This window comes from Struthio camelus, chromosome 3 (assembly GCF_040807025.1).
Source record: "Struthio camelus isolate bStrCam1 chromosome 3, bStrCam1.hap1, whole genome shotgun sequence".
Lineage (NCBI taxonomy): Eukaryota > Metazoa > Chordata > Aves > Struthioniformes > Struthionidae > Struthio > Struthio camelus.
In genome coordinates this window covers 61,410,208-61,698,565 of record NC_090944.1, presented here as the reverse complement: position 1 = coordinate 61,698,565, position 288,358 = coordinate 61,410,208, and the positions used below count along the sequence as shown (strand labels likewise).

At 40.5% G+C, this 288,358-nt stretch overlaps 3 protein-coding genes across 6 annotated transcripts; 2 read left to right on the top strand and 1 right to left on the bottom strand.

The window, feature by feature from the left end:
• Nucleotides 1-132,640: 132,640 nt before the first annotated feature.
• LAMA4 (laminin subunit alpha 4) lies at nucleotides 132,641-241,675 on the top strand. Of its 2 annotated transcripts, none has more exons than XM_009682494.2 (38): nucleotides 132,641-133,287; nucleotides 156,891-156,992; nucleotides 170,864-170,988; nucleotides 175,255-175,335; nucleotides 180,624-180,838; nucleotides 185,803-185,898; nucleotides 187,607-187,758; nucleotides 187,954-188,064; nucleotides 191,461-191,572; nucleotides 195,201-195,368; nucleotides 196,588-196,781; nucleotides 198,639-198,755; nucleotides 200,784-200,932; nucleotides 202,988-203,129; nucleotides 204,449-204,545; nucleotides 205,346-205,462; nucleotides 206,525-206,710; nucleotides 210,071-210,210; nucleotides 211,421-211,594; nucleotides 212,568-212,710; nucleotides 213,044-213,206; nucleotides 215,370-215,503; nucleotides 216,670-216,841; nucleotides 219,030-219,161; nucleotides 220,251-220,393; nucleotides 223,861-223,996; nucleotides 225,088-225,225; nucleotides 226,784-226,917; nucleotides 228,081-228,245; nucleotides 228,965-229,118; nucleotides 229,784-229,977; nucleotides 231,574-231,763; nucleotides 232,631-232,786; nucleotides 233,590-233,749; nucleotides 234,790-234,920; nucleotides 237,276-237,369; nucleotides 238,333-238,452; nucleotides 240,244-241,675. In XM_009682494.2, exons 1-38 carry the CDS (start codon nucleotides 133,087-133,089, stop codon nucleotides 240,387-240,389), a joined length of 5,484 nt encoding a protein of 1,827 aa, XP_009680789.2. In that variant the 5' UTR covers nucleotides 132,641-133,086; the 3' UTR covers nucleotides 240,390-241,675. The 2 variants fall into 2 exon arrangements, with proteins under 2 accessions (XP_009680789.2, XP_009680788.2); XM_009682493.2 differs by having other exon boundaries at nucleotides 205,346-205,465.
• A 5,353-nt stretch (nucleotides 241,676-247,028) lies between these two features.
• On the top strand, nucleotides 247,029-262,340 carry TUBE1 (tubulin epsilon 1). 2 transcript variants are annotated; one of them, XM_068938082.1, is made up of 12 exons: nucleotides 247,029-247,169; nucleotides 247,244-247,317; nucleotides 248,469-248,521; nucleotides 252,300-252,357; nucleotides 252,953-253,068; nucleotides 254,108-254,229; nucleotides 255,504-255,691; nucleotides 256,580-256,755; nucleotides 257,497-257,637; nucleotides 259,421-259,561; nucleotides 260,433-260,607; nucleotides 261,118-262,340. In XM_068938082.1, the coding sequence occupies exons 1-12, from the start codon at nucleotides 247,145-247,147 to the stop codon at nucleotides 261,274-261,276; spliced, it is 1,428 nt and encodes a 475-aa protein (XP_068794183.1). In that variant the 5' UTR covers nucleotides 247,029-247,144; the 3' UTR covers nucleotides 261,277-262,340. The 2 variants fall into 2 exon arrangements, with proteins under 2 accessions (XP_068794183.1, XP_068794186.1); XM_068938085.1 differs by lacking the exon at nucleotides 252,300-252,357 and having other exon boundaries at nucleotides 247,039-247,169.
• A 139-nt stretch (nucleotides 262,341-262,479) lies between these two features.
• Nucleotides 262,480-270,902, bottom strand: CCN6 (cellular communication network factor 6). Of its 2 annotated transcripts, XM_068938087.1 has the most exons (6): nucleotides 270,477-270,902; nucleotides 270,239-270,293; nucleotides 266,645-266,939; nucleotides 265,998-266,240; nucleotides 263,676-263,869; nucleotides 262,480-263,255 (listed from the first exon to the last, which is right to left on the bottom strand). In XM_068938087.1, coding segments are annotated over exons 1-6 (1,071 nt in total). In that variant the 5' UTR covers nucleotides 270,479-270,902; the 3' UTR covers nucleotides 262,480-262,973. The 2 variants fall into 2 exon arrangements, with proteins under 2 accessions (XP_068794188.1, XP_068794187.1); XM_068938086.1 differs by having other exon boundaries at nucleotides 270,239-270,902.
• Nucleotides 270,903-288,358: the final 17,456 nt, after the last annotated feature.

The following is a 288,358-nucleotide window of genomic DNA, read 5'->3' as shown; positions in this document are numbered from 1 at the left end:
TTTAGACACCTGTGAGACGCACTTGGGAATTTTAACACAGCCTAGCTGCATAGGTCATTTGGAGAACTATGCCACCAGCCACACTGCCCTTTTGAAACTTATATGCACCATCACTATCAATTTCAGTGTGAAAACACATTTTAAGGAAGGTATTTTTAATTTCCTGTGTATGAGAACCGCACTGTTCATATTCAAGTAAAAGGGAAAGTTAATCATATGATGACCATACTTCACCTACTTTCTTAAACTCCTCCTGCAAGCCAACAGCACCTTGTTACTCATTAATTTTCCTTAACTAGATCTCAGGTAGGCATTTTCCTGAAAGGAACAATGGTTCTCTGCACCTCTCACAGCTAACAGTTCTATCAGTTCTTGAAAAATCCCTTAGTTCACAGCACTCTGGATCCTAATTAGGAAATACCCTTACTTTTGCCGGAGCATCATAAAAAAAAATCAAAGTGTGACCCTGCCAAAACAGACAGAGCCTCCCAGTGTAGTTAGAGAGTACCTTATTGCCAGGCTCTCCAAGCAGTGATGTGTTAAGCTTTGAAAATATTAAACTATAGTAATTCTATGAATAATCCAGAAATGTCACAAAGTCAGCAGCACCAAAAGGTTATACTTGAGATTCTCTATGTACTTTTTTTTTCCTGCTCTCGGTTTGTAGTAGCCCTATCTTGAGAATTGACAGGGTTGTAACATGCCCTGAATTTTAACAATGACCCTGTCTGAGTTTGCAGCGAGTCTCCAGCTCCTTCCAGAAGCCCCAGCATGCCTGACTTCATTTTGTGTGTGCTCCAAGATGTGGGTATCCTGTTACCTCAATATATGTTTCCCATACCATCTGTGATTAAAAAATCACTAACCCAACATTTTTTTTGGAGTCTGCAATGGCTTAAACCCTCGCTGCTCAATTTTAACCCACATACTTGAATGCATATCCTGTTCCCCCCTACCTTTGCTGTCCAGCAAACCTGGTCTTTTGACTTCTATCACGAGTGCTTTCATTTGCAGTCCACGAACCTCTATAGGAAAAATCCTATCTTCATTCTGCACATTAGCTTGCCATCTTCCTTGAATTGTCTATGGAATAACTGTGCTTTCCTACTCAGCTAGCTATGGGAGCAGAAAAAAGGCCCCAGCTGGTTGTAAGTGTTTAATGGTGCATTATTTGCACCAGTTTATTCCACCCATGGTGTATCCTTGCCAACAGCAGCATTTGCTGGTATTTTTGAAACTCTTCATGACAGCCTTGGCTAATAATACCTTGCTTAGAAGCTAGCTCTCATTAGCACTGCGGCCACACTAAAGCCTTTTGTACTGATGGACCAGCATAGAACAATTTTAGTATTAATGATGGCCAAGCTATTAAGGCAGCAGCTATGCAGTAACTATAGAAGTGACTGCTGCTCTTTGAAGCACAGAAGTACCAGGTATTTTTAAACCAGCTTCTTGTCTAAGCTCCATATCATGGAGGTCAACTGATTTTATCCCTAGCCCACCTCGCTTAAAGCTAGTTCAGAAATCACTGCACTGCACTGTAATGGATTGTATGACCATAGATTAAACACACCTCAAATTAGTCCTGAGTAAAGCATTTTGAACAGAACATATCTTTCAACATGCACATAAAATTATAATGGGGTAATGGCTGCCTGGAGTATTTTTATTATTTTTTTTATTTGTTTTTATTAGTCTTATGAACTACTACTCTAAACTTTACTCCACAGTGCACAAACCTTCATCAGACAAGTTGTCTTATCAGCATCAATGAGCAAGCATTAGTCTTTGTTGGGCGCAGCTGTTAAATGAGGCTATAGAAAGACATAAATACACAAAAAAAGGTGATAGCGCTAGTTATGTCATGCTTTTCATACATGTATTGATGAATTTGCTCTTGCTGTTGCTTGCTTTATTCCTAAAGAGTGGTCAGTAGAATTTTTAACAAATTCAAGATCTGCAGCACTCCAGTCCTTCGTGCAGCTTCAGTAGCTGCAATTTGCTGGACGCAATTTGCTCTTCTTTTATACTCTTAAGCACTAATCCCAGCCCTTCATAAAATCCAGAACATAACTGATATGTGCTCATACACGTCCCTCTAACTGTTCTCCGTGCATCTAGCAAACCTGGCTGCCCATATTCTATCCCTGGTGAAGAACCTCTTCCACTGTACAGAAAGACTGCAACTGTGGGATAAGTCCAAAGTCAGTCATGTAGGATAGCACTTCCTATCTGACTTTAAGATGCACTGAAGTACTTGCATGTAACAGGTGTGGTATATTAAAAAGAATTTCTTCTCAGGCTAGTGAGACCATCTGAAAACTCACACTTAACCACTGAATAATCCTGCTTACAGGTATGTGGGATCCCAGGAAGCAAATATACTGGCCAGTTTGATTTTATAGAGTCCACAGCAAGAGTCTGGAGTTATGACAGATGGTCAGCAGAATTACTTAGTACATTTGTCTGAAAAGGACCCGTAGTACAGTCAAGATCAAATAATCTATTAAATCTGCATCTAAAAAAATGTTCCATGGAGTCTTCATTACAACATTAAAGAGAGTGGTTTCAAATTTTCATTAATACAGAATGAAATTTAGTTAAGAATTTATATTCAAGGAAGGAAGATAGATAATGATTTGCACTATTTTGGGTATCAAAGTAAGTGACCTTTTTCTAAACAAAACCATAGGTAAGCACAGGAGTCTTCCCTAAAGTTCATATTGCCAGGTGTAGATCTGAATATATAAGTTGTAGATCTGAGTGTAAAATCTGGTATAGTTCAAAGAGAGAATGAATTGGCTGTTGGAAAACATTGGAATATATTTTTGTGTTTCCTTATTAAGCCTTCTGTGACAGTATTTTAAGCCAGAATGCAATATTTGAAGAAGATCCAGAAGAAGAAAATTATTTTCTTCAACCAACAAGAACATAAAATCACAAGTTCTCTAGATACACTTAGGTCAATTGGTAATCTTAATGATACCAAAGCCTACAAGATCTAAATCTTGGAACAAAAGCACTGAAGTCTCTTTTGGTACAGCACATTTTGGTTGTCGGTCACTGCAGTGTTGATATTGCCAACACTGAGTCATTATCTTGGATGTTAATTTACTTCAGCACTGTCAATCTGCTATTACAAGAATTTTATCTCAGACGGATTTAGTCATCCTTGCCTACTGAATGGGCTGCGTGAATGGACATGTAAAAAATCTCTGTTAATGGTGATAATATTTTGGATTGCTGATCATTGGGCACTAGGTCTCACACTTGAGCAACATCGAAGTGGCAAGCTCTTTCAGCAGAGCACCAACAGCTAAAATGACTCGTTAATATCTACACAGCTTCCAAACCAACACAGACTCCTCCAGTCTTTCAGTTCCCAGGGAATATCCATAAAGAACAAATACCAGAACCCAGAAAAGCATGAGTTACTGTACAGCTGAGATCACAGAGAAAAACTGAAGAGTGTGGAATACACATGAGCACAATCTGTTAATAAAAAATCTATTTAGTTTCAGCCTGAGCAGTTTACTGAATACTTATCCATTCACTCATACCAAACCTGTCCAAAATGCTAATATAACAAGCACCACATCTAAAGTAAATGTGACCTGAAATTACTGCATAAAGTTCGAAGCAGTAAACCACAGCCTTCTAACAGACAGATAAAAGTGAAAAGGGAGTGAATTCACAGAATTATCATCAGAAAACAGCATTAAATTTTTCTTTGAATACTCACTGACTTCAGAGCTACTGTAAATTGTTCAAATTTGGGCATCCTTTGCCATAAAAAATGTTTATTTATAATGAGCCGGATTCTGATAGCTTTACTTTGAATAGTGATTCTTTGAGTAGAATGAACTGAGTTCAACAGACCTGAATACAATAGACCACTTTTCTCCTTGGCACTAAAAATGATGTTCATTCCACTCTTTTACCAGTTTTCAGGCTTCTTCAGTCTCAGCAAAGTGTTAGAAAATTATTCATGTAATTGAAAATCTGCCCCATGGGATTGTTCACAAAGATCCTGCTCAGCACAAGCAAAGATGTCAGGATTTGATTCTTTGAGTAAGTCTAAAAACCACATTGGCTATAAAACAACTACATTTCTGTAGCAGGCATTACATGCCGATTTTGTTACATGCAGTTTTCCACGGTGATTAAGTAAATAAAAGGTTTACTTTGCATGTGATCATTAAAAACTGTAAATCTTAGATCATAAAAACACCCCCTAACAAACATAGTTTTGCACTAGCCAAGGAGTGTAGAAAATAGCATCTCATTAGCCATAAATCTTGGCAGAAAGGGGAAAGAGAACCCAGGAGCCCTAACAACAGCTTCTGTGCACCAGCCATTAGATCATCCTGAAAAGCACAATGGGTCTAAAATTTAGCTGTATGAAAGCTCATATAAATATTTTATTATTATATGATCATTTAAGTACCCCAAAATCTATGGTTAGGGCTCATGCCAGCTTTTAAAATAGCAAAGGTTACATATTAAAATAATGAATTCCACTTATTTTTATTTTTGAAAGCACTCTTATTGTGTTTTATAAGGCAATATTGTCCTACTGAGAGTTTGACTGCTTGCATGTTTGGTACGTTTTTTGTATGATATGTGCTAAGCAGACACAGAATGCGTTTTGATAGGTCACTGAAAATAAGGTCCAGGCTGCTCTATGAAATTCCCTGCATACCTCAGCTTAGACACCTGCAGGTACATTAGAGCAGCCTTGTCTGAGTCACTGGGTATCTCACTCCTGCCAAAGCTCTCTCAGGATTGAGTGATATGGCATGGAGGGACTTTGTGCTTTTCCCATAGCCACTTAAAAGAAACATAAGCCCAGCAGGGAAATGCTCCCTTCCAAGAAACTCATCATCGTACATTCCCCATGACAGGAACCCCCTAACGCACAGCCCTGATTCAATCTCATAAGCTCCAGAAAGCAGGTGACCTTGTGCCAAGAGTCCCCCCATGGCTATCTATAGGCAGCTCCTCACATATATTTTGGAGCTATCCTTGTGAATCTACTTTGCCGACCCCCTTGGTGAGCGCAGGCAGCTAACGTGGAATATCCTGAACCATCAGTCAAGGCTACATGACTCCGTCTTAGGCGTTATAACACTCGAACTGAGCACCTAAAATAAGCTGTCTGAACCTGGTCCTAACCAAGGCTGACACTGTAATGAAAAACCTCAGGTTTTCCGTCCTGCCTTTGTAGTTCCTCAAACTTTCTTGTGACGCATGCCAATTCTGTAACAATTCCTCCTCATTCCCGATGAGAAAATTAAAAACAGACAAGCCAAAAGAACAGGAATTTATTTTATTTTAGTAATATGGAGAAAGCTGAAACTAGCAAGCATTAAACCATGAGGTAGCAACCATTTGTTTTGCTTAAAAATATTCTGGCATTTAAAGTGCCAGAAGCCTCTCACCGTGAATTTGTCCGCTTTTTGCTCGCCTGGTGCTGAGACCTCCTTCAGCTCCTGAAGATGTGCTAAATACCAGTCAAGGGGAGGGTCTGGATCGTCTTTCTGAACTGGTCTGGGCAGGAAAAGAAGCATTTGTTTCCTATATAATGAAAAAGGCAGAGAAATAAGGCTTAGAGAAAACCACCAGAAAACATGTTAACACTTCTCCAGTCCTTGTGTTAGTGGTCTGCATTTGCCATATGCCTTAGTCTTAGCATGTGGAATAACTTCAAGTACTGGCAGCTGGGCTGTTAATGTATTGCACTTTACCCCGCCTGGTTTCTACAAGGTCTGCCTGCTTGGAAAGGCCCATCAGGAGAATTAGTTGGGAAATGAGCAGGCAAATAAGAGAGAACAACATGAGGAAACAATACCATATGGGTCATATTTCCCAAAGTGAATCTTAGTAAATTCTGACTAAGTCTATCGCACCACACAAATTCGCATCAGAATGGGCGCTAGCCCAAGATTTTAAACCTTTTTACAGACTCTTCCATATGTATCTTCCTGCACAACCATTCAGAATAATCTGTTACTTCCATGTTACTGTTACCCTATCTCCAAATTTCCCTTCTAAAGTAATTAAAGGTCTTCGCTATCTAAGGGATACCAAAGCAGGGTCATGAACCTTAGCAGGCATTCACCAAACTCACACACACATACACGGGATGATGCTCAAGACAGTTGTTAATTATTTCTTTCTGCCAAAACTGAAAATACTCAAGTGCATTCGCTATAGAGGAAAATACAATCTACCCTATAATTAGCTCTTAAATAGCTTCTTTCAATAAACATGCCCTCAGCAAGATACTTTGCCATCAACATAAAACAATTCAAAACACTGGGGAAAAAAAAGCATATTGAAGAAGAGAATGCAAGAAAGATCATTAAAACCAATCAGGAATGTGGTGGATATGATTCTGAAGCAGCAATAACCTAAAGACAGAAACAGATTCAATCTAACTAGGGAAATCGAACATATCAAGTGTCTTTGTAACAAATGGTAGATAACAACAATAGCCAAGTTTTGAACTGGGTAATATATTTTAATAAAAACTCGCATGACATGATGATCCACTATGAAAAATATGTATAGTAGTGGTTTACGGATGTGGTTTTTATAGTGACTAACAAGATTTTCATCTACTTGAATATCTTGCATCATGTCCAAGACAAGAAAATGTTTCTAACAATCTCCTATTAGTCATTGTTTTGGCATTATGATATTTGATTTAAAAAGCAGCTCAGCACAGATTAAGCAATGTAATTTAATAAGATGTGCTGCTCGTTGTTTGCTTTAGAATGGGTGATTCTGACTGCCTGTTAGACATCAGCATACCTCACGCTGGACGTTTGGGAAATTTGACTGACTGGCTAAAGTCGAGTCCAACTCAAAGTAGTGTCAGACATGCTACTGTTTTGGGCCAATGTGGCAGCAAATGTGCTGATTAAGTTGTAACAATGTAATTTTCTTCTACTTTCATGGATGCCAGCGGGAACTAATTAAAAGCATTTGACAAGGGAATCCGTATTCCTACGTGGTGTGATGAGGAAGGTGCATGCTATATGGGTATTTGTATTCATATACATGTACATCCTTCATTCAGAAAGTTCATGGTGTTCTGGGGTGAAACCAAGCAAAGTTTACAGATCAGCAACTTGTCAGCCCCAACCTCCAGCTGAAATTAAATGCAGATAAAACAAATAGAATGTTTTAAGGAAATGGAAATACCAAGTGCTGGAATTTCCTGGCTGTATGCAGCTGGACTTAATTCAAGCTTTGTGGACATGGAAAAAAATATGAGCTCATACTCCCCATATGAGAAATGTGATGATGGTAAGGGAGGAAAACAGAGTTATAGTCCCTCTTCTATGGCAATTGCATGATTACCCAGGCCAACATGAGAAAATAATCCCATCAAGAACAGCTGCTCAGGCACAGCTTGGAGGATAGCACAGATAAAGGTATGTACACAAGAAGCAATATGGATGAGGCTATTTGGGGATGGTGGAGGAGGGAGAACATTTAGCCATGTGGATGCAAGCTGTACTGTGACCCTTGCCCTGGCACTGTATAGTTTTCTAATATAGAAATAGATTATGTGACTTACCGATTCGAGTATGCAGTGAGGGGTCAGCTTGAATTACAACTGGGCTGAAATGCTAAAACAGTAGAATATCAGGTCCACAGGCACTATGACTGCAGCAAAGAGCTGGTAGAGGTAGGGTTAGAGCAGGGACTCTTCAAACTGGTAAGTGAGAAGGTATTAGATCTCTGGTATCTTACATTCAACATCCAAAATTAGGAGATGCTTTTCACTTTAACCTCTGTCCTTCTGCAAAACAGATTGTCTTCGCACAGGATGTGCCTACCATAGCCTTATCGGTCAAATCTGGAATGTGTTTTTGAAGTGAATCTCCCAGTCATCCCCAGTTACCATACTTCAGTTTGCATTCCTGAGTGGTTCTAGGACAGGCAGGCTGGATTTCTTTTGGTGAAAATAAACTGGATGTTGTTCTTCTGGAGCTCATCTAATGTACTCACACTGCTCATGGACACTCATAGTCCACTGTCAATGTGCGGCAAAGCCCCTGTAATGTGAAAATCGGGCCCTCAGTACCCTTTCACTCAACTGATCCATCCCTACGGGGCTGCACCACTTGCTAACGCAGCCACAGACTCGTGTAGAAATAATGCCCCAAAGTTCTCAATTGCAACAGTCATGAGCAGGAGACAACTGCCCAGGAGGAAAGAAACAATATTCTCTTCAGGGCAAAGTTTGTACAGTGTAGAGTAAAAACACCACATGCCAGACATCAGAAGGCGAATAAGCATGGCATAGCCACTCCTTAAATGGGCAACCCATACTTTCTGAGCACCAGGGTGAGGTGGGTGTCTTGGAGAGAAATTATATACATTCATGAAACTAAAGCATGTCTTGAAGCACGCGTTCACCAGGTCAAATTAAAGTTGCACAGACCACCTTAATTCTGGCAATTCCTAAGTCTCAAGTGTTTGACTTTACAACCTTAATAATGTTCTTTTAACATAGTTTTTGTATGTGTAATAAATTATATGCCCTTCTCGTTTTCAGTGCTCTTCTCACCAGTAATGCTGTTGGACTTCGGTCCTTCGTTATGAAAACAAATATTGGAAATTATTGCTGTTGTTATTGAAACCAGATGTACTGCTCTCTGGCATTTATTTGTACAGTGTCAAAGTCTGGCACTTTCAATTTCAGGGTAGTTATTGAATAAAAATGAGTAATAGAATTGATAGTGAAATGTAAGTGCTGGCAAGGCCTTAGAAGTTGTCTCTTTTCAGGAAAGTTTATAATTTTGGTTTCACGTACACACATTCACACAAATGACCACAAGCAAAAAGTGACAAAATCACTTATTGCCATAGTATAGAAAAATGGAAAGTAAGAGAGGGCCAGGATGAAAGAATCTGGCCTTGAATGTGTGAGGCACTATGTCTTTCCTGAAGTAGGAGGTCTCTCATACCCAATGGAAAAAAGAAGGATGACCTTGGTAAACACAAAACGACAATTGTGAAGCACAGACCTCACATTGGTTCATCGTATCTAGGTCTCAGACAAAATGCTCCTTGAAGGACAGCATTTTCCCCCATCTACTTCCAAGAATGTTTAAGGTAATGGTTCAGATTTAGATGACAAACTTGTGGACATCTAACATTAGGTGAGAAATTTCATGTCTCTTCTGTGCACTCACTGCTCATCCTGACCTCATCCCAGAGGAATAATCTGCCTGACTGCAGTAGAAAGCATTGGGTGCAGAAAAATTGCAGGTAGCAAGCCCAGCACAGGTCTAGCAGGATCTAGGATCACCTTGAGACAGAAGACTACCCCAGTTTTTTTTAGGAGGATACCAAAAAACATAAAAGGGTGTGGATATCTGCAGGAAGTACAAAATATAAAAATTGAATTACAACTATTTAAATGAGAAAGGTCAGTAATGCTGGGTAGGACAGATTAAATATAGGACTTGAAAAAAAATGGAGATAACCATTTTAAAAACCTTAAAGGAATAATACAGTTCTGTATTTAATCACCCATAAATTAGGAAATTGCAGAATTAAACAGCACCACTGATACCAATTCGGTCCTCACATAATTGTATTTTAGTATGAATTTTACTTGCATGATTATCTTACAGTTTTCATACAGGATTCCCACCTCAGTTAATACGCACAGTGGGTCACATTCTGAGAGTGAATCAGGGCTGTGCTGCTAGTTAGGCTTCATGAAAGGGTAAAATCTGGGGAATCATGGAGCACTCACAGCTGTAACTGCAGTCAAGGCATGTCTGTGTCTTGGATGTAGAAACCATCATAAAAAGCTAAAGACTTCAAAATTAGTTCATGGGCTTCTCAGACTGGATGACTAGTCTTACACAGTTTGGGCTTTAAATTTTATGTGACTTAGGTCTCTTCTCACAAGCCCAGATACCAGTCTGCTTTCATCTTGCTTTCATCTCAAAGAGGTGTCAAGAAGATTAATTTATTAGTATTTGTATCTCCCTTATGTACTATGGTAAGAACTGTGCAATAAAACCAATAGGAAGGTTAAACACACTTGGAAGGCATGTTGTAAGGTATATGCAGAGTCATATAACTCCTTGCTTTATGTGAAGAGCAAAAAATATATATTGAATTGCTCCTGTTTATTGAGAGTTTTTGCAACTTTAATACTTCTCTTATATGGGCTCTTTGCAACGTAACTATCTGAACAGTTCACTGGCCAGGTTTGTGCAAAGCACTCTCAGGCATTAAAAAGCCTTCAGTACAAATGAACAATAGATATAGGAACGGTTGAAGAGAACATTATAGATTTATCATACCCATAGACTCATACAGACAAGAAAGTTTTACATTACAAAATTACACATTACAAAATCATATATACTCAATTTTCAGAATATATAAAAAATAAAAACATATTAAAAGCTTAATATAGCTTATATATATTTATAGTATATATAATATATATATATACACTTTGTTTTTGTTTTTCCTTTCTTTCATAAGAACACAGGAAATATTTTATTACCTAGACCAAAGTGCCATCTAATGCTTCTCAAATTAAAGAACAGCTTTAAGACAGTTGCAATTTTTAGGCTAGGCAATAACTGCTAAATATCCCCTTTACCAATCTTTAATTCCTGGCAGCAGCTCAGTTCCTCTAGGGGAGGATATTTATGCTTGCACCTGCCACATGTACGCGCATGGGTGGGCTTAATTAAACAGAAAATCTCCTTCCCACTGAAATGGAATGAAACTAGCAGTTTCATATTTTTTCAAATTATTTATAATTTGGATGAGAATAACATCCATATTTTAAGAACAAATCATGCATACTGATACGTATGGATAAGCATCCTTTTTGTTAATATATGTTAACCATTTCTCCAAATAAATTACTCCCAACTTCATTATTCCTGAATATCTACTGCTCATTTTTAAAGACCTTGCTGTTTCTGGCCAGGTCACCGCCAACCAGTCTGTCCAGAAAGCTCTCATCTGCTTGCTGCTCTTCTGCTGACCAACCTCCCACACAGTATCAAGTTAGTACTTATTCAATGATCGCCTCATAGTACTTGTGTCTGAGTGAGACCAAGCCTCATTTTGTTGGATTTTCTTCTCTTTCCAGAAAGCAAGGGCAACATATTGATTGACCACTTCCATTTCCATCCTTCTGACATCCCTCGGATTTCTTGAAGCAGAGATCAGACATCCCACTCAGAAACAAATCTGGAATTGTAACAAGACTTCAGAGAGATACTAGCTCAAAATGGCATGCACTTTTATCAGCAAGATAATCCCTGAATATTTCTGACAGCAGTAAGTGTAGGGAACTTTTAAAATAGAGAAGAATGACCATTTTTTAATTGAAGAAAATGCAATCTACATAGCCCTTTCAAAAACATGTTACAGAATCTGAAAATGTCCAACCGTGGGAAGGTTTGAAGAAAGAAAAAAAAAAATCCTTTTTATGTACAGCTAGAAGTAAAATATGCCCTGTTAGTTTATAAAGCTTTTGACTGTATTGTGATTAATCATATTTATGCTGCGTATATAATGTTTAGCCTAAGGCCACGGTGTTGGGAGGGAACCCTTGTAATAAAACACAGTGATTACTTTTTTTAATATTACAAAAGGATACTATTTTTACTGCCATATGCATCTGTGCCAATGGAAAATAGTGGGAAGAAAAAATATATATATTGTCTGGCACTGGTTGCCATAGCAGCAAGCTGAAGTTCAAGGAGAAGTGGAGAATCTGAATTCTGTGGCAAGGTAATGAATTTAGCATCTACAGGAACAGAAATGGATTTTCTGTCACAGCCTGTAAATCAACCACAGGAAACTAACACAGTGAAGATATTTTGGAATGCTTTAAATCTGCTTCTGATGCATGAAAAGTGTATCAAAATTATCTCTCTGGGCTTTGTCTTTCAGGGCATTTCCTCTCTTTCTGCTCAGACCAGTGCACTTAAAAACATACCCGATGAAGCTGACATTTTTTGCTGAGACAAAGGAAAAAGCTTTGAAGTTCACTCAGCAACCCTTTGAACCCTCAGCAGGCACCACCCTCATCTGAGAAAGCAGCTCTAACACACTGACTTTTTGCAATGCACCAAAGTTTCAAAGGTCAGCAGTGAGTCTGCATGAATCCAAGCGGGCTTTCAGGTACTTTGCTTCCTTATGCAAATACATGATGTGGGTAAGTAAAGGGAGTAGATGTGAAAATTTTGGTCACTGAGGTATCCACCTCAACAACAGGAACAAGCAAAACATATACACGTGCACTTGTAATTGGTTAGCCTTGAAAATCTGGGCTAATAAAGCCTGGTTAGTGTGAAAGGCTGGTTTGTGGGACTGGTCATAGTGATTACATGCAGAGAAGGGACTTCTGAAAGTGAATTCACGTTTCATCATCACTGCCTCTAGAAAGGGTTCACTTGGGTCCAGATCCTCTAGGACAAGTCAGTCGTCTCAAAAGGGATTTGGGGGAATGATGTCCAGAAATTCTATGGAAAAATTACTTCAGTAAAATCTCTAGACAGTTCTCATGCTTGAAGCCTCTTTCTAACGGCTTGTTGATGTCCAGAGTAACTTCATCCTCGGCTGCAATAATTACGCCCCAGCATCCCAGACTGTATCAGTGGGAAATGTATAGCAAGAAACGTCTCACAGTAACAGGAGCCAGCTAACATTCTTCATGCTCTACATGCCATTAAAAACATGAAAAATAAATAACTTTCTTTTCTACCTCTGTTCCGGGAGCAGATGGAACACACTCTAGGGAAAGGGAGAGGAAAAAAATCTCTTAAATAAAAAAAGAATTATAACAACACACTACAGTTAATTATCTATAATGGGCTTCATTCCCCAGTAAATCACACCCAAGTAGCTCATATATAATTCTTCCAAAGTCAGTGAAGATAAAGCAGTGTAAAACCACAGAGAGCAAACAATGCAGCTCATAATGCACCAAAAGAGAGAATAAAGTAAGAGAAGAAAATATTACACAAAAAAGTTACTTAACAATAGTGATTTCTTACAGAGACGTCTTCTACCAAAAAATATAGGATTGTACCCTGTCCCTCTTACTTCAGAGGGTATGCATGGAAGATTGATCATTATTATATATGTTCTTTGCCTGCCACTCATGCAACTGAATGCTAACTAAACATGAAATAACAGTTCATGAGATCTTAAAACATTTCAGAGAAGTTTGTGTAATTTTCTGATTTTGCTATTTCATATTCAAATTCTTTTGTACTTCTAGAGTTACCCCAGGCAGCATAAATTTCCCTGCATGTACTTCAGTAACTTTCACTGAATCAAGTGCTTTGAAATCTATGATTTAAAACACCTAATACCACAGCTATATTTTAAGATTGTTACTTTTTTGTCATTTAACTGGCAAATCCAAAAGATAAAACCATCTTAGATTATCTGAAAGAAAACAATATATAGGGCCAAATTTTCCATTCTAGCCACTACACATTCTATACTATTTCTCCACTTTCTTTTTCCATCACAATCATGATAGTGCTGGGCATCAGTTGGATGAAGAGTGCCTCTCAATTCAAGCCAAATCAACCAGTGAAATTCTTAAGCTTATGCCTAACTACTGGGAGTTGTGTGATTAAACCGAAGTGTGTTTAACATTTTGGTGATTTCATGGCCGTTTGGAAAAGAAGAAGAGAGGGAAGGCAAAGAGATCCGAATTTCAAAACTACTTCAGTTCTGGTTTTGACAGCTATGGAATGAAAGGTGTATTAAATCTTGCAGATATAGACGTTATTGTTTCTTACTCCTCTAATGGAAATCTCTCAAATAAGAATTTGAATTCCTTGTGCTAATACAAATAAAAGAACAGTTGGTAGCCTAAGTTTCAGCTCTGTTAACTTTCATTTAAAAGAAAAGTCCCTTTAGGCTACAGAATGGGACAGCATTGCTCAGCATGGATTTTGGTATAGCAAATAGGTTTCCCCTCAGCAGTTCTCAGAGAAAAAGCCACTCCAATATTGAGATGTACTGTGCCAATAACAGCCTGATGTTTATGGGACGCCCCTTACAACGATCAGGCATCTGTTTGCCTTTAAAGAAGAATCTCCTGATTTAAGAGACTGCCTTTATGCAATAATGGCCTACCATACTTCTGCTGATTTTGTCTGAAACTGTAAGTAAATATGAAGATAGTAGAAAATCATTATTTCAATTACTACTCCTGCCGTGAATATCAGGCTCTCTCTGGCTGACAGATAGTGCATGATTTTCATTTACATAAGCTCCTCTTGGAGTAGAAAACAACAAATCAAAATCTTTTTTTTTTCCCCACTCTTGTCCGCACACAGTACTTAAGTTGCTGGAAGAAATAAAGCTGTGTACAATGGTTGTGTTTAATACGATGAATAGTGTTCCGAACAGTCCCCTTTCTATACTTTCCAGGAAAAAAGAGTTTTTAAGCATTTTGTATTATAAATCCATTTTCAGATATGTGAACTCCTCCATGAAAACTTGCTATGTGCTTAATCTTGGAGATCCAGCACAGAACTCACCAAGCTGCCCCCTAAGTGGAGCAAACAGAACTTGGCTTCCCCTGTGTTCACATTATCTGCCCTTAAAGGCATCTGTTTTGAACTCCACAATACTGTTTGCTCCTTCCCCACTTGCTGAGACTGGCAGAATAATCAGACAGTGCAATCACATATATCTCATTTCCCTCAGAAAGGAAGGAATTAATACTTCGGAAGAAAGGAACCCATCTTAGACACTGGGCAAGGCAAGCACTCTCTGCTCTGTTAAAGTGGAGGCAAGCATGCTCACTTTGTAAAATGTCCAGTTGCAATATTAGAAGGCAATTTCACTTCTCCCTTTCTTCCAGTCGTCAAAGATGGGGCCCTATACACTTCATTCCTGCAATTCTATCCATGTTATGTGATCTGACCAGGATATGAGTCAAATATGTACTCTCAGTAACCTGCTCCTGCAAGGATCTGCTGTTAATGACTAGGGAACGATAACCTGAAATATTTCTCCAGGCTGATAGATATGTCAAGTGGGTTGTGGGTACACTTAGGTTTCAATTGATCCCTTCTCAATAGGTACTTAACTGTTAACATAAAGTGAGCAATAGCCAGCAGGTGCCTTCCATCCAGAATACCCTAATACCCAATGGTTTTGTTACATCTTTTGAAGTTATAGATTCAGTTGCTTTTGATTGGGGTTGATGTTGTGATGTATTCATTACCAATAAAAGTTGTTGTTCAGTCATTCTTGCCTCCTTTTCACCCAGATGTATTGCGAACAACGGAGAGAAACTAATCCATCAGAAGAAAAAAAAACCGCCAATCTGTTACGTTTTTTTGCCAAGTTATTTTCTGCAAGATCAGTCCTTAATTCAGATCACAGTGTGACTGCACAAACTGGCACGGATCAACTGCTGGAGCAATCGGATAGGTGGCAACATGTGCAGTATTGTTTCCAAGCATACTGTCATGTCAAACCATAGCCTCAGGCCAAAGACTGGAAAATCTGATTGTAACCTAGATTCCTCGCATCATGACTGAGTTTTCCAAGAAATGTGGACAAGGCTACGTACCTTCCTCCAGCAGCTTTAGGAATCAAGCACATTATATTCTTGTCACATCTGTAACAAAAAAAAAAGAAAGAACAGATTTTTTTTCTGAAATAATTCCTGATCAGTCTTAACCAAAGACTTTTGCACTTTTTTTTCACTTCAGTTGCCAAAGAAAAAGCCTTGCTCGTTGTACTAAGAAGATATGTGACCCCTCCTCTGAAATACCTGTCTTTCACTAGATCTGTGACAATCTCCACAGCTCATTAATTCATCTGTGCAAATTTATTTATGAGCAATTAACTATTCCCCCTCCCTCTTAGTTCTCTCCAGAAAGTAGAGGAGGAGAGCACTGGCACTGGAACGAGTCGTTGCTTGAATGATTGGACTCTATTTAAGGTTTGCAAAAATATAACTTGCATGTTTGTGCTGTCCTCATTCACCTGAGAAATCTTCATCTGTGCTAGTAATTCTATTGAAGTAATTACTGTTTGAGGATCCAGTGCAAGTTAGCAAGCCAAGTCCCCTCACAAGCCATAATGCACAGCTGCAAAGCTCCAGGAGAGCACTGAAAGGCGTCCTGAAACTTCAGGGTAGTGATAGGAAAGTAAGCAAGGACACCTGGCCCTTCTGGCATTCACCTAGCATTGACCTGTTATGTGCGTGAGTGGGGAAGGGGGAGGAGAGACAAGGTTGCAGGGAGTTTGTTTATGCTTCCATTTGATCTTTAATCACCTCAAAGGTATTTCTGTGATCTGTTGATTTTTGAGCTGTTGGAGATGGCAGGGAATCCAGGACTGATTAGTTCTCTGGGTTCCTGCTAGATTTTGGATGATGAAGCAAAAGTCTACTTCCCTTCCATCTATTCCTTACTCCTTCCCTGGGCTAATTCCTATCCTCTTCTCTCTGAAAGAAGCCTTTCCAGCAAGATTTTTTCTGGTACCCAGGCTTGCTCAGGAAGAAGTAATTAATCTGCATAGTACACAACACTGGTGTGCTGCATGAGTCAGTATCGAAGGTCTCTAAGCTACGAATATATTTCCTTTTCGTTCCTAGAAGAGCAGGTGCAGACTAGAAAAGCTCAGTGGAATTTTATCCAAGAAATCCCTTTTCAAGAGTTTGTCCATGCTGAGCACGCTCTGCTCTTATGCAGAGCTGTACTAGCCCAACATAGCAAGCGACATCCCTGCAGAGCTCATTATCAGCACTCTCCAGCTTGAGACTAGGTAGGACTATTTTATAATTGCTGTCTTAGACGTCAAGGATTATCTAGGAACAAGGCACCGGAGCAGGGGATATGGACCCTGTTGCTACTCCTATGGACTCTGCTCTTCTCAGAGCAGCTGAAGAAGAAGACTCAAGAAACATGATTCAGGTTGTAGAAGAACAGTGATCACAAAGGGCACATACAGATCCGGAAACTGGAGAATAAGGGAAAGGGAATTTCTCCAGAGACACAAAGCTGAATAAGCAGCCTCAGCTCTGGCATTTCTTGACATGCTAGCTATTGGCTTTGAAGCTTCGCTCTTCCTTTTATTTAATCCACGTATACACAGAAGACAGCTGCAAGCAACAACTGTCATTATTTTACTATTTTCTGTCACGATTTTAAAAAGTCATCTTTATGAAGGGAAATTTACTTGCGTCTCGCAGTGGGCCTCAACTTCCCAACTTCCTAACTCTTGGCAATCATATGTAATTCAATGAGAAAGCAAATCCCTGACGTAGTTCCCTCTGCAGCAGTTACATTATGGAGCAACCACATGGAGGAAGGCAGTTTGACACACTGTAGGCAAAAGCATCAATAAACATCAGTCCAGAGACCTCTGCTCAGAAAGCAGCATTGACAGTCTTTCATAAAAAACCCAAAGCAAGTCAAGTAGTAAGCAGATTGTTTGCATCAAATGATTAAACCACTGCATTAGGTGAGAAACAAGGCAAGATCCTGGATGTCTCAATCTCTATTTGACATGAAAGGCAAGATCTAACGGTTTAAATTCACTGACGCACTGCAGGACATCTGCCTGCCTACTGCTTTATAGACTAATGGACTACAGCTGTTACCATACTCTAGCAGCACCCTGGGAAGAGATCAGAGAATATGTGCAGTCCTAAGAGTACAGATGTTTTCTACAGTCGGTGGAAATTCAGTCAAATACATTGTAATCACTAAAGTAATTAAAACTGTTACTGAAAGTAAACACACCCACCAAAGTTAGTGCTGCTGAAGAAGTAAGTGACATTTCTCATTTATTCACTTTGGAACCAAGAGAGATCATTAGGGCGCAGAGAAACTCTGGGCTGATGGGGGCTGAACGTTTTAAGTTAGTTACAAGGGTTTTTTAACAAGGTTTATATATGTATATTGAGAAAACAAAGAAAAGAATGCATTATTGATAACAGGAGAAAAGAGCAGAGCAGAGCAAAGCAGACATGTAAATGGACCAGGCAGTCTGTCCCTGTGTAAACTCATTACTGTTATTCCCTTCCTTCATTTTGGACTTTCTGAATCTATTTTCTTGGTAAGGGGAAGCACTGAAGTTGCTACCTGTCATTCACTCTGGAGAAGACATGACAGCCCATTCCCACCTATGGTCAGTACAACTTCATTTCTCACAAAAAGGAAAAGGGGAAGATTTAGATACTCTTGAAAAACTCTTCAACGACCCAGGACAGTGTAATTGTTCCACATATACAACCCCACTGAAAGCAATAGCAGGCCTCACAGAAGTTTTTGGTTCAAAATGTCTCTGGGAGTATCCCGCTTTCTTTCATGGTAACAGAAATGATATGATATTGCAATGTCATATTTACAGTTCCATTCGGCGGCTGCCCACTCTCACTGCACACCTAAAATATTAACGTTAAAAGCAAGGAAGGAACTCTAATGGATCCACATGGCACTGAGCAGCAGGGAGCTAGGCTGCTGGTTTTGAAAACCTAAATTGATACAAGCTGATCTTATAGCTCCAGTAGTGGCCTCAAAGTAGTTTTGCTCAAAGTCTTTTTATTCTTAGGCCACAACTTCTCTGGGCTGTAATTGTGGTCCCACTGCTACCTGTTGGGGAAAAGGGGGTACTAAGACAGATTTTCGCAATGTACCACGTGAAAAAGTTTCATCTGAGAACTCATGCTTTCGTGAAAACAAAGGAAAAACCATTTAGAGTCAGATTCTGCTCCAGATCAAGATACACACGATTAATACCTACATATAGAGGTATTTTGGTATATGTATAGCTATATGTGTACAAATATGTATTCATATACAAATATGTTATATATCTATAATATATAAACACACACAAAAAACCTATGCATAAATATACACCTCCACCTTTACTTACACCTACACTTATACCTATATATACCTATATATACTTACACTTATATACCCCTACATATACCTATTTATACATCTATATTTTATGTAATATATATATGCACATACGTATCACTGTAGATGTGTAAGTATGTATATAGCGTGAGGTATGCATCTGTGTTCCTATTACAGTCTGTGGAGTTAGTTTAGCTGCCTCAGTGCAAACATCTGCTGTGACTGGAGATGTTGGTACCCACGACAGACACATGGGTCTGGCAGACGTGACACGGGGTCTCTGGGAGATTCATGCCCTCATGGACTGATCCTGCTGGAGGTCGTGCAGGATTATTTTGGGGGATCTCAAGCTGTATTAAATGCACGTGTTTAGACAACTAAATCCAGCTCCTAGTCAATGGATTCTCGAAAGCTGCTCAGCTGACCTCAAAGTGAGCACCATTTGTTCACCTGAACAGCTCTAGAAACTCCTTTGACTGCAACTACTAAACTGCTATTGATTATCAAGGAAACTTAGGCAGCTAGCATGCACATTGACACCTATTTGAAGACACCTACATTTAGCAGTCTTAATCTGGAGCAGAATCCCAGTCTTTATCATGAAAGTGTCATCTTTCTCATGAGTCTACTGTGGAAAAAGTTATAACACTCTGTCACACCAGTGACACAAAATGCATATAATGGAAGTGGAGATTCCTTTAGCTCTGCAAAAGCTATGTTTGTAACAGCTGTAAGTGGTAAAACAATTTCAGTTCTTTCAACAGTATGTTTTTCAGCGATCGACCAGTCGCATACCTTAACTGATTTATGTTTACTTATTATAACATGCAAGCAAAAGGCAATCATCTTGTCATACCCGAATTTATCCCAGTATCGCCTTATCCTGGATTGCTACTTCTGTCACGTTTGAGCACTGTTACTGTGCCTCAGAGAAAAGAACCATTTTCATTTTGACAGAAAATGAAGTACGTTCTGAAAACTTTGTTTATAATATTCTATAAAGTTGTTGATGTTTTTATATTGAATCTATTCTTGTACTCAAATTCCTTCTCATTCCCAGAAAGCCTTCTGCAAAAACCAAGAAAATACAGCTGAAATTAGTCCATTCAAATCATTTATCAAATGCGCCTTTTAGCACTTAGTGCAGGTAATGCACTAACAGAGGTCAGAGACACACTATCTATACACCACGTGGAAATGAAGGCCCGACTTTTGCAGATTTTACTCATGGAAGTAATCCCCAATGCACTAGAGGCCAGAGACACCTTAAAGGTTACGTAGCACATTTCTGTAAGGATGCATGCGCTCATATTACTGTAATCTCACTATTGCTTCTCTAGAATATATTATACTCTGATGTCTGGATTCAGGATATGGGACATTTGGTTTCTACATATACTAACAGTGTCTAAAAAAGGGCCTATCCGTGCAGGCAGTTCTTCATTCAAAAAGCAAACTTCAAGAGTCGCATTCTCTCCATGCAATTAAGCTGAATCTGATTTCATGATTCAGCAAAGTGTGATTCGGACTTGTTAGTTCATTTGCAAGGCTGAGTATGAACGTTGCCACGGGCCCATACTTGCTTACCAAATATATTTCCTTTTGTTTCACCCCGAGAGTTAAGTGGTTGGTTGGTTCTGTTGTCGATACTGTCCGATTCGCATCTGCTGATGTTCTCAAATTATACTTTTAAGGACATAGATACAGTTAAGTTAATATAATTTTTGCAAGGGAAAAAAAAAGAGCAATAACATGATATATTCTATAAGAAAACATGCTGAGGAGAAACGTTGTGTGCCTATTGAAAACCTAGAAATGTTAATATCAGCAGTGGAGTCACAGCTGGAATCCTGCCCTGTTTTGCCACAGGAAAAACTCAAGAGTTAAGTGGCACTTGTGGATCTGCAACAGGTACATTCCTACATGAATCATTAATATAGCAAAGGAGGATGTTTTCATTTACTGTGTTTGTCAGCTCTGTATTTTGGTATCTTAGAGACAAGAACTAGGGATGAGATAATCTGTTCGTAGAGAATATCTACCCAAGCCAGCCCCTAAACATGCCTGCTGTAAGACGGGGGAGATCTCTTTCAGAGTAAAAGGGAAGATAATAGATTAATAGCTTTTGTTTCCCAGCCACTCTCTCTTCTCCACAGGCAGAAGTCCTTTATTTTCTAGTAACTACATACTCAAGGAATTTTTCTCCTGTAAAAGCAGAGACTGTCCTTGATACAGATAGTTTGATTGAATCACTGGATTACCTCAGTGACTGAGCAACAAAGAGAAGATTAAATAAATGCACGAATAATGCATTATCCCCTTCTTTGGCTGGTATTTAAGCTTTTTTATTATTGTCACATAAATTAAAACCCCCCAAAACAGCAGTCTTTATACCTCATCCTTGCTTAGGTGAGAGAAGGGGTCACCAGAGCACAAGGGAAAAGCCATTGCAAGCCATTTTATCAGTCCCGTCAGCAATTTTTCTAAGTTGATAGCTCCTCAGCAAAATACAGTTTTGGAAGTGAATCCCACTGAATTGAGATATTCCCCAAGCAGAATGGCAGATGTGAGAGAGGGTGACATAATCTTGTTTTCACCACACAGTCAGGGCCTTGCTTGCTTGGCCCTGAGGCCCTCATCTGCTGCTGAGTGGCTGCAAGGACTGTTTGCATCCCAGGTTAGTGAAGGGTTTGGGAGTGTAAAGTATAACTGAAAAATACACAGCAGTCGCAGATTATGTAAAAATACACAATGTATGAAAGCACTGTCTGCTCCTTGCCCGTAGTCAAGCTATTTAATCACTTTTCTTTTCCTTTTTAATTAAAGTATGGCCTTATGATCAAGTGTATTCAGGTCATAATTCAGAGGAAAGATTTCAAACCAATTACTTGTTTTACTTGAGAAAAGGGTTGGGTTTTAGAAGAAAAGGGGCATGAGAGGGGCTCCTTGTTTTTTTGGTGCTTGTCTCATATACTGATAGGGCTGGTATGAACCTCTCTTGTGAAGGTGGTGACTCTTGAGGTGAAAGCACTGATATCTGCACTCAGAGAGCCCTGTACTGTACCTCTCCTGCCGGCAAATTGCAGATCCTTGACTGTCTGCTCTTACACCAGTTCCTCTGTTTTTCCGCCTACCCACTGAGAAAACTTAAAATCTGAAGATTATCTTTAATTATTTTTAAGTGATTGTTTTCTCTCCATCTTTCAAAACAGTTATAAAAGCATTATGTTTTATTTTGAGTTCCACTTCAATTCATATACTAATCCATCAGCACGAAAATCCTTATGCCCAAACCCTCAAAAGCATATAAGTGCTTAAATCTCACTGACTTCAATGAGAGTTCAGAGACTAAGTAGTTGCAAGGGTTCGCGGCTTTCTCTGTGTGCCCTCTTCTACATGTCTCTTTCCAAAAGCTATTCTCAAGATAGCAGAAGCAGCACAAAACCTTGGACCATGTTCAGGAGGACAGGAGCATAGGCATCCCAAAGAGTGTACCATATCTTCAAATCACAGAACCACAGGCTGTTGCTGGCCCATCAGCACATCCCTCCTTACTGTCTTTTTCCCAAGCATCTCCTCTGGGAATCATACTCCTACTGGCTGACTCTGTTTGCAGCTGCAGCCCTGAGAAGGGGATTTTGGAGCATTACTGGCTGCTGGGCTTTTCTTTTGTTAATTCCCAAGATAGCCAAGAAGCTGCCCACAATGGCAGGAGTTGAATAGTCCATGAGAGCATTTGTTCTCCATATCAGTGGCTTTTTTCAACCTGAAAGGCAGTTAACATAGATGTACACTTAGGATGGAAGTGGTACAGGGAGGGAAATCAAATGCAGCTGAGCAGATCCTTCTTGGCCTGGAAAACTCATGCAGCTGGGACCTGTCTTCCATGCCCCATAGATAGACCTGTACCTCATATAGTTACAGCGCAGTGACACAGCTTCTGTCCGCAACAACGCGGTGGATCTGAGACCCACCGACCCACTGCACGCTACAGCTGAGGAGGTCACCGATTTTCACTGCTTGAGGGACTGCCACCTTGCATATCTCCCCAGGGGCCACCCTCCCACCAGGTGGCTGCATTTCCCTTCCCTTCTCTTCCCTTCCCTTCTCCTCTCATGTGCCCAGGTCTATTCTGTGTCTACTGATTACATCCTGCCAGGGCCATCGCAGGCATCGGGAAAGAACAACCTTGAGAGATGTGCGTGGGAATGCTGATTTCTAATTTTTCAGAGAATAGAGAGTAAAATAATGATGATAAGTGCAGGGGACTTCTTATAGTTGATTGCAACACACTTAAGATATTTCTAGGTTAAACATTAGCCTCAATCTGAATATAAGCAACTTCATGAATTGGTTCATTTGTTTGTTTAAAGAGCGGTAATAATGAAATCTCAGCTCAGAAAAGGATTTTGGTATCAAAGTGTTAGAAGATAGGAAGACACAGAAGAAAATTAACACGAGCACTTGTTTTATTTTTCTCCATTGACTTTACTGATTGTAATAGCAATATCTATCTTTGATGTAGAGCTTTTTATCCACACAGCTAAAGCACTTTATGAAAATAGGGCCATAGAGAAGATGAAATAACTTTTCCATCTGGTGCTGGATGGCTTAACACCCAGTTAATTCCCATTCTAAGGCCCTATTCTTTGGGACTAGGCTTAACAGGAACATGTCTTGCCTGCATCTTGATGCAGCTGAAAAGGGCTTCGAAAAATCCACCCACCAGATTACACAGAAAATACATGCTCAGTTTTGTACAAGACCTGATTCCATCCACCACAAGTCTCAGGGCACTAGAGTTGCATATCATTGTCTGGCCAGGCAGGATGTGTTCAAAATGCTTTGGAGCATTTTACAGATCTGAATTTTTCTGCACTGAAAACAGACTTTCTCATGATCTGAGGGGCGGAGTGACCCTGGAAAAGTTGGATGATCTTCTTTATTTATATAGAAATATAGTAAGCTGCTTACCAGATGGACTTGTTTGCAAGCTTGCCCACTTCTGACATCAATCAATTAATTTACAATAAGGTTTTCTGGAAGCCAGTGAGTCCAAAAAAAAAAAAAAAAAAGAGAACCAATGTGATATCAGTACTGCCACCTCGTGTAGGCTCTGACCATTGCAGGTGTTTCCTACAGAAGCTACTCACTCTAATAACACTAATAAGTACCATGGAAGTTATTAAAAGAGTAAACACTTCAAATGGTCACATGCTAACACAGTACAAAGGAAGCTATTATCCTCTTACTCTTTCAGAGTCCACCATAGAAACAGAAATACCCTTGCATTTGATTTATAAGTGGACTTTTATATCATTGAAGCAGTAAGTCATAATCCCCCCATAGGAAGACAGGGATGAAAGGAAACCTTGCAAGAAAATGGAGAAGACAAGGAGGTTTAGGGATGATTCCACTGGAGGAGAACAGCCAAGACATAAAGCTAAGAGCAGAAAACTAAAGGAGTAGGCAAGATGACTAGGTTCATGTGCAAGGAAGGCCAGCAAGTCCAACCAAATAAAACGTAGTATAAAATGGAAATGGGAGGAGCTTTAAAATTTCTTCATGACTTATTTTTTTCACCTTGGGATCCGCTTAGGCATGATTTTCTGTGCTAAATTGTTGTGAGGAAATCCTATTAAAAGTAGAGATGACGATCAACAAACTGCTGATCTTCCAAATATAAGTCTGAAGAATTGTTTGCGGGAATGAGCATGGCTGAGGGAGGCAAGAGGACTGCATCATTACGTGACTGAGGACACATGCTCCACCTCAGTCAGAAGGTCCACAATCTCCTCACCCTCTCCTTGCTCCATTACTTCACCCCAGGTGCACACAGGCATGGTCTCCCCGAAGCGAGGCTCACTGCTGATGCAGGGCTCTCTAGAGTCCTGCTAGAAGAATGCAACACTCCATATCAGACATAGCAAATAAAAATCCAAGCAGACATAGCCAGTTCAAGAACTAGGGAGCATCCAGGCTAGCAAGATCACTGAAAACAGGAATAGAAACCAAGGGATAGGAGAGCAACGATTCTCTCTGTCAGAGGATTCTAAAAGATTACAGGAGTCCATGGGCAGATGGGACAAGTCCATGGAAGGGAAATCCCCAGGAGACAACCAGATATACAGGAACCACTCCGAACACATAGGTTACACACTGAGGCTTTTCCTGTTGTTTCCTTTTTCCACAATGGGATCTTTTTTGTGTTTTACTGGACCACTGAATTAACTGTTAATAGGCTACAGTCCAGCCCACAGATGCAAATTACCCCATATTCTGCATGCCATCCAGCCCAACATCTGGACTCCAGCAATGTTTAAGTACCTTAAAAAGACTTTCCAGAGATCCTAGCAGAAACCAGTAAGCAGAGTGGAGCTAGTCATTCCCTCCACTCCCCAAATTAAGATAAATATAAATGTATTTGACTTAACAGAGACACATTTTGGTCACAGGTTAATCTTGCCCATAAAATTCATGAAACCTGGTTTGGATGAGGTTTCATATGGGCTGGGCCTGGAACCATCACACACACTCACACTCTATCTCCAGGGAAAATTACACATAGGTAGCTGCACTTCTTCTCCTTTGCATCCACCAGTCAAACTGGAGTGACAGAGTCTGGGCAGAAATTCCCTTTACTGTAGCTATAAATGGAGTGCAATGCTCCTGCTGCCTATGAGAAAGATTATATAGAGGGAAAGAGTGAGAACTGTGACGCCTGCACAACACTTAGATGCCGAACCATCACTATTCTGTACTTTCTTGGATAGCAGCAAAAAAGCTAGGGAAAGCTCTCTGTTATCACAGGCTTAGCTTTCAACCCTTCTTTGCATTCTGTCATTGTGGAACAAATTCTTTTCTCTTTCTCATTGGGTCTTTTATTTTATTCTTACAACTTTCAGCATAATAATAATCCCTGTTACTTCATTTTGATTGATTCATGTTTTTATATCTCAGTGCATAGTTTAATTGAAGTAAAGGTGTCACTTTAGGTTTGTCAGTATAATACATGGGGGCAAGGCTAACCTCCTGGCAAACCTTAAAGCAGGTGCTTCGAATATACATATATATATATACCTTTATCATATCTGGTTTAAGAGTAAAAGAAAAAACTCTCCTAGAAATATATGCAAAATCATGCTTCAAGTGTAAGCACCGTACTTGATAGAACATGAACATTAAGTGTCCAGGGATATACGTTGGAATGACTCTTTAAAATTACATAATTATGGAAATTAACACATTTATTGCAAATGCTTATTTGCTAAGTGCCATTAAACATGTAGAGTTGTAGTTCACATCACTTTGTTCAGTATCATTAAGGTATCGTATGCATACATTGCCTGCAGAGCTGCTAGATCCATATAATGTGGTTGCATCAGTGGGCAGCGGATTAAGGAAACGAGATTAGCTTGATGTCAGTTCCCAGTGCCTATGTAAATGACTTCATCTTCAAGACATCAGATGAGATAACACCCCAGCCAAATTACATCACACTACAGTATCTGGAAGGCATTTTTATTGTTGGATATAAAAGAAAGCAGATGAATACAGTAATGTAATCTAAAAAAATCTCTGCACATCTCCTACTCTTTAAAAATTGAATTAGTATCTCTTTTTCCATTAATTGGCATGCCACATTTCTTTCTGATCCTATAAATCAGGTGTTTGGTGAGAAACATTTCCAGATGCCTCTAAACCAAACACTTTAGTCTCTTGGAAATGCAGAAGTGTTTTTCTCTCCATCACAGTTTCATTTTAGAAATAACCTTGCACCATCTGAAATTACTTTTGCTTAAACTACACATGCCAGTGTAAAGAAATACGAATGCTACACATAACCACTGTGTAGCAGATAAACCTGATAGAACCATCATGTCACGAAGAGAAAGGGATCCGTGACATAAATCAACATCTTTGGGGGTATACCTTAAAGTGAGTGCTTCACATAGCCACTGCAGACAGAAGCATGCTACAAAGGCCAGATCCCATTCCCTGTTATTCCATCCAAGGAACTAAGATTGCTGCAAAAAGAAGAGAACAAACACTAAATTTTAGAGTACCGTATTTGCATTATTCTTTCACCTCTATATCTCCACTTCTCAGGCACCTTTTGTGCCTCCTCACACAATTTAAAACCCCATTAATACAACCAATTGCTCTGGCTTTGTCCTAAGAGGATGGCATGTGGCTGTGAACCTTCTGCTGCACCTGCATTATAATTAGCAGTCTTGGGCTGTGACATAAGCCTGTCCTCTGAGAAAAGGATTTCAGCATGGTTCCTAGCCCAGTATTTCCAGCAGGGATAACTGGAGTTCTGTTCCTGTGCAGGCGGGGGCAGCCAGGGCTGGCAAATGCGCTAGGTAGTCTTCCTCTAGCCTAAATTAGATTGCCTAAAAGGGACACAGTTAGTCTTACGTTACGTGACTAGGCTTCTTCTATAACCACTGGAGAAAGACGGGCATCCTCAGAGGGTGACTCACACAATCACAGAATGGCTAAGGTTGGAAGGGACACATTTCATCCTAAAGTAGAGGCGTGCTGTAGGTGGCATTAACCACTCTTTGGAGATTGCTAATCTGCTAATGAGGGAAGCAGAAGGCTACGATGCCTTAGTTCAAACCTCTAGCTCTTACAGTAAGGTGAGGTTCACCTTCTTCTGCCTGCTCTGCTGCCCTTCCAGCATGAAACACGCTCCTGCTGCTGGGCAGAAAAAGATATTATTTATAACACAGTGAGCTAGAAGTAATAATAATCCTCCTAGAATTGCAGAGCCTCGTGGTCTCTATTAGTAACATTATGCTGGTTTGCTCTAGTTGAGGTTTGGCTACATATGTCTGACCGAGAAATGGCATTGCATCACATGACTGTTTAAAAATTATTGCATAAGCGATATCTATCTATCAACCAATCCTATTGTTCCCTTTTGAATTGCTTATGTATATTTATCAGTGTCAAACCCGGCATAATGATGGAAGTACAGACTCCCAAGTTAACAGAGATGTCACCAGTTCCTGGTGACACTTCAATGCAGTTCTACCCTTGAACGAATTTTCTCCACTGAAAAGCAGGGCTTCTTAGCTGAGGCGTAGTAGTAGGCTGAAACAGCTATTTTATATTTTGGACTGGGATAAGAGTTCTCTATATTGCACCATAGGGTGGTAGACATGTCTCACGCTGTCTCTAGTTTGAGTACATTGTGCTTTACTGCGACACATAGACCTGTCCTTTGAAAGGCAGGGTTTCCTCAGAAAAAACAGACCAAGACTTGACTGCAAGCATTGCCATATTTAAAGTCCTTCACCTCTATATATACATTCTTCACTAGAAATATAGATATTAGAAAAGGAGAAAGTAATTGCATGGAGTTCATCTCTTTCCTTATCATGAAATTGCTAAGATCTAAATTGAGAATAAAAGAATTTTTTAGGTCATAGGAAACACTTTCTGGGTTCAGTCATCTCACTGTGCTTAAATTGTGCTTTAATTTTTAAAAAGTTATGCAAAACTAAACACAGATTCATGGCAAGGAAACTAGATTAATGTTGCTACAAGAGGGCAGTGAGGTGAAGGAGAAGCAATGTGTGATGAAAGCTAAAGTGGCAGTCCAAGGCTGTATGAAGGCACTACTGTGTTAGCTAGCTGACAAACTTCACAGTGGAAAAACAAAAGGGAAAAGCTGCTTCTAATACAACAAGTCGTACAAGAAGAGCATGTCTGGGTAGCACAGGTGCAAAAAAAGCTGCTGCTATAGGCAAGTTGTCAAAGGGTTATTAACTATTATGGCAACTGTTGGATCCACATGGTCTGAAATGGAGTATGAGAGCTCTGATGCATCTCCTGTGAAGATACAGGCTAATTAGTGACAACTACGTAATTTGTTGCTTTGCTTTTTCAATCCCATGCCAGGCAGCACAGGGATACAGTGCTATAAGTGAGTAGATGCAGGACCAGCAAAGAAGAAATACAGTAAATTGGTGAAGTCCCTGAATAATCACTTCTTCTGGATCTGACATTTGGAGCTGGAGTTCGTGCTTATATATGACAGTCTGTGACAGTAATGCCTATGCTTTTACCCAAAGGACTGAGCCTGGATCTTCCAGGGTATTCAAGCATCTAAATCCTCCTGTCATTCAAAATCTTAGACTTTGGTCCTCTACCCATCTGCTGTAACAAACCCACCAACCTGGTCCTGTAAGGAGCTTATTACAGGAGAGCAAAGACTAACTCTTTGTATAACATATATGGAGCAGTTTCTGAGTGTACAGGATTTGAAAAATATCAGAGAAAGGCTTCAAGTGGTCATTTCTTATAGAAAAAATCTGTCTAGCTTCTGGACACCATGTTTTGCAAACTTCCCACTGTTCGCTGCATTTTAAAACACACCCGCTGCACATCGCTCCTGATACATGTGTAGTGGTCAGCCCAGAAGGCTATTGTACAAGGAGTTAGGGATCCACACAAAGGCTGATCTCAGTGTCTGCCTGTTGTGAACACCGTATGCTTGAGTAGATGAGCATATGGTGAGATGTACTGTTCTGTCCATCTGACTTATAGTATATCTTTGTCTATCCACTGTATGTACTATCCCAAGAACTGTAGCTTAGTTTGTGATAAGAATGCTGTAGTATATTGTCCCAGAGGCTTTCCAAAGCTCAGTCTGTATTTCACTAATTAACATTAGTGAATGTACTGTGAGCCAGGTTCTATAAAACCCCAGGAGAACAAGGAGCTGATAAACCTCGCCACAGATGGGAAATCCACTTGGCATGCCGTGGCCGTACGAGAGACGCCTGTCCCATGCCTTGTCAGGCCCAGCATCAGAAGGGACGTAAGATTGCTATTACCTTTTCCATAACTATGTTAATAAATAGTTATCTGTCTTAACAGGATCTGTGCCTTTCTTACTTGAATTCCAATAAAACTGACACCTACTGGTGCAAAACAACCTGTACAAACACTGGAGCAGCTTTTCAAAATGTTAAGCATCATGTAGTCAAAAGATCAGTTTCTAAAAGATCTCATCTACTCTCACCAAACCTCCTGCTTCAGTGAGGTAAACACGGTTACTCCATGGATGGTACCTGCACAGTGACCTACTGAAGTAGGTTTTGCTATTTGAGACTAAAGTAGAAGATAGCACACCTGCACATGTCACATTTCCATCAACCGAAATGGAAACCACCATGGAAACGATAGCATAAAAATGTGTATAACCTGTTAACACTATTAATTAATGTAGAGATAAGATAATAGCAAGTCCAGGTATTGGGACAGATTCAAAACTTACGGAAATACCTGAGCCTTTGGCACAGGCATTTTAAATCCATAATTACATTGCACTGAAAATCCTACTGTGTTGGTGTTGGTGTTGGTGCTTGAAGACCTAATAGATGTAAAGCCAATCTATTCAGCAGTGGATGTGGTTAGTTACATGGCACAAAACTCATAAGGATTGTTTGCTCTGCCAGAACTCAGTACGAGGGAGAGAAAGCGACAAGTTTAAATTAAAAAATCAGCAGGCCTGCGCATTATGCATATCTGGAAAGGAGATAGAGTGACTTCCCTTTCAGACAGCACTAATACAGTTCGAGATCTGTTAGATCAGATTATCAGATGTCAGATTATGTTGTCTCTTAGTGTTGGCAGCGCAATCCTTCTGGGTCAGATTACAATATTTCTAACTTCTTTTGACTCTTCACTCTTCTCTTCACTTTCTTTTCCATCTGGTGTTGAACAAGCATTTCTGAGTTAGAATTATCCCTGAGATGGCAGGGGGAGAAACATAGAAGACATGAAAGATGCTTCCCTAGTAAGCGCAGAGCTCTGCTAGCCCTAAGAGTGCCAAGGACAGCTCTGGCACAGCTCTGACTGACAGGCATTATAGAGCTAGAATCATTTTAAACAATAGTCTCGGTATTCATGGGCTAAAATAAAAAATATGTGGTCGCCAATACTCAGAAGGCAAAGACGACTTTCTCTTCTGTATTTCTTCTCAGCGTCTGCTTGTGTTTCTAGTGGATTTTAGCTACAGAGACAAACCGCAGTGCTTGGGAAACAGAGCTATTTGAGTGGGGGAGTTAATGTGTAAATTTTAAACTTCCTTCTTCTGCAGACTTTCAAACTTGGACTAAGTCCTAGATGAGTGAACTCAGAACAAGGTCTGTTGTTAGGAACCCCCTTCAGATGACCAAAATAAACAAAACCGTTTTGATACCTTTATTCTTTTTTGTGAAAATGGATCATATTTTAAGAAATGTTGAGAGAATTAAAACTCTAGTAGATAGGTTAGAATCGTAACAGTGATGAAGTCATTCATCATATCAAGAATACATGTGAAACTGTTGCCTTATATTACCTCATAGAGTGAAAGGGGAAGAAAAAGACTGTTTCTGACTAAATACTTTTCCATTTTTTTATACATTTCTATTTTACAGTAGTAAAAGGTTCAAGCAGTCCTGCGTTAAGCTAAGTTCAAACTTACTCTTGTCAGTCTGCCATGGACTACTTCACCGGCATGCAAGAGCTTTGATTTTCTGGTTGTTTCAAAACCCTACAGGTGAGCGAAAAGTCAAATCATAGCAAAATGGCAAAGGTTTGGCTACCACCTGGCAAATAAGGTGGCTAATGCTGTTGCCCTGAAGCCAGTCCAAGGGAAAAATAAAATTTCACAGTCTGTGCCAGCTGGATAAACAAGCGGGAAGAGGAAGCAGGAATATTTCCCTTAAATTGCAATATTGACCTTTCAGTGACCATAAAATCCAAATTCAGATCCAACAGGTGTTTGACTACCTAAAGCCTACCAAAACTGATGGGTAAATGACTTTGCAGATTTGGGTTCTGATCTTGATCTCCAACTTGTATTGTCCTTTTTTCGTTTTCATTTAGGGATGACACATATTTATTTACTACCGTTCTTTCTACAGAACTCTTCAAAATGTGAAAGGTTACGTATCCAGATTTCTAGAAAATGTCACATTAATGCTCCCTGTGACTGTTTTCTTGGTAGTTAGCTTAGCTGTGGATTCTTAACTGTTTCCAAGTTTGCTCAGTCATTAATTTATAATGCTTTCAAAAACATAAAAGGTGGATTCTCACTCACAACTGCAGCAATCTTGTGCCTTCTAGAAGGTCAAAGATAATTTTAAACAGTAAATTTACAGCTACATTGCTTCCTTTCCAAATTCATGCCTATGTTCTTCATGCTATTTTGACCATCCTTTAAATATGATAAATATATATCTCCCTTTTTTCTCAGCATATGATCAGACTGAAAAAAATTGCCTTTGTAAGAGGTATAATTCCACAGGCATTTAGACTGCATTCCTAAGGAGCCAGAAATGCGTATACAGACATCCTATAATCACAAACTAGAAATGATACATGAGTTATTTATTATCAAAAATGCAACCCAAGTTCACAAACAAGTGCATTATCTCAATGTCTTAACAACACAATGTATACATCCATAACATACAGCAAAACGTCTACTCCTTGTCTCGATATCAGTACTGGAGAAGTAATGAAGGGTTCCACAGCATGCTGAGTCTGAGTAAATTTTCCTTTTTTCCTGTGAGGAATATATCTCCACTTGGCTGTGAACAGGTATCTTTCCCTCGTGCTCTGAAACAAAGCCTACAAATGGCAAAATTTAAAAAGCACCTCTCAGCTAGAATTACACTGACATTTTTTGAAACTTACAGAAAGTAAGCACATGCTTTTTTCTCAAGTTTGAGAGGTCCTAGGTTGTCAAACACAAAATCCTTTTTACCCCATCTTCTTTGGAGCTTTGGCTTTTAGCTCCTAAACAATTTTAGCTTGCGGTCCAAACTTCCCTGTGACAGCACCAATTACTACACAGTCTGGGGTACATTTTTTCCATTGTTTGCATTGTGAAATATAGACATACTTGTTATCACTTCCTCTTTTTGCCTGACGCCAGAATGTGTTTTCAAATGTACCTTCATTCTGTTCTTAGCTGCCTTAAGGTGGATAACAGGTGGAACTAGGTGTTTCTAGAGGGCATCTGTTTAGCCTTTTTAGGGTAAGCAGTAGGGTGAGGGAAAGGAGTTGCTAGGGATTTCTGTGGGCTCTAGCAATATGCAGGCAAACATGACCACACTGGCATGATGTGAGAGCAGCAGCTCTTCCCCACGTTGCGATGAGCCGCAGGCTGGAAGACTGTGCAGAAGTGGCTTGCACAAGAGAAGTGGGGATCGAAGAGTACCTTGGCTGACACAGACTCTCTTTAAACTGCCCTAGACCTGCACAACTGTGAGCTGTATGGCAGTGTTTACGCATATTTACCTCGTCTGGCATCATGCTGTTAATTACAGGATGCTGACAGGCAGCTCAGTCCAGAAGGAATGAAACACGGTCAAAGAAGGACTAGAACATTACAAGTAACGAGCATAGACTTTTCCAAGTCTGGTTGTTAATGGCATTTCTCAAGTTAATGGCATTTCAATATTACGTTTGGAATATATTCTCCAAACCTACCTAAATTACTTTTTTACAGGGGGAATGGGACAAAGATTGAATTAGTTTTGCATTAATGTCTCTGTGTATTAATTACCAAATGTGTCAGGTTTCTAGTTGTTCCTAGCTATAAAATGTTTTATGGTTGAAAAAGTACAGACTGATTACTTTTCTTTTTGTTGTTTAGCTGACTGAAATGGAGCAGGAGCACAGCGCTTTTTTACTCTTTTATTTTTATAATGTTAAAAGGAAACACTGATGTCTCTTTTGGCAGGTTTGTTTCTTTTTCTATTTTAAATTCTATTCAGAGATATTCAAATTCTGTGACTTCATATTGTGTTTGAAGTACCTTCCCACTGCTGGTTAATAAAGCTCATGATGAAAAGAAAAGCTCAGTATTCGTCATACCTATTGTTACCAAGAAACAAGAGGGGGAATAATGATAAGTGAAAAAACAAATATTAGCAAGCAGAGACTTTATTTTCGATGCATGCGGCTAAGCAGGTTGGTCCACATGATCTTCTTGTCTCAGGATGATTCTACCTCCATAATCTCTTTAAGGCTGCTGCAAGAACATAGGGAATCAAAACCAGAATCACAAATCCTGACTCAGTAAGGCAAATAAAAACGCATTATAAAATTAAAGTCTTTCTTAAAGATGGTCTTTTCCTGAAAACCACGGGCTTAAGGCATATTGTAAGCAACAGGACTACATGCTGAAAATCAGGCATTTGCTGCAAAGTGAAATCGAACTGATAAATTAGTGCTAGAGATCAGAGACCTCCTTACACTTTCCTGTCCATGGTGTCCACGTTCCTGGGTGTCCAAGACACAAGGAATTCAATGTTCTGAATGACAGGGAAGGAGTGAGGGTTACCTAACAACTGAACGGGGGCCCTGTTGCTCCAGATCATTTACAAAAAATACATAAATGCTGGCTACACTTTCCAAATGCAACTCGTATTCATGTTCTCAGAAGAATGTAAGTCGAAAGAATCTAGCAGTGTGCTAAGGTGCTAATCTAACACATTTCAATTTCCTCCGCAAAACATTTGCTATAAAGAAAACAGCAGAGAAAGTGAAAGATTCCTTCCTCTAAAACCATTCAATCCAACCAATTCTTGCAGCTGCAGGTACTGGTAGTGTAGTCCAAGAGCTTGTTGTCTCTCTTCTTTTTGATTCCTCTCAAATCCTGTTCCTGAGCCTGCTTTCCAAACTTAAAGATATCACACATTTCTCATAAAATGAAAGGGTGGTAGAAAGTCAGTTTACTGAACAGAATGAGTTTTATAAAGATTGAAGTAAGTTTTTATTTTAAAAGTGTTCTAATATGTTTTTATACCTGCTAGATGAATCATTCAAAGTTGTAGATGTGATAAATATTGTTGATATACTAGAAGAGTGTGTGTGTGTGTTTTATTTTAGGAAACAGAGCACATATGTTAGGCTAAAATTGCTAAGCTTGAAAATATTCATAAAAAAAGTGTGATACCAGCACTGGGGGAACTGAAAGTCAATGAACTGAGATTCTTCCCAGCTCATGAATCATACATAGATTATTTCTAATTGCAGCACATGGAGTCGTACACAGGAAAGATATTTCTTCACCAAGTGTTTTGGATGGATAATTGTCACTCAACAGTCTAGCACTGGCCATGATGCATGTTTGGTCATGGGACGTGCTCTCTGCTCCTCAGCAGGAAAGCTGAAACTGTGCTGGGACTGAGGAACGGCGAAGAACAGAAACAATCATAAATGTTGCCACTAAACATCAGTGGATCAAATGGGGACCCCTTATAGGGTTCAGTGCTGTTGGGCCCACTTCATTTGCGACCTTTCCAGTCTCACCTCCCTCAAGCATCTATCATCCAGCCCACTCTGATCTCATCATATTATCTGAGGTAGGAAAACTAGTACAGGGAGGAAAATAATTCTTCATGCTGGATTCCACAAGACTTAACATACTACAGACTAGAGATGAAAAATAGGTATTTCTCACTCACATCCAAGAAAATTTCTTTGTCAGTAAAGTTGCTGGAACATTTTGACTAACGAGGCAGTTATGGCACAATCACTCAGTAGTTTCAAGGAAAGGTCATATATACATAATGAACCGAGTATCACAGAGTCCTCCCCTCCTCAATGCAAGAGGCTGGATCCAAGCACTGCCTTGATCCTTTCAGTCCTGTTGTCTGTGATTTATCATCAAAAAGACTTCCCCTCAGAGCACAGATAGAACAGAAGTCCAGTTTTGTATGCAGGGGGAGCTGCAGGGAGTGAGCTGTTATCGTTCTATTATTGTCTGAGAAGCCTCTGTGTGCCCATAGATATTTATAATCTGGCATGTTTTAGAATAAATGCACTATCTCCCAGAGAACAGCATGTTTGATATAATTCTAGTGAGATATATGAAACACAAGTTTGATGTGAATGGCAGGAATGCCAGGGGAGGTGTGTGACAAGCCGCATTTGCTATGCTCAGTCTGCTCAGCAATACACTAGAGAAAATAAACAAACTGCCATCTTGATTGGATATCTCCCTGCTTAAATTAAACAAATAAAAATGAGAACATTAAATAAAGCTTGCTGGTTGCCATGAGCTGTGCGATCACTAGTGTGTGGGTACACGCACATGAGTGTTTGCATTAGCAAAATCGAGGGATTATAGCCAGGGCAGTGCCCATTGCTCTATATAAAATTTGGTTAGGATCACATCACACACTGAGCTTTCAAGAGGGCATAAAGAGATCTCTTTGAAGTCTTTTTCCTACAACATGAGATTTGCTTAGGCTTTGCACATCCAATACCACAATCTCACTAAGTGTAAAATGTCACATAATGCACAGGAGAAAATTACCTGATTGTTTACAACAAAATACAAAGAACTGTAACACTTATAAAAGGAGACTCTTTCTCTTTTTCTTCCTTGTAAAAGGGGAATCTTTCTCTTTTATTTTGTCACGCCCCTCCCTTATCCTTTCCTTTTTCATACCATAAAAAAATACAGAAAAGTTTCTTGTTTTGAAAGCTGTATTTATATTTCCTCTGCATAAACAAATGTGAGCTCATGCTGTGCTGCTGGAAACATGATAATTAGCTTTGCTGCAATACGAGAGCCTGAGGTGATGCAGTGATAGATTAGGGCACACAACATATCCTTGAGCATTTTTCAGCAATCAGATGAGGAAATTATGAGATTTAGAATTGGATCAGCTATAGAAATAAAATAGCTCTTCATAGCTCTCTCACGGCAACTGAATGATGCTCTATGTATTTTACAGTACCGCGATGCTATATTTTCTTGTTCCCACTGCTGACATGAGCAGCTCACTGGTGCTGCAATTGGAGATTCCTCTTGAATTGTTTCTGTTTCAGTTAAAGCACATAAGCACTTTCAGATAAAGAAAGACAGCCACAGCAGTGAGCAACAGCCAAATGTTCCATGGATATTTGAGCTGAACATCAAAGCAACAGACGTAAATCAGTATCACTTTTCTTGCTGGTCAATAGAAAGAAACAAAGACAAAGATGACACAGAATTGAATGTTATGGTTCAGACCACCTGGAAGCTAAAAAACATAAAATACAGAAGTCAGCAGGATGAGACATTTAAAGGAATTTCTCCATCTAACTTTGCAGTGAAAGGAAGCATCTTCTCCACCATAGTTTGTTGCACTTGCAGTTAGTTTATCAAAATACACACTAATGTAGAGGTATGGGTTAGTATTTTCTTTTATTTTAAGGTTTTCTTAGAGCCCTAATCAGATAAATTTAACATGATATCCATCAGGAATCCACAAAGGCCTTTTCATCAACTTTTGGCTAACAAAACCAGTGGGATCATATTGGACTGCAGAGATCAGGGCAGTGAATTGCATAGGTCCAAGACCATAATCTTATTATAAAATACCAATATTTTCTAGCAAGCCTAGAAGAATGTGCACAAAATTACCTTCAGCGAACACTGAGCTTTCCGATACCTTCTCATTCTGCACCCAGGTAACAGCAATCATAACACTCAGTGTGCAGCTTAGGAGGAGATACACAGACTGCTGGCTAATACAGGAGAGTTAAAAATTTCAGAGTGCTTTCGCAGGATAAATTATTCAGCTTCTAAGGACAAATCTTGACCCTTCACTGAAGCAAACAGGTTTTGCTCAGCAAAATATAAACCAATTGAGATAAAAACAGAGCTATAGTCACCATTATCCACTGGCTTCTTAAAATGAAACATTGCACCAGACTGCCCTTATACCTTCTGTGAAAATGTTTTCTCATTCAAGGATGATTAACTGTGTTTTCTTTTGCTTCTTGCAGCTTTCACCAATTGAGTCTATGTGATTTTTAAAACAAACATAGTTTTGGCATTTTATTGGCTATAGAGCAGACTTGATTTGACATGAGCAGTGATTTTCAAAGTGCTGTCCTCAGGCCCTTCAAAATGCTTAGTTTACTCTAAGAATCCATGAAAAGTAATAAATTAAAAAAATAAGCCTGCTTTGAATAGAATCTATTTAGTCAGCATCTCCAATGAAAATAATATAAAAGATTCATAAATCAAAAAAGAAAGTCATAAGCCTTCAATAAAGTATCTTTTGGAAGTATGCACTGAAAAGCCTGTTGCAAGAAACTATTTCTTCTCATCAGACTCCAGATATCTCTGATCATGTCTGGCCAGTGAATGCTTTCTAGCACATACATCTTCTCAGGAATGTATTCACTGTAATCTCAGGATACTTTTTGATCCCAGTGAACAAAGATCTATGATTCAGCTGCCTTTCTGCATCATTTATTCTCTTACACGTTCATCTCCTTTCAATGTTTCCAGGATTTTTGAGAGTTAGGATGAGGGTAAAGAGAAAAATGTGGAAGGGTGTCCGCTGGTTTCAAACTATCTTGTGAAACCTTTTTTTGTTTGAAATTTTCTGTTCTTTCTCATTTTTTCAAGTCCAACATGGCAGAGCCAAAGGAAAGCAGATCTATCTATCTCACAGTGACATTCATGTGGTATCAAGAACAGCCACTACTACATTTCTCGCTCATCAAGTTGGCCTCTCTCTCTGTGTCACTCCATCCAGGAACTGAGCAACCTTTGCAGCAAGTTTTGAAGTTCCTATGCTGCTGCAGACATTTCACTTCCTACAAAACAGTGTACCCCAGCAGGGAAAAAAACACTCCAAACCATTCTGAGCACCTCATGTTCTTTTCCACTGACAATATAGCACCAAGCCATTCCAGATGAGAAGATAGATCCTTTCCTGGAGAAAGCTGCAGTGATGCGCTTTCTTCTGTACATGTAGAAAGTGGAGTGGGAGTGGTATTCACAGCATTGTTAATGCATGACATGGCTGGTGCACACTAAGGCAACCCTGGCCTTAACCCTACACCTTTGTCCATATAGGCTGAAGGGTTTTTCCCACAACAAAAGGTCTTGAATTTTTTTTTTGATCAGTTTACAAAACTAAATAGTTTCTGAAATGATTCAGGATCTTCAGGAGTGGGCTCTGCTACGTTTTCTGGATCAAGTGACAGCCCTGTGGAGGCCTATAAATATTTCTTGGATAGTCCTTTATCACTTTATTTCCTCTTGCTTCTATTCAATCCCTATTTACTTCATTAAGCATTTCAAGCTGGACAGGGAAGGATACAGTTGCGGTCGGCCTTTCAAGCCATCTACAGGTCCTTACAATGGAAGTCATTCATTCTGATGCAGTCCTTTGCAAACCTTAGTGCTTCTTTCTGGTACTGTTAATACTGCTCTGCCACTGGCTTGATCCCCAACAGTTTGTTCAGTTATCTCTGCTGCACATCACATATGTGGTCAGATAATAGTTTCCTTTGTGCACTAGCCAAACCCCACGTTCAGCATAAGATACTACTTTCGCCAAGTCAAGCAATTACAAGCACTGGACAAAGAGCTTTCTTCAGCGCTTTACTTAAATTGTTTGGAGCCGTGCAAATGAATAGTTGCTTTCTCATGTTTCTCCTACTGCGCTCACAGATCTTTTTCTGCATTGTATTGCATTGTATTGGTGTCTTCTCCTTTGTTGTTGTGCGCTTGCTTTTGCACAACTTTGATCATACTGACATTAGGGTGTCTGTACTTTCACTCTTAATAGTGGATTATCTCTGAAACTGTTCTCCTTCCACTCTGCATTTAGAGAGAAACTTTCAATTTGCTGTATCTGCCGACAACTTTTGACAGAGATAGCGTGGGATCTCTAAGTATTTTTCATGCAAACACCTGCATTTTGCATTCCATTTACTAACCTATCATGAATCACTTTCAAAATGTGTTAACTGCATGAGTCAGGCAATTTGTGCGGGTCACCAAAACACTGATCCATTGTTTCTCCAATTCTTGATTAGACTCATTAAGTAGACACACATCTGACTGCTTGTTGAAAGTACTTTTGAAACACTTCTAGCACATTATACACATCCCCCTAGCCTGCTGTTCACTAAGCCAAACACTCTTGAAACAGGGGACATACTGAACTGGTAAGAATCTATCCATTTTTCTTTTCCTTTTTTTTTTCATTTTACTAACCCCGCTAGAATATCATCACTTCTCCAGAGTAATCCCGAGCAGGGCCAACCCAGAGGCAGCCTCTGCCCTGCCTCCCTACCTTCCCGCAGGAAGACATGCACATCAGGAGCTGTCTAAACAGCCGCGCAGCCGAAGCCTCCCTCTCCCGGCACAGCTGCTCCAACAGGCGCTGTGGCCTGGGGAGGAGAGGGGTGCCTGTGGCCGGCCGGCACAGCTGTCGCCTCTGGGACTTCAGTCACAGAGGAGGGTGGAAGGGCAAGGATAGCGCCGAAGCAACCTGTTGCCTCTCCCACATCTGCACAGACACATGGCGATGGAGAGTGGCAAGAAATACCTCTAATATAATACCCCCAGCACAGCTGAGCTGCTACAGTCACCACCACAAGCAGCGACGGGGAAACTGGGGTCTAGCTCCCTTTGCTGCTGACTTCTCCCCACCTAGAGCATATCCAGTTGCTGAACCATCACCGCATGTGGTCAGGAACAGGAAGGCAACATGTTGTTCAAACAATCTGCTTTGATGAGATAATTTTTGTTTTCTCGCTTTTTTTTTTTTAAACTTAAACTTTTTGGTGGGGAGGGTTAGAGGACACTGGAAATACTCATAGTTTCTAATTTCACAAACCTGCAGGAGCCAACTCATTCCTAATAACATAGTTGATGTTTGAGAGAGAAAGTGAGAAGGTGCCAAGACATTACAATATCCCAGCTTCCTAGTCCTTGCACAATATTCTTTCCCACCAAACCCTGCCCGTTGCTTTCCGAGTAGAAGGCCCTCCATGGAAAGATTTCTGTTCCAGTTACCTGGAAGGTGAGTTTGAAACCCTTTTCCTTGCCTGCAGAGAAAGCACACTGGGATACTGCTGGAGAGGGGAAGTGGAGCTGTCAAACAAGGCAAAAATAGCTTAGCTGTTCTTCCACGGCCTGCAAAGAAATCCTTCCCCTTGTCCTGCCCCTTGCCCCTGTCTGGGCACAGTGTGGACTCCTGGAGGAAGGACAGCCAGGCCCCCCAGGAGTGCATGGAGGGGAAAGGCTGGGCACTGTATCTCACTGCTTTATATAGACAACAGTAAACATTACTGGCGCAGCTGCTGCTCAGCTACCAAACTCTGCAAACTCTTTAGGCAAACAGCCTAAAGAACGGCCAATGCAGACAATATAGATGAAAAGTATTTCCCAGCCTCAAGTGGTAAAAGTTAAAAGGTATATACATGCAGTATTTGTCTGTATTTGTAAAATGCAACATGAAGAAAGCTGCTAAAAGCCTGCGAACCTCAGGCACAGAGAGTCTGCAGGAAGGAAGCAGCTAAAGCACCAGAATAGGAAATGGGTGACTGAGGCTTGGATCCAAGCTTAGTCACAGATACCTTTCTTGGCTTGCAACTTCAGCTGAACTGTGTTTGGCCCTGGGCTCCTGAAGAGCAGAGGAATTTAAGGGCAAAGGTTATCCAGTTTCTAAACATGAAAAAGAAAAGATGGCTAGAGCATGTATTTTGAATTTTGTGAAACCATTGGAAATCTGCCTTTCCCCTCCCTTCACCATCAGTTAAAATATATTCCTACTTCCTATTAAATATGGAATGTATTCCATATTTAAAATAAACCGTGCAAACTTGGACAGAAGCAGTTCTGCTACAGAAACTAAGCATAACCTATAAGAATGCTTGTGTTCTCCATTTCATTTTCAGATTTCAGGCAAAACAATTCCATTGTATTCCTTTTCTTGTATTCCTAAAAGGCAAGCAGGGCAGAAATACCAGGTGCTAGAGCCTGAAGATGCGAGGACAACAGTGGGTCGGAAAATAGGCTCAGTCCATTTCAGAGCGGTCTCCCCAGCTGGCGGCTCCTTGCTTCAGTTCAGTCTTGGCTGCACGAGGTATCTAAAACAGCAGTTCTGCCTCCATGGGGCACACATATTCAAGGCTCTCCTGCTGAGGAACAGGTCCCCTACGCTTGCTTGAACTGAAAGGAAACACCTTCTCTTTCATTTCTTCCCCCTTTCAAATCTACTCCAGGAGGGGACAGGTATCTGTCTTCACTTCTTGTTCACTGAGGAGACCAGCTACCAGGAGGATGACTGAAGATTGTAGTTTTCCTTCTCCATCAGGCAGCCCATCTCCTGGCCCACCTCTCCCCCACTCCATAATGTGCAGCTCCTCCCTTCCTGTTGGCATGTGCTCCCATTTCCGATTCCGCTCACAACTGGAAAAGTACTGAGCACTTTTGTTTCCAAAGGTGATCACATAACAACCCTCTGGCAGCGGCACCAATTAAGTGTGAAGGAAAGTAATATTAGGAAAATATTAACGGAGTTAAACTTCTTTAATATAATTTAGCAGCTGGAAATAATGAAGCGAAAGATGCACACTGCCAGCTCACCATGAACCAACAGGCAGTGATCTCAGGAGCCCCGTTCAGGAACCTGTGTCCCAAGGAAGGGATGAAGGAGGATGGAGACAGGGAGGGTTTTGGAAAGATTACAGCATGCACAGGAACCACTCTCTGACTTTCCAGACTGAGAGCACCGTTAATTGATGCCAAAGGAAGAAGAAATGTAAGGGATTTGTATAGAAACAAATAGGAAGGAGCTGACAAAATGACATTTGGAGTCTAACTGAGGAAACCATTTACTCAAAAGAATATGTGCTGAGAGGCCAAAAGACCAGGAAGCCAAACTGGGAATGCTGAATGGGTCTATCGTGTCCAAATCCTCAGTACTGCCAGAGGCTTTGGTTATGCTGCTTACAGAACAGGAAACATTACTAACTCACATAAGATCTCCACGAACATAAATGAAGCATGTTTGGCTCTCTACATTGACAAGCATACAGCTGGAATTCAAATTGGTAAAAAATGTCAGATCAGAATGTGCTGATTCAGAGGAAAAAATATTTCAGTAAAGCATTTTTTTAAGTTTCTGTGCTATCTAGAAATCATCAGAAGTCATGGGCACGTGTTTTCTTGGGTCTTTCTTGGGTCTTTAATGGCAGTGTATGCCTTCAGTCGGTAACTAAAGGTACTTGTAAAGCAAGTAATTTCCCCTTACAAGATTTTAATATCAGCCACCTACCAAAAGGTCATAAGTATAAAAGCAGCATCACTCATAATTGCTGTAGCCCTGACAAAAGTGATGGATGGTACATATCAGGCAATTCTTTCCTGTTGCAAGTTGTTGTGAGAGTAAAGGAGAAAGTGATTTCTCACCAATCACTGCTTTCAGTGACAGATTGTCTACATTTCTTAGCTAGGGCTTGTGCTTCTAAAATTGAGTCGAAACATAAGAAGTAATATTCTGAAAAAAACAGTTGAAATATAGTCTTTGCTTTGACTAGTTTTGCTTTGTTTTTGCTGTGAAGGAGTTCAGTTTATACCTCTAAACATGTAACCTAGATACATTGCAAGGCTAACCCCTGAATTCTTGCTAAGATAAATGAAGTCAGATTTCCTGTAGCATATTTTGAATGGGAGGAGTTAAGTCAAGTCCATAAGTTCATCAGTAATTCTGTTTTCCTCTTTTCATGTTGGACAGAAAGAAGAGTTTGCCCGCTATGCAGACTTCTTCATGATATCTTTAAGGACAATATAAATCAATTAATCATCTCCAATGTAGGCATCTACACAACCAGCTCTCACAATGCCAAAAGCTGTGAGTCACCCAGTTAGGTCTCTCCAGTTTCCTCCCCTCAGCCCCACTTTGAAAAGTGCACTTTAACACCAGGTCTTTATTAGAGCCCATGTTGACATAGGAGACATGACACGCAGTGCAAAGCAAGTCAGCATTAAAGGGCCTTCCTGGCTGTAAAAAATGGTTTCCTTTTCCTCCCTTTCCACTGCCCAGAGTTTGCCGCATCGAAGCCTGCTTCGGACAACCAAGAGACCATTTAAGGAATATTCTGTGTGCTCTGAAAAGAGCAGGGGAAAGTTATAGGAGGAATCTATGCTGTTGTGTCACCCAGCCAGCCACGTTTGTTCTGCATTTATCCTGATTTCTACAGGATTCTGGCCGTCAGCTCACAATATTCTGGAAAGGCACCGATAACCGATCTTAACTCTTACAGCCTTTCGGGGCAGATAATTCAGTGACAGATAAACGCTGTGCAAAAACAGTAAGGAACTTTGCAAATATGTAAGTTTAAAAGATTCACTTTTTACTTGGATTATAGCATTTTTGAAAAAGTATACAGCTCAGGAACCCTCCCAAACGACTAAAGATTTTTTTCCTTTTTAAATATCTTTTCAAATTCAATTAAAACCTCTTTAAACCTTTTTGTCATGATTTCAGGCCTGATGCTACTCAGTTCCATAAATTCCTTGCAGTAAGAACAACACTTTTTTGACATTCACAAAAATCAGCACAAACGTACACCGAATATTCATTTATCACATTGAAGTAGAACAAATGTATGATTAAAAGCAGAATGAGCTGTAATAACTTCTGCGTAAGTTCCATATTTTTACATGCTGCATAGCCCATATTTTCAATTTACATTTGCTATGCTGGAACTGGAATTTATTAAGGTAAATCAGGAGCAAAATGGGGATTCATATTTCAGATTTTTGTGCCATTCTCCCATGTGAAAGCAGAAAATAAGTGTCTCATTGATGCTGGTTATTCCCACCACTGCTTTCTGCAGTTTCACTGATTTTCCCATCCAGCTGAGAAAATATTTTGCTGTGAAACATCTGGTTAAGGAATGCTGGGAGCCCTGAAATGGCTGGTGCATCCTCTGAAGTAGACTGCTTTGAAGCAAAGTAACCTAGTTTTAAACAATTCCAATAGACCGAAAAATATTTAACAAAGCTCACCAGAGACTGTCCCAGATCCTGGAGTTGTTGTCATCAGCTTCTTTCAGTGTGTTGCCCTGGCACATGCAGGAGTAACTGAGACTGTGAAGGTATTATAGGCATAAAAGTACAACCCCAGCAGAAAAGCTGAGAGAGGATGCACATCAGAGCAAAGAAGGAGCTGGAAAAATAGAAAGTAGTGGAAAATGTCAAAAGAAAAGAAAATCTGTTTTGTCTAGCCTGCAGTTTTTCTCCTGTGAATTTTTTTCACAGAAGGTAAGAGTCTACCCAACCCTCTGCAGTTACTCCAAAAAGAATAGAAAATTGTCAGAGAAGCAGAAAAATATTGTGATCTCTCTTACCACCTTTGCACTCAAGTGAAAAATAAATAACCGAAAAGAGAGAATAAATAACTGAAGATAAGAATAAATACAGTATTTATTTCATTCATGATAGTCTAGGCCCAAAGGTTGGGGCAGAATCCAGTCCAGCAATTGCCCACGCATACAATTACAGCATCATCAGCCAGACACATTATCACGTGCCGAACTTGAGGTGTGCTGAGCAGGCCAACTGAACCCTGTGCATACGACTGAAGTTAGGACTATGGTAAGGCCTGGCTGAATGAGAGCATTCATCCTTTCTGGAACTCAAGACTGTCATTCACGTGACTGAAGTTTTTCTGCTTTGTTCAAACACAGTTCCCAGCAATAGGAAGGACTGATCATTGCAGCAACTGATCATTTAGAAGCACTTGTGGCTCAGAGGAATGGTCACAAGTAAACTCCAAAGTCAATCGAGAAGATCGTAGAATTGCAAGTGAGATCTCATGAGAGACTGATGAAGAAGAAAAGGAGTTAAAAAGTTATGTCACTGTGGAAGAAAGAAACGAAGCATAGCAAGGAATTAACTTGGCTAAATCATGAGTCCTTCACATATCTCACAAACAACAAAGTATGCAAGCAGTGAAAAGGGGGTCAGATTACTATGGACAAGTACAACACACTGAGACAAGAATAACAAGCAGGGACATGGAAAATGTTCTAGTAATGTAAATGCTCTATAAATATGTTTACAGATAAGAAAAAAGAAAAGAAAGGATTGGTCCACTATGCAGTTGAGAACTCATTGATACATTACCTTAAGAAGGTATGAAAGTCAGCTGCTATCAGATCAGGATAATTGGTTCTAGTGATAAATTAGCAAAACATCTGCCTCTGGTAGGGAAAGAATAGGTTAAAAAATATTTAGATAAGTCACATGTTTTCAAATTGACCAGTCTTGTCACAATGTAATCATAGGGAATTTTAAAGAGCTAGTTGATTAACTCTTCAAGTCATTAGCAGTTATCTTTGAGAAGTCATGGAAAAAGGGAGATGTCAGAATACACGCAGAGGGGAGACATGGCATCTACTTTTAAGAAAAAAAGAAGGAGGCATCAAGGAACTACAGACATATCCACTTAGTTTCATTTTCCAGAAAAATACTGGAAAAGCTAAATGAATAAATTTATGATTACAAGCATGTGAATGGAAACAAAGTGATGAATAATAATCTATATGGATTTGTCAAGAGCAGCATCTGTCAAACCAATTTCATTTCCTTCTCTGACAGGGCAACAGATCTAGCGAAGAGAGGAGAAACAATAATATCACGATGGAGCAAGGAAAGATTCTGTGGTCCATCCCTGTGGCAGCAGGCTTGAACAGCAAGGAGGAGTCCAGGAAGACTCTAGGAAAAGTTTGCAGGTGGTGAGGAGAGCGAAACACTGCACGAGAGTGCCTGAAGAGGCTGTAGGACTCCATGAATAAAGATCATACCAAACAGGTTAGGCAGATTTCTACCAGGAATAACATAAGTATATCTGATCCTGTCCTGGGGCAAGGGCACGGATAAGACAATCTCCCCAAATTTGTCCCATCTTTGGAGCTTTGTGAAGCCCTGCAAAGTGAGGAGTTAAGAAATGACTAAGTCTTGAAAGTCCTTTTCTTTAAATCATTGCTAAGTTACCTTACGCAAAATTTGTCTGCCTCATTTAATACATTCCTTGAGGGTTTGTTTATCTCAGCAAAGATCACTGAATAACTCACTGACCTAATTGGATACCTCCAGCATACCTCCACACAGCAAAGTCAACTAAGATAAGCAGAATTGCTTCACTTACCTTTTTCTCTCTTGAGAGTCAGTAATCCAGATTAGATAGATTATATACATTATTAGACAATATTTATGGCTTTTTGAATGACTTGTAGCTTCTCTATATAACAATCTGGAATGATCCCACTCCAGTATCATGGATACCAAGGCCATCAGGCTTTGGGGAGAAGGCTTAAAAGCTCATTCTCAGGATTTTGCCTCATGTCCATCTCTATTATAACCAATTTTTATTTGTACGCATGAAACATGCAAAATTGTTTTTATTGTTTAGTTACCGAAAAGACAAAGCATTTTAGGGATGTTTAGTATGTCTTTCATTTTTTTATTTCTAACTTCCTCTCCTGAAGCTATTTTTCCCTGAGGAAGTCTGGTGCACAGGATATGCGTGCACATTTTTTTCACTTTTCAGACTGCCCAGCAAATGAATGGTTTCTCTGGTCCAGAGGATTTCCAACCCAAGGCATAACTCATTAATGAAATTTTGCAAGAAACAGGAAAAAAATCAACAATTTACCTCCCTTAATTCCACCAGTTCCTACAGAGAAAGAGTTAATACAGTCTAGCTTAATATTTACAAGTCCTTGATAGCAGAAGATCATTACTTCATCCAGCTAGTAAACACCCTTAGTGTTTATTTAATATTTTAAACATTCCAGTGTGAAGTGCTATTAAAAAGAAAGACTGGATGAGGGCAAGAAGGGGTTAATGGCCTTTCTCAAGGAAGGGACTGCTTTGGCCTTTTCCCACAGCACTTGCCAAGAGTGACAAATCTGGAGGAAGGGGCCTTCCGCTGCAGACCCTTGGGGCAAAGAGAATAAAGATCAGGAGGGAAGAAAAGTGTCAGAAAGGATTCAGAGATTTCTCTGGTTTAAACGGTTACACGAAAAGCGATGGGCGTGTAAGCAAACCTGCTCTGTTACCTAATATGCCTATACAGCCTTATCTCTGATGTACAATAACAATAACCCTGATATGTGACTGTGCTATCAAAGCTACCAGTTTAACTGGCACATAGGAAATCTCTGTTTTTAACTCCTCTTTATCTGATTCAACGTTTACTTCTAAAAATTTGTAGAACTATTTAGTCACAGCCCCTCTGGGCATGTTTTCTCTTCTGACAAATCACTAGTAGAGGAGACATTTAACCTCCTCCTCGAGTTTATCATACTGCCAGGCATGCGTCAAAAAGGCGTTTGGCTCTGCACCAGCTCAAGTGGTTTCAGTTGCTGCCACTGATCTGGGCAAGAACCTCAATATGGTTAGCTAGGCTTTCTTCCTCAGGGCTCTACACAGTAGTGAACTTAAGGTTAGTGCAGATAAACAGGGCTACTCAGTTTTTTATTTGGCAAGGAAGGCATCTACCCTTTTCTCAACAATTGATTTTCCCCTGCTGATACTTTCGCCTACACACACCGCTGACTGCAGAAAATTTGTGCAAGTGATTTGCAGTAAATGAGGGGACATCTGAATTTGCTCTCTGCCCTGAAGTGCCATTTCGTCTGGTAAGAAAAATGTGTACTGCACAATATGCGGCTAAGGTACTATTAAGGGTCGCTTCTATCCCACATCTCAGCCAAATTTGCGCAGACAAGTTTAAGCCTAAGTGTAGAGCCAAACTTTAATGCCTGTGCAGATAGATCTTTAAAGAGATTTTTCCAGAGTGCCTTTTCATGGCACTCTCTTTGTGCTTTGCAAGACAGGCAAGTGAGTAAGTTAAAGGAGGAATTATTTGCCTATTCAATTATACTGCATTATGATTTATACTGTGAAACTGATACATGACACAGGATCGATCCTGAGCACCTTTGGAACATGCTTCATTTTCATCAGATATTCACTGATCATCAGAAAAGTTTGAGCAATCAACCATTCTTTAAAGGGGGAAAAAAACCCTATAAAACTAATACCCAGACTTCAAAAAGCTTGCCACAAAGTGCTGCTGCAAATACTAGGAAATGAAAAAGGGCCTGTCTAAACCATGAGATTATATTTCTGCTTTTCATGGTTAAATCTGAAATGACTGGCTCTAAGTAAACATCTGAACTTCATCTGAGTTTGTAATGAAAAAAATGAGATGTGGATTCATTTAGGCAATAAAGAACGAGTAAACTGTGCTCTTGGTAAAGGTTGCAGGTTTGGATTAATGTCTGAATTTGAAACTACCAGTTTCCATACTGCAAATAATCTCTTCTGGTAAATTAGGGGCATTTTTGTATTTATTCTTTCAAGTCAGTTTAGTTCTGGTGAAAGCTGCTACACTGACAGCCCTGGAAATCAACATTCTGTATTTATAAGCAGTCTGGGCAGAGGGACGAAATGTGTAGCAGCAATACAAATTTTCACTGACTTGCTTATACATCTCAAAATAGACTATAAGTGCCTGGCTCCATGGGACACAGCCAAACTGTCCGGGCAGACATTAGTTTTTCAGGCCTGAAAGCATTGATGCCAGTCAAAGAACTCCAATTTTGAAGGATTTCTGTGAGAAGTCATACTGAGATGCTCTCGCATTGACAAATTTGTCCTTCCAGGCATCAGAGAAGGAAAAGAAGCAAAAACTGCTCTGCACAATTTTTCACAAGGTCCACTTTGTGGAAACTACTGACAACTCTCAACTCTGTCCACCCGTCAGTGACTCCTATTTTATAGAACAGCGGAGGGAAGGGTAAGAGAGGGAGCGTTCATTTCCTGTTTGCATCACTAGTGAAAAAATATTCCTGCAGCTTTTATTATCATCTGTTGCCTTTAAAGTGCCTGGGGTACAGCTCAACGGCAGATTCATCTCTTCCTATTAAATGTAATTTTTAAAGCTACACTATGTCAATGCACAAATAGGAGAAGTAAGACTAGGCGGTCATCCGCTCCCACTCTAAGGCATTACGTGCAGTTGCCAAAACTTTCTGAAGGAATTACCCTGGGACAATGTTGCAGAACAGTGCTGTACTGAGCAAAGCAATGCAGAAAACAGATTTTTTCCATATCAAAATTTCTATCACTGTCCCAGAGGGGGAGTAATCTATACCAGTGCCATTGCTAGTGTAGGGTGCAGCAATGAGAACAATGAACTGGACCTTATGACTATGAGGAGCCTTGAAAGTGACAGTAGACAGACAAGTATTGTAGGAAAGTTTATGTGAAGGAAGTAGATGATCTGTAAGGGCCCCTCTCTTTCTCCGATTCTGAGAGCAGTTGTAACATACTCATCCTACTAAAGATCTGCTGGACTTAATCAGAATAGGTTGTTATGGTGCAGTCCAAACACTTTAAATGCTACATACCTAAAACGTTGCTCAGACCTGTCCTAGTCAACACAGTTTGTAAGGCAGGAGAAAATGTTAGGCTAGAGTCATGCTCTGTATTCTCACTCATGTGCTCTAAACATCCACGTCTCCTCTCTCCAGAAATGATGTTATGATGTGAGCAACTCTTGCAACATCCTATGCCCCAAGGCAGATATTCACAGTTTAAGCCAGGGTTCATATTTCACCCTAAAATGTCTGAGTGCCTTGAGCCTATGTGCATATGATTACAATAATAATAAAAATTAATATATACCTTCAAAATGTTGGATGTATATATGCTACACATGCTAGAAGGGATGAAGAAGGATCTGGGGAAATATAGCCTGATTAGTCTCACATTGATCCCTGGGAAGGTGATGGAGCAAATACTCCTCGAAACCATTTCCAAATATAAAAAAGAGAAATCACTTCTCACCAGCAATCACATCTTTGATAGCTTTCTAAAGTGAGACGACTGTCTTGGTGGATGTGGGGAGAGCAGTGGATACTCTTTACCTTGACTGTAAGTATGGCTTTTGACACTGTTTCCCCTAACATCTTCATAGACAAACTGATGAAGTACCAATTAGATAACTGGTCGGTGAGGTGGATTGAAAATTGGCTGAACTGCCAGGCCCAGAAGGTTGTTATCAACAGTATGAAGTTCAGCTGGAGACCAGTCAACAGTGGTGTCCTTCAAGGGTCATTACTGGGGCCAATACTGTTTAGCATCTTCATTAAGGACCTGGCTGACTGGATAGATGCACTCTCAGCAAGTTTACTGATGACAGAAAACTGGGAGGAGTGGTTGACACACCAGAAGACTGTGCTGCCATTCAGAGGGACCTTGACAGACTGGAGAGATGGATCAGAGAAGAACCTCATGAAGTTCAACAAGGGGAAGTGCAGGGTCCTGCACCTGGGGAGGAATAATGCCATGCACCAGCACAGGTTGGGGGCTGACCTGCTGGAAAGCAGCTCTGCCGAGAAGGACCTGGGAGTCCTGGTGAATGACAGATCGCACATGAGCCAGCAATGTGCCCTAGCAGCACAGAAGGCCAGTGGTATCCTGGGCTGCGTTAGGAAGAGTGTTGCCAGCAGGTCAAGGGAGGTGATCCTTCACCTCTACTCAGCCCTGGTGAGGCCTCACCTGGAGTGCTGGGTCCAGTGCTGCGCTTCCCAGTATAAGAGAAACATGGACCTGCTGGAGCGGGTCCAGTGAAGGGTCACAAAGATGATTAAGGGACTGCAGGAGCATCTGTCACACGAGGAGAGGCTGAGAGAGCTGGGACTATTCAGCCTGGGGAAGAGACGGCTCGGGGCTGGGGGAATTTATCAATGTGTATAAATAGCTGCTGGGAAGCAGTAAGGAAGATGGAGCCAGACTCTTCTCAGTGGTATCCAGTGAACAGACAAGAGGAAATAAGTACAAACTGAAACACAATAAATTTAATTTAAGCAATAGAAAAAACTTTTTTACTGTGAGGGTGGTCAAGCACTGGAACCCGTTGCCTAGAGAAGTGCCTGGAGATATTCAAAACCCTAGAGGACATGGTCCTGGGCAACCTGATCTTGCTGACTCTGCTTGAGCAGGGGGGTTGAACTGGACAATCTCCAGAAATGCCCATTAACCTCAGCTATTCTGTGACTCTCAAGTTCTGTTGCGTTGCATCTGAATTCTCTGCATTTCTCAGTTACTCTTGCTACACTTTTGATGAAGCTATCAGATCTCTGCATTTTGAATCAGGCTGTTGTCACTAGGTTTCAAAATTAGAACAATATCTCCCTCTCTTCAGCTTTTTACACCTGTTCATATGCTTCTGTATACCAAAATACTCTACCCTGCCTCCTCTCCCCCAATCCATCAGTGATGTACAGAGGTCTATGAACAATGAATTTCTTTCAGTGCAGTGCATCAGCTAACATAATGGGAAGAAGTCTTTCAAAGGCAAATGAGATGCTCACTAGAGCACACATGGAGCAAAAGTACTCCATTTTGTTTTCATATTACTTCACATTTTAAAACAAGAAATGGGAGAAAAATTTTGAAATAGGATTATTGTTTCAAAGGGGAAATGTTTTCTCTGAAAATTTCAAAATCAATCTTTTAAAGTATTTTTTTCTTCCAGATTAATCACCAAATTCCAGCCAAATGAATATACATATTGAGAAATCTTCCAAGTTCTATCACCCCTTTGTCCATTCATCGAACAGTTATCTTACATTTATTCCATTTTTCCCTTGATAGATGAAGCACATACTTCAAAGAGATCTATACTCAGGCCCCATCAATATCTACTTTTATACTGATGCTTTTAAGAAACTGCCAGTCAGGAAAAACAAGACTCTCTGATAAGCAAAGTGGAGACTGATGAAATTCTGTCCTAATTAAGTCAGTGCCAATGCTTTCATTAGCTTCAACACACTTAGAATTTCACCCATGACATTTCTCTTATTTCTCATGTATTAATATATGCTTTTATCATTGGCTCCCTTTTCATCTGTTTTATATTTTAATCATTCATTACATTTATTTTTATGCTTCTTGGCTTAAAGATGTATTGTGCCAGCAGTGTCATTAAAGTCCAGTTGGAACCCCGAGGACACTGGGACAGATGCATTTGCAGGATGCAATCCTTAGCTTGAAAGCAATTCAGAATGGGAAACCCTTTTAGTCTGTCCTTGTACAGTAACCAGCGTTAAGGGTGACAGCTGTGATCAGGACTTCGTTACCATGCAAGAAATCACTTATAATAATTACTCTGAACAGAATAATGTAATAAAGCAGAAGACAGTACCTTTCATTTCATCCAAATGCCCTGCAAATGAGACTGCTTGCAGTTTTAAGTAACAGAAAAGTATCAGACATCTTACAATGAATGACTTGGATGTTTCTCACAGATGTGTCAGCTGCAGCTACCATTTTTCTCTGTTAAAACTGTTCTGTGAAAAAATTAACCATTTGAATGGTCAAATCCAAAAATCAAAAGCAAAAAACAATTCTAGATGAACTAGTGCCTTTACACGTTGCTATCGCTTTACTTGCTTTTCATTGCAATACTTGTAACTGTTAGCCTTCATTTTTCACTAGAAGCCTAGTTAACAGATTTTTCTCCTCTGCAGTATTGAACTTGGATGTAAAATAGCTTCAAATTCACTTGCAATCTCCATCTGACACGTCAGCTCAGGCAGCTACCAAGGCTCAGATGCTATGCTGTGCACTGTATTCTTGTGGGGGGCAGATGAGAGAAAAAGGGATCATCAGGTCTGATTTCAGAAATTATCCTCTATTCCTTTTAAAGAAAAATAAATCAATAAGTTCAGCCGTCATTTCAGGCTTCCCCATCTGAGTTTTAAGTGGCTCTCCAGTGAGTGGTGTGTATTTACCACTCAGTATGAAGACTGATATTCATGTCTGGTGAACTTTGCTGTAGTTCAGTAGTGAGAAGCTTAATTAGTAGCGGTAGCAGGTTACTTTACTTTGATCAAGAGCAAATCTTACAGAAATACTTCACTGGTTTCAGTGGGATGACTTGTTCCAGTGAGGTGAAAAGGATTTGGCCCTGGAATTGTAAAACAGACTGAGATTGACAGCCACTTCCGTATTTGCTTTCTGCTTTAATGAAAGCTACATGATACTTTAATGAGATCACAACAGGGCAAGTCCAGGTGGACTGGCACGTAGACAGTCAGCACAGTTTATCTATAAGGTTACTTGCCTTCAGACTTCTAAGTATCCACTCTGCCTTATGCAAGCAGCAACAAATAGTGGCTCCACATGCATTTCTGTAAGAGATGCTCTTAATTTTAAAAATCCAGGAGGGAAAACACACATTTTCCATCACTAGGTGTCCATCCTAATGCCTACCTTGTTGTACCAGGAAGAGTGAAATAACCTGACCTGAGATGCTTATTTTCCAGGGCCAAGCATAATGGGTCAAGACGTAAGCTATAACATGGGAAGGTTGAAGCACTTTCAGCGAAACATTAAGCCAGCAGAGGCCTGCCTCAGGGCAAGGAAGGCTGTGAAAACTGAGTGGCACACAAAAACAAAAATGCAGCTGGATTCTGCATTTATCACACAGTGATACAGGGTAATTTGCTGACAATCTCTTTTGGAACATCTCCTAGCAGATATAATATCTGAAGACCACACAGTATTAGAGACAAGGCATTTGGAGCCATCTGTCTCTGTGTAGTGATGATCCAGTGTAAAAACCTGTGCACGTAACAAATTAACTGTTTTTTACTGACCTTGGCATTGCTATGTTGTTTAGGTCCTGCCATGGATAAGCTAATTTTCTATCTCAGCTTCACATCTTCTGAAAGAAGATCATACCACCTTCAAATGTGTCAGCAAAGCAAACCCCATCTATACACCCCTTCTGCCTAGCGGTGTACTTCCAGTGTTCACTTTCACACTTGTACAAATGAGTTGACGAAACAGGGCCTGTCACTCAGCAGCAAAAAAGGTCTAAAAGATCAAATAACTAATTAGATTTGAAGCCAGGAGTTGGCATAGCATGCGGAATTTGAGGTTACCCATGTCCTCGTCCTCTCTATCTGAAACAGTAAACGTTATATGGACAGAGTCACTCACCTTTGCCATATGGAAACTTCTTCAGTTCTGTTTGACGCCCACCCCTGAGCTGTAATTTCCTCTGCCTTTTTGCTTGGATATTTTCTTTAGATCGTCCAATCCATACCAAGGACAATGCTCACATCCTCCTGAAAAAGCCTTCTTTCTTTCCAGCTCCTTAATAATATCAAGTTCACCACAACTGGTTATTTTCAACACCTTGCAAGGGAAGCTCTTTCTCTGCCTACTCATTTTTCTATCAGCTACCTCTTCCTTTCAGTGTGCTACTAGCTTCAAACCTCTAATTTGTCTCCAGGCATTTCTTATTGGCGAGTGCTTTCTTACCACTGCTGTGTGTGGAATACTCTTCTTGTAGCTACAATAATACTTTTTTTCCCCCTACCGAATCTTTTTCAGCCATTCCAGTTAAAACAGAAATTGATTTCTCATTTTAGTAAATTTTTCCATTAGTCAAAGAGAAATTTTGAATTGAAAAATGCCTATTAAGAACTGTTTCGGATCAGTAGAAAAATATTTCTGATTTTTTCTATGTAAAAATACAAAAAATAGAAGGGGAAAGGGTGAAAAAAAAGAGAGATAAAGTGAAGGAAAAACATTCATCTGCTTTTTGTCCCCACTTTTTTTTGTAGTGGAAGAAGATTTTCAAAATGAGCGTATCCTTACCAAAATGAAGCAAATGAAACTACCCTGGATGTTACAAGAAACCAGCCCTTTCATTGTGTGTACTCTCTGACTTGGTGATAGTCATATCTTTTTAATAAAAGAAAAACATATGAGATTGTCAAGACACAACCATCCCCGCTTCTCTCTTTCTGAGTTTTAGGTTTAGTGTGGCAGGTAACGGGGCGAGAGTTCCCATACTCGTACCTCCAAGTGCAGTTCACGTCCTCTCAGCCAAAAGTGGGAGATGTCACATGACTGCATAGACCTTTCCTGTTCACTTGTACACTTTGCTTTTCTGTCCTGAAGTATTTCAAGTTCTTTATAGCAGAGGCTGTGCTTTTTCCATGTGTTTGTGCAATATTTCACACCACTAATAAAACATGCAGTTTGCTACATTTTCTTGCACTGTGAATTTCATTCTCGAGACCTCAGCAAATATTTCTGTCTTTCCAAAGGTTGCTTTCATCTAAATTCCATACCATTTGAGGCAAGCACTGACAAACAGTGAACCTTGCCTCACATGTCACTCCACCTCCAGTTCTTACCACATTGAAATAATAATGCAATTTTCCTTACTGGGTAGCCTTTCAAATGTCTACCATTCTTACAAATACAACGTAGAAGTTACAGAACAACCCTCTTAAGCTTTGCACAGACCAGAAATTATATTGGTGGGACTCAGAAAACACTGCACTCTTTGGTAATGAGTAGAGTTGTCAGTGGACCACTGTACATGCCACCTTAGGGCTTGAGTTCACATCCCTACAGTCCTTGCCAACTACGCTGATCAAACTGAGACTGGCTGAGAAGATGGTTTTAGGAAGTTTGGTTGCAGTATGTTTGCCTTGCTTTGCCCCACTTCCCAAAAACTCAGAGCTGCACTTCCTCATCTTCTGTGGGGAAAATAACACTGAATAAATAAAATGATTAACGACCAATTCAGAAAACCTGAATCTAGCCTGAGCTAACATGACTTACGGGTGGTTCTGTCTCAGCGCCATGCTGTGTATCAGCCAACACTCAAGTAAACATATGGAGCTACAATACTGTTAGTCAATTATTTAATGTAGAGCTGCTTTCTAAACTTCTAAACTGCTTCATTTTCTGATACTTTTTAGTCGAGTATGAACTCCGCTTCTTTCAGATCTGGGGCCAGCTTTGAGGAAAAAGAGGAAAGCGGTAAGTGAGGAGCCACCAGATATACACTGGCCAACATAAAATGCAAGCAGAGTGGCGCCTCTCTGAGCAGCTACTGCAGTACTTGCACTGATCACACCTATCTGTCCATAATTGGATTATAAACACTATTCTCATGAGTTTTAAGCATGCAACTTGAACTCTTTGTCATCTCTCTCACCTTAGATTTGCTGCCTCACACACTTCTGCACAGTTGGTATTTTGTCTTGGATTGAAATTGTCACTGTCAGCTCTACTGAACCATGTATAAGACTGAACCATGGACCAAATCCATGCATTTTTGGATCCTAGAACTGGCGCTTTGGTAAACCCCAGCCCAACACAGAGACACAGGGATGTTTTCTGGATTTTTTTCTCTTTCATTATAATGCACAGAGAAAATCACCTGTCAAGTCTCATGCTGATGCCAACAGACCAGCCTCTTTGTAGTGTGAGGCATTTTCCTTCTTGTGGCCGCGAATAAGACAGCATGCTTTCTTTTCTCTCTCCCTTCCAAAGCCCTGGAAGTCCACTCTATCCATTGAGACGATGGCACATGGTCCAGGGTGGGGTGTCCCACCAAGGGTCACTTATTCCAGCCCTTGCATATCGGAGGTCTGTAACCAGATGGCCCGGTGGGATACAGGTGACTTGAATGCATTCAACTCCCTGAATTAGCAGAATTCACATTAATCTATCAGCGTTGTTTGCACCTAAATCTGTCCACAGATCTACAAAGCTGTATCTTGTATAATGTCTGTTTTCACCTGCTCTGCAGTATTAAAAGGCTAAAGCTCCAGGTTTGTGGTACAACTGCAGTGTCCATCCACATACGTTTCAGTAAATGTCTGGATTTTGCCTCTACAGCCCAGCAAACCTGCTAAACGGAACAGGGCTTCCTTCCATTCCTTTTAGATGAGACTCAGAGGAAATGGCTGTGAGTGAAGACTCCAAGCTTTTAAAATAGCTCAAAAAGAAGCTCTTCTCAAGGCCATTGCCACCATGTGCTGCTTGTCACTCTCAGGTCAGAAAAGGAGGCCTAGGTCTCCTCCCACTAAGTGGCAGAAACTAGCTCTCGAGAAGTAAGAGAAGGCCTCTGTATCATCTTTAGCTCTCGTTTGCTTCATATCTTCCAGCACTGTTTTCTGGCGCTTTGTCGTTCCTTTCAGTACATCCCATATTTCCCGCCAGGGCAGAAGTATATGGTCCTATACATATGCATGTGGCACTCCCAGCCTCCTCTGAACAGAACATACACATTCACTCTTCTCCATATGTCGCCTCCTGATATTTGTTTTCGTTGTGAAAGCAAATAATAACGAACTGTAAACTAAAGTGTCGACCAAAACACAGAGATTCCTACCATTTCCTCTAAAAAGACCATATTGTTCCAACTCTATTTTCAGCCTTAAAGAGACACTCCAGTCTATACCATACCCTAGAGCCAGTAGGACACAGACATTGATACTGAGTAAGAAAAACTAATGGGATTTCCATGGAGGATTCTGGCATATTTTCCCTAAAATAGAAGAATAATCCAATTTCAACGAGTTATCTATTACTAGATGAGGCCAGAACTAGACAATGTAACTCTAATTAACTTCAGCTCTCTGCTTAAAAACTCTCATCCCAGAGAAACTGTATCCTTCCAAGTCTAAAATACTATTTTCAGTTAAGCAAGTTTTTTAATAAGCTGAGTTTTGCACTTGAGATTTACGCATGCCAAGTAGGAGGAATTTTTTTTTTATGGTCACAGCTGGATATAGCTGCAATGTGGTCAGGGATGGACAGGGGTTAGTCATCTTGTACCCACTGACTATCGCCTTATTCAAAATGAAAACATTTGGGTTTTCCTCATGCGTTCACTGTTAGCAAAGTCTGCAAACAAAACCCAGCACACTTATGCTTAAAGTATTCTGTTATTATCAGTATTAATAAAATGAACAACCACACACTTTTTATCATCCACAACTGAAGAAAATATTGATGTTCAGATAAAAAAGTGTAAGTCTGGATAAAAAAATACTAAGCCATTTTGCAGCCTTCTTTCTGTCTGTGTATTTTACTTTGATTGTATTTCCTCTGACATATTTCAGTTATTCTTTGTGCCTGTACCTGCATCAAATATATAGTTATAAATATCATTAGAGGACTTCTACAGGTATCACATGACAAATACTATATATTTATCTTTAGCAACAATTTCAGAGAACTCTGCTTCTACCTTATTCATTAGCAGTGTTATCACTGCAAAATCAATCTAAACCAGAAAAGAAAGCCCTCTAAAATTGCACACGAATTGCCGCTGCAATTGACAAAGCATATATTTTATGAATAAACCATATCTCTAGTCAAAATATATCCATAGCTATTTTTGCATGCTAGTAAATTAATGACACAAATGTGTATGCTAAAATTTGACATGCTTCCATGAATAAATCTATGTAGTCTGTCTCCACAAACTAGATGCTTTAAAAAAAAAAATTTTTTTTTCTAATACAACTTGATGATTGTCTCTTCTTAAGATCAATTTTTTAAGGGGATAAAGTCATTGGCTGCTGTCTTGCAGACAACAAAACAAGCCAGTATATCCTACACGTTCAGGAGCGGTGAATGACTGCAGCTATCTACTTACTGAAAATGGACCTAGGAAGTTTGCTTTAGACATAACATCATTGTGCCTCAGTCCAGTCCGGACAGAACTTTTCTGAGATTTACTGAATTCGCATTAATAAGTTACAGGTCTGAATGCCTTGAAAATCACATACAGTGGATGCTTGCTGGCATGTTGAAAAGGACTGATGATTAGTGGGTTATCATCGCAATTTGATCAAAGTGTAGATTTCCCAATAAAGGTGAGATTCTGCTAAAATTGAAGGGGCCAGGTCTGGTCATCGTTGCTCATTTTCACCAGGGCCAGAGCCAAGCCGGCCAGGTCTATCCCTGCAGCGCAGCGCTCAGCAAGAGATACAGCAGTGTGGCACAAGTGGGACGAGAAACCTGCACAGCCTGAGGGGTGGCAGTCCCTCTGCCTCACCCCGCTGCCTCGCAACCACAGGAGGAAGATCTTGCCCCCCTCCAGCCTCTCATCCCAGCCCCTGCCCCAGCAGCCTCTGGAGAAACCTGGAACCAGGTCTGAGTCAAGTGGTGCCAGGGCTCATCAGCCGTGACAACGGCTGGTTTTGCGGATCCATTTAGGCAGGGCTGAGGTAGCCCTAACGCACCAAATGACATAGGCCTTGTAGTTACTCCTCATGACATCCATGGCAAGTCAGCTCCGCTTTCCCCTTGGAATAATCTGTAACAGCTCTCACCGGCAGGCAGCCAGCCTCTGTTTCGAGAAAAGTCAGACGTCTCAGAAGCTTTCATATCCCATCAGGCACTAAGGTTTGAAATACTTATTAGCAGCAGGGTGACAACAATCAGAGCAGCTCAGTTAATTGAAGAGATTTGGAGAAAGACTGTTCAGCAGCTCACTGTAACAGAGCTGGGATGTTTCTTTAGGAGAGAAAGTGGTTATTTGGAGAACAGTTCCATAAATACCAAGAGTAACCACCTTGTCTGTGGTTAAACAGACTGAGGGTACTCTTAGCAGTGGCATAAGATTTACGAATTTTGTTTTTGTGATGTCTCTTGGAAGTGAGAGCTGCCCTCAGATACACGGAGGGCTAGATGTAGTTCTGGCTGCCACTGCTGTTGTTTCTGGGACCTACACTGAATATGCTGAACCTTCTCAGGAGTCTCTGCTTTGAGCTCCATTCCTCATTTTGTACCTGTTCAATGTAGCCTTAAATGCAAAGCTTGGTAACATCAATTTGAAAACACATGAGAGGTCTCTGAACTATCTGAAAGGTCTCTCCATTTGTAGCATCTCAAACCAAGGTACCCAAACTCTTAGTTATTTGGTGGAACGGCATCAACTGGCACTTCTAACCATTCTTTATCAAATGCCTGAGGAGTAAGAATACATATAAACAGTTGGCTTAAATAAGCATTAAGGAAAAATCTCTTAATGAGGCATTGCTAAGTTTAAATTCTATTATAACAAAGAATCTAAAATCTCAGCACCACAGCTCAGTGAGGGTCACAGTGAGCCATGTCTCATTTTCTATTTCTCTTTTGATGTAGCTTCTCCATGCAGATCTCCGTTTTCTCTAGTGTATTCATTATGTCAGTTTATCTTGTGCCTTGTACCTGATCCTATAGAGCAGAAACACCTGCCTCACTGTCTTGTTATAATTGGCTATGTTCTATGAGAAACATATTTACTCCTAAGCTTGGGGAAAGACGGCCTTTAAAAAGTAAACTTAAAATTCATTTTCCCTAAGTCATATAAGTCAAATCTTCCCAAAGATTACAGGAGCATAAAACTGGCTTTCCATGAGCATTTGTGCTAATAAAATGCAGTCACAAAATGCTTGAAAGAAGCAAATACTAGAAATATTTGCTTCTCATTTATTTTCAGATAAATATTGATAGAAAGGCTTTGAGCTACAAATGCCATTCTACTTGTGAACATAATTACTAAAACTGAACACTTTTTAATTGAATTTACTCTTGACCATGGCTGTGCCTTGTTTATTTTGCTTTTATGAGACCGTAAAATAAGAATACGAGCATGTATCAACAGGCCTTGCAAGCACAAAATTCTACTGCACGTGTTGCAAAAGCTGGAAGAAAACAGCAACAGGTGTGGCAACTGACATAAATAAAAATTTTCAGGTCTTATTCTCACTGTCATTTTTGACTGCTGAATCTTCACACAGATACCATACTCTCCAAAACATCACACTGTGTATCAAACTGTCACTCATTAGCATGTAAATCTTTTGTGCTTCAGAACCTTCATTTTGGGCTGAAACAACACCATATTTGATTGTAAGAAAGACTGTTAATTCTTTCCTACGCCTGTCTCATGCTGCTGTTCCGCATTTGCTGTTAATTCATATCTTACTAGGAAAGCAAGAAATCTGGCTCTCTAGCAAAGCACTGCAAGGAAAAAATCAAACACTTGGCTTATAAAACAATGTCACTTATTGATTCTTTTCTGACTTGGCTTGATGTTATTTATTGTGCTGTGCTCAGACCTAACCACCTACATACATTAAATATACTTATAAGAAAGGAAGGCTATAGGTTTGCCTTGTCATTTGATTGCATTAACTGCACATTAAGTGATGAATAACAATTCTCCCCCATCCTGCACGCATGTGAGGCGAAACAAACTGTGAGCTGCCTCTGGGCTCAATGACCTAGAAACCAGGGATAAGGCTCATAAAAGTCAGATGCTGAAGAAAAGCATCATGGACAGCTTCAGAAAGGGGATAATAAATCATTTGACAAGGCCATAAGATTTAAGTACTTCTGAAACAAAAAAGGTAACTATTTAAAAATACTCTTCAGATCTAGTTTTTTCTGTCATTTTTGGCTCTTTGAACATTTTTAGAGACTCTATCCTGTGCATAACAACACACTGAATGACTGAATGTCCCATTTTCATGGCAGGATAAAGTATTGTACCTTTCTTCTCTTTCCTCTTCTTTCATTCACACTACCAGAACTGGTTATTGTTAACGCCTAAAATCCATGGGAAAATCAAGATCATGGAAGTACACAGAAGAAAGAGATGTAGCTGTTTTGATTCAAGATACCATAAATAGATAACAAGGCAGTTTTCAATGAGTAATAGTTTCAACTATGGAAACAGGTATATCCCTATCAAAGTCAGACCCTGGGAGAAAGTGATTTGGATATGAACAACTAGATTGGAGCACTAACATGAAATCCTGCTCTTCTTAACCAGTTTCAGTCTCTTAGATGGGCCAACTGTAGGCAAGGTATATGTACCTGGTGATCTCCAGCAATGAAACAGTCATGAGTCTTCTTCCTAAAGCAGTCAAATGACATCACTTTGGATTATAATTCAGAAAGAGGGATTTCTACAAATGCTCACGAAATCTGAGGAAGTTGATTTGGAGTTATGGGATGGTTAAAATTCTGAAAAGGTGAAGGTGGGAGGTGTTTCTGATTCCAAAATTTTACATAACTTTAGATGACTCATCAAGAAAGTATGGGGTAAAGACATTAAGTCAATATATTGTGTGGGTACTTAGTGCAAATAGACTATCTTTTTCCTGCAAATTGCTTAGACCTATTAATGATGTGGATCATCATTAGTACTGTTGAAATCTAAAAATTAGTAACTAACTGTCAGTTACACAGAACTGACGTGTTAATGACAGTAGGATTACTTTCCAAAGAGCAAAGCTAACTAGACACACGTCGTAAGGTTTTGGACGGCTCATACACACTCGTGGTTATGATACCTGTTACAAAGAGCCTCAAGCACAACTCTAGATCCCATTGTACTGAGTGCTGCACAAACAGAACAAAAAGAAAGAAGGTCATTCTCACACAAGAGGTGAAACCCGGCAACGTAAGTTTTATATCGGCTCTTAACCGTTCACATGTATCTTTCCACACTGACAAGTGCAAAAAAATAAAAGCCATATCCAAGGATTCCATGATTTAATTTTAACAGCTTAACATGCCAATTAGGTAGGAGCAAACCTCAGGTGTCTAGCACTTTCTCAGTGTGATTCTCATTTCTCTCCAGTGTATGCTGCCCTTACCCTGAAAGAATTGAGTACTTCAGGCCATGTTATAAGCGCCTTCTTTCATGTCTTTTTCTTGTGTGCTTTGTTTCTGTCCTATACAGAGCAACCTTCACACCACAGGAGGTAAGTAGATAAAGGCTACAGCAAGGTACTGGATAAAGGCTCCAGCTGTCCCAGGAGATTTGTTTTCCTCCTCTCACACCACCTTCATCTGGAAAGGTCTCAACAACAGAAACATGACTAGTGCTTGCCACCATCCCCTGCCATCTTTGTGATTCACACTTTCATCTGCTTGATAGTTAAATTTCCATTTCCTGGAACTTTTTAATGCAGTCACCATTGTCTGTGAGTAAGATCTGGGGTGGGGAGGCGCACCACCAAGTGAACTTATGCCACCTTGCCTTGGCCACCTCAAATTTAAAATACATAAATATGAACAAGAGAAAACAGGTGACAGATGCGTAACTACCTTCTCTTGTTTGCAATAGTCGTTTTAATTGTAACTGCCCTGTTACATGCTTTGTGGCATAGCTATCTGTCATCCATTCCATATAGATGGCTGAAAAGCCTAGCGCAAAATATCAGATTGGCATTTCCCATGCAGTGCAGGCAAGAATGAACAGGGAACCAGGATTCTGGAAAAAAACACAAACTGTCTCAGCTGATGTACGGACATTGTAACCAGTAACGGTGCAATACGAAAGGGGGGGAAAGCAGGAGGCAGAACTGGAAGAAGGGTCTCTTATTTTTCACTCTCTTCTGCGTTTCCTGACTTCTGCAACACCACGTACATGACTGTTCACACTTCATGGGAGAATTTGCCAAGTGTTATTTCTATTTCAACCAAAAAAGCAACTGTTAAAAGTCTTCAGAAGCAGGTTGTTGCAGATTTTTCAGCTTGTTTTGCAGACATAAGAATCAAAACCATTTGAAAAGAGGTCAATAGGAGTTAAGTATATAATCCGTTTAGGATTTAGTAAATCCTACCAGGACTTTTTGCATTTCTAGGCATCTAAGTACCTTTGTAAACTGGCCCTTGTACAAATTTTTGAACTGTAGATGCTGAAGAGAATCGAACCACTGAATCATCCAGGTTTGTCCGACTGAAGCTGCAAAGAAATGTCTTACAAGTTTGGGGTGTCTGATGGGTTGTTGTGAGGAAGAGCCAGAGAGGGAGAAAGGATACAGAAATTAGGCTGTTTGTAATGAAGCAGCTGAAGCGCCTACTCAGTTCTACCCATGTAGAATAGTACTGGCTACAGAAGAGTATCATTGATGTAAAAGAAAGAAGAATTTTATGGTAGATGCTTGAGAATTAGGATGTTGTAATCATTTTACTTGTCTGAAAATGTCTGACAATGTCCTCAAATCTTTTTATAAGTAAGATACCGAAGTTGATCAATGTTTTGAAGAAATAAACATCTGGTCAAAATAATAGTAGGCTGCTCCATAAGAATTACCAAGGCACATGGCTGACAGCTTTTAAATACAGATGGCACTATCGTAATAGCTATGACAGCATGACAGTAAGTTGTGACAGTAGCTTAGCAGTTATGACAGCACAGATAGGCAAGCATTAAAGCACATTAAAGAAAATACAGGATGAAAAAAGTAGCGATGCTAAGCCAAAATGAAAACATTTCCATGTGTTTTGCAAAAATTAAAGGAATTTGGACCAAAAAGTTGGTTAGTTTAGAGAGATTATTCTCATCCCAAAATTGTGGCGCTCCAAAAGAACGCTGAGGAAATAACACTTGTTGAACCCAAGTGTAGGTTGCTACATAGGACAGTTAGGATCTGATCTTTAAGCCCTCAATATCTCTCTCATTTAGGTCAAAAAAATAGCACCAAGCAGCTATTTCTGGGCACCATAGTCTGACTTTCAAACGTGAAGAGGAACTCTGTGTGCAATCGTTACTTCAGAACACAGGTGAATATATGGGAGCAAAACAAGCGCTTCCTTTTCTGCTAGGGGCATATCCGTGCATACACCGAACGGCCCCACGCTGCTCCAAAAGAAGAGGTGGGGCCCTCCCAGCAAGAGGAGGCACAGCAGAGATGGAAAAGAGCTGTGGTTACTCTCATTCTGCCACTCAAGGTACAGGGAGGGTGCTCCCTATCTCAGAGCACTATCTTTCCGCTCGCCAGGAAGGCTGGCGTATTATCAGAGGGTAGCAATCAGAACCCCCATACAGGCTTTTTATGGATGAGCCGAGCAGAACATGTGCAAAGCTTGGGTTGGCAAGACACAGCACCCTGGCAAAGACCCACCGTGGCAAGTTAGCGATCCAAGGGATCCCGCCCTGACCACAGTCCTCGTCTCTGAGAAGCCATTCGTTCTCTGTAACTTGCAAGAAAAATTTTGATTCTTTCTCACACCTGTGAGCTTGTGACCCTTAGGCACGATTATCTAGAAAAAACTCAGTCACTCAGTTGCAGATTACAAAATGATAGCACGTAATTTTTTTCTTCGATGAGATTAAAAATGTATAAATTCTTCTGGTCCTCCAACATTCACACAGTAGAATGCCAACTGGAAAAAGAAAATATTGATGAAATAGGTATTTTCACTGTGTGCTGAAATTACTCTGAACAGTGATTTATGTTTTATTTCAGTCCAAAAAAAGATCAAGCTTGTGCTATTTACAACTGATTTCAACGTACACATGAAAAGTTCACTCTGTTGTTTGGACACAGATAAAGCCATATAACTCAACATACTCTTGACATCTTTGAATAATGAAAGACAACCCAGTCAGCTGAAACAGGTCATAGAGGAACCACAATTATTTTGAACGATGCCTTTGTGGCTTCTGACCAAATGAGCACAGCTACCTCTAACAATATATCTCTCTTTGCAGTATTCTACCCAGAGAAACAATCCTAGCTTTTAGCTGGTCCCATAATACTCTATAACTGACCTGAGCCGTGCTTGGGTCAAAGAGGAAAAATTAGGGCAAATGCAATATGAACAAAAGCCTGTCATTTTTTGGTTCATTTTTTCTTTTTGCACGCTAACATTGAACGAAACTTTGTAGCCTGTTAGACCTTACTTGTTTTCCAGATATTTATTGTCATGTCTCCTCAATTATCGCTATCGAATGAAAACAGGAGCCACAGTGGGAGCATGTATAAATGAACAATGCGTGCCTGGGAGTATCTCCTATTTCATGGCAATGCTGCTGGCTGTAGGCTTTGCTATGGAAGTAGGACTTTCAGGATTTGCCACTTAAAAGAATGGGAATTTCTCACTGATAACAAACTGCTCCTAATTTGGCTCATGCTTTTTCTATTGCTATCCCCTTCTCGGGACTTTGTGCTGGCCTGCTAGTAACCAGAGTCCAGTGGCTCAGAGGTCCCAAATGTCTACGGTGTCAGCATATCAGTTTGATTTCAGGCTGCATTTAGTTGTATTTTGATTGAGTAGCAGCAAAACAGTTATCCACTTCTCCAGCTACTTATCCTTTGGAACTGGCATCCCTTGAAAAAACACTTTAAAAATAGATACAAGAATTATGCACCCCAAAGCCGGTGACATTTAATTTTTTCCACGTACATTTTATTTACAGCCTAGTCAAAACAGACTTCTCTCAAGCCCTGCTTTGTCAACACCCGTTCCCTCAGAATCAAGTTCACCAAAATAACAACGAAAAAGAATTTCAGTGCACATGCAATAGAGCGGTCCTAGTAGAGTGAAAGAGTTTTACCTTCAGCAAAAGAAACAGAGACGTAAACTGTTCTTTTGCCACCAGCAGCTGATCAGATCATCTTTCTAGTGAAAAACTTTTTGCGGAAAAAAACAAAAATACTGCTTTAAAAACTTGCCAGAAAGCAAGGGCAAGCAGTGCAGCTAAATTAAGTGTCCTCCTGAGTCTTTGCACAAAATTTCTACCAAATTTGAACCTTATTTGTCATTCATGCCATTGTTAAATTTTTCCGGGTAATATGCTTGCTTTTTCCTAGTATATCAATATAGACACAAATCTGTCTAGTCAATGCCCATAGAAATGTTAATATGGGTAAAGAGACACTATTTTTATTGTATTTCTAATTCAGCTAAACTAAATTTCAGACATCTTTCAAGCAGGAAAAAATCATTCAATTTTTTTAGTCTCCAAAATTTTAGAAATGCTTTGGGTAAAAACATTCTGTGAACATGACCATTATATTCACAAGGCTTCCTAAAAACTTTCTGAAATTTTCGCCAAAAAAAATTCCGCCGTGGAAAAATCAACAAAAAATTTTTGCTAACATTATAAACACTTGCAAACATTTAAGGAATTCTTGTAAGACTACAATAGTATGAACAGGAGAGAACCTCTCCTCGTGCGCAAAGACTTCTGTACATACAGCTTCTTTAAAAATAAAAAATTAGAAGATGTTCTGCTTTCCTAGATCTGTAATACTGAAAAACATTATTTTTTATATGATATGATATTAAAATTTTAAAGTCTTTAAATGTCATAGAAACCCATGGCTAGATTTCAGAAGTGCCATGAGGCATTTGTTTCTTTTTATAGTTTCTCATTCAAGACCCTAATTTATAGGGAAGCTGTTTCGACTTGAGGCTATACACAGATATTACTGCTTACTAACTAGTAGTTGTTTTCTTTCTGCATTCTGCCAACAGAGATTGCACTTTCTACAAGTGGCCTATGTGCCTCACACCGCAACGTGACCTCAAACAGCAGAGCATTGCGCTGATGTCTATAATGGAAAAATTATTAAAGTTTCCATAAAAGTTAAAAGTAATGTTTCATTAAGTCTCATGAGAAACATTTGTATCACATCTGAAAGAAATAATTGCTCTACCAGTTTAACAGAAAAGAAAATATCTCATTTTAATTTATTCACTAAGAAGATATTCTACAAGCTTAAAATATAAAATTGTTAATTTTAAACTAAATTTAAGTTACAGTCCCCAGCATCTGGAGCACATTTGAAGGCCACAATGAGGCTAACCAAGTGAACAATCTAATTTCTCCTGATACATTCAATTTGATTACGGATTTAAGAGGCAATAAATATATAACTCACATCCACCTCCATAAAACTGTACTCTTCAATTAGAAAGAACGTAATAAAGTTCAGAGCTACTCACTTTAACACTGCTGAGTGAAAATTTGTGCCCAAATAAGAGGATAGAGGATGAAAAAGAAATAGGAAGTATTCCTAATATCATTCCTTGAAATAGACATGATGATCACTTTAAAACATTTCTGTTTTTACCTGAGATGCCTCCATTGCCTGAGAAAAAACATACATTAAATGCAAGTACCATTGTTTCTATGCACTGTTTTCATAGAACCTACTAGCATTAAGTAATTTTAGGGTTCCTCTGGTGTTATCATTAAAAACAAAATACTTGCTTATTTTTTTTCCAAGTATTTGTACAGGAGCCATGTTGAAACAAAGTCTGTTAAGGCAACAGTATAGAGTACTATGCATTAACACTCAGCATGAGACATTTCTAGGGAGCATTTGGAGCTGTCTAAATAGACAGTTTAGGAAAAGCTTTAAACGTGCCCTTGTGCCTTACTGTACTTTCTCATCCAGTGGCAAATGCTGCCGGAATAACTCCAAGCCAGAAAACACTCCAGGGGAAACGGCACAGAGCTGGCCGTGGCTGTTTCTCAGCCTGCGCCCCGGCTGCGGCTGAGCACGCAGTCCCTTCCTGCATGGAGTTGGAGTCACCCTCTCTGCCCTGAGACCACCATGACAGTTGGCTAAAGTGTTACGGTGAGCTTGATTTCTTCTCCGTAACTTTGGCGCTCCAGACGTAGGGATCCAGCCCAAACTCAAGCAACAGTAAGAGATACAGACAACAAGAGGGGGAAATCAGAGCTATAGTAATCTTAAGCAGCTGCTTTAGGCTAGATGAGCAACTCTCAAGGTCCCCATAAAACATCCATCCAACTAACTTAGGGTGGAGAGCTGCGTTTTCAGGCTGCTGGAGCTGTGAGTAGCATTTGATAAAGCTGCTCTTTGCTCACTTTCTGCAGCTTGTATTTGCCTAGTGGGGCCAACGTGGTAGCCAGGTCATGTGCAGGTAAATGCATTAACCTAATTCTAAATAAAATAGCATAGCGTTTATCTGCTTCTCATACTTGCCAGCTGGTGACTTTATTTGCTGCTCTCCAAATGAGTGTGATTAAGAAGAGATAAAGCAATGTCCTGGTATTTTATTGTTTTGAAATGGAACACTACACCACTGGCAAAAATAATAATGTTCTGTCACTTCTAGTCACGTCAGTGCTGTTAGATCACCATGTGTGGCCACTCTGCTGTTCTCTGATTTAGTCAAAGCTTCCCGCTCTGCCAAAAGCAGGCTGCTGGAGCAGAGAATCCTCTGTGGAGCCCTTCTTATCCTAACAACATCTCAGGAGTTTTTAACCAGCTTCCCTCCTGCCTGCAGGCTTAAAAGAGAAAGACATTCAAAATATAGACCAACAAAATGGGTTCTACAAGCAAATTAGGTGTTATCCAGTACGTATCTAAAACACAAGAAATAAAGGAAGCTGGCTGCAGTCTCACCAGTGATCTAGAAAGACGTCTTCTCTGATACTGTATCAAAACCTGTAGACTGGTGAGTGAATTCAGGTTAAAGTGCACATGTTGGCCACAGGCTGTTCACATGTCAGGGAATGACCCAGGTAGTCCTCTTAGTCATTAGTCCTCTTCCCTCTTACGATGTTCTTAATAAATTGCTTCCATAAGCAGGAAGTCTGGACACCTGGGTCACACGTGAGCTATGGCATGTCCCAACCTTCCCCCTCCCAATCCAGAGGACCAGGACAGCAGGGTAAGCTGAAGCATGCTTTTGCAACGAGATCATGATGTAATCTCCTAGGCTATTTCTAGAGCACCAAAAGAGGAGTTTTAATCACTCAAATATACTGGGTAAAAGGAGAACTGCCATTCCTGTCCTCAAAGTGAAAGTCAACAAAGCAGTAGCTTGCGCTCTGTGAACACTAAGGGTAAAGCCAAACAACTGTTTTAACAACCTTCACAAGAAGGTGATACGATAAAGTTTCCAGTACTTCAAAATCCTTAACTCAGAAGCAAGTGTCTTGTCGAAGGGGAAGCTCTTGTTGCCCAGCCTATTCCTCAGAAATATTCTGAGCATAAAACTATGATCTGCGTGCTGCAACAAGTCAGGTCCTCTCTGGTCCCACATGTATAAAAAAAAAGTATTCAGTTCCCATGGCTAGTGTTTATCCTGAAGAGAAAGAGGTTTTAGATTTTTAAGGTTATAATATCATTTTAAAGATTTTGATTTTTTAACCACTGTTTCCTTTCCTCTCCACATCCTTTCCTCCTCCACATCCAGAGCTATCCCAGAGAGCTACATACAGTTCAAGCAGATGATACATTTCACCAGGAGAGGTGACAGAAATGAAAAATGCACCTAGAGACTTCAGAGCTGCAGAAAAAAAGAAATGAAGTTCATTCCATAAATTTCCCTCCTAGAAGACACCTCTATTAAAATGTAGAAGTGAAGCTGTGAAATATTGAGGAAAAGGCAATGAAATGTGCAAGCTATCATAAATCAAGGAACATAAAAATCTTGGAAATACATAGTAAGAATAAAGTTCAAATCCTAACAGTATTTCTATTATGGTTTACTCTACATTATAAATTCTGATTTGCAAATGTACAACTTTGAACTTATTTCTATGTGGTGGACAAGCTTTTTGAAACCTTCCTGGTAAATAAGATTCTCTGAGATTGTGCACAATGGTTTGCACAGAAACAAGGAAAATATTACAAGTATTTAGCCAGAATGTAGTATAGACGTAAATATAGTGAAAGTCATACGATCATTTCCTTTGGCTAGATACATGGAAATAAATAAATATTTGAAAGTAACTAATATTGTTTTGAGTAATGCAGAATAGTTCTTCCTTTTTAATATTTCAATGAATGAATAAATATATAATAGATGAGAGACTTCAATGCTTCAGAAAACACAGGTATGACAGACACACTTCCTATTTTATTTAAATCCTAGGACACTACTACAGAGGGCAAAAACAAAGAGATGATGCTTGTATTGCTGGTTATATTTTTTTTTTTTTCAGGTAATCCTCATTCTCTCATCACAATTAGCTCTGTCCACTAAGCCACTAAGGCTGGTTAGGAGGAAACAGCCCATGGGAAGCCTATTCCATGAATCATTAGCTTTTGGTTGCTTGCATATTCTTTTGCATCGTGTAAGGGTAAGGCGGGGGCAACGCCTGGACTCCCAGCAGGGACAGACACACAAACACAAGGCACACTAGGGTGTGCCTTGTGCTTGCCACACTAGAGCATTTATTACCTCTGCATCTGAGCGGGGGTTCCCCAGTGATTTCCCTATCGAGGCAATAACGGAGCAGGAGAGTCCCTGGCACCATTGAGCACCGATCCATGGTGAGGAACACTGCAGGGCGGGGGGCACTATACAAGGTTTTTATGGACTACACATATGTGCGGTAAGCATATTGAGCTCATCGCTAATCTCGATTCAAAGCCCAGGTGTAGCACCATGCTGGTATGCGCTCAGCCAGGTGACTATGGGTCAACATGCCCTGTTGATGCTCCTTTTCCTGTGGAACGGGGTCTGGCTAGCTTCCATTACTTACCTCGTCGACATTCTTCCACATTTTCCCATATACATTACAATCTTCAACCACTGTTCGTAACAGTTTAACAGCTTCAGGTTTAACTATGAGATCCACTCATTCATCTTCTGTGTGAATTTTCAGGGGACAAAATTGAGAAAAATGTATTAAATAAAGAGAATAATTCTCAGATAGGCTTGGTATCAGTCCTATGTTAGCATGTTCATAGCTGAGGAATCTCACTCATAACATCTTCATATTAAGTAGATTTACCTTCTAGTTTCTGAAACTGATTTTAATTGATAAGAAGGCAATGTGCCCCTCAAGGAGCATTCACCCACATACTGGAGGCAATATATTTCTGCCTGCTTGGGTCAATGGTATCTTTGCCCGAGAAGAGCAAGGACCTGAAAATGATAGAAGAGTACCAAAGACCAGAAGAAGGAAAAGAACTTGTGTTATTTTCTCTATCAGTTGCAGACTTGAGGGAAAATAACCTTGCTTTAAAAAAAAAAAAAATCAATCTTCCAATAAAAGTCCACATTTTGTTCATTTTGATTGTGATCTCATCTTAAGGCTAGATCATAAGAGGGTCCTGTTTAATTTTCCTCTGGGTTGTGTACCAAGAGCAAGTATTGGAGTCAACTTTGGTTATGCAAAGGTTTTATTTTCTTACTTGTTTTGAAGGAATAATTAACATAAGAAAACTATCTTTTTTTTTTTCCTTTAGCACACTCACCGACTGAGATACGGCATGAGGAAAAAGAGTCTCAAATCTAAATGAAAGAGACCTCAGAGAAAACTGTGGAACAAATCCTGTGCCTCATAGCTCCGCTGGTCTGTTACAGCTGTTGCCCCAGAGACTCACAGGCCTATTGAGGAAACGCGAGTATATAAACACATGTTGTGAAGTGACAGCAAAACCATTACCTCAGCTTCACGCTTCTGGCAGCACTTAACAGCTATGTCCCTCCCATCACCACATCATCCAGCGGACCCACAGAGTTACTTCAAGGTAACTGATTTCGCTGTTAAATTCCCTTTGCCCCAAAGCTATTTCTGTTATTGTCATGCCAAATTTCTTTTGGCTCGAAGTTAGGGAGAAGTGCTTGCTCCTTAAGCTCCAAGCATACTGTTTTCCAACATGCTTGTTTTTTCAGGATGTTAACGTAGGATAAAAGTGCAGCTTTACCCCCCCTAAGTTGATGATGTGGTCATGGGACAGCAGACCAAACTGAATCTGTGAACCATGTATTGGGCAGCTTTATGCTCAGGGATCACTCTGTGAGGACACGGGAGGCATTTCTGCCCCACCACTGACGCTCGCTTCCTACTAACCTAGCTGTAGCCTACTATGGTTCCTGCAATGACGGAGGAGCATTGCTGTTGATTTGCCTCTTTTCATCACACTGGCTGCATCCAGCCCTGCTAGTTCCCCTTCTGCTCCTGGGGACTCCATAAGGCAGAAGCCCTGCAAGGCCATATTGAAGCCCAGGGAAACTCCATGGCCTGAAATTGCTAGGTGGGGCTCACGACACTTTTGCTGTCAGCTCTACATGCTGCTCCCATGACAGTCTCACACAGCAATTACACGGATTGATGCCAACCACCACTAGTACCAGTATGACAATTAACCTTTCCTTTTACAATTATCTTTCATTTTCTTTTTGCATTACTTTTCCCTTACACGATCTTACATGATTTCTCTGATAAAAACATGACAAGTCATTGTTCTGAATTAGCCAATGTACTGTAAATTGCAGATGTTATCATTTATGGTATTTTGACTGCCTGAGCCCTCCCTAAAAACATTTAACAATTCACATCTTCTGGTGACACATGCTTATGAACTATCAGTGTTTCCAGCATTTGATCACGTTTTGAGAGGAGTTGTCTTGGCAAGCACAGGAACTCATCAGTCGCTCAAGGTGTCAGCTAACTTCCCTCACCATCATTATTTCTATTCCATCTGAAATTCCATGGTAACAAGTCTTTAAACACTGGCAGTGGGCAGGTAGAATAACACACCTTGTCATTTAAAAATTCCATAAAATGGGGCAGGTTGTAGAATATTTGAGGGGATATTCTCATCTCAACAAACTGGGCTAAAACAGCTTTTTCGTTAGCATGTAGCAACGCAGAACACACAATGCTGAAAATGCAACATTTGCAGAACACAGTCACCTTCAACTGAAAGCCAGGGGACACGAGAAAGACCTGAAAACAAAAGATACAGAGAATAGCCTTGCCTTTGCCACTACTCAGTGTGCTGGTGGTGCCACTCTGTGCTGCCAGCAGGGTAAAGTCACAAATCTACGGAGATCACAAAAAGCAAGTAGTTGTGGCTGGTGGGCTGGGCTCTGCCCGGTTCCTGGCCTCCAGGCTCATCCCACTGTGCTCCAGCTCTGGTCCTTGCCTACTAAATATGTCAGGTGTAGATGGACTGCAGATCTGAGGCCACTTTTAACTACATGATGCCTGCCAGCTTCCACAGCAATAAAATTTGAGCCAGCCCACATGTACTGTTTCTAAATTGCAAAAACATTTGAAATCTACATTTTCATGTTCAATGCTTGCTTGTTGAGATGGTCAAAAAATATCCATCATCCATTTGATGGCAAATTAGCAAGGAGGGAAATGTCATTAAAAAAAAGTTATTTTTTGACAAGAGACTTTGAAACTAAAAAGACAGTTAGTTAACATTTACTAGACCTTTTCATGACAAAACCACAATTTCCAGCGTGCAGCATAGTTTCGTCAATCATCCGCAATTAAAATAATTAAATAAATAAATATAACAAGTTCTAATTATCCTTAAATGCATTCCACACATGTCCATTTAGTAATAATCATAGTGACGAGGCTAGTAAGCAATCTCTCATGTGTTCCTTCATTCAAGAGATATTTAATATATTGGCAAAACACCTTTGTACACTGCAATGCACTTTTCTGCAGTGTCTTTTTCTCTATTTATTGTGAATACTAGAGGGCACAATATGTGTGAAATCACACTTAAGACTACGTATCTAGGAAAATATTTGATTGTGTGATGCACAATAAGGCAAGTTTCAGCTTGCCTTATTGTGTTATTGTTTTATAGCACCATACAACTTATATTAATTACTATTCTTACATCATTATCTTTTAATGCTTACACGTTTCAGCAATATTCTCTGAATGCCTGTTATAAATGAAGGTGATTCTGAGAGAAACACCTGTTCAGTTCTGGATGCCCTTGCTCAAGAAAGATAATAGTCAAGACTGAAAACCTCCAGAGGGACACAACTAAAACAATGGTTTAAGTTGAAACACTTAGTCCAAAGAAAAAATAAGTCAAATGCGATCTATCTAGCATAAACAGGTGAATGGCTGACATCCCTCTCCTCCTGTGAGGGGATCCTCAAAACTCAGACCCAAACCAGGAGTAAGAAAGGGGGAAAAGCATGAAATGAAATGAAAACATGGTGCTTTGCTTGACAATAGGTTAGCGTAAAATGGATAGTAAAGAATAGTGACGCAAACCAGCCCACCCATGTCCCTTTCAGTGCAGAATTCTCTCTCATTGATTTTTTCCACTGTTCTGCCTGATGCGTTCTTGCTCTAGGCAGTATGACCTGGCATGATTTTCTTGGAAAGATGGTGCCACAGGCTAGTAGATCTGCTATTCTGGCTTTATTGTAAATCAATAGAGATGGGAGCTTCACTTTTTCCTTTTTATTTAGCTTGTCTCCAGAGTGACTGTTTGTCACAATAATTAATCAGTGCCCAGAGTGCAGGAGCAGGCCATTAGTAGACAAACAGCAACCAATAGCAGCATGTTCCAGGAAAAATAAAGGAATTTCACATGTTTCTTGGCTCAGTTTGGAAGGAAAATCACAGCTTTCTGAGGGCTGCAGTGGAAACCAAGATTCAATTTTCTGGCCTGAAGGGTCACAAAGCAGCTAACTCAATGCAGACTGAGTCGGAAAACAAGACAGGCAAGGAAGGAAAGAAAAAGTAGCAGCTCAGCTAAGTGGAAGAAAGTTTAGGATAGCCCAGTATTTCTCAGCTGCACTGCCAAGTTTCAGGTTTGCAGGGGTTCATTTCCTTTCACTATAACAGGATGCCCTGTTTTGTGGCACTGTAAGTCGAGATCTTTTCTTCTGGTTACCCAATTTCCAGTCTTCAAATCAGCTTAAGGAAACAGCCTGTCTTACTAGCAAAGGAATCTTTTTCCCTTTCAAAGCTTGCAGAAAGTCTGTTGGGGCATTACACTGTGTCACACAAAGTCAGACCTTGTTGAAAGCTAAGAAATCCATGCGGGATACCTTTGTGACTTTGCAAAGATTTCTTGCTGATAATGTTTTCTTTCTTAAGCATGGGAACCAGTGATTGTCTGCTCTGGAAAATTCACAATGGTGGTGATTGTTTGTGATATGAGGGCTGCTGAAATTTAGCTGTGTTGCTTAATGCCTGCCGTTCTTCCGAGATGAACAGTAAAAACATTACTGTCAAACTTTATTCTTTGTTTCTAAAAAAAGTTGAGGGTCTCTGAAGTGCTAATGTTACACATTATAAAATCCTAAGCTAACTTTAAAAAGAGAATTTGAAACAGGCATTAAATACAGTATTCTTGCCTCCTAAATCAGCTAGTCTGACTGATGAGCTTCTTCACAAGTTCCCCGCTGTGATTATGTCCCCAAAGTGCTTCTGACATATCTGTCCATTCAGGCCTGTTCTGGAAGAATGACACCCAAGAAAATGAAAAATGTATTTTTTTTGTTCATTAAATCTTTGGCCTTTTTGAGGTGAAAGTCAGATCTACCTACTAGATTGTTGGCCATGACACAGACATCCACCGCCTAAAATATCTCACTAATACTTCTGTTGTTTTTAGGTATTCCTAAATTAATTTCACTGGCCAAGACAGCGGTAGCACTTTTCAGCTCTTCGCAGGCTGCACTCATAGAATTCAGAATAGCTGGGGTTGGAAGCGACCGCTGGAGATCAGACACCCCTGCTCAAGCAAGGTCAGCTAGAGCACGTTGCCCAGGACCACGTCCAGTGGAGTTTCAAATATCTCCAAGGATGGAGACTCCCCACCTCTCTGGGCAACCTGTTCCAGTGTTCATCCAGCCTCAGAAGAAGCTTTTTCTTGTGCTCAGGTGGGACTTCCTGTGCTTCAGTTTGTGCCTGTTATCTCTCATCCTGTCACTGGGCACCTCTGAGAAGAGTCTGGCCCCATTCACTTCTGCATCAGAAGAACCATTTACCTCCTCACACAGTGTTCAGTAATGGTGAGCGCGTGCCACCATGTCAAAACACGTGGTCTAGGACATCAAAGTATCAGGAGACAACCCTGCCTTTCCATTAGCCTGCTCTTGAGCCATACCAGTACTCTCACAAACCACCAGAGTAGTCTCTGCAGAACTGCGAAAAATGCAGTGGAGGTCAGAAAGTGACAAGCGTTTGTTCAGAAACACAGCTCTCAGCAGTGGAAGAGATTACGTTCAGTTTGCATCTACCCAGGAAGAACTGCTTGTTCTGGTGTAGCACCAAACATCCACAGGAACCTCCCAAAGGAGATGAGCTCTCAGAGAAACTCCCTCCCGGAGAAGCACAGGGTGAGCTTTCGCTGCACACAGCGCCGCACGCAGGGATTCCTGACCTGCTTCCCAATCAGCGCTCTCTGCTGAGACCTCAGTTTTGAGAACAGGCCTCTCCTCCTTTTTAGTCACTCTGAATAAGATCATACACTTTAAGCAGCTGATCCTAAATGAACAGCTCTGATCATCTTGTCTTTTAGCAGAGAGAATGAATAAGATCTTTTTCCACATCTTCTGATCCAAAATGATACACACTGGAGGATAAACAGTCCATGCTGAATGGGTCACTTGAGAGAAGTAATTACTGTTACTCCTTGGTTCCACACACTAATTCCTACAGGTGAATCATGTGTTTGCTTAAAAAATAATCCTCTTTCCAGAGGATCAACTGGACACTTGGGGTTTTATTTCATTTTCACTGAAAGATGCTGTCTGCCATCTTAGTCTATCAAAAACAATTGCCATTTTCCCCTGCTTGTCATTTTAAATAGCACTTTTGGTAATTAGATTATTCTCCATGTGATGAGATATGTCTTTATACTCCTTACAATCCCATGGCAGAGAAAAGAAGAAAACTTTGTATCTCTTCTCAGCTGAAGAGCAATCTTTAATGAAAACAAAGAGGACAAGATCTCGCCTTCCTATGAATTCCAGGTGATGCAAGTTATATCATTACCTGACTCTGCTGCTTTCCCAGGTGGAGAACTCGTAATAAATGGAAGAGACAACCTCATGCACTATCCTGCTGCTTCTGTCACAATTCTGAAAAAAATGACACTCAGGCTATTCAGTGAGGTCTTTTAGAAAGTAATACTACCCCAGTTACCGAGGGAGCTCAGGCAAACCCTCTGGAATTTGATACTGAGACCATGATGGGGATTGGGTACCAATAAACTTCCGAGTGTAACTCCAGATGTTGGTTTTATTTCATAATGCTCCAGATATAGTTTTCAAACCAGAAACTGCCTTGACATGAGCAATCTGACTCTGGAAAGCGCCATAACATAGCTGTGCAGCCACCAGCTCTGATGTCCAGAAGCTGGAATCTGCTCGGATTAAGTAGTTCAGTGCTACATGCAATGGGTTTTCTACATAAAGCTCTTCAATTTAGAGGCTTTCTTCCTTGTTTTGCCAGTTCCTGGTATCATAGTAGTCCTATTTCAGTTTTCTAGGCATTCAGAAAAGTCACGTTTCCGCCCTCTCCCTTCCATCCTCCCTTTTTTCCTACTTCGTATTATCCCTTGCACCGGATCAGACTGATGAACCCCACATCAGGAGTTGGGAAGGGAAGTTTTATACTATGTCATTATTATTTTAGTACCAGATATTAATTCAAATGTCGCAAAGCACCAAAAATGAGTGTTCTAACATTTACATAAATACGAGGACAAATGGGAAATTGCCTAGATTTTGAAGCATCAAAGATATTAAGAACATGAATCAAGAGGATTATTTAAATTCGTTAATGACCTTTTAAGTGGAAGACAAAAACACGGGTGAAAACAAAAATAGCCTGGGACTGGCCTTCTTTGAAAAATACACTCTGTCAGGAGGTAGGAAACATTCAGAGCCTCCCCACTCTGCCCTACCAGTGATTAAGCCTGGTTAAATCGGCGATAATTTCCTTTCCTGATTCAGCAGTCCTGATCCACTAAACAAAAGCGATGCTTCAGAGTGTGCTGCTTCGCAGAAACCTTCTCCTTTTTTCTGCAGGGAGCAGAGGGATTGGGGGTGCCCTCCCACGTAATCTCACTGGCTCCCGGCAGCTACCACTGGGAATAGAAGTATGCAGTTAAAGCGTAATTTATGTTATGCACTGCCATCTACTGTGTCTCTAGGTAAACTACGACATGAAATTCAAGCCTAGAAAATACAGAACTTGAAATAAAATCATGGCATGTCACTCTCCTCGTGCTTCAAGAGTGGATCATACCAGGGTATGCAGAATAGATCCACATGATGACACAAGTAAATACAAGTGGCACATACATACATATATATATACCCCAAAGATCTTGAGGTTTGCATAGTGAAGAGGATTCCATATGTATAGAAAGAGTATAGGCAACTTTGAAAGAAAGGATTTGACATGCACAGTAATATTAATGAGTGATAGGTATATACATAAACTAGAATGATCTTCTGCGTCATAAGATGCTAATAATTTTCTTGAAGACTTTTATCCTATGTGGAAATTTATGCTAACCCCGCAAAAGTGAGCCTCAGAAAACCTGTCAAACACATTTACTTATATTCCAGCCTAGAATCTCCCTATGGCAATAACCTTAACCTATTTAGAAATAACCAGTTAACTGGTAATCCGAGGGAACAACTGGCTTTTTGAAGTGCTAATGGCAGACCACAAAACGTTACATGGTAATCACAGAGAGAGAAAATAGTAAACTCAGCACACTGGGATTTTGTGAAGGAGGCATAAGAACGACCCAGGAAACATTAGGATGTTTGCAGCCCTGCTACACTCCTGCTAGCTACAATAAGACAAGTCATAACAAATAACACATTTTTCTGCCTGTAAAATGGGTATAATTTAGTAGTATTTTGCATTACATTGTACACCTCCTTTGGAAAAAGCTCTGTGGATGGGAAGTGCAATACCCAGCTTGGTAATTTTGTTCATTTAGATGGGTTAGTTTTCCATTCAAGTGCTGTATCCTCTCCCTGCATATCAAATGAATCTATTGCATAAACTGGTTTGTATCTTCACCTGTTTAATTTTTCATGGCATTTTTTGTACCTGAACTTCTTAACAACACACAAAGAGGAAGAACTGGTTCTTGAAAAACAAGATTTCCTTACCTACAATACCCACCCTACCTGATTCTACCAATCACCAACCTTTATTTTTTTTCAATGCAGTAAAGTGACGCAAGTTGTTACATCAGCATAATGAAACAAGCTAGAGATGAATAACCATTCAGCAACATAGGAATTATATGCTTCCTTCTAACACGTATTATATCTTGGTACCTCGCTTCCTAAAGTCTTGTAGAGTTTTGAATTATTTGCCATTATTGCCAATGGTAAGTTCATAGAGGGGCTTGTCCTCCTTCAGTGCAACTCTTATAGCCATGCATGGGTGATAAAAGCTCCCATGACACTAGTACATTTTCTCACATCATGGCATATGGAATTCGCATAAATAAACTAGAAAAACATAACTACATGAAACTACTGTCAAAGTGTGTAAAATGGGCTGGCAAACCATAGTAGAGGAGTTAGATATGATTCACTATCAGAATAGAGTTATGTATCAGATAGGGTCCTACAAGGTATGCCCAGGGCCCAGTGCAACACACTATTTTCATGATTGATCTGGGTGATAGAACAGATCACATTGCAGATCTAGGAGTATACGGAGAAACAGGTACAAAATTCAAAAAGACCATAAAAAGTTAGAGATACAGACCAACAGAAACACAGAAATTATTTAAAAGGGATGTGCACAGTTCACTGTAGATAGGTAGTGACAGTCAACTGAACAGGCATTGGAGGACAGAGATTGAACAGCAATTCTGAAAAAAAGAACCTGGATATTACTATAGATCACAAGCTGAAAATGAGTCAACAACATCATGCTACTTCAAAAAAGAGAAACATCATACTGAGGTATATAAATAGAAATGTAGCCTGCAAGACTGGCAGAGTCATCTGACCATCCTACACAGTTAAACTTCAGCTGGAGTGCTGCACTGGGTGCTGCTCTTAAGGAAAACAAGAACTTGTTGGAGGTGGGCCAGAGGAGATTGATGGGAATGATCAAGGTCTAGAAAACACAATTTAGGAAGAAGGATTGAGGGTATTTTACCTGTTTAGCCTGCAGCAGAAGGATGAGGGGGAACATGAAACCATCCCCAAGTACCTAAAACACTGCCGTAAAGAATGGGAGCAATTTGTTTCTCATATCCATGTTGGAAGAAAGGGGAGGTCATGGGATAAAATTTCAACAAGATAAATTCATTTTACACACTAGAAAATTATTTCTGACAGTAAAAAACAACGAAGCACTGGAGAATTCTGGAGTCTCTAATCTTGGAGAGTTTCTAAAACAGCTTAGGCAATCCTCAGTTAGAGGCATGGCACTGCTATAGTCATTGCTGTCTTAGGTCAGAAGAATGGATGACAGGACATCTTGAAGTTCCTTTGAGCCCTTCTCCTCATTAGTAGTTCAAGAGAAAAGGCCAGTTCAAGAGGATAGCTGAGAAATACACTGAAGGAAGTACTCTCTCTCTGACTATCCATTTGCAGAAAAAAGAAAATGAGAAAAAGCAAATGATCTCTTCTATCTGGAGCCCAATCCTTTCCCATATTATAGGGGAGCAAACTCTTCTGATCTCAGAAAAGTTTGTATTACAGGAGCACACAGCAAAATGAGGCCCTCTGTTATTCAGCAAGTGGCATGTTGTCACTCAGATGGTTAGACAGCTAGAGTACATAAATGTACAAGGATAGGCTGAGGGAACTTCATCTGCTTAGGCCTGAGAGAAAGTGGCTGATGGGTGATCTAATTACAGCCTTTCTACTGCTTAAACGGGGGTTAGAGAGAATGGAGCCAGACATCTCAGAAGTGCATAGCGACAGGCATGGCCTCCCACAAGGGAAGTTCCACTAAGAGAGAGAAAACGAAAAAACGTTTCACAGTGATAGTAGTTAAGTGCTGGGACAAGTGCTCAGGAAAGCTGTCAAATTTTCATCCTCGGAGATTTTCAAAACTAGACTGCACAAGGCCATGAGTTAACAGTCAGTCCAAGCAACTCCAAAATCCTACAGGATGCTGGGAGTATGGGATGGGGGGGGGGGGGAGGAAGGGATTGTGTTTTTTTTGTTTTAGATTACTGAAAAAAGCACTGGTTGCAAAAACACCTCTCTTGTAATAAAGCACCATCTGCAATTGAGATTTGCACCAAATTAGAGTGATATCTGTGTAAACACTAGGTGCAACCAGGACCCAGTTTGTGGGTTTTATTGAAACTCCTGACTACAATACACGTTAAATACTCCCTTATATCTACGTCCAGGTAGTACTCAAACTTACCATGGATGGTAGCACTGCCATGATATGCAAGACTGAGCACTGCAAAGAACCACACTGGATTTTTCTGTTCCCTTCCACAAGTTTTTTGCCATGGTGAAGGTTCTATTTTTTCTCTTTCATACTGTTGATACTTAGCTTGAATTGAATCTGTTTCTTGTACCCGAGTGTACTTAACTCCACTGTCTGAGCTGAATTCCTTGGTGTTACAAGTTTCAACGTTTCTTTAAAGGACTCAGCAGCTGGCATTGATTTTCCTCTCTCTCAATCCCTCTTTTTTTTTTGGGGGGGGGGGGGGTAGTGGAGAGGCATAGCAAAAATATTTCTTTTGGGGCTAGGGAAAGAACATATGTGAAGAATTAAATGAACTTTAGAAAAATATCCAAAAGCAGAGGTTGTCCAGAGCTGGCATCACGCCAGCCTTGACACTATCTTCTTAACTTTCTGGCAAGCTGTTGGAAGGGATATTTCTGATATCATTTCCTTACCTCCATTGCAAAATCCTTTTTTATAAGGTGTAAGGTTCTATACTGCAGAGTTGGGGGCTATATTAAAGGATCCTGTTATAGGATAAAAACAACAAGGTAGCTAGAAAGCTGGAATGGAAGCTAAATATTTACAGCTTTAAAAAAAAACTTCCAAAGGGATTCCACTGTGACTGTATTTCAGTGCTTTAATGTCTTGTGTTAAAGAATTTTAATAAGCATACCAAATACCATACCATAAGTGGGCTAAAGAAAAAAACAGGAAGGCGTAGTGAAAAAGGCAGTCAAATTCTGCAGTACAAGCTTTATTTAATGCTGCTACAAGTCAACATCATCTAGTATCGTCACACTCACTTATTCAAGCCCAAATTCATCTTATTTACCTGAGAGAGGTACAGCGCATAATCCTCATAGACTTGCTTTGTATGAATAGAAAGGGAAAGGCAACATCACAGGGCCGTTTACATTTTGAGTTAGATGAAGATACTTGTTTTCCTAGATCAAATACAAGGAGATCTAAAGAAGCACCTAAGTTCCTACCTGCAGCTGTTCATTTAGATACCTGGAATAAGTGCAGTCAACATGCCAACCTTGTAGACATACAGATGCAGCCTTTAAGGAGAGAAGTACATGCCTCACCGAACGTGGACTCTAGCATCAACCAAGCTCTCAATGGGATTTTAACAAAGCCTAAAGGATCCTTCAAAAAGAGGTTAAATCTTCAACACTACAGTGTAACTTAGTGATGGTGGAAATGACATACATGGATATTTCTGTTAAAAGAAGAAAAACAAAAAAAAAATCACCTTCTGAAACACCTTAAAAAAAAAAAAAAATCCACCAGCCACTGCTATACACTCAAAACAGAAAGAGCAGAGCACAGTAACTATTTCCCTTTGGACCATCTATAGCCTTCAACCGCTTCATATATGAGGAAGAAAACCTTGCTCCATTTATTTATGTAGCCCTTCTGACACCAGGACTTTCTAAAAAAAACTCCCTTCCTATTGCCTCTGCGCTCCACCTGGGTCTGCTTAAGCGCATTAGTTAGGAATGATACCCCATGGGGTGGTTCCCAGCAACGCCTGTCCTTTCTTCACATAGCACAGCCAGCTGCTTTCCTACATCCTTAACATGCTGGGGCATGCCACAGCATGGGGACTTTGTGCTGAAATGTGACAACACACATGAATGGCAGCTTACATTTTTGTCACTGGCCCACTTTAAAATATCCTCAGCATGCACACAATAGCCTGGCTCTTTACCTCACAGAGGTAAAATAGTTGCTGGCAACTCATGTAATACTCAAGTGGTTATTTTAAACTAACAAAACAGACTCTGAGAAGGTTTCAGATGAACAGCCTACATTTTAGCACTGTTCATGGTTTTTGTTTTTGTTTTTTTTTTTTTTACATTCTAATTATTGTGATACATACCACAGAGCAATTGAAACTACGGAGACATCATCAGAGAAAAAAGAGGAAAATATCCAAAAAAGCATAAAGAAATCTACTTGACATATTTGCAAATAGAATTTGGAAACTATAATATTGCTGATATTGTTGTTGTTGATTAATATTAGCCAACATATGCTTATCATGACCAATATGATCAGAACAAAAGAAGGCAGTTTCTAAAAGGGAAAAGAAAATGTGACAGCAAAATATATCAGAAAAGATGGATTCTGCTCTCAGAGGATGGCTTCAAAAAGGAAGGGCACCAACTCATATTTGATTTTCCTTGAGCATGCTCTTAACTGGTGGGAAACACATAATTAGTTGATGTATACTGGCCTGCAATGGAAGAAAACTAAGCTAAGCCACGGAAAAAGCACACAGACAGACATTACTCTCCCAATAGCAGGAACTACTGAAATGAAGGGAATTTCCTTGTGAGACCAAGTCCTTGCTATAAAAATCTACAAAAACTTTGGGGTTCTTTCTGCCCCCCCCACTTCTGATATGGTTGAACACCACAGCCACCTGCCCAGAACTAGATGTCAGGGAGCAACATGAGGGGCTCGCTGAGGCAGGCACAGTCCCATGGTGCCCAAGCAAAGGTGAGCTGAGAACAGCCAGTGACAGCAGCCAGGGCCAGCCCGGCATCCAGTGACTCCCAGACAAGTCCGTAGTGACAAGGCAGGTCCAAGATCAAGACAAGACATCAAGCCTGTGAATGAGCAAGGTACAAGGCCAGGAATCGGCATAACCATAACACAGCACAGCACACGCAAGAACCTGCGCTAGCTTAAATACAGCTCCATCTCACCCTGCTCTTTTCCCAGCAGCCTGACCCAAAAATCATACATGAACCAGAGCTGGCCATGGGTACAGGCAGCCCAGTCCCGAGGGGAGGCATGGGAAGGGAGCAGAGTCTCTGTACCTCACTCAGGGGCCTCAGATTATAAATGCTTCTTTCCCACTCCCCGGGACCACCATAGCCAGATGAAGCTGGACCATACCCTCTGCAGCCACCAGGCACGATGAACAGTGTGTGAGCCTGCTGTGCACCTCTAGGATCAATGCACACAGGGATGGATTGTAGGGATAGATGAAGCACTTTTGAGTTATATCATAAAGATTTTCCACAGACTGAATCTTCTCAAAAAGGAAAACAAGTGGGACAGGTTTTAGTTAGCATTACTTTCCCTCCTCCCAGTTTCTTGTGCTTCAACAGCTTCAAATGTTCCAAGACACTGCAAGCAAGACTGCTCTAATACTTTGACAGGTGTGAAATATATCAGGCTGTTTCCAGAAATGTCTTGTCAAGGGCTTTGCTCAGAAAGTTTTCCCACCTAAATTTTGCAAACTCATGGGTCTGTGATAAGTATCAAATCACAGAAGAGCTTATCTGAAATGAGCAGACAGGTCCTCTGATATCAGCCATTTTATTACCTGATGCAGGATTTATTGAGTCCTTTAAGAAAGGTTTTGTTCTTCTCTCCTTACAGTCAATGCATTTATATACCTTTTAATATAAAAAAAAAAAGCTAGGGCATACTGCATGGGAAATATTTGGCTGCTTTATCTTGGAGAAACATTAGCACCTTTCCAGGAATTCTTCTGCCAGTCCTTCTTCTCCTTCAAAAGGACATAGACTTTCATAATGACTGATGCCTACCAGGAATCAAATAGTTACTTCTTTTTGTATGCAAACAGCAGATAACTTTAATTAGCCTTAATGTGTCGGTAACCATTCAATAAGAAAACTATCCATTTTATACTTCAGTAATACTTCTGTGAACAGAAGTTTTTTATTTTTTCCCCTCCTTTTAGGCTGCAAAGGAGGACAAAAAAAAGAGTTTGTGTATGTGTATGAACATGTGGGTGTGCAAGTGAGTTCCACTAGAGTTAGCTGACTGGCTCCAGGCCCAGAGGAGAAGCATTCATCTGAATTGCATTACATCATTAAGGAGGGATTAGAAAGTGTTGTTGCCATTTTTTCTTAAGATTTCATTCCATCTCTTCAGTCTGTGCAAGAGTTTGTACTTTCAAAAAACCTTGAAATCCAGCAACAGAGCAGAGGGAAAAAAAAAGTTAAAAAAAGTTTAAAAAGCAGAGAAGTTGTCTATTCTTATGGCTGTTTGGTCCATGCACCTACATCACTTTTGAGGGGTTCAGCAACTTTGCTAAAAAACCAGATAATCTTACCTGCTCTGTAGGATATAGTATTAGATAGATAAGTTAAAACTCTTAAAATACATTAAGTGCGATTTTTTGGCACAATTTTCAGGCTGCCCTCTGATCCATACCAATTTTTGTTCATCTGTACCTAAAATAAGGAGTCTGATCTAATTGAACATACAAGTTGTCATCATTGCAAAGCTGACAGAACTGTCACAAGTCTGTGATGACAAACTAGAGGAACCAGAAAGTGACCCAGAAAATAAGTTATGAGAACGCAGCACTCCTGAAAATTTATGAAAACAAACTAATTCAGTGCATCTCTCTTCTATCCTTTGACACTCCACAGCTTCCAGAGACATATATATAAGTTGCTTTAGGTGACTTTTTTTTTTAATTTTGGAAATGCATAACAGCTTCACACTTTCCTAGCTTGTTTTTGTCATAGAATTCCTCATCACAGATGAATCTTTACTGATATGTCACTCTTATTTTTATTTTGTTTATGAAGCAAATGCCACAGATCTCGATGCTCCAGTCTTTGTTCATTCACATAACACAGGGGCAGACTGGGTCAACTGCAGTGACCTTTACGTTACTCAGAAGGGAGCTCCAAACAGAAAATTCTTGACTCTCAAGCTTACTATTGCCTTGGGTGAAGCTGTTTGCTCTTCAGGTGCAACATTTTCAGTTTACCTGAACTTTCACTTGAACAACGTCTCTTCATATTTTTCATCTTTGATTCTTTTATTTCTCATTTGCAGATCTCTGTCACTACCTGCAGACCTCATCTCTCACTAACTCTGATTTTAAAGCCAAAAGAAACTGGAATAATGTAGCCACAAACCCCCTCCACCCCCACCTCCCACAAATCCTGAGCATGCTAAATACAGTCACCACTCTAGATTACAGTAAGCATAAAGAAAGCTCTTTAAGCTGTGGATAGGTACCACTCTGGGGCCTGCACACAATAAGCTATAGATTCAGAATTAATACAGGGGAAAAAGTTTTTTTTTTTTTTTTATTTAAGAGTAATGCATTTCACCAGCATAACTGATAGGGCAGTAAGAAGCAGACAAACTCAATAAGTCATTTCAACGGGCTGCTGTTAATGGGAATTTGCTCCCCTAGGCCTAAACATATAGAATACCAACAACTACATCTGAGCAAGTCATCAGGATTCACACACGGAAAAATAGCTAGGTGCCTTTAGGGAGGCTTTCACCTGAACTAATTTACATGTTGGCCTTAGGATGAGCTGAATTGTCATAGGTCAGTAAAAATCAATCCCACTCCATTTATCCAAAAACTTGTGCCCTTTTCTTGCTGTCCCCGTGTGAGCCAGTAAAGGCTCAACATTTTGCACATCACAGACACCTCCCAGTTTTCTTACTGCCTGGCTGAAGCTAAGCTTGACAAAATGCTAGAAAAAAGGTCATCTCTTTCTATACCGCTCCTCACTAACAAAGTCATCTACCTCCTCTCCCCACAGCAGCAAATCCCTTCAAAACAAAGGCCCACTCACAGCATACTCAACAGGCAGTCCATTAAGTGGCAGGAGTCATCAAAATCTCATATTATTTCCAGAGCTCTGCTCTCCATACTAGTTTCCCGCAAGGTTCAGTTCAAAGGCCCTTTCCTAACAGCACCATCCTCGCAGACATCCGACAGCTCGTCCGACTTCAGCTCTCCTGCCAGCCCCTGGCTCCCCAGATGGGACATGGAGCAGTCAGTCCTCAAGAAGGTAGGGGGCAGTGAGAGGGATCACAGCACCAACAGTCCACAAGCTGCACGTTAAGGAGCTCATTTCCAGATACACGTGGCACTGTATGTCAGTGCCCTCACAGTGACACATCAACCTCTCATTCTATCAGAAATCCCCTGTAATTTCTCTTGCACACATGCATGCTAAATGCTTATGTCTTTACCTCCGAGGACAAGAAAAGGTTTACTTCTTTACAATCAGCAGTTAAAAAAATTGCACATCAGTCTTTAGCTGATGGTTAAAGCTGTCCCCAACAAGCCCCCTTCCCTTACCCAGCCCATCCTGTCATCAGCTCACCAGGCAACTCCTGCTCCTTGTCCCCCAGGGAGAGACGCTCCGACATAGAGCCCCCACTACCCCAGAGCTCAGCCCCCAACAGTGCCTTCCACTGCTCTGGCAGTGCAGCCCCAGCTCCCTTTCTTGTTAAGGCTGAGCAATTACGCTGTGGTGGTACAGCTCATATACACCGACAGTATAGTGTCTATTTTGCCGTTGGCCCATTCAACTATCTAGTCTAACAGTATCCAGTAGTGCCTTCCATGCATTTTCAGGCATCATTTCATATTAATTATTATTTTCTTGTTTTTTGATAAAGTCATTTCACACAGAGCCTGCTTTGGCAAGGTTCTGAAGAAACTGAAGTTATTAAAGGTTCACAAGTATTGGTAATTCATGCCAGGGGAAAATAAGATATCCTCACCTCCCAGTGACTGATTTCCCTTCTCAATGGTGTTTATCACTCTTGCAGCAGACCAGTATAGTATTACACCTCAAGGCATCACTGTTCACAGACCAGCATATCTCCAGTTACAATAAAAGCTAATAGTCCAGGCTGTGAACTGCACAAGCAGAGCAGCTGGCATGTAGCAGCATAGCTACCTCTCCCACTACGGAGGCACTAGTTTCCAGCCAAGAGGCAGGGAAACAGTTGGGGACTGTAACTTTTTTAATCATCCCAGCTAGATTTAGCACAGCTGCCCTGGAAGCTAACAATGAGGGAAACTACAATGTGGTCATTTAAGAAAGTACTAGAAAATCACACCTGTTATTGCAACTGCCCTAAGTCTTCCTAAAAAAAACAAGCAGCTAATTCAAAACTCTCTGCTGGCAAGCTACTTAAACAAGGGCTTTACATGACCAGCTCATACAAGTTAGGATTTACAGCATCGGGTTAGTTGAAAGCTATAGATACATAGACAGTCACATACTAATTTTGCATTATGTGAGAGGGTGAAAAAGCTCTGACATTTGCTACTACTACAGCTCAGAAGAAAATGTAAGCTGATAGAAAGCCAAAGGAAACACAGATGGCTTCTGTTTAATATGATGCCATATTGCAATTGAGAATGGTCTTGCGCGGTGCTGTGTGACTTGCTTCACTTGGAAACGAAAATTCCTGTATTCCTCTAATTTCCTCTCCCTTAAGCTGATGGCAGCAAACATTTGAAAGAAATTGCTCTCTCTAAGCTTCACTCGCTATTAAATTACACACAATTTGCAATGCAGGCAGCAGCACTGGAAGGCTGTTTCCACGGAGAAGTTAAATCTAGCACCCTGCTGGAACTAATGGATCAACCAAATTTTGTAAAATTGATTATTAATTTATTTATCTTTATTTTTCTGGGGAAAAAAGCTAAGTCCTTAGAGACCCTTTTCAAAGCAGACTACATCCTTCCTGAACGCATTCTGAACTCTGGGCAAGAGAACGTTAGAACAAACTTTCTAACACGAGTTTCAGAATATGGTGGAAGTACAAAAGCAACCATCACCTTCAGAGATCTAGGCATTTGTGCCCTCTGCAAGACACGCACATTATTTCTCCCAGTCTTAGTCTGATTAAACCAGATTAAAATCCTAACAATATTTTAGTTGTTCCTATCCAAGTTTTCATAGCTATACTCAGTTACTGCCTAACAACTGAGATGATGAAACTGCCTGCCCAATACATCCCTTGAAGTTGTTTTCATGGAGGATATATGCTTGACTCTTGATGCTGCCGCTGTGTTTTGTACCTGATCCCTAGAAGGATTTTCAGTATTGGTGATCCCTTTTCTATTTCCCAGGGTTTGATCTCAGAGCGTGACCATCAATTTTGTACATGCGTATAACACATAGCAGGCGTGTTAACCACTCGTTGAATAGTCCTACGATTAAGCTACTGTCACAAGGTAAATAAAGTTCAAATGTCTCCTTTGCAGTAAGGATTTTAACACAAACGTCTATTTCTTATGTTATTCTTCCTTCACTAGCAGTTATTTAACAGTCACTGATTAAGAACAGTCACAGAAGCACTGATAAGTGCTTCTTAGTCTTGCTTATTAAATTGCGATTAGGCCACAAGAATGGAAAGCTGAGTATTTATAAGAGAGACCTGCCTTTCATCTGATGCAGCAATTTCCATATTTTCTGCAAGATGGAATATACTCAGCTGAAGAAGGTGCAGGAGATCACCTTGGGATGTGCTACCAGACCCCACTTAAGAAAAGTCTCCTGTGAGGTAATAATCCTGTTCCCAAGAAGGAATTTAAACTTGTGCAGCATCATAGATGAGGTCCTTAATCCCAGGACAGCTACAGGAGGAAGATTTTTTTAAAAGATCACATGGTTCTGTAGCAGAATATAACAGCATACCAAGGAGGCACACAAAGCTGTGCCCCAGTAGTTTAAAGAGTAGGATCCCCATGATGTATTCTTTGAAACCAGGAGCTAAATGCCAGTGGGTAGTAGAATTGGGGATGACTTTAAAAGTTATATTGGAAGTTATATTGTTGAGGCTTGAGAAGCATGTACTTGTACATAGGATGGGACTATGCAGACCATCAGTCGTGATTTTTGAAGCAACCTATTAAGGTGTACAGATCTCCATCTGAGCCCTGAACTCTAGGTATGATCTGAGATCAGCCACATTACCTCAGGAGGAGATGAATCAGATCTCCTGGGAAATAATTCAAAGGAAATGGTCTTAACTACTGTTACCCTTATCCTGTTTTGTAAGATCCTAACCAAGTTATGCTGTTACAGCTCAGAGGTTATCCTAATTCTCATCACTAGCTAATGCCTCTTGCCACTAGATTAACACAGTGTTGATTGTCCAAATTTACTGACAGCCACATCATTGAGATATGTACTCAGTTTGCAAAGCTGACTTTAAATAAGAGATCACTTCCTAACAAATGTTATTTAGACTCTGAAATCTCTATGAAGGGCAACAAATACATTTGTGAGTTTGTGTATGATTTTCAGGAAAAATCAGGTGGTCTAATGCTGGTGCATTGAGGCATTTATGAAAGATCATTAGGAATTTCAATTAGGTAGGAAGTAATTTGGTTTTAGATGCTTAAAGGTACTTTATCAGAGACAAATAAAGAAGGGAGATCCAATATCAGACCATTCTGCACTGCAGGAGTGACATCTGACTACATCCCTAAAGCACTCCTGTGAGCAGCACAGCAAAAGATGGAGAAAGAGGAAAGATGGCACAACATAGGAGGAATGAACTTCTGAAAACAATACATTTGGAAAGCATTTGCTGATTTAGGGCACAGAAAGGAAAGATTACAGTGGGTTAATAATGATAAGACTGGACAAACTAGAAGACCTGGTCCTCAGCCAAATGAGAGAGAAAACTGGTAGCAGATGGCTTTGGGAAGGGCAATTCATTTAATGCCTTTTTGCTTCAGTCTTTCTGCTTCCATCTTCATTAAGAAAGTTAACTGGGCTCAGATGGCTAACACAATTAACATCAGCGATAAAGTGGTAACAGCTCAGGCTAGAATAAAGACAAGACAGAGATTACTGATCTATGTTAGACAAGCACCTGGACCCACTTAAATCCACTCTAGAAACTTCAGGAACTGATTGAATCTCTATGGCATTCACAAATACTTTTGAAAACTCATAGGGAGCAAAAGATGTTCCAGAACAATGGAAAAAGCCCATTATAGTGCTCATCTTTGAGAATAGGGGAAAGACACACACATACACACCAAATTGTAGATTGTAGCTAGCTTATATGCCATGCAAGAGAAAATACTGGAAAATAAAAACAATCTATTTGCAGGCAACATGGGGATATCATGAACAATAACAAGCTGATATATATTTTTCAAGAATAAACTGTGAAAAATGACAGAATACAAATTCTCAGCATGAGACTGCCGAAAAGGACAGATGTGATTCTTGTGATCCCTTTGTGTAGAGAGCAGTGAAGAACACAGTAAATGAATCTACTTTTGCACACAGCCTGTACAGAAATATTGCACATAGTGCTGTTATCCATATTTTATAAAGGATGAATAAATATGGAGAGTGCTAAAAATGAAAAATTAATAAAATGATCCAAGATCTAAAAAAGTTCTTTCTAGTAAGAAACCTAAGTCAAATCTATGGAGCTAGTAAAAAGGCTACAGAAGACTGAGTTAGCTTGATCACAGCACGTACTTTCATGATGACAGATAGCAGGTATTGAACCAGGAGAAAGAAAGGAATGACAAAAATTAATAACTGGAAGATAAAACAGAAAAAGTCCAATTGTAAACAAAACCTTTTTAGGAAAGATTGTCCATCTGTTCAAATCTTCAGATCAAGACTGGTTATCTTCTGGAACTATGTCACAATAGGAAAAAATGTAAAAGTATACTGGAGCTGAGTAACTAACTGGTAGAGGGAGAAGCATTTTCACTGTATAATTTTCTCTCCTTTCTGACAGAGGGCCCAAATAGGCTAGAAAGAGACAGGAATTTTGTTCATATATGCAAACCAACAAAATAATTTAGCAAGCTCTTAAGGTAACATTTACTTGGAGACAGAGAATCAAGTAATTCTGAGTGATTACCAAGGCATAAGGCAAACCATCCCCTGCTTATGAATAACGCCTTGCTAAAGCTTTCTCCTACTCCTCAAAGGTTACACCAAATATATTTTTATGCCCAAAAAGCAGAGTATCATCCAAGCTTCATGGAAAATTATAGGCTTTAATTGACATAGTTATCCAACTGATGTGGATAATGCTGTACTTGATTTGCAATATGCTTGTACCGGCTGAAGATTTGGTGAAGGTGTTGTAGAGAGTCAGAGGTCATGTCATAATTCCACTACTAATTATGAGTATACAAAGATGCACCAAAAGATAAAATCGTAATATAAACTAATGAGTGAACTTACAGGTGCATCCCCTGCTGTTTAGTAACGGCCTGTTCCTGTAGTAGGTATGGTGGCCATGAGGTGTGGCAGCCATGAAGTCAGCTTTCAATTAAAAAGGAAAACCTCTTCGATGTCCCCTGACGATGCTGGCACATAGCTAATGGGCTGCAAGTCATGATGGCATGGTGACATGTTTGGCTGCCTCTAACAAAAGGAAACAGAGATGTTGTACAATGCTGTTGTACATTAAACTCCTGCACCTGATTAGCACATATCAGAAAGAATGCCCCCCCATGAAAATAAAGTAAATGTATTTAACATGTGGCTGAACGTAGAATGTGTACGTCCTGAAATATAGGGCATTCTTTGGGGCCCAGCTGCACCAACAATACAGAAGCATGCACCGTGCCAGCATGAGTAGAGCAGAGGATCTCCTTCTCCCGCCTGCAAATCCACACCATACTAATGCCATAGATTCTTCAGGCACTAGATTTTAAAGTGAAATAAAAAGCATAGCAACGATCTTGACAGAAGCTAGGGAATTAATGTTTATGTCTCTCCGCAGGACAAATATGGAAAGAACAATGGTTCTTCCACTGCCCTGCCTCTGCACCCTAGCACATACCTGAGCAACCATCTTAATAGGTGGAAAACGAAGTCCAGCCTGCATAAATCCCTCTACAAGTTATACAGAGACCATTCACCCATTATCAGCCTGATCTGACTTTAGATTGATAAGCTAAATGTAGAAGATTTCACAGGTCATTACCAATCTCCTGAGCTATTCATCAGTCCTTAGTGACACAGGTGCTGAAGGTCATAAAGACACCAAGCATAACTGTATGGTGTTCCTAGGTTTAGGAGGTCTATGCCAGCTGTTTTTTTGCCAGTTCAGACTTTAGTGTGTGCAGATAAGAAGAAAAACATGGAAAACAAGAGTAGCAAATTCCAAATCATATTCCACAATGTTAATTAACACTAACAAATTAATTATGCACATTAGAATGAAACTATGCCATTTGCTTTAGGAACAATTTAATTTATAGTCTAATTAACAGTCTGAAAAGATACATGACTAATACAAAGTCAGCTAATTCACCAAAAGGTGGCACATGGGATAACAATTGTTTTGCACTGTTGTTAAATGATTGCAGCTCCTTATCAGTGTTATAGTCGATACACAACTGCTTATCAGTGGCCAATACCTCAGTGGGCGAAAGGTATTATTTCCCTAAATTCACATTCTGATTAGAAACAGTGAGTGGTTGTATTCCCTTTCCATCACCTTGCACAAGAGTCCCATTTCTTGGTCCTTTGTGCAGCTGGGCTATGCACGAGGAGGTCAGCAGGGGGAGTTCAGTCTCATTAACAGCCTGTATCAGCTGAGTCCACTGTCATTGCCAAAACACACTGACAGAACTGATAATAAGCATGACAGTCAGGAAGAAGGTGGTGGTTAGCTGTATCTTATAAAATGGGCAAAAGATACTGTAATCTATAAACAGTAGATATAGGTATTTTAGTAATCAACTATATCTGTAAACCACAGCATCCTTCCTTCAGAGTTTGTGGAGAGAGGGATAACCTAACCCAGCTCTGAGGGCAATGTCAAATCAAAGGATCTAAGCCACTTGGACACAGTTTGGACTGTGAACTAGAGTGGGAAAGGGTTATGGCACAGTCACCACCTCAGGGAAGCACATGCCTGCCCCGTAGAGAATTCCAGGTTTCCTTTAGTGAGGTCTGAGGAATTGGCATACTGGGCCTGGGATTTCTTGGCAACGAGCAGCCCCAGGTGCACACAGCTCAAACTGGGCAGCCAGTCATTCAGAAACATCAGGTGTTTTATAGTGAGTATATAGCAGCCAGCACTTCCATAAAGCACTGAATGTCCTGGACAATGCTGCACAGTTGCTTCCAGGAAGCACGTTGATGTGCTTGCATTGCATGACCCAGGGCTCTCACACTCTCTGGAATTATCATGTTGACTATTCACAGAATCACAGAAAGGCTGAGGCTGGAAGGGTCCTCCGCAGATCATCTAGTCCAACCCCCCCGCTCAAGCAGAGTCCTCTAGAGCACATTGCCCAGGATTGTGTCCAGATGGCTTTTGAAACTCTTCAAGAAGAGAGACTCCACAACCTCTCTGGGCAACCTGTTCCAGCGCTCTGTCACCCTCACAGTAAAGAAATTTTTCCTCATGTTCAGATGAAACTTCCTGTGTTGCTCTTTGTGCCCATTGCCTCTCATCCCATTGCTGGGCACCACTGAGAAGAGTCTAGCCCCATCCTCTTGACACCCTCCTTTCAGATACTTATACACACTGATCAGATCTCCCCTCAGTCTTCTCTTCTCCAGGTTGAACAGGCCCAGCTTTCAGCCTGTCCTCCTATGAGAGGTCTGCCAGGCCCTTCATCATCTTTGTGGCCACATGCTCGTCTCAATCCAGCAGGTCCATATCTCTCTTGTATTGGGGAGCCCAGACCTGGACCCAGTACTCCAGGTGAGGCTTCACCAGGGCTGAGTAAAGGAGGAGCACTTGCCTTTGGTGAACTTCATGAGGTCCCTCTCTACCCAACTCTCCAGCCTGTCCAGGTCTCTCTGCATGGCAGCACAGCCTTCTGGTGAATCAGCCACTGCTCCCAGTTTCGTATCATCAGCAAACTTGGTGAGCAGGCCATTGTTGAATAAGTTAAACAATACTGTACCCCTGGGGGACACCGCTAGCTACATGTAGGCCTCCAGCTAGACTCTGTCCCACAGATCACAACCCTCTGAGCTCTGCCATTCAGTGAGTTCCCCATCCACCTCACCATCCACTCATCTAGCCCGCACTTCCTGAGCTTGCCTACGAGAATGGCAGTGGATGGGAGACAGTGTCAAAAGCCTTACTGAAGTCCAGGTAGCCAACATCCACTGCTCTCCCCTCATCCACCCAGCTTGTCATTCCATCATAGAAGCCTATCAGGTTGATTAAGCATGATTTCCCTTTGGTGAATCCATGCTGACTACTCCTGATCTATCTACCTTCCTATCCTCCATATGCTTAGAGATAGCATCCAGGACGAGCTGTTCCTTAACCTTTCCAGGGATGGAGGTGAGCCTGTGAATGTGCTACAGCATACATCTTTCTGCCTGGGAAACCCCAGAGGTAATTGTAGACCTGTATTATTTCCCTTCTCCACCCAGTAAAGCTGTGTTTGGGTGTGAACTACACTGCAGATGGTAAATCAGGGCACATCCTAAAAACCCTCTGTAGTCCCACCCAGAAGGGAATTTTTCAAGCTGAGCATCTCCTCAGCTGCCAGATAGCCCTCAAGCTGCAGTCTCTAGTTGGCTCTTCCATAAAGTTACGTTCTAGCTTATGTTTTAGCTGGTCTCCCTGTCCATGCAGGCCATCAGCTGCTTTAATAACTCTTCCCAGTATATACATGAGACCTATCACATTATGAGCCTACTTAAAGCCGTATCCACTCCTGGAAAACAGCTTCCGTTGATTCCCCAAAGCAAAGTGATTTCATTTCTTACTAATACCATTAAAGCTGTCTAGCCAAGGGAGAAGGATACCTGACAAACTCCAAATGTGAGCTGCTGTAACCTGTAACCTTGAACCAAGGAGAAAAGATGGTGACAGAGTAAGGCCGTGACTGAATATCACTGTTTTGTTTCTCTCTACCCTCATCAGCCCATCATTCATCCCTTCAGTGAGACCAATGACACGCTTCAGCCTGTCTTTTCAAAGCATTTTCTCATATAGCTGAGGGGATGCCACGGAAGCATTATTAATGGTATGGTTTGTCTGAAAGTGCCTACCTTGATCATATATCAGTTGGGGTAATCTCAGATGAACTAATATGAAAGACACACATGATACAATAAATTCCACTGATAGAAGAGAGTATTAACCCTTCGACACTCTCCTGCAAACTGTCCTCAACATGACTACCAGCTTTTGTTTAAAAAATAAGCAAGCAGATGGTGGTGTGAGTGAGCAGGTGGGAGAGCAGGGGTTTGAGACTAAATATGATACAAGCAAAACCTCTGAAGAATTTATTCTGACATGTGTTTCCAGCCCGGTACAGCCCAGAAAGAAATACTGAAACCCAATTATATTAAATAGAGTACAGTTGAGTAGCTAAGGCCATAAATTTAGAGTTATTAAAAAAATATTAAGAATAGGCATGCTCCAAAAAGCTTACATGAAAGAGAAGAAGTGGGAGACAAAACTGCATCTCTAACCTAAATGTCCCCACTTGCATGTTTCCCCTGTTCGCAAGCTGCCCATCTCCTCAACCAAGGACTGAGTGTAGGTGTAGATCCACTTGGGCAGGCAGAAAGATCAGCGCAGCAGAGAGAAATGACAGTGTATTATTGATTTGGTTGGGCTACTCACCAGATCAGAACATCAGACAGAAAATAAAAAAATAAAAAAGGAAAAAAATCCTACAAGAATATGAAATTAAAAAGTATCCATAAATATTTGGCAGTTGTCAAGCGGAAATCTTAGCACTTACAGACACATTTTTAAGGAGCCTAAAGATGCTATAGCGTAAAGACTTTCTTGATATGTCCATATTTGGGGGCTCTTAAATGAAAATTCAACCCTCGATAGTATAGAAATAAAAACATGCCAGATGTTACAGGGATTTGGCATAGTTCAACAAGGGTAAGGTTACAAGTTTATTAACTAAACCAGCTGGTATCAGAGGATTTACGATTTTTATGTGACATATAATTGGTACATGTAAGCACACAAGGGGCATGAAAAAATGTTGTGAAAGACCAACAAAAAGAGAGCTCATAAAAAGAGAACTTAGAGGAATGTAAAACGTAAGGTGATGTAATAAATTAAACGAACAGCAGAGGTCCTTGTTAAACTCCCTGCAGCCACGCAAAGATGAATAAATGCAATAAAAGATCATTTATTTAGTTAGCCAAAAGGATTTTTAAAAGCTTCTCTGAATTACAAAATCTTTTCAAATTATAGCACTTGTAATTAAATCCATCTCCTCTGAACTGAACAGAATACGAGCACTATAAAGCTGTCCCCAGCCCACACCTCTCCACAGCAAAGGTCAAGTGGTGAGTTTGAGATGGAGCTATGAAATATATGGGGAAGGACTGCTGTCCAGCAGCAGCATGGTGGTATGTTGTGCTTAAACCTTTTAAGAAAGCATTTATATGAAAGCCTAACTTATATTTAAGCAGTTATATAAATTAACAGGGATTCTTTGTAAGGAATTAAAGGCTTTAGAATTCACATCTGCTCATCCAAAACAATACAAAAAAACCTTGTGACCCCTATTAGTTCCTTTTTTTCCTTTAGGCACTTGAAAATAGTAAGTAGAATGGATTTACTTCACAGTGGACAGAGTTTTTAAGTTACTAGCTTTTAGGAGCAGTGGATTTTCCTGAAGCATACTGCTGTGCAGATGGTGGCATTCAGAAAGTACTCTAAGTTAAATGCAAGGGAAAAAAGAGAAAAACTGTGTTGGTATTTCTCACTCCTTGCATATGGAGGAAACTGTATCAAATAGAATATATTCCATCTGTTTGTTGTGTATGCAGATAGATCACTTCTAAATGACAAGGTATAGGTAATTACATTCCTCGCATAAAAGAGCATAAGAACAGTAAAGGACAGCAAATACAGGAAAATAACTTAGTAGTAGCACGTAATGAAACTACGTTAGAGGGCTGGAAGCCCAAACTATTGCCAAACTTTGGCACTTCTCATTCTGCTGCCTGCATTTCAGTTTGTAGTTTTGCCAAACTATCACCATTTGAGATTCATATTTTATATGCTGGGTGGTATTTGCTTTAGTATTTCTCTTGCTCTGTCTTTACTGGGCCAAGGAGAGAAACAAATACACTGTTCCGATCCTGGTAAGTTCTGGCAACATTTTCTTCAAAATCCTGAGCTTTAGAGCACAAACTTTACAGTTGGCACTGAAGGCGGCTTGTCTGTCCAGAATTGTTTTTCTCCAAACCAATGACAATCTGAACAAATTAATTCAAGTTAAAAACCCTTCAAAAAGGACAGTTCATGCATGCTCTTGCAAAGGACAGTCATGCGTTGACTCCTGCAGCGAAAACTTCTGAAGACTTTGCTAACAATGAGGCATCCAGCCACAGCTGTGGGCTGCTCTGGGTTAGTTTTTTGTCTGGTTCAGGCATATCAGCTGAGAGCCAGGAGACTCCTGTATACTTTCAGTGGTCCCCTAGCTGGGTCTAGATAGAGCAGTAGAAAAAAACTCACTCTGTGATTCAAAGGCAGCTGAGGAAAACGATCACTGTGGGAGGATCAGACAGCAAAACCTATGGGCAAGGAGACTTGAAAATGAACTCAAGCAGAGAGATTGTTACTAGCCATCTCTGACTAGCCACTCCCAATTACAGACGTTTCCATCCTAACCTCTGTAGCTGTGTTCCCCATTTACAGATAATTAAGTTCATCTAGCCAGTTTGTTACAAAAATAAAGTCATTAATTTGGTGAAACACCCAGCTTCTCAAGTAATGAGCACTACAGAAAGCCTCAGAGAAATCAAATGCTTAATAAACGTACAACATGCATTTAAATGTTGTGGTTTTGCGTGCAGTGATTTCTATTACGGCACTGCTCCAAAAAGCTAACCAGGAGCAGAGCTGCATTGTGCTAAGCGCTGTGGGTGGGATTCCTGCTCCCAGCTGGAGTTATCTATGATTTCAGCATCCATATAGTCCTCAGCTAGGCTAGACTCCCTCTAGAGTCAAAGGAAAGAAATAAGCACTTCCAGCTGATTCATCTGCTCTGCCTCAGAGAGGATGAATCACTCTCTGAAGGTGACTACCTCTCTCTGTTACCTATTAAAATAGCCTCAGGGAACTAGCTTAAATTGGACAACTGTACCTAACTGATGGAGCTGAATCTTGCTCTGGAGAACCACTCTGACAAGTCTTTTGAGCAGATTTTGTCAGAATAGGATTCACCTCACATAACCTCAGCAGTCAAAAAGCTAGGCTCCTGAACTAAACTGATCAGCTTTTCCCCGCCGCAGTCAACACAAGCCGGTACCTCCCTCTTGAGATACTTGATTTAAACTGTAGGCTGAACTTTGTGATCCTTCAAGTTAGGTGAAGTAACTGCCCCCTGCATGTTTATCTAGAGAATATACAAGAATGAACATCATAAACTTCTTTAAAAGTGGAAAACAGAGGTTACACATGTACTCCTGCCACTACCGCCACCACAGTGCAGTGTAGAATTGCATGAGGCAGGTTTGCACCACCTAGCCCAGACACAGCTCACAGTGAGTGGGGCTCAAGAGCAATTCAACACACGTGGCAAAATCCCACCAAGAACCAGAATAAATGGTCCATACGTAGCTACAGGCTGTGGGGCGCTGGATACACCTGCAGTCCTTACGTGATGAAGGAGAGGGGTGGTTGTCGCGCGGCCTAGGAGGTCAGCTACAATGCCTCGGCCCATGGCAATGGCACGTTGCAAGAAAATACAGCACTCTCAGCCCTTTTTACTAAATCTGATCTTAGTGCCACAGCTGGGTCACCCTCAGTACCAAAGTTACCTGCTTCGAAATCCAATTAAGGTTCACAAGATCATCATCAGATATTCTTTCTCACTGTAAATATGTGTTAAGAATCAACCAAAGGTCAGACGGGCAATCTGAGGCAGAGCTCTTCTGCATGCTAATTCCCTGTTTTCCAGGCCATGTATCCTTTCAGGTTCAAACGTGTTTTCGGCTACATTCAGCCATACAACTAGTTCTAGGTATTTTTAGCAGAGTTTCTTTTTTTCTGTCATTCTCATTTCTTCTTCTAGATCCCTTTCTCTGATGTCTTCACTGCTATCTGAAACACCTCCCTGTCAGCAATAAATTTCATAAGGATGTTATTTATTGCTTTCCAAGTCAAGAGATTGAGAGTGAGGAGCTAATCCTGACATCGCCCAGCTAGACACTTTTCCCAATTTAACACATCGCTCCCTTTATGACCTTTCTATTGCCAGTTAGACAGATTTTAATTCACATAATGGTGTTCATACCCCAGCTGGTTTGAATTGACTTTGAAACATTATCTAATACTTACTAAAATCAAATTATATTTCATCTCTTTCGTTCATCTTATCTATTGATTTTGTCATTCTGTCATTAAACAATCTTGAGTTTACATGATAAAATGTGTATTTATAATTTCTTACTACTTGCCTATGATCTGTTATCATAATCAGTGGGGTATCTCATATGAAAGCATATGTGTATGTTTTCTTTTTTTACCCTTGTAATGCTATAAATTAGAATACTTCTTTATTGATATCGTATTTGCATTTCTCATATCTCATAGCAAAGTCCTAGCTGCATTTCAGGCTGCAGTAAGTCATTTTATAAATGGATCATCAACTGATTCCCTAACAAAATGTTATCCTAGCCCATTTTGACACATTTATGCCTATCTTTGAAACGTGCATAGATCCAGTACTAAAAAGTGCTGATTTACATACGAAATTAAGCACCTGTGTTTTCAGTCTCAGGGTCTATGAGGAGGTGCTTCCGAATCATAGGCAATGACACTATCAAGCTTTCCAGCAGCTTTCAAAATAGGGACAAAAAAGCTGAGGATCTTTAGCCAGGATGCTTTTGTATACTTGATCACGAAAGAGTTATGAAAGATCATGAAAGAGCAATCATTTAACTTTCTTTTTGTTTCATATCACTGAAGAGAGAGATACAAGGAACACTGAAGAGTTGAAGTGACATTATATAATTTGTAGGATATGTGTTAGCGGCATTCTCAGCACTCATATTTATCATGCTTAACTCACAGGAGTGATCTATATTCATCCACACAGTATGCTTTCCAGCATAGAGGTTATGCTGAAATAACCTTCTGAAGTATCAGCTTCACTGATTACCCAGGTAGATTAAATATGATTCAGTACATTTGAAGTATAACTGCATCTCTATTAAACAGAAACATTTAACAAAACATTCCGTCTTCCTCTCTGTTTGGATATCCTAACTGCTGCCATTTTTTCCAGTTATTGGTTATTCTTTCCAAAAATTCTGTCACTGTGCTTTGATATGTATGAAAATGTCACCTATAAAATCTCTGAAATTTTAGACTTCTCTCGTGACAAATTGCAAACAGAGTATTATCCTGTAAAAACACTGCCAGTGAGTTTAGCTAGGAACGCTTCAAAATCAAATAGAATACAGAATGAATAAATGTAAATAATTCCCCATCTTTCAGTGCTTTATGTAGCTCAATGATCGATCGGCTTTCAACTGAGAAACTAAAGACCATTCGGCGAACTGATGAACTGTGTTTCACGCACTGCACATTTAGCCCCAATTTACCACCCCTGTACCAATCTGTGTTCTGCTAATTAGTTACATACTGATTTATGATTGTTCCATTTAAATGTCAGTAACTTGCCACATATGTAATCTAGAAAATTACACAAACCTTCCCAGACAGATTTGTGGCTATTCTTCTGAATAGTTCGGGGTTCTTGAGTTTAGGAAAACCTGGAAATTCCCAGATTTATCCCACACAATAAGGTCTTGCAAACCAGCTTCATTTGTAAAAAATAGATTTTCTTTTCAATTTGACATTTGTCTTTCAGAGGTAAATCCATTTTTCTGCGTGGTATCATTTTTCACGTTCTTACCTATCCCTGACTGATGAGCATCATTTTAGCACTTTCTTCATTTAATGTAAGCAAGGATGTTTGGTATCGTTTTCCTGCTTCCAAGATAATTGTTGGAGTTTTTCCCCAGCTTGACCAACAGGAGATGATGCACTTAGCTCTTGTGGAAACTGCATTCCATCCACTGAAACATTCACTGCTCTTTTCCCTCTACATGTACATACAGTGTCCTCCAGGCCTGGCTCTGTCTTGCTACTATATGCTTGTCATCTAGTAAATCAGGGCAAGAAGGATCTTCATACAACAGACTGTATTTACCGCCAAGGAGAATCACTCACAAAGGAAGAAAATGTAATTTGGCTTTTTTTTTTAAGTACATTGCACTGAGACAAACTTCAAGAGCAAGAGTTGGATCTGAATTTCTCCCCCCTGTTATTATTTCACTCTTCAAGTATAATCTAATGCATGATTTGAAAGAGAACAGAATTTGGTTATGCTACATTGTCAGAGGAGACTATATTCCTCATTAGACACCAAATAATTGAGAGGGAAAACTTTATTTTAGCAAATGACATCTCTGTCAAACAACTACACTGAACTTAATTAAATCAACAAGTCCCCATATAACCTTTACAGCTGTATTGCCTTCCTGTGGTTTCAAATATTTTTATAATCTCGGGTGGAGCGTGGGATACCAGGTGCTTCAGTAACTAACTCTGGAAACAGCTGAATTTTTTTTTTAAAGTATGTTACACTCCCAAAGTGGAAATAAACATATCTGCATTCCCATGACTAAAGAATCTCCTTTTATTCTTTACCAAAGCAACAATCAGAATAGAGACTATTAAGAAAAAAACAAAACAAAATAAAACACATTACAGGGTACGGCATGGAATTTTTAATGTTCCCTGGAAAGGAATAAACTAACTTTTCTTGCTTTTTTGCCTTTGTGAATAAAAAGAATGCTGAATTTGAAATTTTTATCATATATCAGCTTCTCCCCTGATGTTAACAGTGATACAGGCATTTTAAAGCAAGTAAATATACTCTCATTTCTAATTAGATTACTTTTCAAAGTGCTCAGTATTTTGGGAGGGGAGAGGAGGAGAAATAAATGAGAGAGGGGGAAGTGTCAAGTGATTTTCAAGCAGTTTGAATCTAAATTGTTAATCACATACGTAGATAGGTAGCGCTACCAAATAACACACTGGTAAAGCACCTCCAGAATTTGGTTTTAATTTCTTGTTATTTTATGGGACACTTCATGTGTAATATAAATGAACAACCACAAATGGACAAAAAGGAACTGCCAGAGGCCAATAACCTTCTGCACAGGGTGTCGCAGAGGGGATTATTCTGACAGTGGAAGAGAAGACGACACCCTTGGTAACTGCAACAAATTGAAGTGAAGAAGCTCTGCAAATGTTGGGAGTTAGCTGTCTGCTTGCTAGAGGTTAGATTTCCCTCACTGAGATCTATGACCACGTTGCCAGTGACTTCCAGAGCGCACCATGTAGACCCCAGCACCCAAAAACCATCCCTCTTGAGCAATTTTTAGCAACTGAACTAGTCCCAAAGCTCAAGTGCCAAGGCTGCTCTTACAACGTGACGCACACCATGATGCTGGGGGGACAATGGACGAGTCCATCATTTGTGTTGATATTATTCCTGTCACCCATGCTTGACAGTCGCCTGGTCGATGCCAAGCAAGATCTCCTATTACAAACACCCCCTCTCCCCTAGTTAACATTTTATTCTAAAATAGATTGCAGGCAAAGGAAGAGGCATTTCCTGCCTGTACAATAGCAAGTAAATGAACCATTCCTGCTGAATGACTCTGCTGTTAGGCAGCCAACATTCATTTCAGGACTTCATTCTCTACAGGAAGCCAGACCATTGGTGCGAATTATGACTGTATAGACCCAAGGCAGCCAAAGAGGGGTTTTATAGCCTTATTTTGAAAAGCAGCCAGTCTCTGGTGATTCCAAACTTCTGCAATTGTGATCAACCTCAGCCTTCCTTAACCTCAAGATATTCACAGTAAGATTAGTAGTAGCTCACTGCCAAAACCAGAGCCTTACAGTCTGCTGCAAGCAAAGCTGAACAGTGGAAATTGCTGAGATGGAGGTAATGTTTTACACACTTCGGTGCCAAATTTGGGATGCCTAAAATCTAGGATTTCAAGCACAGCCTCCTCTTACTGCCACCTCACAGAACTAGGCTCCTCAGAAGGGAGACCCCAAAAATCTGCATCCCTCTGCCCAGAGAGGAAGCACTAGGTCAGATGCTAGTTCGGGTCTAGAGGCCGGGGTGACCCAGGTTCGCAGCCTCCCTCAGGCCGGCATGCACTAGAGCCTGCAGGATCATCCAACCCTGGGGCTGCTAAGCAGATTAGGGCAGAGCCCCCTCCCCACCTGTGTTGAGAGCTGTCAGGAGGTGGGGGAGAGCACGGGAACCACAAGGCAGACTACGACAGAGCCTGCTGCCATGTACTCACCTACCCAAAGGCTCTGCAAGTGGTTTGTGTTCAACGTTCTCCATGTAAAACAAAAGGTGAGGGAAAAAAGAGACCACAGCCCAAAGCCACTGCACAGCTGAGTCTCTCATCTCCTAGGCCACTAAAGTCATACACTGTTAGCTATTTCTCCTTTTGGCTTCATGCATCCTCCCTTGCCTTTTGCATAATCATAATGCACATTTGGATGTATAGCACAGACTTGCAACTTGATGCATCAGTAATAACACAGCACAGAAATACGATCTTATTGTTTATGCTGCGTCTAGTTTCTGTCTCACTCAATAGACATGGAGGATTACATGATTTGCAAGAAAGAAGTTATGGAGTAAAGGCTATTTGTATTAACATAGAAAAAAAAAAGATCTGTGAGGTTTTGGTTTGGCTCATATTGGGTTTTCTTCAATGTATTCCTCTCGCAGGAAAGGTCAACTCCTGCTACTAAGAAATCAGCTAAACCACATCTTCAGCTCCAGGTTGTGGCCTAAGTGTAGCCACTGCAGTTATTTTGGCGGGGAAAAAAATTTTACCTCAGAAAGTCGCCCCCCCCACCCCAACACCTCTTATTCCTTAGCTTTGCAGTTCTGGACATATGGTTGGAACATCTTTGTATGCACGTGTATTCCCTTGCTTTTAGATTTCAAACTCACAAATGTCTATTTCCTGTCCTTTTTAGTATGATCATAGCAGACTATGGTGGAATACTGCCCCAGCTAGTTGGTACAGGTATGTATTTTAGAACATAGGAATATTTAGTTTTCATCTATCCATCCATTTAGCTTCCACTTTCACTACTACTAACTTCCACTACTATTTTTCTCTTTTGTGAATTCCTGTGCTCTTGAAAGGTACTGAACTGACAACTGTGAGACAGTGATACTTTGCTTTACCTCCAGGAAAGTGAGATTTGGAGAGCAAACAGGCAAGCTTTCAAACATCTCCAGGAAGCTTATGTCAGCTTTAACCCAGAGGTACAACAGCTGATAGTACAAGGAGTATTTAGTTCAGAAATTCACGTAGACCTCTCCTGAATCTGTTCAACCCGGCTCTTGCTAAGAGAGCTGGCATGGATATTTGACCCTTTCTACAATAGTTATGAAAAATTTTTTGATTACAAACATCACAGAATATTGCTTTCAGAGATGTTTCTAAATCTATCCCTTTTGTATTCACCAACTTGAGGCATCTTGCAAACACCTCTCTCTACATAAAACACAATTTAGTCGTATATGGGAGCTACTAGCTATGAACAGTTTGGTGCGAGTGAAATGCAGCTGGTTTTCATTATCAACATGAGCCTGACAAACGTTCCTGTTAACTTTTGCACACATGACCTACAAGTTCACAATAGTTATCAGTGGTCTTTTTCATTTATAGAAATAATATTTGCACTAGTCTATCCATAATGCAAGGGGTAGGACATGAAACAATATTCCCAGTAAAACCAGCTCAGCTGTTCTCAAAACTGTGTATCTTGTGTGTATTAGAAATTAAAAAGAGAAATTACAAAATTGTTTTTTAATAAGCAGCTGTCTTACATCTAAATGAAAGGCAATGTCTCTGGCACTGGACATGCACATGCACAGACTGCACTAAAACAACTTTTTAAGACTGCAAAGTCAAACCTGAGTCACCTGAATTCTACCCTTTTGTGCATATCTATTAGGACACTGCTTCTAATTACAGATGTGCATAACAAGCTTGTCCAGTACACTAAAAGACAGTGTTCATTTAATGAGCATCCCACTGATAATTTGTTTTCTCCTCATTATTCACTACCTGGGTCCTGGTTTCATGTACTGCACACTGTTCATCTGTTCATTTTCCCCACGGGTTTTTCTGTGGGCTTGCACAGCATCTCAGTGATTCAAAACAGCATCCTTACATGATACCAGAACATTACTCTGTTGTACAAAGAGGAACTAAAACAGAGAGACATCCACAGGAAAAGTATTCACTGATTCTGCATGCCAAATCTAACACTTCTGACTGGAAGGTAGCTGCCTAAGCAGCTTTTTAAAGAAGAGCTTTTTATTATAAAACACAGAATATAGAAATGAAGCCTGTATCTTCTCCCCTCCCTGTCCTACAGTTTAGCACACTTTACAGAGCACAAGAGACTGCTTTAAAATTCCTCTTTAGCTTATGGAAGTTTAAATCTCCATCTTCCAACTCCCAGCAATCCCTAATAACCAGATTGCCCTTGCCACAGTGAAAATGTTTCCCTCTGCAGAAAAGAATTCAAGATTTAATAAGGAGTGAGACAAAGTGTAAAACCACAGATATATTTTATTTTAAAAATTAATCTGCTAAGCTGTCTAAAGAAACATTAGCACGCTATAGTTTCAACTCAAGGTCGATCAAGGAGAGGTAGAAGCTTCTATCTGAATTAAGAATAAATACGCAAGTGGTTTTCAGCCTGCAAAACAGGCAGCGGAGGGGAAATAAGACAAAGGTCTGAACAGGATGGTATGAGGAAGACGAACAGGGAACAGTTGAATAACTGCTTCATCGCTTCTTCTAATAGAAGAACTAGGACATACCACATGTCACTAGCTGGTAGCAGGAGTTCTTTGGCACAGGGCACTGTGGAAGCAAAAATTTAAGATGAGTTCAAAATGTGACTAGACAATCTCATGGAAGAAAAATCCATTGAGAACCGTTTGACATAGAGAACTCCATTGGCTCAGAAAATTATTGGACTCTAATCTTTGGTTTAAATATTACAGAGAAGTACTAACACGTGATAGTCTTGTTCCTATGCTCTTTCCCACACGCCTGTTATGGGGGACAGGACACAGAGGGAGATGGATTGTTTGCCTGATCTGGCATAGCCATTCACACCTCTGTTCTTAAGTAACACCCAGATTAACAATGGTACTGGGTTTGACCTAAAGCTCCATGTGACTCCACAGAGCAATATCAACATTTAGGAGATTTTAAGCACAATCAGTAGCAAAAAGGTGGATGGTGTTTGTAAGATGCCATTGGAATTCAAAGAGGCAGCCAAGTACTTATGAATGTTAAGACCTCGGCCTGAGTGATGTAGATGACTAACTGACTTTGACTTTCAGGTTGCTCGATTTCCTCAATGACACTTCTGCTTTTGAAAATTAATATTAGTCTTTGGATTCCTATATAATCTCATAAAAATGCAGTGACTTTCAGCCACATAACTGGAAAGAGTAGTCAAAAAGGTATACATGGAAATGTGAGCAACTCTTCACGGTACCTAAAGGTGGTAAGACATCTTTTCAATACTTCTAAGAAAAGAAAACGAATGCATTTAGCATGTGTAGCTTCTTTTAGGCAAGTGACCCTTATCTCCTGTCAGAAGTGGCTAGATTTTTTTTTTTTTATTATTTCTCCATTTGTATGCAGCAAAGAGTTGACATCTAGCTATCGGTATGTATCATGCACTGAACTGAGAATCCATGGCCACATACTGGCAGAGTGATCTGTTGCTGTTCTCTTTGAATTTCAATGTGTTTCCTTGTGTTTAGTGAGAGATGATTTTAATGCTAAATTTTTTAGTCCTCTTTGACACAGATATATCTAAGAAAAAAGCTGGTATATCCAGTGCGTTTTTTTGTTATACATCCTTAGAGTCCTTGAAGAACAATGGTATCAGGGAAATCTTCCACAGACAGCTGTCTACTCTCTGCAGATTTGTGTGTAATGAAACAAGGATCTGTTTTTAAGTGAGGGGGGATTTTTAAGGACTTAATGCTGCTTCTGTCATTGCTGGGAAACATCACTGTTGAAAGCATGTGTATGTGGGGATTTGCTGGCTTTGGAAAAAAGTTAATTAGAAAAGGTTTATAAGATGAATGAAATTTCAGGTCTGAGATGTCTCCATCCCAGAATAAAACTGTCCTGTGAGTAAGGAAAGGACAGGAGAACAGGGAGAGCCTTGTATCCTGGGCAAGAACTTGAAGCATGTGATTACAGCTTAACAGAGCCTTTTTTCCTTAGAGCTGCTCCATATTGTAGAAATCATTAAATAAGCATTAGGCCAAGGAGGCAGACAGACTTTACAGCTTGTTGCTTACAATTTGGAGAACCCATAGCAAGTGCCAGTTCCAGGCCACAAAGGAGAAAGCTAGAAAAAGGATTGTTCATCTCTCCCAGATGAATGCCCTGGCAAGCGATTTATCGCTTGCTTGGGTTCATCTGAATTAGGCGGAAAGATTCTAGGGAAAAGAAGCTTTGGAAGTATTGCTTTCTTTTAATTCAGAAAGACCGAAATCTTTCAGCTTCATTTTTCCTCTGAATGGCAAACATTCAGAAAGCGCAGGACGTCCTTCAGTACGAGGGAAACAGCCGCCTTCCTCTGGCTTTAGCTCGGCCAGATTTCCCTTTCCTTCCCAGGGTCCAGCAGGAGGACGTGGCTGCTCCTATTCAGGTTTTGATCCTGTGCAGGACTGAGAATTCCCGTACAATTTAAGGTAAACACGGGTATCAGAGTCTGGCTCTGAAAGAACAGATGTCATCTGTTCTTATAAAGCTTTGGCAAATTGCCTCTCTTTCATTTTTGGAAGTTATTTTGACAAACTGACAATCTTCTTCTTAATTTTTGAATTATGTCAAGCTTGTGGAAATACTAAGCAACGCTATCACTTTATGAATTTTCTGTCTTCCTGAAAGTCTCATGCAATCCCATTTTTACAAAATGTTACCCACAGCATTTCAGAAATAAATCAAGGCAGTTCTGCACCACAGAGGGATAGATGCAAGCATCTGAGAAAGCTAGGCACTAGTAAGATAAGCTTTGGTAATTATGTAAAAACACATTTACTTTATTATTCCCTAGTTGTCCTTTTGCCATCTGCTTTCCCATCTATGCATTTGTCTCTCTTTGTCAAGCATCTCTACCGTAGATTCTCTGGGGCAAGCGCTGTCCCTCGGCACTACTGTAAGAGCAATCAGCTGCAGAGATTGTCCTCCCAGGAAAAACACCATTTAGTGATGTACAAGCTGAAATTTAAAAGTAGATCTCTGTGGCTTTGTCCTAACTCCTAATATTGTAATTCCTCAGTGACTTACAGAGATTGGAGCACTTATTGCAAAATAGCTGCATGTACTGTGGCAGACGAAAAATATTAACTCATCCATTATCTCTGGGTGAGTAAATTTCAGAAAGAAGAGGCTCTTTTTGTTTGGAAGAGAGGAAGAATAGCTATTGCCTTACTAACACTGTTCAAGAGGAGCGGTAGGAGATGTTTACTTAAGTGGCTATAGCTCTTTCTTGCCATTATACACCTGTTGCACAGTCACTGTGCTAACAGGGCTTACAGTCATATTTGCATTTCCATTTCCTAAAAATAAAGACCAGGTGCTGAATCTGACCATTTCAAGGACCTTCCCTGTGCCCTGTCTTTTCGTGTATATTCAGATGTGTACTTTCATGGCAGTATTGTAGAATCACAGAATAATTTAAGTCAGAAGGGACCACTGGAGGCCATCTGGTCCAAACTCTGCTCAAACCAGAGTTTAACTACAAAGTTAGAGCAGGTTGCTCAGGGCCATGTCCAGTTGAGTTTTTAATATCCCTAAGGATGAAGACTCCACAGCCTCTCTGGGCAACACATTCCAATGCTTAACCACTCTCATGTTGAAACCAATTTTCACTACGTAGAATGGAATTTTCCTTGCTGCAGCCTGCATCCATTGCCTCTCACTTCTGTCACTGTGCACCTCTAGGAAGCCTCTGGGCTCTGTTGTCTCTATAACTTCATTCACAGAGAGACAGTAATTCATTTTCTCTGAGAACAGATCCTGTTCTCTCAAACTCTATTCCCACACCATGTAGTCCTAAAGATCTTAGTAACCCTTGGCTAGACTTGCCCCAGTTTGCAAATATTTCTTGTACTGGTAGCCCAAAACTGGACACAGTACTCCACGTGAAATCTAGCAAATGTCAAATGGTGTGAGGAGGAAGTAGTCATTCCTCTCAGCCTGCAGGCTAGGCTCTCACTAATGCAGCCCAGTATGCAGATGGCCTTTGTTGCTGCAAAAGCTGATTCATGTTCAACTTCATGTCCACCGCAACCCCAAGGTCCTTCTCTGCAAAGCTGCTTTCTAGCGCATTAGCTGCAGTCAGTACCCCCATCTCCTTGCAGCCTCATGAAGAGCTCAGCATGGCTTAACATTGCTGGAGGTTTAACTGACAGACCCGGAGAGGAGGGATAAACTCTGTGTTTCCTTTCTTCCTGCACCCTTCTCTCTTCATGGGAGAAGCCCGAGAAAGTGCCTCCTTCTGCAAAAGGTCATAGTGGTTTAAAGAGGAAGTTGGAAGACCATGGGAAGATCTGCTAAAAAGATTTCGCTAGAAGTGAGCTGGGAGGTCCTCAGATAAATGCAGGGGACCTTCCTCCCAGAATCCAGAGGACTGACAAAATCCTCGTGAAGAGCCTGACACTTCCCAACGGTGATGTCTCCGAGCTTTTTGGCTGGAGTGGATGTCAACAGACCATTTTGTTGCAGATGCTTGCACGTGTGACTGTCTCTGGTGCGCATACACATTTCTTATGGAACAGAAGTTTTAGAATAGTATCATATAAAATAGGAACAGCATAGGTTATTATCAAGGTAATACTAACAAGATGAGAATAGTTAGTTGCTATATATTGGAAAATAGAAAAAAGATCATTAACTTGTAGAGAACCTTACAACTTTCTCCTACACCTCCCTTTTTGTGCTCAGCCCCATCTCTGTAAGCCTAGGGATAGGGAGGAAAATCCCTGCTTAGCATAAATGCTTTCAGTTCCTGTGTGTGCTGTTACTGGATTTGGTGCTAGCACATGCACTGTCCACACTAAGCCCAAGAGGGAAATAAGACTGAGAACGATTTTACTGAGGGTTATAAAGATGTAGTGGGGAAGAACCCCACCTCCCCAAAATAAGTGCCATACCGGTTTCCCAGACTAAAGCCTAGTTACTTGCGCCCTGCTTATACTTCCAATAAACAAAGAAATGCCATTACCCTAAAATGGACAGAAGACAAAGACGATGTGACTCATCTGAAGCCAAGCCAAACAGGACAGAAAAGGACTGAGCCAGCGCAAACCTGTGCACTCACCACTACGCCATCCTTCCTTCCAAGTTCTTTGCTTCCCTTTCACCAGGCTGCTTCTCCTGTGTTTTCTTCAGCTGATTTGCTCCTCATGAAAATGGTTGCATATATTGATAGAAAGGTTGAGGGAATAGGCACTTTTTTTTTTCCTCACTGACCTTCTTTGATTTTCCTCCAGAAATAATAAAACTAAAAACCATTCATCTCTGTCTCCAAGCCCTGAAAAGGTAAACAGAAACTACAGCTTGCAATGCTCATAGCTTAATGTGGATTCTATTTCCATTTCTTCTTTCTCGTTTCAAATAAATATCATTTTTTAGCTTCTAACTTCTATGCTGCTTGAAATTTCAACACACTAACCAATCTCTGAAAAATTTCGAGTTGAAAGGCATGTACTAGATGCTTTACAATATTCATTTCACTGCAGCTTTGATATTATGTGGTTCATGAAGCACTCACTTTTTCCTCAATAGAATGTTAATATAGTAAGCCCCTCCTATGCCCCTTTCTAGAGTAATTAAAAAATGAAGGGAGAAAATACCAATAGCAACCAAATTAGCAATAGTATCTCTTAGAGCTTTTTCATTTAGATCTTGAATTCTGCTTGTTGGCTAGTAGATCAGGGATGTTGAACAGTTATGAGAATAATGTCTCAAATTCAGTGTCAGCCCCCACTGCTCTACGATGGTACATATACAGAGTAAGAGCTACTCCTGATTTGAAGAAACTGCTCATTAGGTTTGTCACAGGGTACATAGCTCATCATTTTAGATGCAGCAGCTACACAGTGGTGGGAAGCGGCACAGCACTGTCCTTGGGTGGGTAGTTACTGTGCAGTACCGCGTTGGCCTTCGAGGAACAAACACACCACATGGGCGTAGGCACTTTAGGGACTGCACAGCAACCTCCTGCAAGCATCGTTTGTGAGGTAAGCGCAATCCTATCATACTATTACATCCTGGGAGTTAAAACATGAGAGAAATCATTAAGTGGCTGCTTTCGGTAACCTGTGAAATATTTGCCCTTTGACAAGAAGCACATCATACGCACAAAAGGAATTTACCCTTTGCCTGTTTGGGTCTGACCTCTGCCCTCCCCTCTCATGGCTCTTCTCCAGCCCTGCAGTTGCAAGCAGGCCTTTTAGATGCAGAAAAGGCATCTCCGTTCTGGAGTCTGCTTTTTGCATAAAGCTAATGAAGTCCTTGTGTATATAATCCCTGGGGTCTATACATCTACTCACAGAGTAGGCAGCTCTATATCAATACCGGAAAGAGAAGCCATAGCAAATTCAAAGACAGAACAGAGAGACAAGAATTTAGTGTGGGAATACCTCTGTCACTGCCTTTGGGTGAAGAGACGGAGAGTTCATTCACATGTGTTTCTCCAGCCAGTATGCTGCAGTTTCATGTTACTCCTCAGAACTTTACATATAAATTCAGAACTGTTCAAATTGTGTGAGGAATAAAGAGAAAGGTGGAGAAAAAACTTCCTGCAGTGGGGGGCGGCAAAGTGACACGTTTTGCTCTATAACACCTAATGCTGTTGATCCCCATTATTGAGGACCTTGCACAGATATACTTTTGTAGGGATTGCCAGTGCTCACAGATCTCTTGCTGAAGTTGCACAGGGGGAGCCAAGGGAATTCTGGTAAAGGCCCATCTCTGCAGAAAAGATAGCACTAAAGTTATGACGACTGAGTTAAGGAGCATGCCTCAGCACTGCACAGGCAGCTCTTCTGTAGGAGACTGGGGAGATAGATGCCTCTCCGAGGGCCCTGCAGAGGCTATATTCATGGTTGGTACAAGCCTTAAACCACTTAAGTTTCAGGCATCCCTATGAGAGTCTCATTCAGGAGGAACCAGGACCTCGCACTCCTTTGTCATAGTACCTGGATCCCGCACGCCCCCATGGAGATATCAGGGGCTTCTGTCCCATACATAGAGCCAGCATGCCAGCTGCCCAAGAGCATCCCCTCATGACTGAAACGGCTTCACTACACGAGCCCATGTGCCTGGCGCTGCTCCCCTTGCACTGCAGTACTTGCCTCTGCTCAGACATGACCTCCTCACACCACCCCATCTGCAGGGGTCAATGTGAAAAAGCTGAGACCTCTGCAAATCACAAGGACAGCATTCCATATGGTTTCCTGCACAGTGAAACCAGGCTCATTCCACCCTGGCCACCCCATCACAGTTTATTGCCCCTCAGCTGAGCCAACGGGACTGGCTGTGGATCTGCACTGTCTATCAGCTCATTCTGGCCTTTAACTCTTCTGAGAACTGGCCCAGGCCATGCACTGGTATCCCTCAAGCCAGCCAGGGGCACCCACAGACCCAGCTTTACAAATGTCAATCACAAAACAGCTCGGGGGGTTCCGCTTTTTTAACTTGATTCATTTTGGTGATCCAGTTCCCAGCAAAGCCCCTGGGAAAGTGTTACAGAGGTGGTCAAGTGTGCTGGTCGGTGTGATTCACCCTCCAGACATTTCACAGGCAAGCAGGAAGAGAACTACAGGGAGAGCACTTTATGTAGAATCCATTTATACCTGTAGGGCTTTTTCCAGAGGTGATGTTGTGCCTCCTTTGTCCTCAAATAAAATTCTTTTTTTGTTTTATACAGATCATTTTTGTGTTTTAGACAGACTCAGGGCACAAAAATGATCTGTAAACAGTTTTCTTGGGCCATTATGGGTAAAGTCTTAAACCGACGTATTTATTAATTTTTTGAGCAAACACAGGCTGTCTAAACCAAAGTCCTGATGTTGACAGCACTTTCTAGTGTCAGAGCTAGACAAAACAATGAGATCTGCATCACACAGGGAAATAAACTAGCAGGTACATGCTATCTTTGTATGTATGTGAGCTTTTCTTCTTCCCTGCCTGCCCACCTCAGGCACAAAACACAGAATTTTATCAAAGATGTCTACAGTCAATACATCTACAGCCAAGACATTTGTCAAAGTAAGTATAAGCAAGTTGCCACTGCAGTATCTGAAAGTCTTTCCCTCAGATGCAGGGATTATTTCTTTCCACAGGAGGCGAACAAATACAAAGTCGGGTAATGTGTTTAGGACTGCTTACAAAATCTATGGCATGAAGGTTCCAAGAAGCCTAAGATAGCCATTTCAGAACTAACCAGATGACAAGAGCCTAAATGACTGCCTCACTTTTGATTAAGGAAATGAGGAACAATCAAAGATACCTGAAGATGGAAATAGGTTTGTAGAATTTATACCTTAGCAATTATTCTTATGCAGTCCTTCGGCATAGGCCTATCCTAAATCAGCTGCATTTAAACCTAATCCATGCTTTTTAAGCACACTGCTGAGGTTTTGCTAAACATCTGCCTTCACCATAACGGCTCCATTGTGCTTCCAATATTAACCTCTGATGCCAAGGAGAAAAGGCCTAGTTCAAAAGTTGTGGTCCGTAGGGGCTATTTAGCATCATATGCAAGCAAATCTCTATTGAACAAATTTTTGATGATAAATTCTAGTTTGGCTACCTCCTTTTTTTTTTTTTTCCAGCTCTGTATGAAGAAATTCCAAGGCTATTAATCTATCATTAGCCCCTGGCCAATTCCTCATATCAAAGTCCTAGGCCTTGTTTTTTATTTTCTCACTGCACATACTTTACGTTGGTTCATATAAAGGTAATTGATACTGTCAAATCTAAATACCTTTAATCTCTTTCAAGGCAAATAGGCATTCCATACAGAACTGTAATACCTCACTTTGTTAAGCATAAGCCAGCTGGATCTACCATAGGATCTGCAAGATTCAGCATACGAATAGATGTCATTTTGCAGAGCGTGTCAACAACTAGGAGGTGAATAAATGGGCAACAGTGAAAGAATACTTTAACAGATAGAGTAGATGGGCAGATGGTATTTCTGTATGCATGAATCAAATATATATAAAAAATATTATTTATATATCATAAAAGCATACGTACCAAACCCGTCAGACAAAACCCCTTCAATAGGAGTTTGCAATCTAAATGAATCACACTGAAAGGGTGGGTATATTTAAAAGAGCAATCTAGTATTAACGCACAGTGATTACTGATCAGCACACGTGTTTCTACCCCCTCATCAATACAGTCCAGAGCATAATCAGAGATGATCTCAGATGACTTGGCTCCTCAGACTGAAACTAGAGAATACTTCTAAATGTTCTTTTCCACCCCAAGTCCATACAACCAGAGCCCTGAGGATTCAAGCCAAAATGAAACTTTGAAGCAGAGATGAAGCATAGAACATTTTGGCCTCAAAGCCCCCTTCTTCGGAAAGCTGCAGATACGCAAGCAGAAGGCATCTTTCTCTCCTGAGGCTGCCCTTTGCTGCAGTGATACTGAAGGAAAGAAGGCAGGTCGATACATATCTGCTGCTTTCTCCTTCCCCATGTAGTATCTTTAAGATAAACACTGCTTATTGTTTCAAATAGTCCAAATTTAGAAACTTTGCTTTCTTACATGCAAAAGAGATCCTTTGTCTCCTTTACTAGGATACATAAGCCAATGCATTAGCAATCAGCCTGTCAGTTTATGTTGGGGTTCCTCTACTTCACAACACAAAGTAAATAATTAAAGAAATACCTGTCAACATATTCCTCATTTCACTCTTGTTACCGCAGACCATTACAAATGCGGACCCGGTAAAGGGTAATATTAGGTAGTCTTTGCCAAGTAGAGGTATGAAAGAACCAAACTGCACTTAGCACCTAAAAGCCATCTTGGAGTTCAAAAATATTTATACTACCTAAGACCTGCTTGCTTTCTGATTATTTTAGCACCTTGGTAGTCTCTGTGAATGGGTCAATACATTTCCCTTCCAAATCTCCACTGAACAGCGGTGAATGAATTCAAAAATATGCAGAGGGATGGTGCTTAGGAGAAATAATCTCTGTATTTCCCATGGTCTAGGGAGTGCGATGAAGCCTCTTTTGCCTGAGAGAAGTAGGAAGGCTGTTTCCAGTCAGTGACTCACACTCCGCACTGATGGAAAGCAATGCAGCTCCACTCACTGCAGTGAAGCCCATCATCCCATACACACTCAATGATGGCCAGTAAGAGTACTGTCACTAAAATATGGGCAATTTCAGTTTCTTGACAGAACTGCTTTCTTTGAATTCTTCTGGGACCAGAGAGGAGTAACAGAAAAAGCGCTAACAAAGGAGCTATCACTGCACTCAAGAATGGGTCTAAATTCCAAGGCATGACGTGCCTTTTTAAAAAGTTTAGAGAATGTTTCAAAGGTCATGATATGGGGATAATTTAGGCCTTAAAAGAGCTATTGTGCTTCCAGACATGTGAAGTGTCTTTCTAGTCCACATGATATTCATAGCATTTTTATGTGTTAATTTTTTCCTCTTCTTTTTCCTTCCCTTTTCCTCTCTTCTTTTTCTGGGGCAATTAAGTAGCAATGGGGTTGAAAGAAAGTGAACTCATTTGGGTAGAGGAAGATAAAAGATATAATGTCAGATCCCCATGTTTCTTACATGGAGCCTACCATATAAGAACAACAGCTGCCAAACACTAAGCCTTTTAAAACTGCAGTGCTGCGTACCGGCACAGTCTCTGAAGTGGATTAATCCAGGGTGGAGACCAACAATACACTCTGCTAAGCCAGTCTAAGCGTAGTATTTCTCTTTTCTTTCTTTTTTTATTTTAGTAGAATCACATGCATGGTGCGTCTCCATTGTGTTCTGGTTTTCAGTCTTGTTTGCCAAATATCTTACAGTTTTGAATGTTTCTCTTTTAATTTCTGGTTATAGATTTGACTTTTGAGAGCTTTGCTTGGATGAAGTATTGTGAAATTTTACTCATATTCAAATTGGTACAGTTATTCTGAAATAGTTGTTTTCCCTCCATGCAAACAATAAATGCATATATCAGAATAATAGCCTGACAGTGTCCCATCTGAGAAGGGAATCAGCCCTAATATTTGTGTTGTTGTCTTGTACTCTCCTTACGCATCTTTGAATCTTATAGTGATTCTTATGAACCAATAAATGGACAGGCACTGCAGGAAAACAGTACAACTTCAGAGCTTTCTGTAATTTATTGTATTGTAACCCAGCAAATCACCCAAGAAAGTCTCTCACTGAAATGGAGATTTGGTTTGGAAGGTAAGAAATGACACTGAATGGTTTAAAGTATCACAGTTGCCGCTGTCCCATTAGTACATTACACGGTATCAAGGCGCTCTACTCTGAAAATTATAAAGAAACGCTCTCTAAAGCATTCCTGTTCTCCTAAACATCAGTTGCCCTCTTGCACTTTACATTGCAGCTATAAATATATATGGACAGTTCAAGAGTTTCTGCTTTGATGGTAGATGTTTATTCTCCTTTTTCTTTTTTAAATCCACACTGTGTTTCTCCATCTATGAGCCTCTTTTTATATAAACAAATATTTGTGACCACTGTAGTTGCAGAGAGAATATATTTTCATTTTGTGATTTACGTTTTATGAGAAGAGCTTTGGGGTGAAATCTTGGTGCTATTTAAGTCAGTCTCAAAGCTGTTACGAATTCCAGTGTGGCCAAGACCTTACCCTTACTTGCTTTTTTAGCAGAATTGTGAAACAATACACAAATGATCTCATCAACAAATTGTCATCTCGTTATATTTTGAAATATTCCACTTCTATTTTCGTCCTGGCATATGGATAATTCCAATATCTATTAAGTCAGTTCAACCATTTGTTTGGCATTTGATTGCAAAACAGGTTGCCTCGAGGTGTGTCTTAACTAACCACAACAAATTAGAAGCATAGGGCTCAGGGAAATACAGAAAAGTAAATTATCCTAGTGAGGCAGCCGACAAATCTTGATTCACGCAAGCAAAAGCCATTCAGAAGCCAGAGATCAGGTAGGATTTAGGATATCCATCTCCTGAAGCATAGCTTTTCTCCTAGAGCATTTATTAAACTTGCACTAGCACTGGTACTTATCTAGTCTCTTAGTAATCAAGTTGAGGGAGCCAAACTGACAGAAAACTGTTTGCTTCGCTTTGTAACAGTAGTTTTATGGTTCTTTAGCTCCCTGAACTGGCTTACCATGGGATCAGACAAATGGCAGTGCTAGTACAAGGGCTTAGATCAGCATAAATTATCAGGGAGTTGGAAAATGAGGTTTAAAGGCAGTTAGGTAGAAGAGTGCGAACAGCACAGTAGGAGTTTAATCAGTCTGACTCAATTCACATCGACAACTGTGCTCACTATTTCCTACTTTTTTCATCACGTTCATGTGTTTAGACAGCATTATTGGAGTAAAACAGCATGAAATTGTCAATAGGCCTCTGTAAATACATAATAGGGTTATCCAGAAATTACTCATGAAAAGACTTGCCAGAGCAATGTCCCTTTCTTTTCAACAGTTTTGGGGAATTTTACCATCTTATATAATACTATTAATGAGATACAGTTTTCTATTTAATTTTTTTAAGAGGTTCAAAGAAGCCTATGGCAAGATTCTTTTTTTGTTGTTTGTTTGTTACACCCTTTTCTATTACTGATAATACTACTAAAGCTCAATCCTTCATGGCAAGTTTGCAATAGTTTTTATATGAAGCTTTCAAAAGTTTTTGGCTTGAGTTTGCTTGCTTTGCTCTGCTACCTAGAGCAATAATAATACGCCTCCACAAACTGACACAGAATAGCCTTCATTTGCCATCTACCAACAACAGGTAGGCAACAGGCAAGAAGTTTCAGTGCTGAGCTTCTGGTTTTAACCTGCATGTCCAAAAATGGTGAAATCTAGCCTGCAGCATTAAAAAAACTGAACAGCTTAGACCCAGTAATGACAGTCAAGTCCATGACCTCAGATCCAAGTATCCATAATACCCTCAGATCCAAGCAGCTAATCACATGTCGATATCTGAGGAGATGAGAGGGCAGGAAACAACGTCCAAATGGAGAAGACTGAAGTAATCAAGTTGTGAAACAGGCATGGCTTGGATATCAATTTCAACATGCACAGCAAGGAAAGCCTTGGTGTGAGAGATGAGCAGGAGGAAGCACCTGGATTTAGAAAGTGCTTGACTGGGAAGAGCTAAGAAAAGAGCTTAGTAAAACAGGAAGCTGAGATAAATTTAGTCGTCACAAGGTAGGAGTGTTCGCTTTACTATGATACACAAAGTATGGAATAGGGAAAGGATCTGGAGCTTGCCTCTGACCACATTAAGTTCCATTGAATGTTGGGACATTTGCAGAGACTTGTCAAAAAGACAAACTGAAACATCAATTTGGAAAGAAGCAGATGAAGAGAAGAGACTGTGAGCTACCAGCATACAATGCAACTCAGAGAAAAAACACAATTGGGGAAAAAGGAATAGTGATGGCAAAATCTTTGGATGTACAACTCAAAAATGGCAAAGTTGGGAAAGAAAATGCTGAATGCAGCACTGAAGGAACAAGTTAAGAAAGGAAGCAAGAAGAAAGAGCATCACAAGGAGGCAAAGAATCAGAAAGGGGAAGAGTGCTAAACCCATCTGTTTGGTGAGAGGAGCAAGGCTGTGGAGCGTCAGCCCTGCAATACGGCAAACAAAAGACTTCTAGATACCTTTGTTTGATCCATAAGGAGTAATGGTTCTTCATCTGCATCAGAAAGAACTTGCTCTGGCCCAGTAAGCGTTGAGGACTTGCAGCATAAGGCCCACAGCAACAATTTTTGTCTTTCTGCAAACTCAACCAAAAAGGGAAATTTCCCTTGTTTAATTTGATAGTCAATATGAACAATCAAACTTTTCATGCAAAGCCAGTGTTCATCAGGGACTGTTTCCAAAGCAGTCAAGTGTGATGTTGGCTGCTATGGATACAGTAAGTGAGCAGTCACTGCAGCAGCCACGAATTCTCCCATCACAGAATAAAATGTAATATACCACTATATCATTTGATTCAAGCATTTTGCCAACCCCAACAAGCACTGAAGTTAGGGAAAGAACGTTACAAAAAATGATCAGAACAGAAAACAATATAAATTCACCTCTGCCTATTTTGTGCTTGTCAAATAAGGAACACAGAGCATAGACAATAGGATTTTAAAGACAGCTCTGCAGCCTTGACTAAGAATAAACCTAACGGGGAAGTAAAGAAAATCTCCTGGCAGCTAGCAGTAATTTCTCAACTATGGAAACTAGTGATAGTCACTGAAGAAAGTGGTTGATTTTCTTGGAAGCCACAACGGGAATGGTGTCAAAGCGTTAGTGGGTTACTGTTGTCTCAGTACCAGGAATTTTGACATAGGACTATTTTCTACCATTAAGTTGGGGGTAAGCAAAAATATAGAAAGTGCTTTGCTTCCTGCAGCTTTGGCTGGAGTTAATAGAATGTTACTACCTACGTAAGCCTCATTTGGATTTCTCATCAATTACCAGAATAATGGATGACACTATGGAGACATGGTATACGTGCTGGAAGGACATAGCAGAGTCCCAGTTCAGGAGGACTAGGATACATCACAGAATCACAGAATGGCTGAGGTTGGAAGGGACCTCTGGAGATCATCTAGTCCAACCGCCCTGCTCAAGTAGAGTCACCTAGAGCACATTACCCAGGATTGTGTCCAGATGGCTTTTGAATATCACCAGGGAAGGAGACTCCACCACCTCTCTGGGCAACCTGTTCCAGTGCTCAGTCACATCCACTGACATTTTAAAAATAAATATAGATTCTGAGAAGTCTGAGTATGCCCCACTGTGGAGGATTAAATGACTTGTTAAGCGACTGGTTGGTCACCTTCTTGCCTTTTTATGGGTCAGTCAATTGGTCCTGACTGCATTCTCTGCAGATGTTTGTTTTTGGCTTGCTGCATTCACATAACACATGGCAATGAGTTCTGTGGGGACGAAAGGGCAGAGCTGGGGCCACTTGGCAGTTCCTACCTAATATGCATATACATTTCTCAAAAATGTTTTCAGTTCCCAGTTTTCAGCTTGGCCAAAAGAATAGTTTGGGCCTAGTGCAAAGCTTAGAGAAATCAAAGGAAATATTCCCAAAAGTATCTAAACAGTCCTTATTCTCCAAACATTAGGCGAGATTTTCCCAGGATACCTGAATCTCAAAGTCAGAACTGAGGAGATCAAATGCAGACAGTTTGGCCCCAAAGCAATATCTTTTACCAGCAATGCACTCTCCAGCAAGGGAGATATACGTTTAGAAAGCACCACATCATATTTGCAATCATATCATTTGAACTTAACACTTTTCTGTTACTTAGAAAAAGCCATCAAGTTCAGCTTCTGGTTCTCATTAAAGGCAGAAGACTTTTCCCGCTTCAGATAAAGTCTGCCTAAGATATCAGAGAAGAAACAGTTGCCTCTGGTCATACACATAGCTTGTGTACCTAGGGCAGTTGCCTTGCAGCACTGATCTGCCCTGAGTTTTACACAATGCCTGTCCATGTGCTCTGAAACACTTTCAGATCTCCGGTAGCTCAATAAAAGTGGACAAAGCAACACGGATTCTCTCACAGCTATGAAAGCAAACCACTAAAATTGAAGGGATTGGCTTAATCTGAAGTTCTCTGACTGCATAGCTAACAGCTTGGCAATTAGGGAGCTACCAGGATTCATTTGTATGTTTAGTTAGGCAACCAAATCAGCCAGTTTTCGACATGCATGCACACTGCTCTGTCTGCTGGCTCTGTTGGATGGATGCTGTCGTAGCAAAACGCTTTGTGCCAGCTCGAAGACGTTGGTGTCTCCTGAACTCTTTTCAGTTCTGTTTTACCTGAAAAACACAGCATCATTCACATGTGTTACTGTGCTAGGGAATACCACTGCAGAGGAAAGATGACTCCTGCATTTGTAATAAAACTTTCCATGCTGCAGAGCCTCTCTGAAAGCAGCTGACGCCCCAAAGCTGCTGTTCTTTTTCCTTAATTCTGGACAGATACGGGTAGCACTTATGCAACTCATTAGCCATCAAGACTTGCTGTGGAGCAGGTTAACAGCTGAAATTTTATAGCTGTTGTTGTCAGCGTTTCTTGGCAGTGGGACAGGGGCCAGCTGCTCAGCCAGCCCTGTTGCTAACAGACAAGCCGGGTTAGCTGGTATTGTGCCTTCTGTCAGAGGGAATTGCTTTGTTATTCTACTGAATCTATCAGTTGGCCAGGGCAGAAATCACAAAAGAAATACAAAAATAGAATAAAAAATGTAAAACAAGGTGTCCAATGTGTGTGAAAGTGGCTTTCAAATACCCTTGCTTCTAAGATAGGCCCACTATCACTCCAGAAGAGTGAGAGTGAGACTTTGTGTCTTCACCTTTTTACAGGTCTTAGTTTCATATACATATTTTCAGTTTATTATGCAAATGAAAACTCTTTTGATTAAACTGAAATCTACAGTACAGTTATGTTCATTTGCGGTTGAAATTTAAATATCAAGGACAAATGGGAAGTATAATAAACATCACAATTTCAAAAAATCTAATTAACTGTCTTAGTTCACTGCCTTTCTCATTTAGAGAGCCCCTATTATCCTGATGCCTTTGATTAAGCTCTTCAGAAAAAATCCAGAGTGCTCCAGCTGTCCATCGTAATCTATGAGTTCATCTAATGGCATCATATTAGCCAGTGCCCTTCATCAGGTAGTCAAGACTTCATGAACGTTCATTCAGTGCCTGCAGACAAAACATTAACAAACTAAGCTGTCAGGATAAGGGGTGCCGTAGCGCAATCAAAACAATATTCCTCTGCCTTGCTTACTGGGTCATTCAGGAGAAGCAATTTTAGCATCCAAAACCAATAGCTAAGACAGAGCACATTCACTGCTCACTCCACTTAAACACGAAACAGTACTATAGAAAGCAAGGATGTGATAACTACTGAGACACAAGGAAATTCCCTATCAGATCATACAGCAGTATGTATGGTATAAAAATCTACACAGATATAAACGTACTGAATCTGCCTTCCTGAAGTGTTTGTGTTCCAGGGTAACACTTCTCTTTCCATTGCAGCACAGAAGTTTTAGCCTGTATTTTGGGCTTGATCTTCAGGCCAACTAAGGATGTTTTCAAGCTCTGCTGGCACAGAGCAATTTTAAACCTGACGCAATGCTTAAAAAGGGAATGATTCAGCAGTCAGAGCCTGCCACTGCCAGGATGCTTTTCTATGGGATTTCCCAGGTTGGAAAAGATTGCTTTTGCAAGTCCAAAAACACTATCTCTCACCCAGCACAACAGACATGTCAGGGCAAAGCTCAGTGGAGACTATAAAACCCACCCAACTAGCAGGAAAATAAGCTGCACCTAGTTCTTTGCTGCCTTGGTTACACCGCTAGTGTTTTCAGTATTATTTAAGTTATCTCTGTGTTAGACTATGTCCTCTGCTGTTAATTGTAGTCAGCATCCCCTTCGGACCACCAGAACGCCTTTGGATCTCATGACTGTGTAGGATAAACTTGAGGAGATCTGAGACAATTTCTTCTTTGTGCCGATAGCACAGGATCTGGGGGAGCATTCTGGCGGAGTATTAGAGTAACTACTTTTGTGTGCCTTTATATCCTAGGCTAGCCTAAACACTGTTTGCTTTTGGGAGGCTTGTTGGGAGCGTTGTTGGGGGTTGGGCAGGTTTTTTCAGTTTTGGCAGGCTGTTTTACAGGGACTTCTAGAGGGGATGTGGAGTTCAGTGTGGATTTTTGTGCAACACATTTTCTTTAGCCAATGTTCCATTATTATGATCAAACAAACTACTAATGAGGAAGGGTGGAGCAGTTTCCCTGGAGAGAGAGTGGAGAATTTAAAAAATATGTAATCTGAATTAGACAAACAAGCTAGGAGAGAAAGGGCAATGTCTGAAGACTCCAAACGAAGAGGACAACAGTCCGTGCAGATCAAAGCATAATACAAGGGGAAAAACAAAAGGAAATGCTGCACCATGCATGCAATGACTAAATATACCCATTTATCAGAATGTGAGTACCAAAAACAGACTGAGGATTAAAAATATAGCAATCAGGGGTTTTTTTTGCTTTCATCTGTTGTTGTTGTTAAATCTTCCTATTAGCCCCTCAAGCCCAGTATTTCAGTGAAGGAGCAAAGGTAAAGTCAAGCAGAGGAACTATTCGATTAAGCGGGCAGCCTCACGAAGGAATTGTTGTAGCTTTGAGAACTCTCCAATAAAGGAATTTTTTGGAAGCAGTAAGGACACATCTCAGTGAAATCATTAAGCAGCAGTAAATTAACAAGGATCTTTCTGGAAATTGGGAGAAGATTTGCAAGGAGAATAGCAAAAGGAAGGAGAACACAAGGAAAGGATCCTTACATAATCTTTTCAGAAGTAAATGAGTACACAGTTAACAGCAGCAAAATTTTCACCTGCCACAGCCTAAACTTGCTGCATTATGCTGGAGTGCGCAAAGACAATTTCTGTCTTCATTAACACCCAGTGCAACTTCACTCATTATAATGAGACATCCACTTTATATAAAGACATCTGTCTATACATAAGGTTAGAATTTGTGTTTGTCTAAAGATTAATCTCTGTCCTATGGGTCTCATTTTGAAACCTGTTCCAAAGGATTTCAAGAGAAGTTTTGGAGGCTCTGTTTAAAGTCAGGTTGCCATCCACTGTTTTCTGTATAATATGTTGCTGGTAATAATAAGATCTATCAATAACCCCAGCTAACACATTCTCCCTATGCTGTACAATTCTATGTCTTTATTAATCTCTCTACTGATATTAAGCGTTATCATCTAAGAGCAAAATGTAGCTGTCCAATTCCCTCCTAACCATAGTCTCTCCAATCTCACACAAACCTACAAAGTATATTTCATAAAATTATGAACATTTCCATTGGAAAAATAACATTTACAATTTATTTTTTGAAATTTTTCATTTAACATTTTATTTCGTTTTAGCAAAAGATACCACATTCCTGGCTACAACAGACTGAATTGATTTGTCTTGGTTTATTTGATCTTAAAAGATAAGCAGTCACAGATATGCCCAAAATTTTTATGGGAGGCCATCTGGAAATATCAGGTGCAGGAGATGCAAGCCAAGGTGTCAGAGCCAAACACTGGCTCTAACAAGAAACTGAATGAACTGGAATATTACACTGGTCCTCTTGTCACAGCTGAGGTGACATACGAGTTGTGATAGGAAATGAATGGATTAAGCAGCTCATCCAAAGAACACGGGAAGAGCCGTTTCCTTCCCTGCAAATAGCCTTTCGCCCTCATCTCTCCAGACCCACCATTTTTAAGACTACTGAGTCTTTGCCGTTTATGCAATACTGCTTATGATGGCATTTTCTTTTCACATGCACCTGTCTACAATGGGAGTTGGGCTAACACCTCCTACTCCATTTCAAGTTGACAGTCATTCGTAAAGAGAGTTGTCTCAGAGCAGACAATCATAGGATCCATAAGGAAGGAAGCAGTTAACATTTTTAATGGTAGTATAGCACCTCTAGAGTTTACACCATCCTATTGCAAGAGCGATATAGCAGGAGTACAACAGGGTTCATGAGGGGTGACAAAAATTACCAGAATTACTGAAAGACTTTATTACTAATAAAGTCTGAAAGCATTGTTACTGCTTATTGGTTACTGTCTAGGAGATGATATTGGACTGGGAAAACCATTATTTGGAATCGGATTAACTTTTAGCAACAAAGGAAAGTCAGATTTTTTCAAGGAAGTTATCCAGTGCTACGCAACGCTGTGATTCATTCCAGTATCCTTACAAGGTCCCCACAGTTCCCAAGGACAACGCTTTCAGCAAGAGAGTCCGTCAGCCAGCTGTTTCCCACTCAACTGCACTCTGGAGATGGAAACCCTGAGAAATCTTCCTCAGTAAACAAATTTGCCTTTTATATTTCAGTACTAAAGAACTATGGCATGCTCATCAGACTTACAAGACCGGTTTGCTTAACTGAATATGAAGAGTGCTTCCATGGAAAAAACTGTGCAATAACAATGTATCAAGGCAGGAAAGAAACACTACCGGAACAGTTGAAAGCAGTGGGAATCAGACAAGATCCCAGTGTTGAAGAGTTGTTGGCTTTGAAGTGTTATCATATGGGAAATTCATTAGAGGATGCCTTTAACTAGTACACCAGAGAAAAAGGGAACACACTCATTCTTTCTTCAACCAGATCTACACCCTGAAGACTTTAGGCTTCGGGGCGTTTTTGAATATGCTCTCCTTAAACACTACAGCATAAATTCTATCTTCTACCTGAAAACTTAGACTTTTCCTACTACGGTATAGTCCAAAACACATTAAATAAGTTTTTAAAAGTGCATTTTTGTCCAGATAACTTAGATTTAACTAGCATCTCTGGCTGGCACAAACTATGGCAGGCACATTATTCCTCATTGCCACTCAGTTGACATAGCCCTGTGGTAAACACTGTAGATTGCTTATTCATTTGCTGATATATAGATATACTGCCAATATGTTCTAGCCTTTACAAGGCATTTTGAGCACTGGTTCCAAAACATTTTGCATCACAAGCATCAGCCATGTGTCAACACGTCTACTGGACCACCATGCACCATTATCAAATCTTCAGCTGGTGACATTTGCAATGGAGCTTGACAGACTGCTTGCAGATCTCCCATTGGGACCTAACAAACCACTAGTGGCTCACACACAACAGCCTGAGATTGGTGGATTTAGAATATGCTATTTGTAATATGTCTTTCACTGGATTCTTCACTTTCTGTTTCGCTAATCTTGAATCAAAACCGAATGTTAAAGGGAAAAAAAGAATCACTAGTAAAAAGAATAGAATACTGAGAAAAGAGAAGGGGAAAATATTGTTTCTGTACTATGCCATTTTGAACAGGTCCCATCCCATATCTGAGACTATTCACATAACACACCCACAGAATCTCTGCCAGTCTACCGCAGCACAACTTTACATTCAGAGGCTTGTATGTGTATAAGCTCCTTATGCACCATTTTGTTTGCTCTGTATTTCTACAGTCTGCTGTTTCCTAAAGGGAATACAGTATTTTAAAGTTATAAAGTTCAGCAACCTATTCCAGTGATGCAAAGTAGAACAACACTTAGTGATATTAACAAATACAATAATATTTACTGCTCAAAAGATTTGCGTTATATTTATCCCGGTATGGGACTAATATTTATTTGGGGAGAGATATAGATCTTGTGAGCTGCAATGAAGTGTGCGTTACTCTTTGTAATTCATAATAATAAATTATTTATGATGCAATAACGCTACCGTTTCAAGCTATCTTTATTTCCTTCCCTATATAGACTCAGAAATTGAGATTTTTCCAGAGTAATTTGGGATTTTGAATGCCTTGGGCCAGTCTGAGATTTTTTTAAAGGATCTAATTTTCCAAAGATGTTAAGCAGTGATTTTCCTCCTTTTAAGACTTTGATCTTCAGGATAATCACAATATTACCTCATTCTAATAAAGTGACGTAAATTATGGTTGTGAACTGGATTACAAGGGATATGAACATCTTTACTTCAATTTTACACAAAATGATGTGATGGGTAACAATGCTATCTTCACTTGGCAACCTTTACCTGTGTTAAGAGTGCCATTTTCTGCTTTCTGGAATATGTCCCAGGATTTTTACATTACTAATAACCTCTGTCCTACTGCACAAGCTGGGAGGCCTTCATCATGCACTGAAGTCCATTTTGTTACCTGCTGCATACATACAGGTACAATACATATCACGCTCTGCTAAGAGAATTTGTAATCTAAGTATCCTGGATGGTATTTCTAATGGTGTTTCTTGGGCTGGTTAAAGGAGATACATATTTGAAAAAAAAGTCACTAAACGGAGCAGACAGGGGAGCAGATTATCAATTCACTGAGCTGAGCAGAGCTAATGAAGCTCACAGTTGCTCTGGTTGAATATTTTTCATTAATATTGGAAAGACTTCCATATTCACGGGCAAAACTGCCTTGACCTGGGGAACTTCACTTAATTTAATTTATTGCCAATTAACATAACATTTTAATTATCGATTCAGGTATGGAGAAGAAACAAAAAGACACACAATTACAAATACACTTAGGGAACCACCTTTCCTCCCTGGTCCCCAGGCTCAACTTCAGTCCAACACCTCTCCTCCCCGCTTCCTACCCTCCACTCCCCTCGCTTCTGCGGCAAGCACGCTACGCTCAGTCCCACCCGATCCCTCCACCCAGCCGAGGGGCAGCGCAGCAGGTCGGGCTCGGTGTGTAATGCTTTCTTTCTCACGCTCCTTGCCCCTGACACTTTGCCTCTGCTGCTCCCGGCTTCTTACTGCTGGGGGGGGGGGGTCGCCCATGGCCGTGGTCCCTCGGGGTGTCCCTGCCCCACTGTTGGGTCACCCAGCGGCAAAGACGCTGAGAGGCACTTTCCCCAGCACGGAGTCATGCCCCCTTCCGTGCGCCTCCTCCATGAGGCATCGCCTCACGTCTTTCCTTTCGGGTGACCTCACGGTCAGCCCCAGAGGCCTCCCCCTCCAACCTCTGGTGCCTCCTGCCCCCGGGGTGGCCGCTGCCCTTTCCTAGCTGTGTCTGCCCGCAGGCGCCTGGCGCTCCCCTCATGGCCGGGAGAGGGGGGTGGGCGCCTCCCCTGCGGAGCCGGCTGGAACCGGCTGGAACCGGCTCTGACTGGCACAGGGCAGCTCCCGGCCTCCTCCAGACAGGGTGCCCCTGCAGAGCCCTGCTGGCAAAACCCTGCCTTTTACGCCCAAAACAACTAGTCAGTGATGCCCGGTCGTGTAAAAACTCTTAAAAGCCACTCCAGGCTGATGCGTGCATGCACTGTTCAGCTTCACCATCCCTGCCATGAAAAGACTTAAGAAATCAATTAAATTGTCACAGTTTAGTTAATTCAATTAGCTTGAATTAACTGAATTAATTAAATATTCAAGAGAAAACGATGAATCTCTCAACACAATGATCAGTACCTACCATTGATCTCCTCTACCTCTCACATACTGATCCTTTCTTGGACATACTTCCAGTCCTGACCTGTATCCACAGCATTTCACGAGGCAATGGAAAGACACAAAGAAACCTTATTTGCTCGGCAAATTACCTTTTGAGAGGAGCCATTTATACAAAGTCTTTTATCCTGAAATTTTATTTACTGAAACTATCCCAAAATGTTGTAGCGCTCTATAAAGCATAACTTCAAAAATTGTGAAAACTTGAACAGATATCTTTTCTTCTTGTTGCAATGCAGTCCTGAAAGAATTGTAGCTGCAGTCAGTCAATTGTAGAAAAATAGTTACACCTTGTTTTTGTGTAGCTGGAATTGAAAATCTTGTTCTCCAGAGCAAAAACCATAATAGCTAATGGCTTCCGAGGAAAATTAGAGCTCATAACGCTAAGAAGATCCTTAAGAAGCTGTCTAATGCTTTCCTCCACCTTAAACTCTTTCACTTTCCCTCTTTATTGGATATTGAATCAAGGATCTCCGAAATCTTCCTCTTACAACTATTGTCCTTCTAATTATATCTCCTTGTCTGCCTTTATCCTTCAGCTTTGGTCTCCATGTGTTCCTCCTGCGCTCAGATGTAGTAAGCAGTCTCGGTTTTCACTTCCCGCGTGTTTCGTTCTCAAGCTTCAGGTCCAGGAAGACCTCAAAATTTAGCCAAATCTTCCTGTCTTTCTTGTCTTTCCAGTTCATATCATTTCTCCACAGACCACCTACTCGCTTCAGTTCCTTTTTGTTTTAGGCAAGAGCACTTTCCTCCCAATTTTGTGAATTTGTTGAAGACTGCCTGCCAGAAGTATGTAGATTCGATTTTCCTCTTCTCCCTCCTTCCGATGCAAGGGCTGGTGAACGTTAGGTAACTCTTCCCCAGGCTACCTTCCACTGTCATTTTGTCAACAGCTCTTCCCTAAAGGCTGGGATCAGATCTAGCAGATTCTCTGCTAGCTGATTTTTCCACTTTATGTATCAAAAAAATTGTCTCCCACATATTCCAGTAATTCATATTCCACAGGCCTTGTCCACTCGTAATGCAGTTTCCCAGGGGTTAATTTCTTTATAGTCCCCATATGTCATTTATACAGGGTTTATGGTCCAGAATCTGTATGTGTAGGGGAGCAGAAGTTCACAGATCCCCCAAATGCTCTATTTTACCCTTACTTCTCTACTAATTGCTTCCCTGGTTCATAATATTTTCAGTCAGATAAGAAGAGGAGGAGGGAGGAAGAAGGAATCAGCTTCCAGAATGAAGCCTGAGAAGCCAATTTCTGCCTGGGGTGAATTACTGCAATGGTGTTGCAAACCCCTGAAAAGAGGACAGATGAAGGACGGGGTGCTGACCCCTTAGCTGGAATGGTGCACATTAGTATAATTATATCTCAACTTTGTCCGAAAACCTAGGAAAGATTACTGCTTTGTCTTTGTGAGATTGCAGTCTTAAAATTAGGTCAGCTGTGGGCAATATATTCAGCTTGCTTTCATATACTGCGAGCCTTGTTACCAGGGCCTCACAAAGCATCTCTTGAAAAGGGAATACAAGATGCTCTTTGTAAATAAAAGTTCATGGGTCTGAGTAATGAAGTCATTTTCCAAAATTGCAGTGAACGATATTCTTTTTCACGAGCCGGCAAGAAGCTGAGAGGTGGGCTTGACGGAAAGGATTTGAAAGGAGCATGTTAGAGAAACCACTTAGCCCTGTTAGCCCATGGCACAGCCAGGCTGTCTCCCCTTCCTCCTTCCCACAGCCTCCCCTCCCCCATATAAAAAAAAAAAAAGGGGTTGTCTAGCATTTTTTAAAATACATTTGGCACCTTTCTGTCTTTCACTGAATGCACTGGAGACATTAAAAAAACAGTCACAAGAGTCAATGCTTCAAGTGGAGTAGTCGAATCGTGTCCAAACTGAGTAGCAGGGGGGTGGCCAGGGGGAGGAAAGGGTGACCTCACTTTCTGAACGGCAAAGTTTAAGTGGGAGGGTCTCAACACCAAAGGTAAAAAGGGAATGATGTGAACATGTGAAGGAAGCCAGAGTCCTGAGCACAGCGTCAGTCTGTATCCTGACAGAGGGAGATAAGGTGGCTGGGGAGCTAGTGGTGCTTTCCTGGAATACAATCTGTGTTTGACACTCTCTGCTTAAGCACTGCCCATCTGTATGTTATTGAGCTGGAGCCTCTGGGGAAAAAGAGGAGCCACAGGCACAGAGAGTGAACGAGGGAGGCAGCAAAAGCGCTTTTCTTCCCTTCTTTTCCTTTTTTTTTTATTTTTTTTCTTTTAAATAAGGATCTGGTTAGACTGCCTTGAAATGCCACATCTGGAAACTGAACGCTGAAAGAAAGTTAAAATAACTGAGGCACCACTAAACCAAGGGGGGCTGATTGCAGAAGAGGGTAAACAATTACTAAGACGCTAGAAGACCACTGCTGGATGTAAGGGGAGGAAATGGCTTTGATCTCCGCCTGGCCCCTCGTTTTTCCTATATTATTCTTTTTGAGTTGCTTCTCCTCCAGCACAGCCTCAAGTGAGGGAGGCATTTTTCATTTTGACATTGAAGGTAGCTCAGCGGTCAGCGTGCAAGAAGCCATTGATATCAGAGGGCAGCAGCAGTCAGTAGCTACTGGAAGTTGGGTGTCTTTTGCCGAGGTACAGTAACTCCATTCTCTCTCTAGTGTCTGCACTTTTCTGCTTTCATCTGTCTGTGCTGAAGTTCCCATCTGGTTAATGTTAGCTTAAATTTCGATCCTTAAAGTGATACCAGAGATTTTGCGGGGGGGGTGGGTTGGAGACGTTGCATTTCAGGACTAGAAAGATATAGTTCAAACTTCAAAATATACGCATGCCCTGCCTGCTGTGAGCAGACAGCTGCTGTACTTTACAGTGAGACTAGCTTAGCACGTCTCTGACTTTCCTGCCAACATAACTAAACAGGCCTGTCCAAACAGAGCTATTTTACAAGGGTTAATTGTCACAACACTTTTCTGTTCGCCTTGTGTAGTTCCTGGAATTTTAATTCACTTAAATTTCCAGGAAGAGTCTTTCTCTTGGTGGCAAACACTGTACTGTAGACGTTTGTGTTTTTTTTCTCTTAATGCCATCTCCCTCCAAAATCTAAAGTTCCTTTTTTTGATGGGAGCAAGGACAGTAAATCAAATGTGCATAGAAAACTGCCTTCAGAGAAAACACCTGCAGAGATTTTAAGCCTTCCAAAAAGTATGAGGTTGGGATTAGTGACAAATTAAAGCAGAGAGATCTGAGAAGCGATTTGACTGTGGAAAATTTTCCTGCAATCCCTGTGATTTGGGATCGGTTGATACTTCTCATTTTAACAAGGCTGCATCTGGAATGAACTATTCAAAAATACAGCTTGAGTAAACAATAAATTACTCTAGCATACACTGAGAGGGGGAGACAGTAATGTCTCATGTGTGGGAGATGTGAAGTAGGAGGCAAATTGAGTTACATAAGGTCGTGGGAAGGGACAGAATAGTTCTTCTAGCATAACATCCAGAAATGAGGTGAGATTAGCATAGCCATGTCGCCATGACAATATCAAGATCCCATTCTCTTATATCACAAGACTCATTTCTCCCCCTTTACTCCAATTACCAGAACTAACAGCCACGGAAATAAATGTACAGAGTTGCACAGAAAAACCTCTCAGACAGTTGGGGTTACCACAGGGCTGAAAAGAGACCTTCACTGCACTGTAGTGCTTCCAAGCAGCTGCTCAATCTCAGAAAACGCCTGCCTACTCTGTCAGTGACTTGGTGCGAAATATGACCTGTGTGAGAAAGCTGGAACCAAAACGCTGCTCTGCTTAATGTAGAAGCTCTCAGGAGCTGGCCTGGGCTTGGATGGACTCCATGATGTGGGACTACGTCTCTTCCCTGGCCTGGGATCAGCCCCTGGGAAGCTGGATTGCCACCTGTTGCTTACAAAATGGAAAGTCCCTAAATGAAATGCCTAATTTAAGAGCCAGATGCGTTTTGTAGCTGGATTTTGCAGGACAATGAGCATAAGCAATTAACAGCCTTTCTGGATATGATTGTGTTGTATCAGTTGTCTCAAAGACACATTGCACATTGCTTCACTTTAATACATTAGACTTTGTCTTAGAAAAGTGCTGTAGGATCTATTGGCCATTTCAGAGGAGTAACATTTTAGTCTCTTTCACCCACCTTAGTCATCCCTAAACTGTCTTTTGCACAATCTGATCTAATAGACTCACTAATTGGTGTTTGCTCTAACAGTTTACCCTGCAAGGGCAGCCTTCAGATCCCATATTATGACTAGATACTGCCTGCTGTAATCATGCCAAGGACCCTGACTGCAAATATTAGGGTTTCACGAGGAAGGAGCCAGGATTTCAGGCTCTTCCGCTACCTACAGATTCACGTCCCTGTCATGCTTCAGGGTCCACCTCAGTGGCAATTTCCAAAGAAGCCCAGGAGGATGCTCTTTTGGGATATGGCTGATGGCTCTACAACTCTGAGAACCTGCTACCCATAGATCCATGTATATTGTTGGTAACAAGAGCTGAGAAAGGCCACTGTAAGTCCAGAGGCTAGTGTAGTGGCCAAAGAGTGATAGTCTGACAGTCTTTCACCTGAGGAAGGAACATTTCCTCCACCCCTCATAGAGTTTCTCTTGCCCACAGCCCTCCTACTCTGGCACTCAGCCCTGGGAACAGGATTTATCCTAGCAGTTTTAAATTAGCCTTTTTCTGAGCTTGAGTTCTTAACGCACAACTCACAGTGAACCGCAGTATAAACTCCCTTACACAGCACTGTTTGATTCAGCTCCTTAGTCTAAATATTGACTCAGGCCTATAATTCTCCCAAGCAGACAGGGGCCGTTAGTCACATCGAATGGTGCCAAATTATATAGAGAGCAGATTTGTGAGGCAGAACGGCAGACTCGCTATACCTAGTCCTTCATAGTAGACTGCAGTGCCAGTCAACCACAAAGTTAAATTTGCTGCCATAAAGCCAGAGAACACATCAGGACAGTTAGAAATCATGACTTTTCATCATGTGGGGCAGATGGGGGACAGTATTTGCCCTACACATCATTCTGCTCTAGTCAATGTCTTCAGAAATCTGAAAGGTCTGAAACAGAGTTAGTGGGATTTTCTGAGCTATACCTGGTGAGATCTTCTTACTTCCTATTGACAGTATGATATTATGAGAACCCATAGAAGAATAGGAGACCCCAAGTGATGTAAACAAACACATATTAGTGAATATTTCTCAGTTTCCCACTCCTCTTTCTTTCCCACATTTGGCAACCCTAAACTCAGAGGAATTTGTAGATGCGGTTTCAAAAGTTCAGAATTAATGTATATGTGGCACTTTCCTGTGCTTTGGATTAGAATGAAAGTCTCTTTATGGCAGAGAGAAGCGTATTAACTACATTTTCAGTATTATGCTAGTATGCTGTACCGACTCATAGAACAGACCACGGGATTGAGTTGGACCTCAGAGGACATTTTGGAAGAATACAAAGTTAATATTGCACTCTATATGGATTAAAAACTGTTTTAGTGGTTGGTATCAAAGCGTAGGATCATACTGCGCAATGCATTTCCAGGAGGGCCCTAGGGGACTGCTGCAAGAGGAGTGCTTGGATCTCTGTTGGTTAACATACAGAGTAATCCAGTATGTTGGTGCCCTGGCTGTAAAGCAGTATTTGTATGGGATCCAGTCCACCTAATTTAGGCGTATAAATTGTGCCTAATCATCATGTGCAATCTTAATCAGGTTCCATATACAAGTATATGCCTAAATTTCCTGTATAGTCAGTGGAGACACTAGGCTTTTAAAGCCTCTAAATCCTACTGGTCTCCCTCTGAAGGCCCTCACAGAAGCCTCTTCCTCTGTTTAGACTGTGTTGAGTGCTCACTTCAGGACTGCTTCATTAATCAACTAAAGCTTGAGGCACAAAATGTAGATGTCTTAATTCATTAGACTACATTCCATACAGAATAACGGTCACATTACATTCAAAATGAGCACTGATACGGCCATCATGGACTAATGTATCCAGCTCTGTGTCTGTGTTTCAAGAAGAATGCTTATAAATTGATGAAAATGATTCAGAAAATATCATGAGAAGGATTAAAGTTTTAAGGGTTTAAAGATAACTGATAGATTCCAGAACTCAAATCTGTTTAGCTCAGAGGGAAGTTAAGCAAAAAACTTTGAATATGTTGTGTAAGTACATACACAAGCAACAAAACTTTAACAACAGGCTCCCCAGTCTAACAAATGAAGGTCTAATGCACGCAGCACCTGGAAATTGAAGCTGAGTTTAAACTAGATGTTATTCCCAAATTTTAACTTTTAAGGTAGTTAAGCGCTGAGCAATTATCCAGTTGTGTTGGATTCTCGATCAAGAGGCAGATCAATATGAAAAACACTCTGTGAAGTACCCATACTGCTTGCATCCTGTTTCAAGATAAAGATTAAGTTCCTTGGCTCACAAATGCAATAGAGGGAAGATGTTACAGAACCGAAATTGCGATGTGTATGGGGAGACTGTGAGAGGGAGAAGGAAAGTGAGCATAAAGCACTGGATCCAACTGGTCAGTGTAACCCAAATGCAACTGGCAGCATTGCATTAGAGACTGATTTTTCCAAATACAGAAAAATGTAAACATTTTACAAGGAAGATAATCAGAGATGGAAGCAAAGGGGTTTTAAAACTGACAGCCAAATTTTACATGAAAGCTAACAAGCTGAGTGGCAGTCATTGGAATTCTTTTGTCAGGTGTTGGTTCACGTTTCACGCATTAGCATGAAAGAAAGAAACTTGACAGAAGGAAAGGGTGGTGGTGAGACATTTCTATTTTTGATAGAGCACAGAGACAAGACTGAAAACTAGAACTAAGTTCTGAGAATAGTTATATCCCATTGTCAATCACATGCCTTTAAAACAAGAGGTAGGTCATAAATTACCATTTGGATCTGGAGCCTTCCACTGTCAACATTCAATGCTTGTAAATTCCACTGATATTATGATTTTAATTGTATAGGTGAAGATTGTTCACAGGTAGGAGCACAGTTCCTTGTGAACTTTAGATGAATGGAAAGTCTTAGGTGAATATAAACAATGGGGCAAGAGCTCAAATAATAGAGAATATGACAAATCATTCCCTGTGATTCATATTGTGTAGTCATTTACTTCAATGTGGACAAGGCAAAAATGAGTATAAATGAGTATGTATATAGATATATCCAGAAGACAGCTGTTCTAAATTCATTTCATTCTGATGTAAATGGCCACAGGAGGTTCAAGAAGATAGCAAAGAGAGTCCAGTATCGATTAGCGTAGGAAGGTTTAGTAGAAGAAAGGGAAGAAATTCTATGAAGACATTTGCCAAGCAAGAAAAGATCATTTCAAATGTGCTCTCTGGGAAATGAAGCAAATGATGGGAAAGGAAGCAAACTAAAGCAGAAAGAAGACAAAGGATAAGAAAAAATTAGAGCAAGAATGAGATTATCTATAGCCTTAAGGGTTAGGAAAAGACTGAAATAGTTGGGATAAGGCAGGAAGCCAATTCCCAGAGTGAAGGAAGGCATGATATTGTTGGATGGATGGAAGAGGAAAATTGTTTCCAGCAACAGTGTTTTTAGCTCAGGGGGAGCGCAGGGAGGAAAAGAAGAGAAATCCTTTAAAGGAAATAAATTATCATAGTCGAGGCAAAATTAGTCATTTTACTATAAGAAACAGTAAGCATTAGAAGTTAACTGTTGGAGCCTGCACACTGAAATGACATGTTTGACAATCATATGCTCCCACCTGCCTTCTACCAGTAGCTGCTGATCTAACTTTTCAAAAGGAATAATGGTATTTTAGGTGCTTTCTTTCTGGTTGGCTAAAGTGATAAGCACTGATTAGCAGAGACCCCCTAATAAACTCATCTCTCTAGAATGGCTCTAGTTAAATATCTAAGAGCAATCAAAAGTCCTAGTCTCTTGTAAGCAAAGACCTCAAACTATCACCAAATTGCTTTCACTCCTTCTCCCATAAAAGGTGGAATGGAAAGTCTTGCAGACTGTTTAGAGAAAGCACAATTTCTTCCTTACTTGTGGCATTAATCTGTTCAAAACAAACCAGTACTGAAAGAAGCAAGAAGATCTAATCGTGAGGTGTGAGCCAAAAGGGTTTTAGCTTAACAGAAATCTTCATATTCTTTGAAGCTAAAGGGAATTGCATCCACCTTTGGAAAAGCAGATCTTTAAATGAATTCATTTCAGTGCCTTAAGGTTATGTTAGGTTAACTCCCATAATTTGGATTCGGGCAATTTGGATTTCTAGCTGCTGTTTCTTTCTGGTGTAACAAGGTTATGTTCTGAGAAATGTCTGCTACTGCGGAGAAAGTTTTAACTGCAGATGTTTGTGATTCCAGCTTAAGTTTTTAATGAAAATCAGCTGCTAGGACAAGCACTGACAGACCCCAAATCTTTTAAATCATAGGAAGCTGAAGTGAATGGAACCAAAGGACAGAGCAGACGGATAGTGGGAAATGTTCTCCATTTCAAGAAGGTGCATACAACACAGCCGCCAGAACAATGCAAGTTAAACTCCACTGTCGCTTGTTCCCACAAAGTTTTGGGCAAGCACCAGCAGAGTGCCCCAAAGCTTATTCAGGGCTGTGAGAACCAATAAAAGGCATTTCATGCTCCGTTTTATTCATGACATGGGAAGCAATGACAGAATTAAAAGTCCAGTTTTTCTAAGGGGCATGAAAAGCAATAAAAGAATTGTTTTCTGAAGGAGAGAGAACTTGCTCTGATTTAAACTGATAACAAATACCTACGATTTGTGTTCAAAAGTTGTGGAAAATTGGTGTAGTTTCTGAGTAATACGCAGCCAGTCACTGAATTTGCTTCTGGACTTAGATGTCAAATATTAAAATATAGACACATTTGGTTGTTAGATTTTAATTGGTCCTCCTGAAAATTTGGATCTGATCCCAGTTCATTTTCAGAAGCCACCATCGGCTAGGGATGTTTGGACTGTACATCCAGGTGCAGGATTCAACAACTGCTGAATAATACCGTATATAATGCTGTTATAGTTCCGTGTTTCAATATAGTTCCAATTCTTTGTCATTAAATGAACGCAAAGAAATTGTTCTATGAGTCAGGATGCATACAGTATACATTTGTCAATGTAAGCAGAGATTGGTAAAAATGAAATAAATATCGTCTATCTTTGTTGTTCCTCTTTGTTCAGCTGTATTGTGCAATTCTTTAGATGATTATTGTCTTAAAACAAACACTTCAGAACCACCAGAACTACTATTTGGGGGTTTTTTTTAAGACCAACTAGCAAGAAACAGTGCCAAAAGTCCAGCAATCATAAGTTACTAAGATACCGAATATGAGATCAAGAATAACATAGGCTTGTGAAAAATGTTTTAGAAATTACTATTCCAAGCTTACATGATTCTAAACAGGACTAAAACGTTATTTTAAAAGTCTTTGCATATGGAAGCCAGGCAGCATGGGGGGAACCGGCCACACTTAAAATGTTAATTTTAAACATAATTTAATAATTAGTGAATAAAAATAATCTATCTGCATCATCAACTTGCAATATGGTCTGTAAAAATAGCCATTTTAGCTAAGTTTGGAGTGTTGTGAATCATTGCTTAGCTCTGTCATCCTAACAGAAATGAAACAAAATTAACTTACTTGGCCTTTCACCATTGGCATCAGATGGAGGAAACAGCACATAGAACTAGCAACCAAACCAGATCATTTCCAAACAGTGTAGTACCATGTTACCACCTTACTATGCATCCTGTTAATTTTTGCACGAAAGGATGCCAAGTGGCAAGAGATGGACAGACTTATTTTCAGTCGAGGTTAACACAAGGCCAATAAGACCAAGGGTGGCCCGTTGTGGATTTTCATCTCTCAGCCTGGATGAGGGCCTGCAGAGAGCCTGCTATTCATGAGTCCCTGGCACTGTAAAGAAGAGGAGCTGTGCTTCCCCTTCCTCACTGCAGGGACCCTTCCTCCAAACCACTCTGTGTAAACAAGCATTTTTACATAGAAAATCTGCCCCAGCACCAAAAGAAATGAGCAGGCTGCATAAAATATGGAAAAGCCCCCCTGAGCTATTTAAATCCTACACACATGGATGCTTGAAAGCTAGCACAGCCTGGGCAGTAGGGGGTTGGGGAGGTCTTGGAAGGACCAGTACCTAGCACAGATTTGTTCACAGGGAAGCGGGCAGGTATTGAGGATCTAGACGTGGTGCAGTCAGGGGGGATTTGTGTGCTGTGCCCCACTTCTTGCAGGGTTGCGGAGGCATTCTCTGCGCTTCCCCACTCCCCTGTTAATGGAGAGGATTCTCCGCAGAGGCTCTACAGCATCACTAAGGCAACTAGATAATTACTTTTAAGTCAACTGGAAATAGGGGCTTTAGCGAGGGATCGTCGTGAGGGATGAGGGAACAGGTTGGTAGGTTTTTTCCTCTTGATCTACTCTTCCCCTTCTTTGAGCCAGCAACTAATTTTCTCACTATCAGACCACATCCATGATGAAACAAGTTCTGCTTGTGCTCTCTGCTATGGGCAGAGAGGCAATGAGCAAGTGGGACAGGTTATCCCTTATCCCTGTCCCTAACTGATGTAAGCACACCTTTCCACTCTCCTTTCAGAGCACAGCCTCTGCCTGCCTCCATATACTAGTCAGACACCACTCCTGGGTATAATGCTTGTAGCACAAATTTAACTATGCCAAGCTGTGTCCCTTTCTTCACACACTTTTGCAAAGCACTGGCCTCATCAAGGGAGAAACCGTGCTGGAAGAACAGCCTGGAAATAAGGCAACTTCAAATCAGCTGTCTTCAGCAGCTGTCTGGTTTATCCACAGTACAGGCCACCCTTGGGATGAAAAGTCTGATGAAAGCTCTTTTGCTTGGTCTTTAGTTTTTCAAACTGTGGCTTCTGTTTGATACTTTTAAATCAATGCCTAGGCTATTGGTCTAGCAGAACACTATATGTCTCTACTGTGATTCCAAAATTTCACAGAGCTGCAAAACTGAACCAGGACATACTACAAATGCTAGCAGGGTTCCACAAGGGAAATCAAAGGAAACTTCAGTCACCCATGATGACCTACCTCAGATTTACCCTCTCAGTTTTTAACACTCCCCCACGAGCAGAGTAATACCTGCTTTAAATGCCAGTTTTATTTGTTATCCTTGAAAATTTTGGTTTCCTATCTGGAAATCTCTGGGTTGCTGTAGTTTGTCAGCTGATTACATCTCACTTATCTGGGTGACTCAGGTGATCAAAGTATGACTCAGCATCCACATTTCATGTGAATGTTTTGTGGGGACTGGGTGGAGGGGTTAATGAGGAAACAAAACAATATTATTTTCCCTTTTCCTGTAAATTGTTTTCCCTGAATAAGCTTGATATTTTGTTTGAAAAAGAAGGATCAGATAGCTACCTTCCCATATGCAGAATTTCTATGTGCAAAAGTGGGCATCTGTAACAGTAAGATTTTTACTTAGTAGCTGCAGTAATAAATATATTAAAGTAAAGGCTGGAATTAATCTCTAATCTTTAGCCAGCTCTGCAGACAGCTAAAACCTTTTAGACCTTCCCCTTTTTGGAGAAGAATGCCTTTTAAGCAGAGGCTTTGTCTTTCCCACTGTATATGGAAAAAATGACTATGCACTTCTATGGAGAATGCCTAGCTGAGAAATGTTTATGTTGGATCCAACCCCATCTCTAAATCACAGGGCCTGTTGCTGAATGGCATGTTGTTTTGCACTTGGACTAGGGAAGGGGTAACAGCCTGGAAATGTTTTCAGCACAAGAAATTTTTCAAAATTAAATACAATTACTTAGTTACGGTAGGAGAGAACATTGGTCTACATCAAGCTATCTGGTTTTCAGCTATTGCTTCTTTTTACAGGAAATAGTTATTCTGTCACTATTACAGAGGCATGAACGAGCAGAGCTCACTCAACAGAATTTAGAGCTGCAGTGGGCTGGGGCGGGGGGGTGTTCCCTGTGATTTTTGCCCATTCCCCAGGTCCTCCTTTGCATATTGGTTGGGGATTACCCATGTGCAATTAGCCATATTCCTTCTTCCTCTGGCTCATAGCTCTGCTATGCAACCGAGTGAAACTGAGGTAACTTTTTTTCTGTGTCTCCCCTCCCAGCAGGATTTTATCTAGAAGCAGAGCAACTGGTTTCAGTCCTGCTAATTTTAGTCTTAGCAGTCTCCAAGCTCTTCGTCTCAAACCTCAGGAAGACCTCACCATCATAATCCCTTCTTACTATTATCAAAAATAAACTTAGCAGTAGCTGATGAGTTGATAGCTCCTCAGATCATACACAGATATTCCTAAGTGTCAGGAGTAAGTCAGCAACGGATGTTTTCAAATGAGTTTAAGTAAGTTAAGACCTTGTCCTGCCTCCTTTAAGGCAACTAGAATTTTTTCAATAAATTCGGAGGAGAGCTCAGCCCCCCAGTATATATAGATGATGGAGACCTTATAGTGTTTTGTTTTGCTTGCTTGCTTGGAAAAACAGGCAAAGTTCAGCCATTAGGTATTTTACTCAGCAGTTGTCAGCTAGCCAGATGATGTGTGGCTCCAGAGCAGCCACAGCACTGCTCTCTCAGGTTGGGGCATCACCAGGGACACAGACAGAAAGGAACGTTATTGATATCGGTGCACAGTGGACAAGAGAAAAACACTAGTAAGAGAAAACAAGGCTTCATTTGCTTCATCACTCATGGAACAGTTCATTTACTGAACAAGATTATGGATTCAAAACCAGTGTCGCTGCTTTAGTTTTTTTAATGTTTCAAGATCCAGATTTCTGAGCTTCATAAGAAGTGAGCAATTGAGTTCTAATGAGCATTTAATATCAGTTGCCAAGAAAACCTCATTATTAGGTTCAGTTGTCCAGAGCTAATGGCAAATGCATGCAGGGAGGCTTTACTTTTCATTGAATGTATCTCATCTCAAAATTTAATTAAAAAAATAAGAGTATGCAACAATATTTTTTTCACTGAATGACTATTTCAGCAGCAAAGAATTTGAACTTACACTTGCAAGCTAAGTGAAAAAAAAAGAAACAGAAAGCTTGTTATTGTGTAATTCATGTAATTGTTTTAGTTCGTAATCTCATTAAATGTAATTAGAACTGAAATACCTGTCAAGGTAAGTGGATAAAAAAAGATTACCACCCTTGTGCCCAAAACTCCTTACCAACTTTTGGTTAATTCCTAATTTGCAACATCGGTGGAGCACTGGAAGCAATAAATATTCCACAGCTAACAATGTCAGAAATTTAAAAGAACAATACAGTAATTTAATATACTACAGTAGGGTGTAGGGCTCATTATAAAATCTATCATGAATATTGATTGGGAGACTGAGGTAAAAAATGTGTTCCTCATGGAGGTGTTTATAAATTTTAAAATTAATGTGTATTTGCCAATGACTAATTTGCATGTGTTTTCTGCCCTTGAAATGGTAAATATAGTGCAGTGGCTTTGTGCATGCAGACAGCTCTCTAACAGCTGTACTGTCCTATTAACGAGGCTAATTAACTGTCTAGCTATGATGTCACACACAGAATTAATTTCTCCAGTAATAATAGTTAGACTGTGACCTTTCTAGTTCAGAAGAATTTGATGCTGTAGAACAGAGGTAATGAAGGCTTATAGAAATTATAAATAGAGATTGGAGGCCTAAGGGCAAGCTGGTGAGCAAGCTTGTTTGCTTTTAATTCTCTAGGCTTGTCAGGCTTCAAAGCCCAGAAAAATTTAGCTGTAGAGCATCTGTCTTTGCAATGAGTTTGACGCCAGAGTTTAGCTGGCTGACTGGTAGGTTACTAAATTCTGAGTGTATCATTGTGCAGAGAAAGACAAAGATCTCACTGAAATGTCATTTCATAGAGATTTACAGGTTCAAGCACAAAGAGAGTCTTGAATTTGCTACTACTCAAAACCTGGGACTTTTAAATACATTGATTTCTTCAGATGATAACTTGAAGTGAAGTATGACCTTTCTTAGAAAGGGCGTTACGAGGACGTTTTAAAATTAGATATATTTTAACTTCGCGGTTGGAAGCACTCACTGCAAAATCCTCCTTAGCTAGTATGTGCTCTAAGAAGACACATGTAGCAAATAAATAGAAATGAATAGGGCAGGTTAAAAGGGGAAGTTGACAGCAGAAGCAGCAGAGCACAATGGGGAACTGCTAATTGTTCCTTTAGTAGAGGTCCAAGTCTTCATTTGTTTTTCAAGAAGAGGAAAATGTTTTAATCATTGTATCTAACAAAATCGAATGAAAATGCTGAAAGATATTTTAACCAAAATCATTTACTGTATCAAATAGATTTTTCCATATTCATGTTTCCTTCTACTTACAAAATGAAGACAATAAAATTTCCTTAAATATCTTAAATGCTGTCCTACAAAGTTAGTTTTACTTTTTCATGTGAAATTTTAACATTGAAGTGTATTTTTAATTCTTTCTTTTTCTCCCTACCCTCTTTGATTAATCTTGTTCACATATCTGGCATGCTTTGGCAGTAAAGCCTTGCAGGTCGCTCATAAAGTTGCCCTCAAATACCACAGTGTGGACCAATTCCTTAGAAAGGGCAGAGAAAAAAAAGGGGGGGGGGGTTGGCACAGTGCCAAGCAGTGCTGTGTAAGTAAGCAAATGGCTCTAAAAGCTGGTGGTTTAGTTGAAAGCCAAAAAAGTGCTCTCAGCACTGGATTAAAAAGATTGGAAGTCTTGGATGTGGCAACAGCTTTGTATTCACTGCAGGCATCTGAAAAGAGCTAATTATGACTAGCAGAAATGTCTGCCCTCATGAGGATATTCCTGGTGGTTCTGACGAATTCTCTGAAAAGACGTGAAGTTGTTGACTTGTGTCACAGTTGTGGACCACACTCAGTGCACAGAGGGACTTCATCTCATGAACACTAGAGCTAATGGAAGTTATGCAGACCATTGAATGTACTGTCCTGGATTAGACACCAACAGAGGAAAGTAAAACCCTAAGCAACAGATCTGCCCATTGTGTACATTGTCCAAGAACAGGAAAACTTCCCTGGCTCCAGCAAAAGAGATATAACTGAATGGAAAGATAATTCAAAAATGGCATGAAAACATGGCCACAAATAGTAATAAGTATTAATATTGAAATAATTGTCAATATTGATTGACGTGCTTTTATGTAGCACTTCCATCCTGATGTACCGAAGCCTTCTCCAAAAGAGGGCTATGGTCATTATACTATTTTGCAGATGGAGAAACTGAGGGAAAGAGTGGAGCTCAAGGTCACACAGGGCATGAGAGAAGAATGTGTTTTCCTGGATCCCAATATCCTTATGAACATAGTTAGGGACAGAAGCGTCAGTGCACAGAGACAAGATGATGAGTTCCTCATCTGTTCAGTAAGAAGCAATACTTTTATTTATGTTGTTTTCAAGCTTAATATAATGAAACTATTGCTGTGAAGAAATTAGCTGACTAGAGGTGAAGGGTATATCATGAAGTGGATGAGTGACCATAACCAGGTGGATGGAAAAGGCAAAGAAGAGGACAGGAGTGAGGAAGAGAGAACACAAGAATGAGCACAGAAGAAGGCAACAGTAGAAAGACTGTGGGAGCTGATAGGGGGTAGATGGAGATTGGAAACTTGTCAGCGTAATATGCAGATATGCCATTAATAGAAGCAGCCCAAGAGAACTACAGAGGCCTCCCCCAGGATGGGCCAATGAGTAATCATCCCCATCTGGTTGGCATTTGTTGTAATAGTGTAAATGATATTCAAGCCTGGTCATCAACAGCAGAGACAAGTAATACAGACACGACTAAAAGGTAACCTATAAATGAAATCTGGAGTGAATGTGTGCTATAAATATAAACTGAAGAGCCATGGATTTAATTAATGCCTTGCTATATATAACTGGACCTATGGGAGCATACTGTCTGCAGCAAAACCCTCACTGTAACAAGTACTCACTAAGCTTTTGAGGAAACTCCAAGCTACACAGATCTCTACCCATATGATTATTTTTTCTCCTTAGCAAATTCCAGTTCATCCAAATGTTTGTGAAAGGAGAGCTAGAAGAAATGGAAGAACAAAAGATTTACAGCTTCATAGTCCAGATCAGAAAAGAGCAGCAGGAAAATGAATGACAGTTAGCATAATGTCAGAACTGTCATCAAATACTCGTATACAAAGAGACCTCTCTCTCCTACCTCAAAAAAACAAAACAGAACAATGCAGACAGAATTTGATTAGACAAATTTTAACCCAAGATTTACACTTCACATAAGATTCCTATCCATCAGATCCTTTGTTCACATTGACTATGCCTAGTCAAGTCAGATGTAGTTGTAGAAATCCTTTTGGCTGGTGGGAGAAGTAACAAAAATCAAAATGTTTAAATACAGTCATCTGTAATCTCAGTCATTTCAGCTGTTGAGAGACAGAGCCTGCAAGCTTCTCTCATAGTAGCTATTGCAGGAAAAAGTCTACAAGCATTGCTCTGCGTTTGCTTTATTACACATTTTTGGCGCTCTTGTGAACAGTCTAGTGTTCATGTGTGGAACAGAAGAGGATGAAGTTATGCAGAAGAGAAACAATGCCAAATAATATTAGAAGCACGGTTTTCATGCTGTTAACAGTGACTGTCCTGCACTTTTGGAAAACAGAAATTGGGAGTTTGAGCATATGGAGTGTTTGGCAGCATCCGGCACTGGATTCAAATGATTTCTTTTCTCGTAGTTATAAAATGTGGCAAGATAGTCTTTCATGGCAAGCTAAGCCAGATAGGAAAGGCGGATCATCTGCTGAGGCACACTGCTCAGATATCTTACATGACCTACTGTAAAATATGTACTGTCCTCTGGGAATAGCCAAAAACAGCATGGTCCTAACTTTCACCAGTCAAACTCATCCCAAATTGCACTTATTAGAGTTCTTCCCTGCAGTGGATATTTGGAACAAAAATGTTTCCAGCCTTAAAGCCAGAGCTAGCGAGCTAGCGCCAGTGAGTTCTTCATGCAGAAAAGTTCAAAAGCCTGGGGTGTGAGACAGTACACAAGACCATCACATACTGCATGGAGAGACAGAGTATGGGATAGGTAAGACATGAGTTTTGGACAAAACTTTGTGGAAGGTAATCCCATACTAAAAGCAGAGCTCCATCTTCGTAACTTAAAGGCATGTCCATGTAGACTATTCAAACTACAGCATTAATTAATAAACACCCTATTAGTCTGGTAAACTCAACCCCAGATGGCCCCAATGCATGTAGCCTATGCATTTGGCAAGAAGGGAATGCATGCAAGCTTTTCTATCGACTGACCCCACCCAGCAAGTGCAGTTTATAGGTTTTCTTGTGAACTTGTGAGGCCATCGAGTGACTCGAGAACCAAAGAACAAGCAGCATGTCTGAGTCAGCACCAGGATCCTGCAGAGCAAACACAGCTATATCCTTTCCCCCACATAACCCTTGCCCATCCCCAGATATACACACTCTTTTGAAACCTGCCCCCTGCGGTTCCACACTCCTGGATAATCCTAAAAACAACGCATGCCGAATGCTCAAGCCAGAATTTAACCTCCAGCAGCTAAGCACCTTGCCTGTGGTCACTGAATGCCCACAGTAGGTGTGTAAGACAGTGAAAAGCCCAGGGCTCTTGAGTGCTGGGCTCTAGCTCACCAGTAGCACATGTCTGCAGTGGGCTGCAGTTGCACACAGCATGTACTGTATATCTGCCAGATTTGACTTTTTGGCAACAAGTGCAGAAGGGTTTCTTCTGCAGGTCATAGAAGGCAGGAAGATCAGGACAGTGGGGCGCAGTGTTATTACAGCTCTTTCTGTTTGCAGAAAGTTTCTCAGCAGACTCAAGAAGAACTAAATCTTTGTGCTTGTGCTTATGCATAACGTATCTTTGAACTAGGCAAATGGCTGAGGAATTTGAAATGTCTGTTACTCTGCTCCCAGGGAGCAAGAAAACCAATCAAACGTCCATCATTCTGCAACTAGGAGCCTGGATTTTAAAAGTGTGTGTTTAAAAGGACTGGGATTCAATTATGCCTTGAACTGAAGAGCAGATGTAGGAAGCATGCGGGTGCTGTCAGTAATTTCTTGCTGAATGAAATACCAGAGGTAGACTCATGAATCTGTCTGAGGTAAAGAAGATTGCTTTGTTATCACTTAGTTAATGCTTTCCAAGCATGATAAACTATACAATTTGTGCCTACCCAAACTGGTTTTAAGCTAAGATGTCCATGGATTCTAACACTTTCTTGGAAAAGCAGCATTTCTAGGGCAGTGAAATGTATGCCTTTTGGAGGGAACTAGAAAGTGTCCTTAGAATGGGGTCATGCTCCTTTCTTTGCTAGAGCTTTGCTGTGTAGCTGTCTGAGGAGTTTTATTCCAGTCACCAGCTCTGCAGATTGCTCAAGTCACTCACAGCAATTCTCTTCTCCCCAGTTGCATCTATCTATGTTGCTCAATTACAAGCTGGAGCCACAAATAAACATGACAACACTAACATGATAGCAGAAGTCAGTTTTGCTCTCTGTAAAATGGGATAATCTTGTATCTCACAGGCATGGGTTAAAACTAAAGTCACTGCGTTTGCAGTGAGCAGCACGTATATCAAATGGCAATACAAAGTCTTAATAATAATTGTTTACAGACTTCTTTCCTAAATATTTTTCCATGTTGTCCAAAGCCACTAAGTTAAAGTGGCAATGAGATCGGTTTTCAGCCAGCAAATATCCAGTAGTATTTTAAAGCTCTTCCTAAGAAATATAGCTTTGCCCAAAGGTATTAGTGTATATTTATGCCTTCTGCTCCCCAATGGAGAAAAACAGATCTCAGAGATAGGCTGAAAAGATTTTGCTTGCAGGGTCATGAGTGCGTAAGTATTCTCCGGGGAAGGTGGCACTAGTGCAGGGTAATCTAATACAACTCCCTTGGAAATCTAGCTGTAAGTATCAGAGGAAATTCTACCCACATGAAGGGGAATCTCCCATGGTCACACTGTGAACTGGCCAGAAGCAAGTGATCTCAAATGTAGAAACAAAATTGCACGGGCCTGTCAGGTGTCCAGGTTTCCTTTACATGCGTCCACTTTCTCTACCTGAACATACTGCGTGGGCGAACAGACCATCAGGAGCCTTTGCACTCCTCCAAAGTTTCAGGATGTCCAGCAGTTTGGCCATACTTACAGCACAGCAGCTGTGATCTGGGCATTTCTACGCAGCACAGCACACCTGACATGGGACATGATTCATCTCTCCCAGATTTCATATGGAGTCCACACTTCTACAGTACAGAGGACTACATCTGAGGTAGCCTGCCCAGCCTCCCTTTATAGTCTATAGAGAGCAAGAGGCACAGCTGACTTACTTTAGAGAGATTTTAGCATAAAAGGAGTTAGACCATACTAAGGGAGTCTAGCTGGCTTCTTCCCATGTGGATGTCTCCACGCTGCTGACTCCCACCTTGCTGTGGTTTGGGCTTCCTACATACACATTGCTGCCATTCAGCTGCGAAGGATGCCCCTATGCCAGCACAGCCACAGCTGTGTTAGCACAGCGTTGCACCTGAGTCAAGGAGATCCTCTGGGATCCAGCCTGGGTCTGTCTTCATTGCTGGCATAGATGTACCAGGTGGGACCTGCTGAACTCTGAAGAGCTGGCATACTTTCTGCGAGCACTTGATGGGGAACTGACTATTCCTGAACATGAAGCTCCTATTGTAGGTGATAAGGACCAGTAATCTCTTCAGAAAAGAGTCCTATTTACTCTAAAGAAGCCAGAGAGACTTGGAATAGAATCAAATGTACAAGAGAGGACTGCTTTTTCAGCATAGGCTAGGTGGCACTTGTTTGTCTAATGTTTTTATTTCCAATAAATAATTACATAAAGTACTGAGGGATAGTCAAGAAGAAAATATCTTTTATTTTTAGGAAGGGCAGTAGGCTATTTATCTCTAGTTGGCCTAAGCAAACAATCTTCAAAAAGGCCTCAGAACTGGGACTGCCAATTCCAAATACAGCTCACAAAAAAATAAACAAACATGTTTGGTTTGAGTTTGAAAATAACCCCAAGGAGTAGATGGCTGTTGTCTCCATGGCAATGCCACGCACTTCCAGTAGACCAATGTCTTCTATAGACCCACAGATTTTAATACCAGTGGAGGATGTTTAGATTATTTATTCACTCCGGAATAACAATACAAAGTTTCAGGGAATTAGTACTATGTGGAGTCCTAAAGTTGTGTTTGGCTAAAACATATCTCACAGAAAAGCATACAACTTGATTTGAAGCTATCAAGGAATGAAGAATCCATAGCTCCACTCAGCAATTTGTCCAATTGTTTTCATCATCACATTAAAAACTTGTGCTTTATTTATTCACGTGTCTGACTTTGACAAGTACCAATGGCTGATATGGTGTAATTTCTCATTATATCACAGAAGCAATATTTTTCTGTTTTCCTCTCCCTGGGCTCTGAGTCCAAGCTTTGATAATGGTCAAGTAGATTGTCTTCCTTTCTTCAGGGGTTAAGGGAAAAAGGACAGGGGAGACTTTGAGGATCCTGCAGTTCTATTGATCAATCTATATCAAGTGATAAATATTAAGATGCAAATAATTAACAATATGTGTCACAGTTCTCCATAGGTATGTTTCTATTGAGAGATAGCTTCTCACATCAAACCCCATAGTTCTCATTACTAAGACTCTCTTAAGTATATGTATTCTGACAGTATTTTTACCACCTTTACAGCTCATACTGCAGAAAAATGGTAAACTCTGATGCATGAAGGGTCTTCACCTAGGGCTGAACTTATATGTCCAATGATCTTGCTGCACCGTCAAGATAAAATACTATCAGCTGAGCCATGGTAACTATCCATGTATGTTCTTGACCAAAACCAGAGGACAGGTAACGAGACTTGATTTAACTCTCTTTCACTGAGGGCTAAAATAAAATCAGTTCCATTTGCCAAAGGCTAAGACCATGCTCAGGAACAGTTACAATGGCTTGGCTAGGGTACCATAAGTTATCCTACAATCATTTTTCTAGCCTGTAGATATATCAACATGTGTGTTCCTTGCCAGAAACCAAAACAAATGTTCATTTTTGCCTGTTGGAGTCTAAAATCACCCTTCCACACTAAATACAGGTGTTTATGACCAAGGATAGAACTTTCTTTGCATTCTTTTAGGGAGATTTAGGATAGTAGGTAAATTAAGATAACTCTAAGATGATCATAAGCCCATGAGTTTGTAGAATTCAAATGTGACCAGGCTGCACTTGCTTTTACTGCACTGATTTGACCTTTAAAGTGAGAGTCTGCTAGGTAATACCCTAGTGTTTGAGCTTTGCCCCTCTGCCTGAACATCATGCAGCCCACTGAGGATCCTTCTCTGACCTGGAAGGAAGCAAAATTTTTGCCTCCCTAACAACAGAGAGCGTGACACTATTGGGCAGCTACGACTGAATTTCAGATGAGACTAAACTTATCAGTGACTTGGCAGCTGATATGCCATGGCTGCTGCTTTTAATGCTATTCTTCAGCTTCAGTTCCCCAGATGCATCAGTTATCTCTCCTTTTACACTGTTCCTGGAGGCAAGCACCTTCTTTTTGTTCTAGACCAAGCACAATGGGACCTCTGGTCCAACACTGGCAGGCATGAATGTGATGAAAATAACAAAGGCTGAAATCGCTTAATGATGTAGATCGTTTAACCCTGGATCCACATCTCTCCCTGTATCCCAGCATTCAAGAGAAAGCTCTGGAAATAAGAAATAGTACTGGAGATCCAAAGGAGCTTTTGGGCAGAAGAAAGAATCCCTTTGTGCTTTTATATATTCACAGGAAAGTCACAAGTTCCAATACTAGCTAAAGAAACTTCCCGTGTTTTCTAACCATTAGATGACAGAGTTAATGGCTACATTATTGAATAAAGCAGGCTGAAGACCTCTTATGAAATTCCGTCAAGTAGCATTAACACAGCTCAGGTCCATATGCTTAAACTTTTTCCATGTTTGCCCAGAAAAGAGCAGTCCCATACATCCTGCCTTGTGGGAACATTCCCTAGCAAATGCCATGCTCTGAGCTGTGCTTTGGCATTGCTGGGAAGAGCACAATTTTGCAAAGAGCAAAATCATGACAGAAAATGAACCATCATTAAGCTAGTGCCTGAAGCCATGCTTTGCCCTTCTCTAGTTGGCTAATATAGATGTAACCACAGAGAATATCCTGTGCATATTACCAGCGCAGCACTCTTGTTTTGGGAAGAGCAAATCAGCAGATTTGCCTACAGCAAACAAACTTACCATAGCATGGCTGCACCATTGCTGGCAGCAGGGAAGGAATGGGAACCTGATTCTGCCCTCAGTTACTCAGGTGCAGATCAAAAGCAGCTACAGTGAAATCAGGAGAACTACTTGAATATAAGTGGGAGTAGACTCATACCCTGTACATCTGCATTGCTATCCCTCTTCAGTCCCATCTTGCACCCATACCATTAAAAGGGTCTGGAGCAATAGAATAGAACTAGAGGCTCCATAGCGCTTGTAGCACTGCAGCTGGTTCCTGTTTTTAAGAAATATAATAATTAAAGCCAAATGCAAAAAAAAAAAAAAAAAAAAAAAGAGAGAGAGAAAGAAAGAAAAGCACCAAGAGAAGCAAGGGTGTAAAAGATTTTAAAGGGCTCAGCAACATTAGATTGGACTTTTTGGATTGAACTGGAACAAATATTGTCCCTCACGCGAAAGAATAACCCTAGTATCCAATAATTATGAAGACATAATTGCTAATGCAGACTTAGCATTTTGGCCCACTAATTGTCTTCACCATTCAGAAAAGACCAGTGTATGGAAATGTTGCTCACTCAATTACCTACATAATGATTTTTCAGGGAGGGTATTTCCATTTTGTTCCAGACCTATTTGTGGTCTGTGAGCGATTATTTTGTGCTCCCAGAACACTGGCCATTTGAATCCCTCAATTATCTCAACACTCTGACACTTCTTTTTATAAATATAATGTTGGCTCATGCCCTGGAACATCTAACAGATCACTCCATTATCACTAGTAGGGCAAGGAGCAACAAAAATATATCAGACTAATTGAGAATGCCTGAGAAAACTTCTGAACTCCAAGGAAGCAATCTGGATCCAATTTTCCTCTTCATTCCCACTTCACTCATACCATTGATTGTCAATACCTCATTTCTGGTTTAAAGTGATGCAGCCCATGGTTTAAAGCAGTATATTAAAATAATGAGTATCAGTACCTTCCAAGCTGTTGTGATGAACTGGATAGTACGAGGAGGAGATAATGTTTCCAAAAAGCACCCAGGTGACTTAGGAGCATGCATCTCATTTTCAAGAGGGGCTCTGACAGTCAGAATAACAAAGGCACCTCAACTTAAGATAGGGGCTGAGAAGTGTATGTGGTCAGAGCAGGGGGTGTGCTGGCTCCCAGCTGGTGTCAGTAAAGGCCATATAGCCCTGCCCATACAGCTGCCACCAGTGAAGTTGCACTGAGCTGGACCTAATTTGCTACTGGTAGGTTAGTTAACTGCATGAAAGCTCACATGTTGAAATCACGCTTCTGGCTGAAGTGCAGACATACCTCTATCTTAACTTTAAAGGAGATGATATTAATGGCTGATTGAACAATTTACATAGGCACCTTTATAAACACTCATACATTTTCACTGTCTACATTCAGCACTATATGTCAAAAATGATTCTGCTTAGACCTGCAAAACCAAGAAAGCTTTTGGGGCAGACATTAGCGGATCACCTAGGACCACCCACCCATTGAAGGGCATTAGAGAACATAACATGCCTTAGATCTGTATAGGTGGCGAGAAATATTGCCAAGAAAGAAACTGGGAAAAGAATCTGTTTTCAATTTAGAAACTAATTGTCTCCCTTCCACAGTGTGGGGTGTAATCATTCAGCTGAAATCCTTAGTCTGGTGGGAGCCAGTCCTACAGTTCTATGTTAAGACTAAACAACTGAAAGAAATGAGCAGGACAAAGGGATAGCATTTCTGCTGTCCCAATGTGGCTTTGGTATGAAGGCTTTTCCTCTCAGGAGCTATTATCTAAGAAAGCATTTCCAAAGACAACCAGATAAAATATTGTGTGTAAGAATGGTAAAGGCAACTGAATTTTCCATTTATGTTCATCTCAGCTGCCTGGAGCTCTCTGGGATAAGACTGGACTAATGACTCGTTTTTAAGCCTCATTTTTAAAGCTTGTTTTCAGTCGTCATAATTATAAGATGTGTTATTTTCTAAACAAGAAGCTGATCTGGCTGGATAAAAGTCTCTATCCACCCCTGAGAACAGAAGCTACCATACAGATGAATCTCAGAATTGCTGCCTCTTGCTACCCAGCCTCCCCACAACTGTATCTACAGCACCATGCAGACATACTAACTCAAGTCTCCGAAGCAGTGTAGCCATAGTGCTGAGCCGAGGTTAATTAGCTACAGCCACCAGTAGGGCTGGTTAGCAATACTACTCCCAGGCTAGTTTTTGCAGCTGGTGGAAGCATCACTGCACAGTGCTACATTCAGTGCTGTAGCCCTACTGTTCATGTCATAGCTCAGAAGGGACATGAGAAGGAGTGGATAGGCCAGCACAGAATAGAAATCATCCTTTTTTTCAGGGCAACCCAGGAAAATGAGGCAGAACGAGATTCAAAGCAAATCTAATTCTAATTAGATCAGTACAATATAATTAGAAGCCTCATACCTCACACAAATGCAAGATGTATGTAAATGTATGCAAGACCATGCTCTTCTGATACGCTAGAATTTACCACTTTTTGTAAGAGTAAGGGACCTCACGAACCACAAAAGACACAAAGTACTGGAGAGTCAGCCACAAAAAGTATTCCAGGAAAGCCTGGCATGTTTCAGGCTCTGACAATCACCTCAAGGATAGGCTTTCTAAGTGATAGCAAAAAAAAGGGTGGAAAGTAGTTTCTGGAGATCTAAATGATACGCTGTGGCCTTCATATTAGCTCTGCAAACAATATTGCAAAAGTTATGCAAGGGTGAGAGCTTCAGGATCCAAAAATACATAGGTCTGCAGGGATCTAACATCACAAATAATACAGAAACTGCTACACAGAGTGAGCAGGTGTCACCTGAGTGCTCCTGAGATCTCCCTGTGCACATCTCACCAGTGTAATGTATAACAAGGTGGAAAAGTTCCTCAGCGGATAACCAGAAGTTACCCCTAGGAGATAGATCACTAAAGCAATCGTCTTTCATTTTGTTTTTATTCTCCAAACTTTGAAGGATATTTTAATAGCTTTGTTATGTTATTGTTCTAATTAGTATTTGAAAGAAGGTGATTTATTTATTTATTTATTACAATCTTCTGTTTAATTTCAGTAAGCATAGTTATCAAAAATACTAAATGATATGCACCAAGTACATCCATACATTCAAGAACTTACAGAAAAGTTTTACTTTTCATACAGTCTGCCCCTTCTGTTTATTATGTCATATGAAAAATGGCTGGAGAACTGTGGTATCTCTCAGGGACTGATTACTTTCTGGAATGACAACAGGTTTTAGCTGGCCTGACAGACAGACAGACAGACAGTGAAGTGAGGAATATGCCTCTGCTATGACAACATCTCACAGCAGCCAGACGGCTCTCATTCCGAAGGGTATTTATCTTTGTAGATATGTTTCAGTCTTCCCTAGGATCCTCATCCAAAGCTCCTCAAAGCTAATGCAAAGTTTGCTCTTAGTAAACTTTCTATAGTTGTTCTTCTTTTAAGTAAAAACTATTCCTTTCCTATAAATATGCCTTCCTTACTGAAGACAATTATCATTTCTAGTTAACTCATCCTCTCTAGCACAAAGTGCAGTGAGAATTTGCAAGCTCCTCACTGCCGTGCAGGCACCCACTGGAGGGCAAGGGGCAGGAAATGAGGCACATAAAGGAATGCTGACAGCTTAAATAGTGTAAGGAAAAAAAGCAAGCATCAGGGCAGAGAGCGTAAGAACAGACTCAACTTCAGCAGTGTGTGTGTGGTCTACTAGGATGGGGCTGTGTAGTGTTCTTTAGGGAGACCTAACAGTTGTAATTTTTGCTTTCCCCTGCCTCTTAGCCAAACCAAACTCTCAGAATACATATGTATAGGAAATACTTTATTTTTATTTTCTCGTTGCAGGGATGCCAAGAAGGATTTTACCGTACCAGCTCAGGAGAATGCTCTCCTTGCAACTGTAATGGTAACGCAAACAGATGCCTTGATGGATCTGGAATCTGTGTGGTAAGGAATTCCTATCTTCTCTGCTGGTCCCTCACTGAGTGATAGGACTTTTTATTTTTATGATAACATGAACCCTTTCACCTTCTTTCACTCTTGCATGAGGCTTCACATGAAGATAATATTTTCCAGTAAAACCCAAGCAACTGTGGACCATGGTCTGACTCTTCTATTAACACCAATGTTGAATTTCAATATATACAGCAAAAAAAAAAGTCTACCTCACAGGAGCTTTTTGCTGAAGGACAATCATAAGCAGAGCCAAGATCAAAACATTAACAAGATTATCCTAACCAAATTTCATTTTCACTTACCTAAATTACCTCTGCAGATTTAAAATCCTCCTCCACTTTTCACATCCTCCTAGGTAAGCTCAGGAAGTATGGGCTAGATGAGTGGACAGTGAGGTGGATTGAGAACTGGCTGGATGGCCGAGCTCAGAGGGTTGTGGTGAATGGCGCAGAGTCAAGTTGGAGGCCTGTGGCTAGTGGTGTCCCCCAGGGGTCAGTCCTGGGTCCAGTCTTGTTCAATATATTCATCAATGACCTGGAGGAAGGGACAGAGTGCACCCTCAGCAAGTTTGCTGAGGAGAGGCTAACACACCAGAAGACTGTGCTGCCATTCAGAGGGACCTGGACAGGCTGGAGAGGTGGGCGGAGAGGAACCTCATGAAGTTCAACAAAGGCAAGTGCAAGGTCCTGCACCTAGGCAGGAATAATCCCATGCACCAGGACAGGCTGGGGGTTGACCTGCTGGAAAGCAGCTCTGCCGAGAAGGACCTGGGAGTGCTGGTGGACAACAAGTTAAACATGAGCCAGCAGTGTGCCCTTGGGGCCAAGAAGGCCAATGGTCTCCTGGGGTGCATGAGGCAGAGTGTTGCCAGCAGGTCGAGGGAGGTGATCCTGTCCCTCTACTCAGCCCTGGTGAAGCCTCACCTGGAGTCCTGTGTCCAGTTCTGGGCTCCCCAGTCCAAGAGAGACATGGCACTCCTGGAGAGAGTCCAGCGGAGGGCTACCAAGATGATTAGAGGGCTGGAGCACCTCTCCTCTGAAGAAAGACTGCAAGAGCTGGGCCTGTTCAGCCTGGAGAAGAGAAGACTGAGAGGCGATCTGATCAATGTGTATAAGTATCTGAAGGGGGAGTGTCAAGAGGATGAGGCCAGCCTCTTCTCCGTGGTGCCCAGCAACAGGACAAGAGGCAATGGGCAGAAACTGAACCACAGGAAGTTCCATCTGAACCTGAGAAAAAACTTCTTCACCGTGAGGGTGACTGAGCACTGGAACAGGTTGCCCAGAGAGGTAGTGGAGTCTCCTTCGCTGGAGATATTCAAAACCCGTCTGGATGTGATCCTGGGAAATATGCTCTAGGTGACCCTGCTTGAACAGGGAGGTTGAACTATATGATCTCCAGAGGTCCCTTCCAACCTAAACGATTCTGTGATTCTGTGAAAATATGCATGTAGTATTGGTGAAGAGCTGGGGAGAGTTTTTAGTCTATCAAAAATATGGAAAGGGTTTTGTATCCCCTGAAGAAAAATGTATACATCCAAACACATTTAATTCTCTCCTTTATGAACATAGTGCTATATATCATATACACAATTTATGATGGTGAGTGACCTCTGTAAGTGTATATACCTGTGTTATCCATAGTAATTCTGCTGCATGGCAGCCTGCTGCTGTGAAGTAACAACACGAAGAGGTTGAAATAATGCACCAAGGGAAGAGCATGTTGAACACCAAGGTAGTATTACAATTTGCCATATATTTAGTCTCACTCATTATCAGCTAATACAGAAAGCTGTGGGTTAGTATTAGAAGTTGATCACTTGTAGCTCCAAAACAAAATGTAGTGCAGTGAAACTAACCCACTTACTAGTGGGCAATCAGAGCAATAATACACTGAAAAAGGATGGAAGTTAATACTTGCAATGTGTCTGAAACGCATAGAAGAGCTGGGCATTAGTGTATTCTTTACAGGCCTATAAAGCAGGAGTAGAGCCTAGAGCTCCTCGTTCTGCCATGAATTTACTGTGTTACTTTTGACAAGTCATAAACCTTTGCCCTCAGTTTGTCTCTTCATAAAATGGCCTGCTAATTTTCACATACTTTGCATTGTTGCAGCCTATATCAAGTTTGCAGTTATATACATACATACATACTGCCATGTTCCATGAAATATTTCCTATCATTTTTATTCCCATGGGAGGAAGACAGTGCAACTGTTCAACTCAGGGACAATTAGCATGGCTTGGCTGCTGCTGTGTACTTAGGTTTGGCTAGTGTTTGCAGAACACATATTGGCTTACTGTTTTAACATTAAATTTGAAAAAATGGCTCTATGCTACCAAGCATTCCAAGCTATTCTCATTTCACATGCACAAAGCTTTTCTTCATGGAACTATGACAAGAGGAAACTTCTGAAAGAAGACTTAAGAACAAGAGAGAGAGTTTGACAAATGTCTGCTTCTGATGACTCCACCAGAGTTTGTCAACAGTAATAATATATGAGAGAGGAAAGTGATTAAACCTCAATTTGCAAATGTAAGAGAAGACTTGTTTCCTGTCTTCTACAAAAAGAAGGGCTGATGTCAGGAGTTGGGGGGACAAATAAGGTTGCTGAGATCAGCAGAAAGGAATCTGAATGTATATATGTATTTCAGATTCTGACGTTTATCTGGGACACGAGACTGTCTGAACCTATCACTAGTAAAGGGCAAAACTAAGACGTAAAGTCCAGTTTACTTGAGTTCAAATAAGCCCCTGCTCAGGCCATTTACCTCAGAATAAAGATGAACAGAGAAAAGGCTTAAAGGAAAAAAGAGTGAAGGGGAGAGGAGGGTACGAGGAAACAGCAGAATGAAAGGATTTATGAAGGTTTGATGGCATAAAGCAGAACAGAGATACCCATGGAGACTGCAATTCCTAGGCATGTGGAAATCTCCAGGAAAATTAGTGAAATTGGTAAACTGGGAAATTTGCCTGGGAAAGCTTAGGGGAAGAAATGCTTAGAGAAATTAAGAACGACGGAATTTGGATGAGAGCAAGAATAAACATCTTAGATGAAAGAGTGGGAGTAATCTGGGAAGAGGATACTTGAAGGTTAATAATCTGCTTTGCACTAGAATCAGTGGACAAAGCAGCCCTTCACTAAGGACCACTTCTCCTAGAAAGCTTGGAGAAGCACAGCAATGGATATGGCTACAGACACACTGGGGGTTGCTTTTGGGCCCAAGGAGAAGTAGGTACCTGCATGACTGGGAGTTCCTGGGAATAGATAGGACCATATGGTATTAAGATTTCACTGTTTTCTCCCTCCTCAAATTTTTAGGCAAATTATTCCAATAACTCTTGCAGTGCTAAAGCTCACACCTGGTAGTGAGTCATATGACCTTCTGTATTCAGTTAGTGTTCGAAAGGCAGATGAAAAACAAAGAGATTCTGCATGTATTGCTGGGGCCTGTATTATTGCTCTTATCACCCCCTGTTTATATCCATGTAAGCCTGGCATCTCCCTGCTCCTAAAAAGCAAATGTTCTTAAATTTTATCACATATGGACTCGCCACCAAATCCCACGTTACCTTAACCATGAGACACAGATGTTACTAAATGTCCTTAGCAGACTTTTATAAGGACTGATGTTCAGTAAAGTTAGAAGTTTCTATGTTTGCATATGTATTCACACAATGGAATGATTAAAATATGAAAAAATCATTTTTAAAGTTAACTCTGCTAAGAATGATGGAAGACATCATGAAAATGGCTCTGTATTCAGTTGGCGGATAATTAATTTCTGTAGTTGAAATAAATAATAACTAAGATATAAGAACTGAATAAATGAACAAGTGTAGGACAGTATGAAAATGAAAAAGTACACTACTCCAAAAGGGATGAAATATAAGGGTCAGATCCAGTATAATGCTTTAAAACCTTCATATTATGCAAATCCTCCAAATCAATTTGGTGATCGTAGTTCCCACAGCATACAAATTAATGAAATTTTCATTGGCCTCTGCCCTGAATTTGAAATCAAATAAAATTAAACCCATATTAATGATGCCTTAAGGTAAAGTATTCACAGCTTTAATTTCTGCTGACATAAGTGTGGGTTAGCATTCTCTTCTGAAATCTTCTCTCAGCCTTATTTATAGAGTATAAATCAACCCCATGAGTCTCTAAAAGCTTATTGAATGACACAACCAATGAATCAAAACTCTTATTAGGTAACCAGACAGAAGAAATTATTGCACACAGAGCCTTTCTTGCATAGATGTCCACTTAAAACTAGTACAGAGATCAATCACGTGATCTTGTGATTAAAACTAAACAACCACTCAATCCATTTTTAATACAGAAAATCAAAATCACCCAAGTATTAGAAGAAAAGTGAGCAGTCAGCACAGTGTAACTTCAATATATGACATAATACAACACAGATGTCAAATAATGTTTCATTTCAAAGTCATTAGTTGACTGTGTCACACACCTTGGTGATGCGTGGAAGGCTAATAGAGGAAGAAACATCAATTCTTTATATTGATTTTAGGCTTTGGACCTTTTAATGTAACATTCTCAAGCCTAGCTAAGAGAAGAAAAGGAAGGTACTTGTCGTAGGGCCCAGTAGCTTTTGAATTTGGAAAAAAGTGTATGTGTGATGTTAACTGGATTAAATTGTAACAGCAACAAATGGCAGTCTGCAGATGGAGTGATGCGCATTTCTCCTGCATAAAGCCCAAGCAGTCAAGTTTTACTGCCAGTAAGAGACATAGATATGTGGGAATGTTTTGCCTTTTTCACTACTCCCAGATCCTACCCCACCAGCAACGCACAGCTGAGCTGTTTCTTTACAGCGTCTCTGTTGATGGCTCAACATTTGAAAATTCAGATATGAGAGCGGGCTTCAAATGGCTCAACAACTGAACAGAATTTCATGGAGGTCACAACTGTCACCTCTGAAATGAGTGGCATATAGAGCTGAAATAGCTTGTCTAAAGCAATGAATTCTCATACCATATGTGGGTAGCACAATGGCGAGAGCTTTATCTACCATATGAAAACATTTGATTGCATACACTAGGGAAAGAAGGACACCTGAGGTGACTGCAAAGTGCTGTGGCAGTGACTTCAGAAGCACAGTAAAATGGATTGGAAGGATGAAAGAATTAAGAAATTACGAAGCTGGATATCTAGATAAAATTTTTGTTGGATTGAGTTACCAGTGTCCTTTCTGAGGTTACTATTATTAATGGAGGGTAAATATTATTATTCTATGGTTAGATCTTCATAAATGCATGGAACTACATAGAGCAGAAAGAGCCAGTCGGGAGAGAAAACTATAGCAGAAGGTGAAAGGCAGACTTATTGGTGTCTATCTAGGAATCTCAGAGTGAATTTTTATCATCTTAGTCCCAGATATTTGATCAATATGTATATAGGGTGTCCGAAGACTACTTTAAAAAATCAAAACCTTTTTGGGAACAAGAAAGACCAAAGGGTCACAGTGGTGGAGAGGATAAATTTGCTGGAGTCCTTTCCAGCCTTTTATGGAATTTTTAACAGTAGAGCATATTGTCCTGTAAGTGATTTGTTTTTAAGTGTTTGGGTTTACAGCTGAGTAGAAAGGTTGGAATGGATTTGGCAGTTCTGCCCAAGAGGATAATATGTTCCACATGATTGCCAAGACAGGTCTGGAGAATCGCCAGTGGATCTACAACCATCCATCAAGCACAAGCAGAAAGCAGCAGGGAGCTAGCAAAATTCTCCCGCTTATTTGATACTTCTGGCTTCAAGACGAGTCTTGCAGCTTACAACTCATTTCTTTCTACAAAGATGGACTACATTTGTCTACAGTGTGGGTGACTGTGGTGATCTGTGCTTGGAAAGGTAACCAGAGCTATCAGTCTGGTGCTGAAATGCAGCCCTCCTATTCTCCAGAATATTTTGGTACGCGCTAGTTGTCAAGAGTGTTAGCATTAATAGTCTCAATGCCTCAGACGCACCTATTTCCTTCCCTCTTAGTTGTGTTTTACCTTAGTCTTTGCTGTCATGCTTTTCTACTAAGAACTCATACTAGTGACCCCCAACAAGAGACCACTTCCTTTCCTTTCCCCATGTAGCCTGTAGAAGAGATAATGTAGGAAGTCAGGCATGACTGCAAGGGGTGCATTGCACCCCTGCCTGCTCTCTGCAGCACTTCCTGCGCTGTGCTTAGACAAGTCACAAGACAGGAGAGTACAGGGCCAGGTGTTTTATTGGCAATACTGATCAGCTTTCATGTCATTCGTTAATGCAAGTCCTACGAACCAAAACTTTGACATTCAGAGGTAGGTTGACCCAGCCTGGGTCAGGAGCTGAGTTTTTTTGCTGTTCTCATTATTTTAGGTTGTCAGTTTGCTTTACTTTAGTAAAAGCTGCACAATATTTAATGATCTCTGTAGAGCCTCATCTCCTTTTTCCATAAGAACTTCTAAAAGCTAACACTGCACCTCAGTCTCAGTGGCTGGAGAGAGAAGGCTTGAAACTATCAGCCTTAAAGATGGAAAAAAAAAAAATGTAAATCTCATGGCTTTCAAGTAATTCTGCTGAAGTATTTATTTTACTGCTATTATTTTGGAACAGCCATGAATTCAGGCATTCCAGGGTGGGCAATACTGACCAGTTCTGTAACCTCAGACAGGAAAGCATTTCATAAATTTGGGGAGGTCTGAATTTACATTCAGATTTTTTGCCTCAATCTCATCTATGTTGGCTCAGTAATAAATACAGACAGACTGCACAGAAATGCAAACCCTTTGCGTCACTCCAACTATATAATTTATTTGTTCACATGCCATTTTTCTGCATTAACAATTGCTACAAGACTGCCTCTCAGCAAACAAAAGAAATAAGGGAGGAAAAAAAAACCCCACAATTCCTGCTTTATGGTAACAAAGACTGTTTTCAACTGCAAAGTAATGACCAGAATTCCTAACAGTTGCTTAAGGACACTTCCAGATTTCACAGATAATATTTCAGATCACACAATTTTGTTTGTTTTTTGTTAACTTTATTAACTTCACTAAAAGCACAGCCGAGTATTAACTTTTGTGCTCCAGAAAGTCTCCATGCCATCCTGTGTTAGGTGTGTAACGCAGGTGCTCCACATCACTCTGAGGAAGGTCCTGTCTTTCTCCTTTGACCCTAGAGAGTACACAGAAAACTGGCCAGCTATCCTAGGTTCCTAGGAGGAGGTTCAGCCCACCTAGCCTGCACTTAAGTGTTATCCATCTGATGAAATAATCCCCCTAAAGTAAGTGCCTATTCACTGCATTTAGTGAAGCTGGTGCCTTTGCAGGCCATGAGAAAGAGCTCTTCTCACTTACATTTAGGTACCTAAGGAAGGTGGGCAGATTCCCACCCCTTTGACTTTTAGTAGTTTTTAGAGAAAAATATGTTTGTCTTTTGCTGGGAAACTTGTCCTAGTACCATTGCCTGAGAAGAATTAACAAACTTTTCATTATTATTTGTGCACAAGCATATTTACAGACCAGAGCTGCATCACACAAAGTGCTCTGCAGTCTCAGAACAGTGGCTCCAGCTTTATTTTCCAAGTAAATGAGTGCAGCTCAGTTCTCCTGACCATTGCCACAAAACCTCCCATAGCACCTTTTCATCTGCATATGTGTAAAGTATAGATGGTTACAGTAAGGGACATGTAGACCCTGACTGATGATACTGTATTAGATCAGAGTAGTTTGACCAGCTAAGGCATTTTCTAACACAGGAAAATGCGCCCCAGACACTCTGTCATCTGACAAGCTGCTGCTGATGTAATGGTGGATGAATGATTATATGCTGTATCCTCATTTAGAAGCTTTTAGAAACCAGGCTGCTATTACACTTGATTACTCTCCCTGGAGCTGAAGTGTCCATGAAGGAGGGACACTTCTGCCTTGACTTTTGTTCAGTGAAAATATAGGTTGTATTAACATGGGCATATGGAAAGAATTTAGCCTAGAATTTTAACTTACTGTAATTTAAAACATTGTTTACAAAAAGCAGTGTGTTATAAAGCCTAGTTGCAGTAGTTTTAACTGCATGGCTGTTGAGTATCTGTCTTTTATGAACTGTACTATGTCTCGCTTTGTTGTCTGCAAAGCCAGGCAGCAATTTTCTGCTAGCTGCAGCGCTTGATGTCCGAAGAGATATATCACTGATAACTTTGGGGGATTTTTACTTCAGTGTTCCTTGTTTTTCAAGGAAAACAAAATATAACAACACTAAAAATTGTCTACTGCCTTTCTGCATTTGAAAAAGTAGACACAGGTATCAATAAACGTTTCAACAGTTTTGTGAATACATTTGAATGAACTACTGAGACAGGAAAGGCTGTGAACAATCATACACAGTCAGACTTATGACATCAACTGTAAACGATGGCTTTCATTCTAAAATGTGTATGAACACTGGGACCCAGAGTATCCCTTTTCTTGTAACTCTTACAGCAGGGCACTTCTTTAAGATCCAACTTCACAAAAATGCTGAAAATTGAATTCCTTTTTTTTTTTATTTCTCATGATTATTTCCCTGTCAAAACTCACCAGTTCAGAAACAAAACATTTTCCTCAAACTACCAAACCAGTGCCACTTGGATCGCAGAATTACTTAAGAGCTGCAGTGTCTTCCCTGCCTTCAGAGCTGTCTCATAGGCTTATCATAGTCAAAGTTTTGTTGGAGATGCAAGCCAATGTAACGTAAAATAGAAGGACACTTTTCTTTTTTGCCATTACTATAAAAATATGATTATAAATACCCGCAGTAGTTCTGATTCGTTATATAAGATAAAACCACTTTTACATAATCACTAACCAGAGAAAAACTACAAAAGTGCCTCAGGCACTTGGCTAATGGGGGCTTTGGGGTAAAAGGGCCATTTAGCACTGCCCTTTAGTTTAGAAGATGAAAAATACTATGGATAAAAAGAGCAACATCAGCTCCCCTGCTACCCTGCTGTGTTCCTCACAATAGGAATCTTAGCTTTGGAAACCGGTAATGGATTTATTCTGATAACATCCATTTGAGGAACTGAGGATAAGAGAGGTGAGGTGAATTGCCTGGAGCCAAAAGGACGTGTATGACAAAGTCTACAGCTGAATGTAGACCACCTGAGGCCTACTCATGCTTTAGATATAAGATCGTCCTTTCTCTTTGAGCTCTCACTGCCAATGCTCTTATATTTCTTCTGCAGTACATTAAAATCACATTTTCATTGAATAACGACAAATGCAACCTATTTTTAAAACAGTATGAGCCTTCCACTGCCTTGTGCTTCACACTGTGTGCCCCAGTAGCAGTGCTGTTTGTGTACTCTTGCAAGAGAAGAGTTCAACGTTCGGACATCTCCCCAGCTGCTGCCTATAACTCAGCCCTCATTTACACTTCTGAGTTTCTCTGGTCTTCCTCCTCCTGCTCCTAGTCAAGTTTTGTGTCTTCTTTCATTGTAGGGCCTTTTAGTTAAAAGAACCTTCTGTTTTCTGCATACTAAGTACTCTCTTCTCTATGACAAACCTTACTATGAAAAAACTTCCTAGGAAAGTTTAACTCTGCAACTATTGGAATCAAATCTGTTTAAAGTTTCATGGAGATAAAGATTGTCTGTTTTTCTTTTCCTTGTCATTTTACCTGCTGTAGAGTTCTCTGATCTCACAGCTTTGTAGAAATAAATAATTGTTGTGCAGTAGGATACTGTTCGGTATGGTTATAAAACACACAGCAACACAAAGTCTCCTATAATCAAAAAGAGTCTGAACTAAATGGATCAGTCCTAATGGGAAGCTGTAACGGGGTTCAAATGAGGAAGACAGTTTAAAAGATAACCAGATACAAAACTGGAAGGAACGGCTGATACACCAAATGGTTGTGCTGCCATTCAGAGGAACCCCGACAAGAGGGAGAGATGGGCAGGGAGGAACCTCATGAAGTACAACCAAGGGAAGTACAAAGTCTTGCAGCAGGGGAGGAATAACACCATGTACCAGTTCAGGCTGGCAGCTGGCAGCTGACCAACTGGAGAGCAGCTTTGCAGAAAAGGATCTCGGAGTCCTGGGGGACAGCAGGTTGGACATGAGCCTCCAATGCGCTTTTGTGACAAAGAAAGCCAACAGCCTCCTGAGCTGCATTAGGAAGAGGTCAAGGGAGATGATTCTTCCTCTCTGTTCAGCCCTGGTGAGGCCACATCTGGACTGTTGGTCCTGTGCTGGGCTTGCCAGGACGATAAAGACATGGACTTGCTGGATTCAGACCAGCAGGTGGCCACAAAGATGATTAAGGGCCTGGAGCATCTCTCCTATGAGCAGAGGCTGAGCGAGCTGAGACTGTTTATCCCAAAGAGACGGCTCAGGGGAGATCTTATCAACGCATATAAATACCTGACGGGACAGTGTCAAGAGGGTGGGGCCAGGCACTTCTCAGTGATGCCCTGTGACAGGACAAGAAGCAATGGGCACAAACTGGATCACCTAGGCTTTGGCGCGCAGACTAGTTTTGTTCAGTATTCACCAGTGCCTTACAAACAGGGACCAGAAAGGCTAGGGCTGTTCAGCTGAGAGACAGAAAGGCTGACAGAGGTGTGTGGCTGGGGTGTATAAAATCAAAAATGTGGTAAATAAACTGAATGCAGAAGAGTTGTTCACCCAAATCCTGCAATGCAAGAACTGAGGAGCACTCAGTGAAACTAGGTGAAGACATGAAATTCTACTTGAACACAAGAAAAAACTTCTTCGCTGTGAGGGTAACTAAGCACTGGAACAGGTTGCCCAGAGAGGTTATGGAGTCTCCATCATTGTAGATATTCAGAACCCTACTGGACATGGTCCTGTGCAACCTGCTGTAGCTGATGCTGCTTGAGCAGGGCGTTTGAACCAGACAATCTCCAGAGCTGCCTGCCATCCACAGCCATTCTGTGATTCTGTGTGCTTTCTTAAGGGTGAATGCCCTTTATTAAAATGAGGCTTTTTGATGGAGATTGATGGTATTGGGTCACAGATTTATGTAAACCACCCATTAGTGTTGCCAGGACAAAATTCTGCCAATAAATCAAGGTTATGATATCCGGATACAAAACTCATTTAGCAATGCCTGTGCAAGTGAAATCCTACTAATTTGTCTTCCTCATTCTTATTCCTCTTTCTTCACACTCTTTTCTTCAGAAAGCACACCATGACTGGAAGATAAAGTCAGCTACCAACCTGTAGGGTTTGGCTTAGTTGAAAAATTGATAAGCTAAGCTCACCTACCCCCAATCTGGTGCTACTGAAAGAAGAGCTCCATTTGCTCTGACCACAGTCAAACTTGCTGCTGGCAGTCACTGCAGAAGCTCCTTCTTGACGTACTGCTAATGCACCTGAAATCCGACACACAACTTCCCTGTTATTCCAGAGACTGCCATCTGCTAACAGCGTAGTGATTTCTGTGATGTGATTAAATGACTACTAGAGAATATGCTGGGGCACCAAGGTCATTTCCTAGTACTTGTGCCAACTCTGAACATAGGAACACAAGAAGTGCCCTGCATGGCCTGACGAAAAATCTCTGTGGCCAAATATTCAGTCTCCAGTTGTGGCAACAGGACATGCTATTTGGGGACAGCACCTGAGCCTGTACAGCTCTTCGAAGTCTATTTGCTTCACACTCCGTCAGCAACCACAGTTGTTGTATTAGGGAATGTCAGAGGGTACATACCTGCTGAGGCCTTTTAGCAACCACTTATGGACCCATTGGCCATGAATTTCTCTTGGAAATCCCTTTCTGAACATGCAAATAACTGTCATCTCTCAGCCTCCTGTCAACAAGTTGCAGAAGTTCCCTACCTTCTGTGTAAAGAGGTATCTTTTAAAGTCACTTTAAACCAGTCTCCTCCTAGTTTCACTGAGTGCTCCTCAGTTCTTGCATTGCAGGATTTGAGTGAACAACTGTTCTGCATTCAGTTTATTTACCACATTTTTGATTTTATACACCCCAGCCACACACCTCTGTCAGCCTTCCTGTCTCTCAGCTGAACAGCCCTAGCCTTTCTGGTCCCTGTTTGTAAGGCACCGGTGAATACTGAACAAAACCAGTCTCCACGCCAAAGCCTAGGTGATCCACTAGTGACTCCTCCCCATTCTGAAAAGTGACCATTACATCCTACCCTTTGCTGCTTAGCCTTTATCAGCTTTCAGTTCATAAAAGAGGCTTTCTTTCAGTTCTCTGACAACTTAACTGGCTTTTTTTGAAAATCTATGTATGTATGTTATGTTCACTGAATCCCCGTTTATACTTAATTATTTGCACCCTCATACAGCAGGTTAGTGAAGTAGAAGTCCCTGATTCAGATGATGCTTACTCATGTACTCAGAGTTCTTGTTCTTTATTACAGACCTTGTCATCCTACCAGGATGGAAATCAGATTCATGAGCCCATAGCACCCATGATCCCCTGTATGTAGGTCTGAAGAGGAAAAAAATTGAGTATGTACTGCAAATATGCACCACACAGAATAGTTCACATATTTCTGCCATGGAGATGACTCCTTGCTGCCTCAAGTCTTGCATTTATTTGCATCTGTACTGTATTAGTACTAAGTGGTGTAATTGGAGAGTTCCGATTCAGGGACACTGCAAAAGTCATTGCAGAGCTGCAAGAAGGAAAAGCACTTCTACATCCTTCCTTACTCTTTGATAAGTAACTCGTCAAGGCAGCTAGAATTTGGGGCTTTGTGTCTTCCTGATGATAACTTCTGGGTATTTTGCTGAGATAGAAACAGAGGCTGTAGTCTTTTTGTCACTGCTCATGCACGCCACAGCAGTCTCCCACAGCCTTAGCATGTACATAGGGGAAAGACCATGTAACCTGCTGCATCTCAGTGTGTCCACTTCTAAAATGAATGATGTAACAACACTTACTTCAGCTTGTGGGACTTCTGAATTCAATGTAGAATTGTTTACAATGAAACATGACATTGTTTGCTGATAGAAAATATTATGTGAGAGGCACAATTTTGTACCCAGCATCATGAAATATTTCGGAACAAATATTCAGTATAAATTATCATAGCTTGACTGATTTCCATGGAACCTTGACAATATCAAGTAGTGGCCGATTTGCCTCAGCATGAGTAAGCGTATTTCCTCATAAACAGTGGAGATGAAATTCGTTTATTAAGTGAGGTTTTGTGCAGTTGCTCTGTATTTCATGGAAAAACTGCTGGAAATGCAGTTTTGCATGAGAAAGATATATCAGGCTCCTGCTCCTTGCATCTATTAAACAGACCTCCTGTGAGGCTGGGAACAAGGTATTGTGATAAAGCATCCCTTAACGCTGTAACACATTTCATCTCAGGAGAAAAACATCAGAGCCACTGTTCACCTGCAGATTCCTTTCTGTTCATTTCCAATCATCAAGTCAGCAGCCTCATGGAAACCTGTATCTAGACTCAAATCTGCTGACAGTATTTACCAGCAGCTATTTTGCATTGTATTTTGGTTCCAGTCAAAGGGATCACACTCACTAGCACATGCAACTCAAAGCAGAGCTGACCGCTACACCTGAATGCTCATGACAACTCTAACAACAGGCAGTGTTGCTTGTGCTCCTGCACCCAGCACGCTCATATGTCTGTTTTGTCCTGTACTGCACCTTGCCAATACTTGCTGGCCTTCCAACGTAATCATTCAAAGCATTTTTACTTGTAGCAGTGCTGCTTACAAACAGGTTTGGCTTCATCTGTCAATGCCTCAAAGGGTTGGGATCTGGCACCAGCCCTTATTCTGCTTGGCTAAGTCTTCAACCAAATGATTTCTGCTCTAAATTAAGTAGCGCCTTCATTTAATGATCTTCACTCTCTCTTTTAACTGAAGGACTGCCAGAGAAACACAACAGGACAGCACTGCGAGCACTGTCCAGATGGCTTCATTGGAGACGTCGTCAGAGGACCGCCCACGTTCTGCCAGCCTTGCCCTTGCCCTCTGCCAGTAGTTGCCAAGTATGTAAAAAGTCTTTGCTTTTCTTTGATTTGTCTTGATTTTGGTACTTTATCAGGTGGGGTCATCATCCCCTGGTCCTGGATGCAGGAGGCAAGGGCTGCTGTCCTTTCCAGCAAAGAAAACCAAGAGCACTGCCAGCTCTTAACCACCAGGAAACAGCATTTCATTTAGAAAGTGTAAAATATCTTTAAGCACTCGTATCAACTCTTACCAAGAGGGAGGAGGAAATATTTGAACAGCTTCACATTCTCCTTCTTCCACATGGGAGAGATTGTTCAGCTGTCTAGTTATTTTAAAGAATCCCCAAAGGATAGATTCACTCACAAAGCATCATCATGGAGGTATGTGGTTGAGACAGACGGAAAGATGGATCAGTGGCCTCAGGAGAGTAAAACCAGTCAGGAAAAAGCATTGCCTGACAGACTCCTGAGCAACCACTGGCTGGATCTGGTTAATACAAGCACAGTTAAAAGGAAAGGGCCAGAGGACACTGTGACAGGTACAATGCCACTCCAGCTTATGCACAGCTACCTTTGGGTAAGAAATTCTGAAGCCTGTCAGAAAGCAGAGACCGAGCCAAAGAACTCCAGCTGTTATCCACTTTATGCCTCCAGAGGAAACAAAGAACTACAAACAGTGACTATTAGAAACTTTTAGTGGTACATCAGTAATGCAGCTGAAAGAAATAATCAGCCTGCTCTTACTTGAGGTCCAAACTCCATTAGAGCAGCATCTACGCAAATCCCACTACAATGCACAGAGGAAATACTAGTAAATACTTCCTGATGGGTTTAGGCTATTTTTCAGTGAGCTGTCTACTTCCCTTATGTTGTTTCCCATTCTAATTTCAGCTGGTCTTCTCAAAAGGGAATTTTTCTCCCTTGTGTTCAGGAATAATTATATTTGTTTATGGTTGCTATAGGGTTACTCACACAGCTTTAAGGTGGGGCGATCCGCATTTTGCTCAGCTGCTCAGTGGCACAGGCCCAAAATGGCAACTGAGCAAAATCCCTCCTGCCGGACACCCGCAGATCACTTCTTGGCTTTTGCAGCAAGCTGCAGACACGTGAGGAAGGCTGTAGGGTGGAGAACAGCTATTATTGAAAAACTACAGCTTTGACGGGATTAGAGAGAAAAATCCTCAAGAGAGAGGGGGAAAACCTTGTTTTATTTTTATTTCAAGGGCTTAGGAGTGAGTGAGCTCACAGACAAAGCATACTGCTTCCTTCATTTTCAGTAGTGGAAGTAATGCCAGAAATGTATAGCAGAAATAAAACAATCAGAAAAACTTCTTTCCTGTGAGGGTGACTGAGCACTGGAACAGGTCGCCCAGAGAGGCTGTGGAGTCTCCTTCCCTGGAGATATTCAAAATCTGCCTAGATGCGATCCTGTGCAATGCGCTCTAGATGATCCTGCTTGAGCAGGGGGGTTGGACTAGATGATCTCCAGAGGTCCCTTCCAACCTTGGCCGTTCTGTGATTCTGTGAAGCGGCACCTTTGCTCAGCAAAAGAGAGTGGATTTTTTTTTTTTCAACTTGTTGGGCACAGAGCAGCCACTTTGACTTGTAAGAAGCAGTCCTCTCAAAAACCAGGGCTGCAAACGAATGCAGCAGCACTGCACAAGACCCACTCTAGATCACGTGTGGCAAGCTGAGCAAACATCTGCACTGCCCTTCCTACAGTGCAATTTGGCTGAGGTGGCCGTGGCTGTATTCATCCCGCCCCATGCCCAATCCTACAAGCTATCTGGCTTTGTGGTAGTGTTCCCTAAAAACAGGGAACCAACCAGCCCGCCAGCCCAACAGCACTCAGTGCTGACATTATGGGATGTGTAGGCACCAAAGCTATAGGCAGTACTATGGGGAATTAGAGAAGCCTAAGGAGCATTCCCTGCTTTAGCCCAAGCTTCTTAGCCCATGCTGCTAGGGATATACTCCTCTCCTATTTAGACCACTAGAGATAAAGAAGTCCTAAACCCAAAAGGACAGCAGTGTGGGATCAAGAAGGGAGAACAAACCTAGCAAGGAGCCTGTATGCAGATGCTTACATGTTAGGAGCAATGTGTCACCTCTTTAAAATCATTTCATGCAAAGATACAGTTCAATTTTACAGGCTTTTCCCTTATATTCAAGTCCTGAAGGCAATATTTAAAGGAATATCTTATCCCAGTTGCCTTATATCCCTATATAAATTATATGCAGAAATTGTCTGTACAGCTTCTTGTATGAGAGAGACCTGACCACACAATCGCCTTCAGCTGGGGCTGAAACACAAGCACATAATAATGATTGAGCAACACTGAGCTTTGCATAATTAAATTCGAAGAAAAAACATCCATTTTTTTTTTTAATTGGGCCTCCATTATTCTTAGTTAATTTCTACTAAGGCAAAACAGTAACTCTATCAGAAAGCAGAAAAACATTAAATGCCTTAAATACAGAGCATGCAAAGCATGCTGTTTTGCAGTCTGCGTTAAATTGGAAATAGCTAGTGAATTCATAACAGTTCGACAAACTGACCAAATCTGAAAACTGACAGACTCATCAGATGATACATATTTGTTCTGGGATTCATCTGTGTGCCTCCAGATTTTTTTCTGGCCAAACTATCTTCATATCCGCTATCCTGGGAACTTTTGGAATAATCCACATGAAGCATAATGTCACCTCTTTAGAATAAAAAAAGGGATTGCTTCAGATTCCAGCAGATGTTACTTCTTTTTAAACCTGAGGGAATTTTAGGATTTTTTTTCTCTAAAAAACACAAGACATATAAAAACTCAGGAAGGCTTCAGTCTTATTTCATAACTTAAATCCACAATGTGGTTTGTTCAACTACGTGAAGGAATTAGCCTCAATAAAAGAAGAGGAAGGCTGCCAAACTGTTACGAATTTCTAGATGTGTTCTCATAAAAACTTTTACTGAAGTTAATTTGTGAATTGTTTGAGAAGAAGCTCATTCTATGTTCTTTCTGGCTGTATGAAATGTTTTGAGACAACACAGACATCTATTTATTTGACCCTGGTTGTCCCACCAGCTGAGAAATGTTGGTGGGAACTGAAGCTTTCCAGGAGTTGTCACCTTTTAATGCTGCTCATTCCTGGAACAGTGCATGGATCATGCTCTTTCCCATCGTTCTGAGCATTTTGAACTTCTGCACAAAAGGGATGCAATCTGGCCACAGCTGCCCAGCACAACTTGGTATAATACTATAACAGGAGATGTGCAAGAGGAAAAAAGACATGTAGTGACTTTTGCTCTGCCAGCTCTCAAGGGACATGCAGTCCTTCAAGAACCATAGTTGATACCAATCAGCATAAGGTTAGCAGTGGGACAAAGGACCTACATTTTAAGATCCATGGGCCTGCAGCTGGCAACTGCTGCCACTCAGCATTTTGACTGCATTCCAGTATATATCAGAATGTAACTGAAAACATCTTTAAGACTTTATGCTCTTTTACTGCAAAGGTATTTAAGTCATGTAGACCTCTGTATGTGAAGCGTATAGAATTTTGCACTACCCAAATCAAGCTGCTGCTGTTCTTGTATTTTGTTATACAGTGCTTAAAATCTGAAAACATAAGAAAGCAAAGGAATCCCTGTTTTACAATCACTCCAGTGAAAATTACACCACCAAGTGCTACTGCCGTCAGTATCACTAAGCGGCATGTTGGTCTCAGAACAGGCCCTTCCGGCTTACTCACTGAGATGGTAGAGACTTCAGTTACGGTAAATGAGGATGGCATCACTGAGTTCAGTTTACACCACTCCATACCTCTGAACGAGGTATGAGGAAAACTGGGAGTCGTAGAGGAAACTGCTGTGTCCATTCCAGAATCTGAATTCTGGAAGTGCTCAATGCAATGTGTTTCACAGGCAATATTTTGTCCCTTAGACTAAAAGACAGGAAGCAATTATGTTCACATGCCATAAACATTTATCCTAAGTTCCTTATCTAAAATATATGTATGAAAACCTGCAAGTGTGTCTGATCTACACTGCAAGATAGGAATCTGCACGTATCTGGGGCTTATATACCTCCATAATGCAACATGGTTCTTTCTACACTAATTAAAAAGACAGGACACTGGGTATAAAGTGGATAACAGAGCTTAGGAACCTAGTGACACCAGTGAAAGAACATTCAGTAACAATTAACCAAGAGCCAGAGCCGACACTGACAGCAAATGTCCTTAATATAGTGAACAAATACTCCCAAGTGTTTGCTATTGCTCATTATTCTACCTATTCCAATAAAATTCCAGCTTTGCAGTGTCCTGTTACAGAAAAGGTGGAAGTCTACGCTGTGTCTGTAAGGAAAACTACGCAGGACCCAACTGTGAAAGGTAAGAAACTAAACGGATGACTTGCCGGTCAACAATACTGAAGTTCAGAAGCCTTCAAGGGAGCTTTCCCATATTGGGGAGAAATCTTGTGCATGTGTATTCATTAGGTTGAATCATGACTGTTTAAGGATCTCACTCAGTTCCTACAAAACAGCAGCAAGAAAGTGCTGTAGAGACATGGCTGTGCAAGACAGACATTTACATCTGATTTATTTTGGTCCAATTCCTGCATTTCTTGTACCTTTGTGTATTTATCTTCCTAAAATGAATACAATTTACAAATTGAAATATAAAATACAAATCGGAAACAGCTGCTGAAGTGAAAAATCACCACCACATAGATGCCTCTTGCAATTCCCCAACCTAAAAACATGACAGGGTTCAACCAATTAAATGTTTCAGAAGCAAGGGAGAAAAATGAATTATGTGATCAAATTCTTAATGATCAGATACAGCTTCACAGATATACTTCACAAACGTAATAATTCAGTCAAGTCAACAAAGCAACTGTGGGTCAGTTTTGCTTTTCAATTTACTGTGATATCCATAAGCAATCTCCACCAAAAATGTTCTAAATTACAAAGTACACAAATAAATGAAGCTATGTAGTATAGATTTAGCTTACTATCCTATCTTGTAAAGGGCCATCTTACCCTCTGTGAATACACATGAAAGACATTTCAGTGAATACCAGAGGCCTGATTCTAACTCAGAATTTCTCCTTGGGCAGTGATTAAGTTTAAACATCCCTAACACAGACTGAGCGGTACAGGACTGCTCAGTCAGCTGGCTTCCTCAGCACCCATTTTAGAAGAACTCAGTCTATTAAATAACTCAGTTCACTATCAATGGGCAAGTCTTGAATTCAGTTGATACTTAAATACCAGAGAAAGGAGAAAAGTGATGCTCAAGATGCAAAAGAGAAATCATGTGAAAAAGGTAGGTCAAAAAACAGTGTCAAGGCTTTTGCCCTTATAATGGCTCAAAACATCAGCATATTACCTCTGTGTTACTAATATGGTGACAGCAATAGTGAAAGCCCTCTACACAGCAGGCACAAACATGAAAAAAAGAGCTTATTTCCAGTCCTTTGGCTATATCCTTTCATTCTTCTGAAATGTCAAATATATACACAGAGAAAAACGCAGACAACTAAAAGGTCAGTGAAGTTCCTTAATGGTTATTAAAATGTCATCCTAGACTACAAGCAAATCAAATCCTACGACGTGAGTGGCAAATTATAATAGTAGGAGAGAATCATACAGCTTTGTCTTCTAATAGCCACTAACCAGCCTTACCCAGTGCATCTGTCTCAAAGAAGGTAAAGCTGAGCAGATGGATTAGAAAAAGCCACAGAAAGAAAGCGGCTTGCCTGGGTCACTGGTTAAGTCCTTGACTAACTTAGGTGGTGAGCAGTAACAAGTAAGACTTTCTTTCTGGTAGGCTCCTGGTCCTACTCGCATTTGTGTCAGAAATGATGAAAAGAGTTTTGAAGACAAATGATATATGCGTTGCTGGTCCCTCTCCACTTGTTAAAGAGCAAGTCTATGCCTTACATATGCTCCTGCTGGGCACCTCCACCATTCGTTGTGAGTACTGGCAGCCACTGCGCTGTCAAATACAGCGACAGGAGCACTGTGTTGCCTGGCCTCCCCTCCATCAGCAATCCCGAATGCTAGCAAGAATGGATATTGCCCCCATCCTTCCTGCAACCCAAATAGCAGCTTGTGTCTCCAGAGGCGGTCATTACTATGTCCTGCTTAATTTCATTTGCCTGAAGGCAACCTAGTTAAAGGAGAGGAAGGCCATGTCCTGCCCATCAACCTCTGTGGTCTGACCCCCCCCCATCCCCTCTCTACCAGCTCTCTGAGGCCATCAGGAACTGGTGCCACGGAGCAGTGGGCTGCGGGCACCCCACCATGGGCAGCACATGGGACCTCTCAGCAGGCCAGGAGGCAATCGGCTCCATATCCTCTGGCATTTAAGTAGGAAGTTTTCTTGTGCTGCTCTGGGGGCTTGGCACAAATCTATCCAGTTTCTTTTACATTTGCTAGCAAATAAAGTTCTAAAATCATGGAGGCCTTCGCTAGGAATTAGGAAAACCATCCTCCCAATTCAAAACGTAGGAATGAATCATTTTGTTCCTTGACTCCAACAATAAGGCATTAAGGTGGTAACAGATGAAAGCCAGGTTTTATTAACACCCAAAGGTTAAAAAAGATAACTGAAAAAATGATACTTTATCATCCACAGTGAACGCAGGAAAAGAGGTCTTTTGGCATTGCCAGTGAAGGGGAAGTTAACTCACCAATAATTACAGGAAGCAAACATGGCTGTGAAACGAAGCAAAGATAACTTAGCAGCTTTATTATTTCCACAATGTTGAAAAATCATGTGGGAGAGGAAATGTTCTTTGTTAGCAACAAAGAGCCATTTATTGATACAAAGGAGGAAAAAGCATTTACCACGGGCCTCTACTTTTTTGGACCATAAAGCACAGAGATGGCCTGGTACGCTTCCGTCCAGCTGTCTTCGCTCTTCTCACTCAGCGTCAACTATTCAAAAGAGGCCAAGCATAGTCCTAACCTATGAGATGTACTCAGTAGAAAAGGAAAAGTGAAGATGACATATTTATTTTCTGCCGTAAAAGTTTCTATTTGTTTTAGACAGCTACTCCAGATGATGAGATATGGCTAATGAAAGTGATTCAGATGATCATACAAAACAGCACTTACTTCCAGACCCAGAAATATATCTGGAGGATGTGAGCGCTGTCCACTACTCTTCTGGCAAGTGAAGAGAATGGTATCTTTCAGAAAAGAAAAAAGAATTACCTTGTTCTTATGAGAGAGCATATACTATGGGCATGATGGGAATAGTATACAGTCTTTGGCAGACAGTGATTGAAAGCTACACCTGATTAGAGGTAAGCAAAACGCAGTTATCACCTCCGCACTGTTCAGTGGCTTGTGTGATATAAACTGGTGGCCACAGAAGATGCACAATCATTTGGAAAATGTCTAGCTACAGAAAATTTTTAAAAAAAGAATGAAAGATTTTGAAAGTTCAAAATAACCAAATGGTTAGACAGATCTTTTTTTAAAATCACGGAGGGTTTTTTTTCTTTTTCAAACTTCATAACGGTACTGAAATTTTGACATTTGGAAAAATATAACTATCTTGTATAGGCTCTAGAATATTAGAAAATTATAGGAAGCCTTTTGGAGCATTTCCATCAGTGCCTGCTCTAACTCCCATGTAAATGACTCCACCAGAATGAGTTAAATCACATTCTTTATGCTCACTATTTTATTTGCATTTCTTCAAAGGATGCACAGAACTCCAGATCATACTTTTATTCTTTACATCTAGGTCACCCAAATGATAAGATCGGCACCAAAGATTCAGACAGTGCTGCAAAGAGACAACTATAGTCTTTGCCATTGGCAAAGGCAATAACTGAGGCAGCCAAGTGGTTTATATTAAGATGCTTAAAATTGTATATGTGCTTTTACTGTGGGGGTTCAGGCCTGGAACACGAACAAAGCAGTGTTGAGGAAATTACTTTCTTTATTAAAAAAACCTTCAGCAAATGTAGGAAGAGATCAAAACTGGAAGCTCTTATCAGATCTCCCACATTTTTATCATTCAGATATAGCAGAACCTGGATTTGACTGTGTTCACATTTTAGCAGACACTAGACCCCAGCTCAAGTCACCAGCCAGAAACTTGAGAAAATTAAAGTAAACTGCCTGAGAGCCCACCCTCCCCATCCACAAACAACAGCACAAACAGCATCTCAAAGCAGGTCTTTCTGGATGAGAGAAAAGCAAAGGACAACAGGGGGATAAAACAGAATAAAACACAATAAATACTCTTTATCTAAAGCGCTGCCACAATTATTTAATCCACTGATTTCTTCATTAAGCTAGGTCAGCTAGCAGCCTCTATCCCCAAGGAGTAATTCTTCATTCCCAGTTTGTGAGTACAAGTCCCCGAGCTCTGCAGCGCAAGGTGCCGGGGTGGCAAGTCCCCCCTGCCACACCTCGGTGACACCACCAGCAGTACAGGCCGCTCTCCATCCTGCCAGCTAACCCCACCAGTCAGCTTACCACTGCTCTGGCTGCCAGCAACTCCAGCGATGCTGAGGACATACTCCAGTGAGCTGCTCCATACCCACTCCTGTGCCAGCTCTGCTCGCCACTCTGCCTATGTCTGTCCTCTGCCAGCTGCTGTGGCTAACCGCTGCACTGCTGCCAGTAGCTGCTGTTCACCAGCTATTTCTGCTCTTTTGCAAAAGTACTTGTAGCACGTAGGATTAAGTCTGCTCCTTGCTATCAGCAGGGACTCCTGTAACAGAGTGCCTGTCAATTCTTTCCAAATGATGACACCAAATCCATTCACTATTGTCTCAGCTTAGGGTCACCATCTGCCCAGGAACATTAGGTACAGTTGGTTTGCCCAGACTTTCAAAAATCACTGCAGTTTTAACATTTCTTCCATATTATGATGCAGTAAGTTTTCAACAGAAGTACTTCCCAAAAGCAATAAAACATGAAAAGCAAACTGGGCCCATTTCAGGTCTTCCCTGTGGTGCTTGTCTCTCCTACCAGAAAACAATAGAAGAATCCACCCCTTCTGGCATTGTGGCTGGTCTTACAGTCTTTTGGCCTCAGCCAACAGGCTATCATAGACCATATCTGAAAAATGGTGAGGATGTAAAACGGAGGTTGTTTCAGTGTCTGTTTTGTTTTGCAGAAAACAGAAACTATCCTGTATGTCATCACAGAAATATTTCTATAAATCCCTTCTGGTCAGAACATTGTTACGGACATTATAATAAAAATGATGCCTGAACTTCCTCTGAGTTTCCACATCATGGAATGCAGTCTCTTTCTCCCATTTCCTATATAACACAATATAGTTGGTGAGATCCTAAGCTGATAGAGACCAAAATAAACACCAGAATTGCAGGGAGGTCATTCTGTCATGCAGTTTAAAACAATGGGGAACAAATCATTTCATCGCTAAAGATACAAATGAAAAAATACAGACTGATGTGATTGAGATACCAGGAGTGTTCAAGAAGGGAAAAATAAATAACTATACAGCATGAGACTAGTTCACAAAACAGCCTCTGCAGGATTACAGTTCCTAATTTGCCTTCTGTCCCCTAGTAGTTGCAAACGGACATCAATTCATGGTGACGTCAATAAAGCCAGAGAAAAAACAGTACCACAGATGGGAATGTCACTGTTAGTCACCTCTGGGCTTGCTTTTCCTTTCAGGTGTGCCCCTGGTTACTATGGAAACCCCTTACTAATTGGAAGCACTTGTAAAAAATGTGACTGCAGTGGGAACTCCGACCCAAACCTGATTTTTGAAGACTGCGATGAAGTGACCGGCCAGTGCCGCAACTGCCTGCGCAACACCACGGGGTTCAAGTGTGAACGATGCGCTCCGGGTTACTATGGGGATGCCAGATTCGCTAAAAACTGTACAGGTATTGCCTATGGTTTGGTATAGCATAGAATAGTAAAACTCTGCGCATCACAGTGTATGCACTACTTAGTAGAGATGCTAAGATCAGCCAGCAGGAGGATTCCTATGGCACTGGGAATCAGGGAGCATTCCCCACCGCCTCCCTGGCGGGATCATTTAGATGCCTGTTCATCTGAACCATTTCCTGGCACTTTCTCCCTCTTTCCATTGCCTGTGAGGAAGTCTCAGACTCCAAACTCCAACATCTCAATCAAACACCTAGGCAGGATGAATGTAGGCATTGCTGTGTCCTATATCTTGTTTTAAATGAGGACTCTAAGCTTTCTTTTGGGCAGAGACTTCACCTTTGTATTTGTGGGTACACACTGTACAACACTCCCACTCAAACTGATGGCATGTGAGGATCTGAAGGCATTTTTTAGGGGAACGGGATTGTCCCTCCTGTCCTGACCAGATCCTAGCTCAGTTTCTCTTCGTTTTCAGCTGATAATGTGTTCTGCATTCTCCCTGTAGCTGTGTCATCTTCTTTGTTACCATATTTCCACTTCTGCAGTGACTGGAGTCCTAGTGATTGGTGAGGTGCTACTCAGAGGACAGTCACCTACACATACTTACACAGAGGGGTCACAAAAATCTACACCCTCCAAGACACTTCTTCTTCTAATTTACATGGTGTTAGATCCAAAAAGAACGTTAACCTTGTGCCCTTTGTCACTGCTTTGGCTTCTGAGAGGAGAGATTTCACCTTCTTTCAAAGCACCAAGGAATAGCCACAGCTAAAGGCAGAACGCAGGTGTCAGACCTCCAGGCTTTCTCGCAGCCTCTTTGATGGGGAACCTTCCCTTAGGGATTAGATTACAAGATGGAGGAGATGGATGACTCCTAGCTCTCAGAGCAGTTTGAGGGTAAGACACAGCCAAAGCATGCACCCAGCCTGGAGACTGGCAGTGCCAGAGTCTTTTGGTGTTGGGCTAAAGGCTTCGGTGCCTATAGTCCTATATGTCTTGACCAAACATACTTTCTTCTTATGACTCACTGCTGGGATTTTGTTTTCTACTAATTTTTTATAAGGTGCTAAGGAGTTTTTGGGGACCTGTAGGGTGGAGGTTCTGGGGACACTTTGGACTCAAGTGTCTTTTGTGCTGCTGCCTTATGCAGTGAACGGGATACGACGATGCTAATGCTCGCTTCCAGTACTATTTTCCTATCCTGCGACAGCTAGAAGTCGAGTGTCTGTCTCTGGGATATAACTCACACTGATAAGTCACATGCCTAAATTCCATTTACGGTGAAATGGGAGAGATCTTGCCTGCAAAACAGTAATCCCAAATGCCAGCACACTGTGCCTAGGTGTCCAGACCAGCCAAAAAGGCAAAGGTTGTAGGGACTAGTATGCCCAAAACTCAGCTCTTGCTTGGTTTTGGGCCCCCAACACAGGCCTGCAGTTCAACATCTCTGTGATATTCAGGTTGAAAGAGCAAACCTTGTTCATGCAGTTCACTACCTTATTCATTTTACCTGAGATGATTTAATTGTAGTTCTCCCATAAAGAATAACAGGATCTAGTTTCTGGATCCTGAATGCCATCAGGCAGGAGATAAGCACCCAGCACTTTACCTCAGCCACAGCAATGATGTTCTGGCCATGTGCAATAGCAGAATTTAAACAGCTGAGAGGAGTTTTGCCAGAAGTCCGAGGATTATAGGGCATTTTAAGTGTCTAAGCAAATTACACAAGACGTATACTTGGAAGGCATTTCTGAATGTAGGGTATCTAAACTGAAGTTAAGTCACACTTTCATCACCTCAGTATAGTTTTGGTTTATGCCCGTAAAGAGTTGCAGTAGAATTACAGAGAGAATGCTTAGGTGTTATTTACATTTCTAAGATAGAGTTTAAGTTGGATTTCGTGGTACACCATACTTCTCTATATAGGTTTTTCATGCAGATTGTAAATCAGCTTGGTAATTCTGTTCATTAGAAGATTTTCCTGCAGTGTTAGATCTTTGCTAAATATAAAAAGTACCTGGGAAATTGAGTATGTTAGGAAAGATGCATCTTTTCTCTTTTTAGGAGTGATTTTAATCCTGTCACTGACTCTAGTAAATCCTGATTTTGATATGTTATGTTTCAGAGTTACACAGTTTTAATTTCACCTTCACTTCTGCTAAAATTAAAAATATGGATATTTCATAACTGGTAGCTGCACACAGCCTGAACAGAAACACTGCATAAAAGTGTACATGCTTGGTCTATTTACCACATAGCATGTTTATTTAAACACAAAATTACCTGCACCAATCAGAACATCCATGATATCCAAAACATCCTGTTACTTAACAAGGCTAGCTTATATTTTGGCATTTTGGAACAACTGGGAACTCTAATTTAGAGAAATATTCATTCTGAAATAAGATAAATATCTTATTTTAAATGTAAAAATACAAAAAAGAAAATAATGTAAGAAACTGAAGGTTTGGGTACATTACTTTCATAAAGCACCGCACAGGGTATAGAGAACAAAATATTTTAAGAGAGTGAAATGAGCTCTGTGCAGCTAAGGTAATCTTTTCTTCTCCAAGCAAAAAAGAAAATCTGTGTAGAGGTGGATAGTAGTTTTCAGCCTCTTTTCAATAAATCCCTTAACCCTGTGGCCTTTACCCACACTTCAAAGCCTTTTAAAAATGTCCTTCAGAAATAAAGGTAAATTTAGAAGACGTCTCCAAGAGTAAGCCAGAATATCACTGAAAGTCTGAAATGCCCATTAAAATATGGTACCTTCTAAACAATTAGATGAAAAATTATCAGGACTGCTTTTGAAAAGAATTTATTATAAGCATTTTTGTGACAAAGTAACACTTACCCTGTTTAATAAGAAGATGCAATTTGGTTTTCTTGAACACCAACCTAATCTAAATTCTAATCTTTTTCCTGTAATCTTGCCAATTGTTTTTGGAATAGCCTGGATCCTGTGATATAAATAAAGGCAGATCTCTGCTTTCAACTGAGACTTTTCTTTCACTTGGTAACAAAAGAAATAATAAATTAACTCTGTAGATCCAGGGGCTGGGAGACACCCAGGTCATACAGGTCAAAATATCAGTTGCCCAATAAAAGTGATAAGCAAATTCTGTTCTCACACTAATACAAAAACGGAGTAATTCCACTGGCACTGGGTCAGTTACACAAAATTATTCCAATGTTACTGCATCATGGTTACTTTGAAGTTGTATTACACATTCTCCCTGAAAATTCCTTGAATGTGCAATGTAAATAGGGGTAACTCATAGGAAATAATGAATGGGCTACAATAAAATGGCAGTGAACAATTTTGTTACATGAGATTCTGATGAAACCATGAATAACAAGCAAAATGAATTCCAGATAAATCTCTGCTGCTCTTATGTGCTGCTTGAGTTTTTGTTATGGAATATTTTAATCTTTAAATAATATATCTTAAAAGGCCAATTAAAACTTTAAAGAGACACTTCAGATGAGAAATTATACTTTTTAAAAAGCCATTTGCGCTGGCAATAAAAATGTAGCTTACTCAAGTTAAAAAAATTTAAAACTTAATTTAATCTTCATTGTAAGTAGTAGGAGATGTTTACTTTTTGATATGCTCAAGCTGCTGATGGAATTGGAGTCCACTATCAATCCCTGATAAATTGGAAAGCTTATTTAGTGGCAGCCTGAAGTGGCATTGAAAAATTCCACAGGCCTGTCCAGAGATATATAATTAATAATTAACTTCAGTTGTACTGGTTTCCTTAGCTCATCACCTAAACATCACTCTCTAGACAGTAATGCACAAAGACCCAGCTGGACAACTCTGGTCTCTCTGCTTCTGCTTTTGACCACCTGGGAAGCCTTGAAGAATCACAGAATCACAGAATGGTTGAGGTTGGAAGGGACCTCTGGAGATCATCTAGTCCAACCTCCCTGCTCAAGCAGGGTCCTCTAGAGCACGTTGCCCAGGATTGTGTCCAGATGGCTTTTGAATATCTCCAGGGAAGGAGACTCCACTACCTCTCTGGGCAAGCTGTTCCAGTGCTCTGTCACCCTCACAGGAAAGAAGTTTTTCCTCATGTTCAGATGGAATTGCTTGTCTTTCAGTTTGTGCCCGTTGCCTCTTGTCCTGTTGCTGGGCACCACCAAGAAAAGTTTGGCCCCATCCTGTTTACGTCCTCCCTTCAGATATTTATACCCCTTCAGGTTTCTCTTCTCCAGGCTGAACAGGCCCAGCTCTCAGCTTTCCTCATAGGAGAGATGCTCTAGTCCCCTCATCATCTTTGCAGCCTTTTGCTGGACTCTCTCCAGTAGCGCCATGTCTCTCTTCCACTGGGAAGCCCAGCACTGGACACAGCACTCCAGATGTGGCCTCACCAGGGCTGAGTAGAAGAGGAGGATCACCTCCCTCGACCTGCTGGCAACACTCTTCCTCATGCACCCCAGCATACCACTGGCTTTCTTGGCCACAACGCCATGTTGCTGGCTCATGATCAACTTGTCCACCAGGACTCCCAGGTCCTTCTCTGCAGAGCTACTTTTCAGCAGGTCAGCCCCAAGCCTGTACTGGTGCATGGGGTCATTCCTCCTCAGGTGCAAGATTTTGCACTTGCCTCTACTGAACTTCATGAGGTTCCTCTCTGCCCATCTCTCCAGCCTGTTGAGGTCCCTCTGAATAGCAGCAGCAGAAGCCACTTCAGCACATACTCTTTCTCATCCCATATTTATCTGATCCAATTTGCCTGTAACTCTTCAGTTCAAATAATACCTTTTTCTACACACGTAAGGAAAAATCAGGCTCAGAAGCCCCTGATTTTGGTGTGAACATCTAGGTCCAATCCTATAAACATCCTAGGACCAATTATATGTGTAATCGTTTTGTAAGTGTTGGCAGGGAAAGGTTGGTTGCACATTTTGAAGATTACTGCTTTAAAAAAATCCTTTCTTTTTCCTGCAGAATGTAACTGTGGAGGAAGAATGTGTGACAGCCAAACAGGAGAATGTCTAGCAGATAGTCCTGAAGTTTCTACTGGCACAGACTGCCCGACCATCAGTAAGAATATTATCAAGAGGACCCCAAAAATGCCTATCGTTCTTGCATTTAGATGCCTACAAATATGACCTTAAGAGCTCAGTTCTCGAGTGGGCTCAGCACTTGAAACTTGATCCTGCAGGGCACTTACACATGTGAACATGTGAGATGCCTCATTGGCTGTGTATTTAAACTGGTGTCTGCTTGCTTGAATGAGTACATTAGTACTTTCAGCTCTGTAATAAGGACTGAACGCTTAGGTACAAACTGTGGAGTATTAGGTACACAAAGATACTCCTCTAGACTTTGAGGTGCAGCGCCTGCAAAAAAATATTCTGGCTCTACAAGTTGCCAGCTGCAATATTATCTGGACTATCTTGCATATCAGTTCTATTCTTGTATGCACACCTTACTATAAATTGTCACTGTTGCCAATCTGACATATAGAAAGCAATCAGTTGCTTTTCCACTATTTCCCCTATATTAACTATAGGAAGCCTGGGGAGTTTCCAATTGCACTATGTTGTAACTATGTGTAAACATGGGGTTTTTTTAAATGCTAGTATGTCTGTGGTATAATGCCTACCACGTAGCATGCGTTTCTAAACAAGTTCCCAAGAAACAACCATGGCAGTGAAGAGGTGTCATGTGCACAAACAAAAGGAAAACATTTGGGAGCTGCTGCAATAAAGAATACAGACTATGCAACACTAAGCAGAAGTTTCTGTAGGAATCTGTGTTTCATGTTCATCTAAGACTCTTTGTATTTAGTAGTGGCACAAACGTTACTAAAAAATCAGATGGTATTACAAGCATTCAGTAGGTACAGGGATATAGTTCTATGAAAGCATAAACTAAACATGTTATGACTGTGGTTTTAAAAGCTGGCTCCCATACTGAATAGCTAGCTGAGAGTCTGGCTGCTGTACATCCTGACTTCTCATACCACCAAATTTTTAATACACAGTTTAGGGTTATAACAAAATTAACTTGTTTTTTGACCCCAATCATCTGTTTTTTGGGCCACAAACATGCAGAGCCTTTAGGGAATAGCCAGGAAATGCCTCATATCTTTCTCTCTACTGATTATGAAGCCGCCTCAACAGGCTCTCAGACTAGTCCCATCTGGGGCTTTTCATCTGGAAGTATCATGACTGTACTGTGGGACCTTGCAAGTGGGTGGATGAAAGTGAAAGAAAAATGGGTATCCATCACTATCGATCAATAACAAAGAGAGGGAACCCCATGGGGCAAGAGCAGTATAGAGTAAATTTTAGAAGGAAAAGAATATTTGCTGTTTAACTGACACAGAATCACAGAATCACAGAATCACAGAATGGTTGAGGTTGGAAGGGACCTCTGGAGATCATCTAGTCCAACCCCCCTGCTCAAGCAGGGTCACCTAGAGAACATTGCCCAGGATTGTGTCCAGGCAGGTTTTGAATATCTCCAGAGAAGGAGACTCCACAGCCTCTCTGGGCAACCTGTTCCAGTGCTCAGTCACCCTCACAGGAAAGAAGTTTTTCCTCATGTTCAGATGGAACTTGCTGTGTTTCAGTTTCTGTTCATTGCCTCTTGTCCTGTCACTTGGCACCACCGAGGAGAGTCTGGCCCCATCCTCTTGACACCCTCCCTTCAGATACTTCTACACATTGATCATGTATATCAATTATAATATTGATAAAACACAAACACTAAAAGAAAAATGTCACTCTTATTTTCTTCTCAGGCTGCGATAAATGTATTTGGGATTTGACTGATGACATCCGATTAGCAATTCTGGCCATTGATGAAAGCAAATCAACTTTACTGAGCATTTCTACAGGAGTTGCAGCTCAGAAACACTTGAATGACCTCAACCTCACTGCCACCTATCTCCAGGTACAAACACTGGTGAAGTTCTATTTTTTTAATATAATTTTGATCTATGAATTGCCACTCCACTCACATATATTTCAGTCCCTGCCCAGTACTACTGAATTCTTACGTCACTCGCACTGTATTCATCAGAGAAAGAATTTGCTGTCACTTGCATTGTTTTTGTTTTGTTTTGGTTTGGTTTTTTGCCCCACACAGGTTGCAATGTCCAAAAAAAAGAATCATTCTCTACTTTGGACCACCCAGGTCGATGATGTTGCAGCAGAAATGAACGATCTCCTGACAGACACAGATATACTCAGTGAGCAGGTTCGTGTATAGCCTTTTGACGGAGTACTGAGAGTTTCAGGTTTGTCGTATTCACATTATGGCATAAGCAGTTCCCCCTGTAAGGGTGTGAGTGTCCCAAAAGATACTTGGGAGAACTTTCTATTTTGTGTGGGAGGGGGGTTAATTGAGCTCTGAATTAAAACTATAAATGGCCTATCAGTCTTTTTGCCAGAAAAGGAAGGATATAGGGCCAAAGTCCATTGAATATAGTCTGAGGTTTGCCACTGATCATAATAAGCCTTCCCTGAGGATCTGCATTCCCACCTTACTCCCTACACCACACATACATTTCATCTGAGGTAGACCCACTGCATTTCAAATTCTGACTTCTAATTAAGTAAAGTAACCAAGATTGAAGCAATTCAGATTGACTTTGAGAATGTTTGCACTGTATCTATTTTACATGTATGCTCTCATAAAATTTAAATTAACCTCGAATAGACACTTCAAAATGTTACAAAACTGCCAGTTCAAGAAGTTTTTCAGGTACCTACTGACATGGGAGCCTGATCAGCACCCAAGATATGTTTTAACACAATTATAATCTTAAATGTTGCATCCCACATGCAATTGCCAGGCTTTAAAATTAAGGTTATCTGCTCTCAGCGCACATAACGCTTTCACTGCACCCTAGAATACTGTAATGAAATACATTAAGAGAGGAAATAAGGTTCAAAATTGCTTCTCCTCCTATTTTAAACAGATATTATTAAACATCTTTCTGTTGCTGAAATGTACTATGTGTATTAGTGAGATGCATCAAGCTATATTAGTACCAGTCAGAGATAACTACGGTTTCACTAGGTCTAGAGTATATTTCATGTTTATTGCAAAATGCCAGACCTTATATTCACCTACCAATTCCTTCTCAAGACAAATTAAAATTATACCTTAGACTAAAAACTCAAACACAGGAGCAAGGAGAGTTAAAAAGAAAAAAAAAAGAAAAAAAAAGAGAGAGAAGGACGGACTATACAGGGAGGCAGAAGAGAAAAATCTGAGTTTTGGTGGTTTTAATCAGCACTTGCTTAATGGAACGGTGCTGCAGAATTGCACAGACCATAGCTGGCTTCAAAAGCGGGTTTTGATTAAATCAGCTCCCTCACCGCCTGTGCCTGTGAAAATCTAGCCGTACTGACATGGCCTCTGCGTTCTGCTATGTCTTGTAGGTAGGACGGTTAAGGCATTAGGTTTTCTAGGAATACTTAATAAATTTGGATAATAAAGTTTTGTCATCTTCACCATTATTCTGTGTAATTTTTAGCTCATTCCATGGTTCAACTTTCCCTGAAGCAATAAATTCAGCATTTTCTGTGGTCTTTTCTCCCTACTTATTTATAAAGCTTGTTCCACACAAATATCTATGATTGCTTGTAAAGGCAGGAAAACAAAGGCCCCAGACTCTCACAGTGGAGGGAAGACCATGGTAATAACTTTGAATATACCCCTTTTTGCTCTTTGCAAGGTACTTTCATGGAAACTGGGTGCCTGAGCTTTGAATGGATTTTGCAGATTTATGCTGTGTCTTCCATTCAGAGCATTTCAAGAGCACTTTGCCATGCCTGATGGTTCACTGGACAGTCTGATTTAAACCATGAAAACAGAATGAATGCACAAATTGTAGGCAATTCTTTCTGGTAAATGAGAATTATAAATGTAATCTGTAAATCCCCGAGTCTGCTTGGGATGGGCTTTTTTAATGCTAATTAGCATTTAGCTCTGTCCTGAAAATCTGTCTGAAATCTGGGGGAGCCAAGCACCTTCCCTCCATAGGCACTTTGCAAATGCCAGGTAAAGTCTCCAAACATCAGTGGGAATCTGAGGGTCAGTAAGAGCACTCCTCACTCGCACTGTCATGTTTCCCATCAATCTCAGGGTAATCACCAAACCTGTCTCTGTAATTCCCTGTGTGTTCAACAGTTAGGAAGAATGTGGTATGGAAAGAATAATATTTAAAGGCAAATGTGTGCATAAAAACAGCAGTAAGTTGCTTAAAATAAGCAACAAATAACAATGACAAGCAACAAAGCAACCACAAGAAACTATGCTAGCAATAAAGGCATATAAACAGAAAACATACTGCTTGCCCTTCAAAGACTAAAAACTAGTAAGCAAACAGAAAAAAAAAAATGAAAGTGTGTCCCTAAACTCCTCTACTTATTTTATTCAGGTATAATTATATTTCTGTCGCATTCGCATCTCCTAGTAAAGATAGGCCCCCCCTCCCACTGTCTTGCTGAGCCAGGGAGCTGCAGAGCACCTGGACCACGGATTTTCAGCTCTCTCATTGGTTTCAAGCGCCATCTGGTGCTTCTGCACTTGCAAACCACGTTTAAATGGGACATATCTGGGTTATCGCAGCTGCTAGAATAGCTACAGCCTGCACCTAAAACACTGCTAAGAGCTACAGGGCTGAAAGATGAAAACAGTTTTCTCAGCCAAGTGCAGGATTAAGCAAGCATTAAGCGAGTATGCCAACAATCAAATATCTTCAGGATTAGTAGGTGTCAGGGCATCCCAAAATTCGAAACTAATTTTCTGCTGCAACCCAAACAAGGACTTTGAATCAAACACCTTACCACTGGCAAGCATGTGGTGCGGACTTACACACAGGCACACACACACACACACACAATGCAGGAAACATTGATAGCACAGCAGTCATCTTTTTTCTCTTTCCTAAGAAACAGAAGTGGAAATTAAATCTAAGGACTGCTGATGTCAATGTCCTTTTAGGAAACACAGTAACTATGACGTGGTAAATTTTCATACCCCTACAACCACACTGATGCCTCACCATACAGCATGTTTAGGGACCAAATAACCTTGTGCCCGTAAGAAGGAACTCAACTTAGAGTACAGCCTCAGATGCAATATAGGATAACAGTGTGGCTGAGCTCTTCTGAGCATTTTGGCTCCTCACGTGTTTCTGAATTTTAAGAAGTTACAAGGGCGGGCACCTCACATGAGAGAGACATTGATCTAAAAATGGTTGTGAGCTTCACACCTTATTCTTCAGTCTATATGCTTACTCAGGAAATGCAATGCCCAGCAAAATCAGCCAGTCCTGCTGAATGCTTAGGAGACTCAGCAGAGGGCATTTTACAACTGTACATAATTTATGGCAATTTGATTGCAGCAAATGATGGATAAATATGGGACAGATTTTAATCTCTCACTCTGCAATTCTAAAAATACTGACAAGACAGTCCTTCACTTCAAACACCTTTGTAAATACCACTTTATATGATAAATGGACTTTCATATGCTCATGAGGAGAAAGCAAAATGTGTGCTTACACTGCTCATCCCCACACATGCATATGGATCTGAAAAGAAATCTAATCTCTACCTCACATGCTTGCTTTATTCATAGGGAAATAAGGCATCCAGCAAAGGCCTACTGGTACAGAAGGAAACCATAGCGACCAACAACCGTGCTACTCAGCTTGTGCAACAGCTCAATAATATGAGAGATAACATCCAAGGTAAATAGATTTCGTTATGGTTCAGCTCAATGTCAAGCATATATTAATGAAACTTCCAGCGCAGAAATGTCATAGCACCTGGGCTCACTCCCAAAGCAACCCACACATTAGGTTTTAAAAACTGCAATGCCACGATGAAAAGTTTTCTCTCTTAAAAGATAATTGACACAACGGGCTAACATGGGCTGACACCCAGTACAAGGGCTGCTCTCCCTTATGCTTTTTTTCCTCTTCAAAAGAGAAAAATAATAATAAGTAGATTTATATGTAATCCTTTAGGCTAATTCAGCTTGTAGCCTTTGATTATTTGAATAGCTGCTCAAGGTATTCACACTCACTTGTGCTTAAAAAAAAAAAAAGGGGGGTTGACATCCGACTGGGGCTGGATGCAGCCACAAACATGACTACAGGATGGGACACAAGACTGCTCACTGTCTCTTCCTTGTCAGCAGATTCACTTTTCCCATCCTGCTGATAATTAATAGAGGCCATATAAGTAAGCTAGGTAGACAGATGAAAAAAATAAGAGGTTTCCCTTTTTGAACCCATCACAGTCCCTGTTAGGTCCGACTAACTCTGGTAATCCCACTGGTGAGTTTTACTTTAACTCCAGTTTCTATCTTTTAGCAAATTGTTGCTGGGCAGGATTGTGCTGACTCATATAACTTCATCCAGATGCTTCTAAAAAGAGCAGGATGCCGAGTGGTAAATAATTCAGTGAACATACTGCTTCCCCATCACCGCTGGTGGCAGCTTTCTCCCCCAGCTGTTCATTGCCTCATCTGACTAGAACTTCCATTTGAGTTTAGGTCTAGTCGTATCTATAGAGCACTAGAGATTATCTGTTGTCCTCTTGTCTTTTTTTTCTTTTAAATATAGAAGTAGATTTGGAGGAGTGCATTTTCATTGCCTTTTTTCCCCAAAAGAAAGCATTGCCTACAGTAAATGCAAATACAGCACTGTAAACTGTGTGGCTAATTCACGCTGTCATAAATGGTTATAGTACTGCTGTCTCACAGTAGGAAAGGCAAACAGCACACTGAAGCTCTCCCAGAATTAGGAGAAGAATGAAACCAAGGGCTTCTTCATAGTAAAACGCAGTGACAACCTGTCACCTATTGCCTCAGTGTCCTACTTATTGGTGTTCATGCTGTGAGGCAATGCAAACAAAGCTTACAAAGTCCATCTTTGGGCAACACACAAGAGCAATAAAAGCATCTCCAGAGCCAACACAAATATCAAAACATAGCTCCTCTCCTGACTGTAAATGTATGCCCTTTATACCTTCCCAGATGAAAGATTTTTATTTTGATTTAGAGCCTGAAAGACTTTTTGCATCTTCCAGAATTGTTTCTGGAATTTCTGGAATTATATATCAAAGAATTTGATATTATATATCAAAGAATAAATGACCACAGTGAACACCTTCCTAAGCACAACTGCACTTAAAAAAGATTTCCTAGTCAAACATGATCACCTCCATCTGCAGTACTGATGGCATCATTATCACACTGCTATATGACATTAATTAAACTAACTAAACCAATTGCAGTCTCTTGTTCTGTACCTACAGAAAGTAATAAAACCCCAAAGGGAATGCACTCAGAAACTTCCCTGTGCACCTGCATCACAAAAGCCTCTGTTCTGCCACAGAGCCCCCTGATATCACCCAGTCCTTAAGAAAGCCAACAGTAAAAGCTGTACACGGCACCAGAATAGAAAGACTGATTGGCAGCTGAGGCTAAATAGCCCTTTTAAAATTAATGAAAATCCTTGATTAACTAGAAGGCTCTTAAAATAAACCTTGTTTTGCTATACAAACGTGTGTAGATGATGTATTAGATTACACCCTTTCTTCTCAGGCCCAGTCACTGCTGATGGCCTTCATCTCTCATTTATCAGCAAAATAAAAGCTGATTTTGCAGCTTTATGCTATTTACATTAAAGGTCTTCAGTCAGTCATGAGGCGTGGGGAGGTGTTGGGGGTCTGCGACATTCAGAATTAGTGAGTTGTCACCTTTTACATGCTTGCCTGCAGTCCCAGGGATCTCACCATGACATTCCTACATCATTACTGAAGAGGTGACAGTGATCTTGTTTGGTATTAAAAGATTGCAAGTGTCTTTTTCCACAGGAGACCTGAGGGATTCTGACTTAGAGCAATTATTGCAAGCTCTGTGGCAACTTTTGCAATGAAGAGTTGTTAGTATTAATTGCATTGTCCTAGCTGATCTTTATCTCCATGCATACTTCAACCATTACTTCAATGTCAACAAACATTAGTTAACACATCCTGTCACACAGTGGGAGCAGGCATATGAAAAGTTACACTTTTCCTACCTCCGTACACCTGTGATGCTAGATCACCTTGCATGTTCTGCCCATCCGTTACATATTGTTTCTACAATTATAGAGCACAAGCGTCAGCACGAGCCTCGCTATATGTCACCAACATTCATTGGCTGACCTGTGTGGATAGCCCTTTTGTATTTTTAACTGTTCGGGTGGGGGGGGGGGGGGGAAGAACTACAGAAGGTAGAAACATATCTTTTTGAGGCCCAAATAGCACAAGTCAGGCTGAGCTATCACAGAAGATGCAACATCCATGACTGTGAATAAAAAGGGTGCTTGTTCATCCAGAAAGCAGTTAGAGAGAAGCAGGTGATAATGAACTCCACTATGGTTAATATTATTTCTCCTGGCATTGTTGCTGTAGAAGGCAAGCCACTTCTACTCCCTTTGTCGAAGGGAAAGTGCACGTGTGCACACATGCACACATGTGTTCCACGATGAAAAAGAAATCCATGAAACCACTGCTGGTGGTCAGGTGTTGCTCAGCATGAGAAATGCTTCAAGAGCCATCCAGAAACTACACAAAAAGACAGTCTGCCAGACAATCAGTTGTGGCATTGCCACAACTGCAGATCTACTTTTTATAAATATCTTATAGATGCATAGTGCTGGCTTTGCTAGCTCTGGTTTATCTACAGAACGAGTAAATACAGGCCAAAGCTACTCATATCACAGGAAATAAAAGAGAAAGTGATTGGTATTCCAGGCCAGGGAGTGAGAAATGGGTAATCCTGTAATGTCTATAGTAGGAGTGGGTAAACTCAGCTTTAGTACATCTGTGCAAGGACCCAACAGTGTGTTTTGAATCAAGACCAAAACTTTGAAATAATACCCCACTCCAAACCAGCTAGGCAATATCAGGCCAGAAGCCATATGTTTCTTTTTTAGGGCCCCTCAGACTTCTTCAGGTTACTTTTTGTGGCAGCACTTAGAACCCAAAATCCTGGACCCAGGCCCCAGTCCACTACATGCAGAGAACTCAATAAAAAGATGACCCCTGCCTGTAAGAACTACCAAGCCAAATAATGCACACAAACCACGCCTGTTTGATCTCATCCTCCTCTGATGATACCTCCATATACGCCAGAAAGTATGGTTTATTCACAGGTTTAATAAGACTAGACTAAGCCTAACAACTATCTACTGCAGAGTTACAAGATAATTAAAACTTTATTTTGCCATCAGCATGAACTGGATTCAAAAAAGTAAAAGTATTCCAAAATATTTACTTCACTGTAGCTACGTTGCATTGACCATCTGTTCCTTTTTCCCTCAGAAATCAGCAGCAAGATGAAATACTATGCAATTCAACAAGAGCTGAGCCCTGAAGAAATTGCCCACAAGCTGAATGTGGCTGAGGAGATGCTGAAGGAGATCAAACGCCGTAAGCCTTTCACTAATCAGAGGCAACTTGCAGAACAGGAGGAAAATGCAGCAGAGGAGTGTGAGTTTTAAATCTCTGTTTTCCATTCACCCATATATTTATGCACAGTTGGCACAGGCTGGGCAGTTCTGGATACAATTCTGAACCCTGGGGAGGATCAGCAAGTGCTCAGCAAGCGCTGACTACTGTGCTGGGCAGCTGCAACGTTCACGGTTCAAAAGAATGTAAGACAAAGTATGTGAGATTAACAGTCTTTTGTCATTAATTACTTAAACAAGAGGCAAAAGAGATTAAATAATTCCTACTCCTACTGGTTTAAAAAAAAAAGACAAAAGTGAGAGAGCACATCTGGGAAAGAACAAGAAAGTGAAGTCTGAAGAAAACTATCATCTGCCAGTATGACAGTAATAACTAGCCTCAGTTCCCGAGCCTGGTTCATCATGATGAGTCCCTAACTTAAACCACTGTAATTCTGCTGATTTCAGGAGACTGTCAAGCATTAAACAAACTTCAGGGCTATAGCTGGCTCCCTGCCTTTCCTAACTTCACTAACAGAGCTTGGGGAAAAGAGGCCTGCAGTGGCACAGCTCTGAGGGACAAACTCACTGAGCCTGGCTGCAGCAGCAGCAGATGTTGCTGCTTCCAAATGTCCGCCCCAACTCTGCTGGCATTTGCTGCCCTCATGGCAGAATGGGCAGAAAAATGTGTGCGTGTGCCTGCACACTGCAGCGCCTTAGCAATAGCTGCTGAGGAACGTAGGTTTGTGCCAGGGCTGGAATTGCTTATGTGAACGTGTCCGTTCTGTTCTGCCAGCCCTGCAATGGAGACAGTAAATTCCAGGAGAGAGATAAAAACTACTGGGATGGGAAAGAGTGGTAACTTAATTTTCACAGCTGTTTGCTCAGTGAACATGAGTCAGAGCCCCCAGACAATAAGGACTGTCTTCTCCAGAGTAGAGAGGTCAGCTGTGATAATGGGGAAAAAAAAAAAAAAAAGTAAGAAAAGCCAAAATTGGTCTCATTTAGAAGAAGCTACTTGTAATTTGAGAGAGGGGATTGATGAGGTTAAAGTGACTTATTAAAATAAGACACAGCATTCCTATTCAAAAGAGAAGGGAAATTAAAATCTAGGTATGTGAAGTAAGTAAACTCTCAAGTGGGCTGTTTGAACAAACATGTTTTACTGATCCCTTGATAAATAGCAACAGAAATTGCTGCATAGGTAAGTTTTGTCAGAAATCCAAGTTTTGGATTAATTTAGCCTCTGACTTTTCTCCCAGTGCTACAGCAAGTTGAAGAGTTTCATGAACGGTACAATGACACCAGGTCTCTGGTTTCTGATGTGCTGGAGCAGCTCAGTGAACACGATATCAAACTGTCAGACCTGGAGGAGGCGTTAGACCAGGCACTTGACTATGTTATGCAAACTGAGGACATAAATAAGGAAAACACAGCCAATCTTCAAGAGCGTGAGGTATTATGCAGTACTTTTATCATAAGCATTGTCGGTGAACCCTCCATTTTTACTGGCGTTTAAGATAGTGGACGGCCAACAATTTAGATACAGGAATCACCAGTCCGAAAAAAAGTTATTTGGACCACTCAGCAGGGTGAGTTTGACACTGCAGCTCCAACTGATAAATTGTAGAAGTGCAAAGTGCTATTATTTCTTGAAGGAGTGACAATAAACACCAAGTTCTGGCACGGCACGACTCAGTGGGCCAAAGGAGAGATGAATAAGCATGCTTAAACATAGGAAGATATATTACAACAAAACCCAAGAAGCTAAAAATTCCAAGTAGCATGGCTGCTATATATACCATGGTGGGATTGTTCCACATATTATGTACTCATTTATAATATGGAAGGACTTTATGCCCACAAAATTATATTCTATTAAAATCATTACTTATAAGGATTCTGCACTGCATTCAAGACCTGGGCTATGATTGGCTTCATGGTGCCCCTTTCAAACTCTCTGCATTTGTTTAGGAAAAAATGACTGCTCTTCCATCATTAAGCTCAAATCCATTCTCTAGCTACTTCACAACAGATACCTTTAAACTGGGTTTCCTACTTGTTGGGTGACCAGCTTAGCTGTAGGACTAGAGTAGTCTTCCCTTAACCTTTTGTTTCAAATGAATAGTTTCAGTATTTTGTACAAAGTAAACACACAAGAGAAGAGCTCAGAGGAGACTTGTCCCCTACAGCATGAAAGGGGTGCACATTTGCCTGAGGGAATGCTTAGGTTTGAATCCTGTCTGGCTGATGAGGAAATTGAACTTCAGGGCCTCTTATCCTGGAAAAGTACCTAATTCATCGGTCATATAAAAAGATTGTTTCTTTCTCCTTCCAGCAGTTCTGTGATTCTTACTCTGGTTTTCTTCAATTTTATTTCAGTGATGCAAAACCAGAATGTCTCACTCAAAATTGTTTTCTTCATTTATTTTTTCAGCAAAGAAAAAGTGAAGAACTTTTGGGATTATTTCAAACTAATTCATTTCAATGACCAAAATCATTTGGATTCTGGAGGGGAGAGATTTAGGGAACAATCTTATGATCAGTAGGACAGTCTTGCGAATTCACGCTAACTGCTCGGTTCCACAGAGACAGTGGGTGAATTTGAGCTCTTGGGATTTACAGCACTAGAAGCTCACGCTATTGTGGAGGTCTAGTAATTGAATACAGAAATCAGGCATGCTGTTCTTGTGAATTGTTCTACAAGAAGCTTGGGATCCTTATGTACGGTCTCCTCTGTTTTTCCATTGTTTCATAATTACAGTGCAGAGCTGCAGCTTGTCTCCTGTTTATGAAGTGAAGCCTGAAGTATGCTAGACGCAGTCATAATTGTTCACTGTTTTTATCCAGTTAGATTTTCATTATTCCTCACAATGAAGGCAGATGCTGCACCAAAGAGAACATTCACATTAGCTTTATTATTGTCAAGGAAAAGACATCGTCATGCTGCAAATTTAAAAACCTCCAGAACACACTAGTCTCTAGGCCACCATGAGAAGTCCATGCTTAATTTGTCTCTACTGGCAGTGCAGTGCATGATGCTTCATTCCAGTAATTGCTCAATCTGTCATATAGAAGGAAATTAATTCGTATAAATAAAAAAGTTTTCTTTCACAACGACGAGAAAATGCAAAGAGTCCCATTATAATATGCAGCTATTAGAGATGTCTGGAAAAAAAACTGGGCTTCCAATTTGTCTATAATTTATTTAGTTTATCACTTTTTGTTTTGAATTTAATAACATGACAAAAATGGTAACACTGTTTTTAGCAATTCACAGACATTTTTGGATGTGGGTTTATTTTTTTTGCAGAAACAACACGATAAAATAAAAGAGCAAGCAAATGAAGTGAACAGCATTCTGCTAAGTGCTACAGTTATTTTGGCAGGACCACAAAAGATCAACTCAGAGTTAAGCGAGGTAATAAAGGTAGGTGCTTCAGTGACTTGTTTAAATGATCTGTCCTGATTTTTTGAACTTTTAAGAAGTCCTAAGTTTAGACCACTAAACACAAGCCTCTCTTTTTTTATACTTCACTGAAACACTGATAAATATTCCCTAAGAAAAGTGTAAGTCTTCCTGGCTGAAAAGCTTTGCAATTACGTTTTACTGCCTCAGAAAAGTAACGTACTATAGAGACACCTTACTCTTGGCACAGCTGAATGAAGGATTTTGCTGTGAAGATCTCAGTTCTTTCCTTAGAAGAGGCTGCCAAAAGGCCACAAGATGCATTGGTAACAGACTGTACTACATGCTTAATTCCGTTGTTCATGCCCGCAAGTGAGCATAGGGGAAGGTTAAAGACCCCTGGCCTCAGTGCTATAACCAACAATGGCTGGAGTGTAAAACTTAAATATAAGCACATTGCCTTATAAAAATCTTCCTCTGGGACTGTAGATTAGTGATCCAGTGTTTTAAATGAGACAAGGTTTTGCAGGAAACTTTTAAAAGATTAATCACTCCCATGGTTTTTTTGGTCTTTCTATGAAAAAACGAAACAAATAAATCTGGGATTTTGCTAACCAAAACTTTTGCTATTTTACTAATTTTTTTATATTAAAATTTTGAGGTAGTTTAACACAAATGAAAATTGTCCAAATACACTTCGGCCACAGTTGTCCACTTCTATTTTTAGCGTAAGAACAAACACCAAAATCTATTCTTTTTTCCTTGAAGAAGTCATTTGAGAAAACAAAAAGAAGACAACCGTCTTCAAACATAATCATTCCTGTGTGACTGAGCTGTATGATTTTTTTTCCTCTTGTGCTTTGTGCAAAACAGCTACAGTTCATTGATTGGGGTTCCCCCTTCGCATCAATAAGTTTACACACAATACACTGCAGGGAAGGAGGTAGTTTGGGAATATCATACATCCTCATCAGCAGAGAGTATCTTCACACTTTACTCCTTCATCCTTTTTCTCTCCCTCCATTTCATCTTTTTATCCTGCATATTGAGGCTGCTTTTATAATCCTCTAACTTATCAGGAAGGTTGTGTATCAGAGAGGAAAGAATGCAGGCCTCTCTGGTCTTCCCCACAATAATTTTATATAAGGAAGAAGCATAGCTATGGCAAAGACTACATCTCCTTGCCTATACGTATACTGAGGTAGTCAGGCAAACTCTTATAAAAATCACATTACTCCAAAATGTCCTAGCATCAGGGCTCTCTCTCCACGGGGGGACAGAACAGGGCCAAGGCCAGTTCTCCATGGCATGGCACAGCTCAAAGCCATACAGCTAAACCCTTTGTCCCTCTTCAGCAACAGGTCTTCTCCTCCGAATTGCCTATGGGGCACAGGCACTACCCCAGGCTGCTTCCTAGGGAGGCAGGTTTGAGAGAGCGCTGGCTGGCTGGCCAGGGCTAAAACAGTGCCAGGGACCATGCACTAACAAGGTCAATTACTGGAAACCATGTAAGCCCACACATCCCAGCAGCATTAGTTTACTTGCATTGATATAGTTTAGAAGACCCAGAAGCTAATTTCTGGTCTATGGTCTTCACAAAGAACAGGTCAAAAAAAAAAAAAAATCATGGTTTCTACCTCCTAATTTAATATGAGCTACAGCAAGGGGATTTTGCAAACACATGGTTTAATTATTCTACCTTTTAGCACACGACTCCAAAGGTTATGCATTGGCATCATTCTGGAGCAAACATAACGGATGCTAATACATCTCTCAACTGTCTCTCTTTTGTATTTCATTCACATCTCTTTAATATCTTTTTATGCAATTTCTGGAATTTTGGCTGATTTTTGTCTTCCTGCACTTGTCTTGCCCCATTGGCATTCATAAGACAGCCTCTTTTTGACCTTTCCCCTTTTTTATGTGTTAAAAATAAAGCATAAAATAAGATTATAAAAATATAAAAGGTAAAATAAAACATAATAATCAAAACATAGACTTGCTTCTTACAATTTTCATCTTCTTTCCTTCCTTCTGTATTTTGTGCAGAATGCGTCAGGGTTCTACGCAGAAATAGATGGAGCAAAAAAGGAACTGCAAGAAAAACTAGCCAATCTGTCTCTGTTTGATGATGATTTGGTAGAAAAGGCTATGCATCATGCCTACAACCTAAGAAGCCTTGCTGATGAGCTGGATCGGTAAAACTTAACTTCTGCAGACTCTTTTCAAACAAGTGCTACTGGCTGAGCAGCTGGATGAACACAAAGACAAGCAGAAACATGGTGACATTAGATATGCTGTCTGTAAATAGGTGTTAAATAAATCACTGTAAAGTGATGTATGGGAAGAACTGTCATGGTCCAGAGGAAATGGGTGAACTTGAGCTAAGCAAAATCTATTAATCTTTTCAAAGAATAAACAAACATATATCTTCTGTGATTTTCTCTACTTTCTAATTTGATACATTTTCCTCTTCCCACCACAGGAGAATAGAAAAGCTAGATTACTGAGACTATAATACTGACAAATGTAAATAGGGTTTGCAGGAACAGCTCATGTGAGTAAGTTAATTCACATTAAAAAAATGTTCAGCAGTATGGGCCAAAAAATGAGCTTTGTGACCATTTTTGTTCAAGAACCGTTTTACAGCTGAAGTAGTTTACATACTCGGTGGATCGTGAGCCAGTAAAACTAGCTCACTGTAATATCAAAAAGCTACTGTAAGGCTTCCTGTTTTGCTAGATGATAATAAATACATGAACTTTCCTCAATTTACTATAAAGTCACCTCTACATAGGTTTGAAATAGGTTTGAACAGGTTTGACTTCATTTGCAACTGTGACTATCCATGGAAAAATAACTGCTGTAAATAATTTCTTAAAGAAAAATGTTAATAAAATTCTAAAATAAGTTACATTACATGGGCCTATGTTTTTGTAAGATAAAGTTTTAAACTACTCATCAAGTATCTCATCTAAATACCAGTTTTTCTTAGTATTAAGTATGCCCTAGATGGGCAATTAAAACAGAGAAAAAAAATAGCAGATGAATTTCTTATATAAAATTGTATGAAGCTAACTCTGAAACTCTGTTCTATAATGTTAAACAAACTACACACAACTTTAAAAACATGCAGTATGTTGTCTGAGACCAGCTAAATGTGGGAAGTGGGATCATTTGAAAGAAAACCCATATGGCTAGCCTTCATTTCTCTCCAAAATAATTTAAAAATGACTACTAAGTCCAATATATTAGGAATTTAATAGAAAGCAAACAGAAATAATTGTGAAGTATACAGACGGAAATGTGTTGACTCTTTTCCTTGTTCAGGAGATTGTTCTGCGGTGAAACTTTAATCCTTTTTAAAACATTTAGCCTGTCTTCAAATCATTTTGGTTTTATGGGTTTCCTTTACAAGCCTGTTTTAGGCTTTTATTTAGTAGTTTCCTCTTCTGTCTTGGGAGGAATATAGCAGGAAGTGTGGGAAATTCTTGCAACAGAACTGAACCTGGAAACTTAATAAGTCCTCAGTGCACAAACGCTTTTGAGGTGAATATACACACATATGTAGATAACTAATATATATCCTGAATTCTGTTTATCACCAAATATGAAACCCAATTTAAAGTTGCTAATAGTTGAAGGCTGAGCCCTAAACTAATTACTATTTTGAATACCTCCTGAATACCAGCTCTCACTTAAGGTACAAACCAGGCTCTACCATCCCAGCACAGCTATCTTGCATATTTTTGCTAAGTTTCATGACCAATGGGCAGTTTTTCACTTGGTCCTCCCCCTTCCCCCTGCCTAGTTACTACAAACAGCTCAGTGATACAACTCTTATGGTTATTGACACACACAAGCCTTTACATCACAGCCAAGGGTAATCCCTACAGAAGGACAACTGACAGATGTGTTATTCTGTGAATTCGCGGAATATCCATGAAACCACTGCTGGTATCCTTTTAAAAGGATAAAAGCTCAGTACGGACCTGTTGCTGTTCACATAAAAGTCAACGGTAAAATACCCAGCGTTAAAGTGCTGGGAAGTTCTTTCTATCCACATAGTTTTCTCCTGCTTCAGATTGACATAAATGGTCATACACAATTATGAGAGTACTGCTTAAGCCAAGTATATTTATGTGTGTGTGTGACAATGTAGTCAGAGGTCACAGAAAATTAAGAAAATTAATCAATTTGTAATTGATTTAATTTTGTTTGGTTTTGTCCTCTTTTTATTCTCTTTTTAACAGGAATTTATATGGTGTTGATACAAATGGGTTGGTACAAAGAGCAATAAATGCCTCAAATGCCTATGAAAACATTGCCAGTTATATTGAAGGAGCAAATAAAGCTGCATTGTTGGCACTGAACACAACAACCCGGGTCAATGATGTAAGTAATTTTCATACCAGCTTTTACTTTGCAATGCTTCAGGGGCTTTGGGTGCCTAAATGTGAAGAAAAAACAAAATCTAGATTACCTGTCAGCAGTAAAGTTCTCACTGCACATTTTGCTTTGTTTTTTTCTTGATTTAACTCCTACATGGCTCATTACTTCTGCCTATCTAAATTCCCGTTATTCTAAAATATGAAATAGGTTCCTCCTGTCCCAAAGTACAGGGTGATTCTGCTGCTCTGTGCTGTCACTCACATTGAGGTATTTCTGGGAATGCCCAGATAAATCTCTGGCCCTTTAGGAACACTGAGTTGGCATTTAGTGCTCTACTCCTCATACTCCACACAGCACGACGTGGTAGGAAAGGTTAAAACACCTAAAAGAACCGTTTCTCATAGAAAGTTAAAGTGAGGCAAACAGCACGCTTGCATGCTCAATGTAGTGCTGTGGACACTAATTTTGTCTACGGCCTTGCTGTTCTAAAATATTTCATATGTGTTTTTATATCTGTATAGTTTTTTATAAACTGTAATTTAGTTTATGGAAGGGACAGAAAGAGGAATTGGTTAGATTACAGGATTAGATTATTATATGGACTAGACTATTACCTGCTATCCGTATGGATTTAAAACATGACAAAATGTCAGGTCTAGACACAAATATACTGTGTTTTATCCTATTTTAAGTCAGAGATGATGGTCAGTTGCTTAAAAGAGGGTTGATTTTCACATAGACCTAGAAGCAGAGTGGAGAAAGGCCTGCCCCACACATCAGAACAACTGCACTCCCTCAGGAGGTGACTCTGGTCCCGATGTCCCGAGTGCATACAAGAGCTTTCCTACCGCCGAGCACAGGGGTCTGAGCCCTAAGGAGCCACGGGATGTCCCATCCAGCCCTCTGCTTACAGTATGCCCCGGGACTGCCAGTCCCTACTTAGTGCACGTGTTAATCACCCCTCTGAGGTGCCAGGAAAAATGAACGGTCACAGTGCCTAACGAGTAGCATAAATATTAGTTTGGCCACATGGGAGTTGAATAATAAAGATGACTTTTGTGCTTTCTGCATCATTGTTACTCAGTTTAGCTGCCTGGAAAGCATACATGTCCTTAAACTTTAATTGCAATCTAAAGAATACTTGCTTTTCAGATATTTTTTTCTAATCCAGTTGCCAATCTTCCATGTTGACAAAGAAAATGAAACTGCAGTGACTTTGCAGTTATTTATGTGAAATAATGTGTTGTCTACAAATAAACATAACAAAAAACAACATTTTGATAAGCATAATTCTGACTTTCTTTTTCGAAACGTGCTTGTAGGCTGCAGTTGGAATTGATACTCAGATAATTTACCACAAAGGTAAAAGTGAAGAACTTCTCAATCAAGCCATGGAGCTACAGCAGACAGCAGATGCCAGTAAATAGACATCCTTTCTACTTTTCCAGTCAGTTTATAAATCATGTTAAAAGAGATTTCAAAAGCATATCGCTAAGGCAGAACTACTGTTGTTACAGAATAGTGTACTCATCAAAATTAGCATACAAAGTATTCGAAACGGCCAAGGGCACAGTTTGAGTAGTTCGTGTGTGGTCATCCTGCCAGCTGCTGAAACTTTATTTCATTTATAAAAGGACCATTTCAGATATAATGACTGTTCAGATATAACGATTGTTTAAATATCTGATCCTGCAAACAGTTGTTCACGGGTAAATAAGCTCAATCAACTAGTTTGAAATCAATTCGCAAGAATCTAAGTGCTCAGAAAGAACGGATTTATCAGTGAAGGACAATAATAAATGTTAAGGGATTGTGACTTTTTTTTCACTGAAAAATGTATGAAAGATGTAAAATTCTAGAAAAGTCCACTTCAATTTTTCAGGACCTTGTGAGTTCCTTTAAACTTCTCCCGTATACCTGTTGCAGCTATTCTCAGCATTTCTGGTTTAGGAAAGAGCGATGGTGCTGACTGAGATACAGATCTCCAGATTTTTCTGAGATGCTCTGTGGCAGGTGAATAATGGCCATAAGCTACAAGGTTGCTTTTCAGTTTAGATCATGTGAAGTCAACAGTGCTAGTATGCCCTGTATTAAAAGAGGCCACAGTATACTGTCTACAGTGTAATAAATCCGTAATATGAGACAAAAGGTTAAAAATTTACCTTTTTTAGATGCCACTTTGATGCCATTCAATTACACCTCCTATTCCTTCCCCACAGGTAACGATTTAACCATTGCAGACACTAGCCAGCATGTTAATGGAACTTTTGCCAGAATGAAGGCTCTACAAAGCCAACTGATGAGAGCCATCACAAAAATGCAATCGGCAGAACCAGGTTGTAAGAGGAACTTTGTCTTTATGATGCTTCAGCTTAATATGCTTAAGAGCATATTTTGTCTTCGCAAAAGGCCTATGAAGTTGGTACTAAGATTTCAGCCCTGGGGGGGAGGCCTAAAGGAATCTGACTGAAACTATGAGACCTAGTCAGAAAATTTCCAACTTTAAAACATTCATGATGAAATTGTGTACTTTGCCATCTGAAATGATTTGCTTTCTTGATCCCTCCTTACTACAACAGTCTTCTCCTATGTAATTCTCAATCTTTTTACAGACTTAGAGAATCCACAAGTCTGTGGATTTATTGCACTGACAGACAAAATCTAATTTACATATCTATCATACCTGACAAGTAGAGTATTTGGGAGGTAATTATTGGCAATCTTGATTTACAAGATTTCACCATAGTTTTTCAAAAACAGACATCACAGAGCATGCAACAAGCATGCCCTAAGGTGTATGAATCTCCATGGTAGACATGGTCAAGAATTCTTCATTAACCTCAGCTAAGAATGGCTGGGTTTTACTTCCAATACATTATCATGTACAAAATGCCACAGTTTTACAAATACGGCAATTGGTAATTTCAAAAAATTTAAAAGCAACAAAATGTCCGGTATGAAAAAACAAAACCTCTTCAGTTTCTTGGGTTTCTCTCCTTGAAAAAAATTTTCACTAAAAAATGTCAACAAAAATGTTCATTTTCTTTTAAAAAATTCAAGGAAAACAACGGGCTGCTTCATCTCTTTTCCAAAGGCACTGGCTAGATAACACACATCAGAATCCAAGAGTACTGAAAAGATTAAATTGTTAACTATTTCGAATGATGAGAAAATGAGGTTTTGGTAAATTTTAAGAATTAATTTAACAGTACACCATAGGAGGTTTTGAACATCCCCTGTGGAATTAAAAAGAAAACCAAACTACCAAGGTTGGGTAGGTTCCCGTCCTGCAGAAGGTAAAATCCCTTTAGTTTTCTCACTTAGTTCTAAGTATTGGCTATAGCTCGCCTGCTTCTTTGGCAGAGTTTACCTCTTCTCATTCCCTATGTATTTTGCAGCGGATGCTAGACAACGTTTGGAGCAAGCTAAACTGAAGACTGCTGAGGCAGTAAGTGCTACTGTGACAATAGCACAGGCTACGACACCCATGGATGAGAATGTGAGGATCTGGTCTGAGAACGTGCAAGACTTTAAACAGAGTTCATCTGCGTATGACAGGGCTGTGCACTCAGCTGGGGATGCAGGTATTGTGACATCAGTTTTACTATTCCTTAGTGTCCAGATCACAACATCATGTTGTAGGTATCATTTACATAACACATTCATTGCATATCATCTTATAGCATTTTAAGTACTGGAAAACATCTCAAAAAGTAGCAGCTGCCTAAATAGAGACTCGACTTTTCCAAAAGTGACTTAAACACCCAGGGGCTGAAGTGTTAATTGACTTCTAAGTCATTTTTATCAGGGTACCAAAGCCACACTGAAGGGCAGACAGCTTGTCTACATACATCTTGTTGTTATGATTGACTCTTCAGTTAATATCATTCTGTTTGTAACATGGGGAGGCATTTGAAAACAGGGCCCTTTTGTCCTCAGTAACAAAAACATAGAGGAGAAATGGTCCCTGACTTGATGAGCTTGTAGTCTAAACAAAGGGGGCAAAGAGGGATTAGGGAGGAAGTATAACATTCAAGCAGGGTGATTACTGGACAAGCTTGTAAACTTCACATTAATTCCACTTTTATTACTGGGGAGAAGGAGGAAGGGTAGAAAAATGGGAGGGTTTGTTACGAAAAATTTAAGGTAAATAAAAAGAAACTGAAGAAGACTACAGAACTTAAATGAAGAGGATAGGAAAGAATGGAAAAAGAAGCAAGGAGAGTTAAACAGAAGTGAAGTGACTACAGCGAAAGAAGGAAAAGAACAATTAGGAAAGAAAATATCCAGAATAAAGAGAAAATATCCAGAATAAAAATTGCTTACAGCTACCAATATTTATTATTCAATGTACTGCTGGCTCTGCTCAAGAGTCTCACTGCTCCCAAGTTATTTAGCGCTAGGGGAACTAGAATTCCAGAACAATAAATTTCCTGCATAGGTTTGATGGTATAGCTGATGATGATGGTATACCATCATCTGCAGCCCTATTTAGTGATGTTTTGCCTCCTGAAAATGCCTCACAGGAGGTCCATAACTCCTTTGGTTCTATTTCTGGAAAATCTGAATCTCAATTGTACTGCCCCAAATCACTTCTCTACAAGGAGCTTTGCAGCTTGAGTGCCATTTAAAGCAAATGGTCTTATTAGTATCATGCGTGATGTTGCTTCCAGCGCCCTAGAGCAATAACGCTATAAGGGCAGCAAAACCCTCTAAGCTGGCCAATATGAACTGCCTTTGAATAAAACTTGCACCTGACTTTTGTAAGGGTAAGATGTCTTGGATGCACAGTCTGAGAACACTCCTTGTTTTGCCACTGCATAGAGAACTGATGGGCTTCAGGACAAAGAATATTAAGGACAGTTTGGAGAGGAAAACAAGAAAAGGAAAAAAGTGTATGGAAGGTTATAGTCAAGGCATTTCCTTCTTGACAGCTCCTGATGTATTCTTTTTGTATTTTATTACTGGATAAGACTCCTTATCCTTTCTCATCCTCAGCTTCATCCCAAAAACGAAAATAAAAAATCAATATTTTTCTATGTTGAAGAATGCCATTATAAAGGATAAAGAGGAAGAGATTTATGGGGAGGCTTTTGTCATAGTACTAGTTTGCTACTACATACTTGCTAGTTTGGTGTTTTCAAGATATAGTTGTATTTCAGGTTTAATAACCCAAATTTCAAATAGAGGAAAAGCCAGTTTTTTAAGATATCAGAGCATACACTCTGCTGCCAATTATTAAAAAAAGATATTGCTAATAGAAATTTGCTAAGTTACTTTCAGAGTTTGCAATTTTTTACTTGAAGAATAATGTGGGTTTTTTTACCAATTTATCCAGATGACATGGAAGATTCATTTCAAAAGGCAGAGAAGACTTTACGCAAATTGACTATTATACTGTTAGTTTTTAAATGCAGAAATTTTAATGCCTTCTGGAATTAATGTATTGCAAAGAATTGCATCTCTTTCAGGATTTGCTAAATTGATGGCACTTTTAATATACAGTCAAGCAAATGTACACAGTAAGCTTTACAGGGAATATCTGATTACTGACCCCCAACAGTTCTACATGGCCCACTCCTCCACTGGACTTGGGAGAGTAAAACACAAAAGAAGAGAGCCAAGCAGAGGGCAGGACTTTGGCAAATACAGCATCTCACTCTATCCAAAGAGAAGTAGGCCTTGCAGGACTTCATGGGATTTTCTCATACTCTGTGTTGCTCTAAATGAGGCTGCTTCAGTATCTATTCAACACAGAACTTGAAGCCAGGAAAGGTGACTGGAGGCAAATCTTTCTTCTTTCTCTTCTTTATGACCTCAGTACAACTCAGGATTAGCTCCTCCACCCATCTCTCTTCTGTCTTTTCACACAAGAGTAAAATTATGATGGGAGGACCATAAGAGCAGGTGGGCACAAGTTTACAGTCCCTAAAATATAAATGAAAACCCTACAAATGTGGTCTTAGCATTTACAGAGGAGCAATGTCATCAAAAATTAGCTATTAATGTTATTTCTTTCTTATATACATGCTAGTTGTACCTCAATTTAATTAAAAATGAAAAATGAAGTGATCTGGAAGTATCTTTCAAAAGGTAGCATGTCAGTGGAATCTGATGTGATGATACTGGATTATAATTAAGGGTGGTTATTTCTCTTTCACTGTAATTTTCCCGTCTATTTATCTTTCTGGAAATGGAATTCTCCCCTTTGGAACACAACAAAGCGCCTCCACTTTCCTTTGACAACAACCCCCTTCCCACGTGCGCCAGCAATGAAAGCCTGGAGGTCTAGGGCTGATTGATTTACCCTGGCCAATGTAGGTATGGTAGCTGAGAAGTTTACCACTCACAAGGGTTGGGGCAGGCAGTAAGTACCTTTCAAGCTCACAGGCATCATCAGCTAAGGTGCCCCACCACCGTACAGCACAGGCTTGTTAACTACGATCTGAAAGCAACAGTGTTTCTGTTAATACAGTGGGCTGTGAAGCGTGCACAGACACGTCACCTGTTCAGCTGTTGCTGCTATTTGGGAGAGAAGCCCAGCAGAGAGCTGAGGAAAATGACCTCTTCAGCTCCCCTAAAATGAATCTGAAGAGCTCATGAACCAAAGCTCCTAGATCCAATCCTCAGATCCGCCACAGATATCCAGTGAGATGCTGAACAAATAATCTTTCTGCTCCAATTACCCTATCTGTAAAATGGGGTTTAACATTTATCTACCTTGAAGAAAGATGAAAAGGTTAAATAGATTAATATTTGCAAAGCTCCTTGAGGAAAGTATTCCAGACGAAACAACACAGTAGCACTTAGAAGTTGCACATGCAGTTCCCTTTGTGCAAAGACAACTTCTTTCCAAAAACTTTCCTAATACTAGACCTTAACAAATCAACACCCTTTTTGAAATCACTGCTTTTCACACGCTGTCACTTATTTCCTAACTGCAGTGAAGAAACTTACAGAAGTCTTCCCTCAACTCCTGGACAAACTGCGCAGAGTAGAACAGAAGGCACCTGCAAATAATATTTCTGCCAGCATTCAGCGGATTAGAGAGTTAATTGCTCAAACCAGGAGTGTAGCAAGCAAGGTAAAACTTTTGGATCTGACATTCAGTTACTAGAACTAATAATCTAATGCATTTTATTAGGCGCTCCAATTTCTTGGTCTATCTTAGTAACCCAAACCTTGACATTATCTCCTCCCAGCAACTGGATAAACACAGTATTATGACAGTCATTAAACTTTTTACAGTTGCTATTTGCAAGCAATTAACATTGCCATGGTATTCCTGGTCGACTGTTGCTACTGTGGTAGCAACTTTAATTAAGTAATTGGCACCGTTATTAATGATGGTCATTGTAGCAGAATCATTTAAAGCTGAAACTAATCGTTCACTATTCAACTGGCAACATTAGTTACAAGCAGTAGCAATTACGGCAATTTAATGCAAACCTTTGTTAGTTTACAGTATTTCCTTTTTTTTCCTTTTGATTTTCTGCGGGATAGAAGACTCTCTGGCTCATACACATTTAATAGAGAAAAATACTGTCATTGACACATTGACAAAATTTGAAGGATTTTTTCCATAACAGTAACACTGAGGTTGAAAATTAAAACAGTGTATTTGAGATGATTCAGAGAAGCAGAAAATGCACTTTACTATTACATGTTCACAATGTTGGAATATGCTGCGCACATACATCACTTCAAAAAAGCAAAATTTAGTCAGTACACGCGCAGTGCTTGATCTTTCTTTAAACATATTTCAGCACTCAAACATACACTGCTTAAACTCTGAAAATATTCCTTTAGTTACGTTAAAGCATTCTGAATCAAAATGAACATTTTTTAAAATTTGATTGCTATCTCACATATTTCACTGTAATTTCAGTAATAAAACAGGATTAATCGTGAACAGAAAATTGGCCATGCTACTTCCAAAGCAAAGAAATAAATTAGGGGTAGAAGTTTTATAGCTATGTAAAATTTTTATTATGTGCCATGCATAATGATGTATCCCTGATTCAACTAAGCATATGTCTATGTCCCACTGAAATTTAATTTACATTAAGAATATGCTTAAGTGCAGTTAATTAGGCATTTTAATTAATTTTAAAATGAATTCCCTTCATCTTCTTTACAATGTTTTCCATAAGTGATTGTGATAAACATACAGTAGATGCCAATTTCACTCTTGTAGTAAGAGAGGCTGCTGGCCACGTATTCTTGCACGTTTACCTTAAGTGATGTCTCCAGGCAGCAATAATGTGTCTCACTTAGCACACTTGCAACTGCAGGTCCAAGTGTCTATGATGTTTGGAGGTCAGTCAGCTGTTGAAGTCAATCCAAAGATCAACCTGGAAGAACTGAAGTCTTTCACCTCCATGAGCTTGTACATAAAGCTTCAGAAAGATGACCCACAACTGGCAGCATCTCCAGACAGATTTGTTTTGTACCTTGGAAACAAAAATGTAAGAGAATAACACAGTTAATTTTTATATAAAAAAAGAAAAAGTGGAAATCATTGTGAAGGTTATTTGTTCTTGGTTTTTCCTCTCACCTTTTTCTCCATGTCTCAAAATAAGAAGTGCCTACTATATGTCTTACTCATGCTGGTCATTGATTTAGTGACATGCTAAGAGCAAGGGCTTCTGAGATTCCCGTCCTTGAGACTTCTCATCCCAAACAATGAAGGATTCCTTTAAAGCAGCAAAATTAGTTTGCCTATGCAGTGTGCTGCTGCTGAGACTGTCACTGTTGCGATCTATACTTGCCAATGCAGATTCCACATCTCTAGGTTCAGAGGTCCACAAGACAAGACAATTTCTTTGCCTGTGTCTTCTGCTGCTGCTGTTGTATACTCTTGTACATCACTACTTTGAAACACGTAGAAAGGGCATATACTCTCACCACCAGGTGTAAGTGCTGTTTGACCACTATTATACTTTGGTTCCTGAAAGAAGAAAAATCACATCTCTCAGAAGCCAGGTATAATCCTGGTAAACCATTAATCAAGAAGAGTAAAGAGGAAGACTTTTCTTTTTAAGCTTTTCTAGAAAGAAACCCCTCTTGGCAGAAAATTTAATTAGAGTGCATGATACCTAGGCTTTTGGACAAAATGTTTCTTTCTATACCCTACCTATGGCACTGCACACTAAATACTGATGAACAGCTTCCAATTAAACATGACACATTTCAGTCAGAAAACATCTTATGACTTTCTATTTACCTCCATCAAAATGGATATGAGATAAAATTTCAGAGGACAGATTTTTTCTGTGCAGTCCTAGCTGGTGAAGCAAAGCAATTAGGGAACGAAGCTTTTGCTCGTCAGTTATATATTAAGGCATCATTTTGTCTAATAGAGCCTGTCCTTTACTTTCTGCATTAAATCTCTTTCAATGTTGTAGCTCTGACATCTTTCTGCATTGCTGTTTGTTTTAGGCAAAAAATTACATTGGTCTTGCAATTAAGAATGACAATCTTGTGTATATTTATAATTTGGGAGGCCAAGACGTGGAGATACCGCTGGACTCCAAGCCAGTCAGCACCTGGCCTTCTTACTTCAGCATCATCAAAATTGAGAGGTAAAGTGCCAATGTACGTTTCTCCAAAATCATGCAATTAATAGAAAAAATCAAACAGAAAGAACTGTCCATCAGTAGTCTAAGTGTCTGGTCCTACTACTGATGAAGTAAATGGAAATTCCCAGTGATTTTAAAGAACCAGGACCCAAGGGGCCATAAGGAGGAAGAGAAAGTGTCTACAGTTTCTCTTTCTCTCCTCCCAGACTACCAGTCTTCTAATGGGGAAATAAAAACCTTTCTTGGAATTGGGGGCTTTTTTTTTTTTAAAGTCTAGCTTGCAAATGCAAACATGAACAAGATGAAAATTTCTTCTCCTCCAATTCCTCTCTACAGGATTGGAAGACATGGCAAAATGTTTCTAACTGTGCCTAGTCTTAGCAGCACAGCTGAAGAAAAATTCATCAAAAAAGGAGAGGTTCTCGGTCCTGGTTCTCTCCTGAATTTGGAACCCGAAAATACTGTGTTCTATGTTGGCGGAGTGCCTCCAGATTTTAAGGTTGGTCAGATAAATACCCTATATTCAGACTTAAATAACATAAACCTATCTTGCTGGGACTCCCCTTACAACACGGAAATTGCTAATAAATACGATGTCCACGTTCTGTCATTTTTCATCCTGGGACTACATCTCCTAGCCATGGCCAAAACTACCACTTTGTCTAGCACATGTCATACAGTAAGAAGATGATCAGATTCATGTTAGTGGCCATTAAGGTTTTTCTGAAAGGTACTAAAACGGAAAAAGCTTGTTGGCTATTACGTAGTAGCCATAAACTAAGGCCTATTAGCCCAGCATAACAAAGTGTTCAGGCTACCAGGTTTTTCCAGTGCTAATGAGTCCTTGACGTTTACAATTTTTCCTCTACAGCTGTCACAAAAATAAAAAAAATGTATTGCTAATATTAGCACTGTGTGGCAAAACAGTAATAGAGTGATCCATCTGAATGTGAATTATCATTGGTTAAAATTGAGCCTTACAACGGCATGAAGACTTGCCCATGTAAAACATGTCTGAAGACTTGTGTGAGGCAGTTGCTTCGGTCTAGTTCCTAGTGAACAACATCCATCTCAATTCAGTCAGCATGAATTAGCACCCCAATTACCTGCTTCTGTAAACATATCAGGTCCTCTTTCAGGATCAGCGTCATAAATTGTTATGAATGATCTCTGCTCCAAAGATTGACGTGGCTGAACGATAAGACTTTAGAGGATGCTACCCTTCCTCACATTGTAGCAGGTGCTAAAAAGCTGAACAACTGTTCCACAAGCAGCCCTCCTAACAATATAAAAACAAAGATTAACTCCATGTGCTTATGTATACCTGAGCTTTTCCAATGCCATGCCCACCAGATATACAGCATGGTTCAAATTTTGGATTACTGAGCCCCGGGAATGCAATGCAGATTGCCTGGGGATAGGACTGAAGACTGAATAATAGTTGCACAAAAAAAAAGCAAATAATCCAGCCATCCAGGTCTGATCCAGAGCACAGCAGAGAAAAAAGGAGGAAAAGAGAAGGAGAAGGAGAAGGAGGAAGGAGAGGGAGAAGGGAGAAGGAAAAATGGAGAAGGGAGAAGGAGAAAGGCAAGGGAGAAGGGGGAAGCAGGATTCATCAATTCAAGCATATAGGGCTCTTCTGTAGGAATAGATACCTCATGTTTTCATTTATTAACATACAGTGGTTTTTTTCCTAAAAGCTAAATGTTTTTGCTTCATCATTATATATTTTGTAAATATGAAATGTACCACTCAACCATCGGAAAGTTTCATGCTTTAAAAAATTTAACAGAACAGTAAAAGAAACAAAAGAAAAAAGCAAACATGATCAGTTTCCAAAGCATAGGCAATATGCTGCAGATGCATTTTCTCTTACAGCTGCATATATATGGTCTGCATTTCTGTATTGCTATTATTATTCTATTATAATCGAAATTGAAATAATTAGAGGACAAGGAAAAGCTACTGGCAGTGATCAGAGTATGAAGTATATAAGGGGTGTTAATATCGCACCTGTTCCACAGGGCAGAGTATTTTAAGGATAAAAGAATGATCCACTAGCTCTGTCAGCTTTATTCTTTTACATTTTCCTTTCACTAATGCAGCTATTTAAATCCTATTTGCAGTGACCTTTGTTAAAAGAAGAAGTTTCTATATCCTGCTAATACTCAGTAGATATTATTTGAAACAGTTAGCAGGATATAGAAGTGCCCTCTATTTTAAGTGGTTTCTCATTTCTCTCTCTTTCATCATGGTGTTAAATTATTTTTCAGGCAGAAGAGGATATCTATACATTAGACAGGAAATATCTATTGAGAGAGTCCCATACGTCGAGCAAGATCTGGGATTAGTCATGTAACAGCAAGATCTTAATTCTTTTCCCTTTCTCCACCAAGTGTGCTCCCTTTGAAACTACAACGAAAGTTCTTGTTTGCAGTTGCCTTACCTAAACTGTTGTCCTCACTGCACCCCATTTTAACTTACAGCAAAATGGCCATATGCCGATAAGGACTGCAAAGAATACTCCAAGGTAGCATCATCCCATTCATTTCAAAATATGAAGAGCTCAGAGACAAGAGCAACCCCAAGCACAAATGGTTTTTTGACACCCAAATAAAGAATGTGACCTTTCCCCTTCTGCCTATCTTTGCTCTCTGCACAGCTCCCTCCTAGCTTAAACCTACCTGGCTTCATTGGCTGCCTGGAACTGGCTACCCTGAATGATGATGTGATCAGCTTGTACAATTTCAAGCGCATCTACAACATGAACACCGCCACATCGCCACCTTGTGCCAGGTAGGAGACAGATGGTCCCAGAGTTACTCTGCTCTGGTTAGCCTGTTGAGTTTCTACAAAGTGCAAGTCCTAGTATTTCATACTTTTTTTCAGAACGCAAATCTGAAGATGATATTGACTTGTCCAAAAAGAACTTTGCCCCTTCAAACTCCTAGTCCCATCAACAAGTTGAACTTATTTATTTGCTATTGCCTATCTACATTAACCTTCTCCCAAGCTTGCTTATGCCTTCAAAACGGAAATTTGGCACATGTCTGCCCTGTGTGTTAGCTGGGGCACAGCCCAGACTCCCTCATTATCCACACTGCTAGCCCAAGGGCAGGACTACTCCTGACTTGTACCCTGTCCCAGCAAGCGATATGGCCACAGTTAGCTCTAGGGGGTGTGGCAAACTTGAGTGCATTTCCATGCCTTGTGAACAAAAACAGCATAGATGTCAAGATGTCACCTTTCCACAGAAGACATTCCTCGGATAAGCCACTCACAATCAAACTGGGAAATACAGCCCTTAAAGCTGAGGGGAACATTCACCCCAGCAGTGGGATTACGCCGCATTTAAGTGTCTATATAAACCAGGAGCGAAAAAAACTTGCAGCTCTTACTGGGGAGAAATGCAGGAGGTATTGAGCAGAGCAAAGCGATTAGAGCAAAGGATTGTTTCCCATGTCATTCTCACAGGAGCAGTCCTGAGAGCACAAGCTGCTGCTCTCCAGAAGAGTGCCTGTGGGCCACCTCTCCTGGGCTCCCCAGCAGAGCACATCCTCAGTTAAAGGCCATGGAGAATTTGAGTAGATTTCTGCAGAAGCCAGAGAAGCTCTTAATATGAAAACCTCTCCTTGTAATGAGGATGAGTTGTGGCCCTGCCACTTCATGGGAATATACAGAAGAACTTTCCTGTCCTCTACATACACCACAGGATAAGGGTGGGATCTAATGGTGGAGTCAATGCTCCACCAATGCTATCCATAATTTTTCAGAAGAAAAAATCCAAAAAAGAAGTAGAAAAAAAAAGCCAACAGTCCCACTGCTGCCAAGAACAAGCACCAGTTCAGAACATTTCAAGAAAGCATTTTAATTGTAAAGCCCTTTAAATTTCCCCAAATTAAAATGGGGAGACTTGGTGCTGAAGCTACGCCAAATTTTGCTTCTCTGTTTGTTTTTTCTAGAAATAAGTTGGCTTTCACTCAGAGCCGGGCTGTAAGCTATTTCTTTGATGGTTCTGGGTATGCCTTGGCAAGAAACATTGAGAGAAGGGGAAGATTCAGCCAAGTGACTCGGTTTGACATAGAAGTTCGAACACCTACAGACAATGGCTTGATCCTACTGATGGCTAATGGGGTGAGTACCAAACTCTGCTGATATCCTTTATTCATAAGTACAACACGTTCTCCCGTATCTGGAGTGTCATGGAAAACCAGAAGTAAATGTCGTAAGATTTCACTCAAGAGAAGAGGAAACATTTTGTGTTCACCTGGTGCACATATATGTTGGGAGAGTACTGGAACATACCGTGCCCAGGCCGTGGGAAGCTGAGGCCCTGAGCTGGACTCTGCTCTCATGCAGAGACAGTCAGAACTTCAAAGCACTCATACCACTGTGATGATACTTTGAGAGGGAATCTAGTTAAGCCCAATATTTGCACTTTTATTTCAATGTCAATGTACAGTCAAAGCTATGCAAAATTTGCCTGAAGTAGTTCCCATAAAGCAGACACTTTGTGGTAGATGCCACCTTATAACTGTGTCTTGGAGGAGTATTAGAGTTTGACATTTATTTTAGTTACTGAAAATAAACAGTAGCCCCCCAAAAAAGGTGAAATCCAAATTATCACCAGCTTTTCTGAAGTTTGAGGGTGACTCAGACTCTGTAAGGGTCTGAAGAAAGTACAGTCTACATAAAAATATCCTCAGGCTTCAATAAACTGAAGACAAACTCAGATATTTTGTCTTTGGATATCTCCACATTGAACTCCCAAGTCCTGTGTGGATTACAACTAGTAAAGCCACAGAAAACAATTTAATGCGTAGATGCAATCTGCAGACATGCACATTTCTACACAGCTACATGCATCACTGCACTGGGCATTTAGAAGAGAATGAATTCTACTCTCATTAGAAGCATTACTCTCTAGCTTTTGCCATAAGGTAACTTCCAAAAAAGGTCGCTGGAGAACAATTTGCTTTGCAGCATACTATGCCACCACTAACCTTCACTCTTAGGAAGTTCTGAACTAAGCAGTTTCTGCCAAGTGTAGCAGTGCTATTGCAGACCAGTCATTTTTTTCCACGCAGAAGATCACAGAAATTTGTCTGTGGTATATGCACTTTGTATGTTATGGAGGAAACTGTGATTCAGTTGGATGTCAGCCATGGAAGGTCATCTCTGTTGACAGATGCCTTCAGATGGACTGTGTAAGCAGCCTCCCATTACTCAGTCCTGCACGGACAACCCATAAATACTCTGAATCTATTCCCTGTTTCGTTTTCAAGTTTAAGCCACTCAAGAAAAATGCAAGCTGCAGTTTCATTAAAAAGGACTGCATCAAAACCTGCTTTTACTACTGTAAGTAATGACTTCTGAGGGTGAGATAATTAGTGCCAGAGACAGTAATTCTTGGCTTGCAGATTTTTTTGAGAATTATTGTTCCCACATTTCCAGTAGACATTTACAGCATGTAACACCAGAAGAGAATGCAAACATTAGCATTAAAAGCCTTACCCCAGATCCACAGCTGCTGTAAACCATACTTTCTGCTTCTTTATGTTCAGATTTGGAATGAGATTAACTCTGTGCTACAGATCTTGATTTTAAGTATAACTTGATTTCCTAGTTCTGCTCTTCCTTTCTCAAGGAAGATTCAGCTCCATGAAGATTTCCTAAAATAGAGCTCCTGTTTCTAAAGTTTAGGTCACCCATGCACAGAACAGAAGCCAAATCATGAGGAAGAAGCAGTCCAGAAATGCTGAAACCAAATTCAGGATACCAAATAAACCATAGCTACTGCCCAGCCTTCAGCAAATATATCAGTGCTGATCAGGGCTGTGAAGAGATATGCTCCCTAGCTATCATAGCAGTGCTGGCAGAAGCTTTTACTGCAGATATAGCCATTCTAGCAAAACACTGTTTTTACCAGTATAGCTTCTTTCATTCAGGGTATGTGGTTTTACTTTGTCCATGCATAGAGGTATCCACATTAGGAATATTTTGCTGGTAAAGAATACTGACACACCTGTTCTATCAAATACTACTCCTATAGACAAACAGCTCACCAAGCCACCATATAAGTGCTGTTTATCAAACAATTATGTGTTCATATGTATATACATGTATATACACATATATTACAAATACACATATAACCATATATATAAAACCAAAAAACTGTGTTCTAGTTTTACAAACAAAAAGGCCTCTTCCAAGTAGCACATTGTTCACAACGCGTATTAGACACTCTGATTACACTATTTTTTTTAATATCACTACAACAATCATAGTGCTTTTCTGACTGCTGTTTTGTTTTATACAGAGTATGTTCTTCAGTCTAGAGATGCACAATGGGTTCTTGTACCTTCGGTATGACTTTGGCTTCAGTACTGGTCCTGTTCTCCTGGAGGATTCCATGAAGAAGGCACAGATTAACGATGCCAAATTTCATGAGGTAGAGATGGGGTTACAGTCACAGTGATTTGGCTAACTCCAACAGCTGCAAGGCTGCAATAGTTTGCTCCAAAGCCGATTAAAAGAACACAAAGACAAGGAGCCAGGCTGTGGCAGATGCAGTAGACTGGGCAGAACAGCAGACTGCATAACTGCCTTGCATATGAAAGAGCATACGCCACTCTCACCAACACAGTCGGGTGGAGAGGGAAAGCTCTCCCTGCTTTCTGGTAAATCGGCACGTGTGGGCAGATTTTGAATATTACTAGCGAGGTTACTGACTGCAGAGGGAGAGGACACTTTATGTAGGAGAAAAAGTGTTACAATTAAAAATGAAACTATACCCAGAAAAACTGCATCCTTCTAACATACAGTTCCCTACAACTAAAAACATGTCACTGTTAACTTGACCACCTTAGATGTTATGCATTGTATCGCAAGAACTATTGCATTTCACGTTTTAGTCAAAGAGAGATTATTCAGCTATCAATCTTTCATATATGCACAGTAATCTGGGGACTTTGCAGATCAAAAACATCAAGTTGTACCTTGTTTTAAGAGAATTTGCTTTAAACCAGTGTAGCTGTGGCAGTGATAGTAACCCCCCCCCTTTAGCTGCTTGCCTCTCCTGCTGCTTACTTAGCATAAATTCAGTCTGATCTACCAAGCTACAGTTCTGATAAACCTGCTTAAACCGAGCAGAATTAAGCCTTTTACGCTTCGACAATAAAAGAAGTATTTAAAAAAGTATGCCCATAACTTCCTATTGGATAAATCAAGAAAACACTCTGAAGTTAATGGAGCTGATTTGCTTGTCTCAGTGTAGAATTTGACACGGGGTAGTTTTGGGTGGGTCTGGACACAAGTGAAATATCCTGGTTTTTTGGCCATTAGAGAAATTAGGACATCAAAATAAGCTCCCTACTAATAATTGTTGTCAGCTCCTCCTGATTCACAAACAACTTTTCTGATAAACGAGAATAACTGTTAAAGTTTAAAAACATAAAGATACAATCAATTGTGCAAAACCAACATGACAATTTACAAAAGATGGCATTTTGGACACTGAAGTACATGTTTTGTTTTTCAGATTTCTATTATATATCACAATTCTAAGAAAATGATCTTGGTAGTAGATAGGAGACATATAAAAAGCATGGACAACGAAAGAACAGCAATGCCATTCACAGACATCTACATTGGAGGAGCACCTACGGAGATCTTACAGACCAGGTTGGTTTACAACTAGTATTCAATCACTATTGTCAAGTAATCACCACATTTAAGTTATGTTTTATGACTTGTGCCCAGTGGCTCACAATAAAACCTTTTCCCAGCCTCAACACCTTATATGATTCATTGTGTATCTTACACCTAAGAGGTAAAACAGCCTCTAAGGCACTATTCTAATTCTATCTCAGAGCTCTGAAGGACCAAGGATTAGACTTGATTCAGTATGGCTAAGTTCTGATGAAGCTGGTCTAGCTCCACTAAGGGTAGCAGAAACTGTTGTCCTCTTTAAAATAAAGAGACACTTTAAAGCATACATGACTATATAGAAGCATTATTCCTCCTTACACTGCAAAAAGTGATCTTTGCAAAATAGAAATGCCTTAGCTAAAGGATCAAAGCCCTTTACCAATTGCATTTTCAAATCTAAACATGGTGTTTTTCCTACTGTGCACTTCAGTTCTAATCAGTCTGTTTCTCTCCAGATTCAAGTTAGCTTGCTTTGCATGGCTGTGGGAAAATATAAGGAAGAACAGAAAAAATCTCATTTTCCCATCATACCATTTGACAGAAGCCAAGCTTAATCTCAGCAGACCGTGTAACTCCCATTTCCTGAAATGGGAACCCGCCGGACTAGGGTCACACCATGGGAACACAGGTCAGATGCTTAAAGAAGGGTATGCTGTTCTGACATGCAATATGCATTCCCTGGGTCAGACAGCTAAACCCTCTTTTTGAGAAGGGCTCCGGCTGCCGATTTAAGTGTCACGACTGTTAACAACAACAGTCTCTCTTTAAAATACCCTCTACATTAAAAAAATGGAAGACAGCAAATGTTGCGCAATAGTTTTGAGGAATTACTGTTGAGTCTCCTGAAAATGTATTTTGCCGTCAGGTTAACTGGTTGAATCAATAAATAAATAATGATGTCACAGATATAGAACACAGATTAAGCTTTTATGATGAGGACAAACTTCCTCTAAAGAAAAGTGATGCCTTCTTTGAACATGCAAACAAAATGACGGCAAGGGAGAAATAGCTGACATAATTTATGCTGATATAATTTAAAATTTAAAATAGTTCCTCATAAAGGTCTGTCACATGGGGCTACTAAGAAAACTGGTGGGATGGAGGGGGGAAAAGCTCCAGTGTATTAGAAAGCAGCTAGGACAGAGAAAATACAACAGAGTGTAACTCTTCAGTTTTCACATTTCAGCTTTTTCAGTATAAAAGATGCACAGCACCTGCCCCAAGGATCTCTGCTAAGGCTGATACAGAATATATACAGTAATGATCTATAAACAACAAAGGATGGTAAAAACTACTTCAGTCAAGGTTAATCAAGCCTAGGGAAAACTGGACAAGTCCAGAAGGACCTAGAATTTTAGGCACCTGTGCAGCACATGCCTAAATCATTGGCAGATTAAACTTGTTCACAAATGTAAGATACACAATGAATCACATAAATTATGCCAGGAGTCTTCTAAGTGGGTTGCGGTCATTCTGCAAAATACCTGGAAAATACTTTCAAAGCAGGAAAAATAGCTGTTCAAGGTATAGGTGATATCAGAAAAAATCTGTAGACATTGCAAAAATGTGATCAATTATAGTACGTAAAAATGTATTAATGAAATGATTTATGCATAGGTACACCTGTGCATTAGATATTGTACTCAGCTTTGTCTCTCACGGCAAGGGTAGACAACAAAAAGTCCAAATGGTCCAAAATGGTCCAAAACTGGTGACAACATTCCATTTGCATCAGGAACATAAGTCTGCATTAGAATTAAATCATCTTCTATTGATATTTATACTCCCTTTTTCTAGAGAGATTTACATTTGACTGACATTGGGGGACGGGGACAGAGGGAAGAATTAGCTGAGTCTTAGAGAAGGAGTTTAATTTTCTTCCAAAACGGTGTATTTTCACTCATCTCAACAGCACTTGCCCCTGTCAACTGTCCTTTTCGCAAATAAATGAATCTGGAACTACTGGAAGTAGTGACATGGAACATGTTACTTTTCTCCCACCTTATTCAGTGCATAAAGCAAAGCACTCAGGGCAGCTAGCAACACTGGGGGCTGGGAACTATAAGGAACAAATTCATAAGAAACCTTTCTTTAGTTTTAAACCTATCCTCTTTAGTTCCCATTGCTCCTAGAAAATGTTGTTCCTTAAGTTGGTGGTATTTAACAAAGAGGTATATTTGCGGTATCCAGCCAGTCACACAGCCAATCACAGTTCAAACTGATTGACTGATACCTCACATCTTGAGCCAAATCCCAATGGAGAGGAGCCTTCCTGTAGATTTAACCTTCCTGCTGATTTTACTGAGGAGTAGATTAGGCCCCTACAGTGCTCCTCCTCTCCCCTAATTTCAGTCATGTACATCTGTGCTATTCCACCTGACAGTCAGTTTTAGCCAATGTAGAAAAATAGGCACTTCCAGAGCCTGATTCATCTGACACGTTTCAAATTCGACCTTACAATGAGATAAATCATAGAAAACTAGTACAGAAGTAGATGTCAACACTGTCACTATCACCTCAACTGAGGTTGAAGAAGAAGTAGGGGAAGTAGGAGAAGAATCCCACTGCTAAAGTGGTACAGAAAGGGCAAAGACTGTCTACAGATTAGCCAGGTCAAAACTCGGGATTAGTTCACATTCACTCCTTCAGTGTATTTGTTCCCTGGTTATCTCCTGGGCTGGGACCCAGCAGATCTCATGACATTTCCTGGCTCTACCACAGACTCTCTGTGGATCTCAGGCACGTTTCTCCTTTTTCACCACGCAACAGGAATATTCTGAGGATAAATTTGATGATGTTTGCCCCGTGCCGTGAGGTTGTGCTATCTTAGTGAGGGGTTCAGCAGGAAAACTCAGTGAGCAGGAGCAGCTGGGATACGCTGCTGTACTATCTACCTCAAGCTTGACGTTAAAAGGATTCAGGAAGCCCACCCACTGCTCTCATTTACAGCTATATGAAGCCATTCACCAGCAGTCAGAATTTACTCTTACTTCCTTGACCTCTGTTACTATTATTTGTTATGAAACAGAGATCCAGCTGCTTTCTGAGAGAGGGAGATAGATTGCCAATAGAAGCAAGAGAGGAAAACTAAAATATAACTTTCCTAGAATAGTAAAAAGTGGAGATAAAAATCCCCTGATTTTCATCGTTAAGCGGGTAGAAATCTGCTTAAAAATATGTTCTTTAATTTCAGTATCTACTGTTAACTTGCTAAAGTTATTTCATATGGGTCTCCTTTCTGATTTCTCATATTCTCATTATCTTGATGCATCATAACACATAATATGGTTAAATAGTTGCTTTACGTAAAGATGTAGAAACTAGGGTCTAGTGAGGCAAATGACTGAGGCTGTTCCAAGTATTTTTTAGAACCCTTTGGCCATAAAAGTATACCCAGGAGGGCAGGGATTATTTAACTGTTTGACACTGTTTTCCAACAGCATCAGCTCACATCTGGCAGGAAGTGTTGGCTTTAAAGGCTGCATGAAGGGTTTCCAGTTCCAGAAGAAGGATTTCAACTTGTTAGAAGAACCAGGAACCCTTGGAATCAGCTATGGGTGCCCAGAGGACTCACTGGTAAGCATAACACCATGCATGAGCTAACAACAAAATTTTGGTAATGGATACAACCACAAGCTTGATATTACTCCAAATAATGGAAAGGAAAAGTCTTTAACTAAGGAAACTACAATGCATTGATTGTGATTTTTTTACTTAGTCTGCTGACAAACTATCCAATTTTCATTCTGAAATGCAGCACTAGGTGTTTTACTTGACATTCTTCTGATAACTGAGATTGCAAAGTGAAGGCTGGATCTGACATAGGCCATGTTCTGTATTCTGAAAAGCAAATATTCCATAGTAATTCAATTTTTCTTTATGAAACAAAGAGAATTGTCCTCAAACACTTCCTAATACAGATGTATGACATGAAAAAGACAGCAAGATACTGACCTTCCAAATGAGTTCTCCCCTTAGGTCAGTCCAGCTCTACTTTGTGAAACACAGTTTAACTGCACCAGCACTGAGGGAACTGCCATTTCTTTTCAGATCCCCTCCATCATTCATCGTTTACTCATTACGATACAAGATCGGTAATTCCAAACTCTGTTCAGTTTTTATCCTGTGGGCGTGCCTATCCAAAGCCATGCTGTCTGTGAAGATGAAGACGCCCACCACTTGTAGAATTCATTACACAGTGTCATCCTCTGTAAAGTAGGAAACTAGCAGCAATTTGTCCTACCTCAGGCCTGGTTTTCCTTCTGAGGTTGAGGACTACAGACCCCCCCATCCCCCAGTATCAGCCCTCAGTGCAGCATGCAAACTAACACATCTCATGCTGTGATGGTGACTAAGCGCTACACTGCTGACAGAGGGGCTTTAGCCCCCTCTGTTTCTAGTCTTCACACTCATTAGCATCAGCAGACCTAGGATGAGCGCTGGAGTCCGTAAAGAAATTGAGAACTGTTTGGCTTGCACAGTCTAAATGGCTACACTTTATTAATATTTTCATAGCATGCAAGGGGCAGTCTATCTAAATTAGGTTAGGCCAAGCAGAAAATATTTATAAAAGAACTGAAATAACTGCCTCTTTAAGAGAAATAGTCTCATTTTTTATTATTAAAAATGTTTTCTACAGCATACTTGTAACTTTATTTAATATGCAGATGTCCCGCAAAGCATATTTCAACGGAGAAAGCTTCATTGCATCAAGCCAAAAAGCATCGCTCTTTGGTGAATTTGAAGGAGGCTTTAATTTCCGAACATTGCAGCCCAATGGGTTGCTCTTCTATTATTCTGAAGGAGTGAGTATGCTTTTCTTTAGTTATTTTATCCTTGGATTGTTTCCCAGAATACTAGGGGAATAATGGAATTTTTCACTTCATGTTTTAACAATGGAAAAAGCAGTCTAGAATATAAAAGCATTCGGTGATGGCCGCATTTTTACAGCTTGCATTCGATCTACAGATGAAATCCAGCTATGCCTAGACATTAGTTTGATGCCAAGAAGAGGATTTGAGCCTGGAATTAACATGCATCCATTCATGCTCAATAAAATCCACAGGGCAGAAATGGAAAATGGATCTTGCAGTGTGCTCAGCAGCACTGCAATCCCGATTTGGACCTGTAGGTGCTATCAGAGCATAAATAATATTAACGGGCTGATATTTTCCTCCCGGAGACAATCTCTGGAAGCCATGCTGCATGAGAGAGAGCTTGTTTGGATTAGCGGGATGGTATTCTCAGCAGTGCTGAGTTGACAGAAATCAGTCAGAGAGCTACTACCAGATAGTACTTAAACCTTCATGAATGACTGGGTAAAACTGTGTTCTAGAATGGCTCCTTGCAGTTATGGGCAACAGGCTGCCCTAACTGCTCCTCTCGGTGAGAGATCGGCACGCTCCCAAACTGGTGAGTGGGCAGGGGGGATTCTAAGAACCTGAAGGCTCAGACTTACCTCTGCAGCAAGCATAAGCTCTGATGGAGGGACCAGTTGCTACCACCCATAAAGGTCTCTTCTGCCATCCTTGCAGAAGATTACCAGCAATGCAGCAGAGAAGGCTGTATGAGGACTATATCCACCCCTCAACTCTTGTATTTTACAGCCTGGGGTATTATCATAAATTGAAATGAGTAACCACATCAGTTATCCAAGCTACTTGCATAAATGAGACAGAGCCTGGAATGTAATAAAGGGTTTACTTTTATCACCTTACACATCACTTCTGGTTTCAACTCAAAAGCTCTAAGCCTGTGAGATGCCAAGTGCGGTATTTAACAAATGGAAGTTCAGCTATTTAGCACATTACAGAATCAGGCAGCATGATTCCTGTGACTGTGCAGTGACAACGCTTGTTCTAATGGAACAGATAATACTCCTGTTATATGGGGGCTGTGATCCCATATGCCTGACCCAGATAGCAAATCATCTCTCTAAGACCATTTTGAGTGACTAAATGAGCCTGATCGGGGGGAATTAGACAAAAGTAGTATTGTTCTTATGGAAGCAGAGATCTTACAGTAACAGCTGCTCTATATAGCACCATAACAGGGTTAGCAGACACACAAATCAAATACAATCATCATAAACTCCTAGATGGAAGGAGCTCATGTGACAGATGAGACAGTCAGTAGCAGAATTCCCAGAATTCAGGCTCAAAGAACAGCAAGAATATCGATTATAATGCCATCATCTCCTTCTTTGCTTCTCAGTCTACCTCACTGCAAAAAGAGTAAGACTGGGGAAAACAGCAAGAAGAAATCTGTTTGGTTAGGGAAAATAAGTACAGCAATAAAATGCACTGGACTGTTAACTTTTCCAGTGTAACAACACTTCTGAAGATGCTTTTCTCTGTATTTCAGTCAGATGTGTTATCCATCTCTATGGACAGAGGTGCTGTCGTTTTAAATGCAAGTGGAATCAAAGTTCAGTCATCAGACAGAAGTTACAACGATGGAAAAAACCATTTTATCATTACTTCTGTCACTCCAGAAAGGTAAAGCTGTCCAGCATCTTTTACTCCCTACTTACATAAGTATTTCTTGGAAAGAATATGTTATCATTTAATATTCTCTTTCAAAGGGATGTTTAGGCATTTTCTTCATTGACTACTTTTAACTGATTAATCCAGTTTAAAAAAATACAAAGCTGAAAGCAACATGTTTGAAATCTGGCCTGTGTGGCCTGAGGATGAGATGCTAGGAATTTTTAGTGAAACTAAGAGAAAAGAATAGTGCCTTTAAAAGCTTATTCTTTTTTGCCCTCATGTATGAAAGCAGTTTCATATAACTAAAAACTAGCATGAGAGTCATTCTTTTTTTTGCTTTGTTAAAGCAATCCCAAATTAATCATTGAATCATTTTACTATGGTTTTCTATGTAAAACATTTTCTTAAAAGGTCAAAGAATCAAAGAATCTTTCTTTTAGAATCTTGCCTATGCAGATAAAAATAGGCCATTCTGTTTCCAAACTGAAACGGAGGCTTGTACATATGACTTCTGACATCCAAGAAACCAAGAAACACGGTTTGAAAAGCTGCAAGTGCAATATGATGCCTTGGAACAGTGTTGAGAACTGTCATATTTCCCTGAATGTTCTGAATTCTGAATTTGCCAAAAATCAGTGCCTCATGCTTCAGATAATAGTCAGTTTCTTATTAAGGCAGTAGAATCCTTCCTGATTTCTGCATCAATTATTTGCTTGTTGTAAAATGAGATTAGGTAAAGACCACTGTATAAGCTAAAACAGGAATGTGTTGTGAGGAAAGAGCAGGAAAAAGGGAAGGGGACATAAAGGAAAAGGATTGGCCCGTGCTTGTATCTCATTTTCCCAAACAATGGCTCCATCCATTTCTTAGTGATCTCTCTGCTTATGTATCCTCACTGGTGGACTGCAGTTTTCTGGACTTCAGGATTAACCCCAGGATATCATAACACGACATCTGTTGCCCTGTGGACTCCAGGCTGCTAGTGCTAGGGCTAACTGCCCTATTGCTCATTGTACAGCTGGAAATGAGAAGATGTTCTCATGACTTTGAGCGTTACCTTTTAGTGATTTATGCACTGAACGCAGCATTTTGGGTGTATGTAATATGCTGCGTAATAACCAGCATGGCCTTTTCCAAAACCAGTCTGAAAAATGAATGCTTTGTCCTCGCAGATATGAGCTGACTGTTGATGACAAGAAAGAAAGCAAAAAGAAGCCATCTAAGGACAAAGCAGGGAAAAGCCCCGACACTGCCAAGAAATTCTATTTTGGCGGCTCTCCCCTCAGTACGCAGCAAGCCAATTTCACCGGCTGCATAAGCAACGCCTACTTTACTAGGTACGTAGCATCCTCCCAAACACATTATCAGGCAATCGGTGTTTGACAGCTCAGAAAGTAGCTACTCAGGAGAACTGATTTATTTGCACAATAAAAATATTTCTCTCAATTTTGTGAGGCTAGCCAATACGTGTGAATACCTTTCTTACCTCATTTGCCATGAAATCTGTTGGTGCAGACCTCCTAGGTTAAGAAATTGCTGAAGTGGGAATAACTGTTGACGTAAATCAGCTTTCAGCACTGCACCTGCTAATGCCTTTGGTGCAATGTATAATTTGCATAGCTGTAATTTACATTTATATTATGTAGCTTGCAGCTCTGCCTTTGAAACAAATTGATGCTATGGCATCTCACAGAAGCTGTTGAAGTTAGGAGTTTGGTCATGTGAAAATGGTCAGAATTTGTTGATTTTAATCACTTGACAAAACACTCTGCTATAGAAAATTTTAAAGTAAATTTGGTGCTGCAGATTCTGACTCTGTTTAGGCAAGCGTGGATATAACAGACGGAAGTAGTATAGGCTGCCCACATCATCCATACATTAGCTCATTATTCTGTACTTTTAAGCAAGATGAAAAAAGCCCACAAAAAACATCATTTAAAATACAAATGTAAAATTCTGTGATTTCTATGAAAACTACTGCAATACTTGCAAACAGCTGTTCTTGTCACTTTTCAGTCAGTCACTCAGTCAGTCATATCCCCTCTTTGAAACACAGGTTGGATCGAGAGGTTGAGGTGGAAGATTTCCAGAGGTACTCTGAGAAAGTTCGGACGTCTTTTTATGGATGCCCTGTTGAATCCCCTCCAATTGCTCTTCTGCATAAGAAAGGAAAAAACTCATCAAAAGCCAAAGGAAACCGTAATAAAAAGGTTTGCTACAAATTGCTTCAGTTACCACCTTAGAATTTTCCAAAGCTGATACATACTGTGTCAAGACTGTAAATTCTCTGAATCATGGTTCCAAAATGTACCACTTGAAGAATACTTCAGATGTAAGATAAGGAAAGGTCTTCTTCCCTTTGCATAATCCATGACTACAAACAGCTGCCCTGACCTGATCTGGTCTACACTTGCATCATTCTGTTTTGCTAGAACTGCAAAACGCAATTTCTGACATCTTCAAGAAAACACTATAGGAAGAGCCTTCTTTGATTTCTTCTATAGCCTAAAGGCAATAAGCTTACTTCTGTTCTCAGCTACTTCCATGTGGCTCTTGTGGGTACAAGTAGCATGCATTAATACAAGTGAGAAAAAAAAAACTCTTCCAACATGCAGAACTTTTATGGTCCAAGCATGTCCTATTATGACTGTAGTATATCCTACATCACTGAAAGCCGAGGGGAAAAGATTCAAATAGGAAAACTCCAGCAGAATTGAATTGTAATTTTCTTAGCTACACAGTTAGGAATTCTTGGAACCATTCATATTTTTTTAAGGAAAGTATATATTGCTAGTTTATATATAAATGATATTGCTATTTTTAGAATGTCCCATCTTAGTTAACACTTCTGGTTAATGGTTCTTTTTGGACGAAGGTGGGAAAAGATAAAGACAAGATCGTACAGGCTTCAACTGGCCTCAAAAAACTGTATCAAGAAATGAATATGCACAGAGACCCTCAATGCCAGTTGTCCATAAATCCTAAGGCAACTGAACACGCATATCAGTTTGGAGGAACAGCAAACAGCCGGCAAGAGTTTGATCACATACCAAAGGATTTCAGTGAAAGGTAAAGGAACTTTAAATAAAAATGAAATACACTAGGGAAGACAAAGTAGTATTTGAAAGAAAGAAAAATGACTTATTTCTGCTCTTAGCCTGGTGCTTTTTTATGTGTTATATCTAAGGCAAATTTTTATATACAGAATGTTTTTAGGATCTATTAGAAGGTATTTCAGCTGAGTAAGAGTAATAAACTGAATATGTTTCCAGTTGCATCCCTTTTGTAGACTTTTCCTCTATACTATATATTAACAAAAATGTGTCTTCTTGCCCATTCATATGAAGACTTTAAGAATGTTAGTTCGATACAAGTAGCGCACCATTGGTCTCTTTATCCGAGAAGTAATGGCATTAGAGCGGAGCTGGAAATTAACATGATAGTTCACCAAGAAATGAAGCGCAGTCGTGTGACGAGTGGACCACGGCAGCTGTTTAATACTGCTTGGGAATCCACTTAGTGCGGTAGGACATAAAAGCTATGAAAACCATGTCCAATTCAAGCCATAGTGGAAATACGAGCAATTAATTTTAAGTCCCGCTATTGTGGACATTTAATCCTCAGACTCCCATAGAATATGCTGTAGGGTATTTTATGGCCACCAAAGCATCTTAGTTTAATACTTTCCATGAAAGTCTACAAATTCAACAACATAGCACTTCCTGGAAGCACACCAGACCACTAACTCAGAAAAGAAAAGTGCTATTTCCTGATTTAAACAACAAAAGCGTTACATTTGATTTACTTCAGAAGTGTTTTACTTGGGGCAGTCCTGCTGGTGCCCATACGTGACAGAGGAAGAAAAGCTCAAACTCTAATATGTCTGTTCATCCCTACAAGATATATTTTTATTATAATTGCTTTTACAGCTTTGTTGTTGCAATGTTTTTTTAAAAAACAATGACTTGTGATATTTCAAAACAACTTCTAGTGGCAGGGGCCTAAATGTGCGTGTGGAAGATACACACTGCAATGGAGCATGTATAGATCCCTCATATAATACTAGGAACAGAAGCAAAGCTAATTAGCTGACCTGAGAAGCAAGACTAATCAGTTCTGGCACTGCCCTACACAAATATAGCTTTGCCATTTTTTAGGCCCAAAGTAGTAATACCAACCCCTCAAGAACTCTCACTGTTCACACTGTATCGAATCATCAGTGTAAATGGCAATGTTGTCTTGAACTTTATGAGAAATGACCAGAAAGTACAGGCTTAGCAACAAGTCTGGAGTAACTCTAAAGATTTGTGAACTGTCAGGCTCCCACTATACCAAAGGAAATGTTTAAAAGTTCACTAACATTGCTATTTGACAGGAATGGATACACAGTGTCTGTGCTGTCAGTTACTGATTATCTGCATTGATTTTATTCACTTCAGAGATTTTGGGTTTTGTGAAAATAAATTCCTTGCAAGGCAGCTTTTTCTCTAGCTTCGACTTCTACTCCAAAAATAAGTAAAGAATGCTTCCCAGAAACACTGCTCTTTCCATAAAGGACATGTGTCTTCCTTGGGATGAGAGCAAAAAAATCAATCCTCCTCTCTGCAAGTTGATTTCTGTCAATTATATCTGCTCTAATATTAATATTGTGTTTTTATTTGCCAGAGCTCAGTTCTCTATCAGTCTGAAAACTCACTCATCTCATGGCATGATTTTCTATGTCTCGGATCAAAAAGAGACCAACTTCATGGCCCTTTTTGTTGCTCATGGCCGACTCATTTTTATGTTTAATGCCGGTCATCAGAAGATAAGGATTAAAAGCCAAGAGAAATACAACGATGGCCTTTGGCACAATGTAAGTAGAAGAGAGCAATTAGTAGGAAGACGCATGCTTTAAAAGGTGCAGTAAAGACACTGCTGATCTGATGGCTCAGGGAGTTTTCATTCCTCTGACCACAACCACATCTAAGTGTTAAGAAACTTCTGCTAATATTTTTAAAGCTTACCTGCAAAATTTTACCAAGTCATTAACTGAGGATAGGAGAGTTTACTTTGTAAATCAGTTATAAAAATCCAGCAATTCCTCACACTAACAGCTGATCAGAAATGACAGAAGCAAGCAGAACAGTAAGGCAATAAAAAGCCAAATCAGCTAGCAAGGAAGGTTTAGGATATTTCTGTTAGGCACATCTCTTTGAAGTGCATACGCAAGAGGCATAGTTGCCTTAGACCCCCTCTGTAGTTCATGGAAATTGAAAGACAAATTTGAGGGGAAGGTGATTTTTCCCTGTGCAGGTACCTCTCTCTCCTCACTGACTACAGAGGGAATCCAGTTATAAGCTCCTAATTTAGGCACTTAAGTGCTCAACCTCTTAAACCTACTTTAAAGCCGGCTGGATGAATCCAGGCCATACAACTGGAGAAGACTGTGAGAATTGTATAAGTGTAGCAATGAATCATATAGGCGAATATAAGATAGGCAGATCTTAACTACCTCAGCCCCGTATGCAAAATATTAAGACAGAAGTTCTACTATCAAACACACAAAAGAACGTGAAGAGTGAGAGTTGTTCAGCAAAAAATACCAGCAGTTAATAAAACAGGCTTGTAGACTATGACTTAAAGCTTTTCTTCTCAGATTTCTTATCTTCTTCCACTACACAGTAGTGTTCCCTCAACACACGGAAACAATCTTCTGGAATTTTTCTTCCTCCTTTTCTAGGTGATATTTATAAGGGGAAAAAATACTGGCCGTTTGATAATTGACGGTCTCCGAGTATTGGAAGAATCCTTCAGTGGCAGTGCTAATACTTGGCAAGTCACTGAACCGCTGTATATCGGAGGTGTATCTCCAGGAAAAGCTGTGAAAAATATCCAGGTAAAGTAGACATTCATTACATCGCTACATATCTCTATGTATAGCTAGCACAAAAGTTGACTCTAGGAGTGAACTGAGGCAAAAGCTGTAATATTATCAACCCTCAGCATGCTGAGGCGCACACAGCTCAGTTCAAGTGGTTCAAGCTCAGTTCAAGCTGAGCTGGAAGTGTTTTGGGCTAGACTTCAGCAGACTTGGAGCAGCAATCAGGAAAGCCAGTGGTTCCTGAGGAACAGAGAAATCCTAGTGACATGCAACCTTGGATGAGACAAGTAAGGTTAGGTGAGATCAATCTCACTCTCAGGTCTGAGATATAGATGAGTATCAGGATTTAATTGAGGTTTTAGTGTTGTCTCAGTATCTCTCTCTTGAGACAATACCTAGAGGTCAAGATTCTGCTCCACATTTTGAATGTTTAACTACATATGCCTCCAAGGTAATCTTTGGTGATACGTGCCTAACAAGGTAGCTGCACTGCTCAGAGAAAGTAGAGCCCTTTCTTGCTTTGAGGTATGAGGTATGACTGATGCAGTACTGCCTTGCTCTAGTGGCACTTTGTTTCTCATGGTTCTATATGGATCCTTTGAGAAACAGCACAAGCTAGCCTTACCTCAAGGTCATCTAAGAGACATCAGAGGATAAGAAAAGCACCTGTCCTCCTCCTCTTTCTTGGATTTAATTCAAAGCCAATACACCAGAGAATCATGGCCTTAGAGATCATAAACAAGTACAAATTGGGGAGAAAAGAGTTTCTTTCCTTCCATAAGCAATTTATCTACTAATCATGCTTTCTGTTTCCTCAGATTAACTCAGTCTACAGTTTTAGTGGTTGTCTCAGCAATTTACAGCTCAATGGAAGATCAATTACTTCTGCTTCGCAGACATTTAGTGTAACACCTTGCTTTGAAGGCCCATCAGAAGCAGGAACATACTTTTCATCAGAAGGAGGATATGTCGTCCTTGGTAATATACTACTAAACCAATGTATCCAATAAGACGACTTTAGTCTTATTTACTGTACTTCAAAATGGCACATATAACTGACGGATGTGGTAATTTCATGCCCTGTGAGCAATAAGGACTGTTAGATATAGATCATTATTGTGCTAAGCAGCTGATGCTGAGGTGAGAATGTTACCATGAAACCAGATAAATGGTTGCATATATGTGCTATATATATAAAAGTAGATATTTAAAATAATTAGAATAATTTCACAGAGGGTCAGATTATAACACGATAAAAATTATTGTAGAAAAATGTAAGACAATGGGGCTAAGACCATGTACACCAGCAAATGGTCACCCATTAGTCTTTAATAAAGAAAGCAGTATGTGATTCAAAAACCCTAATGAAAGGCTTTCTGTATGTCTTGACAATGAACAACATGACAGAACTCATCTTTTCTGTCATTTAAGCCTGCTGTGTTCCAGGAAGTGTTTTATGAGGTTTTTTTGGTCACATAGGCTCTGATCTGAATGGGAAAGAAACAGAGCAACCCTATCCATTGGCAATACCAAGAGGAACTACATGCTGTTTCTAATTTGTTCCCTGGCCTGCCACCAGATAGAAAAAGGGGGTTTATACTACTACTGATTCATCAAATCTCGAGTGAACTCCCACTCATTGTATAAAGACTGCTGAATGTCAAGCAAATTGCACAATACAAAACTGCCTAAACAAATACACAGAAATTTTCTGCTTTCCATCGCATTGCTGAGAAGTATTTTCAAACAAAATACATACTTTGTAAATAACAAGACAAATAAAAAAGCTATTCTTAATACTTCAGTGAAGCAGAATAAACAAAAGTGGAAATGGGTCAGGTATGATGACACACCCCATTATCTCTTCAGGTATGCCCACAAGCACATGTTCCCATAGTTACAACAGGACAAATAGGTTTGATCCAGGGGCTTTGAGTTTCCCTTTTGACTTTGAATAGATGTCCAATTTCATCATTAACTCGATACAAAAAATAACGTCATTCTTTTTCCCCTCACAGATGAATCCTTCAGTTTAGGCCTGAAGTTTGAAGTTGTTTTTGAAATACGTCCCCGCAGCAGCTCAGGAATTTTACTGCATGGTCACAGCGTGAATGGGGAGTACTTGAATATGCACATGAAAAATGGACAGGTACAATAAAAGTTACATTCCTTCCGCTGCTTTGACTAGTTTCTCTGTCTACTTGGACTCTGTGCTACATGCAGCTTTTGTCTTACAAATTTGCCATTACTTGATTCTTGTTCCTCTCCTAAATATATTAAGTGCTTAGATTAGGCAACCCAGATACTTCTTTTAATATATATAAAATAACACCCAGCACAAAAACAGATCACTTGACTGGTACTAACAATAATTAATATTTAATGTGTAGATGAAAAGAAGCATGAGCATTGACACTTTGGTGCTCCTCTTTCATCCACACATTAAAAATGCGTAACAGTTACAAGTAAGGTGATTTTGTTTCTGCCTGATGAATTTTTATTTCTTGCATGTTAAAAACAAAGTCTCAGTTGCGCTCACTGTCTTCTTGTTTTAACATACGTGTGATGGAGAAAGTGAGGAAGAAAGAAAGTTCTGATTGCCTGCAGATATGGTTACTAAAGGCTCTGGATTTTTGTAAGGCTGTGAATTGAACGAGAGAGATCAGAAACGAACTTTTCAGGTAGCTGTTGTTGCTGTTGCTATCTTTTATGATAACTGCTAAAATCTGCGTCCCTTCATGGCAGGCATTATATGCACGCAGTAAGAATCTGTTGTCTAAAAAGACAGAACAAGCAAAGGTTTGAAGCAGGAAAAAAAAATCTTTTCTCCTTTTCGCAGAAAAAAACCTCAGGGCATAATCAAGCGAATGGGCAGTGTGGGTGTTCTTCACCACCACAGTGCGCTACCCAGCAACTAACTAATTGTCAGTGAGGTTGTCTGTTCTGGGCTAGAAATAAAGAACCTGGAGATATCCCATCACCTCTGCTACTGGAGCAGGAACCTACAGTAGAAGGACTGAATGGACATTGCAACAGTAGCGATTCATCCCATCCTAAAGCAGGTGTCTAATATAGGTGGGATGAACTATCATTTGGAGAATTGATTGTTCTATAAATCCCATTCTTACAGCTGTAGCTAGTCCTTGGTAAATTAACAGAGAACTTCCTATAACCACAATGCATGTGTGTGTCATGGCACACTTAAAGCTTCCATCTACATAAAACTAACTCAGCATAGCACTTCTTACATGAAGATCTGAAGAAAGCTTCACATATCCAGAAGCTTGTTGCTTTTTTCCAACTGTATCAGTTGGTCTTAATAAGAGATAACACTTCTCTCAAACCTCACTTCCGGCATAATGTATATGGGAGCCACAAACAAAATTCACTTTGGAAAAGTAGATCGTCCCGCTTGTCACCAAAACAGGCCCGCCAGTTAGCCTCTTAGTAAGCCTCCATGTTTTTACCATTAACTGTCTGCTCTCTTTGAATGCATTACCAAGGACCTGTTTTGTGAAAACTTTTTTGCTTAACAAACAAGAATGATCAGCATCTTGGATTCATTTTTAAGTGCCTATATCTCTATCAGTACAGCTTGTCTGAGTGATTTATTAAGGAACCACTTTCCCTCATGAATCTTCCCTCATGTATTTGCTTGAACTGTTCCAATAGATCTCATCCAAGGATAGATGAAAAGGAAGATGAGGATCATTTCATTTTTGTTTTCTGGTGCCCTTGAGCAAAAAGCTAAACATCCCTCAGCTACTACTGTGTTGAAACAAAGATCCTCTACAATTGAATTTCTTTTTGCTGTTTTCTAGCAGCATTGTCAGTCAACAAGCTGTCAACATTGTAAGGCACAAAGCGGTTGGGCTCAGTGTTTGGAATTCTCTGATAAGCGGCACTAGGAATCCCATGCCCTGCAGCAGGGCACAGTCCTGCTCTGCCAGTGCTGTGGCAGTTTCCATCTGCAAAGATACTCACCCTTGTAATTAATGCAGAGGTGCAAAATTCACAATTAGGTCCACCTTCTACCTCTGCCATAGATTTCCTCATAAGCTTGAACAAGTAACTCAGTAGTCATCCCTAAGTCCCCTACCTATTCCTTTCTCCCATCTTGTCTGTTTGTTCAGATTTAGGTTTTCCATGACTGTTTCTTATTAAGTGGCTAGCAAGATGCCAAAACATCATCTGAGGCCTCGAAACACTAATTTAACACACAGGAAATTATAGAGTAGCTGTTCTGGAAAATCTGAGTTAATCTGTTCTTGAACACTCTTCCCTGAGTTCCAATCACAAATGTTGCAGAAGTGTTGAATCTAAAAAAGTTTCAGATTAGAAAGGTGCTTCATTTAAATGATTGTTTTTGAGAATTCACATGAAGCAATGTTTTCTATCACTTACATACTAGATGTTCTGAGAGGGGAACATAGCATTAGTACAACAGCAGATAAAAAGAGAACAGGAAGGGTTTTACAATGACAACTACATTATTTTCCTCCAGGTTACTGTGAAACTGAATAATGGAATCAGGGATTTTTCAACTTCAGTGACACTGAAGCAGAGTCTCTGCGATGGCAGATGGCACCGAATTGCAGGTCAGTAAAACTTGATCATTCCCTTAAGAAAGATAACAGAGCCACATTCTCCATCCTCAGCTATCCATCTCCATGGGCCAGCACACTGGGAAAGGAGTCTCATTTGCAGTTACTCCCTTTCACCTGTCAAAATTCAAGCTTCTATCTTGTATTGCCTTGAAAGAGGCAGTCCTTGTCCACCTCCAAACACAGAGACTGTAGAGCTTCCTGTGAGGACAAGCACAAGTTCCTGCCAAGCACAAATGAAGAGGGAAGCTCCTTGTTCACAGAACACAGACAGCCTAGGTAAAATGATGGCAACCTTTCCTGAGTGGTATACCAGATTGTGTTCTTCTTTCCTCAATTTGAGGTTGATAGAACATTGATAGAACACTGTAGCTGCAGGGAGATGATGCCTTTAAAGGTCACCTAACAGGCCAGGTCTGAAGAATCCCAGCCTCACACAGAGCCACAGTTAAGATTTTGTCCCTGTCCCAACAGCCATCCTTCATTCCTAGGTTGCAAAGTCAAAAAGTGTATCTAAACCCCAGGCACTTGAAACTCTCCTAACTTCGTTTCTAGAAGCTCACTTGGGATGCCTCCCAGCACCACGTCCACAAGAGATGTCAATGTACACCATTCCCCCATGCATTCTTTCTAAAGGAAACGCAGGCACACAAGCAAGGAGGAAACCTCACTGCACTCTAGTATGCCCCTATTGGGAATGACTTGGAGAACAGGATTATGCAGCACACCATTGTATACACCTGCCTTGCAGCCTAGACAAAAGCACAAACGATCAAGCGCCTCACTCAGAAGTGATCTTGCTCCCACAACCTTGTCTCGCATTGGCCCCGCTCTGTCACAGACTCTGCCTGCGTACCAGCGCTCAGATCAGACAGACACTCCTGTCTGCCAAAAAACCCTCAAATGCTACTTTTTATGACTATGGATCTTTTTAATCCCTGTTCCTTCTTGTTCCAGTTATTAGAGATGCTAATGTGGTGCAGTTGGATGTGGACTCTGAAGTCAACCATGTGGTAGGGCCACTAAATCCAAAGGCAATTGACCACAGGGAACCAGTGTTTATTGGAGGTGTGCCAGGTAAGTTTTGGCAGCTTTGTGGTATTGTTCCCAATTTTCAAAACACTGCCTTCACAGGAAATATAGAAGCTTAGTTTACACTTAGAAAAAAATGAAACATGCACACTCTTCCTGTGAAGAACTTGGTTTAACTCAAAGGCTCACGAAGAGCTGATCAGAAATGTTCTACCTCAAGCCCGCTGAGAAAAAAGTGCTGCTGCATTGAAATTAAAACATTCACAGTTGCTGGAGGGTCAGGCATGGAATCAGCAGAGAAGTCAGCTTGCTAGAAAAATTCACTCCCCCCCCCCCCACTTCTCTTTCCAGTACAGGCTTACTATTTTTTTAAGAAATGGTTTTTTTTTTTTTTAATGAGTTTGGAAAATCACTGTTAGTTGTAATTGAAGTCCCCAGGTTTTGTTGCTAGTAGGCTGCTTTCCTCTTCCCCAAGCAATGGCTTCTTCGAACACCATGTAAAGCATGAAGATTCTTATTCCGACTAGTGATTTCTATTGCACAGATGTCTGCTAATGTGAATTTGTGACTCATAGACCATCTGTGTAGCGTGGGCCAAGATTACTACATTTACTTCCCTTATTCCACAGACAGAGCTACTCTGTTGGGGGTTCATATGCAAACTGTAATCAACACTACGTGATTCATTTTTTAAGTCATCTCCTGCACATTTCTCATTGAAAACATGCAGCATTATTTCTGTGCCTTGCATGTCAATCATTAATAGCTCTAACAATCCAATTTATTATATTGCTTATCTTGGATTAGTGGCTTGAGTGTGTGATGTTCTCATCCATCCCACACTACCAGGAGGAAAAATAAGCCTAAAGGGAATCATAAAAACTATGTGCACATGCTTGTATACTATTTAATTCCAAATTGGAATTTTATTAGGACAGAACACTTCCCAGAGACATAATACAAACTGGTAATTGCAAATGCTGTTCTGCTTCGACGTAGAACTTCCTAATTCTGCATTAATTATAGAATACTAAAGCAATGCCATATGTTAGCTCCATAATACTATTATCACCCTGGCACAGAAGAATCCTATAATGAACTTCATAAAAAAATTGTATTAACCAATACCATGTAAATGCAGTAGACTAAATAAAACCTAACAAATCAGACTCAGCTGACGATATATCTGGTGTTTAAAGAAATTACAAATATGCAGCCTCGGATTCATCTACTCCATTATTTAACAGAGAATGTAGTTGTCCAAAAATGCAAGATTGAGCCTGTACCCACTTTATGTTATCAAGAATTTTCTTAAATGTAGATGACTCCCCATGCTTACTCTAATTGCCTCTAGGACACCAGCAACAGTCTAGACATTTTGAAACACCCACAGAAGATGCAACAGAGCTGCACCTAGTAGCATACAGGGAAAAAAAAAAAAAAGAAAGAAAGAAAGAAAAAGAAAAAGCCATGGAAGATTCTTATCATACATATACATTAGAATGCAGGCAACAGCTTTCCTTTCATACATGCAAGCTGTTCGGTGGAACAAAAACACCTTTCATATATTTGGCCTCTTCCAAAAGCTGACTATTCCAGTGTCTAAAGTGACTATACTTTTTTTTTTTTTTTTTTTTTTTTTTTTACAAAATTTGGACTTATTTCAACTTTACTGATGGACTGATCACATGTAGGATGTACTATGGCATGGGCTCCTAAACAGAATACTAAACTGCAACTGAGGAGACTCAGGTCCCACTACTGATTCTGCCACTGAACTGATTATTTTGGTTATCATCAGCTCTAATTCTTTTGTTTCTAATTTGTTTCTTCCAGAGTCTCTGCTAACGCCCAGCCTGACTACACGCAACTCCTTCATTGGCTGCATTCGTAACTTCATGATTGATGAAAAACCAGTGAGTTTCAGTAAAGCAGCTTTGGTTAGCGGTGCTGTAAGCATCAACACATGTCCAGCAGCCTGATACTGCATTGCATCATTTCTCAGAGCACAGAAGGAAAAATAAACCAAAAGAAACCATGCTCTATTCTTTATCGATGCACAGAAAAGAAAAAAGAATATCTCAGCAAGGATCCATCTAGAGAAAGCAGTACATTTAGGGTCATTTCTAATGTTTATATGCAACCAAAAATCACTGACAAATAAAGAGCTGTTGTTTCTGCAGTTCTCTTATTATACCACAAGAGTGAGCTTTACCATTTCTTATAGTATATGTGCAGCCAAGCCTACAACACTGTTACAAGAAACTGTTGGATGATAAAAGAAATGAAAATTATATTAAATATGTTGCTTTCAAGATAGATCCTGTATACATCATTTCATTCAATACCGTAGGCTATCCATTGTTTACCAGGAAAAGATTTGCTAATACACATTAAAGAATAAAAAGCTAGATAATAGACTTGCATTGCAACTAACTGTGCTCAAAGATTTTTTTCAGTCTTCCATTCAACTCATTTATATATTCTCCAATTAAAATGGGGAGCAGAGAGGATACTGATTATGTAAGCTTATAAACAATGAAAAATTAGAACACATTTAATTCCACTTCTAGCACTTCTAGACTTCATGGATACATTCTAGCATTCTAGCAGGAAGTGAAGAAAAGATGGATATTTTTAAAACAGACACTTTCATTATATAACTGACCACTTGCCTCGACTAGACAGTTTTAGAACAATAACTGCCTAATTTAGGAAGGAGGAGGAGGAGAGAGAAAATTTTAAATTTCGAAATTTCAAGTTACTGATTATATTTTTTTCTCTAAATTTATCAATACATTTATTTATATGATAAATCAAAGCACCAAATCCAGGAGTTGATTGTGAGCTCATGTGCACTAATATAGCAAAGTAAGCACCAAGTGTAGAAAAGCAAATTAAAAATCACAGTTTCAGCCATGGAATCATATAAATTATCACTTTTTTGTGAGACTGCTACAGGGCTTTAGTTTACAGCAGTAATCCTCAAACTGGGAACAAACTCCTGTTGAATGTATCCTTGAAGATGTGTGGCTGAGGAAAAGCTGGGAGTAAAATTGCAAGATGCAACCAGAAGGCAAAGGACTGCAAATCTGAACTGTGTTAAAACAGCAGAAGATGACGGTTAGAAGTTAGTACCAAACCTCAGTCCACAGTTGGCCTGAACATCAAACAAGCAGAGCTCGCTTGCAAAACTCGGTCTCTTGAATGGTCAACTATAAAGCATCAAATCCATTCTTTCCTTTTAAGAATAAACTGCTGTTGCCAGAAATTTTGTAATTGCTGAGCAAATTATTCTTGGAACCAATTCAAAATATGATCAGCTGCAAAGCAGGAAAGCGCCAAAGGGAGGATAAAGGACAACACCCAAACTAAAACTTAATGGGAGCTCAGGTAAAGCACAGAATCTGAGACAACTAGAATCCAAAAGTCTTGAATCTATTGACAGCTGGACAGACTACCAGAATAAGAAATATGTCAACAATAATCAGTAGCTGGCTTACTACTCTCTCAACAGAAGTGTTTCGACAGACTGAAGTGCTCTTAGCTCACTCTGTGTGAAAGAATCGTAGGGTCCTGACAGACCATCACCCGGTCCAGGGAAGATGACAGGATCCCTAGGTGCCACAGCATGGCAGAGAATAGGCGCAGAGGGACTCTGGCAGGTGGGAGCCTGTTACTGCTTCTCCACTTGCCTCTAGAGCCTAGTTTTGGGGACAAAAAAATCACAGTGGTGAATGGATGAGAGGAAATAGCGTGGCTTCCAGCAGCCATTGCCTTTCTTTCCACCAGCCTTGTCAACTCTGTTCCGTCTTTCAGCCGCACGCGTGTTCTAACAGCCTTCTCCTGGATACATCTCCCATTCTGTTCTCAGCAACACTCCAGCAATATGCTCCCAGGACAGATGCCCTTCCCACCCCAGCAGGGAGGCCCCCTCCTCCTGAGAGTGGTATACAGCTCTCTCTTTTCCAGTACAGTACTCCACAGACCACTGTTCAGAAGCAAGCAGTAAAAATACTCCTCTGCACTTTCTCTGAATCAAGCACACCACACATCCCCAAATCCAATTGCCTTCAAATGCCGTGTTTTCCTCAGACACCCAGGATAATATGCCTCTTCAACTCTTCCCTGCTCCCAATCACTACCCAGACTGTGAGGCTGTGGTTTCACAAACAGCTGAGTCATGTAAGAGCTTGCTGCCATCAGAAGGCAGTTTAGCTCCTGCCTTTTCTCACCTCCCGCCATGCTCCCAGCTGCACAGTCTTGCCCCCTTCAGTGTACCAGCCCTGGAGCACATCAGACTCATTATCTCCTTATCCCAAGAGCAAACTCTTTGAGCTTTTGGTTTCAGGGAGGGGTTTTTCCCAGATCAGTGAGATGGGCCCACAGCGGTACCAGAGCTCATGCAAGGTGTCAGGGCTGTGCAGCTGAGAGCCAGGGTGAAGAAGTGAGCAGAACCCTCTCCTGTTTCAGTGGCAGTGAGCTGTTAGACTGGCTCTCTTTATCTCATGTCACCACAGCCTCAGTTAACCTTCCTCAGGCCCCAGTCTCTGGTACCCTCCCACTGGAGAGAAAAAACAGCAGATTACCTGCTTATATAGGCTCGTTACAGGGATTACTGAAATTCCCGTCAAGGTTGACTGCAGCTGGTAAGCAGAGATAGCAAAGAATGGCATATGCTTGTGCCCCTTAAGAGCACCACAGTTTAGTGAATGTTGGGTATTAAATCGAGTATTGTACATTAACTGGTATATACATACTCAGAACGCTCTTCCATCTTACGTTTACTTCAAGCTAAAACATATCTTCACATATACACATCCAAGCTCTGGGAATAAACAATACTTTTCTTAGACATTTACTTCAGTGAGATTTCTTTTTGGTGGACTTTATATGTAAGAATGACTTTCCTGATTAACCAGTCCTTATATTTTATAGAGAGAAAATTAAAAATACAGTAAAATAGTACCTGAATAAAAACACACATTAAAATTCATAAAATGCTACCATTCAGTTTATTTCTCTTTAATATATACCTAAAGCTAATCAAACACAGCAGTGCTCGTGGAGGATTTTCTTCCTCAAAGTTTCCTTTTCAGGCCTCAAAGAGGCATGTTTTGCATCTGCAGGAACGAGATTCTAAAGAAAAACATTACTGATCCAGAGGATACTTGCAGAGTCAGGAGACAGTACAGAATAACGCAAGTTTCCTTGCTCCCAGTAACAACATGGACCTTGACATTACCATTCCATATGCACCAAAGATAGCCTATATCTGATTCATAGTATTACACCTCCACATTCATTTTTAAGGTCCTGGTGTTCAAGAGAAGGAAAATGCCTATGCAGAAATTTTCCCAAAATTCAGTTTGGGTTCTTGAAAGTCATAGCTCTAGAGCAGAAAACCCCTTACAAAAATCTGGGAAAAACCTAAAAATTCTGAGGTTTGTTGTTAGATTGTCCATTTGCACTTTTAATATTTTCAGTTGTCATAACTATCTCACTTCTGTGGAAAACCAAAAAATAAAATGAGCACTGACTTTAAGGAGAGTATACTTCTTTGATACCTCCAAGGCTTTGATTATAGTGTTCTCATAGCCCTGATTTAGATCAGAGTGGGGGCTACAATAACTACACTGTTATTACATCAAGGGATACACTGAAGTTTGTCATTTGCAAGACGACACAAGAAAGATTCCACCTTCAAGTTGAAATACTAAACTGCTTCAAAACAGAATATATTTAATTAGAATCTCTGGCCCCAGTACCTCTAATTTCTAAAGACCTGTAGAGATCTCTCACAGCTGAAGGTTCTGATGAAACTGTCTTCTTCCTGAGGGATCTAGAGTATGAACAATAGCCTGAAAAGGAAAAGGAAAGATCAAGAGTTAAAGGTCTGATGGTAATTCCCCAGAAAGCCAACAATTCCAAGTAAAAAAAAAACCCTTCATATGTGAACTAAGCCCCTGATATAAATCAAAGAATAACATTAGTTCAAATTCCAGTGTATTCTCCCTACAGCAGCATGTGGCCTAAATAGTTAAATGACTGTCATTAAAAAGATGCTGTAAGCACAGCACATGTATTTAAGTTGTGATGTGCATTTGGCTCTTGTTGTTATTAGGATTTGAGGGTATTCACTGGTTCACAGCAGTCCATGTCAACTCATTTCCTCTCAATAACACAGTAACTTACTCCTGCAACTAAATTGTGTTTTGAAGCTGCTGTATGCTATTACTGTATTACATCAACAATAAAAAAAGTTACGGATAAAATGAGCATAAGAACATAAGACCGTTGATTAAATGGTTAACATAAGACAAAAATTCTCTGAAGACAACTGACCAGATTCATGCATTTATACATTATCAGGAGCTTCAACTATAACGAAACAGATGCTCAAGGTGCGCTCATTTCTTTTAGACAGTTGAGCTGCCTATCACTTTCATTAAACTTCTGAGCGCATACACCAAGCCAAACCAATAATTACACATCCACTTCCTGCCCATGAGCCTCCTTTGGAAACTAAAAAACGTTCCCATATGAATATCTGAATTGCATCTCTGATTCAGAATGCCTCTAAGCTCAAGGAGAACGATGAGTTTACATCACATCCCATCACAGATCTCTTAATAGCACCTTGAAAGCCAAAGCATGGGATTTCTTGCTGCAATACAACGTTCAACAGAGCAAACCCCATAAAGATGCGTATTCACAGGGCACAGAGCACAAAAACTTCAGCTAACTAAAAGAACAAGCAGAAAGCATGGCAAACTGAAAGAATAAAGAAAGCCATAGACACGCAGTAGAATTAAGAGTATTTTCTAGACTTTAATTTAAGCTTTAAGTGCTTATAAGCAATGTTTTGCTGCCTTTAGCCTAAATTAGGCCAAAAAAAGGTGTCGGGGAAGACTACAAAAAAATGACCATAGGCAACAAGCATAGAAACAGTTTCACATCTAGCAGCTAGAAAAGACCACAGCTTACAGATGCAGAGCAGTTCAGGTAACCACAGGGAACAAAATTAAGCTACAGGTTAGATCTGGTCTGTCCAGAGAGCTGAGAAACTACTATCTGCTTTCCTGATTAATATTCATGTAGTTTGACACTGAAGAGTCATTTATAAAAGTAGTGCTAAGGGCAAAGGCAGTATTCATGGTGAGGTTTCCACCTGCCCATACTGAGGGCATTGCTCCTTCACGACTTGGAAGGTGACAGTCATTAGTTACCGTCATTAGTGTTTCTCAACAGCCTACAATGCACAAACTTTCAGAAATAAGATTCTTTTCTGTCTAGTAAGTTTTTAAAAACTAGCCTAGACACGTTATTATATGTAATATTTATAATGCATTATTATTGTTGTGTTTGCTGTTAGTTAATATTTTCAAGAAAGTTCTTTAAAATCAGTCATTTGCATAACTTTGTTTTTCTGGACACTTACAACTGATCTCTACAGGTTCCCAGGTCGTGTCCGGGAGTCAGCACTGGTTTCTCTAGAGTAAATAAAGGATTAAGATACACTGAACTTAAGATTTTTATTAAGAATTTCACTGAGCAAATTTTGTTTGCATACCTGCACTACAAATAATATATTTGGAAAAAATACATTTTACTAAATAGTTTTGGCCATAAGAGCTTATGAATTGAATGAAAACTTTTGTTCTCCTACTGGAAGTGGAAATGTCTTTGTCACAAGAGAGTTCTCTGCAAGAGAAGGCTTCACATACTGCACATTATTTACATCGTTTTGCAGCACATCTATGCTATGGACCAGTCTTACCATGCTGAGAGTGTAGTATCTCTACATTCCTCTCATCTCCCATTTTTAGTGCTAGAGTTGCTATGTCAGATACACAGGAGAAAGCACCCACTTCTACTGTGGATAGCAATTTGCACAAGAAGTCAGTCATGAAGCAGAGCCTGGTGAAAGATGTAACTTGTAGGCCTGATGAAGAGGTATATCATTACAGCTTTTCTACACACCCACTTTTTCATGTTAAAGTTAATTTATATTTTCATACAATCTGGCACACTGCACACCACCATTCAACAGCATATTTGGGGAAAAAGTGTATTTTATTACACATTTGTTTAAATAAAAGCCATCAAAGTTGATGAACTGGACCATATGTAAGTATTTCTGTTCTGCCACAGGAAGATTTCAGCTCTTCGCCCTGTTTCCCCTATCTGGGCTTTAACAGAGACTTTTCAAGTCCTAGCAGGTTCACTCTCAAGACTAGAACGAGCCTCCGAGCATTTCACCATATCCACTGCCCTTCTTGCCCTGCTGTTTTAATACGCCCATCATCTCTGGCCCAAGCAAGCAACAGAAACCTTGCTGCCGCCTCAGCTGCTCTCAGTACACACTTATTCTTAAACCAAGGCCTTGAATTCCTTCGAAGCAGTCGTGGCCCCTAAGATAAACAGCCAAACGCTGCCCCGGCAGACCGGCGGCCACAGCACGCCCCCGTTTGAACCCGCCCGCCTGGCACCAGGCCCGCGCTGGCCAAGGCTGAGCCCCACCCCGTGGGCGCCCCCCCCCGCCCGCCACCCTCTGCATGGAATATTCCATTCGCGGCTGGGAAGTGGCGAGCGCCGGCAGGGTGGAACGTTCCACAGCGGGAGGGAGGCGGGGGAGGGCTCGGCTTCCGAGCGGCGGGCCGTTGGAAGAGCCCGCCCGCGGGGAGGGCGCGGCTTCCGGGCGGCGAGTTCGAAGGAGGAGGAGGCGGCGGCGGTCATGGCGCAGTCCGTGGTGGTGCAGGGTAAGGGGGCCGCGGCGCACGCAGCCCGGCGCACCCTCTGCCCTGCCTGACCGGCATCTCCCTTCCCTTTACAGTGGGCCAATGCGGGAACCAGGTGGGCTGCCGCTTCTGGGACCTGGCGCTGCGGGAGCACGCGGCCGTTAACAAGGTAACGGCACCGCTTCCCCCGCCCCCCGGGGGGAGGGGCGCCCCTCGCCTCCTGCGCAGTAACGGCTCGCGGTGTTGGTTCGGTGAAATCAAGGCCGCTTCGTTACGAGCCAAACTGCCCGCAGGGTTTTATGCAGCTCAGCTAACGAGCTCTGATGCAATTTGGCTTTCTGCAGTCTTTGCCAGCTGGGAAAGCCCTGGCTGTGTCCCGAAAGGCAGAGATTGCCAGGTGCGAGACAACCTGTGAAGGGAGAGGGCTGTTTTTAAAACAGGATCCTTGTCTTGCAGCGCGGTGTCCTTGACAATAAAGCCAAAAAGCAGTCACACCCAAACCCACCTTTCGTTTCCGTGCTAGCACATGCCGTGCGGTGAAGTGGGTTGGGCTGAGCAGCTTGGAAAAAAAAATGCACTCCTCTTGCCATACTATGAGTATACTCTTTCCTGGTAAATTCCACGTGTTAACAAAGATAATGCTGAGTAGTCCTTTTGGAAGCTTTCAGAAAGGCAGTGGATGAAGTTCATACACGTGTGGAGAGTCCCTTAGTTCTAGTGTTGTAGGCAGCATTGAGCTCCAGGCTCTGCCTCGTAAGGTCTCCCAGGCCGTGGCAAATGGTCTGTAAAACCATATTACTATGAAGGTGTATAAACTTCTCGGGTCTCTTTTAGTTTTAGGGTCACACCATCCATTAGCTCTCGGGTTGGGAATCACTGATACAGTGTAACAGGCTGTTCTTTCTACTGGACTTCATGGACCTTGATAGAATGGGCATGAAATTGTCTCAGTGTTGTACCGCTGGTGAACTGAGTCAGCTAAACAGCAGTATTTTAATAGCTGCATTGGGAGCTGCAGTAGAATCATATGTCTTTAGATATGAAGAAAATATATTTGTTTAATCTTCTGCTGAAAACTTCATTTCCTAATTAGATCTGCCTATAAATCTTTAACATCAAGTTGGTGTTTCAATGAAGTACTGTTTCTCTAGTGCTGATTAGAGCTGTTTAGGTTGAATTTAAAGGTTGGCCTTGTTTTGAGTGAGAAGGTTTAACAGATGACCTCCGGAGGTTCCTTCCAACCTAAGCTACTCTATGAACAAGCCCTGAGAATATCTGATGTTGCAAGTCTTGATTTTATGTCGTGTTGTTTATTTTTAGAAGGGAGTTTATGATGAAGCATTAAGCAGTTTCTTTAGGAACGTGGATACCAGGTAAGTTTTATCAAGAGGCTCATTTTGAGTTTAACACAGTAGATCAACAGTTCTAGTCTTTGCTCTTAACCTAAATTAAAGTTCTTTGTTTCAGATCATATTTAGTTTGTGCTTAAAAAAAAAAGATTTTGCTTTTTAGTCGTCTTTTCAGAACATTATCTGTCCCTTTCCAATTTTAACTGTTTTGAATGTATTCAATTTTACTTTTACCTTCCTCCCATCTGAAAAATGGACAGTGAAGATATGATAGCTTTTGCAATTGCCAGTCATGTTTAGATTGCAAGCTCTCTGACTACTGTATTAGCGGCGTTTATTGGAGAGTAGTATGAGGAATTATATATAAAGTAACCTGAAAAGATTATGTCAGTTTTTAAATCCCTTTTATCTGACTAGTTTGTTACACAAAGACTGGCAGCTAAGGTTTTGTTTTGGTTTTTTTTTAAGGTTATCAAGTTCACGCCTTAAGAGCATTCAGTTGTCTTTTTTCTGTCCAATTACAAAAATCCTTGCAGTTTGTTTAAAGGAATAAAACAGTCGGCCACCTGGATATTGCTGCGCATTGTAATTGATTACGAAACATTTGACTAGCCTCTCTTTATTTCCATAATATGGCAAGGCTGCAGTGCGGCATGCAATTTTAATTAAAATGGTACAGAAATAATATTTATTTAGTCTCAATTCTTAACTTTTTGAAAGAAGAAGCAAGTGCATTGGGATTTATCATTGCTGTTCCCTGTGAGTAGTTCCTGCAACATCTTTTTTATCAAGAATATTTGGTTTTAATTATGTATATGAGAATATTTGGTCTTTAACTATGTATGTGTTTTTATACATGGCCAGATGAAACCACCAAATTTTAATTTGGCCGGTTGGCTGCAATGTAAACATCCCTTTTATGTATGTAAGGAGGAAGGATTCATCTCATCTCACTGAATACTGCAGAAGTTTCAGGCAGTGTTCCTCCAGCTGGGAGAGAGAAGACTGAATGTTCAAATCCCATCTTTTTTAGGGTCTGTTCATATTCATAGTGAAGTAATTCCCGTTTTTGAGTGTAGCTTTGAACCATAACTTAAAGGAGAGTGGTTTAGTACTTTCTCGCTTATGGGGTTTGAGTCTTTTGTTGTTGTGGTGGGTTTTATTTTAACTTTTTCAAAAAGAACTAGGTCACCTTGAAGGTCATTGCAGGCATAGAACTGATGCCATAAAAATGACAGACTTCAGTCTTCTGTGCTATGCCATACTGCTCTTCAGAATAATCCAGATGGGTTATCCAGTCTGAAGCAGCTATAAACAACATTCTTGCAGAACCAGAGAGACTCTTTTTCTCATATAGTGATTAATAAACTGTGTAACACTGAGAATGTGTTTATGTTCGTTCTTCTGTGATGTGTCTACGGAGGAATTTACAAATAATCCCGTCACTGAATTAACGAGGGAGCTGAACATCCACACTTTTAACCCTGATGTTGATTTCAGTGGGGAGATAATTTGGCTGCGAGAAAGTTGTTTAATAGAAAGACAGTTTTGTCTGTTTCTTAAAGTAAAAAATGCATTTAGGTCTGTAATCTTGGTCAGAGTTGGCACTTAATGGATTGCTGAAATGACTTCTTTTCACGCTTCAGTAACTGCACTATGCATTTCTCTCTCCTTCCCTTTCCTTTCCCATCAGAGAATATAAAGACTCTTCAGCTGGCATCTTGATTTGTTGGTACATGTTGTAAAGGCTTGTGCTTTTTGAGTTTAAAAGCTTATTGCTTCAATCTGTAAGAGTTATCAACCCGGTGATCATTACTCTTAACAGATGGTCCACGTGGGCCTGTTTGAAGATGGAAAGTTATACTTCCTGTGTGTAACAGACATCTAGATTTGCTCATGTGCTGCAGGAACATACATCATCTTTGGTAGATGCTGCTGCTAGTATTAGTTTTGTAGAAACCAGGGATTAGAGCATTCAAGAAAGGGAAAGCCTGAAAGCCTTCTCTAATAATATCAATAACGGCCAGAAGGCCACCTTGCTCAAATAGAGCTGAAAGCAAAATATTTTACACTACCTCCATCAAGCTGGTTGTGTAGTGAAAGCTATTAAAAGTAACTTAGAGATCAGGCACAATAATTACCCAAATGCATAGCGAGTTTGCGTGCAACAATCAAGCATGCTGATGAGTCCACCTCTGGTAGAATTGTATAAAACAGTTTTTGTATATGAGCATTCTTGTTGTGGTAAACTTAGGTATGCAGAACACGTAAAACAATCTCCTAAATGTAAAAGAAGTTGTCGTACCGTAATAGCATGCAGTTTGCATTACAAACAGCAAAGACTGGTAGTCATAGGCAACCTAATAAACAATGTATGGTTTTGTAGGCAGAAATATATGTTTTAAATACACTTTTAACAATTTGACCGGTTTATAAAAACACATAACGGTATAAAAATAACATAATAACATTATAAAAACATATAGTGCATAAAATAAATAAAAAAACCACACTTGTTAAGTCACATAAAGGCACACACATCTACATAAACAAACACACTCCATTTGTCAAAAATAAAATAAGTGTATCTAGGAGATATGTAGGGACTCTAGAGAATTCAGGAATTTTTTCCAAGCAATTGAGTCAAAGTAAGTTATTGAATGTGACAGGCTGTCATGGAAGACCACAAAAGACAACAGCTGGAGAAAGGTAGAGATTTTTTTTTTTCCCTTCTTTGTTGGGTTTGTTAGTCCTTGAAGAGAAATAGAACTTCTCTTGCTGGATTTGCTGATGCTGTAGGACTCTCATAAGGAGTTACATAGGCTAGAGTAATCAGCATGAATACTGGAGGATGCTATGAGCTGCTCAGCTAATGGAAAGTGTTTGGAGAGCTGCTAGGAGTGAGAAGGTAGAAACTCCTTGAGGATTCCAGTACAGTCCTGTACTGTCTCTCTTCCGCTTGTTCCTACTGGACTGAGTGCTGTAGGGAATTTCATCGGAGGTTTTGGAATGTTTTTGTGGTTGAATGTAAAACAGTCTAAGAAATACTTCAAGTTTTGTGTGATCTGAGGATTGACCTGCACCCAAATTAGGTAAGTTGAGGGGAAAATTAGAGCCATCTTCCCTGCCTTTTTTTCCTGTGTTGGTATAGTTTAGCCAGACCTGAATATCTCATTCTGTGAGTGCAGAGGCACCACAGTTCATTATGAAAAAAGTATGTGATGGAATATGATGCATAGCCCCCCAGACTGGTGCAGTATAACCAATCCAAGAAAAAAAGAAAATAAAACTGTGTCAGCCCAGCATAATTTCTGAACTCATACATCTCAATGGCAAAATAAGTCAAGCAAAGTGCTCTGCTCATGCAGTTATACTGCTTTCATGTCCTGAGGAGTAGCATAGTGCTATGCTACCCCTATTGAAAATCCAGTGGTGCTACTTGGTGCACTATGTTCCATTATATGATGCAGACATACCACATGCTAGGTAAAAATGCTTTTGGCAATGCTTGCAGACTTACTACAGAGCGGAGGCTGTATCTGAGAGTAAGCCTTCAATGCTTATCTTTTCAGCTTCCTGATGAAGTACTGCTCAGGATATTTCTCGCTGAGATTGGATCCTATAATTGCTTTCTTTTACAGCCCTCCTGAGATCTTTCCTAGCAGTGTTTTATGTTCAGTGTTTCTGTTTATATTGTAACAGTCCTCTGAACTGAAAAGATTAAGGATGGAATTTGATTCTAGTATTTATTGCCTTATTTCCTAGTATGGTTTTGAGTTCGGATTTTTTTTTTTTTTCCTAGAAGTGGTGGAGATGGTCGTGATATTTCTAAAGGAAAAATCTGCTCTTTAAAAGCACGAGTAAGGCAATCTATAAAGGTCATTCCTTTACATCACATATTTATGTCTGACAGTGTAGGAGTTTTCGTAAGGTTCTTATAAATGAACATACTTTCAAAAAGTATTTTGAATAATAAAACTTCTAACAATAGGTCTTTTGCTACAATGGAGTAATGCAGTTTGCAGCCACTCTTCCTGAATAATTCAAAGTATAATTTAATAAAATGATTGTGGATATTACAAAGAGAATTTTTGAATTTGTTTAAAGGGCAACCTCTTTAAGCCACTTCTGTTTCTTACGTGATTAAGAAGCAACAAAGCTTGAAATATAAAAACAGTTTAAATTCCTTACTCTGCAGTACTGGGGCAAAGTATTTTTAAAAATTTAACAAAACTGAAATGTATGAAATGCTGTCCTACTGAATGACTTCTAGCAAAGCAGTCAAGATGAATTTTGCTAATTGATCTCTTAGTTAACTACAACTGTAAAACAAGACCCTCTGGAACATAGTAGAAACGACGTGTGTTTTATCTTGTAAATAATTTTATATTTCTTTGTCTGATTATTTCAAACTGTGGCTTACTGACTGAATTTTAATTCTTTCTTTTCTCAAAGGCACTCTTGATTGACATGGAGGAGGGTGTGGTAAATGAAATTCTTCAGGGACCGTTGAGAGATGTGTTTGATAGCAAGCAGCTTATCACAGACGTTTCTGGATCAGGAAACAACTGGTCAGAGCAAATTCTTCCTAACTCTTCAGAACGGATTTCTAGCAATAATTAGATGGCAGTTGAAAGGGAAAATGATAATAGTAGCATTCTGGTTCATTCTACTGCACCTGGGGAGCTGCAACATATTGCTTGTCAACTTTAGAGTTACTGTTGCCTGGAGGAAGGCTTTGAAAACCATTTTACAGAAGGATAATTCTGCTGATACATCATTTTGTCTATTTTTCTTCCTGTTTTTGGCACTTTTTTTTTTTTTAAGAACGTAGTTTATATTTTTGTTTCTGTGTTGTTCACTGCTCTGTTGAAGCCATAATCTAGTTTGGGACTGTGCAATTAGGGTAGAAAAAGAAACTAGTTATATGAACAAATGCACTTCTGATTTCTAAGCACCACAGATTCCAGCTCTGTGCATGTGAGGTTCGCTACTAAAAAGAGAAATTCAGGAAACAGGTGAATAACATAATGAATTCCAAATTTTCAGAGACATTAATCTCTAGTAATGTTCAGTGCACTACAGACTGGGAAGCAAATTATCCGCAAATATACCAGAAGAGAGACCAATACAGGAAATAAAGCATTCCATAAGCTCACCATCTAACAGGAAAGTATGTTGAAAATGATCTGTTTGGGTTTTTTTAATTAGTAGTAAGAGCTGACTTGCATAATACTCAAATGAAGATCAGTACCCCTATTACATATGGATGTCCCCTTTGTTAAGGGGTACATAACGTTCATTTGATGATAACAATTTTGGATAAAATTTGATCATCTGACATGGGTATTTATTTTCCTCTAATACAAAATAATAGGGCAAGCTCCAAAGTTGTGAACTTGGTGCTGCTTGCATCCTCAATATTAAAACCATTTCCCAACTTTCCTATCCCGTGGTGTAGTCACAGCTTTGCAGCTCTCCCAAATCAGGAGTTGCACCTGCTCTCGACTATTAAGCAATAGCATATAAAATCTCAAATAGGAGGAGGTGGAGTGAAAAAACTGGAAGACGATTGTTAGGGAGGTTTCTAAGTACTTTTCTTACTTTCAGGGCTGTAGGTCACAAGGTATACGGCTGTCAGCACCGGGAAAACATTGTGGAAAAGCTGAGGAAAACTGCAGAACATTGTGACTGTCTACAGTGTTTTTTTATAATTCATTCTATGGGCGGTGGTAAGTAATTGTATGGTTAGTATGATTGCACCAGCCACAGGTGAAAAGAAAAAAACTAGATCTTGAAAAGAAGATCAGTGTAATAATCTCCATCATGCAGAATAAAAAACCGTTAACATGGTCCAGTTAAGTGGACTTGGAATTATTTTTTACTTGTTAGAACACTGAGGGGGTCTAATTGTGAACTAAAGTAAGCACAGTCAAAACAGAACAAAAGTACAATTTATATTATATTTATAAGACAAGACAGAGTGGATGCATCTAGACAGGTGGCAAATGCAAGGAAACACTGCGGTGATACTGACCAAAAGAAGGGGCAGTGGCCTCAGAACACTGGCATCATTGCCATAATCGAGTTATTCTTAATTGTAGTCAGAGAGTTTTCAGGAAGGGTTTGAAGGAGGCTTCTGACGTTGTTTAACTTGTTTTCCTGTCGTTATTCCACACAATTTTCTTGAATCCAGTCTAACTACTTTGTTAATAAATCTGAAGGGAGGGTCTTTTGCGATGACAACTTTACTATTGCTGTCTTATCACTAAGGCTTTCTCCCCAGAAACGTGGACAAATCAAGTGGCTTGACATTGAGCGTGTATTATAAATGGTTGTGATGTGGAAATAGACACTGCAAATAGCTCTAAATATGACAAAGAGTTTTGTCAAAGGTCTTTTTTCTGGTCAACTACTTAATTTGAGAGATTCTGCAGATATTCTTGCCGTTATTGCAGAAAATTGCTGCATTGTTGATAGATGAAATTGTCAGCTGCTGAGGTTCGGTTAGCTGTCCAAGACAAGAACCTACAATTTAAGGCTCAGACTTGAACTTAGTGTTGATGAGGAAGAAATCTCAGTGGGAAAGTAAATTTAAAGACTTGTCTGAAGAAGAGTTAGTTCAATGTTTTTTAAACACGTATTTTCTTTCAAAATTCAATTTTTTTTTTTAAATAAATTAAAAGACCAGGTCAGGGAAAATTTGGTTACCTGGACAGATACATGTTTTAGGACTTCTTGGTTTGCAGAAATTTTTGAGATTATGCATTTCATCCTCTCTGGTATGGGAAATACTTTTTTCACTTGGGTTTTTCCAAGACAGAAAAATAATTTTCTGCCTAAACTTATGTGCCAATAGCCTCCACAGTCTGCTGAGTACTTCAGAAAATTTTCATGTATATGATTGAAAAGTTATGTTTCCAGCATGTGAGACGTAAAAGGTTTCCCATGTTCTTCCAAGCATTATCTTTTCTCATTCTGTCTTCTCATTCATAACTATTTTTAGGGACAGGATCTGGTCTTGGAACTTTTGTACTGAATTTGCTTGAGGATGAATTCCCAGAAGTATATAGATTTGTTACTTCAGTTTATCCCTCTGGTGAAGATGATGTTATTACTTCTCCATATAATAGCGTTCTGGCTATGAAGGAGCTTAATGACCATGCAGACTGTGTGCTACCAATAGAGAATGAAGTAAGAAATAATATTCTATTTCTGTCAATTTCTTTTTAATAAACTGCATATAGGAAGTGCTTCTTCCTTCTGTGTATTGATTTTAGGATCAAGTCTTAAAAAGCATCATTTCATTTTTTAAAATGATAATTGAACTCCTAAATCACTTGCAGGCTTTTGAAATGAATCTGACTATCACTTAAAAGTCGCTCTGTTCCTTCCATCTTCGAAAAAAAATATCGCTCTTCCACCCTCAAAAGTCGTCAGAGTTAATTGTTTTCATGTCTCTTTGAAGGTAAACAGTGAAATGCTCCTATTTACTGAGGACAAGAATCATAAAAATCATTCTAGCAATTGATTTGTGTGTAGCATTAGTACAATGCTGCAAGGGAAATGAATAACGCATGCCAAATTCAAGTAGACTTGACTTTACTGGTAAGGGATATGGGCATCATAGATGTACCTGGCCACATAAACAACTACTAAACGACATTTGAATCCAACTTCGACTTTCTTGAATTGCTTTTTGGTTAGAAGAAAGCTAGAGAAAGTGAAATATATTTAAATAATATATTTTTACTTCCACAGGAATTACAAGAATTTGAAATGTCCTTTTTAGAAGATAAGGTTTTGGAATATTTGAATAGAATTCAGACTTCTTTCTGAGTTAAGCTGTATGTAAGTTTGTGACATGTACAGGAACAAACATTTAGAAACACTTCAGTCAATTGGAATTGGTCACAAGTTGTACTTACATGTATCATAGCACAGTCTTTTAACTAGAACTACCATGTCTTAGTTTTTCTTTGAGTTTTAAGATTATTTGAAATAAAAAATGGAGGTGCTGAATTTGAGAACTCTGTGCCCAAGACGTCTTGTATGATTCCTGGTTTTATTTTTCTCTCAAAGTCTTTGTTTGATATAGTTAATAAAATTCATCAGATGATCAGTTCTGGAAAGCTAGGAACAATTGTGAAGCAAAACAGCTTGGTAACATCAAGTACAGGCAGTACAAAAACTGTACAGGAGAAGCCATTTGATGCCATGAATAACATCATAGCCAACTTGCTGCTGAACCTAACAAGGTAAAGTTACAGGTTTTTGCGCTGTAAAAGTAGTGTTGCTGGAGGCAGAATGCCTACATTACCTCAAATAACATTGATTATTTTCAAATTGATGTTAGTCTCCTCTTTTTAAGAATTAATGATTAAGCCTTGAAGTATAAGAAGGTATTCAGATGTCAGTGGTGTTGCTGTAGCCGTGATAGCCTAAGAACTTCTGTCTGTAGGCAGAAGCATGTTGTCCTTCAGTAACACTGGATGGAGACCATAGAGATTAGCCTTCCTAGGCCTTCCTACGCCAATTAAATCCTTTTACAAATGTCATCTCCTAAATCAAATGTCAGCTCCTAAATCATCCACTGCTGCAAGAAACTCCTGGTGAAATATACCTTCAGAGTTTTGGTCAACTTTTCTTAAAGAGTTTGTCAGAAATGTTTGGAGCCACATGTTTTATTACACCTATGTATTAAAACTGGCTTCAAGCAGTTGTGTCAGCATATTGAAAAACACTGCTAAAGACTACAGCCCATACGCATAAGGTCTCAGTCTTGATGCTTAATTGTTCTGTTGTGAGAAGTGCAAGGAAATGAGAAATGGCAGTGTTCTGCCTGATATAGTTAAACAGTTTGGCATTTCCTGAAAGGATATTCTTGAACTCTGTTGTTTCCCTGTTTCATTATAGAGAACAACTGAAAAGTAGATAATGTTTACGATACATAAGTCATTTACTTAAATAGTTTTTAAACGGCTCTGTTGATTTTTCAGCTCTGCTAGGTTTGAGGGTTCGCTTAACATGGATCTTAATGAAATCAGCATGAATTTGGTTCCCTTTCCTCGACTTCATTACCTGGTTTCAAGCTTGACTCCTCTGTATACTTTGGCTGATGTTAATGTACCTTCTAGAAGGTAAGAAGAAGAGGTTGTTACGGAATTAGCAAACTGTCTACGTTTGAAGTTTCATTTTTAATTCTTCTATAGTTTCCATTAAAAAAATTCATTGTATAGCAAAAGTAAGGCTAGAAGTTCTGGAAGTCTGAAAGGGAGGAGTTAATTGATTTTAAAAGCCCGCCATATATTCAGATTTGTCCTGCTGATTTTTGAGAACATTCTCTGTCCCATTTCCCTAACTGTGGGTCATGTTCCCATCCCTTCACAAGCACTTCTTGTGACCTCCAGGAGATGTTAGCACCTGAAAGTGGATTGTTGAGCTACATCAGCACAACATGGCTGATAACAGAGTGATGAGGGAAGGAAAATGAAGGAAAAAAAACCCACAAATGAATTGGTATTTGCTTTTTAAGATCATACCTCTGTCATGTTTAAGTTAGCAAGCTTAAAATGTGTTTTTATTAGCTCTGCTGGGAAATGCCTTTATTACTAGGTTGATAGAACCCACCACAAGTTAAGTTACACTTTGCAGTTCACTCGCAAAGTGCTACAAAGACAAACAAGGAATTAAACAAGACTCCTTGGGAAGTAAGGGCATCTTGCTTTGTTCATGACATGCAGTGAGCCTCTTTAACAGCTTATTGTAACAATCGAAAGGGACACGTTTTGCTTCACCTTTTATCTTTCCTCCTCGCAGTTTCTTTTTTCGAGCCACTGGTTCCTTCTGCTGATGCTTGTCAAGTTTTCTGTAAGATGATTTAGCCCACTGACATGGCAGAAAAAATAACCCATTAAAACAAGTTTCTCCTGTTTTAGAGAGCAAGATAGGTCAGAAAAAAGTCCAAACAGTGATAGAGGCAGCTAAGGGTAAGTGATGGGAGTAGGCAAACAAGTGGAGAAGAGGGTGAGACTGCCCTCTTTCTGTGACAGTAAGTTGTAGCGATCAGTTCAACGTCTTTCCCGAAACCATACGCCGAGGAGGCAACACAGTGCTAGAGGGAGAATAGCAGACTATGAGGAAATGCATAGTCAGTGGTATTTTGGAATGAGGTGGGAAGAATAGTACGTTTGTCTCTCTCTCTTTTTTTTTTTTTTTTTACAGGCAGATTGTTGGGAGAAGTGATTTGAAAAAAAAAATAGAGCTGAGAGATGCAGAGAACTTGGAACAAATAAAAAGAATGGCTTAGATGCTATGGGTCCACAGAGACCTAATGGGATTTGCTTGAGGAGATAAGAGAAGAAGAATATAGTCTGCTGTGTCATCTTTTAAAGAAGGCATACAGGATAAAATTAGAACCAAAATTAACCAAAATTAATGCAGTGATATGGTTCATTGCTCCTTTGAGACAGGAAAGCAGAGCAGGCAGATGATCAGTTCTGGGCAGCAGCACTTTGGTATTTTCTTGTCAGATCCTCCACGAGTAGTGAAATTGCCTGCTCAAATTGGCATGTAACCAGAACCTCAGGTAGTTAAATCCACCTGAATATTTTAATAGTTTGTAACATTGACCTACTTTCCTTATTAATAGTCTCTTTTAATCTGCCAACTTCTCTGACTTCAGACTCAACACTGGGTTGTAACATGAGGGAGAATAGAGATGGTCTACTTCTAAAAAAAATTCTAATACCACATGGAGAAATAAAGGTTTGAATCTTTTTTTCTGTCATTCACTATCCCAGTTTAAATGTACCTTTATTTTCAGAACTTTATGAACCTTTTAATCTCTGAAGGTGGGAGTTCTGAAGGACTTTTGTAGCCTGCTTTAATAAAAGTAGATAACTCTGCTTTCTCTTGACCCAGGTTGGATCAGATGTTTTCAGATGCTTTTAGTAGAGATCATCAGCTAATTCAAGCAGATCCAAAGCATAGTCTGTACCTTGCCTGTGCACTCCTCGTTCGAGGAAACGTGCAGGTTTCAGATCTTCGCAGAAATATTGAAAGGTTTGTAATGCTGCACAAAGTACTCATGGTATTTATTATAGAAGCTGTTGTCAGTTGTCTACGGTGCTCTCGCTTTTCACCTGAAGAGTTTCAACACCAAATCAGTTTGCTCAACAAATATTTTTTTCTTAATTTCAGAAGAGAAGAAAATGTAAATAATTTACTTTAGTTAGCATAATAGATACAGCCTTCTTGGAAATAAAGGGAGCTGACTAGATGTCCCTGAGCTGCTCCTCCCATCCTCTGAAAGCCCAGCCTTCCCCAGATCGCCTGCCATTGTGGAATATTGGAAGAATGGGCTCTGTAGTAGAAATTTGTTTTTTCTGAATGGAAGCCAGCTCTTTTTCATGCGGGTAGGGAGCCCTTATTTTGACGACCTTGTGTTGTTAGCACTTTGTTGCTACCTGTTACACTATTGTAGTAGATTACAACAGGAAGGGCAGACAGGTTTCTCATGCAGAATGAAGTTTACATGCAGACAGGGGCGCATGAAGAAGATTTCTAAGAATCAAAAACATTTTACCTACACCTAAACTGTAGGTAGACAGACTGTTCCTGCACACTATTTATCTGCCCCTTCCATGAGACTTCAGAGTGTTTGCAGACCCTTTTATAGAAATCGGTGCCTTGTAACTTTGCTTTTCAAAAATTGGTACATTAAATTAACAAAACAAAATTGGTATTTGCAATTTAAATTTAAAATGCATAAACAGTTTTAGTCTGAAGCCTAGAGTGTATTATGCAGAATGCGTTATAACTGGCTTTCTCTGAAAGCTTAAAGGTCAACCTTTGGAGACTGTTTGTTAGCAAAGGAAACTTAGGTTTTGTGTTCTTTACATTCTATATATATCTGCAAACTTCTGAATCACAGGTTGAAGCCATCCCTGCACTTTGTCTCCTGGAATCAAGAGGGATGGAAAACTGGCTTGTGTTCAGTACCTCCTGTGGGCCATTCCCACTCGCTTCTGGCTTTAGCAAACAACACCTGTGTGAAACCGACTCTTATGGAACTCAAAGACAGGTTCATGAGGCTCTACAAGAAAAAGGTATGGCTCTGTCGTTATTGTAGCATTCATAGCCACTAAGCATTACTGTCTTACGTTATTGGGAAACAAATTGTAGTTTCACGAAGAGACTACTTAAAAGTGACAGCCCAACCCAGCTTGTGACACCCATCAAGGAATCATTTCAACAGCTGCTGTTTAAAAGCAGACCATTTATTTACCTGTACTTACGAGACAATACACTTATTTTCCTCAGCAGTGAGAGGGTATCTGACAGATCTACCTACCACTTTGTTTGAGTGTCCCCCAAAAGACAGAATATGAAAAGTTCCATGTGTAAGAAAACAGTAATACCAACTGCAATTCCATAGAGGATTGTTACTAAAGTTGCCAAATATATTAGGAAGGGATGTCATGAAACCAGTCTTTAAATGTACTTTCTACAGTGCTTTGCGCTACCCTCTTTGGTGCAGGCTAAATGATGGTTCCTGATCCAAATGAATTAAGTTAGGTACTAAGAAAAGATTAAAGCTGAATTCGTTACTCTCATAGGCTCATCTTCACCATTATCTGCATATAGACGGGATGGAGCAAAGCTGTTTCTCTGAAGCCTTATCATCTTTGTCTGACCTAATAGAAGAGTATAATGAACTGGATGCCACAAAAGGTGGGCCTAGAATAGAGCCATCAAGACTGAAGATAGCTGTGTAAAGAAGGAAGAACTGTTATTTTTCTTTTTTTCCCCTAAGCATTTCATCCACTTCAGTTGACCAGAATGACTTGCAGAGTGCCTACATCTTGTCATTCTAAAAAAGGACTGGGACAACTGCCTCAGCTCTCTGGGGTGGGGGGGAGTAATATTAAGTGATGGGCCCCCCCTGCAAGAAAGATTCAAAAGTGTATTGCTTGCCAGCACCTAATTATGGAGGAACTCAGTAGAGAGCTGTCATACTAACTGTAAAGTTAACATACCACACGCTGTAAGGAGGAGAAGGAAGAAAGGTTGTAGCAGCCCAAAATGTAGTTCTTAAAGTCGTCTTAAACCTTGAACTTAAAATAAACTACAGGCAGGCCCTGCTTCAAAGAAGGATCACCATTACTAGTTTATTAATTTTTTTAACAAGTAACTATGAAGAGAAGGAGAACCCATATGCTGTTTTCAAAGATGAAAGCAAACCTCTAAATTTTGCAGCATACTCATGTGTCATTTTAGAATGCTCTAAACAGTGTTCGTAGTTTTATATTTTTGCTTCCTTGTACTTAGCTATGATTAGCTGTATTAGAGCATTCTTAGTTGAGATCAAAAGCGGCAATATCAGAAAACTCAAGAAAATGCATGTTTTTTCAAATATTATAATTGGAATATTAATTAACATTATTTTAATGATACGTGTTCAAGAAAGCGGAGTTGCACTTGATAATGAATTAATACACTATGCTTCTGAGTGAAACAAGCACTTATAATGAAGACTGTTTGGAGAACAAAGATTACATGGTTAAAAAAGAATGCAAGTTAAATAGATGCTTTAATGTATATAATTATTGGGGTAAGCTGACTTTTCTATGACAGTAAGAACTTTCAGAAAATAAAATGTACAGCTATTTCCAGTTGCTTGCCAGCTTTGACTGTCTTAAAACAGCAGGAGAGCAGTAAACTGTTTCAGATCAGAATGGACCAATAAAATGAATTCTTAAAGTTTGAGTGGGTGTATAAGTAAGCACAATTTTCAGTGTATGAGGCCAGAAGTATTCAATAAAACATTGTGGTAACAGTTGCTGATGACTATTTTTAAAATGCTTTCTTTTAAAAAATGCTATTTCCTTGATATTTTGCAGTTCTGTTATCTGTAGGTGTCCCCTTCTTTGTTCCTTTGCAAGTGCATTTTTTATATTCATAGCACTAGAGAAAGATTAATTGCTGCAAAAAAGCAGTCAGCGCTTTAAATTAACTTTTTGTGTGTTTGAAACAGCACTGATGTGTTTGAGCCTTGCAGATGCATAGTTGTAAATGTTACATTGATAATCAAGGATGGTAGATGAGGTATTACAGATTAAAAAGTCTTTTTCTGATAGGTTATTTACAGCATCTGTGAATTTACATGTACTTGTCATTTGGGCAGTGCATGTTACAGTAGGGTACAAAGCTGTCTTGCTGTGCTTTTTTTTTCCTTTTAATTACAAAAGCTCTTGTTCTGACAGTACTAATAGCATATACATACTTCTCAAGAATGTATTTCCCCCATATTAAAAAAAAGTTTAAATTAAAGATGTGCTCTTATATGCATTTTGCAGTTGGTATTTAACAAATGAATATTCACACATGTAGTTTCACTATGAAGATTGCAGAAGGCTTCAGGATGTGAATGTGCTGTCACCCTTGCAACTATTGCTGTCAATGATGTAACTCCTTATAAAATCTTGAGTTCAGAAAATATATCTCTTGGATCACTGCAAATCCTCTGACATACACAAGATGTAATCCACATCATCTTCCACTGGAAGGAGCCTTCATTGGGACACTCAAACTGTATAGTGATCATTTTGGACTTGCTGGGTATGCAACATCTCTTGTCCGAACACACCCCACAGAAAGTTAGTTGGTAGCTTTGTGTGGTTGAACATCCGGAGAAGATTAGTTTCTCTGCTGTAGGAAGCTGGAATGTCGGTTGACATGTTTTTCCTTTTGGAATCTTTAATATAAAAACAAAGAAAAGCCTGAGGTTTTTACAGATGGAAAACAGCACATATAAAAAAAAAATTGCAGTTTACATAAACACATCTTGAAAATTACCCCTTCTAGAAGCTGTCTTATTTTTCTTTAACAGCCAACAAATAGAAAATATTTCCTGGTCAGCACTAGCAGCCCTTTTATTTCAGTACACACTATTGTTTTGCTTGAAATTGCACTTCTGTAGTGTACTACAGAAAGCTTAAGATAAGACTGAATCTTGTGTTTCAGGAACGTTTGTACAAAAAGGAGAAGTGTCATTTTGTATGACTGTTTAAAAAAAAGTCATTTTATATTAGTAAGTATTGCTAAAACATCAATTTTTGCACTACTTCTAATATTTCCATTTTTTATTAGGAAGTCATTTCATGTTAGAAAGTACCTTTATCGTCTTCAATATATTAGTCTGACAAGGCTGAATGAAGCATAATCTCTTTTCTTTTCTCATTTCACAATTACTGTTTTCGTTGGTCACTCTACTGGATATGCCTATGCCACAGGTCCTGGAACAGGGTGTCCAAGCAGTTGCCTGTATTAGGCACTTTTTCTTCAAAACTAGCGGTAAGTTTCTGTAAGCTAAGACAGCAATATATAATTTACGCAGTGAAACAGCCCCAAAAGGATTAATTGAAAATGAAAGCATAAGCATTTGATTTCTGTTCATGAAGATGCTTTTGTAGGTAAATCTAAAGATGAGGCACAAGCAGAGCTATAAAAGAGTTTTGGCACTGACTTCCCGTTAAATTAACTGACACTGGATATTCAGACCCCAGGAAGGATTATGAAATTGCATGTGTTGTATGAGCCTCCGGTTTAATGTTATGTGGTAAGTTTTTTGAGAAATTTTTATGAAATGTGGGAAGAGACTGAAAATTAGCTTAGGCCAAGCACAGCTTGAAAATGGATGTTGAAAACATAGCAGATTGTTAGTAGATACTGTGAAGGCTTTAGATTTTGTACTGAGGAGAAAACATTTCTCCAGTCATTTCCAGATATCACCAAAAGGCCTATTTTCTGATGGATTAGAGCTTTTATTAGGTTGGGCATATTTAAAAAAAAAAAAACTTAAAATTGTAAGTAGTGCAAAAGTTGGTGGTGAAATTCTGCAAAAAATAAAAATAAAAAGACTTGAATCTGTGCATTTAAAGAGCACAGGCAGAATTACAAGGGTACCTGGAAGGTAGACAGCAATTTAAAGATCTCATTGCAGCAAGCAGACTAAAATTTAGCCTGTCACATATCTGTAACAAATAAAATGAAGTTAAATAGTTGTTTATACTTAGCACATTTTTTAAAATATGATCTACCTACATTCCTATTTATATAAATTAGGTAAATAGAATGCACAAAGAAAGCAGGAAAACAAAGCAAGAGCAGTGAAGTAAAATAAAACTTAGCAGTTGTTGTCCGCACCAGCAAAAAAAAGACGACTTTCAAAATAGGTGTTAGTCTATTGAACCATTCATGCAAGTCATGCACAACTTTACACTAATTTACTTTTGCCATACTGGGAATGGGAAGGGGGAAGGCCTCATTTTGAAACAATATTTCAAGGTACTTTTCTTTAGAGGGGGAATAGGATGAAAATGAAGTTTATGCTTCAAAATATTTGGGGGACAGGGAGGACTGCACGTGTCTGGTTCCTCATTTTTCAGGTTGTCTGCTGTTTTCAAGCACCTCCATTGGCGCAGACATTCCATATTGTGTTTTTGTAGCTCAGTTCATGCTAGCTCTGGGAATCTCACTGGAAGAGGCATGCCTCTGGTCCATTTGAGTGTACTGGCCTGGTTAGCTGCCCTTCTCCATCACCTGCATCTTGGAGAAGGAACAGTTAAGAGAGTCTGTATGACCTGAAGAAGGGCTCTGCTGTTTCTTGTGCCCACATTAGTGTTACTGAAGAGTAGTCTCACCATGTAAATGCTTGCAAGTGCACAGGGAAGGAGGCAGCACAGAGCAGGTGGTTGCGTCAGGAAGGGCCAAGATAGCTGCTTCTGGCAGTGATGCTTTCTTAGGGTGATAAGGGAACTACAGTTTTAGCTGCAGAGCAAGAATAAGGCTAACGGGATTATGAGCTGATCCTAGCAGTGTTGCATATGTAAACTGCTGTATCTTTTTGATCAGACTGAATAGAGAAGAAATGGAGGGGACCTTTGTCCTTTCAGTGACCTGAACTTTTTTGACCAATCAAGGGAAGCAGCTGCGGCAATCTTCATTATTTTCTGCTTTCTACTGAAAGAAGAGGCCTGCAACATGCTAATTTGGATTCATGATAACCAAGACTCCCCACCACAAAAGAAGCAAGGAAGCTCCTAGTTTTCCAAACATCTGCACGCTGACACTCTGATTAGTCTATTCCGATGAGCAGTAAAAATCTGCAAAAAGATGGATTGAAGATTGCTTTGGCCAGTTCCCTTACAGCAAAAGCCGAAAGGCTTTTCGCTTTTCATATCCATCCAGGCTTGGAGAAAAGAGTCTGTGAGCTAAGAGAATGAGGGGTTATTGGGACAGACCAGTCAGCCTGGCAATGGCCTTGAGGGAGAATTAAGAGACTGCCAGTGCAGGCTGTCAGCCTGGCTGGTGGAGAAGGGAGAGGAATGAGTGGATGATCAAGCACCTTCTCCTACCCTTCTGTCCTCAACAAGCTGGAATACTGAATTAAATGAGCCTCATCTGCAGGAAAGTTTACCAGTCTATTCAGGCACACCTGACATGAGTCTGTAATTTGTTGATTGAAGTTGCTTGTGCTGTCCAGGGCTGCAGATGGATTGTCCAGACTTCTTTCTGCCCGGGACCCTGGTGCAGGGACTTGCTGCTAATTTCGGGATGAATACAGGTGTACATCCAATTGCACCACTGACACACAGGCACTTATAAAGAGGGTTAGGTTGGAAGGTCTGCCCATTAAGATAATAAACTCCATTGAGCTCACATCCTACAGCTACCAGATCTGCAAATGGTAAACAACAGTTACTAACACATTATGAGTGCATAGTTTCTGCTTACAGAGTGCTAAAATATGACTATCATGTACTGAGTTTTCTGCTTTCACAGCTTCAAGTTCTTAGTAGTTCAAGTACGTCTTTTTTACCTGTGCCCAGTGATAGCTTCAGCTGCTTAACTTTAAATCAGTCATAAACATGTCTGCAAATAACAAGGTTATGCACAGTGAACTGGTTTCACTGATGCATAAGCAAGTAAGTTCAAATATAGCCCCTGCCCTGGTCTCCGGTTCTCTGACTGAACAATAGGATTTCTAAATTTGTATAAGTCACATAGCTTCGAAACCATTCACCTGTGTGGTCCCACCCTGCTGGATTTCAAAAAGAGAATATGAAAGAGCAGCTTACTTACATGCGCACACGCCTGTTTCATACTTAGGCTTGTCTTCAGAGTAGTCGCAGTAGAGACCTTTGTGGGGGTCACAGATGTCTGCTTCATTACAGGTCTCTCCAGACTGCTTGGCACAGACCTTACAACAGCCACAACCATCTTTTACCAAGCTTACCCCAGGGGTGCAGGTTGGCACGAGCGGGCATCTGCATGGCCAGTGACAAAACTCCTTTCGCTGGTGGACTTCACTGGTTTCTGAAGGTTTTGCTCCAGGCTTCACTCCTTGCAGGCTGTGGGCTTGTGCTCTGAAGGAAAACTTACATAGAGTGGGATTTTTTGAGAGCTGAATACATTATGCATAGCTGTAATACCATAAAAAAGAGTTGGGATGGAAGAAAGTGTGAAGTTTCATGGAGCCACTAAGACATTTTCCATAAGCTCACAAGATCCACAAAGGAAACACGTTGTGAGGTTTAGGTAGGAGACTGATGTCGTCAGTAACTTTAATACATTGAAGTGTCATTTCAATGATGAGTCTGATCTACTGTTTATCTGAAAAACAGTTCACTGGTCTTTCTTTTTCCTTCTATGGAGCAAAACCTGTAATAGAGTTAAAGGTTTTACAAGGTTTTGGAAAAGAGTTTAAAATAGATGGCAGATTTATTTTAACACTTCTTTCATAAGAACCTTCTATCAAGTTAATTAGCTTTGGGCTCCTCCTGCTATTTGATAGCCAACTGCTATCCTTTGTGTCACTTTTGATGGCAAAAGTCTTTTAAAATAATGTCTTTCAGCGTTATTTTTCCTCAAAAATCTGAGTAGCTGTTTGGAAAGGAGTACTATATCATTTACAAATTGTCTTGTACTAGCTGCAAAAATTGAATTCTGCCCGTAGTAAGAGATGCTAGTAGTTGCGGTGAGCTTAAGTCTGTTCCTGGAGTTTATCTGTTTGCATGAGTAAGTGTTCTTTGAATCCAGGGCTTACAGGGGGAAAGAGGTGTCTCAGAAATTGATTGGTATCAGCAGTAGAAAGACAAGATGTAGCCTGAATTTACTGCTTCCACGTTGTCTCAGAAATCATGTTTTGTTTTGCTTTGCTTTGTTTTGTTTTTTAATAAGAAAGCCTTAAGTAGTTCTTGATGGTTTGTTTTTTGAGGCATGGGGGAAGGTTGAGTCTGCACAGAGCGTGAAAGGATTTCTTTGAGAGGGGTATATTCTGTCTCTTGTTTTGAAGAATTACTTCTAAAACATAGAAACAGTTTAGATCTTAGCATTAAATATTGTAATGCTGATTTCAGCAGAAGTGTAGACCTTGAGATTCTTATTCATCTGGATGGATGGTTCTGTAGCTAAGGGGTGGGGGCTTGACGGGACAATGCTTGGTTGCTAGTACAGTGTAAGACTTGGGAGCTTGGAAGGTCTAGCAGCTCTGACTGCCCGAAAAGCAAGAGGGAAAGACAAGATCCAGTCCCTTGTCAGGTGCCATTGCCACCATCTAGCTTGCAGAAAAAAAAATATTTTCTACGTTTTTCTGGGCACACAAAGCCCCCGCTATCAGTTTATCTCCATTCTTCCAAACTGCAAGGCTCTGCTGTTCTTTAAAACAGCCTTGCACAGCGACAATGAGAGAAAGTTGGAGGGGAGGTCATATTTGTTTGTTCCTTTCAAGTCAACTGGCAAACTAGAAGAATCTGCAGAATTCAGCATTTCATGTTATATCAAATGAAAGCTCTTGCAGCATAACTGAGCTGGCCTCATTGCAGGCTGCAAATGACTTTTTAGAAGGTTTTTTCTCTACCTCTAATTTCAATTTTTATGGTCCTTTACAACTGTACTTATGACATCTTAATCCACAACTACTTATGAAGCTCCAAAGTTGTAGCTTTCAAGTTCCTTTGGCTGAATGATTTTTAAGATACGTGTTCGTTCACAGAGGCACTTCATATAATAACTAAATATTAAACCATGTCATCTTGTATTCTGTGCAGTACACAGAATATAGTTTCATAAATGTGTTATTTTGTTAGTCATTAATTTAATCATTTGCTGATGATTTCTTCTAATCCGTTCTACTAGAATGCAGTAATAATACAGGAACCACTAACTTATGCGTACTTAAGTGTATTCTAAGCAGCTAAGCTTTTCATATAAACTATAATGTTGATTTGTTGAACGCATGCACTTTGCATAAAGCTTCTTAACGGCTGGTTCTGGAGACAGGATATGTGGAAAACAGGTGTTCCTATGCAGTTAGCAGCATTCAAGCCTAATTGCATGAGGTAACTCACTCTCTTGTTGCTAGGTCTTTTTTTTTTTTTTTAACGAAACTAATATTATTACAGATTTGGCCATATGCCAGCTATATGAGGCTATGAGGCCTAGATCAGATACCTTATTTCAAAATGGATGTGTATAGCAGGAAATAATATGTGTGTTTTGACCGTTAAGTTTCAATTTGTATTACAAATTAAAATGTACTTAAACCTATAGAATTCTACATAAGCAACCTTTTTGACTTCCCTTTTTTTTTTTAAGAAAAGATGCCAACCTACCGATGTGAGTCTACAAAGTTTCCCAGGAAGAAAAATAACAGTCAGGGGAACATCTGATAATTTTAACGGTGGAATTATCGAATAACTCAGTCTACCTGAAAATTTTTCAAAAATCTGTAAGGTATGATGAACATTTAAAGTCTGCCTATAAAGTTTACAGGCCAAATATTTTCAAATTCTTACTTCCCAAAGTTTTTATATCAAAGCTATCCACATCACACAAGCCCACTGCATACTTTTCCTGTATGGGCAGATAAGGAAAGCACACCATTGTGCAGCAACCTTTCACGTGCTTTTTGTTTGTTTTCTTGCATTTTTAAGATGGAGCAAGGTCTGTATGGCATAAATAAATAGCAAAAGTAGGCAATGTATTATTATTTATGTTCTGTTATCTTAGTCTAGCTTTAAATATTCTGAAAGAAAGTTATCAGAAATAGATTGTCATTTGAATATTCTCCTTTTGATATTCATCTTGATCTCTAGTGCAGGAAAAATACTGTGCTTTGTAAAGCATATTTTCAAAAGAAGAAGAAGATTAATTAAATTGTTAAGAAAATAAATAATGAAATTGGTCGTTGACACAGAAATACCTTTAGCAAAAGCTACCACTTAAAATTGTCTCACAAGAGACAAAACAACACAGCCCAGTCACCTTTCTAATTTGTAAAACAAGCCTGAAGTCAGATCAGTGTATATATATCTGGAATATGAGCAGGGACAAGATGGTTACTTTCTTTTACTGCATCAGACAGTCATTTGTGCTTAAATTTAAAACAAAAAAGACAAGGTCACTGAGAATTTAAGCTTCTCTAACACTTTTTTTCAACAGAATTGTATTAATACACAGATTAAAGAGGAAAAAAAAATACCAGAATCAGGACTGATGCCGTATATAAGCTGCAAATGAAGTTTACTCAGGAGTAGTGAATGGCTTCTTATTCTTTATGAGGATTTTGCTTCTCTCTCTCTTTTTTTTTTTTTTTGGTCATTAAGCAAATAAAAACTTTAAACCTGGAGAGAGTGAGGAAGGGAGAAATCTTTTTCTTCTTTTTAATGAACTTACCTGTTGCATACAAGAGATGATGAAGATAGTGGGAAAAAGGAGCCACCGCATGTTCCTGCACATTCAGAAGTGAAACTGAGAGATAGGGAACAGGCTGAGCTGTGTCAGAGTAAGCACTGAACACAAAGCTCTCCTGTGTCTCCCTTGCCAACCCTACTTTCCTCAGCACATGCACGAACACATACACACATTCACACTTGAAATTCTCCGTTTCATACAGAACCAGCTTCACACTGACATTTTCAAGTGATCTTCTTTTCTCTATCCTGCTTTGGAATACAGGTTTTCACGCTCTGCTTGATCCCATCCAGTTGCTTCTGCGGATTCTTCCGGACTTAACTGAGGTTGGGTGGGGTGAGCATCTGATTCTTAGAATTTTGCTGCTGAAAATGTGGTGTTATTTTTAACTTGTATTCAAGTCCATATACTAGGAATTTCTGAAATCGGCAGGGCAGAGCCCCAAAAACATGTATTTTGCAGCATTTTCCAGAAGTTTTAATGTATTGTAGCAGTATGATAAGAATTAACACCTTCTGTACATATTCTCTAAATAGGGAAAGAGAAAGTTACTGTAGCGTGTAAAATGATAATGCATATTTTACACTGTTCCTTTCCATGAGGAGCCAAACCCTCATGTTTCTTTCAATGGGAACCCAACTAATGAAGGAACCGAAATTATAATATGCTTTTCCCTGAAGCGTGTACCTTGTCTTACTGCAATGCCACCCTGCTTAAAACACAAGGCTGTTGAAATCTCCAGCTTTCCTCCTGTAATGCGATCAGGATGACATGCCTGATTCTTAGGTTGACAAATGAGGGTCTCCAGGATGAGAGATCTCCACCCCTGCAGCAGTGATGTTGGTGGTACCCTAGGGAACACTCTTACTTTGCATTTGTCCTCAGTCACCCACAGTGAAGTTTAAGAGTTATTGAAGGATGCTGTCTACTACTACCAAGGACCAGACTCACACAGCAGCTTGTGTGTGGACAGAGGCAGTGGTGCGAGGGTGGAATCAAATCCAGTCTCAGCAACTCTGTTTTGCTCCCAGACTTAGAGAACCAAATTCTGTCTGTAGTTACAAGTGAACCCTGAACTGTACTTTTAAGCTCTTAATCAGTAAGCTGTACGTTATTGAATAGCTGCTCTTCTTTAGCACATCCACTTTGTCACATACTTTGTTATAAAGACAAAACAATACCTAGGTATCAAGTGGATGCTCCAGATCAGTTAACTGCAGTGATGTTACTCTGAATGTATATCAGTGAAAATCAGGTCTGATCCAGACCTTGTGTTTCTCATTAAAAGCTTGTGAACATAGCATCTAGGTTTCTGTTACTTTCAGAAATCTCTTCTACGTAGTTTCAAAACACAGCTCCTTTCATAGGGTGAGAAGATAATTGAGGCTGGAAGGGACCCCAGGAAGTCTCTAGTTCAACCCCAGCTCAAGCAGGGTCAGTGACAGGATCAGGCCAAGTAGCTCAGTGCTTTGTCCAGTGAGGTCTCGAAGATCTGCAAGAATGGAGACTGAACAACTTTTCTGGGCAACCTGATAATAATGAGCCATTCCGGCTGTCTGAGGTCCCAGGTGCAGCTCTTTCTCCTGTAGACCCAGTACTCTCTCACCTAGCAGAAGTGAGGAAGAGAAGAGGAAGAGGACATCCAACACCCCTTCTCCTAGGACTGCAGGGGAACACACAACATTCTTTTGAAACATGTTGTTTGTCTTTTTACCCCAGAAATAAAACTCATTTGGCCAGGGCAGGGCTGGGAACGTTCTGTGTGAGCTGGCAAAAACTGATCTGTGGTGGGTCACGGTCCCAGGTCTTGGGAAACTGGAGAGGGATGCTCCTGTAGGATTATTCATTTGTTTTATATGGTGTCTTGTGTTGGAATTCACCTGGAGAGCACGGCATTTTCAGGATGAGAGGGTGAGACTTTGAATCTGGGGTTTGAGGTTCATCTTTTGCCTAATGAGTACGACTGAAAATAAGCACTAGCTGATAGAAAATGTTGGGGTTGGGAAGGCTGAGAGAAAGATTCCTCCCTGAAGAAGATATTCTGGCAGTGTAAACACATTAAAATGTGATTTGAAGTGGTTAGATGGCTGCCCATGTGTGCAAAGCAACCAGCATGCTGCTTCAATCCAGGAAGGGCTTGCTGCTAGGAGCAAGTCTCCCTTGGGGGTCAGGGTGAGCAATACTTCGTTCTTCAATAAAAGATAGCCAAAATGATAGGGGGAAAAAAGTCTTCCAGACAGTCTGGAGCCTTCCCCTGAAGATCAGTGCAAAAATCTGGCTCATGCCATAGTCCTGTTAGGAAATTCTTAAGTACCTCTCAGTGGGTCTGAGGCAAGTGACCAGTACTACAGTGCTTTTTTTGACCTATGCAGAGGTTGGGCATGCACATGTTTTCCTTATGGTTTCAAGGCTCCTTTAAAGTCCTGAAGAGCCACATGTTGCACCTTTCTAGCTGCTTTGTCTCCCCCGGACTGGCCCCTCGCTTCCAGTTGAAGTGGGGCTGCTCTGTAGGGCAGGGCTAGAAGGCATGACATCCTGGCTTCCATTCTTGTGAATGTGAACACACCAGGGTACACATCTGGGAACATCTGCCTTTCCTGCAGCAGTGGTATCAGTAACATGCCTTCTCTGTGCCCTCTCACTGTAGAGCACATTCATATAGTCTTAGTGAAAGTAAACGTTTACTCACTTCTCTTTAACAGCAATCCATTTCTTTCCCTGGGTGCACAGAAATGAAAAGGGAGGAAGGTTTTGCTTTCAGTACTGATAAGTAGATGACCTATTAATTGACCTCATTAACTGCCCATTAGGAGAGATGGGTGACTTTAGGGTACAGGAATCAGTGTTCTCTCCTCAGCCAGAAGCAATCTCCATCACCTCCCTCCTTGCTATTCTCATCTTTCCTCTTCAGTCTTCTGCCTCTGCAGTTCTCAGTTCTAGATTGCTTCACCAGCTATTTTAGAGATCTGCATGTTTGTTGGTACCTGGTGCTTAAGAATTTGAGGGATTTTTTGTCTCCTCAGGATTCATTCCTTTCTACAGGTCTGTTCTTTCCACCTTTTAGTTGTATGCTTTACCTTCTCACTGCCCTTGTGAAAACATCAACGTGACCACTGAAAACAGGGCCTGCATTCTTCCGCATAGCTCATACAACCGGTATAAGGACTCCCACATCGTTAGTGGTCTACGCGGATGCTAACATGATGAGCAGTGGTACAGCCCTCGTGCCTGACTGCAGTCAGACATTAATGAAATAAACTGTTGGTTTAGGTCAGTGTGTTTGCCTAGTCCTAAATGAAAGCTTAGACTTAGACAAACAAGGCCCTTTTCTGAAATATATTGCAATTTATTTTTAATGACATAAAAGCTTTAGATTATCTCAAGACAGCTTTAAAATACTGAAACACAGGTCATGCAGAGTATGGTCATTCTACACACAGCTTTCAAATCCTTAGCCTGGACTCAAGCAGGCAGGTGTTGGGAAAGGAGCTGTAAAGCAGAAACAAATTTGTTGACGTTTAATCAATTTTTTTTCCCCAGAACACTTGCATTTATGACCAAAAGCTATTGTCAAAGATTGACACGTGATAAGCTTTGATGTTGCAGTCTTATTTCAACCCAGGTGGCGTATTGAGAAGTTGCCTTGACTGAGCAATATTTAACAAAAACTCAGGGAGTAATTAGTATTGTGAACTTTGTGTTTGCAGGGGGTTGGATAACATGATTAAAAAAAGAAAATGGATATGTTGCCTAACACTGGTATAGAAAAGACAGAGAAACCTGCAAGATTCTCTGATGAGCAAGACAAGTTTGTAAGTAAGTGGGTCTGAACATCCAGTTTCGGCTGATATCCAAAGTAAGGTAGCTACTAGGACTCAGCTCTCGAAAGGAGTAATACGCCTTCATTGCCTCTCATTAACGAATACATTAATTGAGCTTGGCTCTCTGAAGCTTGCAGTACCTGCAAAGTTGAACCCTGAGTGTATTTAATATGGAGCCATAGGTTCACACAAATGGCATTACTGACTCCTTTACATGAATAATGCACCAATGCTTTGACATAGTATCGGCATCTGTGTTTCTAGTAGTACTGACTCTGATTTAAATAAATGAAGGCTGTATGCCCTTTTCCTCTCCTGTAGATCTTTAGTGCACAACTGCACAACTTAAAAATTAATGTTATTAATGCTATGTCCAGACTCAACAATAATTTGTCTGTATGCATCCCTCTTGCTAAATCTCCCCTGCGGTTTTGATTGCATAAAGCATCATTTATTTCCTGAACTAAACTTGCTCTGCTATTTGGTGCCATTCTCATACTACCCTGAGGAGAAATGTAATTTGGTTCTATATTCAGTGATCCTACCTACAGCATCCATTTCAATGGTGGTGAAAATCATCTTCCCATCTGTGAAACATGCTGTTTAAATCCATTGTCATAAAAGTCAGCACTGGAAAAGTCCTTAAATCACAGGATATAGAACCATAAATGAATATAATTATTTATTCTAAAATAATACCTTACCTTAGACAAAATGGCAGAAGTGCTCATCGTTGATATTCGTAATGAACCAACATTTTCAATATTAGACTCCTACTGGGCTTGATGGAGTTATTGTTACAATATCTCTCTAAGTCAGGGCTGGGTTCATCCTGTCGTAATCACTGGGTGTCAGTCCTGGACACGCACAGCAGAGCTAGGGGTTCACCTTTTGGCAACAAGATTATAACACTTTGTTCAGTTTTCTCATTCTTTGTGCAAAAAGACTTCTCTGTTTCAGTCAGTCAAACCTACCGTTTTTGTCTCTTTGCTCACAAAAATAAGCAGGTAAATAAAAAGAAGCAAGCATATTATGAGACAGTATACTACCCTTGCCTCAGCTTTGGTGTTTTCCTGTGTGCTGTTTGCTCACTTGGGCTTTGCAAAGAAACCGCCTTTTTCAGAACAGTCCTACTCCAAAAACACCAATCTGTTTCACCAAGGACTATGCATGCTATTAATGGCAGTTTGGCCATACTGAGGCACATCTCACTCCTGGCGGTGGTAGAGTTTGTTCCCAGGCAGAATGATATGTCTCAAGTCTTGCGCTCAGCAGTGCTCAAATGTGCAATGAAGCCACCACGTAAGATTCCCATCTGGGTCACTGAGGCAGGGTGGCCTTTGCAGAGAAGACTCTGTCTGCCACCACCAAGCTCTTAAGCTGTGAGGTGCCTCTCTTCTCTGCTGGCCAAGTGTTCAACTTTTGTAAATATGGGCCACTTGTGTTTCTTTTCAAATTGGGCTTCAGAAATGAGTCCTACTTGAAAATGCTCTGTACCCGTTCTCCTGGAGCTTCTCCAATATAGCACTTTTTTTTCACAGAGGTGAATAACGAACTTCTCTCAGGCACTGTTACAGATCATGGGGATATTGCCACAGAGAAAGAAATTCACCTTATCCTTCATATCCGCCTCAGCAAGTCCGAGTGCTTGAGCAAGTCCATAAGATGACTCTCAGAGAAACAAAATGCAACATACAAAGGGGAGCTATAATGTGCCCCCCATAGCATGCATCTGTTTCTATTTATTTCAGTTGTTATCTACATCCAAACTAATATATAAAGCTTCTCAGAACCAAAACAAGCTACTCAATTCATGAAGATATTTAGACACTGATTTAACATATCTAAATCTCGTTTTCAAAATTGACATAGGCAGGTAGGTGTCTATATCCTGTTGTCCTCTAATGAGCCTTAGACTCCGAAAAGATGCCATAAAGTGCATGTATCCCAAGGACACATGGCTGAAATGTTTCTTATCTTTCCATGACCATCAACCACGTGCAAAAAGAAAGTCTCAGAATTGTTGAATATATTGTCAGCAAAAACAGGCTTAGCTTTTATTTTTCCTGTTGGCAGACCTTTGGAAAGTATACATGCTAAACGAGATTACTCTGCACTCTGCCCAGCTTTGTGGGGCAGACGCTGTGCAACAAATTCAGAAAGGCACAGACTATAAAGTACAGCCCAGGAACAATGAAGGTGGAAGCAACGATAAAAATTAAGACAAATTGACGACCCACCAAGCAAGACAGAAAAGTGTTAGTAGGCTGAGCTAACCTATTAGATGCTGAAATTTGCCATTTCTGTACACAGTGCAGTGGTTCTCCTTTCTCTTTTTAATTTGAGGCTGAATTTACTGTGACAGAATAAACTCAGATCAGCCAAAATAATATTCGCAAAGCAGCTTTCCTCATCATAGTCAGGCTCTGTAGAGTAGTGAACCTGCCAGTTCCAGCCTTGGCTACCTTTCTCCCCCAGCCGCTGGTTAATGAGGCTGGGCGTGTATGCTTTGCAGAGCACGCAGACAGCTGCTTCTCAGTGGAGAAGCACCATCAAAATAAATATTTGAGCATGGCGGCTACTCCTGCATTTCAGGAGACATGCAAACTTCCACAGAGGCTCATATGATTCTCAAAAGGTTTCCATTGTTAATTATAAGAGGAAATAGTAGAGCAGCTTCCCAAACTCCTGTACTATTTACACATGTAGTTTGTGTGCCAGCTAAAAAACATTCCCGCTGGAAATGAAAATAAGATCCCCGCCAAGGTCTTACCCAAACCTTCCTTGAGGGGAGGGCATGGGAGAGACACAGAAAAAGAGTTGTGTTTTTTTCCCAAACCATCAGCTGAGGATTTTTTTTTGTTCCAAATATGTCCCACCATTTTTTGTCCAAATATGTTTAAAAAAATGTCCCACCTAAATATTGATAAGTTCCTACTGCTATCTCCAGATTTATTTTGGCACAAGGTCATTTGAAAGACAAGCTCAGCTCTTTGGCCTATAGAGAATGTATATAGTGTTCTCCATGGATCCAAGGAAGTCCATTAGCCTATAGGGCACTGGCTGGATCAGGTGCTCATTTCTCATGGCAAATGTCCCAAGGCTTGGGGCATGAGAGCAACCTGGCAAGGGAAAGGGAGGCTGCACCAACCTCCTCTCCTTCCAGCTGGTACAGCCACCTCAACTCCTCTCTTCTCCTCTCCTCTCCTCTGCTCTCCTCTCTCCTCTCCTCTCCTCTCCTCTCCTCTCCTCTCCTCTCCTCTCCTCTCCTCTCCTCTCCTCTCCTCTCCTCTCTGATGTGAGGAAACTGCTCCAAGCTTCAGGGCTGGTAGGATTTTCTCCTTCATTGGATGTCTTGATTAAAAATAGCAGCAACTGGGGAACTGGTGTTAGAAAGCCCAAAGAGCAAATGCTTGGGTGGGTGCATGAGAGCTGGGCAAGGTCCAGGGCTCACAAAAGTCATGACAGCCTTCTTCAGGCTTTTGTAAGAGATGATGTCAGAGAAGGCATAGAAGAGTTCCTGCCCCAGTCCTTAGGTGTGTCTCTCAAACTTAAAAAGTGGAGAAGTATGCATGAGAGAAATTCCATACTTCCTTATTGTAAAAGTATCGAGAATAGTGTGAAATTTCTTAATTTTTCTAAAGGATCTCACCTCAGCATGTGTATGAGAAAGCGCACAAATCCATGGGAAACTCAGTTTAAGCAGCCCCTTTCAGTTTCTTTTCAGTTTCCTCTGTATCAAAAGCATCAAAATCTACAAAATTTCCAAGCAAAACCCCACATCAGTTAAACTCTCCAGAGATTCTGCAAGCTTGTCTGGCTTGCGAGAAAATTTTGCAGCGTTCTTGTGGTAGGCTAACCACCCCAGCATTTCAGTTTCATAGTTACCCTTTCTTTTTAGTGCCTACAGCAGAATTCCTTGTAAATCATCAAGGGAAATGAAAATAACCACCTCTGTTGCACAGCTGTGTCCATTTACTTCATCCCAAAGCTTCATTCCGAATAATGTGTCCATCACCACTGCGCTGAAGTAATGAGGAGAGATGGCAGGCAGGGGTCAGCTCATTTGTCCTATGGAAGGGAAAAAAAACCTGAGAAGCCGGTTAAGGCAGAAGTCTTCTAACTGAATGATTGTGCCCGGCTCAGTGAACTCTGGAAAGACCCACAGAAGATCTCAAACAAACATGTGGATAATGTGTCTCAGATCCAAGACTCACTCATATTTTGCAGAAACAATTATTTCACTTGCATTTTCTATAAATGAGTCACAATCTCCTGGTAGCTACAAAAGTCTCCCTATTTTTTTCTGCAGAGTTTGGGTCTCAGAGATGCTGCCTCACTTTTTTTGTTTTTTATTTTTGTCTTTCTTTGTTGCCTCACTATGTGGTAGTTCTGGCTCCATGTGCTGTGGAAGCCATGCGTTGACTGTTGATGGGATGATGCAGTGGCAGAAAGTAAAAACAGAAGAATTCAAAAGGGAAAGGGGAAAGAAAGAGAAATGTGGAAGCTCCTGCAGTCAGAGTCTTCACAGGGCCAGCAGTGGGCCTGGCATGCTGCAGGTGCTCACCTCCCAGCCCTGTCCCTCCATTCACCAGAGCTTGAGGCTGAAAGCTGGCAGCTTCTTCAGTAATTTCAGAGTCTGGCAGTCGTTCATTACTTAGGATCTGCATGACCCATTGCACCTTCCCTGGGGGCAGCTCCAAATTCCTCCTCGCTTCCTCCTTTCTTTCTCCACCATTTGCTCTTGCTGGGGGCCAGCGCTAGGCAAAGGCAGAGAGGGGAACAGCCAACTGATGGGTCTGGACTGCTGTGAGGCCACAGGCACCCCCTGTCACGCCTGGGCTGAGGAGCTGAGGCTCTGCACCTAGCACCTCCACAGCTGGCCAGCACTTGAGAGGAAAGATGGCCGAGTTAAAGATGCAACTCCTGTCCCCTTGGTTATGTGAGAAAACACATAATAACCTTGCACAGATACCCACGAGGCCTCTGGATAATGCAGTTCTGATCTGACACTGCTAAGCTAACAAGAAATTAGGAAAATCTTTAAAAAAACTTTTCCCATGAAATTAAAAGCAAGAAGGGATGTGAGGGTTTTCTTATATATCACCAAAAGAGTCATGAATTCTTATTTTTTCAATCTCTTACAGACCACCTTAAATTTGTTATAAAAGTGCTCTATCTTATATTAGGTACGGTCCTGCCATCTGTTGGAATTTTTTTTTAATTAAACCATTGTTTAATATAAGAAGAAAAAAATGACAGCAGCTGCTTGGTTTCTGATTTCAGCCAAATATTTGTTTGCTTTTCTAAAGGAGTTCAGAAACCAGCAGTGACTGACGTTTCCGCAGGAGTCCAGTTAATACAGGGTCCCATCCAGATACCCTGAGCTCAAGGTTGTGCTCCTGTTTCTGAGCCCTTCTCTCCACAGGTGTAAACTAGATTCAGTCATGGCATCATCCTTGTTCTATGGGTATCTTCTCACATAAAGGAAAGGGTTATTCTTTTTAAGGGAAAAGGGTTGCGTTCTTTTTCACTTAAGACTAACAGATCATTTTTCATGTATGTTTGTCTGGGTTACAGAGGGAGTCTCATGGGTGGCAAAGAACAAGATGCTAAAAGACCTTTTAACTTAACAAAGATAAAGCTAAGAAGACTCAGTGGTTAGCATCTCAAGTCAGATAAATTCTAATTAGGTACAAATACTTGATGGGGGATGAATTATAACACAATATAGTAAGGGAAGTGATGGATCTCTGCCTTTTTTGGGTGAGATTCACCTTGATGTCCTTCCATGTCTACAGGATACGTGAGAGCTAGCAACTGTTGCCACGTCTGGAGAGCAATAAGCACTTTTAAGGTGAGGTTCATTTGGTCAGATGGACCCTTCATCCTCAGGAGGAGATGAATCACGTCCCAGTACTATTTTCTCCCTAGTGACCATAAAGGGAGCTCAGGATGACATCTGGTTGGAGAGGCGCAGCTTTCAGGTCTAGGCATCTTTCTGGTAGGACTGCTTTTCCAGAACACAAATAGTGGCACCCAAAGCTTGGGTGACTGGGTGCAGTGTAAAGCTGAACACTTAGATGTGCTTAGAGAATTTAATAATCCCTTCTGGCCTTGCTCTCTGTGATTCTGGGACTCTGGGGTTGGCATCACACAAGTGCTATAGAGAGAGTACAGCCTGCCACAAGGACAGCACATGTGGTCATGGCCAGCCCATGGTCTGGGTGACCTTAAAAAGTGCTTTTGGTTCCTTGTCCTGTGTGAGGGGCAATTTGAGGAGTTGCCCATCAGAGTGCTCAGGGCTCTGTGTCGAATCACTGGAGAAATTAGCTGCAAACCTACCCAGCAAACCTTCGTGCCACGGCTGCACACAGAACAACACCTACCAACTCCTTCCTTAACATGCACAGGGCTCCAAAAGAAAAAAGGGACTTAACAGAGTGTTTCTGAACATGGAGCACATAGGGGAAGGAAACAGTTCTAGCCTCAGAAATGTGAGCCAAATATCACCACTCTGATTCAAACCTCTGACAATGATGAATGCATTCACATTACTCATCTAGCCCCAAGTGGTTGCTTTCATGAAAGCCAGGTCAGTTTAGTTAAACTAACAACTGGATCTTTTTTGTCATGAAAATATGAAAGGCAGGTTTTAGAAACTGCTTATTCAAGATGTTATTGCAGCTGCAGACAATGGAAGAAGACACTCCCTCAAATACTCTGTTGGAACTAGGATTTTTTGGAAAAGTTGATGTATTCGCAGTGGGGAGCTTTCACTCTTCCTGCATATTCTTGTGCGGTTTCATGCTATAACTCTTACTGTGATGTCAAAACGTAGGCAAACTTCCTCTGTGAAAGTCAGCAGGCAGCTGAAGGAAGCCACTGCAGATAATGCCATGTGTTTTCTATACTAATATCAGAAATGACAGGAAAAGCCCATATCTAGTGTGCACTTGAGAGATTTTCCAGCCCCAAAAATTCTTTGCCTACAACAACAGACATGAAGAACTCTTTCAAAACGTCTCAGAGAACCTTGTTCCTGCTCCAACTGCAGCTGCAGTCTGACAAAAATAAGGGAGAATCCATGCAAAAATCCTTTCCTGAGTCATGTGTGTGATTCAAGGCAAGGTCCTAGTGTACTGGGAGAGGTCCTGGGGCCAACCTGCATGAATGAGCGATGTCTGATGCCGAGCCTGAGTTGTAACAGTAGCAAGAAGCTGAAGTTGAGAGACTGCAGAGCGTGCGCTCCAGCCCTTTGCCACGGGCAAACGCACTGTCTTAGAAAAATTAGCACGCAAATCCCAGAGGATGTATCTACACAGGTACAGAGGGGTAAAGATCAGATGTCAATGAAAAATCTCAACAGTCCCACTTAGCATTTGCATTATTCATACACAAGTGTGCATGGCATGGCCTTAGCCCAGCCAGGGAGGCAGCTGGAGCAGGGGGACACAAAGACATGCCAGTACAGGCGGTGTAGTCACACTATCTAACTTAAACAGGTAGTGAGCGTATGGATTGTAACACCTGAGCTCCATGCACAACTCACAAGGTCTCGAGGTGTTTGTTCAAAGCATTTGACCAGTCGGGATCTTTTCCCAGTGACGGACAGACCTCCTGCTGTTCACCCTCTTGCAAATAGCCCCAGCCCCAGTTCAGGAGATAGCACGGCTCAGGAACCCCTCCTAGTAGGTAGGATAGAGACACTGATCCAGTTTTGGGGCATAAGTGAATTGAGCAGTACAGATATGAGTTATGCTGTGCGAGCCTGCCCCAGGGCCAGGGAACGGTCTCTGATCTGTTTTATTACTAGTACAGAAGTAGCCTCTGGGTATAAAACATGCCTGATGGTGTTTCCCTGCACCACTTCCTAATAGGATGTAAAGTAGAATCTATCTCTTACTATGCATTAAATCAGGAAAAACTACTGACATTAAAAATCACTATATTCAGCCAGTTTTGTGGTAATCTGGCAGTCACCAACTTCTGTCCTGAGGTGCACACTGAACATGTGTCTACATGACTGTCAGTCCTATGTAGGTCTCATGAAAGTACCAAATATACCTTTAAAATATCTAGCTGGGCTCCTGCAGACGGAGTTGCCATGGCAGCACAGAGCTAAGCAAGGCAGGAGATCTCCACTTGCCTTTTCAAAGGTGATAAATGATTTGGAGCATCTAATGGATACTTCTTTAAAGCAATCTGTATTTTAAAAAGCCTAGTTTACCCCAATCTCTCAGAGCATCAACCTGAGACCTAAAATCACTAGCCACAACAGAAAAGGAGTAAGTGCATGGCGTAAGAGGCCCATTGGGATCAGAGACCCATTTATGCCTGGTGTGAAATCAGGGCAAGCCCCCAGGACACTGCTGAGTTGTCACTGATGGCTGGAGCAGTTCTCAGCAGCAGCGGTGCTGCAGTTCTCTTAGCCTTCTGCAGATGGCTGTGATGCTATCAAAGTGTCTGGTTGTATTTTCTTTCGTTACTTTCCTTCTGATAGGCAAAATTACTGCGCTTGGATAATAAACAGTGTTTGTTGCACTTCTCCTGAATATCAATACAGCTCTATAACGTTTAGAAAAATACACACTTCTCCTGAATATCAATACAGCTCTATAACATTTAGAAAAATACACAAAATGCAGGAAGATAAACAACATGGAATACCAATTGTTAGTATTTTCATCATGCCATAGGGGTGCCTAAGGTTTAGCTGAAATTAAAAAGAAAGCTGAAATTAAAAAGAGAGCTGAGAGCTTCTGCCTTCCAGGACCTCTGGCCCCAATTCTTCAAGGAGTTCAGGACGTGCTTTCATCTGCACAGACCAGTTGTGCAGAGGGGCTCTTTAATGTGTTTGTGCCTAAGTATTTGCAGGGCTGGAGCCTGACCTGACAAGCACAGAAAATTGGAGAAAACTACTAAAAATGGCAGAGGAATTGAATCTTGATTAGACAGATGAGAAGCTGAGGCATTCAGTGGCATCAAAAGCTATTTGTGACCTGTAACTTTTGTCCCTATGAAAGGAGAAGATAGGAATTGTTCTTAAACACTCAGATTAATTGAGTCTCATCAAGAACTGACATTTGAGAGAGGTGCAGATATGCCCAGCTCCATCATGTTGCTCATATCATACATGTCCAGCTGTGCAGCGACGAACACAAGGAAGGGGCAAGGGAATCCCTTCTGATTTATGCCCTGAAGCATGACCCAGTGTTCAAAATCTCTGAGAATCCTACATCCTGACATCAAACCTCACTCAGACCTTTAATTTGAGTCAGATAAATCCTGAGGTGAGCGCAGAAGCTTCTTGTTGACCTACAGCATTTCTGCCTGCAAAGTATCCAGACTATATCTGAGAACCTCTCTTCCCCTGAGTAAGTAATTCCAACGCATGTCCTCGGCCTGCCTTGTTCCTAACCTGAATTTCCAGCCGCTTGACTATGTTATTCCTTTTCAATATTGCCATACTAACTTCTCTCTGAATGTGTCCCGGGTATTTATGTATAGGCCACAAGGAGTTCTCTCATTCGTCTTCTCTTTCACAGACCACGAGATCTGTCACATCTCCTTTTATGATATTTGCCTTCTCATTTGCTTATTACTGGTGTTTCTTCATCTAGCCCTTTTATCTTCGTCTTATGTTTTAACTCACGCTTGCTCTTTGATGGAGTGAGCTCCTGCCCCAGCACGTATACATCAGCTGCACCATAAAATGGAAGGCCATGTAAGCTGCAGCTTTTTTCCAAGTGCTGTGTTTTTTCCTCTGAGAAAAGTTCTCTTTCCTTAAGAGGGAGATGGAAGGCAGAGGAATGTGTCTGAGTCATGTTTTCTTTGTTGTTCTTTTTCTCCTCTCCTTTTACTTGGGACACATCAGTAAATTAGAAACCATGAGTGAAGCAGCGCTGCTAGCAGCCCATGTACTTGCATCGCTGCCAAGGACTTGGACAATCACTGCTTAAGGGGTCAAAGCAACACGGCATTTATTGGAAAAACAGTAACATAACAAAAAGCTGCTACAGGTTTTTCCCAAACTCGGCATCTGCCCCCCACCTCCTCCGAGAAGAAGCTGAGAGCAAGCTGTTTCCCAGGAGCCCGAAGCAGAAGTGCCCTGCAGTATTGCCCGACTGCCTCCATCCCCCAAAGGGCCCCAGCACAGGCTGGCCATGGCCAGCAGCAGCACTTCCAAAGGAGCAGGTCACTGCTTCCTAGACTGGGAATTTTCCGAATTACTTTGTTACCATTTTTCAGGTAAACTAATCTTCCCTGAAATTAGCAGAGGAAATAAAAAGTCAATTTTTTTTCTCTTGTCTCTGGGGGCTTTTGGTGAGCAAAGAAGTGACCAAAGTGCAGAGACAGTAAAAGAGGGCGAGGGAATCAACCAGCCAAATAGTGGGATTCGTACACACAGGAGCAGCAAGGGGAGGCTGGTTAGTGATTGCTCTCCGCTAGCTGTTGTCACTTGGTGATCAGGGGTTGGACCTGACTGTCGTTATCACTGTCGCCTGGTTTTGCCCAGGTGCTCGCAGGTGCCTGACTTGGCTAGGCTGGCAGGAGACTTTAAAAGCCTGTGTTTCTGAGGCTGGCGATTTTGTCTGGCTAAAGTGTGGTAGCAGCTCTAGGAACCATTGCCCTCTTTCACTGGAGGGATAGGAGGTTGGAGAGGGCAACTGGGCTGAATTGGGGGGGGGGGGGAGGTCATGTTTTGTAGTCCCCTTTGTGTTCTGCCAAGATCTTTTGCACTGCAGAAATTGTTATTTCCGCAGAAGGTGGGATGTGTGGCAGGAGACAGCAGAGAGTCACTGCATGTCCAGCATTTCTCACTTCTAGGGCAGCTAATGCCATTTTGGAAATGCCAAACAGAGCAGATATCATATTCTGACAACCAGGAAAAAAACAACATAACAAATGTGAAGATGGCTTTGCTGCGATATTCTTGGAGGGTTGCGGCTCTGAGAGGCCACCACTGAAGCTTTAAGCGGATTTCTGCCTTCTTTTTATAGCAGCAGCTGCTTCAGTGTCACCTAATGGGGACTGAGAATTTGGGTCAGGAAGGAGGCGGAGGAAGGGCAGCTCTTACCAGGGAGACTTTTCTAGCAACCACGCTATTCTGCACAGCGCCGCTTCTCACTCACGAAACAAGCATTGGTAGGTAGGAGAGGAGAAGGCAGAACGGGTGCACCGACGCAAACATTGCCTTTCCCGCCCCAGAGCAGCCGGGCTCAATAGTCAACACTCACAAAGGGACATTTTTCCATTGTGCTTTGAGGCCTAATTGTTCGTCACACAGGCAGCATTAATATGGTTCGGGCTGGCAAGTTTACAACAACGATTTGCAGATGGACTCCTGCTGGCCTTGGCTAATGGAGAAGGACAGGACAGCTGACACAGACTGTGCCTGCACGCTGGGAGATCCTGCTCTCCAACACCGGGGTGGAGGAAACTCGGGTTTGAACATTTTGATCCTAGAAAAGAGCTATTTAGCCACTACCTGAGTAACTGCTGGTTGATGCTGTCAAGGGGTAGAAATGTGCTTTTTACAAGGGTAATGCGTGGAAGCGTGCCAGCTCAGAGGCTGTTGTTGCTGGATGACGAGTTGCCTTTTCTTTGCCGGTTTCAAGCCAGATTGTTGCTGTGCCATATAGCATGTCACATCAGAAAAATGCCTGCAGCCCCAACGAGAGAGTAGAGCCCAAGGCAGGTACAGGAAGGGCAGGAGGCGGCGGGGGCCAAGGTTGAGCAGGCAGCCCCCTGGCAGGGCTGTGGCTGGCAAGCTCCCTGCTCCCTGCTGTATTTTTATGGTTGTTATTCAGAGTTTCAGAGGGAATCCAGATGTAGGAAAGGAGGGAGCAAACACAGAGCCCTGACCCTGCCCCTCTTAGGGGAAGGATTAGCTAAAACCTTCAGCTCCCACCTACTCCTTTCCTCTGACCTGCTGCAAATGGTGGTATCTGCCACAAAAATCAATGCCAATGGTCAGCTGGAAACATCACCATGTGATTTTGCCATTCATAACACATACGTGCCATGGCTTTGACTGGTCTCATGCCGGAAACCTTGGTGCCATCATGCTTGATCGGCCAGGGAACAGTCCAGGGAGCTGGGTCCACCTGCAGGCGTCGCTCAGAGACACTGTTGGTCCTATGCCTGGGCAAGAGGCTTTCCTGTCCCCATGTAAAGAAATCCTGGGCTTCAGACGGCGCCAGCTGGAGGCACAGCAACCAGGGGCTTCTCTTTGGGGGAATTTATAGAAGAAAAGTACGTACTTCTGTTGATTCAGCAGATTGCTGTGTTCTATCTGAGTTAGACAGGAAAGAGGCTTTTATGATATTTGCATTAGAGAGATGTTCAGGAGCTGAGTAAGGAAAGAAGGAGGAAGTTCCGAATGTGTTGGGAGACAAGAAATATTAACAATATTAACAATAAATGGATTTTCATAGTGGAAATAGGTTAATGAAATGAGCTGTTCCTCTGACCAGTGGCAATCTGGGAAAAGATGTAGTCAATGGTGTGCTAATTTTGCTAAGAATAGAAATACATTTAATTTAGTTTCAGCTATAGAGGTTTCTCTATTGAGACCATCGCTATGGTTTCAAAAGAAAAAAAAACTACTGCAAGAGGTGTTGGATGTTAGGAGATATTTTGTGGTATAGATATGATAACATACATTGGAAGAATTAGCTTTTTTAAACATAAAAACTATTCCAGTTTTTTGCCTTTCCTCCCTCAGCCCTGACTCTTGTATCAGATCTCATAAATACTGAATGGCCCACATATACAAGGCCTTTTATCTAGTATATGTTCAAACTCAGTGGTTAAGATGAAGATCATGCTTTGGGTTCACCAGATCTCTATCACAGCGTTAGCCGCACCAGTGACACACAGAGCAAACGGTGCTCTCCTCTGCTTCTGTCTTCTGGGCCCTGGGCAGCAGCTGGAGTTGTCCAAGGAAAACCCAGACGCTCAAGTTTAATTCCACATCCTCTGTCTCTGGACAAAGATTTTTAAAAGAATCAAAAAAAGCCAGAAAATCCAGTAGCGGTTTTTCCTCTGAGACCTTCACCATTTCTGACATGGACGAAGGGAGGACAGGATTTCTTCCCTTTAACTCCCCTCTCCCCAACCCTGGCTTATCCTTGCCTACACCTCAGGGGCAGGAGCCTTCTCCCAGCCTTCAGGCAGCTCCAACATTTCTCCTGGCTGTTCCCAAAGGGACTTGGAGCAGCACAGCCAGGGAGGGTGTGAGGTGGCCACGAGGGCCTCCGGGAAGTGGCCTGTGCCCCGCCTTGGCCCCCTGCCCGGGCCAGGCCCTGGGAGCCCCAGAAACACTGTGGGGAACGTGAGCTGGGGAGCAACAATGGCTTTTCTTGACATTTCAGTAAAAAGCCAACACGCCAGTTTTAGTCCTTCCTTCGAAAAATGACAAAATCCACTCCTGCGCATTGGCTCCAGGTTTGGGCCTTCAGGCTCTTTGGAGCAGAAGCTCTTCAGCCTCGGAAACGTGTCCCCACCAGGAGCAATGGTCCCATGGCAGCGTGCAGGGGGGAAGAGCTGCACCCTCGCAGGCACGAGTCGATACTGGCAAATTGAAGTGCTCAGCAGTCGCGGCACAAACCTCAAAACTAATAAAGCTGTTTTGAAAAGCACATCATAAAACAATCATCACAAACATTTTTGTTATTTTTCTGTTTACTAAATCTCGAGATTTCTGTTCTCAGGCGTCTGCTCCGCAGCCAAAGGGCTACAAACTTTTTCCAAAAGTGAACACCAAGATTGTCAAGGAATTGTTTAATCACGGAAACTGAGACTTTCAGAAAAAGCCCCAAATATCACAAGACTTCTGATAAATTTTGGGACTTGGCATCCCATACGATTTGTCATGTAAGCCTGCAGAGACAGATCGTTTGTAATCAACAAAAAAGCTCGCAGTTTTTATGAAAACTCCTGAAGAACTCAAAACTTTCCTTTTTCTTTTTTGCATTTTTCTTTTTTGGAGGGGAGACAAGCTTGGTATTGCTATTGGAAGTACTTAGAGTACTTAGTATATGTAGCGTTTCAGATTTTAACTATGTCTGAGAGCATTCAGAAAAAAAGCAGTTTACTGTCTATCCAGTTGGATTCAACTGGGAAAATTTGACTCTTATCTTCAATATATTCCCTAATGCAGATTTTTGAATAACATGGAATGGAGTAAATATTAAATTGGTGTCTCCTGACACAAGGAAATACCCACTAAACACTTGTGCAACTAGACCAACAGAAAACAGAAACAAAAAGTACA

What these genes read in the sequence shown, in the direction of transcription:
- LAMA4 (XM_009682493.2), top strand. Translation starts at nt 133,087, where the DNA reads ATGGCTTTGATCTCCGCCTGGCCCCTCGTTTTTCCTATATTATTCTTT. An exon ending in TGTACCTTGGAAACAAAAAT is followed by an intron (nt 211,595 to 212,567) that starts GTAAGAGAATAA and finishes TGTTTGTTTTAG; the next exon opens with GCAAAAAATTACATTGGTCT. An exon ending in TGCACATGAAAAATGGACAG is followed by an intron (nt 234,921 to 237,275) that starts GTACAATAAAAG and finishes ATTTTCCTCCAG; the next exon opens with GTTACTGTGAAACTGAATAA.
- TUBE1 (XM_068938082.1), top strand. Translation starts at nt 247,145, where the DNA reads ATGGCGCAGTCCGTGGTGGTGCAGG. An exon ending in AGCACGCGGCCGTTAACAAG is followed by an intron (nt 247,318 to 248,468) that starts GTAACGGCACCG and finishes GTTTATTTTTAG; the next exon opens with AAGGGAGTTTATGATGAAGC. An exon ending in TGCTACCAATAGAGAATGAA is followed by an intron (nt 255,692 to 256,579) that starts GTAAGAAATAAT and finishes TTTCTCTCAAAG; the next exon opens with TCTTTGTTTGATATAGTTAA.
- CCN6 (XM_068938086.1), bottom strand. Translation starts at nt 270,301, where the DNA reads ATGTGCAGGAACATGCGGTGGCTCCTTTTTCCCACTATCTTCATCATC. An exon ending in TCATCTCTTGTATGCAACAG is followed by an intron (nt 266,940 to 270,238) that starts GTAAGTTCATTA and finishes ACTCTATGTAAG; the next exon opens with TTTTCCTTCAGAGCACAAGC. An exon ending in ATATATTGAAGACGATAAAG is followed by an intron (nt 263,256 to 263,675) that starts GTACTTTCTAAC and finishes TTTATATTAAAG; the next exon opens with ATTCCAAAAGGAAAAACATG.